This window comes from Mauremys mutica, chromosome 8 (genome assembly GCF_020497125.1).
Source record: "Mauremys mutica isolate MM-2020 ecotype Southern chromosome 8, ASM2049712v1, whole genome shotgun sequence".
In the NCBI taxonomy this organism is placed as follows: domain Eukaryota; kingdom Metazoa; phylum Chordata; order Testudines; family Geoemydidae; genus Mauremys; species Mauremys mutica.
Window position 1 is genome coordinate 39,054,894 of NC_059079.1, and position 288,358 is coordinate 39,343,251.

The 288,358-nt window shown below is 40.1% G+C and overlaps 1 protein-coding gene across 1 annotated transcript; it reads right to left on the reverse strand.

The window, feature by feature from the left end:
* Nucleotides 1-214: 214 nt before the first annotated feature.
* On the reverse strand, nt 215-126,236 carry OLFM3 (olfactomedin 3). Its single transcript, XM_045028004.1, has 6 exons — nt 126,075-126,236; nt 25,457-25,603; nt 17,865-18,020; nt 13,799-14,018; nt 2,915-3,021; nt 215-1,622 (listed from the first exon to the last, which is right to left on the reverse strand). The coding sequence occupies exons 1-6, from the start codon at nt 126,141-126,143 to the stop codon at nt 945-947; spliced, it is 1,377 nt and encodes a 458-aa protein (XP_044883939.1). The 5' UTR covers nt 126,144-126,236; the 3' UTR covers nt 215-944.
* Nucleotides 126,237-288,358: the final 162,122 nt, after the last annotated feature.

Below are 288,358 nucleotides of genomic sequence, written 5' to 3' on the forward strand. Positions count from 1 at the left end.
GCTTTCTGCTACAGATAGGGAGAACTACAAAACATGAGAGGAAAATAACACCCAAAATTAGAGAGTGAAAAAATACATCAAAAAGAAAATGGTTGGGAGGAAGAAAAGATAGAAAATGGCAGGAGAGAGAAAATGAGCAAGACAATTGATGGTGGCAACAGAGACTGGCACAAGAGGATATAGGCTGATAGTGCTCATTTGCTAGCATGTGTGCATCTACCAGCCAAAAGTCGGGGACCCGCTGTCATGTGTTTGATAAAATTTTAAATTGACCCATGTTTAGAACTTCAATATATTTTATAAAAAATAGTACTTAGTTTACTTTCACGGAAGTGAAGAGATACAATTGCACAATGGTGGTTACAATGGTAGAAATACATATAGTCGATAAACTGCAAGTGAGTTCAAAACATACTGTACAGCACCGCATCAGAAATTGTGTGATGGCAAAATGAATCATATACATTTTTTCAAAGTAAATCAAATCCCTAAAATCTTTCTCTTGGAATAAATAAGACTAATGTGCATTATGCTTCAGATTGCTACCAAAATATTTCCTGATGTTGAGCAATAGACAGATTAAAAAAAGACATAAGGTAAAAAAAGACATTCATGCATTTAAGCCACCATTAGTCTCTGACTCTAATATAAGGCAGATCATAATCTTTTTAAAACCGTCTTTAGCCACTTAAACCCTCTTTAGTGCTTTTCATGACAAGGTCATGGCAGGCCTTGTTTTTTCAAGAGTTAGGATGCTTGTATTTCCAACAGGTCATTTTTGACAGGCTCAGCCATATTTGGAACACATTGCACAGTAGAAAATGCTTTCATTTTTTAATGAAAAAGAACTTAAATAAAAAGAAATCCAGAAGGATGTTTTAGAGTTTATCACAAATGACACTTTTGAAGTGTGCGTGTGCAGGGAGCGGGGGTGAGAGACAAGTTTATGTGTCATCTTCAGTCTTAATAATGTGGAAAAGGGTGACATTGAACAGAACCTGATGTCCATTGTTCCAGGCATAGAGAGCTCTATCTCTTGCATTGTAGTCAAGCATGGATATATGAAAGTACTGATTATGGAAAGGAATGTCTGTATACTCATAAGTGGAGGTTTTCGTGGAATAAGAATAGTAGACCTTGGCTCCTGTTAAATGTGAGTTGGTAACATACAAAGTTCCACAGATCATGAAGGATTCCCCAGCACTTCTCTTTGGATAGCCTGTACTCCAGCTCTTCATCACTTCTAACGTATCCTGGTTTAGCTGGCTGATAACAATGTTGCCTGCATTCTGGTTGGTAGCATATATGGCCCACAGCCCAATTTCATCTGCCATCAGGTCAATATCTGAGAAGCCACCCCAAGTGTAGGGGTACACATTGTGAAAGCCAGCATACTCCAGGCTACGCTGTGCAAGCACCCGTCCTGTGTCAAAGCTGTATTTGATGATTATGTTACTCTGATACTTGTTGAAATAGAGGGAGCCATTGTAGACAACATGATTGGTTCCTGCCCATTTGAACGGAAGATTGTATGTTCTTGATTCAGCCCCACTGACAAAGTCTGTGATTGATTTGTATTCACGGACAATTTTATTGTTAGTATAACTGTCCATGTACCAGACCTGAAAGAAAAATAAAGAATAGGCTGTGAACTACTGAAACAGAATCCTTGGCTGATCATGCTTTATTCTGAGTACACTTTAAAATATGTTCCAGAAATCCTGTGGCATTATAAGTTACTAGACTTGCTCATAAAACCTAGAGAAGTGCAGCATGTGTCTGTATATTTATTCTGTTTCAAAGACATTAGTAACACTAGCATTTTGGATCAGAACCTACTCAATAGCTTCTCTGAGGCTGTTTTCACAACAATGTCTGCCAGCATCAGAGAAGTTTGCTTTGAGAGTGTTCTCAAAGCTTGGCCCTCTGGCTCAAGAGGTCATTAGTATTGTTAATGATGTGCCCAGATTGTGAAAATCCCAAAGATGGAAGGAAAATTGAGTGTGACTCAAACCTTTGAGTCACACCCAGAATTAGAACTGGTTGGAATTTTTCAGTTGAAACTTTACTTGAAAAATGGCATATTTTCAGGAATGAGAATTTTCCTTGAAAATGTGTTTTCTGGGTTGTTTATTTTTTGTATCTTACCGATTTTTCCACTCTTTGGTTCCCCATCACCTTTCTCTCCCATTTTATCTTCCATACCTTATTACTTTATTTCACTCCCCACCTTTTCCCCCTTTTGCCTCTGATAAGGGTGGAGGGAAAAGAAAGTAAAAGAAATAAAAAATAAAAACAAACAAAAAATTTCTTTTTGCTGAAAATTGGAAAACTTCCCCCAAAATGAAATTTTGTTGATAATTTTTGTGACACATACTTACCTTATTTCAACTAGCTCTGACTGAAATCAAGCATACCCAAGTGCATAGATTTTTTAGTATTGGCCTTATCAGGTAAAGACCTGGATAAACCACACTGAGGGCCTAACTCTGCAAGCATGTGTTAGTTTACAAATGTAGGAAGCTCATTGACATCAGTGAGATTACCTACATGAGTAAAGTTACTCATGAATAACTGTTTACAGGATTGGGTCCTTAGAAGATGTCCACTGAAGAAACTATAATGAAAAGAAAGAAAATAATGTGTATTTGTATACAGAATAGTATGCATCCTCCTCAAAACAAGCAGTTTAAAACTAATGAAAATATGCAATATGGTAGAATTATTTTTTTAAGGAGGATGGGTTAACCTTTTTTTTCCTGATACTTCAAAATATATAATATGAAAATGCAGGGAATACAAGAAATAAATGCTAACCGGTAAAATCTCATGTAGGGAAATTATCTCCTTGTAAAAATTAAAAATGCAAATAAAATATCAGAAGAACAGAAAGATATTCAATGCTGCAACATACTCGGTTATTCTTTTCTGATGCTAAAGGATCTGTCATCCAGGCTCCAAATCGGGTTCCAGAGGTCTTGACTGTAATGGGGCCTGTAATTTTCATCAATTTGCCACATGCTGAAATTGGAAAAACAAATGTACTCTTATGAAAGCCGCAAACAGTTTAAACATAACCTGACCATATTCTGACTGATGTCAAAGAGTTGTCTAGAGAACAAGACTAATTGCTATAAACCACAGAATGATTTCAGGATGTATGGGGGCCAATTGAAAATAGCTCTTGATCCTCAGCATATGAACACTGGTAGTTTACATTTTCTCCATTGAAAAGGGAGACAGGGATTTTTTAGAAAAGTTATAAAAATGTTTCAGAATCTTTATTATCTTCTGGGGTCAAACAAAATAAGATAAAATATATTAAAATATCTCCCCCACCAGACTAGAAAAAACAGAAGATAGTGTTGTCTCCAAATGGATTTGACAAATCTATCCCTTCCTTAACAACTTGACACGTCAGAAGGAGAAAAGGAAAAAAAAATTTTTTACTGCAGATTCCCAGTATTATATAATCCAAATTTTCATAAATTTAAAGATTTTGAATTGACTTTCTTCAAAATTATATTCAGTTTACATCTCAGGATTAAAAAAGAAGCTGTTTGAGCTCCTGCTGTCTTGGAATGAATTGTCTAAGCACTAACAGCTCTGTTCTGCAAATGTTACTGGCATTAGTGCCTACTAATGTGAATTAATCCCATTGTTATCAGTCTCCCCAATACCTTGTGCAACTCAAGATTCAGGGAAGTGGAGTGGATTCCATTCTTAGGCCTGGTCTACACTGGGCGGGGTATCGATGTAAGATACGCAACTTCAGCTACGGGAATACCGTAGCTGAAGTCAAAGTATCTTATTCCGACTTAGCTTCTGTCCTCACCGTGCGGGATCGACGTCCGTGGCTCCCCCGCCAACTACGCTACTGCCGCTCGTTCCAGTGGAGTTCCGGAGTCGACGGGGAGCGTGTTTGGGATCAATATATCACGTCTAGATGAGATGCAATATATCGATCCCCGATAAATCGATCGCTACCCGCCGATACGGCGGGTAGTCTGGACATACCCTTAGAGAACTGAAAATGGCAGATCTAAAATCCCATCCACGTGCCCCTACAGAAAGACGTGATTGAGTCCTGCTGTCAGTTTATGCGACAATTCACAGCTTGTTATTTTCTAATTTCTCCCCACACAATCAACTCAACTCCATAGGAGCATCTGGAATAATAATCCAAGTTATAATATAATTAACTCCAATATGCCATAGATAACAGTTACAGAGATAGACTCGAATGTGTAAAACCACCATAGGTTTATGAGCAAAGTAATCAGCAAAAAACGCCATAAATGAAGAAAGTAAAAATGAGAATTATTCTGGAACTGTCACCGCATCAATGGACATCTAATCCACCATGCTGTCCCTTGTTAGACTGTCTGGGATGAAATAATGAGAGTCAATTTGATCTTGAGTGCTGACCTTCCTAATAATCCAAAAATCTATATTTTAGGGGACATTAATAACATGCCTATTACCAACAAAGCTCACAGGGAATTTATTCTAAATTTATATTGCCAAAAGACTTAATATCATAGAATGATGTAGATGAATAAGTAACCTTGCAAGTTTGGAAAAAAAAGATATTCCAGCTGAATGTAAATATTGAAACATTTCATGATTTTTTTAAGAAAACCATTTTAGATATATATAATTCATTCTGATATAACTGCTATTGCACATGACACAATCTAGCCAGACAAATAGAATATATCCCTTTAAAAGCTAAGGTATATTATTCAAAGGAGCAGGTCACATCATGATTTCATTTTGTAATTTATAACAACAGACAAAGAATGCCCTTTATTATATGTTCCTATTTCAGCCAGTTATAATGGGGCTATTGTTGAGGTAGTTTCTGAGTTATCACCAAAAGCAATTCAATCCCAGGCTAGTGAAACAGGTTGTGTTTTTACTATGAAGGACCTCTTCTTAAAAGAGACCTAATTTATTAGTTGGCTGTTAATGTTGAGCCACACAAGCAAGCATGTGTGTATCTCAAACTCAAGTTGCAGGATCTTTTGAAGATATACTGGGATTAAACATGTAGAAGACACCCCTTTTTAAAATTCTGTTCTCTCCCTTCCCCCCTAGTTGCTTATAGTATTTAATTAACTATCTCGTCAGAGACTTTTTTTACAGAACTGCTTCCAGTGTCACACATAGCCTGAATACTACCATTCTGGTATGCTTTGCAAATCTCCATTGTGGGGAGTTGTCTAATATATCCCAGTCAGGCCAAGTTTTACCCTCATTTAAAATGGCATGTCAGCGAACTCATTTGTGAAGGATATATATGTGGAGAAGTCAGAAACCATTTGGAAAGTACTAAAACAATTATGATTTGAGAATCAAATTAGTGGAAAACATACAGTGCACTGAAAGAAATTAGAATGAAATTAATCACCACAACTAATTTACATTTACTTGCTGTTTTTTTAACTAATGGAAAAATACAAACTGAATAATGTAAGAATTTGCTGGGTACATAATTAGTATCATTCAAGTATTGCGTTAAAATTAGAATTAAAATACATGCTTTCAATTTTAGAAAAATGTGGAGTCCTAAAACAAAGGATATTTTTACAAGAAAGTGGAAAATTTAATTCAGGAAGATACAGAAGTATAAAAAATTATCCCTGAAATTTAGCTCTAGAATTTACAATAACGACTGGATAATTATCGTTCAAAACCCATGGTGGGCTAATCAAAGATGAAGAAGAGGGATGAATTTAAAAAGAGACAAAACTCTGGTTTCATATAATCCAGTGGGGACAGCATCTCCAAAAAGAATGTTGCCTCCACTTTCTCCTCTCTCTCTGTTGCAGTTCCTGGCTTTCCCTTTCTTTTTTATTGGTAACAGAAGCCTCAAAGCTTATATCTCTGTGCATGGGGAGCTTGATGAATCAGTTTGTCCTATTTAGAACTAACTAAGGCTACCCCATCTTACACCCACCACATCCCATCTCCACTTTAAAGTTAACTTTGGATCCAGTTTCTGGTATGGCCCCCAGTGGTGCATTGTGGGTCTGTTGCCTTCCTAATGTAATTGCTCTAATACTAGTGCACAGTGTAGACTGGACTATTCCCCTCTATGATTTGGAGGGAGACAGGAAGAGCAATCCATGCCCACCTCCAATGACTAATGTCCCCAATCCTCCTACATCCCATAGAACAAGCTCTCTCGGCACAACCTCTTCCCAGCTGAGACTTTCACTCATGGAGTGCGGTGATATGTGCCTTCAGTCCTGCCCTCCTTTCAAATCTCAACAGATTCCCCCACAGTTCAATGTATGCATGCATCCCTCATTTGTGGCAACATTTAAAAAGGCATCCTCTGTTTTCATTTGAAAAGTCTGGTCATTTTTATCAACAAGGTTGCTTTGTATGTGGGAGGTGGTGGTACAGAGTGATAGTGGGCAGGGGAAAAGAGAAAATAAAACTCCCATTTTTGCATAAGGCTGATGCAGGCAAAGGGCAGTCAGAATTTTGTTCAAGCATAAACATCAGTATCCAACGTGCACCACTGAGTAATTTGAATTCAGAAGGAATTGTTCAGAATGACAACAGAGGCCCCAAAGCACATCTCAACTATTTAGAACTACTTAGGATCACTGCGTATAACCTTCATGGTTGGAAATTACTCTGAGAGTGCCACAAATCAGCTGGCCTGCTAAGTACTGACCGTGGGAACAAACTTAGTCTCTGGCTGTCTGATTGGACAGAGACAAATTGTGAGACCAGAGGAGGAAACTAATTGAGGAAATACAGGTCCCACCTCCTCATTTCACTTCCATGAATCACACAAACACTAAATCATGTGCAATGGCTTTTCGACCAATGACACACCAGAAGAAAAGAGAATCTGATTAACAGAATTTAAAACAATGAAAAAGTAAGCTGCCCCTCTTCTCTGGGAAATATTGTACCTAGATATCATCATTTTCTCCATGTCTGTTTTGTGGAATCTGATCCTGCAAACACATTTGCATACATGTAACAATGGAGCTGTAAAGATTTTGCAGGATTGGACCTTGAGGCAATCTGTATTTGTGTACATTGTAAAGTGCCAAGCACTCTGTGCTAAAACATAGGAAAGGTGCTGCAGAGATGACTGAAATTCCCTGCCTCGGGATGGGGCAGATCAGTGTGTGGATCCCACTGGTCTTCTCTGATTAGAAGTCTAATTGGACCCCATGAAGCCAAAACAGGGGTTTCAGCTACAGCAGATGGTAAAATTTCTAGATCCTGTTTTAAGTTAGAAAGTGACCAGATTGAAAAAGGAAATAAAGAGCTGGTAAAAAAACAACATAAAATGGGGAAAACGTCATGGCTCTCCTTCTCTTGAAGTGAAAATAAATTAAAAAAGAAAAGCTCTTGGTCCAACTCATCAGATGCTTTCTGGATAGTTGGTTTCTTGCTTCCTTTGGAAACAAGATAGAAAGTGAATTCTCTAAAAACAGACCTGGCAGGCAGACATGCTGGCAGCAGAGTGGCAAAAGGGGAAATGATGGAATTATCCCCTGCTATGTCCTTTCGTCAACTCTGAAATGAATGGCGGACATTAGCAAGTACAACTATATTAGACATTCATGTTAATTGTTTTACTGAATCTTGGTGTTAGTTGGAAACACCTTGTTACTATCTTTTAAGTGACTAATAGTAATACCATAATACAGGATTGCTTGCATCACAGATTTATCTAGTGCCTGTGTCTATTTGTGATATAGTTGTGGATTCAGAAATATAGCTGGGAAAGATCAGTGAAGCAAAGAAACAATCTGCCACATGAATTTTCTACAACAGTAGTGGTGGCTAAGAAATGTAAACAGCCCACAGATTATTTTTCAGGGCCAAAAGCTCCTTTTTTTTCTGTGAGAAGAAAAGTGTGACAATGTAGAAATAACTCTTGTCATGGCACATAACCTTTTGACTATAGTACACCTCGTAAGCAGAAATACCGGATGATAGTGAGAAAGGAAGGTCTTGTGTACTTCCAGCCTAGCAAAGAAGAGAAAATTTTGGAACATTCTTGTGAGAGCCTGTTTGATAGATTTGCAGTCCTTTTTCCAGAACAAAGATATCCAGATAGGTTTAGATACCAGCAGATTTTCAGGATGAGATTTTTCTAAAACACTGAGTATTGGTCTAAATCTGCTTCCACTGGAAAAACTTTAATTGATTTCAGGGGAAGCAGCAAGGCCCATGCTGAGTGCATTTGGAAATCCCAATGGTTATCCTAACTGAACAGCCAAGCCTTTTAATGTTTGTCCACTAAATGTGATTGTGTAAGAAGTACAGTGCACCATCTCATGGGTATTTGTAGCCTGATTCCCTTCTTGTACTAGTGTTACTCCATGGACTTCAATACAGCTGCTCATGAATTACACTGGTTTAAGAAGATGATCACGGTACAGGATGAGGAGCATATACTACCCATGAAGTAGTGTAGAAGCAGATGCACTATCCCTGCATGCTAGGGAACCCTGGAAAGCAGAATGCATTCCAGAACTCTCTGTGGGGGGCTGAGACACTGCCAGCACCTACTCTATATGTCACTAAAACTTATGGGGGAGGCTGGGAAGACCCAGTGAGCATGTGGCTATTTTGAGGTACACATAGGAATGGGTATCAAATGGGAATATATCCCCACTGTCTCTGTGATGACTAGAGTTTACTCTGAAGATTACAAGTTTTACCATATACCACAAACCAAAACAACCCCACTGTAATGATCATATAAGTAGGGTTTTTTTTAACGTAAGGTTAATTTTTAGATGCATCGCTGAAAGAAAATGAATCGAATAAATTTAGTACAAGGACAGAATGGAAGTTTTCCTGGTTAATTAACAAATATTTACCTATTGAGCTCTGCTAATACCTAGTTATGAGGTTTTCCTTTTTCTGTCTCAAACACAGTTAATCTGGCTTTTATACACAGAGCGTTTCAGGTATTTATTTAGATACTAAACACTGACCGGAATTATTATGGGTAATAAACAGGGTAGAGGGAAGTGAGTCCACTCTTCTGTGTGTGCACAAGCAGTTTCCAGATATTTTACTTCTTTTTGCATCCTTCCTTAGGATAAAATTTGTTATGGGAATACATTGTAAAATGAAGAGCTAGAGACTGAGCTCACCCTTTATGTAGAGTTTATGTATCTATTATCCTACTTAGCACAGAACCAGGAAATATGGTGGTCTAGTGGCTAAAGCCTGACACTGAAACTCCTCGGTTCTATTTCGAGCTGTGACTCCTTGTGTAATCTTTGGTGTAGTCACTTACCTTCTTTGTGTTATGGTTCCTCATCTATAAAATGGGGATAATAATTCTTACCTCCCTCACAGAACGCTGTACAGATTAGTGTTTGTAAAGCTCCTCAGAATCTACAGGAATGGTGCCATACAAAGAATCACTATTATCAATAAAAGAATCCCTTGCTAATGCTACCATCTCTTTTGCGATCAATATGATGGCATTTCTTTGTTGAATATAGTATTACACTTTCCAGGCCCCAAGCAAAAATATCGATATCAAATTTTGCCTTGACCTTCCTGTATAAGAAAGCTAGAAATGAATCTAGCATATATCTAGTCTAATAGCTTCTTTCATATTTCATAGGCAACTGTTGTCTGAGAGAATATTGATTTACTAGACTGACCATATTATTTTTAAAAATCTGTCACTACTAAATAGCATTAATGCACAGTAGCTGATTAAATGAAGGTGATAAATCACAGGAAAGCAGTGTATTACTAGAGTAAAAATTGTCCATATGTACAGCACATTATATGCAGTACAATAAGGCCTACATGTTCTTGTGTGTATCTGACTTGCCTGAGTGCCAGTTGAGGATTTCAACACACAAATGCATGGAAGCACACACACCCTTTTATATGCAGACAACCAAATTTACACGCACAAGTCATGCGTATGCTAAACTGCAGGCACAGTTCTTAAAATGTAGGCCACATTTATCAACTGCTGTAAAGTGACATTTTCCTATTATAAGGAGAAGGAACAAGTTTCACTCACCACAATGGCTTTGGAAATCATTAAATATCAGTGAAAGTAAAATGACTGCTCACTGTATGTTAATGAATGTTGCAAGAGTTGCCAATGCAGATGGAAGATTACTTTTAAGTGGCTAAAAGTGTATAAATAATGCATAATATAACAGTTATATTACTGGAAAACACCTGCTAGGGAAAAGAAGAGGGAAAACAAGTCATTACACATGCTGGTTAGATAGCTATACTGCAAGACTCAACAAAAACTCTGTAATGATTCAAGCTCAGATCCTGGGTGCAGTGTTGCTGTTCTGTCCTACACTGCCATAGGATTCTGGCCCAAAACATGGCATGGACAGCCACAGCTGGGTCACCCCAGATCCTCCAGTGGTGTAGAGCAGGCATAGCCCTTCAGTGCATTGGGCACAACTGGGGTGAAATGGGTGGTAACTGGAGTTTCCTTATGCCTCCTGATCCCTGGATACTGTATTGGCCTCTTGGGGCTATATACAGCAAGATTAACTTTAAGCTGATTTCAGGCTGCTCTGACTTGCAGGTGGGGACTTGCCAGGAACACAGTCAGTCCAGGATTAGGGGAGCACAAAAACCACCTGACCTGTGCTATGCTTTTCTCAGCCATTACTGAGCACCTGGATCTCTGAGAATAAGAGCAAAGACAATTCTGCATTAGGATTTAAGAAGGCTGAAGTCCTTTCAGCAGTCAGACAGAAACCCGCTTTAAACTCCTTAGCATGCAGGCAAATCATAGGCCCTAATATGAAAATTTTAGAATGGTAAAGTCTTACTAGTGTTATTGTCTGGCATCGTCATACTCTTGAGGCTCAAAATGTAGTTGCCTGTGGACTGGGAGAATATGTGATTGTTACATGGGTACAGAAGGCAGAGGGGTGCAGAGACAAGTCTAGGGAGGTGGGGAGGGAAATGATAAAGAACTCTAAAAACAGAGAAAGAGATGGGATCCTGGCAGTGAGCAGAGAGAGAAAAGGAGCCTTGGGGAAATCATATAATTGTATCTATATAGGGAGATAACTGAGTTGCAGAGTTTCGATTCAGAATCAATCTGGAGATGAATTTCTGAGAGACAGACAGAGAGAGAGAGAATACGTGTGCATGGATATGAGGGGGGTTTCTGATCCTGTAGTGCAGTTTCATCCAACTTGCATACATATACTAGGAGCAGGGTCTGATGTTTATTTCAATGTGGTGATGGTGTATTTGCTACTTTTATTTTATAGAACTTCTCCCCCTTAAATTGCCAATATAAAAAAAAATTAGGCCCCAGAGACTTTTTTTTATTGGTCAAGAAAGAAAGGAAGAATTGTCTGTTAGGGAAGAACTCATGGGAAGAGAGTTAAGAGAAGGGATTTGACCTAGGAAAATAATTAAAAGGGAAGTAAAAGGTGTGGGAAGAAGGAAAGACTACATATCGTATATACTCGTTCATAAGCCAAATATTTTTAGTAAAAAAGGGAAGCACCAGAGAAGGGGGTCAGCTTATGAATGGGTATAGAGAGGGAGAGGTGGGACACAGCCCCTCCCCCCAACAGAGGGAGCAAGGAGCGGCAGCACAGCCAGAAGGGAAGAGACGGGGCCAGAGTCTCTCCGCTTCTGGCCACGCTGCTCTCCCCCCAGCCTCCAAATCAGCTGCAGCTCTGGGGCTGGCAGGCTGCAGCCATGCCGCTCAGCTCCGCCCCCCAGAGCAGGCTGTGGCCGCGCTGCCCAGCCTGCTGGAGCAGCTCCAGCCAGGCCAGAGACATCCTCCCCTGGCCCTCCCCAGATAAGGTGGGAAGGGATGGGATGGGGAGTGTGGGGGAGTCTCGGGCTAGCAGTGGGGTCATGTGGAGGGTGGTCACAAGGGTTACTCCCCTGACTCCCAGCTTCTCCCCCCCCAAAATTTCCCCACCAGTTGCTGTCCCGGCCTGTCAGGGTAAGCAGCTGGCGCGCTGGGACACTTTGTTTACTTAGGTTTACCTCTGTGCCTGCAGACGCTCGACGTAAACAAACCATCTCGGCCCGCCAGCAGCTTATCCTGATGGCCTGGGAGCCAAAGTTTGCTGACCCCTGAATTATAGGGTCGGCTTATGAACGGGTCATAAAAATTTTCCATTTTTACTTAATCCATCCAGGAGGTGGGGTCGGCTTATAAACGAACTGGCTTATGATTGAGTATATACGGTAACTATAACAAGGATGATTCTGAGATTCAGAATACCTCCCATTGTGCAGTCAATTCATTGATTTATATTACAGATATTCACCACAAAAAATGAAAACAAGATGACTGAAAAAATATGGAATGCCAATTTTTTTTCTCCTTAATATTGCTTCAGAACAGTAACTATCAAGAAAAGTCACTATTTATACCAAATTTCTTGCTTGCTGCTGCATAGTAAAGCATTTATTTCCCCTTGACTGCACATGTATATGTTCTGTCAATGTAATAACATGCTATTATGTGTATGTATTGCAGGGGAGAATTGACTCATAAGAGATTTCTGTCTGAGGAAATCTTTCTTGTATTTTTGCCGACCACAGATGTGCTAATCTCATGTAAAAAGAAACTGAAAATAAATAATTTAAGAGGTTAAACCGTCTAGATTACTTTTTTTGGTCTTTTTCCATTACTTCAAAAATCTGTAATAGGCAGCACCTCTTTCATATTTCAGATGCACCCACCACCTATGAAAGTACATACCCAAGATTTGATAATTGAGAAACCTATCATAAGCCCGAGTTCTATTTTTTTAGTGCTTAATTTTTGTTCACAGTGATTTTTTAGTTCTCATAAAAAGGGTCAGACTGAGAGAAGTGGAAGGCAAAGACTTTCAATAAATAATAATTCTTGGCTTCTAAACAGTACCTTCCAGCCAAGTATCTCAAAGTGTCTTGTCAGTTACTTTAATTGGAGCAGGCTGGAGCCTTTAAGCCTTCAGAACATGCCTCTGAGGTAGAGAAGTATTAACTATCCCCTGTTCAGGATGACATTTTCAAAAAAGGCCTCTAATTTTGGGTGCCCAGTATTAGACAACCAGTCTCTAATTTCCCTAAGCATCCACTGAAGCCAACGACTGGGCATCCAAAACTGAGACCTTCCCAGAATCACACAGGAAGGTTATGGCATTGCTGGAAATAAACCCAAAGCTGTGCTTTCACCAATACATTATTTCTGCTAAAGTAGGTAGGAACAGTTCTAATTTCAGTGGATCACACCTAACCTATTATTACTGAAAGTAATACAGTTGAGAGGTCATTTTCTGAACTGGCCATTTGTAAACTTCAAACCAAGAATTAAATTGTGATTATGGTTTTTGTCATGTGGATATCTCCCCTTTGGACACTGGACAGAGACCGCCAACATATATCACACTGGCCACTAAAAAGCACCTGGATGCAATCCTGGCCTGAGTTATATCACAACTAGTGTGAGAGGAAACAATCTTTGTATCCCATTAACAAGCTCATGAGCAATTCAGTCCTAAGACCCCTGTCTTTAGGATTTCCAAGTTGCCATCCCTTATAATTCTGCATCTTAACTCCTTCTATTAATAATGGGTCAGATTCTAATTTAAATTATACTGGTGGAAATATAGAGTAACAGTTGACTTCAGTGAAGTCACTCTTGATGCACATTAGTATAACAGAAATCAGAATCTGTCCCAGTGTGTCAAAGACCTGAAAAATAGAGGATTTTATGTTTCTACATCAAAGCTCTAAAATATATAACCTAGGGACAAAATCTGGCATGAAATGGTTAACTTACTGAGTTTTTTCATGCAGTCTCGAAGTCTGGTTTCTAAACTGAGCACCCTCTGGTGTAGTTCCTCATAGTCATAGGCACCAATTTCTTCCTGAATCCCAGTGAGAACTGCTGACAGATTCCTAATTTCCTCCTTGAACTGGGTGATTAACTTGGCATCAGTTTTGTACTGTTCCAGAACTGGGATCAATGGCAACAGCTCATCCATCTTTTCCTTCAAATCCTGCAAAAAGCAAGTCAACCGGGCATTAGAGCAGCTTAAAGGAGTTCAGTCCCCTAACACTCTTTGATACAATATTTTGAACTGATTAATAAAATGATTTTAAAATTCTTATTTATATTAGTTTCAGATCCATTACTAGTGTATTGTGAAAGTCTAGCAAATTCAACAGTATGTGTTGAATAAAATGTAAAAGAGAATATTCAATTTCCATTGAAAGTACAAAATTAATTTTTAAAAGATTGGAAACAAATCTCCTGAGACCCATCTTTCCCCATACATGATACAAAACTCCTGTTGACTATATTTTTCTTGAGAAAAGGTGACCAGGACTGACCACACAGTTAGAGGTGTGGATATGGCACTGAAATAGTGACATTATATTTTCACCGATTTTCTATTTAATTTTTATAAATACTAATATTTAATTTCCTTTTTTGACTGCCACTGCACTCTGAGCAGACATTTTCATTGATCTGTCCACAGTAATGTCTAGGTCTTTTTTCCCTTAAGTGGTTAGAGTTAAATTTAGACTCCAACAATGATATGAGAGATTCAAATTATATTGGCCAACGTGCATTTGTCTTTAGTGATTTTTCACTGCCCAATCAATTAGTTTTGTTAGATACCTCTGAACTGCCTCAAATTCTTCTCTAGGTTTAACTAACTTAAATAATTGTACGTCATCTGCAAATTTTGCAACTGCATAATTCTTTCTCTTTCCCAGACATCCCATACTTAAACGTTTGCCATGTTGAAAATTGATCATTTATCCCCATTTATTGAATGTTTGTCTCTTAGCCATTTCTAATCCATAATGGCTATTTATCTCTCATACTATACCTATAATACACTTAATATCTTTTGCTAGGGAGTTTGTTAAAATAAGTCTTAATACATTATGGCAACTGGCTCTTGTTCAGCCACTAACATGTAGATACCCTGAAAGAATACTAGCAGATTAGAGATGTTTCTTTTATGGAAGGCATGTGGGTTTATCCTTTTCAGATGATGTTCATGTAGGTGTGTTATAATGCCATTGATAATTTAAGGAAACAGCAGGACTTCCATGAGAGAGAGAGAGAGAGAAGGAGATGCAAGCCTGGACAGAAGAGGGAGAAAAAGTGATGGAGATATAGGTTTGACAGTTGCCAACACAAAGATAACAGAGGTCTTGGGAGCAGATGAGATCACCCGGGGGAAAGCATAAAGGGGGAAAATGAGGAGACCAAGGTTAGAACCCTGGGGAACATCACAAGATAGATGAGAAGGCTGATTATTTCAGCATCATCTTCTGTTAATGGTAGAAAGGAAATCAGGGAAGAGTGTAATGGAAGCCCAAGCAAGAGAAAGTGGATCGGTGACATGTCAAAGGCAACAGACATTGGGGGTCAGAGGTGCCAGATTTATCACAGACTCTGAAATATGCTGAGGGGTGTGTGTGTGTGAAATTTATTACATTTTCATTCATATTAAAAGATGCAACAAACAATGTGAAAAGTTTTAAAGTTGCTGTAATGGTGATCCTGTCTCTGATCATGAGGTGGAGATGGATCAGGGACGCAAGGCCAGAGTTAAATTTAAGGAAATTTACCTCTGAATTTCTTGCCTAATAAGCATGTTTTGTAATGATTATAGTATTTGAATAATATTTGCTTATAATTTAATATGCACCCCCCATTTTAACACTACCTTGATGAATGTTTTTTCAGCTGGGAATTATTAACTCCAGAGAAAATCCTTAGGTGTTGGCAGTGTATTTTATACATAGCTATTTTAGCTATTTTAAGCATTAGAAAACTGCATTTTAAAATTACATATCAAAATGTTATTACTACAAATGCATTTAGAGTAGCAGGAGTTCCTTCTGTTGTTCCGATTTATAGTTTTTACTCATGAGGGAACTTCCATTTACTGTATAAGTCCAGAAATTTTTGAATTAAAGTGGGATGGAGAGGGGTGAGTGGATAGTTTATTATTTTATTATTATTAAAAACTATGCATACAGCACCATAAACTTACAGCAATTTAAAACACATATTAAAAACTTTCTCTGCCCCAAAGATTTTGATGTGTGAGCCCAGTTTTGCCGCCATTGAAGTAAATAGGAGCACTGTCACTAATTTCAATGAGAACAGGATCAAGCCCTAAGAAATTTCAATGGGTAGAATTACAGGACTGTACTACGTTTAGTATTTCATTTTAAAATTAGCTTCTTAGTTAGAGCATCTTCTCACGTCACTAAAGGAAGTGAAGATTTTGTGATCACTGTAACTATAACGATTCTTTTGATTTTATTGTTACTACTTACACCTCTTAAATCTCTTGTTACAAGAATGAATTCACATTGCAATAAAAGAAGGAAATTGCACCATTTTTGAGCTTATTTCCCCTTTGATTTGCCACATAACTCCCACTAGTATTAATAGGAGCAATGTGGGGGTATCAAGGACAGGCAAACTGACACATTTTTGTGTCTCAGGAATGATGTACTGTACCGAAATTTTAGTCGATCAAAATTCCGAAAGACGGTATTATTTTGACATTTCAATTACTCTTTAATTTAATTAGCTGGCAATCTGTTTTAGCCTCCTGGCAAACTGTCAAACTGAAGCTGAATGTCTAGTCAATACAAATATCGAATATTTAAAAGGTTGGAGTAGTACAACAGGTTGCTGCCTTTGACAGCCAAGTTGGACATTCAAATTCTGGTATTTTGTTCCTCTGGAAAAAAATGTAACAAGAATACAAAATATATAATGGCATAACACAATGTGCCATTATATATTTATAATAACAATACAAGGGGTAAAGGTGAAAACTTTCATGAAGCTGAAACTGGCTGAGCGGAATTATACTCAGACTTTCAGCTAAACTGAGAATAATAAATAAGAGATCACTTGGAGAGTATGGTTATTCGTATAATTAATTACTGAAACCAATTATTGAAACCAATTACCTCTGAAAAATCAGACCTCACTCAGTTAGGTGCCACTCCTTTTGAAAATGTAAGCCTATGCTTTTATGTTTCAGCTATCATGAGCACCTCAAAAGACAATGTTAATAAAATTTTCGTCCTTGGGATATATTTAATGGACCCTATCTTGCATTCCTTGCATACTCAAAACTCTCCATTATTAGGGCCCAGTACTTGTAATACTATGATATATGTTTGTAACATTGTCTCCTTAGTATAGTCCAAATGGCTTCCTAAGAATAGACAATAGCAGTTTCTAACCTCTAGCCACTAGACTTCATGGCAGATAGGGTGGCTAAAGTTTTTGTTCAGTGAAAAATTACTAGGAAGTTTAACATGGACATTTTTCTTACAGCACATGTGGATTAGAGGGGAGGGGGATACACCCAAAACCAAAATAACTAACTCCCCCAACTTCTAATCAGAAACGTTTAGATCTTAATGCTATTAAGTACCAATTACAATAACTTCCCTCATTATGAACTTTCTTCTCTTCAGTTCTATGAAATGTCAGACAACGGTAAAAGTGCAAAACCCTCCGGTCATTTGCTATTAATTCCCTGGCTTCCTCATTTATCACTAGTGCTTGACTGCATATAAATCTCTCAGTATGAACTGCACATTGATACAGTAAAATAGGATTCTGTTTATACTGACATTTCTCTAACGTCTTAATAATTAATGGTCACTCTTTATTGCCGTTAAACTGAATAGGAAAAGCGATTATCATAATAGAAGTGGTTATATTATGGTTCCTTTTCAACGTTGCTTTTGTATAAGCTTTTCAAGCCGAGATCTTAGCAGTTCATGCATTGCTTTTTAGTGCATAGCTTGCAGCAAGCTTTCAAAATTATTATTAAAATAAAACCTACTTGAAAATGCTTTGTCATTAATGTCTTCCGATCATCTTCAATTTGCCGAAACTTAGCCTTCAGCCCTTTCATTTGTGTTTCCATTTTTAAAACATACTGGAAATCCCTCTGAGTCCGTAGGTTTAAAACTTCAATAGATTGGGACATATTCTGAACCTGTTAAAGAAGAACACTGGCTGCACTCTGTTTTTCTTTTTCTTGTATGTGTAGTTAAATGTCAAGTGATAAAATGTCATGCCTCTGTCAATGCTTGAACTGTTACCCATTTTTACCTCAGTGGAGCTTTGAATTCATAACTGTACAACAATACAGAACGTGGGCCACATTTTGGCCTTGGTCACACGTGTAATCCCACTGAAATCATAAGAACATAAGAACATAAGAACGGCCGTACTGGGTCAGACCAAAGGTCCATCTAGCCCAGTATCTGTCTACCGACAGTGGCCAATGCCAGGTGCCCCAGAGGGAGTGAACCTAACAGGCAATGATCAAGTGATCTCTCTCCTGCCATCCATCTCCACCCTCTGACGAACAGAGGCTAGGGACACCATTCTTTACCCATCCTGGCTAATAGCCATTTATGGACTTTGCCACCATGAATTTATCCAGTTCCCTTTTAAACATTGTTATAGACCTAGCCTTTACAACCTCCTCAGGTAAGGTGTTCCACAAGTTGACTGTGCGCTGTGTGAAGAAGAACTTCCTTTTATTTGTTTTAAACCTGCTGCCCATTAATTTCATTTGGTGACCCCTAGTTCTTGTATTATGGGAATAAGTAAATAACTTTTCCTTATCCACTTTCTCAACATCACTCATGATTTTATATACCTCTATCATATCCCCCCTTAGTCTCCTCTTTTCCAAGCTGAAGAGTCCTAGCCTTTTTAATCTTTCCTCGTATGGGACCCTCTCCAAACCCCTAATCATTAGTTGCCCTTTTCTGAACCTTTTCTAGTGCTAGAATATCTTTTTTGAGGCGAGGAGACCACATCTGTACACAGTATTCGAGATGTGGGCGTACCATGGATTTATATAAGGGCAATAATATATTCTCAGTCTTATTCTCTATCCCCTTTTTAATGATTCCTAACATCCTGTTTGCTTTTTTGACCGCCTCTGCACACTGCGTGGACATCTTCAGAGAACTATCCACAATGACTCCAAGATCTTTTTCCTGACTCGTTGTTGCTAAATTAGCCCCCATCATATTGTATGTATTGTTGGGGTTATTTTTTCCAATGTGCATTACTTTACATTTATCCACATTAAATTTCATTTGCCATTTTGTTGCCCAATCACTTAGTTTTGTGAGATCTTTTTGAAGTTCTTCACAATCTGCTTTGGTCAATGGGATTGTTCCACTATAAATTAGAGGAATTGGCCCAATGTCTTTACCCATCATATAATACCTTAAAAAGAAAACTGTGCACTGAGTATTGTGACAATTCAGCAAGGGGAAGAACTGTTCCGGGGCAAAGAATCATAAAGGAGGTTTGGGAGTCAACATTCCTGAACAAAAGAATGTAAGTATTCAATAAATCAGGAAAATGGGATATTGACTTGAGTTAACTTATAACTCCATGCCACTTCACTACTTAAACCAATTTATAGAGGATTTGGGGGTGTGGAGGAATAATGGGGTAAAGTTTTAATCTTTAATTTATATTTGTTTAAGCTTCATCAAGGATCTGAATTTATACTTGACAAATGAAATGCATGCTGCCACCCAGATAGAGTTTGTACTATATTATGCAGCACTTGCTGATTTTTTTCAAGTGCTCTATATACAGCATGTGGATCTTAGAAGCAATCATTTAGCCCTGAACATTGTACTACTCTATTAAAGAGAATGGGCATGATTCTGATCCTTTATGTAAATGAAATTCAGGAATAATTCTACAGAAGTCAATGGAGTTACATGAGTGTGAAATCAGTACAAGAGAGATCAGGATCAGGGCCAGCGGGTCTCCTTTAAGAGATATGTACAACTTGGGCTTTTGATAAATATGAATACAAGTTTTGCAGAACCCAGTATTTTACACTCTAGTGATGCAGAGGTTTAAATGTCAATGCTTTGGGAAAACATGGTCTTGGGCTTGAGAGTGACATTTACTCAAACTAGATTTTTAAATTTTAAGGAGGGCTACGCCATTGTTTTTGGTGAGTCAGCAAAATTCCCTATCTTAGGGCTTGATCCTGCTCCCATTGAAGTTAATGGCAAAATACCAGCTTACTTCAACGGAAGCAGGATTGAGCCTGTAAAATGCTAGTGTGTGTTAAAAAAGCTTTGAACTGTTCTCTTTATACTTTGGGCCCTAGCACTACTTTAGCTATAAATATCTTTACTCACAGTTATTTATGCATGCTTCAGAAATACTTCCTCACTCTGATACAGATACTAAGATTTATTAAATTGACACCAACATTATTACTACTAGTACATTCTTGAGATTGTAACTTCTTTGGAGCCAGAACTGTCTTTTTTGTTCTATGGTTTGTACTACATCTAGTACAATGGGGTCCTGGTCCATGGATTCTCTGTCTATGTAGAGGCATTCCTAGATGCCTCTACAATAGATTTCAATCCAGCAAAGCACTTAAGCATGGGCTCAGTTTTAAGTATGTGAGCAGTCCCATTGGAATCGTACTTAGAATTGGGCATATGCTCAAATGCTTTGTTGGATCATGGCCAGAGTGCTCACCTATCAGGTTAAAGGCTGTTAAGCCCTAAAGTAGACTATCCTACTTGCCTCTTTCAATGCCATATTGCTGACGACGGGATCAGCAAAGATCACCGTGCTGAGCCTTCTTGGTATAAAAAAGAGGCTGTTGGCAGGGTATCCTTCATGATCATGAACTTTGGAAATCACTTCCAGATCCCAGATCTGTTATTCTACAGGATATGCTGCAAGGCACAACTTTTCCTCCAGCCATTTGAGGAGGGGATGGGTTGAGAGTTGTAAAAGTTTTTGTTGTTTGCTGTGGAAATCATTATTTTAATTGTTAGTATGTGTTTGGTAGGGTGGAAAGCAATGCATTACATTTGAGATTTTATTATACAATTCAGTAATATAACAGGTGGCCAGACTGTAGGATATATGATAGTTTATAGTTTTATAAGTAGAAATAAAATAAATCTATTCAACTGTAAATCATTAATAGAAAAAAATCACTGAAAGATGAAAAGAAATGAGTTTTAAGTAACTGATTAAGCATATGTAGAAAAAAAGATAGCCCATTTCCATCTTTAAGACAAGGACAACTTTAATTTGTGTGTACTTTAGGTATCTTTCATAAGTGTTCATTTTATAATAATCAGACAAAATATGTGGGAAAAGGTGATACATTTCCAGACATGAAGCTGAAGCAGAACATTTTGTTGTTGTTTTTTTTCACAGAGTTTTGCATGTGCAATAATTTTATGCCAAAATTCACTTTAACTCATGCACACTAAATGAGGGAGGGGGAAGGAGGGAAGTACCACTAGAAAATATTAGGGCCAATCTTAAAGATCTTACTCAGAACTTGCTCAGGCAAAACCTCTTTTGTCCATCCAATCTAATGGAGGTGGGAGAAAAGGCTGATATTCCTTCCATTCACTAATGTGTATAATCCATAGTTTCAATTGGCACCCCATTGTGATGACAACTGTATCATACTGCATCTGGTTATTAGGATGCTGTAACATGTTGTGGATCTGATACGGTTTGATTTTACTTAACCTACCACCTAGTTAAAAATGCCTTAAAAATAGTGTTGATAGCAGTGTAGATTAACTAGCAATAATCAGCCATACACATTTTTGTTGGAAAGTACTATTAATGGAATATATCCACATCTTTATCTTCTTTTATGCTCCTTCTAATTATTGAAACCAACAAAATAAATCCTTTCAGAGCTATGATAAAACTTGAAATGTTTCACTTTGCCAGATGCCACTTTCCCTCAGAAAGTGTAATAAACAGCAATGTGTGCCTTTATTGATGTAGTAAAATGATGCTACGTACCCACATTTGCCATCATCGCAGTGAAAGAAAATAAGTTGTAGAGCTTAAGTCTCCACGTAGAAGACCCCAAATTATCAAAGGGCTAATTGTGAGAGGGTTGGTGCTGTGGACTTCAAAAAAAAAAAAAGAATAAAAACCTTATTTATGAGTATTTCAATGCTTGGGAAACATGCCAGAGTAAAAGCTCTAGAGAATGAAGTCCTCTGTTTATCAACAACATAGGTATAGCATGGGTCGCGCCAGCACATGCTGTCTACATTGCTTCATCACTGTGCCTTAACCTTGACCTGAAAGGACCTCCTCTAACAAAGAGAGACTCCAGAGCTTGGCCTTTCTTTAGAGAGATGGCTTTAATTTTTTATGTCTGTTCCAAAACTACAGCCAGTGAATGCTGTGAAACTTCTAGGAATGAGACAACCCAGCTGCGGAGTGTGCTTGCAGCTATATATTGTTAATATGAACACTGCTTAATGACAACCAGCCAGATTTTGATCTCATTTACACTGGTTTTAGATTGGTGCCTCATATGGACTTCAGCGATGGAGTTACTTTTGATTTATACCGGTGTAAATGAGACTTAAGAGTCTAATTATTAACATACTTCAGTTTGGGGACCTGAGACACAAGTGAGTCCATACAGAAATGTTAAGAGTAAAGTTTTGTCTACACTATCACTTTTGTCAGTCAGGGATGTGAAAAAAAACGCATCTCTGACTGACATAAGTTTCACTGACAAAAATGCTGGAGTGAACAGTGCTATGTTGGCAGGAGAGGCTCTTCTGCCAACATAGCTAACACCACTTGTTGGGGGTGGTTTAATTATGCTGGCAGGAGAGCTCTCTCCTGCAGCAAAGAGTGGCTACATATGAGACCTTACAGCAGCACAGCTGAAGTGTTAGTCTAGGTTTGACAGCAGTTCTCTAAACTCTTCTTGGGTTTGATCCTAATCTTTTGTTCCAGATGCTTGTGTAGCTTCTGTTGGGATTCCCTCCGAGACCTCTTTCCACTTGGCTTCCCAAGAACTCAGTTAAATTCCAGACTTTGTGACTCAGGTATCTTTGTTTGTCATACAGCATCTCTAAAGCTGAGCTGATCAAGCTCAAATGTGGGGAGAGGTGTGTGTGGATGCAGGGTACATCGCAGCTCCAAAGTTACACAGAAACTCTCTTCCTTTATATACATTACACATCTCATTGCATTTACTATACAGTGCATCAGACCTTTTTGGATTGGCTTGGTTACTTTGCAGGAACCAGTTCCTGTGCAGCAGACACTGTCATGCATTGTTCGTGCTCAACCTCCTATTTACTTCATCTTTACATTCCTACCTCATTCATTGTAATCTTGTTCCTAGTAAATGGTTCCCTGGGTGTTCTCCCTCTTATCTTAGATGGTCCAGACATTCTGCTTTTTAGCCTAATGATCTGGTTACCTCCCAAATTCTATCTTCCAAGAAATGAGGCCCAGGCCAGGCCTCAGCTACAGCTCCTGCACCACAAAGTAAGTGAAAAGCCCCCTTAATCTAGCTAGGTGGGATTTCCTCAGATTTAGAAGAATCCCAGAGTAATATAAACCATCAGAGCTGGCATAGGGACACACCATGTGCTTAGCTGGGGAAAACAAAGGTGGTTGGAGCATTGCTGCTCTCCACTGATCCCTGGCTGGTGGAATGTGTTCTCTGCAGTCTGCATGTGGCAGGGGAGGGCCTTGTCTGTCTGGCTGGAAGAAAAGGGGTATTTCTTCTTTAAGGGCTCCTCCAGAAAGTGGGTAGTAGGGAAGAGGGGGAAATGTACAGTGATGAACAGGAAGGGCAGAAAGTAGCTGGGGCAAGGTTGGGGTGGGTCACTGCCCTTCCTACTGACCAGAAGCCATGCAGCCCTGGAGAAGCCATCTTTTACTGGGTTGGAATGGCAGCACCCACCCGGCCACCCTTGAAAAGTGCAAAAGGATGGGGTTTCCTCATGACCTGTTGTGGGTATTACACTAGGCACCTCTTCCTTGGAGGCCAGGAAGGAATTTTTCCCTCACTGCCAGAATAGCCGAGGTGGAGTGGGTTTTTTTCACTTTCCACACAGCAGGTCTGGGAACCAGTGGGGCAGAGCAGGGGGGGTTAGTATGTAAAACTCATGGCAGACATCCAGGGCAGGTACTTGGTATGGAGGAGATATGGTTAATGGATGAATTGGATTAGAAAATGATTTGAAGAAAAGCATCTCTTAAGGGAGCTAAGGAAAGCAGGGTTTGAAGGTCCTCTGTCCTGTACAGCAGCATGCTGACCCTCCTCTCTTTTCTAGTGCCCCTTTAAGAAAGCTGAGAAGGGAGGGTTGGGATGTCTACATCTGGTACAGAGAGGAACTGACTCCTTCTCCTTTTATAGTCCCATTTCATCTCAAAGGAGGGGAGGGTGGCTGAGTCCCAGCAATGAGACAGCTGGTAGCAGGTTGGGATTTATGTAGAAATGATTAAGGAAATGAGGATGACATGCACCTCACTATTTATTGCTGGCTAATCCGAGATATTTTAAATGAATAAAATTATGATCTAATTAAACCACATTCATTGCCTTCTATCTTTTTTCTGGCATGGCCAGACAATGGCTTATTGGTGACTATTAAGCAGCATGGCGGGCTGAAGTGGATTAAGAAATGATGGCATAAAGTTCCCGTCTATATCTTTCATGTCAACTTCTAAGCCCATCCTGAACATGAGATCATGCTATAATTTTACAGAATTTGGTCACGTGATATGGCATGGGCCCTGAGTTACATACACAAGCCAAGCTCCCACTGAAGTCCATGGGAGTTTTGCCTGAGTCAGGCCTGCAGGATCTGGCTCCATATTGGCACTAAAGTGAGTTAATACTCCAAAAATGTCTGTGAGATAGTAACGTACTGAACAAATATGTTTTTAGCTCAATATTTGGTGTTGCTATCTGCCTTTAATGCTCTCTGTGGCCTCAGAGGGTATGCATCACCATTTGTTCTACAGTAAACAGAACTTGGTTACAGTGGCTCAGGGGTGTCATAGCTGCAGTTTTCCCTCATTTTCTTATGCAATAGAAATCAGCTTTTATTAGTTAAATTTACATGCAGCTGTGAATAAATCTGAGGTGTAAAACTCTTTAGTTGTTTGGCAGAAAAACCATTGAACAAGCTGTTGGTGTGATTCAAGGGAATGAGCTTCAAAATCCTCCTATGATGGCGATGTGGGCACCAGATTGAATCCTGGTGCTTCTAGCTAGCTTGATCTGGAATTTGTAGCTAATTTTATGATGGCCAGGCTGTTTTGATACAGACATATAAACTATGGTACTCAGTTCTCTTAAAGGAATAAATCTGGGAGGAAGAAACAAGAGAGAAAATGAAGCATTAAGATGCTGCATCAATAACGGATCAGCAGAGCTGTGTTGTAAAGAAACCAGATGAAGTGTGATTAGTGGTGGAAAACTGGGAAGGGGAAACAGAGAAATAATATTGTTAGATAATCATTGAATGCTGTATTATTTATGATTTTAAAGAGGGAAAGGAGCAGATTACTAAGGAAGTCTCAGTGGACAAAAAGAAGGAATACATTTGGGAGACTTACCTTCTCTAGCAGTTGTCTAAGTTGCCTGCTTTTGGCATCTCTGGAACATAAATTTTGTTCTGGTGCAACTACAGTACAAATGCATCGGCCATCTGGGTCTTGGGCTGAACTATACACTTGCCATCCTTCTTTGGGGCTAATTTGAGTCTATAGTAATAAAACAATAAGAAAAGGCAAAGAGAGTGATATTCATGAATGACCTTTTGGTTTTTCAAATGCTTTAAAACAAAACATCTATCTCTATATAGATATACACACACAAAGAATTAAACCTAAGAAAATATGCTTGCTCAGTTACATACTATATGTGTTCACAATGATGTTCCTTTTAGTTATCTTTTATTATCCCCTTAATGGATGATTGGTAATTTTGCATTTTTCCAAAGTTTTCCATTATACCTGACTCCTTGTTAATAGTTATTTAGAAATGTTTGACAGCCCTGCTTAATTGCAGTCATCATATTCAGTCTGGATGTGAACAGTTTTGTACTTATGATTCAACAAAAGTGCATTGATTTCATTCCTTGTGGATAGGTGTTATAGTTTCCATGAAAAAACAAAAAAATTGTCCTTTCTTACTGGATGACTTTTACTTTAAATTAAGGGAAGCAACAAGATAGAAAGGAACAAATATAAAGTCCCCATGAGAAAGCACAGTAACGGTATCCATGCTGATCAACTCTCAGGTCTAAAAACAAGTTAGAGGGGGCCCACTTTACTTTTAAAGGTGCAGTACATCAAAAACAGCCTTGCAGTTACATAGCTATAAACACCAACAGCAATACAGAAGCCTCGGGGAAGTACAGCAAAGAATCTGTTTAGTTTAGATGAGAGGGAACAAAGTTAGTCATTAAGATTGTAATGTATGCTGGAAATTCCTAGCACATTCTGCTTTCAGCAGTCATGGTAACACTCAAAAATTCTTCTAGTCTTTTTCCAGTGGTGACCAACATCCCAAAGCTTTATCTGCCTATTTCTCTAAATATTATATGATAGATTGAAAGAGTTGGTTGACACGCATTTAATGCGTATAGATTGGTTGACACGCATTTAATAAGATATATAGAAATTTACAGAAGTCAAGATGAAGGAAGGAAATAAAACAACTTGATGATGGAGGAATTTCAGATGATATAATTAAATCTGTTAATAGAAGTAACGTTCTTGAGTATTGGATTTACAGATGACTAGTCAAGATAAAATTATGCTTTCTTCTTTTTATATCTATCTAAGGGTAGGTCTACACTTACCTGCTGGGTCGACGCGTAGAGTTCGACTTCTCGGAGTTCGAACTATCACGTCTAATCTAGACGCGATAGTTCGAACTCCGAACACGCTCCCGTCGACTCCGGAACTCCACCACCGCAAACGGCGGTGGCGGAGTCGACGGGGGAGCCGCGGACTTCGATCCCGCGGCGTCTGGACGGGTGAGTAGTTCGAACTAAGGTAGTTCGAGTTCAGCTACGCTATTCGCGTAGCTGATCTTGCGTACCTTAGTTCGACACCCCCCCCCCCAGTGTAGACCAGGGCTAGGGCTACGTCTATACTACCCGCCTGGGTCGGCGGGTAGCGTTCGACTTCTCGGAGTTCGATATATCGCGTCTCATCTAGACGCGATATATCGAACTCCGAACGCGCTCCCGTCGACTCCGGAACTCCACCACCGCGAACGGCGGTGGCGGAGTCGACGGGGGAGCCACGGACTTCGATCCCGCGGCGTCTGGACGGGTGAGTAGTTCGAACTTGCGTACCTTAGTTCGATCCTCCCCCCCAGTGTAGACCAGGCCTAACAAATACAGTATTGGCTACTTGATTTCAAAGCTCAGATGCTAATGGCTGCCCCAGAATAATTTCATTTTCGCATAGTGTATGTGTGTCACCAGTTATATTATAAAAATGTAGTTAACATCAATGCAAACAGTAATTATTAAAACTGGCAAGCATTAATATTGATGCTTACTGGCCTAAGTAAAGTCAGCCATTGCATAGTTCATCACTACAGGGCAGATACAGTATCTCTTTAGAATGAGTTTAGAATAAAAGGTGAAAGAGTATTCCCTTGGTGATTCTTCTCTGCATTTCATCTTAATACAAGAAAAGAGAACCACCTCTTTTCTTCCAAGGGATTTCTGCTGGGGTCACTGAAGAAAGCAGTGACCTCTCCTTCTGTAGAGTTAATTGAAAGATCAAAACTGTAATATTCCCCTGTTTTGCTAGGAAAATAAAAGCCTGTAATTTAAAGGGATTGTAAATGCAAGACAGTTGAACTTGCTTTAGGGTTTGCTAGAAAGACTTATCTAAGGTTCATTGCTAAATCATGCCAGTTTTATGATGTTCTAACCTTTATTTTTTTAGAGCACAAGGAATCTAGTTTAAGAGATGGTGAACAATAAAATCTAAACAAAATTACAGCTGCAGGGACAATTTAAATTGGTTTTGAATAGCAAGTAATATTGTAAGCTTGAACAATTCAGGCTTGTCAAAGCAGTTAACCCTTACAATGTTAGCTAATTTTAGGTTGGTGGCTTCTATGATTTTCCATAGTCCTCATACCCAGATAATGATGTCATATAACAGTACTGAAACCATAAGTTTATGTCAAAGTTTAGGAATATCTGCAGAATCCAATGTTAGCTCCTATCCCTTCTGAGGTACAGGAATACTTACTCCTAATGTACAGATACACGGCAATCTTTGGGCTTTATTGTGAGTTCATACTGGTATAAACTCAGGAGTTACTCCATTTATGTTAATAAAGGTTCACCAGTGTAAAATGGATGAGACACCAGAATCAGGCCTAGTCTATAGTAAAAAGGATGTAATCCAGGTTGAATTGTCCAAACAGTCCTTTATATGTTGTGTTGAAATCACATATTTCAATCTCATTTCCTGACAAAAAGCATGTTTACCCAGGCACAAATTTCCTTACAATGTGGCGTTAGATGAAGAGACACTTGTACAAACATAAAAGCATTTGCCATTCGATTTTTTTTAAATGAGCTGTTCTACACTTGTGATGTACACTTATCACAATGAGAAACCCTCAGGCACATACTAGAAGTGCATTGTGATTGATTATCTATGCTTAAATGAATGATGATATATTACTCTAAATTTAGGCTCCATTGCTTTACTGTATTCTGTTTTCATTCAGTAGGAAAGAAGTTGCTGTCATGAGAGGGTATGGATGGAGATTATCTATCTATCTAGCTATCTATAACTGTGAGAGTGATTTTTACACACACCTGAACTTTTATTTTATTATTTTTTTGTTCTTTCCCATTTAATCCCACCCTCAAGCGGAAGATGCTCTGCTTCCCAGGGAAGGAGCTAGAAGGCATCAAAATCTTAGGAAAGCTGCTGAATCCAAACCCCAAATGCAGGCTTACTGCTGACAGGTCTTAGTAAGCAGACGAGAAAAGAAATAACCAAGTTTCAAAAGCGGAGAAACAAAAATATTCATGTTAGTTCTTAATGATCTTATGGAAAGAGAAAGGAGCCCCTACAAAAGCTAATATTTCATGTTATCTTAGAATAAAGGCAGCTGTGCTATAGAATTCCACTACCAGATATTTCAATAAGAATATTATAGCTATGTTCATTGTCTCCACAGTCTGGGCAAATGCATTTCATTGCAATACATATAATTCCTAGGACTAGTTGTGTATAAACACTATGGGCCAAATTTTCTTCTGTTATAACTCCACCGACTTCAACAGTTATTCCAGCAGTAAATTTGGTCCTATCTTTCCCCCCTTTTCAGCTCAGGTGAAAAGAAGTAGTTAAATGTAAAGGAGATGAGGAGATTTTTTCCTTTCTCTCTTGTACAAAATGTACAATTTTTCAAATTTTGTGTGGCCGGTGGAAACATATTTAGAAAGTTTTATACATAGCAAGATTCAATTTGAACTGCAGATTGCTCATGTATGTTGATGGATTTCTGAGGATATGTTGGCAATATATGCCCAGGTGTCAAGGATTCGTACTGAATTCACAGTATGTAGGGCCTTATCTCATAATGTTGCATTTTAGAAATTACATGCCATAGAAATAAGAAGACTTTATAACAAGATGGATAAAGCAGAAGAACTTCTCTTGACTATGACACTGTACAGAATATGATTATTTTCCACCATACGAATATTACAAGGCTGTTCTGCTTCGGATATAAGGCTTTTATCCCTGTGTGCCTGCTTCACTGACACTTCTATTACCTCACAGTTCACTAAGGCATGAAACAAGTATGGTTGCTCCATCTTAATGAGAGCAAGCAGCGTAATAACAAAGCCTACATGCTATGGTCCAGAGCCTCAGTGGGTTTAAATGAGCAGAACTTCACTTGAAGTCAAGGAAGACGTCAACTTACACTACCTCAGGATCTGATCTGCAAATTATATATATAATTATGTATGTGTGTGTGTGTGTGTCCCAGCTAGTCAAGCACAAATGTATATTTGGATTAAGGGACCCATCTGACTTGTTGGTGCCAGTAGGATTTAGAGACATGCCCCATATAGTTCAGTGTGCAAATTAGTTATATTTTAAGAAAAATTCAGGATTTCCCCATTCCCCCTTAACACGGTGTTATACTAGAATAAAAACTCATTTCTTTAGGATAACAATACAATGAATTAAAAAGTAACAATATTAAAAACTTTGTATGCAATATTTTTTCCTATCCACATACAATCAGATAATTAAATATTGATCAGTTAATTAATCACTTTTAGCTACAACTGAAATTCAGTCCTGAGAATAGTAAACTATTCTCCTCTGATTTCATTTACACTGAAATGACACAGATAGGATTTCTCAAATATTTGGTAGAATACATTTTGTTCCAACTCCATTTCCTCTTCTACAAATGCTACTGTAAAGGTCCTTGAGTTCACCTGTCTGATTGAAATATGAATCTAATTTTTAGATTACACATAGAAGTTCAGAGAAAGAGTTAATAACACTTTTTTTCTTTAGTTCTACATAAACAGAGACTGCGGCATGTTGTGTTAAAATTTACTGACATCAGAACATCAAATACAAGTACTGGAAGATTTTAACTAATCTAACTAATAATTCATCATCTCCACTATTTCCTAATCAGCCTGCATAAAAGTCCTGTGGCTAAACTGAAATACCTATTTTCTTTTCTTGTTAAAAGAAATCCCTTTGCTTGACTGCTCTGCAAATTAAGAAAAGAAACTCTGTGGCAATGCTACAGAGTAAGATAGACTGTAGGTTTCTTTTCAGTTATTCTATAATACAACAGTATACATTTTCTGGAACAATAAATATGGAAACAAATCTATGCTAAAGAAACAAGTATTTTTTTAGATATTTTAAACATTTCATACTCAAAAAATGAAGCTGTTTGTTCTTAAATACTTAATAAGGCTATTTTTCAAAAAGTTTCCCTTGTATAGTAAGTCTGTAGCATCCACACAAATGCTGTGCAGTTTGATGTCTCCAGACAGAAGCATGCAGTAAGTTACAGCATAAAGATTAATAGCTTTAAAAGAGATTTACAAAGAGGCAACTTAAACCATAGCCTTGTGGTCCCTTAAAATATCAGTTCAGCATGAAGATGGCTTACAACACATCAGAGCTACTTACTAGAGTATCTGAAGTGGATAGTCTGGTGGTATTTAGTCCTACCAGAGATGGAAGAGTTTGGGACATCCAGTTAGAGATCATTGCCATGGTACTAAGAACAGCACCAAGCTTGAGCAGTGGAGGACTCATTGCTGTGGAGCTAATGAGTTTTCATAGTGACTGATTATCATCCTAGTGCCGGCTGGCAGTGAGAGGCGTGACTGCAGCACTCAACATCCACAGCATGAAAGGAGATCAACCTCCTCAGATTTAATCATCCATTAAAAACACACACAGCCTCCCCCAGCTTCTGTTCTTCTACTCTTACCAACAGATACTTCAACAGACTTATACTAACCACTAAGCCATATAGTACTTTGTATCTACATTCATCTCGCTTAATGGTGGGAAGGATTATTAGCGAGGCCAGGAAAACACAAAGGCTGTCATTCTCAGAAATTGTTTCCTAAAACTGCTATTCACAGATTTTGGAGTAGTCACTTAAATTATCAATATCAATAACTCCACACTTTGCAAAGCTTCTTATTACATGTTCACAAGCAGTACAGAAGTAGAGTGACTGAAGAAAAAATAGCTATGCTACTTTTGGGAAGAGGAACAGAAAATAAACGATGTATGGCTCAAGTAGGGGTATGGGAGTTACTGATTCCTTAAATCTGCTTCAGGGTCTTCAGTTGTCTAATGTGATACAATGATTTCTAAATTCAGTGGCAGCTTGTGCTGATTTGTGGGGAAGTCATAAAATAGAAAGAACAGAACAAAAGCTTGTACCACAAATTGTGCAATATGGGTAACTGTTATGTATAGTATGTGCATTTTGAATATGTCTCTAAAGAGGGTAGGTAGAGCAAGTTTTCTTAACAGTATTTACTTGAAAGAGTACTTGGTTAAAAGTTTGCAAGGAGACAGAATATTGTATTTGTTCCCAAGGTGAATGCTGGAGTTTGTTTCAAAATTTACTTCCTCGGAAATATATTTTTCTTAAACACTTTTGGCAGGTGATATGAAAAAAATCCTCAAAGCAATTGAAAAGATACATATTTATATAGAAGAGTGGGAGCTCATGAATGCATTCACTGGAATTAAGCTTTCTAAACATCCAGAAAAGCTTTTGAAATTCTCAGAGCTTGTGTTCCAAATTCATGCTAGAGTTCTCTCTCCCAAATGCTCTTAAAATGATTTCAATCAACCTGTTACTTAACCAAGAAGTATAGAAAATCAATCATTGTCTTTTTAAAATCAAGATATGCAGGGAAAAAACACATTGAGAGCTACTATATAATCTTATGAGGGACCTTGTGGCACAAAGGCTCAGCAGCAAATACAAGAGAGATAGCATGCATCTAAATATTAACTACTTTCATGGAATTGCACACTAAGCTAAAATGTTAAGTTTCAAAATATTGAAAAAAGTGTTACTCACTGAAGAGTGCATTTAGAGATCTGTGAGGTTTTAGTAAAGCAACAAACACCTAAAGCAAAAATCCTTTTGAAAGATGTATGTCCAACAAATCAACAACAATTAACAGAGAGTTTAAAATGTGAGGCAAATTGTAGGTTTACTTATTTATGAGACACTTCAACACAAATGATAAAATATTGAATGTTGACAATTTTACCCTGTATTGTTTATTAGGCATGATAATAAAAGGTCTAAGTATGAAGAGTTTTTGGTGCCCCCTTTTTCAAGTATTATAACTACAAAAACATTATACCACTTATGGCTTTATATATGGCTTTTAGGTGGAAGATCATAGTATTTTACACACATGGGATAGAGTGGGTAAAATCCTGGCCTCATTTAAGTCAATGGCAAAACTCCCATTAACTTTAATGGGGCAGGATTTCACCTGTCTGTTATCTAAGGATCTTAAACTGCTGTATAAACTTCAATTCTAAATCACAATGCTCTCTGAGGTAGGTAATTATTTTACAAATGGGGGAAACTGATATAACGAGGGTAAGCGATTTGCACAGGGTCGAACAGTAAATCAGTGGCAGAGATGGGGGCACAACCAAGGACAACTGTTTTTTGCGCTACCTAACAAATAACACTCTCTGCTCTGTGTTTGACTTTTGCCATGTGAACTAGTCTCCCCTTAACAAAATTCTGTTGGCTGTCATGAGATACCTATTCTGACTATTCAAATGAAATGAGCCTGATTCTGATCTTGGTTCCACTGGTTCCACACTAGTGTAACTCTACTGGCTTCACCAGGGCCTGTGCAACCATTTAGGCGACCTAGGTAGTCGCCTAGGGTGCTGGGATTTGGGGGGGGGCGCCATTTTCTTCGGCAGTGACCACAGCGGCCGGATCTTCGGCCACCCCGGTCGCCGCCGGCATTTAGGCAGAGCTGGGGCAGAGCTGGGGCAGAGGAGCGCGGGGAGGGCCGCCTGCAACAAGTAAGGGGGGGGGCGGCACGCAGGGGAACTCCCTGCCCCAGCTCACCCCCGCCCCACCTCCTCTCCGAGCATGCCATGGCTGCTTCACTTCTCCTGCCTCCCAGGCTTGCAACACCTAAGCTGATTGGGTGCAAGGTGGAAGTTTTGCCTAGGGCGCGAAACATCCTTGCACCGGCCCTGGGCTTCACCTAATTTGCACCAGAATTTATGAATGCAGAATCAACCCCAGTGGATCAGTTGCATTGTATATTGATTTGTTCTACAAGGTTTCTGTTCAACAAATGCTTTGCCTTAGACTAAAACTAATGTTAATGGGTTGGATGCTCAAATGTGTCAAGTAAAGGAGGAGGCAAAGGTGGCTCTAGGTTACCTCTACTTCTTCCTACATCTTGAGGGCAGCTGGAGATTGAGCCAGCCACCGGACCCAGAGAGAGTAACCACAAGCCTGTTCTAACTTAAGCTTCCCTAGGGCTCAGGATTACCCCTCTGGTTCTAACATACCTCTGGAAGGCCTCCTATGGCATCAAAGCTGGGGGCAAGGGTGTGCAGTAAGGGCCCTCTATACCCAGGGTGATGGAACAATTTTTATAGTGGGGGTGCTGAGAGCCATTGAACCAAACTGTTAAACGCTGTATATTATGGAAACTACTTCAAGCCAGTGGGTTCAGTAGCACCCCCAGGACCCTTAGTTTCAGTGCCTATGACTATGCCACCTTTATGCCAGCCTGCAATGGGGAGAGTGGGGATTCTCAGCTCCCTAATTAAGGCAGCTTTAAGTCCCTTTGGTTTCAGTGGATTGGTTCCAAAGGGTCATAACCAAAGCGAAAGGCCTGACACTGATGTGTCTATTATAGTTATATTTACAGAAGAATGTGTAAAGGAATAGATCTTTCAAGAACTTGTGGTCCTTTTTATATGACTACCATATCTAAAGGAATGGTCAACAAGTGGACTCAAGGTTTATTATACTATTTATGCCACATTCTGCTAAGAAGAGGAAGTTTTCACCATCTGTAATACAAGCTTTGATTGGCTTCCCACAAACTGGATGGTTGTGCTGCCTTAACATATAAGCCCTATTGCCATTCCTTATATTGCACTGCTGATGTCCAAAGAGCTGCTGTTTCTTTTGCTCATGCTGATGCTACTGCACGCTAATGGGGGACAAGATGCATACTTCTATCTTCACACAAAAAGAGATGATGAGCCAGCTACAATTTCTCCCTCCACAACTGGAAAAAGCAGTAAACGCTACAATTTTCTACCTGGAGCCATTTCTTGATGTGGACTTTTCCTCCATTTCCAACCCAACCTCAAACAAATAAACCACACTGAACCACTTCTTCTACTACCATATTTCTCCAAGACATATAGAGCTCATAAAGTATTTAAAATTACCTGTACTTGGCATATGAATGTAGGTGCCTGACATCTGCACACTTATTTATCCAGGGGACTTGTAAGATCACAAAGACACCATTCTCTTTACTCGTCCTTCCCCTTTCAGAGATCCCCTGTTACAGTGATCTTCCTTTCAAAAGATTTGGGCTGAATGTATCCTCCCTCCTCTGTAAGTTTTCATCCCACCCTCCACCACAGGAGCTCTCTGGACATAGGTCCAAGACACTCCTTTCCTCAGGGCTGAGCATGCAACCGCCAATGTTTCCAGCCCCAGTTGCTCTGAGTGAGAAGACTGACTTTGAATTCAGAACCCAATGCATTCTCCTTGCATCTCTGGGAGTGCAAATATTTTTGCTACGATTGGGAGCCAGTGTACTCTGATCCCAGCTCTGCCACTGACTCTCTTTGGGTCATTTAACCTCTCTTTCCCTATCTGTAAATGGGCTAATATTGTATCATGGATGCCATGAGAATCCATCAGTTAATGTTTGTGAAGTCCGTTGAAGGTGAGAAGAACTATATATCAGTGTGTATTATTATTACTTCGGCCATCTCCTTCCCCTTCCTACTTTTAATATTCCCCTTTGAAAATATATAAGCTCCTTGTTTGGCAGGTTTCCAAAGACTGAGAGGCGGCATACCCTATATTATAGTAGGCAAATTAATCCAATTTCTGAAGAGAATCTCCTGGGGATATCTGAGTGGTATGAAACCGAATTAGGAAAATGTATTTCAGTTGTGACAATTTGCTTGAGTTGAACTATTCTAAAAAGTTACAGTAAGTTATTTGGAAAGGATAGACTCACTCCTTACTCATCTGACACAGGATTTATTCTTAACCAAAATCCCACTTTGAGAGAAGGCAGAAAACTGGCAGCAGTAAAATGAGAAAAAATATCAAAGTGTAAAAATATAGAACATTTATATATCTTGCTTGTAGCTGAATCAAAATAAATATCTCAAAGCTATTGCTGCAGTATACAAAGTGAGTTTTAATAACTGCAAGAGCACTGACACTCATCCACCTTTTTTTACCTGTCAATGCGTCTGCTACTCTGCTCAGGGGTGCAGGTGGAAATTTCCACACAAACAGAACCTCACATTGCAATGCAAAAGGACTACTTATGATCATGCAGATATTCAGACTAAAAACAGAAGAGCTGTATTATACTGTTGGATAAAACAATTAAATCCCAAGCCATTTGGGACATTATGCCAAGGACATCTTGGGGAGCCTTACAATAAAAAATACATTACATCCATAAAAAGAACAGAAGAATGTGAATTGGTCCTTTACTAAGTTAAGAAGAACACTTTCAATACAAAGTCATTTCCTTTACTGAAGCCCACACATAGCTCACATTATGATGTGCTAAAGAGAGAGAAAACTGACAGCAGATTTCTTGAGATAATTTGGCTGCTCCACATGCCAAGACAATAGTGTGAAAAGGCCATATCACCAGCTTACAAAAAAGTTTAGAGTGCAACTAGAAGTTCTGAGCGCAAAGATCTTTAAGATCTCCATTTGGTAAAATAAGACAGAGATTCAGAGCCAAATGAAATGTGCATGTAACTTACTGATGAGTTTGTGGTACAGGTCTCAGTAGGAGCTTGTACTTTTTGCTCTGGAGGTTGCTGAATTATGCCCGGTGTATCAGCCATGGTCATCACATAACCACGCACACCTAGCGTATAGTGCAGAACTCAGTGCTCTAGAGGGCAGGTGGAAGTGGGGCATGGGCAGAGATCCATTGTTACTAGGAGTGCATAAATGGCATTGCTGCTTCAAACGTTGGGGTGCTGGAGCTTCTGGGAGTGATTCTGCATGTCTGGGAGAAGAATTGTCTTCTGCTTTTTGTCTTCCTACTACATATCCCAGGTAACTGGGCTGAGCATGGTCTTCAGGATTAGGCCAAATTGCACAAGAGTGCCAAGGTGCCATGTTTTGGATCCATCAAAGCAGTTGTGTAACATCAGCAGGAAGGGTAAAGGGGAAATGTAATAATCAAATCAATTTCCAATACAGTTATGGATAAGAGTCTGTTTCAGTCATAAACTTAAATCCAAGCCATGCTTTTTAGACGGAAAAGTTTATAATTTTACAATAACACGAGCAAGATATTATTCAACAAGAAAACCTCCAATAAACCCTTAAGATTTCTGGGAAAAGATCTGCTTCCAAAATATCTGTCCCATCAGAAAGTAAATCAGGGCATTTCACGTTGCTCAAACCATCCAACACTGAATGTCAGACACACCATGAGATACATATTCAAATTAGATAATTATCCAAGATATGCAGAGCGTAAGTCAGCCCAGAATTAGGCCCCTATGGTGTATGTGGAAATACAGAGAGAGAGACACACACACACAGAGTAATGTTCTCTGTGTTATTGCTATCCAATGAAAACTGAATGTCATTAAAACTTAGAGAACATCTGCAGTGGTACTATCATTATTTCTAGACTAGACTGGAAAGAAAAGTGAGCATTTTTTTAAAGGAAAACCTCATTTTCTGTCTACTAAACATGCATGTTTTTTCCCCAGGAACTGAAAGGAATCTAATCATTGTTGGCATCCCCGTAAGTTCTTTAACTCAGTAATGTACTGTAATGTGGTAGTGAGTTCTACAGATCAGTTATGAGTTCTGTAAAGAAGCATTTACATTTATCAGTTTTTAAATGTGTTAACTTTTCATTTTAATGGGTGTCCCTCTGTTCCTGTGTTATGAGGAGTAAATAGAAGCACCTGATTTAGTATCTCTACTCTCTACATATCATTAATGTGTTACATCATATTTCTCTCCTTTCTAAAACATATAGTCCTAATCTTTTAAAATCTTTCCTGTTGCCAATCATCTCATCATTTTTGTTGCCCTTTTCTGGAACTTTTTTATTTGTGCGGATCTTTAATGAGGTGTGGAGACTAATGTTCCACACACTATTCAAGATGAGGGTATACCACTGATTAATACCACTCAATGGAATTGATATTATCTTCTATTCCTTTCTTTATGCAGCCTTGCATCCTGTCTGTTCTTGACCACTCCTGATTACTGATGTTTTAAATCCAGAATGATGCAGCCATAAATCTTTTTGCTGAATTGTTACACTTAGTTTACAATCTATCAGTATGCATGAGTAATTCTGATTTTTGCTTCCAATATGCATTATCTTTCATTTGAACCAGGTGGCCTAATTTTCTAGTTTTATTAGGTTCTTCTGAAGTTCCTCAGCATCCCTTTTAGACCTGACTAACTCAAACAATGTTCTGTCGTCCACAAATGTTGTCACTTAACTGTTCACCACCTCTTCCAGAAGTTAAATAAATGCATTAAACACCACCAGTCCTAATACAATTCCTTTGGAGGAAACCACTGCTAAACTTCTTCCATGCTGAAAATCAGTTACTTATTCCTTTGTTTTTCTCCTCATAATCAGTTTCTGATCCACAGCAGAACATTATATGCCCCCTTCTGACTCCTTAGTTCCTTAATTGTCTCTCATGATGGACTCATCAAAGGCTTTCCAAAAGCACAAATGAATTACAATACTGGTTGTCCTTTATCCATTATATGTTAACATTTTCAAAGAATAGTAATTAATGGAGAGGCATGATTATCCTTTACAGCTGCCATGCTGGTTTATCTTTATCATAGCATACTCATCTAGGTGTTTTACAACGTTATATTTAATTATTTTTTCAATTAATTTAGCTGATACTGAAGCAAAACTCACTGATCTGTAATTAGCCCCAAGACTGATTTTTAAAGCTAGGTACAACTCAGGCTACCATCCAGTATTCCAGATGAGCATGTAATGATAATGAGCTCCATGTGGGTGCACCCACACAGAGCTCTATTGACTTCTATGATGCTTTACCTGGTGCCCAAATCTGCCCATGCAGAGCCCATTATCTGATCTGGGCTTTAGTCTCTGACAATGGCTTGGAAACAGTAATGTGAGGTAAGTATATCCCAGTCATTCCTTGTGGGGTGTGATCCAAATAACACTGGTCTACAATTTTTGAGAAGTCGTCTGCTTCAGAGATAAAATGTGATATTTATTATGTATTTTGATGTGCTGAATTCAAATATGACAATTAAAATAACTGATTGGCTACTGTTTCTAAGATATTTAAGTTTTTACATTTTATGTCTATGTATATTGTGTAGATAGTAGAGTTTTAATCATAAATTGTAAACTTAGGTCTTTTCGTGTGTTTATGGTTGCTTTACATGATAATATTTCACCTGTCCTGTTTATATAACACTTTAAAAATCAGCAAAAGGGTTATATAAATAAAATTGATTATGAAACAAAAGGCAAAAAACTATTATGTACATAGTTTAGTCCTATTCAGTGTCTACTCGGCGCTTCTTGGCTTGTCTCTTGTATTCATTAAATGGAGCATCTCTTGTCACTGTCCAGCAATAGTCTGCAAGCATTGATGGGCTCCATTTGCCCTGATAGCATTTCTCCATTGTTGCAATGTCCTGGTGAAATCGCTCGCCATGCTCGTCGCTCACTGCTCCGCAGTACGGTGGAAAAAAATCTAGATGAGAGTGCAAAAAATGTATCTTTAGTGACATGTTGCAAACCAAGGCTTTTGTATGCCTTGAGGAGGTTTTCCACCAACAACCTGTAGTTGTCTGCCTTGTTGTTTCCGAGAAAATTTATTGCCACTAACTGGAAGGCTTTCCATGCCTTCTTTTCCTTGCCACGCAGTGCATGGTCAAATGCATCATCTCGAAGAAGTTCACGAATCTGAGGACCAACAAAGACACCTTCCTTTATCTTAGCTTCACTTAACCTTGGAAATTTTCCACGGAGGTACTTGAAAGCTGCTTGTGTTTTGTCAATGGCCTTGACAAAGTTCTTCATCAGACCCAGCTTGATGTGTAAGGGTGGTAACAAAATCTTCCTTGATTCAACAAGTGGTGGATGCTGAACACTTTTCCTCCCAGGCTCCAATGACTGTCGGAGTGGCCAATCTTTCTTGATGTAATGGGAATCTCTTGCACGACTATCCCATTTGCAGAGAAAACAGCAGTACTTTGTGTACCCAGTCTGCAGACCAAGCAAGAGAGCAACAACCTTCAAATCGCCACAAAGCTGCCACTGATGTTGGTCATAGTTTATGCACCTCAAAAGTTGTTTCATGTTGTCATAGGTTTCCTTCATATGGACTGCATGACCAACTGGAATTGATGGCAAAACATTGCCATTATGCAGTAAAACAGCTTTAAGACTCGTCTTCGATGAATCAATGAACAGTCTCCACTCATCTGGATCGTGAAGGATGTTGAGGGCTGCCATCACACCATCGATGTTGTTGCAGGCTACAAGATCACCTTCCAAGAAGAAGAATGGGACAAGATCCTTTTGATGGTCACGGAACATGGAAACCCTAACATCACCTGCCAGGAGATTCCACTGCTGTAGTCTGGAGCCCAACAGCTCTGCCTTACTCTTGGGTAGTTCCAAATCCCTGACAAGGTCATTCAGTTCACCTTGTGTTATGATGTGTGGTTCAGAGGAGGAGGATGGGAGAAAATGTGGGTCCTGTGACATTGATGGTTCAGGACCAGAAGTTTCATCCTCTTCCTCTTCCTCGTCTGACTCAAGTGAGAATGATTCTGGTGCATCAGGAACCGGCAGTCCTTCTCCATGGGGTACTGGGCGTATAGCTGATGGAATGTTTGGATAATGCACAGTCCACTTTTTCTTCTTTGACATACCTTTCCCAACTGGAGGAGGCACCATGCAGAAGTAACAATTGCTGGTATGATCTGTTGGCTCTCTCCAAATCATTGGCACTACAAAAGGCATAGATTTCCTTTTCCTGTTCAGCCACTGGCGAAGATTTGATGCACAAGTGTTGCAGCATATGTGTGGGGCCCACCTCTTGTCCTGATCTCCAATTTTGCAGCCAAAATAAAGGTGATAGGCTTTCTTAACCATAGTGGTTATACTGCGCTTTTGTGATGCAAAAGTCACTTCACCACAAACATAGCAGAAGTTATCTGCACTGTTCACACAAGTACGAGGCATCTCTGCTCACTTTGGCTAAACAGAAATGTGTCCCTTTGCAAAATCAAACACTGACAAATAAGAGAGCACGACACTGTATGATTTCTAGAGCTGATATAGGGCAATTTGTTCAGCAGAGTGATGTAAGCTTTGTTATGATTGCATCATACATGACTTCTAGGAATAACATGATGCAATTCATATCATGTATGATGCAATACCAGCTTCAGATTACATCATTCATTGTTTTGCCTAAAAAGCAAGTACTGTCCAAACCCAGTCATAGATTTATTCATAGATCCAGTCAAAGATGTATTTTAGTCATTTCTGGTTTAAATTGAGATCCCTTCCCTTTATAACTCACTTATCCTCCGCTATTCCCAAGTCAAGGGTCATATATACTGACCCAATAGCATATCTTAAAACCAGAGCCAATCAACAATTTTAAGCATCATTTTCGTTCTCAGTTACCCAGAATTAGTAACGTTTGACTACATTTATTTCAGAAGCATTTTGGCTGTAGAGCAGTGTAATTTGTGCAGTCTTTGTGTAATGGTGTATGTGTCTGTAATTCTGAAAGTCTGGTTTCTCTCCATTATATCAAACCATGACAAACATCTGAATTTCAATCCATATTAAGTTTACTGGTTGGATTAGATACATTTGAAAAAATAACATTCTTTGACTTACAATAGCTGAAAATTTCAGACATTGCCTTTACTGAATTGCCTTTGAACAAAATCCTATTTCAAACTGCTTTTCTCACTGTCTTTGTAAAATCTTAGTGGGTGACTAAACTGTGTCTTTACATAATTTAGACAATTGCATTTCAAAGTTTTGGGTTGAAAGTCCTTCTTGAAATATGACCCTCAGGAAAAGTGTTTGTGGAATTTCAAGAATTTCAGTGTATCAGTAATGGAGAAACTGATATATCATTGGTTATATATATCTAGTATAACTAGGAAAACTACTTATTCAGGCATTTAAATAAAGAACATATTTCATTCTGCAAATATTATATTTGATTTTCTCTTCATTGTAACTGTGCTAGAAAATTATCTGGGTTACATAAATTTCAGGCATATTTTATTTAAATAATTAAATGAACAAATTACAACTTTTTCCTTCCATTCTAATAAAAAGTTCTTATGAAATATTTTGTACTTAAACCATACTGTATGTATCTAATGTCCTTCATTTTATGCATTCATTTGTGAAGTATGTAATTCAAAATCACACTGCCACAGAGCACTTCAATGAGGAAAATGTGTGCAGCTAAAAACAGAATTTGGCTCCATCAATGGAGCTGTACACTGGAAATGTGATTTGTTTGTGTTTTCCTTAGAACTAAACAAAATATTTTCATAAATACTTGAAGGAATAAAGCATTTAAATCACTTTGCCCTTTTTAGCACTCTCTTATTTACAGAACGGGAATGATCATGGAAATGAGAATTTTAAGCAAATATTAGTGGGACACAAATGTTTGAAATAATAAATATGAGCATTTGCACTTGCATTTGCAGGAGAAATCTGATTCAAATAGTTATTCTCATCCAGTTAGAGAGCAGAAACAAGACCATGTGATCTATGTTTCCAATCAAATCTAACACAGCTCAATGTCAGATATCAGTGGAGGACCTCCAGATTTACAAACAAGTAACTGGCCAGTATGACCATTCAAATCAATGCCTTCCACAAGGTTATTCCAAGGTCAATTTACATTTAATGACTGTCCTTGAATGAAATTTCACTTTTATATGTCGAGGAATAAGGCCATGTTATTTTTCTAACTTTCTTTATTTAAGTGCCCTTTTCTGGTGATGGTAGATCCATGCATGATTTGTTGGCAGGAGCTGGTGAATAAAATTGACCATGGCAATCCTTATTTATAGTGGGAAAAGGATCCTTTTTTGAGTTGAACTTCAAAAGTGCTGGTATCTGAAAAGTAGCAGGTAGACTTTTCTCAGGTCACAGTGCTGTAAAGCTTACATAGCCCTTTCCCTACTAACAGGTGTTATTTTTGTTACCTCAGTGATTGAATCTTTTTAATGTGACAGCTAAAAGCAAGTAAGATTTTTTTTCTTCTCTTTAAAAAAAAAAAGGCAGCCTGAAAGAACACAGTTCCAGGTAAAGACTTTAAGGTCTACTGCTGTCCCTTGTCCTTACTGTAACACATACACCTCTTCATACTTGTCTTTGGGTTTTTAGTGTCTGGATTTCCATCTGGACCTTTGGCTTGTTCAATGTTCTCTCCAGGATTCCCAGCTTCCTGGAACATATGCTGTTACCTGTGCTTACAGAGAGAAGTTTCTCCTTAGTATATTTTTAATGAACAATAATAAGTTTCCTCTTTTTAGGACTGCTAGATCTCTACTTATTCTTACACTTATGTCTGGCTATTTTCACCTATGCTGGGGCTACTGAAACTAGTTGAACCAAATTTCCAAAAACGTGGCCACTGTTCATGTGCATGCAGCTGTGTATGAACTCCATTTGCTATCTATCACTGGTAGGTGCAGGGGATAGAATTTATGCAAGCAGAGCACACTGAATGCACAGAAAAGCAGTGAGGGAGTAGTGCAAGTTGAGCATAATCAAGCTTTGTTTTTCAAAATGTGTCTATCATTTATTTTGCTAATGGACAAATGTCTCATGCAAGTGTGATAGTCATGCATGCAAATGGAGGCCAGGTTGAAGTTTAATTGAAAATTTGGACCATTGTGCTGCATCCTAAGTTTTTTGTCCCTCTACCGGATCCATATCACTCAATAAGAGAAGGCAAGACCTAAATATAAGAAAGGAGTGATTTTAAATGAGAGGCTGACTAGACCCTCATCTCATACCATCTGAAAAGACAGTCAATACCCAAAGATATAAAAAGTGGGGATCTTTATTCCTCTCAAATAAACAGAATTTCCTGTTCTAAAAATCCCACATAATGTGTATTTTAAACCTTGCCCCCAAACAATTATTTGCTTGCAACCACAGTACCCTAAAATAACGTAATTGAACATTCTCAGAGAGGAGCAACCCAATATTTTGAAAACCCTCATGAGGCAAAGAAATGATATTTTCTTCTTTTTCTCTCCCTCTTATTAACTCAGTGTATACTCACAATAAGCAGTTTCTATGCTTACCAGATGCTTCAGCTTTGTTGCAGCATTTGATCAACCTAAAAAGACATTTATAGCTTTGTATATTTTGCCACCAAGAACATAGGCTCAAATGGACTTGACATTGCAGAAAGAAAAATATTTTTTTTCACTGATTAGTCTAAAGATTTCAGACTAAAGATTTTAGTGTTAGTGGTACTATTAAATTTTATGTTAGAAATAGTAATATTCTGAAAGATTAACCCCATCCTGTTGAGGCAAAACTCTTGTTGCAATCAATGGGAGTTTGGGCTGATACAGAATCATATCCCACTTGAAGTTTCCTAGTTTAGTAAACAAGGCTATTTGTTATTTCAGTTTACATTCCAAAGGAGAAACTGAAATAATATTTTGTCTATTATCAACATCTATCAGTTTTTACAGAACTCACATAGTTCCATCTGTCTAGTGAAAATGCGACCAAATGAACTGAAATATATTTATCTGAAATCTATTATTGCACAAATAGCCATATTTAAGCACAGAATTAATACATCTCTTATTACTTGGAAAGATGTGTAATGTCACTTTTCTCCACGCTAAGTCAGGAGTGTCTTAGGAAATGACTTGCTTCATAAAGCCATATATAGTTTATTAACTATGTATGGGATTAAGAATGTAATTTACTTTTTAAAAGTTGGTTTGCATTAAGTATAGGACATGGAAAATGAAAGCAAATTGAATGGAAATTGAATTACAGTACATTTAATTAAACTTAAAATCATGTAAATAACAGTTATGATTCCATTCATATTAAAATTTCTGATTATATAAATATCTTGGCTCTAATTCCCCAATAGAGTACATCAGATTTATGCTGATATAACTCTTCTGAAGTCGTTGGAGTATAAAACTGGAGTAACAGTCTGGAGAATCAGTCCCCTTGTATGGAAGGGGCCTTCTACACAGAGGATCCTCTGGATTCTCAAGTCAGTTCTCAGGGTCCCCTCAGCTTCTCCTGCTGGTAGGGAGAAACCCCACCTCCCATGAGAGAATTAACAGGAAACTTCATGAGTTAAAACACATGGAGACGTGGCTGTAAAATATCATACTTAATGTGCACTAACTATTACTCATGTTGAAGTGTTCTGTTAACTGTTAAATGCCATTCAAAATAAGAAAGCTCTATCTTAACATAAAAATAAACACCCAGTCCTGCACGGAGATACGCAAGGCTATTACATGAAGCAAGCTACAGAGTAAAACTTGTTGCTATTCCATGTGGTAGTATTGGCTCCTATTACTGTCCTTTTCTGTGCCACACCAAACATGTTTTTTTTTCAAAGCAACTGAGATTTATTAACACAACTGTGTATACTTTTAAATGAAATTTAAGAAGCTAACATTCCAATGTTATTTTCTCTTTTTACTTTCCAAGTGCGCCCCCCCCCGTCCAAAAAAAAAAAAGCCTCCAAAGTCCTCTTTCCGATTCTGGTTAAATCTAATTCAATTATGAAGTATGACTATAAAATGAAATCTTAGTGCTCCATGTTTTCCCTCAATGACATCCATGTTAAATTTGATCAATTTTAAAATTAAAAATATTTTTCCAGCAGTCCAGACTGCCGGCTCAATCTGGTATCTGAATATCAAATAGTTCTATCTGCTTTGAATATTGCATATCACCAGTCATTGCTTCTGTCATGATTTCACATATAAAGAGCAAAACATGAACTTTCAGTCAAAAATAGTTTATTTTTAGGTTAAGGAGAACAACAGGAAAGAACAAAGTGATCCCAATTCAAAGCCCACTGAAGTTAATGTTTGGCTCTGCTGAGAGGGCACAGTGTGTTTCATCTGTGACAGAGTGCAGCAACTCTAAGAGCAAAATGACCACCCTCTCTGAGAAGAGGCAGAGTTCTTAAGAAATGCAAAAGTGAGGTACACAGAAAACAGACATTAAATTGGGTTTCTGAGCACCACGGGAAAGTAAAATATAGGAATCAAGATTTCCTGTATGATATGAGAGGACAATTTTGTCCTAATCAGTCAGAGCTTGGCTGGAAGCTTTGTTAATGCATGAGGCTTCCTCTTTTATTCCTGTTTATTATTTGTATTCTGGTATGTCTACAATGTGCTAGATACTGTCCACACACAGAAGAAGCCAGAGCTTACAAATCTAAGTAAGATATAACGGGTTAAGGAAAGGAATACCATAAGTAAACTATGTATTGTCTATACCTAACTGCATCTCAACCTGCCATTTATTAGCTGGCATCATGGCAGAATTGAGTCTTGGAGAGGGCTTTGAAAGAGGAGAGGGTGATTGTCACTCGGATGATGTCACCTGTTCTTCTTTCACATTATCGCTCTTTTGTATCTTCTAGGAATGTTCCAAACTGAAAGTCTGATGTCAGAATATTGATCTAAGAGTTTTCAAGGCTATATAACCCAAATCATCATTGTTAATGTGTTAGATGCTGTGATATACTGAAATCAAATAAAAATTGATGTGATGCTTCTTTAAAATCTTTGTAATTTACTTTAAGACTACTGCCAGGTGGTGTAATGTAAATAAGAATCAGGTCCAATAAGTAGACCATCATGAATGATATATAGCCACAATAAACCACACTATAAAACAATTAAATCCAATATTAAGAATATCAACAAAGAAAATATATTGGAGTCATAAAGATATAGTAAAATACATATATAAATACACTAAAATACATATTTCCCTCCTGACTGGAAAAAGAGGAACAGTAATAGTCACCAAGCGGAATCAGGACAAAACAACAGTAACAAGAGACTTGAAGTGATGTCTTGTAACCAAGCTACTAGCGTACAGAATGTATATAAAAGGACTCGGCGACAAGTCCCATACTTTTTCCAGCATTCAAAATCAGACTAATCTGACCAAAATGGCGAAAATTTAGATAAGTGCTGCAAAATTGATCTTATTAGAATAGCAAAATAAGTTTGTTTGGTTTGAAAAACCATTTATCAACTGGCTTATAAACAGTTTGTATAAATGATTGGAAATAAAATTGATCATAATTGTGTAACAAAAGTGGCTTTATTTGCTTAATTCTTTTAGACAAGGGTCCAAACCTCAACTGCTAGCACCCTTGAACTTTGATAGGGGAGGGTTCTGAAACCAAATCTATAGCATAATGGCAAGGTCTGCACCATCTCTAGTGTTTTTCCCTAATAGAATATATTCCAGAAGTAATAGAAGGAATGGGTTTCAAATAATTTACAAGTTAGTATATTAAATCAGCATTTCTTAGCTTTCAATTATTTATTTCTCCAAACAGGTTTAATGAGCACCTATTCAAAGAAGTTTCACAATTATAATATTCATAACTAAGGATATACTCCTAAGCAAGTAGACCTTTGCCAAGTCAGTTCAACCCCAAATCTGAAAAATATAGAACACCCAAGAAACCACTAACTTCCCACACCTGAGCATCCACTAAACAACACCCTGTCCATCCTGCTTCAGAACAGTCTAAGCCTTGCAGTGTGACATGAAGTTAATAAAAGCCAGACAGTGCTGGGCCAGGAAATGGGGAGAAGTGAATTCCACAATCAAGGAGCTGGCTTGGAGAATACTCCATTACCAGCCCCCTCCCATTTCAACCAACGGGCTGTTAGCTCAAGCACCTCCACTGAGCACAACTGCAGTGGTATTATGTAGGGAACATTTTCATTTTTTTTTATTAGACTCACTTCTAGTCTATTCTTAATAGTGCAAGAAGGGTGAAATTCTTCCCAGTGGAGAGGGCTTGCACAAGGCCTTGTGCACTGCTTCATCTTCACTGTACGGGCTTAAATGGACCATAGGGACTTGTGCAGGCCATTTGCACTGGGCAAGTCAGTCCTCACTGAGAATATCTGCATCTTTTTTCTGTCTATCCTCTCCTGCCTGGCCAGTGATGATTCCTGCACATACAGAGCTGCTATTGAGTGCTGCATCTATAATAGGATTAGTTTATTAAATGAGCCGGCAGGAACACGAAGAAAGCAGGACACAGTACTTTAGAACAGCTTGCACCTAATGGAAACATAACTTAAAAAAAAAAAAAAGGAGCCAGAGAAGTGACTAGTTGAAGTGAAACCAAGCCTTTGTTTTCAATTAATCCCTGCAGTTTCCTATTTTTATTAAAGGTTACATCAGATTCCCAATTAAACCTCTCATTTTATTTCTGATGCCAGCAGGTCTGTTAAATCAAATGCACAAAATGACTGACTAATTTCACTGGAGAATTAGTTTAGTAGAATCATCCTTTTTCAACCCAGTGTCTTTACTCCTGTAGATGATCAGCATTTACAGATAGCTCACCTGTGTTAAAACACTATCTGTACTGAATTATATGTGAAGATCCATTTAATGTGTGGCCAAAAGCATTTGCAGAAGATTGCTCCTGGCCCTTGTGCACAGGCTGCGAGAGAGTGCAGGGAGTCCTCTAGAGTGGGCTTCAAGGACAATTGCAGCCTCTGCCCTCAGGAAAATGCAGGCACGGCTCCCATTGTTGCAAATTGCCCCAAAGAGCATGAGACTGGAATGTGATAGGGTCATGGACCTGTCACAAAGAACAGTACAACTTGCAAGGTTTTCTTGTTTGCCATGTTGCTGGGGATAAGGATTTTTTGTTCCTCCTGGAGCACTCTTTGCTCTAAATGTGATAATCATTCTAGCCTTAACATTTACAGGGATTGCCTCCCTCCTAACTAATATTTTGTGGAAAAGGGGTGATTATCCTAATGACTCCCTCCACCCACCATGCCTAGTGATTTTGCTTTGCAACCCTCTGTCTTTTCAACCTGCACTTCCTGTTTTCTCTCCCTAGGTATCGTCCTCTCTGCTTGCCTCTATGTGGGGTGGTGAGGTAAGAGAGATGGTCTAGTAGCTTTGATCAGCACTCAGTTCCCTTTGCCTGATATCCCCAGGTCTACTAGCATTAGATTCTAGCAAAAGTTGTATAGCTTGAACTAGTATGACAGCAATTCCAGCATTAAAGGCTGGAGCGCATCTACCGTTATGAATCTCCAGTCCTAGTAGCATTAACAGCATTTCCCCTTTGGGATTGTGAGTTATCTCTCAGCAGGTATAAGGGCAGAAATTGGCAAATGATAGGGCTTGTCAGAAAATACAATATGTGCTTTCTGCAAAATCTGCAAAATCACATTTTGAAGAGGCATCTACTTGTAGGTGACAATTTATTTTTAAATGCATGCTATGCTTCTGCAGTACCATTCTGATACAATTGTTTTACTTGTAAACAATGATGAAAGAGAACAAGATACAAATATATGCGGCCATTTAGGAGATCCCAAAGGCATTATTTGTTGCAGTAGAGGGTATTAATCCTAGTGCTGTGATCCAAATTACAATTTAGTTAATTATATTCTACCTAACAAAATGATCCCTGCCATTTCAGCTGGATACTGTAGTCTATCCTAAACTGTTGCATAGTGCTGTTTGTTTCACCTCTGAGATGGCTGCAGTTCAGTGGTGGGTAAAGTAATCCCTATGGACCATATACTGTGTATTTAAGTTTGTGATGAAAAACACTAAAGATGTAAAATAATGTTTATTTATTAAGTGCATACAAAACACACCTCTGATTTTTTTAAGGCTCCTATTTATATTTTTAGAATTCTGGTTTAATAAGAGCAACACCAAACAGGACCAGGCAAGTTTATTTGAGAATAAAAACAAAATGTTTCTTAATAGCAGAAAAATAAATAATCTCACCCAAGTATCTTGCTAGACTCATTCCAGTTATCACTTACAGTATGCAGACTGCCAAATTCTTTTTTATTTCCTATTTCTCTTTTACTGATCAGAAATAAAATTCCATTTTAAAATATTATATTTTAAGTCATTTAATTGCTGGTTGTTTTTGTTGAGTCTGCTGTACACCCTGTTATTGGTCTTAGTATGGGCTGTAAAGCAAAAGCATGTACTAGTCATGATGTGCTATACTGGCTTTATGGGTACAAATGGGTAATTGGTATTGCCGTCTTGTGGCCTGCTGAGAAGCTAAATGATTTCATAGTATCAGTTGGTGAAAGAGCTTTCTTTTAAGATCAAATGGAAGAAGAATTTGATAATGGAGCTTGAAGGACCAAGGTTCTAGTCACAGCCCCAAGCTGATGATGGATATGTGTGTGATTTATAAAATTGTCTGTTATCCGATGACATTAGTTTGTGACAAGTGAACTTCAACAATCCACAAGAGTGAACAAAATCTATACATGAGCCTGAAAAATACTAAACTGTGGCACATTCTGTCAAGACCAACTACTTTCACCTGATGTGCCATTGCATCATATTGTTCAAATAAAGTAAATGAATAAATGTTTTGATTTTGGAGGGCCCAGCGATATTCACACGAGTCAAACAAAGGGCCAAAATTGTAAGAATTTCTTTCTCTCTGCTCCTAACATATCCTATGAATGTGGCAAGAGCAAGAGTGCTGAGAAAAAGAAAATCCAATGCGTTGTTCATAGCCTTAATAAATACACTCAGCAAAACAGCACTCCCTCCATAACCACTGTCCCCATGCTCATTGGCCTGCCCATATAAAATCTGCTAAATCCTGGGTGTGTGAGGTGGGGTGGCTGCCCCACCCTCATGTGAGAGGGGGCTAGAGTATGCCAAAGTGGCTGTGCAGGCCAGCAGCCAATCAGAAAAGGGCTTACTAGGGGCCAATCAGGGCCAAGATTAGAACCAGCCAATGAGGGCTAGGCTAGGTCCTATATAAAGGCTGCCTAAGAGAGGGGCAGGCAGTCTGTCCCAGACCTTCATGGGGGAAGGTCTGTCTCCTGAGTGAGGAGACCAGCACCAGCACCAGCACCAGCACCAGCACCAGCACCAGCACCAGCACCAGCACCGTGCAGTGCAGGCTCCGGGGAGCAGAAAGGAACTCCAGCCTGCCACTTGCCAGGCTGCAGGTCCTGAGGGAAGGGCCTAGCTGGTGCAAAGGGGCCGAAGGGGAAGCGGCCCAGGGAGAAAGGTGCACGAGGGAAGAGAAGGAGGGCAGGAAGGCTGCCAAAGGGTCCCTGGGTCAGGATCCAGAGTAGTGGGTGTGCCTGAATCCTCCCCTTCCCCCTTGTACTGCACCTGGCCATGCAGTAGGGTGGCTGAAACAAACTGCAACCGGCCCTTGAGATAAGGGGCTAGACATTGGAGGTTGTGGTTAGCCACAGAGGCCAGTGCAAGGACGGTTGCTAACCACCTCCCCTGGAAGGGGGTGAGGATGGACTAGGGGGCACTGTCGGAGGGCAGTGGCCTGAAGAGGACACCGCAGAGTTGGGAGCAATGTGGGTCCAGACACCAGTAAGGAACAGATGATGGACAGGACACCCCACCAGCAGAGGGTGCTCCCCATGAACTAATTCCTGGAGGTAACCAGTGCGAGGTGCTGCGGTGGTGAGTCCTAACCCCATCACAGTGTGTCTCAAAGAATGTATCAATGAGACTTGCAAGAGATTCGGCAGAGCCTCTTCAAAGGAAATCAGGAGACTCCTAATTGTAGCAAACAGTGATCTGGAAGTATTGGATGGTCACTATTCAAGCACCGTTGTTTAGTTGGGAGTGGTTAGTCTGTTCCTGACTGTGGGCCTCATACAAAGCTCATCAAAGTCAGTGGATGTATTTCTATTGATTTCAATAAGCTTTGAATCAGGCCTAGATGAATGTTCAAGCTCTTCAATCTTAAGGACTTGCATGCGGAAATTTTAAACTTGGTTCCATGGCTACTCTCTGATTGCACTTTGAAATTCTCATTTCATGAATATTCATGCCAGTAAATTTGCAGAAAGGGAACACAGAACATGGCCAAAGCTAATTCATGTAAATACCTGAGTGAATATTTGGGGGAATATTCTGCAGTATTTTCCCATCTGTGTCCCGCAATAGAAATGTCTGTCGCATTCCACTGATTCGTAATTGATGGTTTTTATTGGTGCATTGTGCATGTACCTGGGTAACTTGCACCAAGTATAAACAAAGAGGTCAGCAACTTAGTGAGCTAGTTAAAACTCTGTGTATTCAAAACTGCCTCTATAGCTGGGCACGTTTTTAATTGTTACAAGACCATTGCAACTGACACTCAAAGGGTGTCAAGACAGCTACATCTTCTTGCATCTGAAGAAGTGGGTATTCACCCACGAAAGCTCATGCTGCAAAACGTCTGTTAGTCTATAAGGTGCCACAGGATTCTTTGCTGCCAAGACAGCTACAGGTATCCACATTTTAAAAAATCCTATCTGTTCTTCCACAGCCTCACTCAATATCTAACTCCCCTTCCCCTCCTCCACAAACAGTAATAATTTGCTTAGGTATTTCTATATTGACAATGTTAAGAAACATGGAAACATTTAAAACACCATCACTTTGAATTGTTTTATTAGTTTCAACTTATAATGCAATACTCAGTAAAATCAGTGCTGTGTATACAAAGGAAAGCAATTTTTCTTATTAGAGAAGAGAAGCATAAATTCACTACAAGGGAAAGAGAATAACATTTAAACAGCACAGAAAATATAAGAGACTGGGAAAACACTGCAATAAATTCTAAGAAATTTGTAGATTTGCAGCATATAGGAACATTAATGTGAAAATTTGGTGACATTTTCTAAACTACTGTTTTCAGGGAATATTTTCTGTCTTTTAATTAGGGTTGTCGATTAATCGCTGTTAACTCACACGATTAACTAAAAAAAATTAACTGCGGTTAAAAAATTAATCATGATTTATCGCACTGTTAAACAATAGAATACCAATTGAAATGTATTAAATATTTTTGGATGTTTTTCTACAATTTCAAATATATTGATTTCTGTTACAACACAGAATAAAAAGTGTACAGTGCTCACTTTATATTAATATTTTTTATTACAAATATTTGCACTGTCAAAATGATAGAAAATAGTATTTTTCAATTCACCTCATACAAGTGCTGTAGTGCAATCTCTTTATTGTGAAAGTGTAACTTACAAAGGTAGATTATTTTTGGTTACATAACTGCACTCAAAAACAAAACAATGTAAAACTTTGAACCCTACAAGTCCACTCAGTCCTACTTCTTGTTCATCCAATTGCTAACACAAACAAGTTTGTTTACATTTATGGGCGATACTACTGACTGCTTCTTATTTATGTCACCTGAAAGTAAGAACAGGCATTTGTATGGCACTGTTGTAGCTGGTGTTGCAAGATATTTACATGCCAGATGCACTAAAGGTTCATACGTCCCTTCATGCTTCAACCACAATTCCAGAGGACATGCTTCCATACTGAGTTCTGCTTGATAACGATCCAAAGCAGAGCATTAATTAAATTGGTGACTGAACTCTTTCGGGGAGAATTGTATGTCTCCTGTTCTATTTTACTCACATTCTGCCATATATTTCATGTTATAGCAGTCTCAGATGATGACCCAGCACATGTTCGTTTTAAGAACACTTTCACAGCAGATTTGACAAAATGCAAAGAAGATACCAATATGAGATTTCTAAGGATAGATACAGCACTCGACCCAAGGTTTAAGAATATGAAGTGCTTTCCAAAATCTGATTGGGAGGAGGTTTGGAACATTTTTTCAGATGTCTTAAAAGAGCAACATTCCGATGCAGAAACTACAGAACACGAACCACCATAAAAGAAAATCAACCTTCTTCTGGTGGCATCTGACTCAGATGATGAAAATGAACATGCATCGGTCCACTCCGCTTTGGATTGTTATCGAGTAGAACCCATCATCAGCATGGACACATGTCTTCTGGAATGGTGGTTGAAGCATGAAGGGACATATGAACCTTTAGCACATCTGGCATGTAAATATCTTGCAACACCAGCTACAACAGTGCCATGTGAATGCCTGTTCTTACTTTCAGGTGACATTGTAAACAAGACGTGGGCAGCATTATCTCCTGCAAATTGTAACCAGATTCGTTTGTCTGAGTGATTGGCTGAGGTAGGTCTGAGTGGACTTGTAGGTTCTAAAGTTTTACATTGTTTTGGTTTTGAATGCAGTTATTTTTTGTACATAATTCTACATTTGTAAGTTCAACTTTCATTATAAAAAAATTGCACTACAGTACTTGTATTAGGTGAGTTGAAATATACTTTTGTGTTTTACAGTGCAAATATTTGTAATAAATATAAAGTGAGCACTGTACACTTTGTATTCTGTGTTGTAATTGAAATCAATATATTTTAAAATGTAGAAAACATCCAAAAATATTTAAATAAATGGTATTCTATTATTTAACAGTGAGATTAATCACGATTAATTTTTGTGTCGCATGATTAATCGTGATTCATTCTTTTAATCGCTTGACAGCCCTAGTTTTAATATGAACTAATTGGTTTACATGGCAACACATTAAAAATATTACATTAAGGATTTACTTTTTCATAAGGGATATTATATAATGGGATCAGCTACAAGTGCTTATGTTATGTATTTCTATATTATAACAAATGATATGCCCTTTTATTTATACACAGTAGATAAACTATCTTGGCTATAACCTCTTTCAACTCATGGATATTCAACTACTATAGTGAATATGAGATATTGAAATGATGCCAAATTTCAAATACTCATATGCACAATTGTCTGCATTAAATACTGGCTGCAAACATTTAAACTTTAGGGCTGACAAGCACATTGCTTACTAAGTTATCAATGAAATACAGTAATTTTGTACCTCTCATTCAGTCTCTCACACAATTTCCATCCTAAAGTTCAGAAGTGGCCATGACTCCTGAGATTTGTACTATTGGAAGCAGAACATAGTAGCTATCAGGACAGCTCTTCATTATGAATATCTAATGCCCTTGGGAGAAGTTAATCTTCGGCATGTTTGTGATTACTCACCACATAATGCAGTATCATTCTTTTATGTGTGTCCCAGACAAAAATGAGACAATATCTTTTGAGCTAGAGACCTGGGCCCTCTGACTAATAATAAATGACTCTTCAATTATTACAAATCTAGGCTGTTACACAAATTGTAGGGGCCCTGGGAAATGATGCGATTAGGCTTTGTCGTCTTTTGCAGTCCAGTGGCTGAATCTGTGATACCACAGACTATTGTAGTGGAGGAGAGAAAACCTTTTATGTCATAGTAAACAGTTCTGACATGAAGCTGATGGATGACTCTTTCCATACAAAAGGCTCACCGCTTTCAAATGCAAAACAGTCTAGAAAACTGGGTACGTGTCATGTCATATTAAAGGCATTCATTCACAATAACTTTTTATAACCAAGTGAAGAAAAAAAGGTAATTTCCCCTTATGGAATAGTTGGAATTTTATACAAGCTTGAGAGCTTCTATAAACTTACACTAAAAGACTGTAGATTATGAATGTTGAAATGCCGAGTGATATCAACTGGGTTGTTATGAGAAATATTCAATGTACAGACTGTTCTACATACTGTGCATGACCTATAGTATTTTTTTCTCTAGTTTGAATATGGCAGCTATTTTTTAACTGCTCCTACTGTTTATTCCTCATGTGAAGTTCTAATCCTTTAAGGAGAGGAATATGACCCATGTGAGGAATATGCCACTAGATAAATCTGTAAGGAACAAAGATTTTGCTTTCAGGAAAATGTTCCTTTACATTAAAAAAGAGGGGGGGGGGAACGGAGGGAGGGAGGAAGGGAGTTCACCTAAAAAAAGAACTTGGTAGAGGTAAAAGTGATTTTTAGTAGAATGTTTGTTTTTCAAAGTGTCCATGACAGATTCAGTGGATCTTTAAATGACTGCAACCTAATATGATTGCAAGGAATGGAATTCACAGCCAACTCTAGTAAATGTTAATGTGTGCTTTTAGATATAAGTTAAAGTAATTGTTGTTGTTTTATTTTTAGCACCAAGTCCTTTCTATAGTAGGATCTTTACAGAGCTTGCTAACTTCAGTTCAGGTTTTACAATAGGGATTTACCACTACACCATTGGAAAATGACAGAGAAATTTACCTGCTTTACAATTTTGTAGTTCATTTCTGCAACTTAACTAATATAGTCATGTAGAAATGTACAAAAATTTGAGCTATGAGAGCAGTTGTCATTTTAGATCCAAAATGTTTGTGCAGCAGCTCTTGAAAGTCTTTTCAGCTAAATTCTGTACATAAAGGACATGAAGTGAGACCTCCCGGTATCGAACAATATACAGCAGTTTGAAAGTAGAGGGGAAAATAACTTGTTTACTTCAGCTCAGTGCAAAGCTGTGTGTATGAAGAAGGAAAGAAATCTAGTTCAGTTCCATGAGGCCACCGTGCCTTGAACACTTTGAAACTCTGGATAAATGACTGAACTACAGTGTTTTTTTAACACAAATTAATCTGAGAACAGAATGTATTTTTTTAACCAGTTCAGCTGTCTGGGTTATACTTCCTTTTAATTAAAAAAGAAAAACAAAATTCTAGTAGACCAATAATTGATCACAATGCATCAGATAAATAAAATCTCGCTCACAATCCACTCATTCCACCATCAGTTCATCTCATCAAAAATATTTGAGAAAATAAATAGTCCTTATACTACAAGGAACTTTAGATGGATGCATATACAGCAGGGGCGGCTCTAGACATTTTGCCGCCCCAAGCACGACGGCATGCCGTGGGGGGCACTCTGCCGGTCGCTGGTCCCATGGTTTCGGTGGACCTCCCGCAGGCGTGCCTGCGGAGGGTCCACTGGTCCCGCGGTTCCACCGAAGCTGCGGGACCAGCGGACCCTCCGCAGGCGTGCCGCCGAAAGCTGCCTGCCTGCCGCCCTCCCGGCAACCGGCAGAGCGCCCCCCGCGGCTTGCCGCCCCAAGCACGCGCTTGGCATGCTGGGGCCTGGAGCTGTCCCTGATATACAGACCAAGATCATCAGCCGGGACTGAACCCAGGACACTTCATCACCAATAGCACAGGCAGTACCACTTGAACTAAAGGAAAACTCCTTTAATTATGAGAAAGTAACAGACTGAGACCTATCACTAAATGTTATTAGTCTGAGTCATAATCACACACAGGCCAGTTTATTACAAATAGAAAGCTCTGTAAGTCAAGAAAACTGGACTCTGTCTGACAAAGTTGGGGAATAAATATCAGAGCTGAATCCTTTCAGTGAGAACATCATGCCACCAGACCCAACCCTGTATATAAACCAGATGAAGTTAGATTGAGTGCCTCAACTAACCAAGGAGAGAGATCATCCATAAAGTAGACAAGTTATCATAATTTTGGTCTTTATAGTAAAACAAACATTTTAATTTTCACCTGGAAACCCACTGGAAGCCAGTGCATAAACATAGCAGAGGAATAATGTATGCTGTTTGGGACACTCTGCTTTATGTGGTTCAACTGTATTTTTTTGGCAGTCTTGGGCTTACAGGCCAGAGCTATAAAATGTTTCAAATTTAGACTCTGTGGAAAAGAGGATTTTAAAGAATTTAATATTTCTGAATAGACCTGTACTGAGAGAATTTCTGAGAGGTTTCTCTCCATCTAAAAATCTCTATCTCATTGGAAATTTTATTTTTAACATTGAATATATTATAGTTGTCTTTTGAGGTAAATAAATGATCAGCTTCATAGCTGTAATTTTTTCTACATTTTCTGTCTTAGAACTGAATCACAGGGGCCAAACATATATTTTCTTTATCACCCAAAATTTCCAAACTGCTCCAGGGCAGGATTTATTTTTTAAAGAAACATTCACCATTTTTGACATCTGTAGATTTAGAGAATGTAGGAAGTTTTTAAAATGTTGATGGTTTAAAATATATAGTAGCTGAGACTTGATAAAATGAATATAAAACAGTGTATGGAACTCCCATAAGCAAGAAAAAATGTACATAGTACAAGAACGTATTGGGTTAGACCAATGGTCCATCTAGACCAGTATCCTGTCTTCTGACAGTGCCCAATGCCAGGTGCTTCAGAGGGAATGAACAGAACAGGTAATCATCAATCACTTTATCGACCATTCCCAAAATGTATTCATTTACATACATTTATTTACAAACACATTTGTTTATTTTTGAATTATTTACACATTTATTTTGAATTATTTACACATTTTTGTATTTATTTTTAAATTATTTAAACCACTCAGGGAACTGGAAAAAAATATTCTTTAAACAATTGGAGGGGTTTGGATAAATGGGAAAATTATTTTCTCCAGCCTGCACTACAAATTTCTATATTAGATCCCCATTTCATATTTGCTACATTTTATGCATCTGGAATTTTCATAGGCAACAATAGAAACTCCACTCAAAGAATGATTGAAGAATATGCAATATAAATCTTGCATCCTGTTAAGATGCAGGGAACTATCAGCTGACAATTGTTTCTCATGCAGCACTTTTTGTGAAAACAAAGGAAGTTTTTATTTAGAAAAATATATTTTGCTAGATATGGGACTAAGCATTGGAGAGGAGGGAAAAAAATCTAGCTGAAAAACATAGAATCATATATTGGCTGTTTCAAGAAGCCCTCAACATGGATTGATCTTGCAGCAGGCATAATACCCCGGCTCCAAACCAGCAAAACACTAAAGCATGGTTTTGAGTGTTAATACTAGAGTAATCACTTCAGGGCATGTAGTTAACTATTTTCCTGGACCAGGAGCAGGGTGCTTAGCACTCTGCATGGTCAAGCCCTACATAATTTTTTCAGCAAAGATCTTTTTGTCCTTTGGAGACAGAAATTATAACCCATGATCAACACTGAGTTGTGAAGATTTTTCTTTGTGGCTGGAGTTAAGAAGATTCCTAAAGTTAACTAATTTTTGAATTCATGTGACATCCTGAGGTCAGTCAGCTCTGAGCACAACATCATGAGGGGGGTAAGTAAATGCCAGGTGTCGCTTTTGCGATTACTAATCCTGCATGAAACAAAGTTATCAGCATTCAAACTATTGGACACAGCAGGAAAAGAAGGAGGGCTGTGAAATGGAAGCTGGTTTAGTTGTTTTATGACAATGGGGGGGAAAAAGGTTCCCATCAAAGAGAATAAAAATTTTAAAGCTACTCAAAATTGTACAGACTACAGCTAGTAAATGAGATGTTCCTGCAATTATTGGGCCTGATTCACCGCTCCATTTTTAAATTGGTGTGATGGAAAAATCAATGGAATTACGGTAATGTAAAATAGAGGTAACACTAATCAGACAGTATGGTTTTTTAACCTTTTTGCAGCAATCTGTTCTAACCATACAAAGAATTCCACTCTAAGTTACAATTTTTCATTAACCCTTTTACATCCAAGAGTTTAAGATTTCCTGGCGTTGAACACATTGTTAGCAATAACTATAGTGTGTCTGTCTGTTGGCACCAAAAGCTTAAGAGCAAAGACTATCAATGTGAACTGGAAAAATCAATACACCTTAGCCAACTTGTCAAAGGGCTGATGTTGTTAAGGCCATTAAACTGCAATATAAAGAAATATCTCCCATCATCATTAGCCCTGGAGGTCAGTTTTAGATTTATACTCAGAATAAAATGATTTAAAACCTGCAGTGATTTGACAGAGGTTTTGAAATACCAAGAAGCTCAAGAAAATAATTCAGAGTTTAAAACTAAAAAGACTAAGAGACCATATTTCACGGATACTTATTTTCTTGCTGTTAACTTTCATGTTAGCCATTTGTGGACTTGCAAATTACACTGCACTTCATTATTTCCTTTCGTAAACAGTATATGCAGTTTGATTCTCACAGGAGAAAGGAAGAGTAATTATGGATGGAACCTGTCCCAGCCATATACTTGGGGATTGTAGTCCAACTCCCTCCATCCAGATGAGATGCCCCAGTATGAGGTGCAACAAGAAAGCTTTTTGTTTTAGACATACAGAGCAAAGAAAATGTGAAAACATTCACCCCATCTTTTAAATATGTTGGCTTTAACTATTCTCCTGCCCTATGTGTGATTATTGCCACAAGCATTCATGCAATCAAGCCTTACTTGCATTTATACAGTCGGGGGACAAAAACAATATCATGTGACTTTATCTGCCCAATCACTACTACCAGCAAAGCTTGAATAGCAAATAGTGAGTCATCACACAGGAATGTAGGTAATCAATGCATGGATTAAAAAAATGATCTAAAAATAATTAATCAAATACTTTCAAATGGATAATTCCAGGGACATTGTTGTCTGCTTACAGATAAGCAGGAAAGGAGGTTAAATTGGATAAAATGTTTGTGATAAATTCTTAAAATGTGTGTGGAGTTGTGAAAAGCCTAGAAAAAAAATTAAACTTGGCTCAGTGATTGTATAATTAACTGTAATCTTAGATGAGTAAAACTACATTTTAGCAAGTTGGAACTTATATATATGATACTATGGGTTTCGGAAGATGTTTATTCCAATTTCAGTGAGGGTAGTTGATTGTATTTTTCTAAATTTCTCCCTCCGGGAGTTCTTTTCCTTGTACTCCGACACACAAGTTTTGCGGATGGTAAACCTTTTACTGTAGGAAGCGTAAACAAAGCTCATAGTGAGATTTGTGCAGCTTCTTTCTGGAAGAATGTAAATGAAATCTAAAAACCCTGGGGCAAGTTTTATTTCTGGTGTAGCTCCACAGAAATCACAGTCAGTATGCGAATAGATTTGGTCCATTATATTTAAATAATCAAATTTTATTTACAAGCAAAACTCTTTGCTGTGCCTGTGAAAAGTTTAGTACAACTCCCACTAGCTTGGCTGGATCTTTTTTGTTTATCGAGCAAAGATCTGTCTAAGGACCATGAGCATCCTGATTAAATTCTCATTTATATCAATGTATACAAGGGAGAAAAAAAATTAGTCATGTTTACAAATGGTGGTGTCTCAGGGAATCATATTAATGAAGGGAGAGTGGATAAATCAGGTAATGAGATATGGTTCCTTTCATCTTCTAGGACAATGGGTCAAATGTGTTCTAGACTAGTACTGACCAAAAGCTGTTATCTTCAGAAGGCTGTTTAATAATAGCTTATATCTGGTGCCTATTGGTGATGGGCAGTTGTCATCACAACAATCATCACTGTTGTTAGTAATAATCAAAATTCTAAAGGATCAGAGATTTAGCATGGATAAGCCTCCAGATATGACAGGAGATATTTCAAGTTACTTCTGGTTCTAGCCACACCAGAGACATAACAAAAACAGCCTCTGTTGTGCTATTTCCAATTTCATAATGTGATCCAGATCACTCATCCTTACTTGTTCGACTCTCAACTTTCTGGACTCTTCCAGAAAGAAGCTGGGACTGAATAAGACTGAATTATAGAGCTGATCAAAAGATTTCAATCAGAAAGTTTTTTTCTCAAAAAATGGTGGTTCACCAACAATAAAGATTTTCATGGAAAAGTTTCATTTTTAATAATTTTGTAAAACCATAATTGGTTTTCAAAAACTTGGGGGTGGGCGGAGGAGTTTTCAGATTTTCTTTAAAAAAAGTAATAGGAAATTTCAATTAAAATGAAAAAAAAACCCAACAAAGCCCCAGATCATTTCCCAAAATTCCCTAGAAAAACATGATTGGTAGTTCTACTGAGTCACCCTTCTGCCCCTGGAGTTGGTCCCTCAAAACAGTGGTGAGGAACACAGGAAGACTGCATTACCTGGATTGTGGCTGTAGTGGGCTTTTGTTTACATTCTTGTAGATCTACCAATTTTCACAAATTCTCAAAATTCACTTTAAATCCAGAAGTAGAAAATCAAAATATTTGACACTTATTGCACACCTAAATATATGACCAAACTTTGCCATATTCAACACCAACCATTGGAATGCAGATTGTATTGGCCCTTGCACTACCTGCTAGATACTATAGTGAGGGTACGTCTACACTACCCGCCGGATCGATCTGTTGAGGATGCGAAGTAAGTGATTCTAAATCGATCTGAGATATGTCGACTTCAGCTACGAGAGTAGCTGAAGTTGCGTATCTTAGATCAATCTCCTTCCTCCCCCCCCAGTGTAGACCAGGCCTGAGTGGTGGTCTATGGATCTCACTTACCAACCACCCAGGCCCCCTGGTAGAGTAAAACATAACTAACTACACAGCACATATTGGACAAGAAATAAAGAAGATTATCATATTAATTTAAATTGCACAAGGAATAGAGGTTTTACCAGGGGCAAAAGTAACTGAGGACACTTAACGGTATGGGGGGTAGCTCTGGCGGGGCCTTGGGCAGAAGATGCAGGGCTGGGGGTCAGCATCCCCCAGCCAGCCCTTGGCCCACGCTGCCCGGGACTCCTGTGTTGATTTAAAGGGCCCGGAGCTCCGGACGCCACTGCTGCAGGCCGGGGGGAGGGAGGGGGGCAAAAGTGTCAGGGATGTTAAAGCGCTGCAGGGTCCTTTGCCACAGCAGTGCTTTAACATTGCTGCACCCGCCCCCTCCCCGCCCCAGTCGGCGGCCCCGGCAAAGGTGCTGCCGTGGCAAAGGACCATTCTAAAAGTGCTGCTGCGGCAGTGCTTTGATGTCCCTGCCCTTTTTGCCTCCCTTGTCAGCGGTTCTGCCAGTACGGACCCTACTGGCAGAGCCCCCGACAGGGGAGGCAAAAGGGGCAGGGACATTAAAGCGCTGTTGCAGCAGCACTTTAATGTGGGCTGGGTATGGGCTAGTGCGGGTTCTTACCGGTACAGAGTACCGGCCCGTACCGGCTCACTTTCACCCCTGGTAATTACCTAAAAGGAAATTTAGCTGAACATCAGCTGAACTGCCCTACTCTTCTGAAAAGTACAATAGCTTGTAGTGTACAATAGTGATCACAGGCAGTCAGGAACTTGTTTTTTTCTAATCGAGAAACTATAACAAAAATACAAGCACAGTGCCTTTTCACTTATGCTGGATTATTCTAAAAACAGAGCACAAAATGCTACTTCCTAAATCACTCACATCATTTATTACAGCAAATTGATGAAACTAGATGATTATTGCATGATCATAACTTAGCTCCACCTCCATAAAAAAAAAACACTGCAAGACAGCAAAAACCACACCACAATAAATGAAAATTATGACTTTTCTAAAAAATGCAATATGTTCAAACAATACACACTGATAAAAAGAGATTAAGAAACACCATTTTAAACAATTTTAGGAACCACTTTGCAGACTATGTAGGAAAATCAAAGCACAAAACACAGCCACAATTAGAGACAAATTGAAAAAGAAGAACACTTTGCCGGGACAGTGTCTGTATGATTTCTATTATGGAATCTAGATGCTAATTGAATTAAGATTACATTCAAAATTAATAGGAAAAATGTAATTTTAGGAGGATATTGAATGTAACATACAAGAATATATACAGATAATTTAAAACAAGACAAAATCCTTCTTACCTATTAAGGATTTCAAAGAACCAAGGAAAGGATAATGTCTGTTACCATGGTGACACAAAAGCAACACAGTTATGTATGGATTTTATACAGCACAAGTACATTCAAAACCTCGAAATAAAGTATTGTGGAAGTGTGGATCTTGTGATGAGCATTAATGAAAACGTCATAGATATTGGTGTGAAAATGGATGAAGAATTACACATGCTAATTAAAAAAAATCTGCCAGTGTGGGAACAAAAACTAGCTGACAAATGACTCACTATTTGCTGACAAAGGTGAAACCAGATTGCCCATGGCAAATTCTGAGAACAGACTTGATCCCATAGAATGGGGATGAGTATTTACTCACAGTAGACTATTCCTGAAAATATTGCTATACAGGTTTCACAGAAAAGGAGACATTTTGAAAAGATACCCTTTGATTGTTTTAATATATATATATAACAACAAGCCCTAAGGTTGCAAATGAGTTTTTGATCGTCAGAAGGCTTTCAAATCAGGGCAGTGTTTATATATTCAAACATTTACTGGTAATCAGAGTAGATAGTTCAGGCTGCACAAACAGGTTCTTGATTTAAGAGGTTTAGAATAAATATCAGCTCAGACATCTTAATTGTTTTTGGAGAAATTGTAATGACCTGAAACAAGCTTAGTTAATTGTTAACCAATGGGCTGAGTCCTTGAATATTGCCATACTTTGAAATAAAAGGTGAATCAATAGTGAACTGATTCAGGGCCTCAGAAAATAGTTTGTAAAAGACATAGTCAAATGGGAGACAGGGAGGTCGTTTTGTTTTGGCCTGAAATCTAATCACAGATTTTCATGCTACCAGTTTCTTATGTTTGCATATTGCTGAGAGCTCTGTGTAAAGAGCTGCATGATGGAAGTTATTTTCAGTGCCTAACAAGAAGTTTTATTGGACCTACAAAACTCATGAAGAATGGCACGTTTTCTTGAGGGCCATCGACTGGCACCTTATCTACTATCTTCATACATAAAGATATTCAGCTATATCTCTCCTAATGTGTGTTTAGGGTGTTATAATTAACTTCTGTGTTTAAAATAGTTGATGAATCAAATCCCTTGACCTGACTTTGCTTTCAGCTGAACTCTGAAGAAATTCAGATTTGGCTTCAGAACTAGAATTTAACTTTGCTGACTGGTCCATATCCTTGTTATAGACTGGTCCAAAATCCCATATATGGATATCTGCCAACCTTTGTGACTTGGCGTATCTGTCCTAAGAAACACAGGAGTAAAGATCACATTGTCGTCCAGCCCCATCTCTTTAAAGTTTGATAGTCAATTAGAAAGTCTGGCCAAGTGTAGTTACTTGTTTGCAAATAAGAGGTTAGGCTAGGGTGACCAGATAGCAAGTATGAAAAATCAGGACAGGGGGTGGAGGGTAATAGGCACCTATGTAAGAAAAAGCCCTGGATATCAGGATTGTCCCTACACAATCGGGACATCTGGTCACCCTTGGTTAGGTTGTGCAAGCCTTCCACAGCCTCAAGTAAAATCATGGTGCAGAGTCTCACAGCCCAAAATTAATCTTTGGGGAAGGATTGTAACTCACCAATGGACAGGCCTTTCCTGAGATCCCACATGTGCAGAGGGGGGCATAGCCCCATGTCCTCTCCTTCCCCTTTGAGGTGATGTGCAGCTCCATCGACACATGGACTGAACAGTCCCTGTGCATGCCTGGGCAGAAGGGCTGTGTGGAAAATGGGGCAATATCTGTATTTTGTTATAAATATCATCTGCACATCAGTTTATCTAGGTAATATTATCCTGCTTGAATGCATAGCGTTAACTCAAAGGAAGCTGTAAGGGGAGAACTTACAGGAAAGAAAATGATGGCAGAGATAAGACACCTGTGGTAAACAGTTTCAAAGGAATTAAGATAACAAAGACTGGGTCATCAATGGGGAAGAAACTTCCTATCTGGCTCCATGGAGGGTAGAATGGATTACACATCCCAAGGCTAAAGCCTGGATCAAAGGGGATTCTAAACCTCTAACACCCTAGAAAAGGAAAAAGGATTGGGCGAACTAGAAGAGATTGCTCAGGGTGCTGCTGAAAGGCTGACAGGCTAGCAAACACCCCGAGGGAGAGTGCTAGAAACTGTAGCGGGGCAACCTGTTTTCTACCTGCCAGAGATGGAGCTAGCTGGACTGGAGGGAACTTTGGGTCGGGGGGGGGGGCAGTTTTCACTCCCATACTCATCTTCCCTGAGCAAAAAGTCCAGTCCAGTCTGGCCCAGAAAAGATTGTTGAGTCTGAGATTTTATTATAGAAGAGATCTTGTTTAATATTTATAAAACTATTTTGAAATAACACAACTCCAGTGCACCAAAAGTGACCCAGCCTGGTTATACAAAAGCAATCTCCAGCAATTCAGGGACACATAAAGAGAGATAGGCAGAGAACAGACCACAGTTTATAAGTAAAGAAGTTCAGCTTTTTGTAATATAAGAGTAGAAATTTAGACAGTTAGAAGCATCAAAGAAAATAGTTTGGCTGCAAAGACATTGCAGACCCTTTAAGGGGAAATGAGAGGTAAAGAGGCTGACAGCTAGGATGGGAGTGAGATGATCACTACCTTGGAAAATAAAAACATCCCTATGGGAGAATGTCACTTATGAGCATGTGACAAATTCCGGACTACCTTGCTGAAGCCCATTACTAATGCCAAAGACACATAAGACATGAGGAATCAAATACAAGATACATTTATACCTGTGACAGTTCTGATAAGATTCTTCCAAAGTTAAATGAGGGCACAGCTATGCGAAGACACAATGCCAATCAGTTTTCAGCTATTGTGAAGCACATCAGAAAAATCACCAAGCATATTCATACTGTAATTGGAATCCCCAAGGATTAAGCCACAATAGATTACGTTGATTTCAGATAAAAATGAAACAAACAAACCAAATAATAGAAACACAAATATAGCAGATAAGATTTACGGGAATTACCATAAAGTTCAATGAAAGATGGGGAAATTACAGCTATAAAAATAAAAATAACTGAGGAGCTGAATCCAGATGAATTGCATGCAGTGGAAGGGTAATATGAAAATCAGTAAAAGACACTGTATGATGTTCTCTTGTAGGGTGGGAGTAGACGAAAGAGAAATAGAGCAGTGAGCCCTATCACTGACACAACAATCCAGAAAAATATGTCTGGAATACCCAGGCTGGAGGAATCCCCGGATGGGATAGCGCAACTCCTCCCACCTTGTTCTAGTTCCTGGAGCTCTCTGGCAATCGCTGCATGGCATAAAGGCATCGAGGATGCCCTAATTTATGTTGTGGTGAACAAGCCCCCAGCAGCACCAGGGTTGAGGCAGCAGAAAGGTGATTTATGATCACTTTAGCCCCACCTCTCCAGTCCTGTACTGAGCACAGATCACATTTGCTGAAGCTTGAGCCCAAAGTCTTTTGAGTTCACAATACAACTACCACTTTTTAGTGTTGAGGCACTAATAAGAAGATTGCATGTTACTGTTCATTCGGTGTTTCTTTTCTTATCAGTATTAAGGAAGTATTGCAAATGTCAGTAAAAGGCCTTGCATAAACTGATGCTTTCTATTCTGCATGTGAATTAAATTAAATACTTTCTTGATAGAGGCTTAGTTTTTATTGAAGCACAATAGAATTTAAATATGAATGAAAGTTCCTACAACTGGTCCCCAGTGAAAACTATTTCATTTCAATCAACAATAGGACAGAATTTCCTACTGTGAGTTGACTGTATTTCATTAAATGAATTATTGTAGAAAAATATTTCTCCCACCATACGGAGCCACCTATTATTTATTCAACATAATATTACCGTCTTTTAATATTGCTTTTGTCTGCCTGTGATACAAACTCATGAATACCTTAGAATTAATGGAATGTGTTCAAGAATGTGTAATATCTGTTCTGCGTCTGCCCACAAAAGGATATAAAAATCATCAGTTACTTACAAGTAATGGAAAGGTATCTTTTTATTCAACCTGTTCAAAATATTTTGGATGCTGTTTAAAGCTGCAAATTTGTATCTATAGATTTTAATAAACTAATATTTTGTTGTCTGGCAGTCTATTTTTTTTTAAGAGTGGTAGCTGTGTTAGTCTGTATCAGCAAAAACAATGAGGGGTCCTTGTGGCACCTTAGAGACTAACAAATTTATTTGGGGATAAGCTTTCATGGGCTAGAACCCACTTCATCAGATGCATGAAGTGAAAAATAAAGGAGCAGGTATAAATACATGAAAGGATGGGGGTTGCTTTACCAAGTGTGAGGTCAGTCTAACCAGATAAATCAATTAACAGCAGGATACCCAGGGAGGAAAAATAACTTTTGAAGTAGTAAGAGAGTGGCCCATTACAAACAGTTGACAAGAAGGTGAGAGTAACAGTAAGGAGAAATTAGTATTGGGGAAATTAAGTTTAGGTTTTGTAATGACCAACCACTCACAGTGTTTATTCAGGCCTAATCTGATGGTATCCAGTTTGCAAATTAATTCCAGTTCTGCAGCTTCACATTGGAGTCTGTTTTTGAAGTTTTTTTTGTTGAAGAATTGCCACTTCTCTGTCTGTTATTGAGTGACCAAAGAGATTGAAGTGTTCTCCTACTGGTTTTTGAATGTTATGATTCTTGATGTCAGATTTGTGTCCATTTATCCTTTTGCATAGAGACTGTCTGGTGTGGCCAATGTACATGGCAGAGGGGCATTGCTGGCACATGATGGCATATATCACATTGGTAGATGTGCAGGTGAATGAGCCCCGGATGGTGTGGCTGATGTGGTTAGGTCCTATGATGGTGTCCCTTGAATAGATATGTGGACAGAGTTGGCATTGGGGTTGTAGCAAGGTTTCGTTCGTGGGTTGGTGTTTTTGTTGTGTGGTGTGTAGTTGCTGGTGAGTATTTGCTTCAGGTTGGGGGGCTATCTGTAGGCGAGGACTGGCCTGTCTCCCCAAGGTCTGTGAGAGTGAAGGATTGTCCTTCAGGATTGGTTGTAGATCCTTGATGATGCGCTGGAGAGGTTTTAGTTGGGGGCTGTAGGTGATGGCTAGTGGCGTTCTGTTACTTTCTTTGTTGGGCCTGTCTTGTACTAGGTGACTTCTCGTTACCCTTCTGGCTGTGTCAATCTGTTTCTTTACTTCACCTGGTGGGTATTGCAGTTTTAAGAACGCATGATAGAGATTCTGTAGGTGTTTGTCTCTGTCTGAGGGATCGGAGCAAATGCAGTTGTATCTTAGAGCTTGGCTATAGACAGTGAATCGTGTGATGTGGTTTGAATGAAAGCTGGAGGCATGTAGATAAGTATAGCGGTAAGTAGGTTTCCGGTATAGGGTGGTGTGTATGTGACCATCGCTTATTAGCACAGTAGTGTTAAGGAAGTGGACCTCTTGTGTGGACTGGTCCAGGCTGAGGTTGCTGGTAGGGTGGAAATCATTGAAATCTTGGTGGAATTCCTCAAGGGCCTCCTTCCCATGGGTTCAGATGATGAAGATGTCATCAATGTAGCACAAGTAGAGTAGGGACGTAAGGGGGCGAGAGCTAAGGAAGCGTTCTAAGTCAGCCATAAAAATGTTGGCATACTGAGGGGCCATGTGGGTACCCATAGCAGTGCCACTGACTTGAAGGTATAAATTGTCCCCAAATCTGAAATAGTTGTGAGTGAGGACAAAGTCACAAAGTTCAGCCACTAGGTTTGCCGTGATGGTATCAGGGATGCTATTCCTGATGGCTTGTAGTCCATCTTTGTGTGGAACGTTGGTGTAGAGCAGAGGTCGTCAACCTTTCAGAAGTGGTGTGCCGAGTCTTCATTTATTCACTCTAATTTAAGGTTTCGCGTGCCAGTAATACATTTTAATGTTTTTAGAAGGTCTCTTTCTATAAGTCTATAATATATAACTAAACTATTGTTGTATGTAAAGTAAATAAGGTTTTTAAAATGTTTAAGAAGCTTCATTTAAAATAAAATTAAAATGCAGAGCCCCCTGGACCGATGGCCAGGACCCGGGCAGTGTGAGTGCCACTGAAAAGCATGCATGCCATAGGTTGCCTACCCCTGGTTTAGAGGGATTCTACATCCATAGTGGCTAGGATGGTGTTTTCTGGAAGATCACCAAAGGACTGTAGTTTTCTTAGGAAGTCAGTGGTGTCTTGAAGAGAGCTAGGAGTGCTGGTAGCGTAGGGCCTGAGGAGAGAGTCTACATAGCCAGACAATTCTGCTCTCAGGGTGAGATGATGGGGCATCCAGGATTTCCAGGTTTATGGATCTTGGGTAGCAGATAGAATACCCCGGTCAGGTTTCTAGGGGTGTGTCTGTGCAGATTTGTTCCTGTGCTTTTTCAGGGAATTTCTTGAGCAGATGCTGTAGTTTCTTTTGGTAATCCTCAGTGGGGTCAGAGGGTAATGGCCTGTAGAATGGGTGTCAGAGAGTTGTCTAGCAGCCTCTTGTTCATATTCTGACCTATTCATATTCCAACCCAGGAACCAAACCCTGCTACAAACCCCAGTGCCAACTCTGTCCACATGTCTATTCAAGGGACAGCAATATAAATTTGTTAGTCTCTAAGGTGCCACAAGGACTCCTCATTTTTTTTAAGTTACTATATAAAATACATTCATTATAAAACTTATCTGAATAGTTCTGTATCCTGGCCTGAAACTGTATTGAAGGTAGGGGAATAGATGCACCACTCCATTTCTTGTTTGGAAGGAGCAGAGCATTTTATGCGCTCTACTGTACCAAATGTCGAGACTGATGTGAAGAGAAATGAAGATAGATTGACAATAGCGTAGGAAAAGCATTGCTTATGAAGATTTTAACTCTACAGCCCCTGTCCCACTACAGCATTATTCCACTTTTCCTTCACCCACCCCTGGAGGGAGTCAGATTCTGTGGCACACAGGGGGTATTAGCACAGACTTGGAAGTAGGAGGGGAAAGTGCAGAAGAAGGCAGCCATTCCCTTTGGTATTGTCCCATCCCCATTGGGATTTCTCCCCTAGGTTAAAGTTGTCTGAAGCTTTAACACAGTTGATGTGGAGCTTCACTTGAGGGAGATTCCAGACACAGTGGTATCTGGGAGATTCTCTGGTGAAGGAACCCCCTAGCTGGGTCTGGAGGTAGCATAGATCTGGAAGTAGCAAGACTCCAGAAAGGACTGGATGAGCTTGGATTCAATGAAAGGACACCAGACCCCCAGGCAAATAACTCAGGCATCTGCAGATCTTGAAATCAGCTGATTTGGGGTCGGCGGCGGGGGTGGGGGGGGAATCCTTGCATGTCCTATGTACAGGGAGTTCCAAGGGAATGATGCCATAGGGATTCTGTGAGGATAAAATCCTTATGTTTCCATATCCTATGCAGGTTATTCCATGATAGGGCATGATCTGACCTATTGTAATTATGGGAATGGAAATCTACAAATCCTAGGCAGGATTTGCTTTCCATCTACCATTTTTACGGTAAGTGAGAAATAGCTTGGCTTAGAAGAGACGGTACGGAATAAAAGTGCTTCATATTTTCTGGAAAGACAGACAGAAGATCAATAGGCTCTAAAGAATCCTATGGTAATTTGGTTAAAAACGTCTAAGAGGGCATATTACTAATTCTGCCACTGTAGCTAACTCTGTTTTTAATAATTCTGTTGATGGATTTTTAGTATACTGAATAGACAGAAGGTGTTTTTACTTGAAGATGAGATGGATGCAAAAATACCCCCTGGAAAATTCCTCGGTGAGAATGATTTTAGTGTTTAAGGTGGTACATTAATTTTGTTATGCACTTGCAAGAGTTTTTTCCTATTTTTTGCATTTAGCATAAAGAAAGAGTTTAAAGAAAGTATGGAAGATAAGCTGCTTCTCCTCCATTCTTGACTCTCAAAATTGTCACAGTATTTTGCCTTTATATGACACCCCAAACAACTCCCCGTCTCTTCCCCTTGAATAGCTCTTTGTCCTTTCTGTTGTACCAGTTTTCAGCAGAGCTATAAGAAGTCATTTGCAGGGCCATTGATGATTCATCAAACACTAATTCCTTAAGGAAGCCAAACCCACAGGTATTCAAATGGTAATTGCCATTCTGAATCCATAAGTGCAGGAACTTAAGACAAATGTTTCTATCTTCATGGATTTCATGGAGGATTTTTTAAGAGAGACAAAGATGCCCAATAGTGCACTGGAATGGCAAATATGACCTACTCAGAGCCAGAACTTCTTTCAGCTATTAAAGGGACTTGATTTCTTGTGCCATGAGTTGTAAATCAAGTAAAGACTAAAGCATTGTGTCAAAACTATAATGGCAACAATAAAAATAGAAATATGCTACAGGAAGTTTAGAAATGTGGATATAGGTGTGAGTGGCACAGTGGAAGTATGGAAGGCTGACTTTATGCTCCACCTATAACTAAGCCTATAAATTTAACAAGCACAAAAATCAGGAGTTTGTCAGACAAAACCTTTTGTGCAGATTCAGTAAAGGGGATTGAAAAGGTGGCTATAGGGAGAAAAAATATGGAACCACAAATTCTGTGTCCTGCAATGCCAGTGTTAAATTATCTGCCAGAAAGAGGAAGATCAGTCAAATAGGGGCATATCTGAATTAGACCGGATGTGCTCCACTCAACAGAAACATCTTCAAAAGACTGAACAGTAAGGAGGAGAATATTGGTGGTAGAGAACAGAACCCTCAACTAACCAGAACTGTAATACAGAAGTTTACACCTTCATGTATCAGAAGCTACACTGAAAAGTAAAATGTCTGGAAACAAAGTATAGTCCTCATGGGAATGATTGCTGAGCTCTTGGAAAACTAGATACATTCAGATTATATCAGAGTGCTATTGCATGTTTCTGCTGGAAAGTATCCTCAAGTATTGGCCTATTTCTAATTATTTAGCTTAAATATAAAAAAGGATCTGCTTTGTGTGGGGAAAAGCATTATGCATATCCCAGTGAGATGATCAGGAAAAAAGGAGCAATTCAGGTTGAACATTCATTGTCTCTTTCATAAATATTAGAAAATGAGAAAAGGTTTTATCAGAGGCAAGAAATAAGAAAGAACATTTCTTTGAAGGTAAGATGACTATGATTTTCTCCCCAGATCTCCTCTAAGCAATGCCTGCAAATGAGAAGAATTAAAAGATGTTGTACCAAATTGTATTGATGAGGGAGTTGAGAAAGCCTTATTGTTTTTACCTTAACTTTGGGTTATTTACTATATGAATACATTGCATCAGTACAGATCCTTTGATTTGAGAATTTGAAAGATCTTTTTAACATATCACATTAAGTCCTACAACAACCCTGTAAGATGGACAACTTTAATTATATCCATTTTGCAGATGAGATTAATGAAGCTCAGAAAGGTTAGCTGACTTGCCCAAGTTCACACAGCAAGTCAGTGGAAGAGCCAGGAAGACAACATGGGAATCCTGATGCCTAGACACCTGCTCTAATCAAAAGGCCATAATCGCTCTCAGAGAAAATGTACAAAATCATATTTTCAGTAAGATAATGAATAGGTTGCTGGTGAGGAAAAGGGCAGAAAATACCAACTTGAAATTCTCGGAGGCAGACGAGGGAAGGGACTGGGAAGGGTGACTTGTTTGTCTTGTGATTGAATTCACACAGTTGGCATGAGAAGAACTTGAAGAAAGTCTAAGATACAAATTCATCTCTGGTGTAAGTGGAAGCTACCCCAGCAAAGTCTGAATCTAGCATTTACCAAAATGTTTGAGATCATTTCTCTTACAATTTGAAATTGGATTCTGTAGCTGAATTGTAAGAGGTGCTAAGCATTTGTCCCACTGAAGACAGTGGGAGCTGCAGCTATTCAACACCTCTGCAAATCAGGCTATTAGTGTAGAAATACACTTAATGTTCAACTGAAAACGTATGTAGTGTTTCTTTCCTGCTCAGACATGTCCTGCATTAAAAAAAGGAGACACACTCTGGCCCTGATCCTTCCGGGTGCATCTCGTGGGAAGGTCACTGTGCATGCATCGTACTCCATACAGGGTCAGGACCTAAAGGTGCACATGCAACACTAGCAGACCAGGTGCCAGCTCATGCCAAGATCCTTAGGGCTCACTGAACACTAACAAATGCATAGCTGGAAACCAGTCTGGTTTACCTGGTTGTTAGCATTATCAAAATAGATATTAGAATTATAACAATGTGTTTAGACTTTATGGAACACTTGTAGGGTGCTGCATGTATTAATCCTACTTATAACATCTGTATCCCATGTTATAAGACAATGTTTAAATGTTTGCTCTGTAACTATAAAAATGTTTGAAGACTGTACATTCCCCACAGTCAGGGGAGAAGCATTACCAACTGTGAAATATTGGTTTACCACAAGAGGTGTTATCTCCTAACCCATCAGGAAGGATTATTGAATCCAAATTGGCCATTGTGGAACAAAGACTTTGTCTTTTGCTTCCCCCACCAACCCACAGAGAGGTTACATGAAGAAGTGTTCACCTGATCAGTTTGAATTCTGGGATGAGGGGTATAAAAATCCCTCACAAGGAGCAACTGGGCCTCTTCATGCTGTTTGAACTCTGAGGGGCAAAGATTCCTAGATATAAGCAACAAATCTCCCAGTTGCTTGGCTTGGGTGATCCCCAAAGGATATAAAAGCTTGCTTATTATAGAAGCTTATATTACCTTTTGCACTTCAGATTGTACCCTGTTTGTGTGTGTATTCTTACCTGCTTTAATCTTGTAAATAACTTTCATTAATTCTCTTAGTTAATAAATCTTTAGTTAGTTTATTACAGGATTGGCTATAGGCATGGTCCTTGGTTTGAGATTTGAATACAATTGACCTGGGACTGGGAGTAACCTGAATATTGGTTTGTTTTTTGGTGTAAAGTGACCATGTATCACATAATCCATCTTGCCTCGGTGGAAGATATACTGGCATACCCAAGGGGACTGTCTGTGACTCCCTAGTAAGATTGTTACAGAGCTTTAGGAGTATCCACTTGTTGTTAGGTTGGTGAAGTTTAAATATAGAACATACAACCAGATTGGGGTGTCTGCTCGGCCTTTTGACAGTCCACCCTGAGTTTGGCACTCATGATCATGAGCCAAAAGTGATATTTTAATCTGAAGATCTGTTGCCTGTTATTTGAGTAAGTAGCTGATACAGAATAAAATGTCGGGATCCAGAAAAAACAAACCAAAGATCTCTTTATGTCCACATGCACGTTCCCAATCAGCTGAGAACTCTCTAGAGCCCTTGTGCACTTTTGTGCATTTCTCAGATAACATTGTTGAACCTCTGCCAAAGAGGAGCAAATTTTGCAGCCTTGCAGGTTGATTTCCCATTAGAGGAGAAATCCATGAGACAGGGTGTGGTAATTTTCATAGTGTGGCTTGCTTTATCTACACTGTGTATGTCAGCACTTGAACAGAGGTAATCAAAACGGCACTGTCATGGAGCAACTGCCCAGTATAGGGAGTTAGGGCTCATCTGACTGTCTGTGATATGCAAGGGTGACTCTAGCTTTTTTGCTGCCCCAAGCATGGCAGTCAGGAAGCCTTCAGCGGCTTGCCTGTGGGAGGTCCCCGGTCCTGCGGATTTGGTGTACCTGCTGCTGAATTGCCGCCGAATCCGCAGGACCGGTGGACCTCCCGCAGGCAAGCCACCAAAGGCTGCCTGACTGCCGCCCTTGCAGGGACCGGGAGGGCACCCCCCCACAGCTTGCTACCCCAGGCACATGCTTGGAGCGCTGGTGCCTGGAGCTGCCGCTGGCAATATGGAGGCCCCACCCAGGGAGTAACTGACTGCTTAGTGGTTGATTAGTAAATGAGCACCTGAACCTAATAAAGGTTACCCACCCTCAGTTAGAGGGGAATTTCTAATTAAGAAGCATAATCCATCTTTATGTGTAACAAGTAAGGTCCAGGAAATGATAGGTCATGCCCTTTGGGATTGTGAAGACTGTACCTATGAAAAGAGAGGTTTATATAGAAAACTCCTTCTTTTCCTTGCAGCATCTCTCAAGAATACAAGGAAAATGGGGCCCAATAAAAAAAAATCTTCTGCAAAGCTTTAAGAATACTGAAAGGGTGTGAAACTCTAAGGCCTGGTTTACACAAGGAGGGGGGGAATCAATCTAAGTTATGCAACTTCAGCTATGTGAATAATGTAACTGAAGTTGACGTACTTAGATCTACTTACTGCGGTGTCTTCACTGTGGTAAGTTGACAGCTGACCCTCTCCCGTCGACTCCGCCTGTGCCTCTCACCCTGGTGGAGTACCGGAGTTGATGGGAGAGAGCTCAGCAGTCGATTTATCATGTCTAGACTAGATGTGATAAATCGACCCCTGCTGGATCGATCGCTGCCCGTTGATCCAGTGAGTAATGTAGACAAGCCCTAAGTCATGAACAAGATACAAAGTTACAATGCTTGATGGTCTTAGACCCAGAAAGTGAATCTGCTACACTATAAAACCCAAGGAGAAGAAGAGAGGAGACAGGAGTTCCTGTGGACAGGAGCTCCCAGGAGAGGCCTGAGCCAGAGGACTGAGCAGGGAGCCTAGAGGGGAACCCACCAGATTAGGGAATCTGCAAAAGGTGCCTAGAGAGGGCAGTCTCCTAGATGGAAGGCTGCAGTCAGCAGGCATCTGAGAAGGCCTGGGCTTAGCCAGGGGTCTCCCAGATATTGGCTAGAAGCCTGTTCTGGCAAGTCTCACTTGCTGGAAAAGAGTCACAGTGGATGGACAACCCTGGAACCCTGAATCCAGAAAATAATCTTACTTCAGACGCCAGAGACTGGAACAGAGAGAACCCCTGGGGAAGAGCCTGGGGAGTGGTAAGTACTGGACTCAAGGGGGGGGCAGATGGACTAAAAATGACCCAGTCAGCCAGTTGAGATATTGGGGTGAAAATTTGTTTACGTTCTGTGCTAGTTTTTTTGTTAATAAATGAGACCCTCCCCAAGGAGGTGTTCATTAGCACCTACTGGACTGTTTGGACTTGTTGATACACTGGGTGAGGAAAAAAATCAACTTAGGGCTCACCTGCTACACCACACCTACCTGCAAGGCAATCATCTGTTTAGCTGGAATGTCAAATTTCTTATGTAAATTCTTACTTTAAAAAAAAATCAGCCTTGTTCATCATCAATGTCCATTTCCCTGGGAGCAGTTCTAGTTCAAGAACTTATTCTAACTAGAGAAATTAAGACAGAGAGCAAACTGTCTTGCTGTCTGCAACAGCTTCCCTGAACATAATCTACATCACAAAATTTCATAATTATTTGGCATTTCTGCAAACACTGAACAGTGCTACCATGCTAACAAAAGTACCTTGTAAAACAGTGTGTAAGGTGTGTAATCATGCGAGGTCTCCCAGCCTAACAATATTTTCCATTTCTATATACTTATAACTTTAATCTTTTATGGAGGGCAATCAATTAAACAACAGAATTTGAATACTTAGAAGTATGATACATTATTCCCATTAACTAGTGCATCAGCATTTGGAATATCCTATGTACAAACTTCATGAACTATAAACTCGAATGTCTGTGCCTGATTGTGTCTTTGAAATTGGTTCTTGGAGGGGACCCTCAGTATGCAAATTTGCTTCTTCTGACATGGAAAAGGTCAGACATCTATATGGAGCAGCACACTCTCTTTCCTCCCTACACCAGGTCCTTCAGAGAGAGACAGGATAGAGGATCAGTAAGAAGAGGCCATCAGCACCAATACATGAGAGCTAAAAGCTATTGTGGGAAGCTGAGAATAATTCACTGCTACTTAATATGCTTTTTTTTCTAAAGCACATCACAAGTTTTATTTTTGTAGCAACTGAGGCTGCACTAACAAAGAAACTAATGAAGCAAAAGTGACTTACAATTTAAAGTGAACATAAGGTATGTCAATTATAGGTGGTCAACATATCATTTTTGAACTTGAGACCTAATAAGATTTACTGTTGTTCTCAGAGAGCTGACTTTACTGCCTTTATTCCATTTCCATGGCACAGTATTATAAATCTGCACAAATCACAGTTGCCTACTGCATGAAGGGCCTCTTGCCATGGTGACAAGTCTATGAGAACTTTGTAATTCTTATATGATAAATTTGGGAAGGTGATTTCCGAGACTCTGGAGCCAGAGTTAGGCAAGAGCTGCAAGGGCTGAAATCTTTTTTAGCTTGAGGCGGTTTTTGTTCATTTTCATCTAAAAGAAAGGGTTCCATGACATCAGTGAGAACCAGAAGGGGCTTTCACATAATTCATTTCAACTGTATTTCAAGCACAGTGCAGAGTTAATGGTTTATTATAAAATGTGCTCTTCGAATTTAGGCATTTGAAATGGATTTTCAAATCCATTTACTTTTTCTCAAATGATATCTATTTTATCTCTTTGTTAATGAAAAGTGTTTTACTGAAATATGGAGGTTCTATGGGCTTGACGCTGCAGTTTCTCCAGATCCCAAGACTCAATAGTAGGACTGGTTGAAAATTTTCCATCAACATTTTTTTTGGACTGAAAATGGGGTTTTTTTTGTTTTTTTTTGACAAAACAAATATTTTCACAGAAAGTATCTGCTTTCTTAGAAAACTTTCAATTTTTTGTTGGAAAATGAAAACCAGAAAGCTGATTTCTTCCCTCTACCCCCCGCACCCTGGATTTCCCTTGTTAGTCACTTAAATTTTTTCACGTTTTGTTTTTTCAGGAAGTCAAAATTTTCTGGTGAAAAATAAACCTATTTTCTTACTGGCTCTAGTGAATGGTCTCTACTCCTGCTGCCTGGAAGGCTCTCCTTTTAGCTCCTCTGGCCATTGATATAGTGAAGGTCGAAGTTGCAGGAATTGTGCTGAGCAGGGCAGGGATTGGTAAGGAAATGGTCCTTCATCTGCCTTAAAGTTCTTCAGCTTCTTCTAGCATGAGATATAAAACCCCCAAAGATACTGTAAACAAGATTTGTCCAGACTGAGCTTAAAAGTCACAGGAGTGACAGAAATTGAATTCCTCTGATGAAGCTGGCAGACGCAGGACCATGAAAGTTAGAAAGTTACTATTCAAGGACCAGACATCGGTTCATTAGATCCATGGCAGCCTTTTATTAATGGTAACATTCAAAAACCAATAGGAGAACACTTCAACCTCTCTGGTCACTCAGTAACAGACGTAAAGGTGGCAACCTTGCAACAGAAAAGCTTCAAAAACAGACTCCAATGAGAAACTACTGAACTTGAATTAATATGCAAACTAGATACCATCAATTTAGGCTTGAATAGAGACTGGGAATGGCTGAGCCATTACACACACACAGTCTATTTCCCCATGTTAAGTATCCTCACACCTTCTTGTCAAACTCTCTGAAATGGGTCATCTTGATTATCACTACAAAAGTTTTTTTTCTCCTGCTGATAATTGCTCATCTTAATTAATTAGCCTCTTAGAGTTGGTAGGGCAACTCCCACCTTTTCATGTTCTCTGTATGTGTATATATATCTCTCCTTATTATATGTTCCATTCAAAGCGTCTGATGAAGTGGGCTGTGGCCCACGAAAGCTTATGCTCAAATAAATTTGTTAGTCTCTAAGGTACCACAAGTACTCCTGTTCTTTTTGCGGATACAGACTAACACGGCTGCTACTCTGAAACCTGTATATAAACTGTATATACCTCAAGTATTCTTCTTAATTTCTCACACACTGGAGTTACTTTGATAAAATTTTATCTTTGGATTATCCTCTGACTCCTGTATCCCTCTTTATGTCTGTGAGCTCAGTTATGTTTGTGCCTGAACCTGTTTCCATCATATGAACTAATATTGAATACAAATACGTTAGAAAAAAATACAAAGAAAGAAATGTCATTCAGGTACAAAAATGTAGGGCTAGAACCTACAGAGTGGTGCAGCATTTTTGCACCACATAGCTTTATGGCTATATTCAAATGGCAAACTCAACTGGCTGAGAGCGGATTACCCACTGAAACAATTTTCTTCTGGTGTAGAGCCTGGTGTAGGGGCTTTTATGCCACCTCGTCTGTTGACACAGCAGGGAAAGTGGGTGTGGCCATAGGAAAGTGGACATGGCTGGGATATTGCTGCTTCCACACAGATCTTTGGTTCTGGTTTCAGTCCACTGTGGCCGCTCGCAGTTTACATAAGGATAGCCCCCATGATAATCTGAGATCTTGTCTACATGCAAAAGTCTACCTTACGCTAGTGTTAGGAACACCACATTGCTTTTGTACCAATGTAACTAAATCTCTTTAAAATCACACAGTTAGTTAAACTGGTGAAACTTTGTATCTAGAAAATCTGCAGCTCAGTACAGAGAGACCAGTCATACCCAAAAGCTGCATGAAGATTAGGGGAGTGCAAAGGTGAGCTTTACACCACTTGGATTGTCTTTTTCTATTCTGAGCCGAAAATTGTATGTTCTTAATTCTCTCTTATGATGACTGCTACTTTTCTTTCCTTCATTCTTGAAGGCCTTTACAATAGTGATTAAATGAACCCTAGTTCTATATAAATTAGTCTGCAAACCTAGAGAATATTTGTGAAGAATAGGATCAAAAGTCAGATCAAAATCTACTGAAGTCAGTGGAAAGATTCCAACTGACCCTACTGGGCTTCAGAATGGGCCCTATTTGAGTAATCTGCTAGTGAGGGCTAGCAGACCTTGCTTGGATTAGTATGGATGTCTAGTTGTGAACTCGAATATATAGGTGTATGTTAAGGGAATGGGCTCCAGCTTTTGAAACTGTGGAACAAGGTGAAGATGGCAGGATCAAGTAATGTTTACAAGGCAGAACATTTAAACTGACAACTCAGTTAGAAACCTCCAGAATGGGCTTGGTAAAAAGCACAATGAGTGGCATCCCTCTTGCCATGTGGTCTTTGGGCCTGTCAAAAAATGGCTAGGGATCATCATAAGGCCTTTTGCTTCTGGAAGAAGTTCTATTAGTCATTGGGTTGAGAACATCCTGTTCATACGAGGGCTAATGAAGTTATGGCCTGATCTTTCCTATTATCATTTTGTATCTGTCCTCACTTACATCATGTCCTTGACAATACAGAACTTTCTCCTTTTGTAATAAAAAAACCAACAACAAACAAACAAAAAAACAAACAAAAAAAACCTAACCAAGAAAACATAAGTAAAATTGCTGGTCTAAAAATTATTTATAATGCTCATGGTGTCATGTCCTGGTCTTTTCTGCTATTTCTGTATGGATAGTTGAGAAAGATTTCAGAATACTGGCTTACACGCACACACACCTGCAAACTTAATGCATGGGTATCTTTTAACTTTAACCCTTTTGTTAAGCTATGTTTTCCTATGCCCTCACTACAAAGGAGTGCATATGCCAAATATGCTAATTAAGCTGTAGTCCGTCCTTTTAAAATGCAGAATCCTAAACATGTTTCATTTTCTATGAAGGACTAATTTTTTGTTTTTTTCTAGTTCTTTATTTTCTCCCAAGAAGTTTCAGAAATTTGGCATCTTGCCACATAGTAAACTGCAAAGACAGCATAATGAAAGTTAATGGAGCTCTGAGATTCAGGTAACTCATATGAATTAAAAACAATTTGCATAGCAGGTTCAAAAAATCAAATCTAAAATACTTCGTGCAGCGTTCATAATAGACTAAATCAAACTTTGAAACCGTTGGGGCATATTTTACCAAACAGAAGTAAAATAAATGCCAAGGAAATGTCAGTAGGACCAAGAGATGATTGTTTTTACTTATAAACTCTTATTTTTGTATAATATCCCTATGAAAAATGAACAACCAGCCTCCCCTCTCCTCCCAACACACACACTTATCAGTGTATATATTGTGGAAAAGCCTTACCACCTCTGTTTGAACATCTAAATTATAGACATACTCAGAACTAAGGGTTAGACTGTGAAATTAGTTTTGTGCCTGCACAGGGGATTAAGGATTAAGGAAGCATAAGAATCACCCTTTTCTCCCCTTCAAGGGATACCCAAATGTTATGGGTGGGGAGGGGTAGGGAATGGGTAGATCCTAGGTTCTATTCCCCAACACATGTCAGTGCTAATGAGCCAGCTTGCCAGGGATAGCAACACATAGACCAGCAATAAATCAATACCCCGGGGAGCAGTGGGGAACAGAATTTCCTCTTTGTGCCACCTGTGAGACAGCACAGGAATGCAATACCTGTTACTGAGGGCTATATCCTAGGGAAACAATCTAGGTATAGAGTATTTATATAACCTCAAAGGGCATGATCCATTTACACTCAAGGGGAAGACATTTGATATCAATTGGTGATGGATTGGACCCTAAACCTTCAAAGAGTTGATAGAACTTTGCCACACCATTTTCGTTAAAGTCAGTGTTTTGAATCACCTCCCAATTCATCCATTGGGACATCTGTGCCAGAAGGTGGCTTTACCCTAGAAGGAAGGAAGGCAGTTGGAGGAACTCCACCGTCCCCGGAGATTCTTCCAGTAGAGGCCAAATTTATTTTACAGAAAACATTCCATAGAATCCCCACTACTGGAGGGTACACAGGAGATATACTGAATACACAATCTCCTATATGCTCTGACCATGTCCTATCCCCAGACAACCACTTCCTGGGCTGCATAGGACATCTCCATACTCATTAGTAAGATATTACTCCAATCCTGATTTCCTTGCTTAAATGGTTGGGCCTTTAGGTCTAAATCTTTAGCAGCTTTGACAGTGTGTTGGCACTGCTTTCCTTTAGTCTGCTAAATCACATCAGATACTTACACTCAAATTAATCCATAATTTCTCTTTAATAATAATGATTCAAATTTATATAGTGCCTGTCATCTAAGGATCTCAAACACTTTAAACAACTGCTATATCATGTTGCATGCCCAGTGTTATATAGAAGGTCAGACTAGATGGTCAGAATGGTCACTAAAACATTGGCCAGATGCACTACCGGAAGAAGTGGCTGCAACTTGAATGGATTTGTGACTGTGTACACCAGCTCCTTAGCTATAAGTTTCCAGTAAATCAAATATCTGATACAACTTATATATATTACAAAGGGAAGTTATATTAGCTATTTGATTTATTGGAAATGTATAATTAAAGAGCTATGTATATAAATAATATTCACACACACCACATAGATAGGTGTGTGTATAGTTGTATGTATGTATGTATGTATGTATATATAAACACACATCACAATGTTTGTTCAGTAAAGTGCTACCTCATAGGGCCAAATCCTGATGTTCTTATTCAGACAAAACTGTCCAGGAGGGTCTGAGGGTCTATACGGCAACACATGTATTTGGTTGTAAACATTCATGATGAGAGAATGTGAATGAATGAATTGTGAATGAAAAAAACAAAAGAATAAGCCATATCCCTCTAGTTTTCATCTGATGGAGTATTCCACAAGTAGAATGTCTAGACTATACATTGAAGACCAGGACACTATAGCTCAGAAGACGTGTGAAAGTTCAACATTAACATATTTATATTTTGAACATTCATAGTTATTGATGTTAGTAGTAGATACTGAACCATCATTAGTAAGAATCTACAGATCAGCAAAATGTTAAGCTAGATCCTCTATTGGGGTTAATCAGCATAGCTCCATTACTTCACTATGTTCTAATTATAGCTCTTGGCTTGCCTTTAGGATGATCATCAGTAACATCTCTTAATATTTACTGGCAACCACTGAAGTTCTCTGATTTCGTGTTTCTCTTCTGTATACAAAGGGCCAAATTCTGTCCTCAGTTACTCCGGTGAAAACCTGGAGCATCTCGACTGATGCCTGTTGAGTTGCTCTGTATTTACACCAATGTAACTGACAGCACAATTTTAGTCTCTTGCTATATCTGTAGCTCAGTGGGTCACCAGATAAAAAGAATGAAAACACTAGGGGCAATTTATCCTTGCCAAACCGTAACAGTGCTGTTTATGGTCTAGGGAAAAAAAATCTTTATACATGCCTGGTCAGCTCAGAGCAACCCATAATAATAGACAAGTGTGTGTCAGAGTGTCTTGATTTATTCAAATATCAAGGCAATATTTATATGGCAGTTTTATTTAGCTAATGATGAATTGAGAATAAACAGCAACATGACATCCTTTGTTAAAAACCTCTCAAGTAGAAAAGAAATGGCAGTCCTGGGTTTCACTGTATGTAGAGAACTCAGAGGTCTCTTCAGTATGTAAATGGGATCAGATTCTCTGACCCTGCCTGGTCCCTTTGTGCTGCTCTGGGTGACAAAAAGGGGCCAAAAACTTGGTGGATATTCTCAGTCTGGGATTCCTCCAGTGTTGGGTGGATCTCTAGCAGGCTAAGAACTCATAGCCAAATATTATAGCACCCAGTGTGCATGGCATGCCAGGGCAGGGAGTGGGGATGGCCATATGCACCAGCGATCACAGGCTGGTGGATGGCTCTTTGGGATCCACAGCCAGATGCTGTATAACCAGCCCGAGAGTGAGATAGCTGCATGACTTCCCCTCCCTTCTGTTCACCCAGTAAAAATTGGGGACAGAAAACAACTAGTCCATGGAGTTCAGAGGTTGTGAGTTTACAGTGAACAACATAGGGTGTTGATCATATGCAGCATTTTTCAAAAACAGCTGGGCTAATGTGACACAGAGGGTCATTGGTGGTTCACTACTGTGTGTCAGCAACTCTTGTCAAGCCTGACACTCACTACACCTAACACACTGTTGTCATTATATATACCCAAAATGTGACATGTAATATATCACTTGAAAATGAATACCTCACTAATCATTAATTTTATTGAATGGTACATGTATGGATTGTGTACAAAGAGTAATACTATGTGCTAGAATTATGTTCTTAAAATGTATTTGGCAAACAATGCATAAGCACAGTCTGCCTTAGACAAAGGAATGTGTATTTGCTTGTCTGACCTGCTTAGCCCTCAGGCAGAGTCAATGAAGGTACATGTACATAAAAGGTAAACATAGCCATGAAATTAGGGAGTGGTTTGAACCTCAGATAACAAGAAATTGAATCAGCTGATTGTATACAATATTATTGTATAATAAAAGTGTATCTAGTAAGATCTTTTATGAAAGCTAGTGATACACTGGTGATTAATAGCATTGTGAAATGTGTGTATTAACACTCTATGGGGAATTACAGATACTCACTGCTATTATGCTTTAAAGCCTGTGGATTTTCTCCCAAGCAGGAGGGAAGGTAACTGTCTCCAGTGTAAACTAACCAGTGTGGAATCAGAACAGTGGAAACCCTATTTACAGCTGAATCAGCAGGGGGACTGGGAAGTCAACAGGAAGGGAAAAAACAGCAGGAAGCCTTTCTTCCGCTTGGAACAGGGTCAATGAACTTTGGGAAGACAGTATGGCATCTACACACCCGAGCAAGAGAGAGAAGCTTGGTCTGGGCTTACTTTTCAAAGAATACATTGCAAAAGTTTACTGGACTATGAAAAGAAAGGGGAAAGAATCTCACAGGTATCCAGAACTTGGGGATTAAAGGGTCCAGAGCTTTGGATCCTTCAACCATTGGGATTGAAGTCCTTGGGAACTGAGTTTAGGAGTAACTTCCTGAAATGAAATTTTAATTGTAGAAGTGCATTTTTGCTTTTGTTTGGTTGTAAAACTTTCTATCTTTACTCCTTATACTGGGTATCACTTAATACTTTGTCATTTTGTTAAATAAACTTGTTTTACTTTTACCATAAACCAGTTCAGAGCTGTGATTGAAATTGGAGTGATTGTTAACCCCAGTTTTAAATTAATAAACTGCTGTTACTGTCTCTTTAAAGGAACTGCAAACTTAACTTTTGTGAGTGTTCCAGGTGAGGATTGGACACTTGAGAGATGTTTCTGGGGAACTCAGGAATTGGAGTGCACTGCTTGTTACCTGCAAGGCCAGGTTTGGACTGGTAGAGTTCTGAAGAGTTTGCTAGCAAGGCAGACAAGCTGATGTGTCAGAGAGTTGTCACATAGCTTAGCAGCCACAAAACTCTCATTTGCTGAAGCTGAGAGTGGTAACACAGTAACTCACAGTTCTGGGAATCTTAGCCGATTGGTTGGCTGTTGATGGTAGGGATGTAGGCTACAGCACCTGAGGCAATTAGAGTCGCAGGGCAGGCTGGGTTGCACAAGGCTGCCCAGAGGGGGGGCAAGTGGGGCAATTTGCCCCAGGCCCAGGGCCCTGCAGGGGCCCCCATGAGAATATAGCATTCTATAGTATTGCAACTTTATTTTATGGAAGGGGCCCCTGAAATTTCTTTGCCCCAGGCCCCCTGAATCCTCTGGGTGGCCCTGGGGTTGCATGCCAAAGTGTCACAGCCAGATCCTCAGCTGCTGTAAATTACACTAGCTGAGGATCTGGCCCATCTATTTCTAACATGAAGTAAGAACATAAGGGAATACTGTGCCATTTGCATGCATACACATCCTGAATGTCAAAAAGGAATCACAAAATAAATATCTAATCAGGAAAGTCACAGTTTCTGGCAGCCTTGACTTAATTCTACCCTCCTGCTCCTCAGTCAGACCCTCAGGCTTCCCAGAGTCATGGCATCAGCCAAGAAATAGAGTAGCTGCCCTGATCTGCTTTGGCTGGCTACTCCCTTTAAGAGACAAAGACTTTCTGTGTTGTTGTTTTTTCTTATAAACACTTCACGGCACCTGCCATCTTGAGTTTATAACGCTGTGTCAAAGTTCCCTGTGCTTTCATGAACTTTTCAAAGGGGTGAAGAATAATTTAAAAAATAATTTAAAAACTTACGAGTTCTCATTTTTTAGGGAAGTAAAAAAAGTTATGATTTTTTAAAAATCATTTGTTTCTCCTGGGAATTTCTGTGGAATGCAATACAATTATATTTTTCTAACTGAAAAGCTGACTTTGTAACTTTGTGGCAATAATAATAAAGACTGTAAAACAGCTCAGACTCCTGCATCTCTTCCGTGGATGGGGCTTTTAGGACAGGTCCATCTGTGATGCTTTTTGGTCATGAATCAATCACAAGACTATGCCTCTGTTTTTTATTGCTGCAGTGCAAAAATTATTTGGAATCATATTGATCTTTGAGTAGAAATGAAAAGTTACGTAATGTAATGCCTTTTAATTGGACCTCACACTAACTAAGCCCCCAAAAGCCTTTTTCCATGTGAACAAGAAGAGAACTTTTGGCTTCAAAACTGTTATATAAATTCTTTGTGGGTCAATAAAAATTATCACATTATGTCTCTTGTACACTCTCTCTGCTACAGGGAAGCTGTCAGTCTCCTCTTCTGTCTATTGTATGGTTTTCTCTAGAGAAAAAATGACTGGGCAGGAACAGCTCAGCTATTTCCATAAACACAATGAAAAATTTATTTTACACCATACTGCAAAGCAAATCTATACACTCTGTCAGCTCATTATTTTTTATTTATTTGTAATAGGGCCTACAATTTGCTAAGTGGTTCCTAGAAAGTTGAGAATGCCTGGACACTGTCTTAAGCAGCTTAGTAATATTTGTATTTATAGCCTATGAAGCTAGGTTCAGTTGATGTTCATAGAAACGGGCTCCTGAACTGTTATGCTAATCATGTCACTTGCAAGAAAGGTGATGTTCTTGTGTTCTTACGATGTCTGAAGCTGGGTGAAATTTTTTCAAAGCATAATTTATCTGATATATGTAATCTAATTTTCCAATCACAGAATATCCGTGACTAGATTGATTTCTTCAAATTCATTTGTTATATGTAACTTTTGGTATCTGACTCTTTATTTGCATTTTTTTAAAATCTCTAGGGCTTTGTTATAGACTTTAACGTCAGAAGGAACCATCATGATAATCTAGTTTGACCTCCTGCACATTGCAGGCCACAGAACCTCACCCATCACTCCTATAATTGACCCCTAACCTGTGGCTGAGTTACTTAAGTCCTCAAATCATGATTTAAAGACTTAAAGTTACAGAGAATCCACCATTTATACTAGTTTAAACCTGCAAGTGACCCATGTGACAGGTTGCAGAGGAAGGCGAACCCCTCCCCCAGAGTCATGAACAGTTTGATGCAAGTAATCAATATTCATGCTGCATAGATACATTTTGATTGGTCATAATGTACATTTTGATTGGTCAGATAAGTCATATATGTTCATTCTGTTCTATGAATGAGCACTTCCAGCATATCATCCTTGTGAATTTAAAATTATATTTCTGCAAATATGTGAGCTTCTGACTTTGAAACTAACTTTCCATAAGCATTATGAGTCATAGGAGCAACACGAGTGAAATGAGTGGGGGAATTTGCTCAACATCTTAGATGTCTATACACAAATACAAGGAGTATGAGGAAAATAGGAAGAATGGGAAATATTAGTCCATATGTTAAATTATGATTTAATAGGCATCACCGAGATTTGGTAAATCTCATGACTGGAACATTGGTATGGAAGGGTATAGCTTGTTCAGGAAGGACAGGCAGGGGGAAAACGGGGAGGAGGTTTTGTATAATACATCAAGATTATATACACTTGTTCTGAGGTCCACAAGAAGGTAAGAGGCAGACCAGTTGAAAGCCTAGGGTGAAGATAAAAGTGGGGGAGGGGAAACAGGGCTAACATGGTAGAAGTCTACTATAGACCACCAAGTCAGGAGGAGGTGAATGAGGCATTTCTAGAACAAACAGAAATATCCAAAACTGTGAGTGGGTAGTAATGGGGGACTTTAACAACCTAGACATGTATTGGAAAAGTAATATGGACAAACAGAAAGTGTCCAATAAGTTCTTGGAATGTACTGGGGACAACGTTTTGTTCCAGAAGAAGTAGCCAGGTGACAGCAATTTTAGACTTGATTCTGACTAAAAGGAATGAGTTGGCTGTGATTCTGAAGGCTGAAGGCAATTTGGGTGACTATGTTCAGGAAATGACAGAATGCCTGATTCCAAGGAAAGGAAGCAGTGAGTGCTGCAGAATTAGGACAATGGACTTGAACAAACTTACAGAACTGGTAAGTATGGTCCCATAGAAAGGAAATCTAAGGGAAAAAGGAGTTGGGGATAGCTGGCAGTTTCTTAAAGAGACAATATTAAAGTTGCTACAGCCAACTATCTTGATGCAAAGAAAAGACTAGCAGAACAGTAAGAGGCAAATATTACCCCATCAGGAACTCTTTAATCACCTGAAAATAGGATGACCAGATGTCCCGATTTTATAGGGACAGTCCCGATTTTTGGGTCTTTTTCTTATATAGGCTCCTATTACCTCCCACCCCCGTCCCAATTTTTCACATTTGCTGTCTGGTCACCCTACCTGAAAACAAAAAAAGATTTTGTAGAAACGTGGACAAATTGCTAAGGAGGAGTACAAAAGAATAGAACAAACATGTAGGGACAAACTCACAAAGGCTAAGGCACAAAATGAGTCACACCTAGCAAGAGACAATCAATAAGGGAGTCTATAAATAGGCCAGGAGCAAGGCAAACATGAAGGAAAACATAGGCACTCAATTTAGCAGGGAAGGAAAGTTAATAATGGGTGACATCAAGACAGCTGAGGTGTTTAATGCTTATTTTGCATCAGTCTTCACTAAACAATTTAATTCTGACCAGATATGTAACATAATTAATATTAACAAGGGAGAAGAAATACAAGTCAGAATAGGGAAAGAACAGGTTAAAGGATATTTAGATAAGTTAGATGTATTCAAGTCACCACAACCTGATGGAATTAATCCTAGGATACTTAAAGAATTAGCTGAAGCACTCTCAGAACTGTTAGTGATTATCTTCAAGAACTCATGGAGGACTGGAAGTCCTAGAGAGCTGTAGAAGGGCAAACATAGTGCCCATCTTTAAAAAGGGAAACAAAGATGACAGGGAATTATAGACCCTAACCTGAAAGATACTCAGACACCTAGAGGATAATTGGGTGATAAGTAATAGCCAACATGGATTTTTCAATAGCAAATCATGCCAAACCAACCTAATTTCTTTATTTGGGAGAGTTACTGGCCTAGTAGATGGGGGCAGGGGTAACTGGAGAAGTATTATTTCTTGATTTTAGTCCGGCTTTTGACACAATGCCACATGACATTCTCACAGGCAAACTAGGGAAATGTGATAATCTTTAGCAAGGGAGATTTTGAATAACTATTAGGTAAAACTTTCTAACTATAAGGAGAGTTAAGCACTAGAATATGCTTCAAAGGGAGTTTTTAAAATCCACATCATTGGAGATTATTAAGAAAAGGTTAGACAAATACCTGTCAGGGATGGTCTAGATACGTGGTCCTACTTCAATGCAAGGGGCTGGACTATATGACCTCTTGAGATCCCTTCCAGCCCTAATTTCCTATGATTTGTGCTAATAAAACACCATTGCACAAATATCCATTGGAAAACAAGCAAAACAGCAGTGTAAGCATGGATGAAATTAATTCATTCAAAATTTGGATAAAATATTAATGGACAATTTCTAATAGGTACAACAGAAAGAAAGCAGAAGTGATCTAGGAGCCAGAAATGCTATTGTCTTCAGATGTGGCCCTCTCCATCCGTCCTCTCAGTATTGATACCAATAACTACCAATACTAGTGTGTAGTGGGGCGGACTGCCCCACTCCCTGAGAGTGTGAGCTGCAGCAGGCCAGGGCGCCTGCTCAGACAGGGAGCCAGTTAGAGAAGGGCTTATTGTGAGCCAATCAGGGCCCAGATTGGGGACAGCCAATCAGGGCCAGACTCAGCCCTATAAAAAGGCTGCCCAGGAAGGGAGCAGTCAGTCTGTCCCAGGCCTTTGAGAGGGGAAGGTCAGTCTCCAAAGGTGGGAGACTAGCACTGCGGACAGCGCAGTGCTGGCCAGGCTTGGGGAGCAAAAAGGAGCTCTAGCCCGGAGCCTGCCAGGCTGCTGGCCCTGAAGAGAAGGGCCTAGCGGGTGCAAGGGGCCATATGGGAAGCAGCCCAGGGAAGCAGACAGAGGGAAGGAGGACAGCAAGGCTGCTGCTAGAGGGTCCCTGGACTGGGACTCAGAGTAGAGGGTAGGCCTGGGTCCTCCCCCTTCCCCCCTTGCAGTACACCCTGCCATCGGCTGTAGGGAGCGGCCATCATAGACTATGCCAGATCCCCTACAAGAGGGATTAGACTTTGGGGTGTGTGGTTGTACATGGTGGCTGGGGCACAGAGACTGCTGATCAAACACACCCTCCTCCCCCCCAGAAAGGGGTGTGGATGGACTAAGGGGCACTGCCGGAGGGCAGTGGTCCTGAAGAGTATGTCGCGAGTTGGGAGCAACGTGGGTCCACACGCCAACCGAGGGCGAGATGATGGACTGGACACCACCAGGAGGGGGGCGCTCCACTGGACAGAGCTAATTCCCAGAGACAACCAGCAGGAGGTGCCAGGTGGTGAGTCCCAACTCAGTTACATAGTGTAACACAGATTATAGACAAGGTAAAGTTTTTTTTAATTCATGCATTTTTATAAAAAACAGAGGACCCCCCCCCAAGCCATTTTTTGTTCTCGTCTCTTTTTGGTAACTTTTGTATTTGCTTTATTGTGCATAAATAATTATACCTGAAAAAATATTAGGAATAGGCTTTAAAATTACTCTGTAAAGGCATGGGACTCACCCCTGTGGCACCTCCTGCTGGTACCTTCTCCGAGAATTAGCTCTCCAGTTGTTGAAGTGCCGTCTGCAGGCTGGTGTCCCACTACCACTTGGCTCCCGTGTCCCTCCCAGATGCCAGTCCCCTGTTATCTGGGGTGCTGCCCCCTGGCAGTAACCTCTCACACTCAGGGTCTCCCCTTCCCAGGGACCTCAACCCTCTAATCCCACCTTGCCTTAGCCAGTGGCTACTGCCAGTCAGCAATGAGCCCCTGCTCCCTGGGGCAGACTGCAGTATAAGAGCCAGTCATCACAGGCCAGGGGGTAGGACCTGTTGTCTTCCTCTACCACCCAGTACCTTAGGGGTGGACCTAGGACCAGGCCCTGCAGCCTGGGAGGTCGCCAGCTTGGAGCTCCCCTGCTCCTCTGGCCTTTCCCCAGCCCTGCTTCACTCCCTGTACCTTTGCTACCAACAGCCAGACCCTGCTCCCTCCAAGACCAGAGAGAGCTCCTGGGCCTCTGGCTCATAGCCTTTTTATACAGGCCAGCTGTGGCCTGATTGGGGCATGGCCCAGCTGCAGCTGCTTCCCCAGTCAGCCCAGCTTTTCCCCTGCCACAGCCCTCTCCCAGGGCTGTTTTAAGCCCTGCAGGGCAGGAATGGGGTAACCACCCCACTATGGTCTCCTTTACTGGCTGGATCCCCTAACACTCGCTCGGTGTATGGGGCTCTCCAGGCCTTGTACTCCTCGGTGCATACTTCAGGAGGTGAGGGCCGCTTTGCCACCTGCTGCTTGGGCCTACCTCGACTGGTTCCTGCACAAGGGCACGCCCCACCCTCCCTCCAGCCTAAGTCCTCTGGACTTTTTCATCGGGCCCCTTGCAGCCGGTCCGCTTCCAGACCATGCCACGGAAGCATCTATACACGCTCGTGCTCCACACTCTTCACTTTCTCACCCTCGTGTCCCGCCCCGACACAAAGTGGTGGGACCTCCTGCCACCTCTAGAGGGTGAGAAGCCCCGGTGGACCAGCCTATACTCCACCCTGGTCCCGAGGCCCACCGGGAATATCAGCTGGCAGTTCCTTCATGGGGCCGTGAGCATGGGCGCGTATTTGGCCGGGTTTACCCCTGTCCTGGACACCTGCCCCTTCTGTGGCATGAGGGAGACTCTGGCGCACGTTTACTTGGAGTGTGCCAGGTTGAAGCCCCTATATGGGCTTCTCACGAATATTCTGTTACGTTTCTGGCTACACTTTTCCCCTCAGCTCCTTCTCTACGCACTCCCTATCTGTGGCCCCACAAAGTCACGGGACCTCCTGGTCAACCTCCTCCTGGCCCTGTCTAAAACGGCCTCTACAAAACCAGGGAGAGGAGGTTGGCTGATGGAGACTCCCGTGACTGTGGGGCCTGTTTCCAATCCTCTGTCCGTTCACGTATCGGGCAGAGTTCCTCTGGGCTGCGTCCACTGGCATCCTTGATGCCTTCGAGGAGCAGTGGGCACTGTCCGGGGTTCTCTGCTCAGTGTCCCCATCAAGCTCCCTTCGTTTGACCCTTTCACTGCACTCCTGTCCCTGTTATTTCATTAGTTGTCCCCCAGGATCATTGGTTTCCAGGTCCTGTAGATCCTCCCCTTAGGTTGGGGTGGGGGGTCCTTCAGCACTTCCTGGAACCCAATAGGTACAATCTCCTTTCACATTCAGGTGTTTTTTAAAGAGGAATCTTTGTTTTCTTCTTCATTGCAAACCATTTGAAACTAATGGCTAATTAAGAAGAGTGATACAGCTTGGAAATAGCTGTGATTCATATTTTGTAGGGTGATGCTTGAAGCATACAGTAGCTTATTCCTTGTTTTGTTTGCTTCCTGACATACACTTCAGACACACATTCTGAAAAAAATCGATCTTCTCGGCCTGTCTTCCTCCTCCTTATATTCACTGCCAGTGAAATATAGTGTGATAATTTTCTGCAAAGCCTCATTGACTGATTATGTTATTTCACTTTCCATCTCCTGACTCTATACAGTGAATGCAGGGCTCCTTGTCTTATTTCAAAAATTGAGCAAGGGTGATATGATCATTTACAATTTTTGAAGAGTACAGACACGAGAGAGGGACAGGAATGATTTAGGATGACATTAGGGGTTATAATAACAAGAAGTTGTAAAATGAAGATAAGGACAATTTGGGCGAGGCTGTACAGGTCCAGCCCTTTGGAGACTATTTCATGTACTTCAGTGAGAGTTGGATTGGATTCAATGTCAGAAAAAAATTCCCTAATAGTGAAATGTGTTTGGTTGTGGAATAGCCTGACATAGGGACATGGTTAACGCTCTCTCACTGGGTGAATAATTTGTCCTTCTAGTTAAATTCTATTTAACAAAATTGATCTACTATTCTATTGGTCAGTGGTCCACAAACAGTTTTTCCAAACTATTCAGAGGAACATGCATCAAATAATTCCTGGTCTGTAACTCATTCCTGGGCATTTTGTTACACACATTGGAAAGTTACAATCTGAGCTATTTTGATCTGATCAATAAGTCACATGAAATTTTTATTTCCTACGTAAATGAGCAAAACTTTAAAAGAATCCAGTACTGTGCCAATACAATTACAAATTACAAATCACTTTCCATGAATACTCACTCACAATTCACTATTTCAGAAAACATGCCTGCCAGCAATCTTGCTTGCTTCAGTATTAGGCAATGAAAACAGAAAAAGGACATGCAAATGGTCAAAGTGAGTTTGTTTAAACATATGAATGAATATTTATGGAAGATTTTTTTTTCAGTATTTGCTCATGTCTACTAAGAATAGGGTCTTTGAAAGGCAAATGAACTGAATCATCTAGTAGGTCTTTTCCATCATCACTTTTCTCCGACAGGCAGTCAGCACTGATGTGCTTGTCCTTTAGGAGATCATTTTTGATAGCTGGTGTTCTGGTGACTCTTACTGTATTTTAGCAGCAGAGGTGGTAACATACCCTAACTCGCATTTGATTGATGCTGCAGAACCAGTGAGAAAGAAACTGTTGTAATTGCTGTGACCGTTAACTTTTTCTTGAGAGGCTTTCCCTTTTTCATTTTGTTGGGAGACTGAGACAGAGGTTTCTCCAGGCAAGGGGTAGCTTGTAGTTCAGTGAAATGAAATTCAACCCTAATCCATCTTGACAGTTTAAGTAGCATTTCTAGCATGCTTTATTAATAATAGCTCAATATATTTCTTAAGTACCATACCTAGTCCGCAAAATTTTATAATCCCTTTCCCAATACTCCTGTTTCTCTTGTGTGCCCAGTAATTTTTTCCTTTCTGCAATTGTTTAGCATTTGGTCTTCCTACTGTTTTTTCCTTATCTGGCCTATACAGTCTATTCCTGCTTATTACAGTTAGTGCATTTTTAAGGGTGCTGTCATGATATATCACATCATTCTGATAGCTCCTAATAGCTGTCCTCCCTCCTCCGACTCTAAGCCCCAAGCCCAACTAAATCCTTTGCGGTCTGTTTTACATCTCCCTCTAAAGCAAAGATATAATTATGAAACATTTAACTTTTAAAATAACAGAAATTGTACCACATGCCAAACATTGAAACAAATGCTAATTTTGCATGTGGCCTATAGTAGCAAAATGTACTTGGAGGAACTTATCTCCCAAAAACTGTGATCTTGAGACACTTCCCTAAGTAGAAAACAGGCTTCTGGAGGGAAAGGTACAACAGAGAACAGTGCCAACCACTTTCAGCTCCCGGTTTAGTGCCAGTGTTGCAGCCCTATGACTAGCCAGGGCAAGGGCACCTGGAGATGTGCGAGTCAGTGGAAAGTCTTTGCCAAACATGTTCCAATGGAACCCCATCTATACATGTAATTATTATATTTATATAGCCACCTACCTCTGTCTCCAAGTAACTGCACATAAAATTGACAATTATACAATTTAAGGAGGAGGGTGACCTGGTAAAAATGACTTTCTTTCTTGCCTTATATAGTAATATTCAACAAAAACAAGTATTAAACAGCTATGCAACAGATACTGTCCTCCTCATCTTCTTCAGCCTACTCCTTCCCCTAGAACCTGCAGCCAACATCTTCAAATGTAGGTGCCTAAAGTTAGATACCTAGATCCATATTTAAGCACCTAACTACAAATGCAATACATCCAGGAGCTCTCACTGATTTGAATATTGCCTTGGGTTAAACTGCAGCCAGCTAGCCCTCCTCCAGGCTCCTGTCTTAACTCTAGTTATGATGCTCAAATAAGCACCAGCGGAATCAGATGACATGGAGATATGAAGCTGTTCTTGAGGCAAGAATTCCCTGAGCTGTGGTGTGTTAAGGGGTCCCACCCAAACAATTCATAAGAGTCCTAATTCATTCTCTCTGTATTGCTCATAGCAGTCTACTTTGCATTTGCAAACCTAAATGAATTGAGAAGCAATGCAGAACTGAGATTTGTCCATAGGTTTACACTGCGATATGTGTATGACTTAGTTAACCCAAACTCAAAAGTTTTGAATGTGAGGGCAGTAGACCAATGCAAACTGATTCTAATGAAAACAGAATTTCAAAGCCCTTGTGAGCAGAAGTCAGCAGGGTTTGCACCATTCTAAAGACTTCTCTAGTAGAATTTTACAAATTGATTTTAACAGGACATTATATTCAAAGATCAAGTGGCCAGACAGGACATCTATTCTGAAGTAATATTGCCTGATCTGAAAATATAAACTTTGTCTGAGCTGAAGTCATGAACTTTTTTGACTTGAAAATAATCCAGTCTAGGGATCTCTTATTCTCATGTTTAAATTGGCAGTGATAGATATGCTGATGATTAAGTCCTCCAACTATGTTAACATTCTGTATATTATAGTAGTAGACATAGATTGTAAAAAGACAACTTCCCCACAGCAACCTATGAATAAAGAAATGAGTAGTTTGGGGCAATGTTTCTCTTACTTTTCTGTTGTGCCTGACATGGGTTATTTTAGTTACACTGACCCTGACTGGAGTAACAACTCCAGAATATGGATGCTCACCCTTGAAGAGATTGCCAAAGTCTTTCCAGTCTGAGGAGCAAGTTATCTGATCTGTCTGTTTTGGACTTACTCATAGGAAAATCAGAGTGGTGGGGCCTAAAACAGAATACAGAAGGTCTTGGGACATTAATAGCAGATTTAAAATATTTTGGACATCACAGCAGAAATTTACCACTGGCAGAAGCAACTCTCATTGACCTCAAAGGAGTTGCTCTAGCTTATGCTATTAGTGAATTCGGCCTGATGTGCAACAGTTGGTAGCTTAAAGGCATGAGGCTGTAAAGGGGGGCAGGATGGGGAAGACAAGATTGAAAAGACTCCTGAGTAAGGATATCACCCTCTTAAGGTAAGTGATAATGGCAAACACTAGCTAACCTAGTTAAGGAAAGCAGTAAGGAACCAGGTAAAGGATAGACAGAAAGCGTTTCCTAGGTAGGAAAGCCATGGGTACATTGGTATACATAGAAAATTAACATCTCAATGGGGGGGAAAAAAGCAAGAAAGAAAAGCCTAGTGGTCTTCAGTAGCAAAACTCTGAATAGGGGCAGATTCAATGTAGAGTGACAAAATATTAGGAAAGAAAAAGAACACATACACATAAAAGTCTAACAATATAGATCCACAGAAGTATATAGTCCAATACCCCTCCCTCCAAGTCAAGATTAAGTATACCTATGCCATCCCAGACATAAGTTTGGTTAACCTATTCTTAAAAACTTCCATTGACAAGGATTCTACAAACTCCCTAGGTAACCTGGTCCAGTGCCTAACTACCCTCATGGTTAGAAAGTTTTTCCTAATATCTAACCTAAATCTTCCTTGCTACAGGCTAAGCTGATTATTTCTTGTCCATGTCCACTGAGGGTAGGACATCCTCTTTAGAATAACCTTTTATGTATTTGAAGACTGTTATCATGTTCCACCTCAACCTTCTCTTCTCTTGCCCCAAATCAATCTTTCCTTGTAGGTCATGTTTTCTAAACCTCTTATCATTTTCATTGCTCTCAACATAGAATAGTCTTATTTTAAAATGGTAAATACTTGGTAAGCAAATAATATAATAACTCTTCCTTTCCAGAATTTTAGTTAGAATTAAAGACTGCAAATAAGAAAACAGCAACATTTTTTCACTTCTGTCTTTAAAGATAAAAAGAATAAAATTTGAAAAAAGGCAATACTCTCTGGGGAAGAGTCTGGGTAATTAGGCAGTGAAAGGATAACATCTTTGGTTCTTAAAATGTTAGCTTCTAGTAAAACATACAAATCACCAGATCTAAATTGCATATCCCAAAGAATGCTAAAGGAAGTGTTAGCCAATATCTTCCTGAGTATGCTTGGTTCAGAAAGGATCCTAGAGGAGAAAAAAAGTGTAACATGCTTCTATTTAACAGAAACTGGTCATTTAGTATTTATCAGGAAATTGTTCAACAACAGCCACTTTTATAAACCATGTGGGACCATATGAGGAAACACTAACATATTATGTTCCTTGGCAGGAAGATGAATTAGATGACTTAATTCTTATCCATCTTTAATTTCTATGACAGCCAACTTCAGAAAAACAAGAACTGTTTCATCAAGGACCAGCTTTTTGTCTTGAACAAAACAAGGGTGTAGGAGGGACTCAGATCACATCTATGCTCACTAAGGAGAACATGGGTTGTGATCAAGATCCTAACCCCAGGGAGAAACTAAGCAGAAAAGACCGAGCTTGCCATGTAGGCTGGAGCATGTCAAAATTACTTCATCCAAAATGCAACCAGTGACTCCAGGAAGAATCACATCTCTATTGTTCGAATCATTAATTTGTCTCATTTATTGGTTGGGGTGAGAGTCATAGTGAAAGGAACTTTTTTATATTGAATTCTGAGTAATGTCAGGTGTCTAGAACAAAGGAAGGGGAGCTCTTTTACTTGCCTACATCTAAATACATAAATAATATAATTCCTAAAAGGATCATAGCCACTTCAAGGTGAATCCATCCCACTCCTGCTAGGTACTGAAACACAATCAATGGTACAAAGGCATCTGGCAGACTAAAAGTATCAGCATGGATCATTTTTCTTTGTCCATGGCTGGAGATCATAAGCCAAGGCCACCTGCCAAAGTCTAAAACCTGACAGACTTGAGGACTGCAAGTGCTGCAAAAAATGTGCATCATCATCACCACCTTTCTATCACTCTTCCCCAAAATGCAAGCTTTGAAACTGGCCAATAATTGGCAAGATTGTCAAGTGACAGTTTCTGGCGAAGGGGCCATACTAGAGCTTCCTTGAGAACCTCTGTTAGCCTACCCTCACAAAGGGAGGTCTTGATAGTCTCCACCAAACAGAGACCTAATGTGTCCCCCCACTTGCTCTTTCAAGCTAGGACAAGTATGGATACCACCTACAAATATAAGCCTAAAGAACTCAAATATTTCCAAAAGCTTGTAAGTGACACTGGCTAAAACGAGATCAGAGCAGATTGTGTGTTTGTCCTCTTGACTTGAGCCATTGGTCTCAGATGACAGAAGTAGCCATACCAATCCAGGTGTGAATGACTTATCTTAAAAATAATATGCAAAATTTATCCAATTGCAGAGGCTATTCTAAGGATCAGATTATCCATTGCTCTTGTGCAAATGCTCAGGGATGGGAGGCCACAAGATCATTCCTCCCTCCTTTTTCACCCCATCTGGGAGAGATAATCTCAGTCCCTATGCTCTAGAGACTGTGCCTCTTGTCCTCCCCTCCCGCCCTCTCCTGACACATAGCGTTTGATGAATAGGTAGAGCCATAGTCCTGAATCCCATCCACACTGGGCTTTCAGGGTTCACCAGTGTTTGCTGCTAAGAGCTGGTGTAAAACACCAGACTGTAGCCCTTACTATAGGTGGTGTCTTCAATTCAGTGACATATTAGCTGTCAGCAAATGTTTACTTTTTAATCATGACCACATGTTTCACTCTCAAAGAAGCTTCTCACTTCTCAGTCTCTGAAGTGAGTAACAGCACCACAGAGGATGTAGTGCTTAATATTTTAAAAAGCCGTGTTCATAACAAATGGAACATTCTGAGAGCACTGGTTCCTTAAATAAACACATTCAGAATTTTCTTCAAACACTTTCTCCCCTGGATTGAGAGAGAACGAGCACAGATATCACAAAGCTCTCATGCTAATGCTGGGTTTTATTGTTAGATGCTGCCATATAACAGTAGACTGCAATAATGTTATCTTTATTAGTGATATGATTTATTATCTCAAAGTGTTTTACACTATACCCAATACAGAGGAGACAGTGATGGGGACTGAATTTCTGTACAAGAAAATTCCCATAATGCACTCTTGGGTAAAACTGTTATAATGCCAAGACAGAAGGATTTGATTTACAGAGCAGGATAAAAAACATTAGCAATTCCTCACTCCCTAAAAAAAACAACAGGCATAAAGCCTGTGAGATAAGAATAGCTGAAGTGGAAGTTAGATTTCTGAAAGATGATGGATACTCTCAATTGAAACATGCTTCATATTTGCACAGAAAAATTAAACATTAATATAAGAAGTTTGTTTTTTGCTTCAGGAATGATTACTGAGAAGTTAGACTGGAGAAGTGCATGGCTCAGCAGATTTGTAATCAGATACAGAACTTATTTCTTTAAATCATCATGTTAACAGAAGTCAATGGTAGTTTTGCCATTGAATTGTATGGTAGCAGGATCAGACACTTAGTAAAAGTCATTACTATCCAGTGGTTGATCAATGGCTTTGCTAAAATGAGCAGATAGCCTGTTTACTAAGCATTGTAAGTGATGGTCAGTAAACAGGTGCCTGCATCACCAAAAACCACCATTACAATTGACACTTTAGCTACCAGTCTAAATAGAGTAAAAAGTAAATGAATTTTGGGGAAAATGAATTGCTTTTTCATCCTTAGATTTAATTCCTCCACACTTGAGCTCATGGTTAACAAATGGTAAGCCTGGTCTCTGGACCTTTTAAAAAAATCATTAAAAAAAATTTTCAATTAAAAATCTTAAACCCCATTTTCATCTTTTTTTGTCCCCCCCCACTATTTCTCCTACCCCATTTTCCCTCTTGTTTACTCCCTCCCTCTTTTTACAGTTGCAGAGTAGAAAATGAAATTAAAGTAGGAAAGAAAAGGTGGAGAGGACAAACGGAAGAGAGAGAGCAATAAACCAAAACAATGAAAAATTGACCAATTTTCAACTGGTCAGTTTTTGCTTTTTCCATGAAAGAATCAGAAGTTTTTGGAAAAAAACCACAAGTGTTTCCATGAACATTTTCATTTTCAAAAGAGGGCCCTTTTTCTTTGAAGAAAGATTTCAAATGGAAAATATTGACCAGCCCTTATTGGGCAATTGTGGAAAAATTCACTGCCCATTACTGTGCCTATTCTGCAGAGGAAGACTTTGTTCTTCATCACAGTGTCTATCTAGCAGATTACACACACTGTTTCCATTCAGTGTTAAGATAAATAATAAAATAGTCCATAAAACAAAGAGCATATCTGTGTGAGAGAGAAACTATTCATACTAAATACAAAGAGAAACACATGAGGAAATGTACATAACTGGGTGGGAGAAAGTCGAAAATAGCAGAATGAGGCAAGCTCATCTTTATGCTCTATACATTTCTTCTTAATGTGACAAACAGAACAGTGCAAACAGAAATGTCTTAAATAGAAATGTAGTTGGCAAGAGTGACTTGAATTAGTATTCCAGCTGTGAGGCTGATGAATGTTTTTAAAGGCTGTTTAAATTGTGAACAGCTCTAAATAGCTTGGAGAGTTGTGGCAATAGCCACTGCAGAGGAAGAGGATAGCAATAGTTTAAAGGCCACTGAGGAAAATGTAAGCCCAGTAACTGGAACTTCTCCAGTACTTCAGATTCAGTGATTTTCATCTATTGCTGAAATAAAGATCTTCAAATTCACTGTCTGAACATGTAATAGAATATATACATGGTCTAATGAGAAAATAACTCTTGAGGGCAAAGAGATCAACACAAGATGAAGACTAAGGCACAGAAGTTTGAATTCCTGGGATAGTACTGTACAGATCACAGAACACAGCAGGAAGCATTGGAGGAAAGCACGGTAGAGAGGTATTTCTGTAACCAACAGCTAATAAAGCTGTATTTATTTTAGCAGCATCTAGCAGTACTGGAACAGCAAAAGGTCTGTAAGGATTGTCTTTATAACCCTCGTATTAGAAAGGATTAGAATGCAAACCAGCTATTTAACCCACTGAAAGTCACAACTGGTTCACGCTCAGGGGGATCATGAATTAGAAGTTGCTACTGCAGAATACGGAGACAGGCAGTATACAACCATAGGGCCTAAATGTGCCACTATGATGGTCATATGCTGAAATGTGGTGGAGTAAAAGTGTACAATTTACTTTGGCCCTTCTAATTATACAACACGGGGCTGTGCGTGACATGACCTTGGAATTTTTCCCCATTTTAGTTGTGGTGGTGGTTTGGGGATCGGAGCTGGCTAATAAAAGGGTGTGCTTCTGGTGTGACAACATGGCAGTGGTACAGGTTATCAATCGCCAAACTTCCAGATCGCACTGAGTTATGAAGATGGTAAGGGCATTTGTTCCACAATGTTTAACCTTCAACATCTGTTTTTCTTCCAAGCATGTGCTTGGATACTGGCATAGCAGACACCTTGTCTCATTTCCAGTTTGACAGATTTCGTGAGCTTGCACCAGGGGCTAGCAGTGAAACCAAGCATATGCCGCTGGCTCTCTGGAACCTCGGAATATGATGTGCTCAGCGGAATGGAGATTTTTGGCTCCAGCTTACAAGTTGTTTGTTTTTGTTTTCTTTTAAGAAGTCTTGTCAATTCAAGGATCCAGAGAATGGGTCACCTGTACGGCCCTCTGTGGAGGGCAACTGTTGCAGTACCCGGTCAAGGACAATGCAGCTGCTGGTGCCCCTTGATGATCACACATGGGACAATGGGTTCTTTCTCCCCAGTAGGGCTGCTAGGCAAAAGGCCATTTGGAGATGTCTGGGAACCCGGTGGGGTTGCAGGGGAGGCAGCCAAGCAAATGGCTGGCGCCTCCTTGTGGCAGATGTTCAGTGCAGGTACTCCATAGGGAGGGCAGCCAGTGACCAGATAAATGGCCTGGTAAAGGACGAGGTACTGGATAAAGCTCTTCTAGACCTGCTGCTCACAGACTGGGAAGAATTAGTAGGGGAAGCAAAAGTGGATGGGAACCTGGGAGGCAGTGACCATGAGATGGTCGAGTTCAGGATCCTGACTCAAGGAAGAAAGGAGAGCAGCAGAATACGGACCCTGGACTTCAGAAAAGCAGACTTTGACTCCCTCAGGGAACTGATGGGCAGGATCCCCTGGGAGAATAACAGGAGGGGGAAAGGAGTCCAGGAGAGCTGGCTGTATTTTAAAGAATCCTTACTGAGGTTGCAGGAACAAACAATCCCAATGTGTAGAAAGAATAGTAAATATGGCAGGCGACCAGCTTAGCTTAACAGTGAAATCCTTGCTGATCTTAAACACAAGAAAGAAGTTTACAAGAAGTGGAAGATTGAACAAATGACTAGGAAGGAGTATAAAAATACTGCTCAGGCATGCAGGAGTGAAATCAAGGAGGCCAAATCACACTTGGAGTTGCAGCTAGCCGGAGATGTTAGGAGTAACAAGAGAGGATTCTTCAGGTATGTTAGCAACAAGAAGAAAGTCAAGGAAAGTGTGGGCCCCTTACTGAAAGTGGGAGGCAACCTAGTGACAGAGGATGTGGAAAAAGCTAATGTACTCAATGCTTTTTTTGCCTCTGTCTTCACAAACAAGGTCAGCTCCCAGACTGCTGCCCTGGGCAGCACAGTATGGGGAGGAGGTGACCAGCCCTCTGTGGAGAAAGAAGTGGTTTGGGACTATTTATAAAACTGGACAAACACAAGTCCATGGGGCCGGATGCACTGCATCTGAGGGTGCTAAAGGAGTTGGCGGATGTGATTGCAGAGCCATTGGCCATTATCTTTGAAAACTCATGGCGATTGGGGTAGGTCCCGGATGACTGGAAAAAGGCTAACGGAGTGCCCATCTTTAAAAAAGGGAAGAAGGAGGATCCAGGGAACTACAGGTCAGTCAGCCTCACCTCAGTCCCTGGAAAAATCATGGAGCAGGTCCTAAAGGAATCAATTCTGAAGCACTTGGAGGAGAGGAAAGTGATCAGGAATAGTCAGCATGGATTCACCAAGGGCAAGTCATGCCTGACTAACACCTAATTGCCTTCTATGATGAGATCACTGCTTTCCCCTCATCCACAGAGCCAGTTGACATGTTATTCCTTGACTTTAGCAAAGCTTTTGATATGGTCTCCCACAGTATTCTTGCCAGCAAGTTAAAGAAGTATGGGCTGGATGAATGGACTATAAGGTGGATAGAAAGCTGGCTAGATTGTCAGGCTCAATGGGTAGTGATCAATGGCTCCATGTCTAGCTGGCAGCCGGTATCAAGCGGAGTGTCCCAAGGGTTGGTCCTGGGTCCGGTTTTGTTCAATATCTTCATTAATGATCTGGAGGAAGGTGTGGACTCACTCTCAACAAGTTTGCAGATGACACTAAACTGGGAGGAGTGGTTGATATGCTGGAGGGTAGGGATAGGATACAGAGGGATCTAGACAAATTAGAGGATTGGGCCAAAAGAAACCTGATGAGGTTCAACAAGGACAAGTGCAGAGTCCTGCACTTAGGATGGAAGAATCCCATTAACTGTTACAAACTAGGGTCCGAATGGCTAAGCAGCAGTTCTGCAGAAAAGGACCTAGGGGTTACAGTGGACAAGAAGCTGGATATGAGTCAACAGTGTGCTCTTGTTGCCAAGAAAGCTAACGCATTTTGGGCTGTATAAGTAGGGGCATGGCCAGCAGATCGAGGGACGTGATCATTCCCCTCTATTCGACATTGTTCAGGCCTCATCTGGAGTACTGTGTCCAGATTTGGGCCCCACGCTACAAGAAGGGTGTGGAAAAATTGGAAAGAGTCCAGCAGAGGGCAACAAAAATGATTAGGGGGCTGGAGCACATGACTTATGAGGAGAGGCTGAGGGAACTGGGATTGTTTAGTCTGCAGAAGATAAGAATCAGGGGGGATTTGATAGCTGCTTTCAACTACCTGAAAGGGGGTTCCAAAGAGGATGAATCTAGACTGTTCTCAGTGGTACGAGATGACAGAACAAGGAGTAATGGGGAGGTTTAGGTTGGATATTAGGAAAAACTTTCACTAGGAGCGTGGTGAAGCACTGGAATGGGTTAGCTAGGGCATTGCTGGAATCTCCTTCCTTAGAGGTTTTTAAGGTCAGGCTTGACAAAGCCCTGGCTGGTATTATTTAGATGGGAGTTGGTCCTGCTTTGAGCAGGGGGTTGGACTAGATGACCTCCTGCGGTCCCTTCCAACCCTGATATTCTATGAAAGGAACAGAACAGGGGAGGGTGTTGGGGACGCCTCTGATTGGTATGGCAGGGAGCCAACACACCCCTTCCCCCAGGTCGGCTGGGGGACCTGGATGGAAACCAAGGGGGGCTGGTGGAAGCCCTGGAGAATTGATTTGAATAAGCATGGATTTGCCTGCACTGTACTCTTTATCTGCTGGGTAGTCCCAGACATCTAATAATAAAGTTGTGGCCTGATTAAAATAACAAGTGTCTCCTGTCCTTCTTGCAGTGTACCCAGACAAATAGTTTATAGCTTTTTTTAGTTACACACACACACACACCTTGGACGCATTTGCCAACCCTCAGCTTACTTGTGTCAGTGACATATGCTATTATGTAAATAACTGCTTGCTCAGCTAGTTAAACCATGTCAAGTAGTGTTAATGTCAGGGTGTTATGAATATATTAATTGCAAAGTAAATGAAAAGCCTGGCTGGCAAGATTTGTGGGGTCCCAGATAATAAGTGGAAATCAGCCACCTCCTTCCTCTGGTGCCACTGTCAGATTGTAGATAGGGTCAGCCTGGAGGTTAAAGAGCGGGCATGGAATGTGGGGCCTCCAAAGAGCAAAGGCTCAGAGACCAGTTTCTTTGGTGTCTGAGGCCAGTCTTGATTGATAGATTAAATTGTTGATACATTCATCACCCAGTGGTTTACACTATGTGTTGACATATTTACATAGGGCTATATCCTGGCCAGCCCTTATGCTGGTGTACGCTGTCGGGGGTAGAAGTAAAGCAGGAGTTCATGAATGGCATATTCTGCCCTCGGAACTGCTTCCCATGGCAGAGTCTGATACACAAATGAGGGCAGGGAGTAAACAGATCCAGGGCTTTTCCCCACTGCTACCTGCTGCCTAGTAGATCTGGTCAACCATATACAGGGCTCACTATGCTCCCCTTAAAAACTGTTTGTTCTCTTCTGATACACCATGTCGCTCTGGTCAGAGTGCGCCTGGTGCTTTACCCATACAGTGCGGCTTTGCACCATCCCCAAAGAGAGCTCTGCTTCAGAGGGACAATCTAATCCATAGATTGATATTGATAAATATTAGAACACCAGGCCAAATTCTGCTCTCATGGACACCGGGGTAAATCAGGAGAACCTCCATTGAAATCAGTGGGGTTCCACACCAGTGTAAAACTGAAGTCAGATAAGAACCAGGCCCTGTAGTTCTATTATCAACCCCCAGCTGCCTTTGTGGCTGCTGACATACACATGCTCCCTGAATGGCATTGCTGCTTATTTTTCCAAGGGTTTGCTTTCTCCTCAGAACCAGAAACATAAAACCTGACAAATTAACAGTACTCCTTCACTTGTATCATTATGTTCAGTCTCACAAAGGATTGAGCAGAACTAGTTATTGAGAGATGGCCAACAAAATGATTAGAGGCCTGGGAAAACTTTTGTATGCAGAGAGATTGAAAAGATTGGAACATTTAGTATGGAGAAAAGGCAGATAAGGGAGGCCAGGAGAGAAGTATAAAAAATAACAAATAATTAAGAAAAGGCAAATTGGTACTTCTAATGACCTTTTCTTATAACACAAGAACATGGGGACATTATAGCAGAGGCGTGGGCAAACTTCGGCCCACAGGCCAGATCCGGCCCATCAGGGCTTTGGATCCATCCCACGGGATTGCCCCTCATTGTGTGGTGGGCCCCACACCACTCTCAGAAGTGGCCGGCTCCATGTCCCTCTGGCCCCCAGACGGAGGGACAGAGGGCTCTCTGCATTGCCCTTGCCTCCAGGCACCACCCTTGCACTCCCATTGGCTGGGAACAGGGAACCGTGGCCAATGGGAGCTTCAGGGGAGGTACCTGGAGGTGCAGAAAGGGGTGCAGCACACGGAGCCCTCCACCCCCTCCCCCAGGGGCCGCAGCGCTTCTGGGAACGGTGGGGGGCCCGGGACAGGGCAGGTAGGCAGGGAGCCTGCCCTGGCCACGGTGTTCGCCACTGCCGCCCCAGAGTTGCTTTAGATAAGCGGTGCCGGGCCGGATCCCGAACCCCTCCTGCACCCCACCCCCCAACTCCCTGCCCTGAGCCCCCTGCCTGCAACTCACACCCCTCCTGCATCCCAACCCCCTGCCCTGAGCTCGCTACTGCACCCCGTGCACCCCAACCCCCTGCCCTCCCTCCCGCAGTCCGCACCCCTCCTGCACCCCAACCCCTTTCCCTGAGCCCCCTCAGACACCCCGCACCCTTCCTCTGCCCCAATCCCTTGCCCTGAGCCCCTTCCTGCACACTGCACCCCCTCTCACACCCCACACTCCCTCCCACACCCCAACACCCTGCCCTGGCCCTGCATACAATTTCCCCACACAGATGTGGCTCTCGGCCCAAAAAGTTTGCCCACCCCCATTACAGCAGATTCTAAGGCCAATATTTAAAATTTATTACAGTAAATACTTCTTACCCAACATATAACTTGTGAAACTCACTACCACTAGATATCATTTAGACTTAGTAAGTTTTAAAAAAATGATCACGTATATATGGATAATGGCCACTGCCAGAACAGGTTACTGGCCTAGATGGACCTTTTTGTGGTCTGATATGGCACTTTATATGTTACTATGAAAAAGATTCCTGTCACCTCAGGAAATGTTTTAATATCTAACCCACATGATATTCTCATCTCTGATACTGATCAAGTGACCAATTCTCAAATTTCTAAAATTAGAGTCTATAATTATGGCTCTTGAGGAGACGGAAATTATTTTAGGAAATATACATTCATCTCTTAGGTCTGGTCTACACTAAGGGGGGGGTCGAACTAGGGTACGCAAGTTCAGCTACGCGAATAGCGTAGCTGAACTCGAAGTACCCTAGTTCGACTGACTTACCCGTCCAGACGCGGCGGGGTCGAACTCCGCGGCTCCAAGGTCGACTCCGCCACCGCCGTTCGCGGTGGTGGAGTTTCAAAGTCGACCGGAGCGCGCGGGGAGTTTGAACTATCACGTCTTGATTAGACGCGATAGTTCGAACTCCGAGAAGTTGAACTCACCGCGTCGACCCGGCAGGTAAGTGTAGACTAGCCCTTAATATCTTTAGAAGAAGAGCTTCCAATATAGAAAAATCAATAACTGTTCTTCAAGAAAAAGATAATGAAAAAATAAGATTACAACTTCACCGTCTCAGTTGTCTAGTATTTATGACAACATTGCATGGTGCAGACATGTAGAAAATCAAGAACATAAGAACATAAGAGAGGCCGTACCGGATCAGCCCAAAGGTCCATCTAGCCCAGTATCTGTCTACCGACAGTGGCCAATGCCAGGTGCCCCAGAGGGAGTGAATCTAACAGGCAATGATCAAGTGATCTCTCTCCTGCCATTCATCTCCATCCTCTGACAAACAGAGGCTAGGGACACCATTCTTACCCATTCTGACTAATAGCCATTTATGGACTTAGCCACCATGAATTTATCCAGTCCCCTTTTAAACATTGTTATAGTCCTAGCCTTCACAACCTCCTCAGGTAAGGAGTTCCACAAGTTGACTGTGCGCTGCGTGAAGAAGAACTTCCTTTTATTTGTTTTAAACCTGCTGCCTATTAATTTCATTTGGTGACCCCTAGTTCTTGTATTATGGGAATAAGTAAATAACTTTTCCTTATCCAATTTCTCAACATCACTCATGATTTTATATACCTCTATCATGTCCCCCCTTAGTCTTCTCTTTTCCAAGCTGAAGAGTCCTAGCCTCTTTAATCTTTCCTCATATGGGACCCTCTCTAAACCCCTAATCATTTTTGTTGCCCTTTTCTGAACCTTTTCTAGTGCTAGAATATCTTTTTTGAGGTGAGGAGACCACATCTGTACACAGTATTCGAGATGTGGGCGTACCATGGATTTATATAAGGGCAATAATATATTCTCAGTCTTATTCTCTATCCCCTTTTTAATGATTCCTAACATCCTATTTGCTTTTTTGACCGCCTCTGCACACTGCGTGGACATCTTCAGAGAACTATCCACGATGACGCCAAGATCTTTTTCCTGACTAGTTGTAGCTAAGTTAGCCCCCATCATGTTGTATGTATAGTTGGGGTTATTTTTTCCAATGTGCATTACTTTACATTTATCCACATTAAATTTCATTTGCCATTTTGTTGCCCAATCACTTAGTTTTATGAGATCTTTTTGAAGAAAAGGACTTAAAGTACTTAAACCATCATTTTGTAAATTGCTCGATATTTCATTTGGTAGAACTGAATTGGACATTTGGTTTTATAATATGTAAATACATATTTGAAAGAAACTTTCGGAACAGTTGAGAGCATACCCAAATGATAGCAAAAATAGTTTTCACATGGCCTCATCAATAATTTGCATAATTTGAATGCATCAATTTCTGCTACAGGGATGAAACTTTCTGTTTCTGTTCCTCAGTCAGATGCTCTAGGTCTAAGATGCAGTCATATACTGTGAGTGGATACTTCAGACAACTCATCATTATTCACATTATCTTTTAAATGGTTAGAAAACTGAATAGCCCAGATATCATGAAAGCCACATTATCAAAAATGTAATTTTATCTCTTTTTCCAGAAGTTGTATCAGTTAATGAAGTTCATAAACTTATATTTCTTTGCAGGTGCCTGTCTTCTTTGGAAAGAGATGTAATGAATAGAGAATATAAGTATGAAGGAAAAATGATGATAAATAACTATTTTTTTCTGCTTAATAAAAATGGCCTTATCTATATGTAATTGCTACCTTTTGTAGGATATTGTGTTACCCCTGTGTGTATCAACTATAGGGTAGAGCTAGTAAAACAGCATTAAACAAATCAAAAGTTCTGTGAATTTAGGTCTTCATCCTGATTCATGAACAATATACAAACCTTTCCTCATTTCTGCAAATGTATTAATTATAGGTAATTATTGGATGAACAACTTCTAGTCCATAGGTAGTGTGTAAACTGTTGACTAGAATTATTTGCTTCTAGGAATTTGTGTTGTGTGAATGGTCACAGGGTATTTTTATTGTTGGAATTAGATGATTGGAACATTGATATAATTTCCTTCTTTACACATTCTGGCTTGCTGTACATGAATCTTGAATGGTTTGTGAGTATCAGCTCCTAAAATGTGTGTTCACTGAGTTGTTTTATATTTCTTTTCTGTAAAATCATTTAAAACAAAAACAAAAAACAACAGACACTTTCCAGTTTGGGATCCAATTCAGAACTAAAACCATAGGTTTGGCTCTAGATATTCTACTCTGTCCCTCCCCTCTCCTAGATGTAAAAGGGAGTGTATTCAAGGTTCTGATTGTGATCCATTTCAGAATTTATGGAATCAGGGAGAAAAAGCACCTCAAACCAACCTGTCCTGACAGAAATTGTTTTTAAATTAAGGGAGAAAGACCACACTAGTAGTTGCTCTCTTCCTTCTCCCTCCCCCTCACATTACCATTCACAATGAGGATAACTTTAGGGCAGTAGTAACTTTGGACAGTAACATGACTTTAATGGTGGTTGTGGAAATGGAAGCTGCTAGATTAAGCAACAGCTAGGAGCTATCCTTGTGTGAGCTGGTGAGTTTGTTAATGAGTAATCATTTAAAATTTATTGTAAAGACAGTTGGCTGAAAGATGCCTTTAGTTACATTAGAAATAATAATAAAATTATTAGTATTAGGGATGCGCCTAGAGAAGATGCAGCCAAGATCCACTCCTCAAGTCCTGAAGAGTTTACAGTCCAAATAGACAATACAGGGAGGGAATATTATCCTCATTTTGCAGATGGGGAACTGAGGGACAAACAGATTAAGTGACTTTCCCAAGGTCATATAAGAAGTCTGTGGCAGAGCCAGGAATCGATCCAAGTCTCAGTCCAGTGACTTAACCACAAAACCATCCATCCTCTCAGTCATCTTCTTCTTTCATCTATTTATCTATAAATAATCACAAAAGTAAGGTGAGTTAGTGGAAGATCAGTCATTTTTCCACATTGTCAGCAATGGATTTATTGACCATGCACCTTCAGATTTTATTCTGAAAGTCTTTGTCAGATAGTCATACTGCTCAATTCATTTCAGTTTTTATATCTCAAATACAATTAGAAGTATGTGAAATAATGGATGAAAACTATTTGTTACCAAAATAACAACCAATGGACCAGAAATTCTACTCACACTGAATGAACATTACATTGTAACAAGTACCTTGACCAGAGCTTTTGATTTTATATCTATATAAGCAGCAAAGAGTCCTGTGTCACCTTATAGACTAACAGACGTATTGGAGCATGAGCTTTCGTGAGTGAATACCCACTTCATCATGCATCCGATTAAGTGGGTATTCACCCACGAAAGCTCATGCTCCAATACGTCTGTTAGTCTATAAGGAGCCACAGGACTCTTTGCTGCTTTTACAGATCCAGACTAACACAGCTACCCCTGTGATATAGCTATATATAAATATAATGGAGGAATGGCTTCTGATTGGAAAAAAAAATCAACAAGTGTATCAGGGCACAACACAAAAGAAAATGAAAATATTCTACTGAATGACAGTAGGAAATGCAATTTTAAAACAACAGTCTTGAATGTAATGCTAACAGTTTGAAATACACATTTAAGTAATTGTTTGGCTTAACTTAGCATTCTAATGCTAGATTAAATCTATTAGGCAGAAATCCTCTCCACATAAATTGCAAAAATAAAAAATGTTGCTGATGTATTGTGAACATTAATACAAATAACGCAGGGCATACTGTAACAAATAATTTAAGTGGACAAATTCTCAGTGAAAAGTTCAGAAATTAGCAAGGCAGTTAGCAAGTAAATTTTCTGTCCATGGATTCTTTATATTTATTAATTTATAGTTTATACACATGACCTACTGATGCAATAAGCCTAATGTTATTTACTGCCTTTGGTTCTTCTCCTTTGGTACAATTGTAGCATTTCTGGGGGCTTTTGTATGCACTTCTCTGACTTCAATAGCCTTTATAATAAGGTACTGTACCAGAATCAGTCTCTTTCTTGTCAGTAGATTATGACGCTTAATCTGTTCATTTATTAATGATTTGGAATGCTCTAACATTTGTTAGGCTGTCATATGCAAGTCTCTTTGGACACTTTGTGAAAATGCACTGAAATACTTACACTGATAGCATGTATGATTCTTTTGTGATCTCATTATGGGCCCAAGCCCCAAATTCCTGGAAAGCCGATGGGAGATGAGAGCACACCACCTCACAGAAAGTGCTCATAAACTTACAGGACCAGCCATAGTCTAGGTGTTCCACCCATGTGAATCATTATATCAGTTCTATATGTAAGCTTATTTCACCTCTCTTTAAATGTGCTAAATATTAAAGAGGGACCCAAACTGGACAACTGAATCTGACGCATGTGTAGGAACAATAATACAAAGGTACTTTTGAAATTTGGACTCTCCCATGAAAAGTTCAGATAATTCATCAATGTGTACATAAAGGTTTTAAGATCTGACTTAGTTATCCTCAAATGACCTGAATATATGCCTTGCATTTTAAGTATTTCTTTCCACTAGGATCTTTAGAATTATTTAAAAAGTTGAAAACCTGCAAATTAAAGACCACATGTTAAGTGGGTCTTTGAGTAGACATGACTAAAATTTTTCATCAGAAATTTTTTTTTGACAGAAAAGCCATTTTTCATCAAAACAGAAATTTCAACTGGACATCAGAATGAAAGCCAAAATACTTTTACAAATTTCTTTATGGAAACAAAAATAATTTCCCAGCCAGAACTAATTTTGAGTGATTTCTCACCATGAATATAACTTACAAGCACAATAATTGGCATATGTGGACTTGGAGTTATTAACAGTTTTTCTCTCTCTACCTCTCCCTTTAAAAATAACTTTTAGAAAAAGCCTGTTTTAAATAGCTAAGAAAGAAAATGACTTAAGGTTTCTGTGGTACAGAAATAGAATCCTTATAAGGAATACATCACAATCCTTTCACAAAATGTACTGGACTGTGGGTCCCAGTGAACAGCCTCATGTTCAGCTAGCACAGGCTAATTGGGAAATAATGGGGAGCCAATGAGCTATAAACTACAAATAATGGGCTTGCTTCTGCTCCTACCAAAGACGGCAGCAAAACTCCTATGGAATGTAGTAGGAACAGGATCAGTTCTGTTGGGTCCAGAGTGACCAGCAATTCAAAGCAAATCACTAACTGCTCATGTCTTGTTAAAAAGAGAGCAGTTTTACTTTGAAAATTTTGTATTACGATTACTAAAATCTAATGAAGATCTGTGTGGATTATTGTTAAAAAATAAAAAGGTTTTTGAACTGCTTCTGCATAGTAAATCTGTCATTGAGTGTTCCATGTACGATATATTACATTGTTAAAGCATTGTAAGTTTTCAGCTGCGCTGTTCTCCACTGATTTTAACAGAAAATCCAATATTTTGAAAAAATACAGAAATACATTGTGTGCTAAGAATGTTAGTTCACCTGCACACCACAGCACTGGTGTGACTATAACAAAGGGAAGAAAAATAAGGAATATACTGCAGAAGAATATTTGGAAACTGAAACAGAAATAACCCACATTTAAATGATGTAGGAATAAATATTTATTTGGACACTAAATAAGTTACTTTTATTATTTATATAAAGGAATATTTTAAAAAAACACCACTCCCAAAGGCAATCAATCAAAACAAACCACAATTGAAAACAACTAAACCCTATAATAAGTACAATGGGACTGCTCACGTAAATAATTAATGACTATTTATGTGATAAAATATTGCTGAATCATCAGACCCTTAGCCCTAATTCTGGAAAGCATCCTTATTCAGTACAGCACTTAAACATGTGCTCAAGTCCCACTGAAGTCCATGCTTAAAAATTAATGACGTGCTTACATACCATTTTAGGCAGGGATGGATTAAAGTATGTATAAGTGCCATCCTGAATCAGGACCTTAATCTGGGTGCTTCTAATTAAATAAATAAATAGAAACCAAGAACCATGCATACATATGGCAAAATATATCAATTAATAAGAAGGCTATCCCAGAGCATATCAGCTACGTAAGAACAAACACATTTCCAAAACTGCCACTGGAAATTTATAAAGGAGTTCTGCAACATGCCTTTGCTGCATATCCTCCTTCACCCAACTGCCCCAGTACAGCTCACCCCACAGCTGCAGAAAGGTGCAAATAATAGCATCACTCCCTGAAATCAGGGAGACAAGTGTGACCCTTTGTTTGTAGAATGTACCTAAATCCTGGTTGCCCCAACTGAAATATGTTTTCAAGTGAAGTAATACTAAATTGGAGATTAAAGCTATAATCAGATTTACAGGGATTCATTTGAATAAATGTCAGGAAATCAGTTTGCTGATTTTCTTCTTGATTATAAACATTTCCAAGGGGAACGAAGAAACAAGAAATACTACATTTTGGGCTATCTAAAGCTGTTGTGAATGATCGCACGGATACTCCCTGAGAGAGAGAGTCTCAGAAAGGGCCAAAATATTAAAGATTTTGTTCACCCTGTAGACTCAATCTCAATAAAATCCTCTATAAAATGTCAATAGACATTTTTGTAAATAACTTTATTGTTATGGAATTGATGTGTTCTAGAATATCTGTCCTCTAAATAAGAAGCACAAAGACACAGAGGCAACTAGGCAATGAGATATAAAACCTTTTACTCCTAGGCTGGCAGTTCAAATCCAGCCTAGTTCTGATAGTGATTGGAAGTTAACATCTTATGGCTGTTTAATGACTTATATCAAATGAGTTTGGGTGTCTCAGTCCAGTTCCCAGTGAAAAAGCTTCCATATCACAAAAAACTGTCACCTCCATTGACACTAATTTGGCACCTTTGCTGGCTGGCTGTGCAGCCAGGCCAAAGATGCACAAAGATTGGACAGGGAATCGGAACTATTTTTTCACTTCTGCAAGTGATCCCCAAGATGAGCGAGGCAGTGTGGAGCAGCTTGTAATACCATCTCCTGTGCTGTACCTGTGCAGTGAATAAATATAAGATTTCAGTCTGCAGCATTGTCAAGTCTGCTCACAATCTGATTGGAAATAAAAGCCCATATGCTGCAACTGTTACTGAACATGAACAAATCAAAAAGAACCAATGGAGGAAAACAAACAAAAGTAAACATACTTGTAAAATGATTGCAGCTGTATCTTTCTCCTGACTGAATCAATAAACAGGCACCTTCTGACTGGTCTGAGGATCAATTTAGACTGTCCTACAGGACTAGACTATAAGCCCAGCAAACATTCTGGCCTAGAACTACTCCAGGCCAACCCCAGCAGTCTCTACCAGAAGGTTTCACTACTCTAGGATAGCAAAATCCCTGATCTCTCGGTTATGAAACTGGATGAAGAACACTGCCTTGCTCCAGTTTAATTGCTTATTGTTATACAAAATTCTCCTACAAGAATTGTGCTGAAAACATAGATAAATATAAATTAACCAACCACAATATCAACTTTCTGATACAGAAGAAAAAAATGCAATACCACCTGTCCCTCCATTCAAGCATATGAGTGAGAGGATGGGTTTTACACTGGAAGGAGACAAGAAGGAAGAGAAAGCTCTTTCTCCTTTAACAAAGGACCCTTAATGCCTCTTAGGTTTCGGAGAGGGTAAGAATTAGACTGTGTGTGGCTGGTGGGGGCATGCCTTCTTTAGGCAGCAATGGTAAAAGAACTTCATTCCCACATCCAGTGTCGATGTTTGTTTGTTTTTTGTTTAGAGGTATTAATCAAAGTCCACATGGCCAAGTCTAAGCCCCTGAAGATCAGTGATGTGCTCTACAGGAGCTAATGAGAAGTCCCTTTCAACTAATAACCATCTTATTTACCTATGGAAAAACTGAGCCAGATTGAGTAACAGTAGTGATAGAAGCAGCAAAGAATCCTGTGGCACCTTATAGACTAGCAGACGTTTTGCAGCATGAGCTTTCGTGGGTGAATACCCACTTCTTCGGATGCAAGACTTGCATCCGAAGAAGTGGGTATTCACCCACGAAAGCTCATGCTGCAAAACGTCTGTTAGTCTATAAAGTGCCACAGGATTCTTTGCTGCTTTTACAGATCCAGACTAACACGGCTACCCCTCTGATACTTGAGTAGTGATAGATGTACTTGGATTGTGGCTATGACCATATTTGGAATTTTTGCAATTCTGAAAGCTATTCTTCTATGAAGAAAAGCATGAATATCACATGGTAAAATGAAGAGCATCTGCTCTGCTTTGCAGATGCACGAATATCAGCCAAGACTGTTTGTGAGACATAGGACAGATATCACCTTTACACTGTAGGTGACCTCAAAGTTCTTTGGTCCTAGTTTCCAAGTTCTTGTAATCTGTTAAAATATTTTGTAGGCTTAATATATATGTTTCTACCTCAACCATATTTAAAACAATATTATTCTTTACATTATAGTATGCATAGTTACTGTACATAATCTCAGTTTTTCATTAGCTGTGGGACTCAGAACGCCACTCTAATTAGATAGCATGTTGAACTTTTACATACATCCCTCTCCCCGATCATGATTTTAGAAACACAATTGACTGATATATGCAATTAAAAGATTCTGTCTGTCTCTAGGTGCATATTCCATGGTCATTGTTATGATATGTGAATGCCTTACAAAAGTTAAGCAAGGCCTATAAGATTTTCAGTTCTCTCCTTTGGTATTCTTCTCCCTTCTAGAGAGAGTACTGAGGGTTTTTTTTTATGTTGCAGCTGAGAGATGCTGGAAGAATTTGTATAGTGGGGGTACTGACAGCAATTGAACCAAACTGTAAACTCTATATATGATGGAAACCATTTCAAGCAGCACGCCTAGTCTCAAAACCTATGTCATCATGCCCATAAATTACAATAACTATAATCAGTTATTATTCTGGGAAGGCTATGATCAAGAGAGGGTTTTATGTTTGCTCCTGAATGTTGTCTTTCTAATTCCTTATGGTAGGGACTGCCACACTGAAGGTCCAACCACCAAAAAAAAAGCCATGAATCTACTCCTGTCCAGTTCATCCTCACTTGTTAAGATATCCAATGCCTCCGAAATTAAAGCTATCATGGTAGATTGTCATCTTTCTGAAAGTCTTTGAGAGTCCAAGCCTACTCAGTCCTTTGTAGGTGACAAATATGAGGAATTGTCACAGATTGAAGTGTCATTAGAAGAGATTTTGGAATTAATTGATAAACTTAACAGAAACAAATCACCGGGACCAGATGAGATTAACCCAAGAGTTCTGAAAGAATTCAAGTGTGAAATTGTGGAACTATTAACTATGGTTTGTAACCTGTCTTTTAAATCAGCTTCTGTACCCAGTGACTGGAAGATAGCTAATGTAACTCCAATATTTAAAAAGAGCTCTAGAGGTGATCCCAGCAATTACAGACCGGTAAGTCTAACGTCAGTACCGGGCAAATTAGTTGAAACAATAGTAAAGAATAAAATTGTCAGACACATAGAAGAACATAACCTGTTGGGCAAAAGTCAACACGGGACAGTCAAAAGTCTGTAAAGGGAAATCATGTCTTACTAATCTATTAGAGTTCTTTGAAGGGGTCAACAAACATGTGGACAAGGGGATCCAATGGACATAGTGTACTTAGATTTCCAGAAAGCCTTTGACAAGGTCCCTCACCAAAGGCTCTTACATAAATTAAGTTGTCATGGGATAAGAGGGAAGATCCTTTCATGGATTGAGAACTGGTTAAAAGACAGGGAACAAAGGTTAGGAATAAATGGTAAACTTTCAGAATGGAGAGGGGTAACTAGTGGTGTTCCCCAAGGATCAGTCCTAGGACCAATCCTATTCAACTTATTCATAAATGATCTGGAGAAAGGGGTAAACAGTGAGGTGGCAAAGTTTACAGATGATACTAAACTGCTCAAGATAGTTAAGACTAAAGCAGACTGTGAAGAACTTCAAAAAGATCTCACAAAACTAAATGATTGGGCCACAAAATGGCAAATGAAATTTAATGTGGATAAATGTAAAATAATGCACATTGGAAAAAATAACCCCTGCTATACATACAATATGATGGGGGCTAATTTGGCTACAACCAATCAGGAAAGAGATCTTGGAGTCATCGTGGATAGTTCTCTGAAGACATCCACGCAGTGTGCAGCGGCAGTCAAAAAAGCAAACGGGATGTTAGGAATTATTAAAAAAGGGATAGAGAATAAGACGGAGAATATCTTATTGCCCTTATATAAATCCATGGTACACCCACATCCTGAATACCGCGTACAGATGTGGTCTCCTCATCTCAAAAAAGATATACTGGCATTAGAAAAGGTTCAGAGAAGGGCAACTAAAATGATTAGAGGTTTGGAACAGGTCCCATATGAGGAGAGATTAAAGAGGCTAGGACTTTTCAGCTTGGAAAAGAGGTGACTAAGGGGGGATATGATAGAGGTATATAAAATCATGAGTGGTGTGGAGAAAGTGAATGAGGAAAAGTTAATTACTTGTTCTCATAATATAAGAATTTGGGCCACCAAATGAAATTAATGGGCAGCAGGTTTAAAACAAATAAAAGGAAGTTCTTCACACAGTGCACAGAAGGCTAGGACTATAACAGGGTTTAAAAGAGAACTAGATACATTTATGGAGGTTAAGTCCATTAATGGCTATTAGCCAGGATGGGTAAGGAATGGTAATCCTAGCCTCTGTTTGTCAGAGGGTGGTGATGGATGGCAGGAGAGAGATCACTTGATCATTACCTGTTAGGTTCACTCCCTCTGCGGTACCTGGCATTGGCCGCTGTCAGAAGACAGTGCTGGATGGACCTTTGGTCTGACTCAGTATGGCTGTTCTTATGTTCTACTGGGGGTTATACAGATGAAGGCTAGGACTTTGAATTTGATCTGGTATTCAATGGGATCTCAGGGTCAGGAATCAGAGTCTGGCAGCAGAGCCAGTCTGGAAGAAGAACCTGCAGCACAGCCAGTCTCTGGACAACCCTAATGAGCGCAGTTGACCTGCAGGAGGCCATCTGAGTGGCTACAGTGTCTGGTAGGAAGAGTTATCAGATCAGCTCTTAAGACCAGTGGTAGCAGCAGTTCATTAGCTGCTCAAAGTGTTTGCCCATGACTGCACCTGCTCCTTGTTCCAGCCCTGCTGCTGCCTTGGATCCAGCCCTGCCTGTGGCTTGCTTCACTCCAGATAACATGGTTCTGACTCTCAGCTCTGATTCCTGACCTCTAATTTTGGCTCTGACCCTTGGCTTTGGCATCTGGTCTCTGGCTCCGATTCTGACCGTAGGCTCCAGCTCCTCTAGGTGTGAGCCTTGGCTCTGACACCTGGCATCTGACTCCAGCTGTGACCCTGTACTCTGAATCCCGACTAATGATTCCTGCTCTAACCACTATGCCTGACTCCTGCTCTGACCAGAGGCCAGACTACTGCTCCAACCAATGGGCATGACTATGCACGTCCACATGATATGCAGGGATATGTTCTTGCTACAACATTGTTGAACATATTTATGAATGATCTGCCTCTGACCATTTCAAGGTAATTCACATAGACAGGTAACATCTGCCTAGTTTCAAGAGACAGAGTCTTCAAAAAGATTGAGGACAACTGGAGCCCCCATTAGTGGCTATTATAAAAAATGGAGAACTAAGTCCTGTGAGTCAAAGACTATGTTGTCATGCTGCCATCTCAGCTACAAGAACCAAACATTTTCTTGGATGGAGAAGAGCTGGCACATGACTCAAAACTCTATCTAGATGTTACTTTAGCTCACACACTTACCTAGGTAGCTCAGAAGATTAAGACCAGAAACAGCCTCCTAACCAAGCTTGCAGGATCAACTTGGGAACGTAATGCACAACATTGTGCATCTTGGTGCTAGCTCTCTGCTACTCCTGTGTGGTTAAACTCTTCCCAGACAAAGTTAGTTGATGTACAACTGTTGGAAATGGGTGACGTCCATCTTGATTGCATTGGCCTCATTAGCACAACAAAAGTACTTTTCCCTCTCTTGATATTCACCCCTTCTTGTCAACTGTTGAGAATAGGCCACTTCCACCTTAATTGAATTGGCCTCATTAGCACTGACCTCTCACTTGGTAAGGGAACTCCCATCTGTAATATTTATACCGCTTACTGTATTTTTCAGTCCATGCATCTGATGAAGTGAGTTTTAGCCCTCGAAAGCTTATGCCCAAATAAATTTGTCTCTAAGGTGCCACAAGGACTCCTCATTGTTTTAACAGGGACTGTGAGACCAACAAACACCAAGTGGCTATCAGATCATGCTAATACCCTGCATCCTAACATCAGGTGTTATATTGCAGCAAAGAACCTCCTTGACAAAATCCAGGGGATGCCACTACTGCCATTTTTCAAAGATATATGGGAAGTGCCTTGCCACATACTCATCAGCAGAAGACCAGTCTGGACTATGTTCTTGACCACCTGTACAGCAGATGCTGCCACACTGTTGCAAGCAGAATGGGAATGAGCTGCTCCCTCTGTAAGAAACGTCCTCCTTGTTACTCAGCCTGATGAGAGACTGCCTGGCTATGAACTGCCATGCTATCTCTGATGCAAGCTCAACTCTTTCAAATGCAGGATGGTGAGGTGTACAATTGACTACAACTGGGAACTCAGGAACTGCCTCTGTGTAGTTGTGGTGGAGTGGAGAATGCTGCTCATCTCATGTTGGACTATCAGGAGGACTTTCCAGTCCCCACACTGCTGATCCCAAGGCTACTGAATGGCTAAAATGTGTGATGCCTTCCTAAGCCTTTTTGACACTTTTGACATTTTTTTTGTTTTGACTTATGCATCTGTTTTATCTTCCTTCCTTATATTTTGTATTAGAACTTTTTCTTTATTGTCTCACTTGTGCATTAATTAATTAATAATATTTTGGAGGGGATCCTATTAGAACCCAGAGCTCTGTATTGATGTACTTGTGTCTCACTATGTTATGGTGAGGCTACTGTGTTCTGAATCAGCTGTAGGTTCTTCAGTGCCTCCAAGTTCATTTCTTAATATAGTTCATTATAACTGTCAACCTGGGAGGTTTCAATGTATTGATAATAGTAACTGTAGCTAAGTCTGCATTCATCTAGAGAGTGTAAAACTGTCTTTATACTGAAAATGTTGGGAGTCCGTAACCATCCAACTTCCACCTGCATCTTGGCTACAAACAACCTATGGCTCCAATCTTGTTGAGAATAATGAGAAACAGTGGCCATTTTTAGTTAGGGCTTTAAAATACATGGGTTTTTTTGTTTTTCTCCTGATAGCAGCAGCTTAACACCTACTCCTACATATACACCTAAAACTATGACATTTTTGATAATATCACAAGAATTGGCAGCTTTGTGTGTCACTTGTTTTCTCACAATCTCTCCCAATAGTATTAGAATAAAATTGAAAAGAAGAGAGATCCTTGTATGACTTCACACCCAATGTGGAAGGGGTGCCCTTTGGGGCTGGATTGAGAGGAAATATATGAAGCATCTTTATTCATTTCCATTCACTATTTCCAGGTCTCTAAGGCAAAAAAATCACTGTCTGATCACTAACTGTATTGTATATTGCTGTGAGAACCAGTGGTATTTGGATCCTGTTCACAGATGGGAATAGAACAGCCGCTAGTGGCTAACACCATCCCTGTGCTATATCCTACTCTGAACCCCAGTATAGGAGGATCAAGGATGGGAACAAAGTTACATGTAGCTGAAGACAGTTCTTCCCTGGATTCTAAATTATCTTGCTCAGAAATAGTGGATAAGACACCAGATGGTAGTTGACAAGACTCAGAAATGAATGTTTCAGAACTTTTATGTCTCCCAATGTCATATATAGGCTTGATAGTTAATGCCAGATTTTCATATTAACTAACCACTGATACTAGAAGAAAGAGACTAAATTAATTTCATAGTGGCTAATGAGATTTTACATGTACATTGCAATGGATCATAGAACTATGAGTCATTATTTTCAGTAAAATAATGTATTTTGGCACATGCATGATATTACTGTTATGAAATCTCATAAAGGGAATGAATTAACTTGTAACTTATAGTTCCTCGAGGAGGAGGGATAGCTCAGTGGTTTGAGCATTAGCCTGTTAAACCCAAGGTTGTGAGTTTAATCCTTGAGGGGGCCACTTAGGGATCTGGGGAAAAAATTGGTCCTGCTGGTGAAGGCAGAGGGCTGGACTCAATGATCTTTCAAGGTCCCTTCCAGTTCTAGGAGATTGGTATATCTCCAATTATTACCTTGATATAACTCCTTTTTTTCCTTTAACTCTCTGGGAAAAAAAGTTTTTAGTTGCTAGATGTGCAGTTTCTGAACAAGTTTATGGATTTTGAAAATTTACAAGTATAAACAATTCTAAGGTGAAAATACAGAGATATAGTATGCATTCTGCAGTAACCAATGATGAATTTTAGATCTGTTTTTATTTCTTGAGCTTTTCCAAAATCATGTTAATAAAAACCATATATATAATTTACACTTTTTTCCTGTCTATATTATACTTTTGGTCCTGTTCTGCTTTCATTAGTCCATCTTCTTCTGAAACTTTTTTGGGCAAATTTCAAGAAATCAAAACCAATCACATGTGGAACATAAAGTAATTATGGGACTTAGAGAAATAATATACATGTAAAATATGTTTGAATGATGCACACACATTCTTAAAGCCTATTTAAGTTCTAGGATTTCAAAATTAAAACTAAATACAGTCTTTTAAAACTTTTCTGCTTATTTTCTTCAGAGGTGAGCACTGAACAGCTTTGAAATGCTTACTTCTGTTATACTCTAATGATTAAATGATGGCCTGCCTAAAGTGGTCCCTGTAACAGAAGGCCACTTTATATACTATCAAGATCATTACAATACACCATGCTTTTAGAAAAGCAGAACAGAGATGCCATCTAGCAGCAATCCTTAGGAATTTCCAAATATTTAATAGTTCCTTCTCTCAAGATATTGGATCTCAATGAAATACCAAGGGAAGCTTTGTATTTCTAATTGAAACCTTTTGATTATAACTAGACTTCTTGCTAAATATCCACCTACTCTGATGGAAATAAAACTTTACTGAAGTACATTATTATGAACAATGATTTTTTTTGTATTTTCCATATAAATAGATATTACAATTATAGTCTAATTAAGAGATAAGACATTTTAATCATTTTCTTGAACTAAAATTGATGGTCTGTCAGCAGCATTAAAAACTTGTAAAATCAATAGGTGGTGAACTGCTTTCCATTTAGTTAAAGAAGAGTTTCCCTGCACAGTCAGTATTAACAAAAATACTGAAAATGTGTCAATGTGGAAAATAAATGAACTCAGTTGATATAAACACTTTAGCATTTCAGAAATTAAAGACTAAACTCCACACTTTTTCTAGTTACATATCTTACCATGAGATGGCGTCACTTAAACACTTTACAATTGGGAGGTAAGTTCTAACACAGAAAGCTTGTCACAATAAGAGTGCAAATATCATATGATCCCCTTAGAGTCAATAGTGGCCTCTCTGCTGGGGAACCTTTTGATTTCTGTGAAATCTGTAAAATGGGAAAAATGATACTGACCGCTTTTGTAAAGTGCTCTGGGATCTAGTGACAAAAAGTGCTATGTAAGCTCTAGGTATTATTATTACTATGTATTTATTTGTTTTTTTAGAATAACGTATTGGATATATTTATTACTGTCTACACAGTAAATAAATATCTAGCACATTAGGAAAAATATATTGTGTCATCTATTCCAAAATTTTCATGTGATTTATTAGAATAAATAAATGTGCAGCAGGTGTGTAAATATCCATAAGTATATATATCATATAGAATTATCCCTCACCAAAATGGATAAGCATAAAAGTTGAGAAAAGTTATCACAAATAATTCTTTTTGAAAAAATGCATATTAACGTCCCCTTAGTCCCTCCAACTAATTTCAAATGGCAAATATACTATCCAATCTGAAAGGCAGAATAGTATTGCTTCATTTCTTCTCAAATAAATGAATACATTTGTACTATTGCTATTTCCTAAGTCCTTTCAGTCATTGTTTGTACTTATTTACTGAAGACAGTCAATAACTAAAATAAAAACATTAAAAGGAAATAAAAATAAAGACATTAATAAAGACAACTAGAGGAGTTTTCCATATACATAATTTATCACAGAAATTTGAAAGCTATTATTTAAAGTCTTAAAAGGTGAATAATTAGAAATATAATTTGCTATATTCAATATACTTTATATGCTTAACCTGGCAAAAAAATTCACTGAGAGCAGTGTATGCCATTGTTGTTTAGGTCTATGAAAACCCAGCTGAGTTCTGTTAAATAGCAAAGTTTCACTAGGGTCTTTTATTTTTATATTATCCTAAGGACTTTTTTGCTTTTCAGTCCATGTTCCTTTACAAAATTAAAATAGACTGCAATGAACATTTTAATATCCCCTAAAATGTCACACAGAGTGTAGAATAAAAGGCCATTTTTATGCCCTGTGCATAGTGTAATGCAGTACCAAAAGGGCTAGAAGCAAAGTTTGAAAAGTTAATTTATGCCATATCTTTAAAGTGGATCATTACGGCTTTTCAGTTCTAAATGAGTATAGACATGTTTGAGGGAGAGTTTATGCCATCATGTATATGGGGGACATCACCGACACCTGATGGGGGGCAGAAAAAAGTATGTAAGTTTCACTTCAGTTGTTATAGTAGGAGTTTTACTATTGTGTAGATAGACAAATTGATATAAATTCTGCCCACAGTTGCTCTCAGGCAGTTGCTCCCTTTGACATTAATAGAGCTGACTAGGTGTGACTGTGGCTAGAATATTGCATCTCACAGGTACAGAAAAACAAATAAAACAAAATGTAAGTATGGAATTTCATTAATATAAAATGTATGTATGGCATTTCACTAATATAAAACAAGCACATGCTGCTGATCATATATATGTACAACTCTCATGCATTTGCTTGGTGAATCTCTCTGTATAGGTTACAATAATAGCTACTAAACACTTTAATAGAATTGTTGATTTAGCTTATTTTTCAGCTAATATTATTAAGCTTATATCACATCATGTTAACAATTACTTTTGGGTAAGGTAAATTTAACTTAGATTTGCTATTTTTAAAAATCCCCAAAACTTATTTCTACAGATGTACATTGGATTTCCATTTAAATGATTTTAAAGTTTTATCTCAGTGTATTTTTGAAGATGGACATTGTTTACTGTATTTGTAGAAAACATAGATATATTGTTTTTTATGTGAGCAATTTTGACATCTACCTAGAGGAGAAAAGCTGATACTAGTGCTGAAACTGTTTCACACAGTTGTTTAGTACTCAAAAGGCATCATTTAAATGACACTCACGTACATACTGTATAAGTGGTGACAACACAATGTGTATTACTTGTGGTAATGGATTGATATACTCTACAGAAGTTCTTTGTCTCATTACCTTTGTATATAGCCTACAAGGAATCCAAAGGTTGCATAACATAAATACTGAGACAGATGAGACAAGTTCTAAGTTTATACTGCACAAAATACACATATATAGGCCTAGTGGTTTTCAGTCATCAGTACTATTAAATGGTATTAGAAAAGGCTGATTTTCAGCAAATTATTAAAGGATTTTTAAATTCCCTACACAAGACAGGTTGTATGATATATGATATTGCTTACTTTTAAGTACTCATAATTCAATTTCAGAGCTGATATTTTTGACACCTGAATGCACTTGAAAATAATGAAACTCTGCTGCAGTCTAGAGCATGGCTATTGTACTCAAGGGAGGGGAGGGGGGAACCAGCCTTTTCTTCCCTGTGACACTTCAGCTTCTCAGTCTCAATACATTTATTTTCATTTCTTACAACACTGATACCAGTGCTGATGCTAGTGCTAAATGTTTCATAATAGTTTAGGTATATTCACTGTTCACTATAAATATCTCCTTGACTTGTGCTGGATAGTCTAGTGTTAATTTCAGCCAGAACTGGACAGCTTCCAGAGTTCAACAGATAACAGTTGTTTTCATCCTAGTCTTAGCTAGTAAGGCGTCTGTCACCAGCTTCTTTTATTTTTGTCTGATAAAGTAAACTCGGGGGGAGGGGGGAATCCGAAGACTGTTTCAGCGATCAGAAACAGTTAATCTTTTCTATTCGAGGTTTCAGTGGTACGAGCATCCCAAATGTTTTAAACACAAACTGCAGCACGTCTGCGTTGTTAGAATTATTGACCAATTTCCAGCACACACACAGAGAAAAGGGGGGAGAGAGAGAGAGAGATCTTTCTTAAACAATGGAACCAGACATCTCAATGAATGTTGACAACAAAATATCCTTCCCATTACTACCCACTGTTGCTGATCGGACAACAAAAGGACACACAAAAGCCTTTCCACTCCGAAAGCCAAACCCCGAGAGATCCGCATTGCCTGCTCCATAAAACATTTATTTGTATTTATTAATTTACCTTGCGGTGGCATTACTGGGATAGGTGAACTTGTCATCTGCCAGGAGCGGGAGGAAGTGGGGGGGGGGGGGGGCGGAGGGAGACTTGGGCATAGGAGGACAGCTTTCAGATGGTCTCATGCAAACCACAATACACCGTCTCCTACCTTGGAAGGGTCGAGCCCAGCGAGCAAAGCCAGCAGCAGCAGGTTGAGGATGTTGGAGGGCGCCTGCATTCTGATCCTAGGTGTGCGCCTCTTTTTTCACTCTTCATTCATTCACTCCGCTCTCGCTGCAGAGCCCAGGCTAGTCAGCTGCACTTTCTGCCAGCCCGCCAGAGCCGAATGGAAGCAGCAGCAGCAGCAGCAGCCGCCCGAGGGACAATCATTCCGCAGGCATCCTTAGAGCGGAGAGGGAGGGGAGTGCCAGCCCGGAGAAGGCAAGCGAGGAAAGCGCTGCCCGTGGTGCTGAAGCGTCTCCAGCCCCCCTCCCCCCCCCCGCCCACCTTCCCTCCGCCCGCAACCAACCCACCGCAAAAGTTTTGACCCCCCCCAAAAAAGAGCGGAGCCCTCGCTGCTGGCAGAGGGGCTGAGACCCGGGCAGCGGATGTGACATCAGCACAGCTCCGAGGGGCTCGGGGCTGTTTTGCAGGGAATTTGTTAACCAAACAAGGACCGACTCTCTCGCTCTCGCCGGCTTCACTTCGGGATTTGCTGGCAGCTTGAGCTGCGGAGCGGGCTCCAGTAGCCGCCCAGGAAAGCGCTACAGGGCGCTGGAGCTGGCAGAGCGCACGCACTCCGCAATCACCGGCAGGGGGCGGGCTGGCTCCCCAAAGCCCTGGGATAAAGTTTGCATTTTCTCCCATCCCGTGTGCCGGTGACAGAAGCGAGTGAGCAGTATGCAGCCCGCCATTTCTGTCCCTTTGTCTAGAGCAGGGGTTCTCAGACTTCTGAACTGGTGACCCCCTTTCACACAGCAAGCCTCTGAGTGCGACCCCCCTTATACATTAAAAACACTTCTTTATACGTTTAACACCATTATAAATGCTGCCAGTGAAGCAGGGCTGACAGCTCACAACCCCCCATGTAATAACCTCTTGACCTCCCTGAGGGGTCCCGACCCCCAGCTTGAGAACCCCTGGTCTAGAGGCAGCTAGAAACAAGAATCTTACCATAGACAGCTTGAAATAGCCAGAGACAGACTCCTAGACTGATGATGAGGGCGGTACAAAAGCAGCAGAGAAGGTGAACAGCCAGGACATTAGGAGGAGAAGGGACTGGCCATGTGTGTTGCCTGCCCCCTGCTCTTACAGATCAGCCAGGAGTGACTCCCAGTTGGAGGGAGAGAAGCAGCCAGGGCGCTAAGCAGCTGAGACCCAGGAGGGTCAGGTGCAGGCCCTGTGGGCTGTCAGACTGTTCCCCTAGGGCCACCTGAAGGGCCAAGCAATGGGGACTCTAGGAAGGGCAGGGATTGGCAGTTAGCTGCATAGCTACCAAGTTCTAAGTAGCAACTTGAGGGACATTGTTGTGGATGTGAGGGCATGAAGTGAGCAAGCTTCTTCCGGGTCGCACTGTTCCCCAGTATGTAATCATAATAAATAAATTCTAATACTTCCATCTGAGGATCTCAGGGTGCTTCATTTACCTGTCAGGTAGGTCACAGGTCAATATCATGGCCTATTGTACAGATGAGTACATTCAGGCATTGGGGGATGACATGACTTTCTCAAAGTCACACAGTGAATCAGGCAAAGCTGAGCACTGAACCCAGGAGGACTGTCTCCCAAGCTTGTGCACTAACCACTAGACCATTCTCCCCCTTGTTACAAAGTACCTGCAGTTTTCCTTCCTCTTTTCCCCTTTCTTAATCCCAGTCTCCTATTTCTTTGTCTCTTCACTATGGGCTCTCTGCCTACCACCTGGCCCTTTCTCTCCCCTTTCTCCTTTGGTTTTCTTCCTCCAGTGGTTCAGTCTCCCTCTCCTCACTTCTAGTCAGCCCCCCCAAAATGAGTCACTCCCCAAATCGTGAGACTAATTTTAAACCCACCAAAAATTAATTAATTAATTAATTGTGCTGTGTGGAGGCAGACAATCCCCGGTCCATATTATATAACTGTCCATACAACCCAGGATTTAAATATACCATGTCGTATTGTGACCACTAAAACTGAGAACAATCTCGAGAATGAAGATGCTAAGATTTTGTGGGATCTGAAAATTGTCAGATTGAATGGTCCAGGCAAACAGGTTGGACATAACTGTTGTAGAAATGAAGACAAACAAGACCATGTTAATTGATATTGCCATACCAGCAGATAGAATCATAAAAAAAGAAACAAGAAAAGAAGATAGCAAAATATGAAGAGCTCTGTGAAGTGAAATGATCAAAGGCAATCTGAGTGATTACTTGAGCATTTGGAGCAATCCCTAGAGGTATGAATGAGCAGCTCAAGAACATGCCAGCAGTGCAAGACATCACAATCATTGACCTCTAGAAGACAGCGCTCTTGAGCACTATGAGAATTTTAAAAAAAGTCAGAGAACAAGTGCATTTGAGAATCTACAAATGCTGGAATTCTGTGAAGTGTTTAACAAAATGCCTGACTACCCAAATCTATAGAGTATCAGAGGGGTAGCCGTGTTAGTCTGGATCTGCAAAAGCAGCAAAGAATCCTGTGGCACCTTATAGACTAACAGACGTTTTGGAGCATGAGCTTTCGTGGGTGAATACCCACTTCGTCGGATGCCACAAATATCGGAGGCATCTGACGAAGTGGGTATTCACCCACAAAAGCTCATGCTCCAAAACGTCTGTTAGTCTATAAGGTGCCACAGGATTCTTTGCTGCTTTTACAAATCTATAGAGTCAGTTTGTGATCAGGTTTTAATGGTGACTCATGGGGATACATTTTAGACAGTAGCTTCCCCTTTTTGTGCTTAAAGATCTCTTATGTTTTGAAGCTATTTGTTTAAAACAAATTGAAACAAACAAATCATCCCCCTCATTATTACATCATGGATAATAATAATAATGATAATAAATACAATGGTGATGGGGGTAAGGGCAGGTAGTTATTTGCCTTCTGTTTTTTGAGCCTGTAGAAAGATGATGCTGGCCTGCAATTAGCATGTGATCAATAAAGGTTGAAATTTCAAGCCTAGGTAGTCATAAAAAAGAGCCTTTTTACAGGGTGCTCAAAGGGGGACTCTACTTACCTTAGCCTAACACTTGGCATGGGGAAGTGCCATTTTATCCATCTCCTCCATCTTCTCTTGTCTCTTTCTTATTGTTGACAACTCTTACAATTGAATCATGAGTCTAGTTTTTGTTTAAAACCCCAGCACCTGAAGACAAGTGTTTACAGGAGAATCTCAGATTTAGTTTAAAAAAAACGGTTCTAGCAATCATGGTTACACAGAAAAGCTTAAGAATGTATCCTAAAGGCTGAAAGTCAGAAGACAACCCACAATTTTAAAATTTCATGATGGAATAGGAAGGGGGATTGAATTATGATTTTTAAGCATTTTGAGCTGACAATAATTCTCGCCCTTCTTGTTCCATCCAATCTCCTTTCCTGCACTTGTTTCCCATTTTTACCTGCCTCCCCCATATTTTTGCTGCCCATTTATAACAATATTCCATACTTCACATTCTCTCTTTCTGCCATCTTCTTTCCCTCTGCACCCTCTTCAGTCTCCACTCATGCCTTTTCAGAATCCTTCCTACACCCCACAATCCTTTGTACACTGCTCAGTCTCTCCACTGGATCCCACATACACTAGCCTCTCTTCTGCTCCCTTTTATCCTCACAGTTGTCTGTCTAGTTTGAAACCATTAGAGCACAGGGGATTAGCCATCTTCCCTAAGGACAGCTTTGTTTCAGTCCCAGTAGAAACAATGGAAGACGGTGACCAACTTTACTAGAGCCTCATTTCACATGTAAAAGCTGTAAGGAAATGGCAGCCATCTTTAATAATGGCATCCTGTGGCTTCAGTGTCTTTAAGTGTAACAAGAAATGGTAGCTATTTTAAATGAGAGCAAACTTTTATGAGTTCCACATGAGCCATAATGAAATGCTTTAGCATATGTCTACTCTGATGAGGGCTAGAAATTCTGCACATTCCTTTGTAACCCTGTTTCCATTGCCACCTGGCAGTGGAACATACTGCTGTTCAGAGGCAAGAAGCAAAGCTGGCCACCTAATGATCCCCACTTCATGCTCCACTGTGCCACAGTGGCAGTGAGGGAGCAGTGAGAAGGAGAGGGGCAGGAAATCTTGGCTGTCTGCTTAGAAGCTGTGAGAGTACCTTGTAGTATCTGGAAGGTACAGATGAAGGGGAAACCTTGCTCAATGCCTAAAGCCCTGCCTATGAGTGACATTTTCACTCACATAAGTCAAAGTGAAAACAAGGGCAGATGAGCTCAGTTGGAGCTGCCCCCCTCTCCACTTCAGGGGTTGGAGGGAGAGGATGGAGAGAGAAGGCACAAGCAGCTGGCACACTAAAATGGGTAGGGATTGGCCCAGCAGACTGCCTGCCCCCTCTACTTAGAGACCAGTAGAGATCTGCCTTCCCTACCTCCTGTGACAGGAGGGAGAGAAGTAGGCTGACCCCTTTCCTAGGGACAAGCACTGAACCATTAAAGAGAAGGAGAAGCAGTACAGGAGGAGGCTCTTACATAATTTTGGGCCCTCTGTGGTTTTGTTTGCTGTGGGGAGAGGGAAGGTAAGCATGTGTGGATGAGGTGAGTGGAGGGCACTTTTGGTTGGCAGAGACATGTGATCAGAGGGGAGGGAAGGGGGACTTGATTTGGGGAAATTAATAAGCATTGATGGTGGCACTGTGGTGAAATGTAAACAAGCTCTTTTGTTGTTGCCTATTGCAAGGAGGAGGAGAAGGACCTAGGAGTCCTGGTTGATCGTAGGATGACTATGAGTAGGCAATGTGATGTGGCCGTTAAAAAAGCTAATGCGGTCTTGGGATGCATTAGGCGAGGTATTTCTAGTAGAGATAAGGAGGTGCTAGTCCCGTTATATAAGGCTTTGGTGAGACCTCATTTGGAGTATTGTGTGCAGTTTTGGTCTCCCATGTTTAAGAAGGATGAACTCAAACTGGAACGGGTACAAAGAAGGGCCACTAGAATGATCCGAGGAATGGAAAGCCTGTCGTATGAAAGGAGACTTGAGGAGCTCGGTTTGTTTTCCTTAACCAAAAGAAGGATATGAGGAGATATGATTGCACTCTTTAAATATATCAGAGGGATAAATACCAGGGAAGGAGAGGAATTATTTCAGCTCAGTGCTAATGTGGATACGAGGACAAACAGATACAAATTGTCAGTCAGGAAATTTAGGCTTGAAATTAGACGAAGGTTTCTAACCATCAGAGGAGTGCAATTCTGGAACAGCCTACCGAGGGAAACAGTGGGGGCGAAGGACCTCCATGACTTTAAGATTAAGCTGGATAAGTTTATGGAGGAGATGGTATGATAGGATAACGGGCTTAGTCAATAGGTCAATTAAGTGCCACACTGGTAATTAGTACAATGGGTCGATGATAGGATATTGTTAGCCTTTTTCCAGAGGGTATAGCTGGAGAGTCTTGCCCGCATGCTCGGGGTTCAGCTGACCACCATATTTGGGGTCAGGAAGGAATTTTCCTCCAGGGTAGATTGGCAGTGGCCCTGGAGGTTTTTCGCCTTCCTCCAAAGCATGGGGCAGGGGTCGCTTGCTTAAGGAGTGGGTGGATCGGCTTATGTGGCCTGCATCTTGCAGGAGGTCAGACTAGATGATCATAATGGTCCTGTAAACGGGCTACTCACCGCCGCGGCGCCTCCCGCTGGTTTTTCCGTGGAATTAGCTCTTTTTCACCCCGGAGCGCCCTCTGCTGGCCGGTGGTCCGCCTGTTTTCCTCTCGGCCCTGTGTCCCTCCCAGGAACCCCCACCCTGCTTTCCCCGCTTCGCCTCAGAATGGCTACTGCCCAGTCGTGCTCTAGCCCCAGCTCCTGGGACAGACTGCAGTATCCGCCTTCTCATCACAGGCAAAGGGGTTTGGACCTGCTGCCTTGGCCTACCCCTAGGTCGCCCCTTGCAACCCCCAGTACCTGTGGCCTACCGCTATGCTGCAGCCTGGGGTTTTCCAGGCCAGAGCTCCCCAGCTCCCTAGCCTGTTCCCAGCCCTGCTTCACCCAGGTACTTTAGCTCTGCTCATAAGCAGCCAGGCCCATCCCTCTCTGAAGGCAGAGAGAGACTGTCTGGGCTCTGGCTTCCCTGCCTTCTTATAAGCCCCAGGGCTTCAGTTTGGGGCATGGCCCCAGCTGCGGCCACTTTCTTACTCAGCCCAGCTTCCAGAGCCACCCCTCTCAAGCCCTGGCAGGCAGCTTTTCAAGCCCCTCTGGGCAGGAGCAGGGTCCACCCTGCTACAGGTCCCTTCTGATCTTGAATTCTATGATTCTATGATTCTATTGCATGGTTTTGTGGTTGTTACATTTTGTCTGTCTTGTCTATATTTTAAGCTCTCTGGGGTTGTTGAATGTATTTTACCATGTGCTTTTTCAGCACTAGCACAAGTCCTGATTGGGGCTTCTAGCTGCTATGGTATTCCAATATATAAATAATAATAATGTAGCATCACGAGTATCCATATGAATGAAGCAAGACCACAGTGTCAAAAAGTCTAACAAACTTTAACTGAGTCAGAACCTGAGTTTTCACAAGATCTGAAACCACACATTGAAGAACACTTTGTTTCATTTTCCCCAACCTCTCTCTCAAACCACACCACATGTTACACAGACTGTGGGAGGAGATGTGCATAACAACAAAATAGCTATAAAAGCTGTATGATAAAGAAGTAGGTATGCAGAACAGTTAAACTCTGTTTTCATTTTATGCCTGACGAAAGATGCAATGATGGATACTGGGAAGTGGTCTTTTCTGATTCTCCTCTTGGGCAAGTAAGGAAAAGGTATTGCTGGGTGCTGGCAATAGATGGCACAAGTGGTAGTCTGGCTTCACTAACCTCTATCTCCCACCAGTATATAACCCTGGTGCCTGACCAGTCAGGAGCTTTGCTCAGTGCCACTGAAAGGTGAATCGAAAGGATTACAAAACAGACCCTCCCCACACACACCATAGGCAGCATATGGGAAATCTTACAAACCATCAGTGTAGGGAAGACAGTTACATGTCACTGAGAGAATTGCATCCTGTTCAAGAATGCTGGTTTTTGGGTAATGTTTCACGATATTTTTCCAAATCTGAAATTCTCTTGGGATAAAACCAGACAGACAGATTTTCATATTTGAGTGAAGCAGCACTGATTCTTTTAATGTTAAAATTAGAATGAAGAAGAATACTTTGTTAGATTAATCTGAAACATAAGGCCTTGCATTATAGAAAAACACTCCAGTCAGCAATTTATTTTTACTAGGCTATAAACTCTTTAATTTCCATATAAGGCATATGTCAAAAGCATGGCCTTTCATATAAAAAAGTCATACAACTTCATGGAACATACATAAGGGGTCTCCCACTGAAATCCCGATGGTTAGAATGGAAACAGGATCTGGCCCAATATTGAGTCTGTGTTGAATTTTCTTCTACAAACTGTAACTGAAAGGAAACTAATCTAAAAGTTTCCTGTGGAAAAGGTATATAGGCATAGAAAAGAGATAAGAGAATATCATAAGGGACAGTAATATAGATTAATACAGTTTTAATAATAACCAAAGCAATAATACTATAGCACTGGAAATCTGAGATTCCCCAACAGAAAGAGAATGGACAATTTCTTCAATAGAAATAGCCTCTTATGGAAAAAAGCACACAGATTACAAAAGTACAAAGACAAGTATGAGAGCATATAGGATTCCTTTCTAGAGTACATCCCCGACTAATTCTTTTACTTTCTTTTGTAATATATCCTAACTTCTTCTCTCTTTTTCATATCCATCATGTGCAAAACTGGCAAAGTTTAAGAACTTCAAAGTAAATCATAAACAGTAACACTTTTTAAAAAAAAAGATGCTCTATCGAAGTTGTACATTTGTCTGACAATTTCAACATGCTGTTGGACTGTTTGTCTTTGAAACTAATAAAATATTGAATAGAACAAGTTAAGATAAAAAGGACCAACTGTTCTGCCCCTAAAAAAGGCAAACCTTCAGATTTCCAGAACTCCCCAGATATTTTAATTGGTCTCAGGAACTAATCATTTGTTGGAGGCAATGGTAGCTGAGTGGATTTTACAAGGATCTGGCATAAGGGTGGCTGCATCATGATTATGAATATTATCTGGAATAACAGAGAAGGGACTCAGTCCTCTTCCCATTTATGTTAACATTCCCTGTAGGGGAGAAAGATAAAATTTAGAATGGACTTTTCTCTCAACCAGACAGTCATAGGAACCAAAAGCAATCAGCTGAAGTGTGTAATTTGGTGAAAATGGTCACAAACTTATTTGAGGTACCATTTTTTCCTCTTAGATTTGCAAAAATATTCCTGAAAAATAAACTAAATTCAGCCTAATTCGAACATCTTTCTGCCATGTAACCAAGAGGGACAAGGGAAGCAACATACAGGCCTTGATTCAGCAGTCCATCCCTATTCAGTAAAGTGCTTAAGCAAATCCTTAACTTTAAGCACATGCTTAATTCCCAGGGATTTCAATGGGACTTAAGCACATGCTTCAATACTTTGCTGAATAAGGACAGCCATAAGAACATTCTTAAATGCTCTGTTGAATTATGTTTACAGGGAGGAAAAGACATACATCAGCAGCTTTCCAACAGACCTTAACAACAGAGTGCTGGCAATATGGTGACAAATTGAATGCCACTGGTGTAAGTAATGAGGGATTTTCTGTGTGGCCCTGAAGTTAGAGTAACTTATTTTTGATACCAGATTGCAAGACATATTGCTAGCAGTTGGAGGAAGATAGACTCTTATTCACTTGTGTACATTACAGACTACTGTTGATGTACTGGATATAGATATTTAATTGTATACAAACATAGTGCCATGCACTACACAATGAGTTTGACACCTCCAGTGTGTACTGATGGGAATTTTGATAAAACATAATACGCTTTGGCATCAGTAGAAAAAGACTCTTGAAAATATTTATTACAGCTCATATTTGAAGATTGGGAATCTAATTGAGGGTGCTATGGGAGATTACCTTAGAAAAAATGATGTATAGTGTAGAAAATGTTTTATAAACTAAATTTATACTTGCCCTGAATATTACATTTTGTGTGAGAATTTTGTGTTTTCCTCCAAGCACCTGGCTGTAAGGATTGTTCTTGATTTGGTCTGTCTTCCTTTTACATTCAACTTCTCCACCTTTGTAGTGATGAGAACCAAATACCTTTGCCAGGAGAGTTGGACACAGTGTTAGGGACCTCTTGCGACATTTTCCATGGATACTAACCCTAACATCACTCTTTATTCCAGATGTTGTTTATTACTTTTTATTCTGTAATCCTCATAAGGAGGAAAGTGGTGACTTTCCACAATTCCTGTGTAGTTTTTTAAAATAAAATATATAAGTATTTTTAATGATTCTGTCATTCACAAGATTGACACCTACACTCCTGGCAGCTGTTTTGTAATTAAGATAGTGGTCTTTTCTCCAGTGTTTAATGTATGCATTAAAAACAAATCAATCAAATAAAATCCTTCACTTCCTGTCTTTGTAGCTGTTAACATCATCTTTATGTTAGAGAACCATATGGCTCTGGTTGTTTCAGATTCACAAGTCAGTTTTATTTAAATATAAATTGTGTGTTTAAGTAGAAATGAAAACGTGTAATTAAAATCAGGCTGTGTTATAGAAATGGGCACTTCTTAATGAAAATGCAAACATACCCAAAAAAATCAGAGGTGCTGTAAACCAAAGTGCTTTCTAATAAGTAAATTATGGCACTGTGCTAAAATATATTTTCTGATTTCTTCCCTCCAATAAGGACAAGTACAATTCAATATATTCCTTCAAGAGGAAGTATACCTGTAATTACTGGTAAAATGTAACTTCTGGTTTTCAATATCAAAGATAAAGAACAAGAAAAGAAATCTGAAACAAACCTTTAAAATAAGGACCAAATATACATCACAGGGAAAAGTAGATATACTCTTGATGAATCCTCTTAGACTGTGAAAATTGCATAAGTAGACAGGATAAATGGGGTTTAGAGAGATGAACATGAATGAAATGTGCTTTTCAAGACTATATAAGAGATAGTAAAATGTAGTGAATTGGTTAATAAATAGAAGTTTAGGTTTGGGTGATATACTTTGAAAGTGATAACCAAAACCTCAATAAAGTAATACTATAGAAGGTGAACGGGAACAACTTCATTTTTTTACATTAAGAATACATCTCACACTTTTTAAAAGCAATATTAAATATCTAAAAATGCAGTGTGTTAAACAACACTCAAAACTGAAATAAGTGCCAGTGGAGCTGGTTCTAAACCCTAGAAACCTGCAGGGTGGTATTAATATATGATTTTTCTTACTGCTTAGAATAGAAGTATTTCACATATAAATACCCACTTCAAAAATAACAAAAGACAAGATTTGTCATAGCATATGATACAGTTACACTGCTTCTATTAAAAGATACCGCTAGAAGTCCATAAATCACTGGATTTAAGCAGAATTTATAACTGAGAGTCAGATTGCATGTGAACTATATTTAATGTTACTAGTTCCATGGTAAGAGATTACTTGAGATGTCTTTACAAAGTATCAGGGTCTGCTTTTGCAGGCCATGAGTGGAGCTGAGTATCCACAACTGACATTGACTTAAAAGGGAGCTCAGGATGTTCAGCAACTCATAGGATCAGACCCAAAAATAATCAGTGGGGACAGTGTATCAGCCATCAGTTCAAATGTGTCAGCCATCTCCACCAATAACATTTAATGGCAGAGATTACTAAAGGGAGACTATATCATGAACATAAATTGTAGTACAAGCAGACTGGTTAGTATTCTAGTCTAGTCTACTCTACTCTAGCCTAGTTTATTTCTTATACTGTTCCCATTATCATCATATCTGAGAACCTTCCAGAAGTGCACTAAGTAATGTATCTAGCATCCCTCTCCAGTGCAATGTGACTGTCATTCTTTCTCCAGGCTGCGATTGGGTAGGTTTTGCTATAATGAGAAATGAGTTCATTTAAGGAGTGCATATTTTTTATTTTATAACACATTATTCTTTTGATTTTAATTTTTTTGCACTTTAAAGGCCCATCTGTATTAACCATAACAAATACAGTTTAATATATAACCAGGAGATACACTTATATTGCTTTAGATAACAACTAAGGTATTGTTATGACAATAAAATGCTAATTGATAAGGATATGGAACTTTATCTTCACCTGGCTACTAGTAAATAGCTAATCTGAAAAAATTAGCTAAATTGATCCATACCGGCATTCTCCCTGAGACTTCAAGTCTGTTAAATTTTAAATACTGATGAAAGATCAAGGCTATGTAAGATATACACTGATATTCTCTCTGAAATCAATTGAAACCAGGAGGCAGATTTTTAAAGATGAACTATAGGAACAAAAGGATAAGCCACATTAAACAGGACTTTCAGTTTACTTCATACAATGTTTATTGTTTTCTAACTGAGAAGTCTTTTCTAAGTGAATCTGGTGTATCTGATTGCCATTATAAAATAGTGTATGACCAAATAATCCTTTAAATTCCTTTGTAACTAGTTCTGCCCAGTTTTAACCTAAAATGAACTGTTGCTGTTCAATTTGTTGCACTGGTTAGAAAACAACTCCAAGAACTCCTGCAATGGCTTTTAGACAAATGATTCCTTTTCGCTCTTCTGAATAAAGATAATTAAAGACAGAGTGCCAGATCTTCAGGTGATGTAAATTGGTATAGCTAATAGACATTACTGGTGCTATGTTTATTTACACCAGCTGAAAATCTGGTCATATAATCATCTACTTGTGATATAATTAATCCTCTCTTTGTTGCAATATCCTTTTAAAATGTTTAAGACAAAAGATTTTTCCCTAATGATTTCCCCTTTCTAGCACATCAGAAGCCAGCATAACTGACTAGTTTAGACTGACTGGCACTGCTGTGGCCAGAATGATTATGAATTAACTGCTGCTACAGAGCAAGTGGAGAAACTTTGCTGTAGTGTTTTGTATCATGACACCAAAATGGTTTGATTCACACATTGTTTGTTTCATTTCTCAGTGACAGTGTGACTAAAAATCTACTAGATATTTAATAGATATGGGTTCAGATAACCAAAAGAAATTGGTTAGCACATTTTGTGATCAGAAACTTGATGTAAATGAACACTATTTTAAAAAATATCACTTCTTTGGAAAAAGACGCATCATAGAAATAGTCATTATTTGAGACAACACATCTTCCTTGAATTTTTAATGGCATACCTGACCATCTGTAATAAACATATATTTATAAACTTTAGAGTTAGTAGCTGGCTTTAAAATGACAACACGGATAAAAAGTGATGTATTTTGGCATAGAAGATCTGGTTCTCTTGTCACATGAATTTTACACCCAAGTAATTCCATTAACGCATTTGAAATTACTCCTGATCTATACTGGTGTAAATGAGAAGTGAATTGGGACCAAGATATCTAATGCTAAGTAAAGATAAAGATGAGCAGTCTGCTATATTGAAAGCCAGAAGAAACACAAATGTGGAAACAGTTCCTTGCTTCTTCAATATCGCGGGAGGTCCACCGAAGCCGCGGGACCAGCGGACCCTCCGCAGGCACACCTGCAGGAGGTCCACCAGAGCCGCGGGACCAGCGACCAGCAGAGCGCCCCCCGCGGCATGCCGCCGTGCTTGGGGCGGCGAAATGTCTAGAGCCGCCCCTGCCCAGAGTGCCTGGAACAATGGAGTCTTGGTCCATGACTGGCCTCCTCAGCACTACTGAAATTCAAATATTCAATAATAATAATAATAATAATAATAATTAATAATGCTACCCAGGAATTTCCACATGCACCTTCTTTAAACTCTCAGTAATGGTGAAACATAAATGGGACATTAACTATTGATGAAAACAGTATCCAGAAAAACAAAGTTTTCTCTTCACTAAGAGACATATTCTTGTAAAGCACCTGTATCATTGTGTTTGCAGTCAACCATAGGAGCATATGGCAGAGTGCAGACATCTATCACACTTATCTATGCATGCAGATGATGTTTGTAACCACAGACCTGTCAGAGAAACTTATTGATTCTAGCATGTGCATCTGCATTTGATTTTTGGGTGCAATTTTAGAGGTCAGACTGAAAATCTGGCCCTCTGTAAATAATGCATCTGCTGTTTTTTGGCTTCATAGTAGGTTTGTGGGAACTCCGGGTGTCCGTATTTCTTGGCTTGGAATACAAAGATTAACTTTTACTTAGATATTAGTTGCTACATTTCATCTTGAAATGTCCCATGAGCACAGCTTGAACTCTCTATGGGCACACTGGAGATGTTACAACTGTTCATGGATCCTTCCTCTTCTGTGGTCGACACAAATGCTTCCCATGCCTGGACCATGTGATCTGTGCCTCTGGTTGTATCCACTATCCCATAACAATTGTCTGTGCACCCTATAACCATTTCTATCCTCTGAAATAGTCTCTCAGAGCTACTGGTTGTCATCTAGATGCTAATTAGTTCTAGTCCCTTCTCCTGGCAAGTGTAATAGTCTATTGATCACATTCCTCCTGGATATTTGCATTCAGCTGATCTAGTCTAATATACAGGCTGTGTTTGAGTAGCAACATAGCAGGAGTCTCTTCAGCCATATTTTGTAGACATTTCTATAAATCAGATAGCCTAGAACTCCTGACGTCTAACTCTGACTTTGCCACTGACTTACTATGTAGCCTCGGGCAAATCACTGAATCTGTGAGATCTTCATTTTTCCCATGTTTGTAAAGTGCTATGAAAATATAAATGCAAAGTTCACATTCTACTTCCGTATGGGAGAGGAAATGTGTGATGAGTTACAAATCAAGAGTGACAGAATTTTACATTAAGTAGATTGTTTTAAGTGAGACATATGATTCTAAAATGGTAACTTTTAGGCGTAGATTACAGGTAACCCTGTGCAAAGAAAACTCTTTGAGGGCATAGGAAGCCTTGTCCCCTTCCTTTGCATCTCTTTTTAAGGCCTAGCCACAATTCTTCTCTTTAACCTAGGTTCAAACAGGGTCTAACATCACCATTAGAGTTCTGAAAAGATGAGTGGGGAAAGGGGTGAGGACAGAGCCCTATCTTCCTTTTGTATCAGCCTGCAGCGTGAAGCCAGCATAGGAATGAACGCACACGGTAGCCTGTTAAAGGGTATCGCTGCCTCCACTTTGCGAGCCACCTACTCTGGGGACTGCAACTGGTACAGAGCCCCTCTATACTCACCCCGCTGAGGGCTTAAGAGCTATAACCTTAACTATTATCTCAGTTAATTGAATCTTGTTATGATTTGTACAATTAATACAGAATGTGAGCTCTGCAGCATCCTCTTAAAATATTAAGAACAAATTAACTAGAATACTTGGTTTTTAAGCAGGATAGGAGAGAACAAGTATCAGTGGTCTTGTCTTTTTATACATGCATATTTCTTTATTAATGAAAACTATACTTGGGGAGAGAGAAAAAATCTTGTCATAAGAACTTCCATTTTTCTTCTACTGAGTCAGAACAAATATTTCTATGTACATCAAAAATGACAGGACAAATGTTTATTTCTCATGTTTAGCTGCTTACAAAATAAAGGCCATGTGTAAAACAACAGCTCAAAATGTTAATATATCATTAGCTTTCTGAAGAATCATATGCGAAAGAAAAACAAGTGCCTATGTACAACAACATCTTTACTTTGTGCATGTAGCTTTTGCTGACAACTAAGCATTCAGAAAACTCAGCTGTGTACCTACTGTAAACTGGGCCGGTGCAACCATTTAGGCGACCTAGGCGGTGGCCTAGGGCACTAGGATTTGGGGGGCGGCATTTTCTTTGGCAGCGACCACGGCGGCCGGATCTTCAGCCGCCCCAGTCCCCACTGGCATTTAGGCGGAGGGAGCTGGGGCAGAGGGGCGTGGGGAGGGCCGCCTGCAGCAAGTAAGGGGGGGGCGCGGCACTCAGGGGAACTCCCCGCCCCAGCTCATCCCTGCCCTGCCTCCTCCCCAAGCACGCTGTGGCTGCTTCACTTCTCCCGCCTCCCAGGCTTGCGGCGCCTAAGCTGATTGGTGCCGCAAGCCTGGGAGGTGGGAGAAGTGAAGCAGCCACGGCGTGCTTGGGGAGCTTGTGCTCGTGTGCGGAGCAGGGGTGAGCTGGGGCGGGGGGGCAGCCTCAGGGCAGAGGGTGGGGGATGGGGAGCTACCGCAGGGGGCGCCTCATGGCCGGGGCTTGGGAATGGGGGAGGGCGCAAGGTGGAAGTTTCACCAAGGGCACGAAACATCCTTGCACCAGCCCTGACTGTAAACCTTCAGTTTGATCCTATTAAAGCTGTCATTAATGCTGAGATACATGAAATCAAATGTATTATTCATTCACACTGGCTAGGGTAATTGCAGCAAATGTTTTGGGTGTAAGCCAATTAAGATGGAAGCTCTGTGTACAGTGTAGAAATGGTCAAGATTGTCCAAATTGCTATGATAGACACAGACATGTAATATGAAAAAGATGAAGGAAAATCCATAGTTAGGCAGAATTCCAAGACATACTTATGAAGGACCCAGGGCTGATCAGCAATCATTTAGTAATATGGTAGGTGATGTGGTTATTGAGACAGTTACTATCTGGCTATACTGGATTATTGGAATATTAATTGTATGTGTATGTTGGTTAAGTTTAGAAGTTAGGCTGTTAGGAAGCAAGCTGGAAGGCAACACAGTGGCTAATGTTAAGAAACCTCCCAGTGAACACATGTAAAAGGATAAATGGACACAAATCAGATATTAGGAATGGCAATATACAAAAACCTGTAGGAGAACACTTCAATCTCCCTGGACACATTAGCAGATTTAAAGGTAGCTATCCTGCAGAAAAAAAACTTCAGGACCAGACTTCAAAGAGAAACTGCTGAGCTTCAGTTCATCTGCAAATTTGACACCATCGGCTCAGGATTAAACAAAGACTGTGAATGGCTAGCCAACTACAAAAGCAGTTTCTCCTCCCTTGGTGTTCACACCTCAACTGCTAGAAGAGGGCCTCATCCTCCCTGATTGAACTAACCTCGTTATCTCCAGCCTGATTCCTGCCTCTGGAAATTTCCACTACATGCATCCGACGAAGTGGGTATTCACCCATGAAAGCTTATGCTCCAATACGGCTGTTAGTCTATAAGGTGCCACAGGACTCTTTGCTGCTTTTATGGTGGGTGTGAGGGGATCATAAAGAAACAATGCCTGAGCTATTAGCTATTTCTAGGTCGCCAGCCAAGTTGTTTTGCCAAGACTGGGAGACAAAAGATCCAAAGGACACTGAACAGTTAAAAAGACACTCTAGAGAGAAGGGAGGAGGCAGGTCAGTGAGCTGTTTAGGAGAAACAGGCTGACACAGGGTATGTCTAAATTAGTGACTGTACACATGTCCATCTGCATGGTTGTGCCATAAACCCCTATTGTCCACAGTTAAACATCACCACATGCCTGAAGGTGAGGAGAGGGCAAGCAAGCCAGCATGCCTGAAGGGTGTGATTAAGTACACACAGCATCTATGGCACAGCCCCATACTTGTGCCAGTTTGCAGTGTGGACGGGAGTAAAAGGTAACAGCTCTTGAGTTTCCATAGTCCTCCACTCTCCCTTACCCTCATACATGTTATGTAATGTGCAGCAGGCAACAATTATACGAACTGCTTTAGCCACATTGCCATCCAGGTGAGTGAATAGGAAGCACCAATGAGACTTTAGCCCACCAAATTCACACTCCATGACCATTCTGCAGCTATTGAGCTTTTAACTGAGATCACTTTTCACAGAGTCATTGATATTGGAGTACGGTTTCATGAGCCAAGTTAAGAGTGAGTATATGGAGACTCCCAAAATAACTGTTGGCACAGACACACCGTACAGAACAATATCACTTCTGAGGAACAAAGTCCTTTCCTCCCCCATCAAATACAATTTCCTCAGCACCCGGGCATCATGAACCTTTCCAGTGTTTTCCAAGTTTGTGTTAATGAATCTACTTTGTGGTCCATTAAATCTTGCATACACAAGTACTGGATTGGGTATATGTTTGCGTACACTCTCCATAGCCATGCTGAATGTCCACATATGATGCACTGGACATGGGTATAGTACTGTGTACACACATATACCCTTTCCACACTGCTGCTGTTATGTGACATTACCATTTTAAGGGTGGCAGCCCAGTGTTCTGTGTGTCACAGGGAGACACTCTAGGAACTGCTTTGCTGTGTGTTGTTGGTACCATCCCCTGCCTTCAGACATTTGTCAATGGCAGTTTCTGATCACATTGCCCCTCACTGTTATTCCTTGCAAAACTGACTGGAAGACATGGAAAAATGGATGATGATCTGGTTCTGTTCCTGCTCATTATTGCTGGTTGAAAATTTTTTCACAGATTTTTTTTTGACAAAAATTTGGTTTTCAACAATTTTTGGCAGAAAATGTTTCATCTTTTGGCAATTGAAAAAATGTTTTTGGTTTTTCAATAAAAGACAAAAAATTTAGCACATAAAAATTCTGACCCACTCTAATATGGAGTCTTTAGAACTTTGGAATTGCAGATAAGAGGATGTTGGCATCCAGTCATTCATTGGTGGTGTATGTAACAGTGTAACTAAAAGATGTTGTCATTCTTTTTTCTGCATACGGCACTTTTATATGAAGAAGCATCCCTGTCTGATTCATGGTCAACAAGTGTCAGTTACCACATTATGTTTCAGTTCATATGCTCTATGTGACAGAATGAGCCACTGCATTCTCCCTCTCATGGGCTTTCTTTCTTTTTTTCTAAAGAAAAAGTCATCTCACAGGCTAACTAGGATATAGGTGGATGCGTTTTGAGAAAGACTGGTGTGGGGAATGGAGACTGAAAGGAGAAGTGTTTGAGGGTGTAGTGCTGCCTCTTTGCACCTCAAGGGAAGATGGGACTGCTGTATGAGCTTTGGCTGCTTTAAAGAACTGTTAAATTTGAAGACAACAGCATTGCAGAGTATTAAGACAACAGTATTGTCAACCTGCAGCCTTCAAAAATAATGAGTTAGCTCCCCCACCCCAAATCATAAGCTATTTTAAAGCAGTGAATTTAGAGGTCTATTTTTTTTCTCTTAGGGATCATGTTTTCAAGCTTTGCTCTGCAACCTTGAGGGCTAGAAACTTACTTTTTTTAAAAAAAAGAAAGTTGACATTCTCACACAAATAACAGGACTTCAAGAGACAGAACTTTAAGAAAAACAGCAAATATTGCAAAAGTTAGAATAAAATCATGATTGTTGGCAACACTGACATAATGAGGTCCCATTTCATTCATTCAAATATTCCTGAAGCTACAATTTTATAGGTAGTTTGACAGGATTAGATTTTTATTGGTAAAGTCAGCAAATGTCAATTTCACTGTACACACAGAAACTGATGGAAAATATATCCATCAATAATCAAAATGTGGATAGGTAAACAAAGAAAAGTGCTGCTTGAGAACTTAGAGTTAGATTTAAAGATACTCTGTATATTTTGATATATGATGTTTGCAATTTCTGTAAATCATGTAAATCTTTAAACCATGATTTGAGGTAACTCAGTCAGAGGTTAGGGGGTCTATTATAGAGTGGGTGAGTGAGGTTCTGTGGCCCACAATGTGAAGAAGGTCAGATTAGATGATCATGATGGTTCTTTCTGGCCTTAGTCTCTGAGCCTGAGTCTAAAAGCTATAAAGTTTTAACTTTTTGAATCTCAACTTTTACTGTCATTAAATAATTATTGTCTGACTCCCTAATTTCTCTCAACTGTGAAATTGTAAAACTGTAAAAATTGAAAAAAAATGCTTAAAAATAAATATTGGCATTATCTGTTAAAATTACAAAAAAAATTAGAATTGAATTCTGCTAAGCCTGTTATAGGTTTGAACTAATTAGTTTAGAAAAACAAACACACACACAAACGAATTACTGAACATCTGAACAGAACCTACTACCTTTCTGGACATCCTTAACTTCCGTGCAGTTTTTAGAGTAATTATAAAATTTATTTCAACAACGATAGCTGTAGAATTATTTGCATAGGTTTATTTAGAATTTTTTCTAGAGAGCCCGTTTTACCTCTAGTTCTAGGGTGATAACACAACCCTACATTCATTGTCACAATCAGGTCTTTTTCTAAAACATGAATGTTTTACATAGTTTTCTTGTGATAAGGATTACATTGGTACAAGCTGGTATTTACACCAAAGGGAGGTGTCCTGGTTTAGATAAGACACTCTTAGGGTTTATCTCTTGACCCAAGCTCCTTAGACTTACAATCTGTTTATTATAGTAATTAAACTTCTATTAAATATTTTTTTACAAAGCACAAATTTCAATAACCAATATATATTTTAACATAACACAAAAGAAAACAGTTTAAGGTTAAAGCAAGGTAAAGTTAAATAAATATGGATTTATGGCTAAGGAGGGATTATCTACCTGAAATTTGCTTGTCCTTGGGAGACAAGGTAGAAGTCTCCTGCAATTTCTTTAACCTGCTTGAACATTTTATAACATAACTAACTAAAATACACAAAGCACTCCGGCTGCAACATACCTGTAGCTATATCTTAATATTCAGTAAAGGCACAAACAAGTTTGTAACAACTAATATTAAAAAGAAGTTACAGTAATTTTATTAATATCACTTTTGTTTCAGTATTGAGGTCTCTTTCCACTGAGTATAGGACTTTTGCTTTATTATTAGTACATCTAAGTTTATATTGCGGTTCTACATTTATACAAAAAGCACAAGATATACAGAAATCCTGGGGAAGGTATTACATTAATTTATTGTGTTGTAACAAACTTGTCAGTACTATAGGTGGACAAGGTAGTAGAGCAATCTAATCACAAACTTTCAGCTTGGAAGACCTGAGGTCGAGGATGTTTTAGTTCACAAGCGGAACTAGTGTGAAAATTTTATTAAACTAGCCTCTAGCAGAAATTTGTTACATCCCATTACGGGGTTAAGAGAAATCAAGTTTTATAACACCCTGCTTTCATTGTGTATGGCTTTAGTCAAGAAAGGCTCTGATTCTGGCAAGACATGCAACTCCCTGCTTGCTCAGAGTGGCATACTGCTCTGTCCCCCTCTAGTGGTGGCTAGGCCAACCAGAGACTGATGAGCCTGCTACAGCCTTGGCTAAAAGATATGTCTTTTAGCTCATGCACTAGAGGCTCATGCATTAAGCTCCAGAGGTCCCAGGTTTGATTGCAACAGGACTATTCATCGTGTGTAAAATTAAGCATGCATGTAGAGTTTTCATAGGACCTGGGACAATATCATATGATGAAAGAACAGGAGTACTTGTGGCACCTTAAAGACTAACAAATTTATTTTAGCATGAGCTTTCGTGAGCTACAGCTCACTTCTTCGGATGCATAGGATGGGACACACAGACAGGAGATATTTATACATACAGAGAACATGAAAAGGTGGAAGTATGCATACTTTGTAGCTCACGAAAGCTCATGCTAAAATAAATTTGTTAGTCTTTAAGGTGCCACAAGTACTCCTGTTCTTTTTGCGGATACAGACTAACACGACTGCTACTCTGAAACCTATCATATGTTGGAGATTTTTCCCCCTTAAGAGTAGTGGTACCTATAAGTCAGCACATCCCTGTCACATTGCATGTCCCTTTTAAGATTTTGAGAGATATGATATACAAAGATCACTCAGATATTGGGAGAGAAGAAATGGTTCCCTAGAATAAGCAGTGGTTTTAAGAATCCTGTTACGGTGTCTTTAAGGGCCTGGTACAAAGAGCCTTGCAGAGTGGGTGGGGCAAGGCTCTATCTCCCCACCAATTAGTATGAATTTAGTAAGGGACCAGCATATATATGCTGCCTCTTCCCTCATTACCAGGCAGACATCAGCAGGAGAAGACTGTCTGGGGGATCCTCTAAGCTGGAATACTAATTGGGCAAAAGGGGCCAGCGGAAGGTGGAGCTGGTTAAGGCCCTACAGTTGGCCTAAATAACATCTCCACTCTGATGGAGAAAAGCTCTGGAAACTCCTGTCTTAAGGAGTGAGTTTCTGCAGTCTTGCATCACAACTCCTGTCCTGTGGAGTGAACTAACTGCCCAACCGTACCCTGAGCTCTACAGAAGAGAACTGGATAGACAGCTGTTTGAAAGAGGGAGAAACTGACTGCCTGAATCATAGCCTTGGTTCCTGGAGAAGGGCTGGGGGAAACTCCTGCCTTAAGGGGAGAGGCAGAGGGATTATCTGAAATACAGCCCAGCTTTGAGGCAGCTCCTCTATAGCTAGCTGGGAAAAAGCTAAGAGGAGCAGCAGGTCCATGGCAGGAAAAACAGTGCTTATAAATCTGTGGAGAGTGCTGACAAGCAGGGAAAGAGAGGAGCAGCCCAGGGAAGTGGCAAGTGATTGAAGATGAGTGTTCAGCTGCTTAAAACAGGGTCCCTGGGCTGGCTTCTGCTATCCCTGCCTGATAACAAGAAGGGAAGCACAGGATTCAGGGGTAAAAGAGCCCTAGAATGATGAGACCCAGCTGGAGGCTGAGGGTGTGGCAAAGAAGCCAATAGACTATTTCCTTTTTGGGGGGAACTTTCCTTAACCTCAGAAGGGGACTGGACTGTGAGGGACCTTGCTGCAGGGCTAGGATACTTAAGTGGAAGACAGTTGTTTAACCAGGAGAAGATGTGCTAGAACCCCTGGAATGCCATATGCTGAAATGAGGTGGCTCTCTGGTGGTGAGTATGCAGTATAAGATATCACTGAAATTTATAGTAATCTATCATTCTCCAGCATTTGATTCTGCCTCATGGACTAAACATTTCTAGTTAATAGTTGGAAAATGCATAGTAATATTTAACTCAGTTTTACAGTAAAAAAAAAACTACCAAGAATGCATTTTTATGGGGAAAATGTAAACATACATATTCATGTAGGAATGTTTAATTACCACAGAGAAAAATATAGCTGAAACCTAATTAAAGAAGTAGAGAGAGACTAAAAGGAATTATACAAATGTTTACTATCTGAAACAGCAGATGCAAAGAAGAGTGATCTCTCTAGTCAATGCCAATATAGTTGTTTTTCTTACAAGCTTATTATAAATCCAAAATGATTATGCAGAAGGAAACAAAACACCACCATTAATATGGGAAATACATTACCTAAAATAGTCTGTTTTTGTATTGTCCGTTTTAATGGTTGCATACTCTTAAAGGAAATATATTTTAAGACACTATTGAGATGATGCTTTCTGAAGAAGGTTTATTGCTGACTGTCCTTTAGGGAAAGATGGGGCTTTTAGTGAGATATGCATAAATAGCATTTTGGATATGTGACCCACATAATCATACCTGTCCTGAGAGGCTAGGTATGAAAATCCTACTATTCAGAATAATTAAACTCACCTCCCTAGCCTTATTTCTCATTAATTCAATATTCTTTTATAAAATAAAGCTCCCACAACAGCTTTAGTAATCAACCTCTCAGATTTATGTGCTATTTTTGTGCTAGTATTGTTTTATAAGACAAGGTCCTTGATCTATTGCCAGGTAACTGTTTCAGTCTTTTCCAGCACCCTGTTAATCCTGCACATTAATTTATTTTTAATTGAGTAACTTCATTATTCAGAAAATCCCTCTTGTGATACTTATGAAAACATTGCCAGATATTTTATACAAGAAATGATTTCAATATACTCACATTCTGTGCACTCCCCCTCTTTTTCTTTTATAAAGGGAAAGGCTTTTTGAAGTTCTGCTTCAGGTAGAAATGAAAAAGAAACACTCTGGGGCAGTTAAATTGGCATAGTGCTCCTGTCCAGTAAAAATGGCTAGCTGAAAGATTTCAGCTAACCAGAGAACTCTCACTGCTATATAGATATTAACAAAGGTATAAAGCTTACATTATAATAAATAGGGGTATTGAAGTCTAAGAGAATGTTCAGAATGTTGATCTAGCAGCAGGCTCAGTTTTGAGGCCTGAGCGTGTAGAACACTAAACCTAATGTGAAACTTCAGAAGCGTGTGAGAAAGTTATCATCATCGTGTAGGAGAAGAAGTAAGTTAGTGGACCTTGAAACAGGTTCTCTTAAATGTCATTGTACTGAGAGCAACTGTAACAGGTACAAATGATCCTGTAGGGAATGTAAATAATGACTACAATACATGTTTTTACCAGGTGAAGTCAAGGTAGTATTGGAGAGGGAAGCAATGCAATGGTTTAGCAGCCTTTTTTGGTTCAAATTTTTGTCTGTCTAAATGTTGTTGATGTACTTCCTGAAAGCATATAGTATTAATAATCCAATTTCCTATGCTTGGAAATCTCTTATTTACAATTCCATAGAGATGGAAATCCACCTAGTATGTGTGCTCCAAACTATGTGGATGCTTGGGGACAGATTCTCAGATGGTGTAAATCAGAATAGTTTCATTGTGGAAGAACTGTTTTACCCAGATAAGCAGCCTCTCATGAAAGTTCTTCATTCTAAAGAGAAAGCCAGAGCTCTTACACCCCACCCACCTTGTTCTCCCTGCTTTAGGAGGAATCACTTCTGCTCTTGTTAGAGATTCCTAACAAATCAAGCATTCCAGAAGTTCTGATGATGACCACCAATATTTTTTCTTATTTTAGTTAAACAACAAAAAAACATTTGTTTTACACACATAGACATCCTAATAGGATGAGATGTGTGTATTTGGCCAACTACCATTGTTGCACTGATAGCCCTCAGAGTTTAACAGGCCAGACCAAAGGCAACTGCAAAGACCCTCTACCCTGCAACTTTTGTGTGAGCACCTAGCCTCTGTATGTATAGGAATCTTACCTGAAGAGGTGTACCATGGTCTTGGACCAACATCTGTCTGGAATGGATTCACATCACTTAAGATTGTGCCTTGTGGTTCCACTGAGTGTTAAAAGATGGGCTACTTACTACTCTGAATATAAAACATGGAGGGAGATAAGGATACATGAAGAGTAACTTCCTGCAGTGTATATAGGCCCTTTTATGTTAGGGTCTCATTTAGGGCCTGACTCTACACCTCAGAGTATGTGAAGCAACCATGGCCACTTTTCCTATCGGAGCCATCTACTGTGTGGCTTGCACGAGGGCACAAACAGACACTGTCTGAGCATGTGACGGCTGATCTGCAGCTCTGTTGTGGAAAAAGTGGTGAGTTCACTCCTCTAAACTGTAATATGAACCAGAAAGCTGCAGTTGTGGTCTTGGGTATGGAACTGGACCACAAGGAGGAAAAAAGTCAGGGAACACATTTCCTGGATTAAACGAATTCATTGCACAAGAGCTTCCCCAGCTTTCCTCATTTTGCTTGTTGCAAATACCAGTTGCATTCTCACTGGTTTTCTCTCATGGGTGGAGTTGTATGTGCAGACCATTGTTTACAGAGTTGGGGTTAATTACATAACTGAGTGTCCAAATATGTCAGTATGCAAATATCCCATTGCGTACTGACATATTAATACAAATAAATATAAATTTTACTGTGAGTGATAAGTACACTTTGATTTGCATTTCATTATATTTTTTCCTATGGACTTCCCATGACAGTGCCACTGATGTGCAAGGTAAACACTCAATGATGTAAATAATTCATTTGTTTAGGGTCTAACTTATTCAGGGTTGGGAAAGAATTTTCCCCAGGTCAGATTAGCAGGGGTGTGTGTGTGTGTGCGCGCGCGTCTTCCTTTGCAGCATGGGCAGTTATGTGCTAGGATCATCTGTGTATATCTCAATATGCTAATTCCCTGCCATTTCTGGAGCCTGGGGCATTGGTGCACCTTGGTCCCTCCCTTCTTCCAGTAATACACAATGGGTAAGTCTTTTGAGGGCTGTAATATTTGGTCCAATTCTAGTTGTTGGGCTTGGTGTGGGGGTGGTGAGGAGGAGGTCAGACTGGATGAGCCTCTGATCCCTTCTTGCTCTGGAGACTAAGTTCTCAATCTTTTTCAGTCAAATATTCAGTTTTGTGTTTGTATTTCAGGAGAAAAGCTGTTGCTACTACAGAGGTGCTGCACTATATCCAATTAGATAAAATGTTTGAACAATGAAGCAATCCATGTTCTTGTTTTTGACTCACTTAGTTATGTTCAATTTTATTTAAAAATGATTCATCATCTTTGTTCTCAGAGACAGAGCATGGTACAATGTACTTGCCTCACAAGTGTTTCTCCACAATTAATTACATACAAGTCTATTCTAAAAATTTAGATGCTTACTTTCAAGCTTTTGTTAATATACTGATTACAGTTAAGCATATCAGTTCACCAGAAAACTGTCAAACAAAGGTTACCCATCAATTCTGAGGATCATGACATTTATGCCCACACTGCTTTCAGAGATAAAGGAGTGCAGGAAACCATCCATACTTCAGATACAGCCATGCTACAGAACCTGAAGGCAGCACCATTGTTCTGTAACCTAGTTGCAGTGTGGCTCAAATTTATAGTTCAGGCTGGAACTAGCTGCTAGGTAAACAGGACAAAACTTTGGTAATGTCAATCACATTCAAAGCTTTAACCTGATTGCAAAATTTGTTCAGGTACCCTGCCACCGTTAGCTTCCCCTCCTCTGACACTTGTGCTGTCTGGCTGCTCTGAGTTGCAGAGGAGTAGTTCAAGCAGCATTAAGTCAAGATTTTTTTTTTCTTTCCAGAACTGACTCCATGTTGGATTGGGAACATGTCCCTTAGACTAGCAGTTCTGACTCCTCCTTCCCCTTCTTTGGTCTGACTATATACCAATTTCCCCATGTGGGATATCTGTACTGAGTTTGTGTGTAAAAGTGGACAGTAAGGGTTTGGTGGGGAGGGGAAATAGCAGCATACCTTTTCTCTTTGTCCTTATTTCCCTCTGATCAACATGGTCTTGCGTCCTTCCAGACCATGCTGTGTAGTGGAGCGTATAGACCTCATTAGTGTCCCTGCCTGCAGGTATATGGGATCTTGGGGAGCAATTACCACACAGGTGGGGTGCCAATTAATTTCTTTATTAAAGGAAAAAGGAAGTGGTGGGAATTTAACAATGAAATACGATGGGATGGGGTGTATAGGGTGTTTACAATAGACAATGATGGTGGGGGGGTTCTTATTGAACAGTGTAGGGAGTTCTAACAGTGGGGTACAATAAGTGGGGTTTGGCACAATGAGATACAGTACAGTTAATAAGCAACTTAACTTTATATAGGAACAACTCTAGATACAGTGTGGAATGTAAAACATACCAAAAGGAGATGCAAAATAAACTGGTAGCTTCTATATAGAATGGTCAACAATCTTAGACAGAATGTATTAAGTGGTTAGTGGCCTTATACACAATGTAACACAATAGTATCAATGCAAATACAAAGTATATCAGAAAGGTGGAGGCAACCAATGGAGTGTTATAATTACAAGTAAAATGTGAATCACAGTGCAATAATACAATATGGGTGATAAGTGAAATTATGCAATGTAGAAAATTACTGACTTAATTTGTGAGGCTGTGATAGCAAGAGTGTACCCAAAGGCTGGGTCAAGAAACAGGAGTGGGGGGGGTGAATGATAGTGGCAACTGATGAGAGGTGCAGCTGCAAGCAGCGAGAGACTCTGAAGCCCTGCGGGGTAAGGACAACGGAGCAGTGTTGGGGGTGGGGGAAGAAGCAAGGGGTTTTGGAAGTTCAGAGGGTGATGTAGGCGCGGGGGAAAAAGCAGCAAAGGGTTTGGGAAGTTCAGAGGGTGATGCAGACGCGGGGGAAAAAGCAGCAAGGGGTTTACAACCGGGAGACACGGAGAAGTACACAGAGGGGGAGATTGGAGCAGCAAGAACCTTATCTATCCTCTAACTTAATCAAACTTTTATATAAAATGACAAGCAGCTTATACAAAGTAACAAAACAGGTACAGAATACAACCAGGCAATGGCTTTTTAAATCTATCTTAACCAACAACTAGGCAAAACAACAAATATCACAATTCTAAGCAAAACTATAACAAGCAACTATACGGAGCAACAAAACAGCAAACTATAGCAAGGCAGGTGAAACTTACAAGTGCTACAATCTTAACAAACTATGACTTATTAAACTAAAAAAACCAAAACCTATGGTGCACATTATGCTATGGGGAAGTTACAGAGGGCAGAGTGGTATGTGCCCAGGATACAGCTCCCAAGGCAGCCCCCAAGGAAGCTAAGGGATGGTGGCTGCAGCAGTGGATACAGCTGAAAGCAGTGAGCCCAAGGCAAAGCCCACAGGAGCAGAGCTTAGCAGTGGCACAGACTTATTTTTAGCGGCAAAGTGCCGTGGAGTTTGAGAGGTTTTTAAGACACAGACCAAGGTTTAGCTTGAGTCTGTGTGCTGGGGAGACAGAGCCAGCAACTAAAATAATAAATAAAAGTATAGAAAGTTTCACAGAGGGATTCTTACCAGTCCCCAAGGCAGCAGCAAGAACATCAGAAGGCTCGGTACAGTCTTGATAATCAGGAGATCTCTCAGGCAGCAATTCGTTCTTCGTGGGGGGGGGTTAAAAATGGGGGTACGCTCAAAAATAAAACGAAAGCGGAGAAAGGACCCCCAGAACCCCTGGCTGATCAGACCAGGCAGCAATGCAGGAACCTTTCGAAGGTCTGATCAGAAAATGTCTGGTTATAAAGGCAAACTCAGGCAGCTTCCTGCCAGTAACTCTGATTGGTTCCCCTTCTTACAGGGAGGAGAGAAGGCAGGGAAAAAACTGCAGGTAGGCATAGAACATGTCTGGGCAAGTTCTGAGCACCCAGGTATGACTCATATGCTCAGCTATTTGGCCTTTAGGTCTTGCAGCTCTGGACATTGCCTACCCTACACCAAGTCCAGGTTTAACAAGGTGATAACAGGACTAACCCTTTGAACAGGGCAGTGGTCCCACTTAGCACGCAGCACAAGTGGCCATCCCTTTGAGAAGGGCAATGGCTCTTGTTAACAACTTAAGGGGCCCTCCCTTTGAGAGGGGCAGTGGCACTGGTAAACAACTTAACAGCCAGGGAGGGGCGGCCACAGGAGGAGAACAAAAACAAAATGGAGTAGGGGGACAGCTGTAAGAAACAAAATGGAATAGGGGGATAGTTGTAACAGACAGTTAGCAGTTGGATACTGAGTTAGAAAGATCATTCCCCAGACCCACTAACCTGCAATGATTAAGAGGATGGAAAACAGGAACACTGAATTTGAGCTATTGCAGTGAATCAGAACTAGGTTTTTATCCCTACAACTTAGCGGATGGAAAAAAGTTTCCTAGACCCTCCAGCATATAATACTGTGCATACCAGTGCACCTTGGTCAACTGTTCTGGAAAGTTCCGTCAATCTGTGGTGCTGGTCACTCGCTGTTCTGAGTCATCATTTCTGTTGGCAGTGCCTCTGTGAGTACATTACTTCAGAAAATAGCAATTCACCAAGGGGAATGCTGGGGGTTAGAAGTGTTTGGGAGAGATGTAGTTTTTATGTCAGAGACTGATGGGAATAGCACTTCTCAGTGCCCTTGCTATTTATCTTCTTAACTTAGCACTGTATAATAAGCAATATGTGCATATATACATTGGGAAAAAAAACCTCCATCCTGTCGAAAGAAGGTTAAGGTCTAGTATGCCAATGGAAATGCTAGAATTAAAGTGACCTGTGAAAATTTAACTTAGTCGTCTTGTGCATTTGAATTTTGATATTCTTTAACAGCATGATCACATACTTCTCCTCCATGGGACTCCTGCCCTATGCAGTACACAGAGTGGATGGGGCTGATTGAGCAGCTATTAAAGTTAGGTCCACATTTAAAATGCTGCAGTGTGCAGCTGCAGTGCTTCAGTGAAGATTCCAGTATGTTGACAGGAGAGCTGCTTCTGTTGGCACAGTTAATCCATCTCTGTGAGAGCTGATAGCTATGTTGATAGGAGAAACCCTCCCATCCACATAGTGCTTTCTGCACCGGGGTTAGGTTGGTATAACTGCGTCACTCAGGGGTGTGGATTTTTCACAGCCTTGAGCATCATAGTTTGAACAATCTTGATTTACAGTGTAGACTTGGCCTAAATATTTGTTTTATCCTCACTATTCAGTCTGTGGCCCCAGGCCTTATTTCAGGGATTGGCAACCTTTGGCATGCGGCCCATTAGAGAAATCCGCTGGTGGGCCGGGCCGGTTTGTTTACCTGCAACGTCTGCAGGTTTGGCCGATCGCAGCTCCCACTGGCTGCGGTTCGCCCGTTCCAGGCCAATGCGGGCTACGGGAAGCAGCATAGGCCGAGGGATGTTATGGCCACTACTTCCCGCAGCCCCCATTGGCCTGGAACAGCAAACTGCGGCCAGTGGGAGCTGCGATCAGCCGAACCTGTGGATGCTGCAGGTAAACAAACCAGCCCGGCCCACCAGCAGATTTCTCTGACAGGCCACATGGCAAAGGTTGCCGATCCCTGTCTTATTTATTGCACACGATTCAAACCTTACTCTGAGGACAGAATTATTAACTTCCTCTTTGGTTTTCCTGTGCTGCTCATCACTACAGTGTCTGAGTGCTTCACAAACAATAATGAATTTAATTTTTGTAACACTTTTTTTGTGAGGGAAGGAGGTGGTATTATCCCTATTTTACAGATGGGGTACTGAGGCACAAAGATTAAGGTTAAAAGTATCCACTAATTCTGGATGCCCAAACAGAGATGTCTAGAACCTGGTTTTTTCAGAGTACTTGGCATTGTATAGCACTTTATCTATTCAAAGCAGGCTCCCATTACTTCAGTTACAGCTGGCAGTGCTCAGCACTTCTGCCAATCATGCCAAAGGAACCTGGAGGCCAAATTAGGCTGCTGGGTAATAGACTGAAGTCCAGAACCTCCATGGCAGCATTCTCTGAAATGCTTCTAGTTCCATATGCAGGGCCAGTTAGACAGGCAGAACTGCAGAATCTCATGCATGGATGGTTTAGGGAGGAGGAGTTTAGGATTATTAGGCATTGGGAAATCCCTTGGGAAAGGAGGAGTTTGTATGGGAAGGATGGGTTCCACCTAAGACAAAAGAGAACCAGATTGCTGGGATGTAAAATTAAAAAGGTTGTAGAGGAGGCTTTTAAACTGAGGGCTGGGGGAAAGCTGACAGGTATGGAAGGGCACACGGTTCAGACAAACATCCCATAGGGGAGGATCTATTAATGGTTATTTTCTATTCTCTCCTCCTCTAGTAAGGAGACGAGTATGGATGTTGATAGAATAATAGAACTGGAAGGGACCTCGAGAGGTCATCCAGTTCAGTCCCCTGCATGCGTGGCAGGACAGAGTAGGAGATGAAGAGAGACAGTCAAATGAAAGAGTCCTACTCAATTACATCACAAAATGGCAGGTAGCTAAAAAGTGACAAATGCTATAAGTGCTTGTATATGACAAATTATAGAACTCTAAATACTAAGATGGGTGAAAAAAGAAGTGTTGTTTACCCCTTCATACAACACAAGAACCAGAGGTCACCCAATGAAATGAACAAGGAGCAGGTTTAAAACAAACAGAAGGAAATACTACACCACACAATGTCCAGTCAACCTGTAGAACTCATTGCCAGGGCAAAACTGTACCAGGATTGAATTAGATAAATTCATGGAGGATAGATCCATCAATGGCTATTAGCCAGGATGGTCAGGGATGCAACCCCATGCTCTGGGTGTCCCTAGCATCTGATTGCCAAAAGCTGGTAGTGGATGACAGGAGATGGATCACTTGATTGCCTGTTCTGTTCATTCCCTCTGAAGCATCTGGCATTGGCCACTGTCAGAAGGCCAGATACTGGGCCAGATGGACCAAAGATCTGACCCAGTATGGCTTTTTTATGTAAGATGGGCACCCAGAAAAGTAGGAACATATAGATAGTGACCACCTGCGATAATGTTTGACTTGACCAGCACTGAACAAGAATTCTGTTGGAGACAGGGTTAGGAACCAGTTATCCAGCGCAGCATTCAGCAACCCATCTGTCATGTGTCCTTGTCCTGTCTCCACTTATGCCAGGCCCCTGTCCCAGTCTTATTGCCCAGCGAATCAGTCTCCCACTTTGGGCTCCCCATCGCAGTCCCAGCTTTCCTCCAACCTGGCTACCAGCCCTTTCCCCAGGCTCCTCATCCCAGTATCCCTCTCAGGTTCTCTGTTCAGTCCCAGTTTCTTTTCAAACCAAACCCCAGTTTCTTTTCAAACCAAAATTAAGAACCCAATAATAGTCACTGTCGGTAGACAGATACTGGGCTAGATGGACCTTTGGTCTGACCCGGTACGGCCGTTCTTATGTTCTTATGTTCTTATGTCCCAGCTCATTTCAAGAGTCTCCATGTGTAGCCAGTTCCAGTCACTCCTCTTCTTTTACTCAGTCTCTCTTTTTCCCCACTGGATCCAATCTTCTGACCCAGGCAGTCCCATTCTCCACCAGAAGCCTCTTTGTCCCTATCTATTCCCTTCTCCAGACACCTACCTATTTTTGCTCCAACACTGCCAATGTGCCTAAATCCTGAACTGGAGGATGGATAGCAGGGCACTTCTCTCTGTGCTTGCAAAATCATCAGTATCTCTGTTAGGGAAAGTATTTTGTGATTACTGTTATGTGCCCCTTGTTTTCTTCTTACTTGAGTGTTTCTCATTATTTCATTGCAAACTTGATTCTGTGTTGATCATTTAATTAGTTTGTATATGCAATATAGCTCTTGTTTAATTTAACTGTCAACAGAAGAGTGCACTTTACTCTGCATGGTTTGAATGCAGCTTAAAATAAATGCACCTAAAAATGTAAGTGATCTTTGGGTTGAAAATGAGATGTTTCAAATTGTGTATTCTGATTATCTCAGCTGAATGTTAAATTAGACTACTCTGAAATTTGAGATTCAGGCAGTCAGTAACTGGTATCCAAATCAAAGATGTGCCACTTTCTCCAACACCAATAGGTAATGCCTCAGGCCCTATTAAAGATGTCTGTCTTCTCTTCACATGCTGGACAGGATACCATTTCTACACTGATGCTGTCACAGAAGCAGTGAAACACATTCTAGAGAATGGTAAAATGGTAACACTTTCATTAAATTATTAACCAATGAGGAACCACTCCCTGAATCATCCAATGGGACCATTCCAGTATGGAATTTAACTGTGCTCACCTATGACCCCAGGTGTTAGAAATATGAGATTGGCTATGGGGCAATACCTGCAGGGAGTCAGTTTCAACTCATTCCCCTCATCCCTATAGGAGAGATGAGATGAGGGGAGCTCACTCTGACATGCACAGTAAAACTTGCTCTTACAACTCTGTATATGTGGGCATAGTATTACTCGTTGGACTCAAAAAAAGGCATCTAGCAAACATGGGGGACTCTTGGCAGGCTTTCCCAATTCAGCTGGACTAGGTGCGCCGCCCCCGTCTACTCTGTGGCAGACTGTTTCCATTCCCCACTGTTGATCATTGTTCACTGTGGGAGAAAGATTTATGCATACCGAATAGGGTTAGTCTCTTCATTAAGATAAAGACATATATTGACAAGTTTTCAGGCCTCTTCCCTGGTGTTGTGTTGGTCTGTTTGGAGATACTTTCATGACATGTCTGGCGCGGAATATCAAATGGGCACAGAAGAAAGTAAAACAGGAAATTAGTAAGTGTATTATCATGAAAGGAGTGCAGTGATCTCCCATCGGAGAATTATTTACACCTCGCCAGAACTGTCTAGAGAGGACAGTCTACCCTATAAAATAGAGTGTCAAATATTTTCTTGGAGGACCTCAAATGATGGGTGGATTCTTTTCTAGCTGCCTGGCAGGGTGGAGTTGGAAGCTGATTGTTGTTATCCCCTGTGGTAGGTTCCATTCTGGTGGATGGGTTAAGAAAAGGTCTAATGTAAGGTCCCTATAATGCAAGGGGCATAAGCCCTCTGCAATACAATTGCATCTGTGATTGGATAATTAATTAGTACTCTCTAAATTCACAATAAATGGCTTTTGTGATAAATTTAGGCTATTCCGCTCATGGAATATCCAAAGGAAGATTAAAATCCTTTGAATTTTCTATAATTAAATTTAATTCTAAATATCTTTTCAAATACCTTTGCTTGATATTCAAAATTTGAGCTGTGTTGCTTAGTTGTAACAGGTCAGATTAGACAATAGCATGTGTTTTTAGTACCCTGTTTGGATGAGAATGCAAACAATTCCACATGACTATTTGAGTGTGCATATTTAAATTTCAGTTTTCAGGAATACTTTATTTTCAAGGAGCTGCAGATTATAGTATTCTTTATCTACTGCTGTTGGGGTGATTTTTGACATCTGTTTACCCTTCCATAATGACACCACTTCTGAAAACTTTCCCTTACTATTTATTTCTGTGGTGAAGTTTAACTTCATGTGATCTTGGTGGCCAGAGAACTGTTTTTCAAAGTGCATGGTTCCACTATTTTTTTATTAATATCTTCATGACCTTCCACTCTCAAGGCTGAGAGTTTTAATATCCCATCTAGTAGGCTTGTCTGTCTGAGTGATCAGAATAAATTCCATAGGGGTTTAGAAAGTTTATTTCTCTTGCTTGCTTGCTTGATTGAGGAACAACATTTTGGATCCAAAATGTAGATTTAAAAATTACTTATTCAGGTGCCCAGAGAGATTGCTGAGCTGCTGTGCTGCATCACGTGACCTCTCAGGGGCTTCATTTTTGTGTGTGCAATATTCATCCTGTTCTATAATTAATAACAGGACTATCCTCTCCCTTTAATTTTTAAATCTATTCTCTTTCTAGTGTCAGGGACTGCACATGCTCACATTTAATAGGTCTTAATTGATGTCTAAAAACAGCTAACTAGACTGTGAATCATTCATGGGTAGTCCCAATGAAGTCAATTATTTATATCTTAGTTTATTTCCAAATTTAGCTTCTTTTTCCCCTTGTAAACATAGCACTTCAAATGCTGTAGGTTAAGATGAGCAAGTTAATTCCTTACTCAGCCTTTTTTAATGTACAGTTAGACCAAAGTTTGCTCTGGACGGTATGTGATATAGTGGGGGGGGGGAGGGGAAGATAATTTCATGGTGCAGTTAAAGCTCTTTATTCCATGTTTTTTCCCGAAATTACATTTCTATGTATTATGTCATTTAGACATGTACTACTGTATCCGTCCTGCGCTACACTTGAAATCAAAACTGTCTTGGTATTGAGACACTTTCAGTACAACAGACCTGCAAGTTTTTATGACAATAAGCATCTAAAATTATAAGAAACAAGCTTTTGGCCTGATTATTTTATTTAATTTATTTATTTATTGAGGATTGCTAAATATCATGCAGATTCCATTCACTTCAGTGGGAGATGTGGGTCCTCAGCCACTTGCTACTGCTACCAGATTTCAATAAAGCAGTGAATCTCAGTTCCTTCAAAGGAAGCCTTTTTTGTGGTATCCATTTGTGTGCACATGCTAATGGAATCTTTATCAAGTCCAAATGTCATCTGATAGCTCTGGAGATGAAGTCTCATAGAAGGGCTCAGAATGTTTCCCTCACACCCATAATTTTATTTAAGGCATCTGAAATTTCACCCCCAAACTTCTGTAGCCTGTAGATTGTATTAAGATTCTGAGTGAAGTAACACCTTCAACAAACATCTTCATCAGATTTACCAACTTGAGGTACTGAATTTGATAAGGGGGAGTAATTTGTTCGCTGAACTAACTGAAATAGTTTTAGCTACTTAAAAATATTGAGACTATTCTGAACAATTAATTCATTATATTTGATCTTCCCATTGGCAGCACATGTCAGAGAAGGAGGTAGCCACTTGATTTGTGTATAGGCTTTCATGATCTAAATGTGAAATCCTGGCCCAACTCAAATTGATGACAAATTCCATTGGCTTCAATAGGGCAAAGATATTTCACCCATAGTGTGTGTTTGTTTTTTTTTGTTTTTATTTATATAATATAACTGGCCTGACTCTGGGGCCTATCCATATAGGTGAACTAGGCGGTCGCTTAGGATGCCAAGTTAAATGGGGCACCAAATTTGGGGGGGGAAAAAAAATGAAAGATGAAAATAATGAAGATGTCATTATTTCAATTCCTGTGCATGGGAATTATAATTAATTTCTCTACATTTCTGAGAATTTATTAATTTGTCAAATCTTTTATTTGCTGCAAAAAATAAATATTTTAGCGAATCCTTTTTTCAATTTTTGACGTAGGGTTAAGATGACCCACTCTGCAATTTTGATAAGCAATAACTCAGCCACAGCAAAACATATCCACCAGCAGCAAGAGCTGCAATGCTAGTGACACCTAACTTGAATATACATTAAGGTCGCATAGCCAGAAATTCATGTAGAGCGGAGATATCGCAAGTTGATACATGTCAAACGGTCATTTTAACATACATCGCAGGTAGAGGGTTAAGAATTGAGTGAATACTGTGGAAAATTGTGTTTCTTAGTGCCAAAGAATAAAGAATAACGTCTTTCAGCATTATAAATCCAAAATGTGAGTATCTTTAAGCATTATTAAACCTTAGCATTATTATTGGGCTGTATAATTATGAACTTTTCTTTGTTATAACTGGTTCACAAGTAATAAATAACATCCATAAAAGAAAAGTAACAGCATTAATGCTTAGACTATGAAAGTGATGACGTTGCACTCCAAGCGGGTAACTGAGGAAGGGGCTTACTTTCCAAACAACTGGTGTCGGGTTATAATGTCAAAACGTCATTTTGTTTCCATGTAAATGCTGTACCTAACTCTTAATAGGTAATTGAGAGTATGTTACTAATCACTGAACCTTTAAGCAGTGAAAAGACTTGTTGGGATGGCTGCAATGTGGTTTAAATCACCAACCATGTGGTGTGTCAGCCATCCTTAACGCTATAATGCTTGCAGTCGGGAGCACAGTACATAATATTTAAATGCCCCATGGCAGAAAGAGGAAAAAGAAAACCCTCAGGAGCTGAATATCGTAAATGAAAGGCTGAGAAGGAAAAGTACCAAGCAAAGCAGCAGGGATCCTTCCTGAAATATCTTATCTTTAATCCAAATAAAGATGGAAGCAGTTCACAGCATCCAGATGAAGGAATTTTACTTGGAGAGAAGGTTAGCTTACATCTGTCTGGAAGCAGTTAGGAACATCAAGATGAAGGTATATTACTTCGAGATGAGAGTAGCTCACATCCACAAAAAAGCAGTTTGGAAACTCAATGATGGAAACTTACTTCTAGATGAAGGCAACTCACAGCATCTGACTGATCTGGAAGTGGAGAAAATTTAGTCACCTTCAGAGACATGCAAAAATGGAAGTAAATGAAGTAGAAGGATGAAAGGTTGAGGAAGTTACAAACAAACAAATTACTCTATGGGAACCCAGATTCATGGCCCAGATATGATGACAGCGTGCGACAAATTCTCGTGGAACATGGACCCAAACAAGTTCATGAATTTCCCTTCCCTAAGGATGGAAATAAAAGAAAATTCTCTGCTCAGCATTACAAGAGGAAACTCCATTAATAGGGAAGAAATTCATTGAAACTGGTTACAATATTCAGTGTCGAAGGACTCCGTGTTTTGCTTTTGCTGCAAGTTGTTTAGAAATCAAGCAATTGGTACATCACTTGCTGAAAATGGTTTGAATGACTGGAAAAAACATCTTCAATTCTCTCTTCACATGAAAGAAGTACAGAACATTTGGCATGTTTTCAAAATTGGAAAGAACTTGAATTACAATTGAAAAAAGGAAAAACTATCGATGAGGAAAGAATATTGGCAACAAATATTAGAGCGTCTGATTGGTTTAGTGAGTTCTCAGTGGGCAAAATTTAGCATTCTGTGGCCATGGTAAAAATGAAAAATGATACACTCCAGGTAATGGAACCTTTGTAAAATTTGTTGAATACCTAGCTTTGTTTGATCCAGTCATGGAGGAGCATCTCAGTAAAATAACTGATTAAAATACTAGCAAATGCCATTAAAAATAAAATTGTAGACGCTGCCCAGTCTGCAAAATACTTTTCAATAATACTGGACTGTACACCATATGTGAGTCATTTTGAACAAATGACGATAAATCGTTTTGTGGATATGGAAAAGTCTGCAGATGAAGATAATGTTGAAATGCTCATAAAGGAACATTTTTTGCATTTTGTACCACTGAAGGATATGACTGGAGCATTTATGACAAACTATTCTACAAGAGTTTGAAACAATGTCAGTTATCTGTTGAAAACTTACGTGGCCAAGGCTATGATAATGGGACTAATATAAAGGGTAAAGACAATGGCATGCAAAGGAGAATGATGAAAATCAGTCCTAGGGCCTTTTTTGTTCCTTGCACTGTGCATTGTCTGAATTTGGTTGTCAGTGAAGCTGGTTGGAGGCAAGCAGTTTCTTTGACCCTGGTGCAACATATTTGTTTCTCCGGATCCATATACCCTTGAGAGATTCTGACTCACCATGTGAATACTCTGTGAAACCACTTAATCAGACATGATCGGAGAGCCGCATTGATGCTTTTATAGCCTCTTTGCTATGAACTTGGAAACATTTATGATGCCCTAAGTGAAATTTCTGATACTACCTTTACTGGATCATCTGGCAATACGGCACGTTCAGATGCAGAAGCTCTTGCAGATGGCCTTTCCAAGTTCAAATTTATGACTTCACTCATTTTGTAGTATAATATCCTTTTCAAGATTAACCTCACTAGTAAGCAGCATCAGGAAAAGAACTTGAACATACATTCTGCTATTCAAAAACTGCAGCAAACTAAAAGTATTCTAGAGGAATTCAGAAGCGATGAAGGATTTGAAAGAACACTGGTAGATTCTCTTGAGCTTGCTGAAGAAATTGACTTTCTGACAGAATTTGAACCAGAGCCAGTTCACATTCGGCAAAAGAAACAGCAGTTTTCGTATGAAGGACAAGACACACCCATTCAGAACCCAAAACAAAGGTTCAGAGTGAATTTCTACTTTGCAGTCCTTGATACTGCTATTCACTTGGTTGAAGAAAGATAAACAGATGCAGCAGCTGGAGTCAGTATTTGGCTTTCTATATGATATCCGCAGCTTGCAACAGAAACCGCAAAACAGATAAGAGAATTCTGTATAAAACTGGAGTTGGCATTGACTCATGAAAATTCAAAAGATATTGATGCTACAGATTTGTATAGTGAGCTTCAGACTTTTTCAAGATGACTTAAGAAACATTCCACTCCTGAAGAAGTACTGAAGTTTATTTGTTAAAATAAACTCAGACAGTTTTCCAAACATTTTTATAGCTCTACACATTCTTTTAACTTTGCCACTTTCCGTAGCTAGTGGGGAATGTAGCTTCTCAACATTAAAATTGATAAAAATATATCTGTGTTCAACAATGGTGCAAGAGAGACTTGTTGGACTTGCCACAATGTCAATAGAGCATGAAATAGCTGGAAAACTGGATCTAAAAGAACTAGTGACTGAATTTTCAAAACTTAAAGCAAGAAAAATCGTGTTTTAAGAGCACAGTGTTTTTTATTCAGAGCATTTTGTAAATACAAGCTAAAGTTCATTGAAGGGTTTTCTTATTTTTTTCTATTTTGGATGTGGTTGTAATGGCAATTAAAGCAGGATAGCATAATGGATGATTTTGGATTTGTAGTAATAAAAAGTAACATTTTTAATGCATTTTTATTTGAGATTGGACTGAAATATCATCTAGCTGTTGTGTACAAATCTATTCTGAAAATTTCATGTTTCTATTTTATCTGATCTCAGAAACATTGGTTGGCCAGATGGACAGACAAACTGCATAATTAAGCCTCTGTTTAAAAAAAAGCTTAAACATTAAAAGGAAAAAAGGGGCAAAATGGTTCCCAGTTTAAGAAAAACCTCAGCCTAAATCTGCCCTTGGTGCCAATTGCATGGTTCGCCTAGGGTGCCAGTTGTTCGCAGCTAGTCTAGGGCCGTCCCTGCTCTGGTGTTTTTACTTTTGTATTTTTTTTAGGCAGAATGTGATTTATTTTAGAATTTGGAATCCAAAATTAGGATACACGCAGCTGAACTGCTTTTTGTTAGTTCAACTTAGGAGGAAAACTAACTTAAGGTGATACACTTTGCACTTAAGAATGTGACTGACATATTTGAATAATTTGGGGAATGTGTTTGAGCTGAAGGAAAGGAACTGTTTCATTTATACATGTGATATTACTGCAGGGCTTTTCCTCAAAGAGGAACTACTTACAGGATGTCAGATTATTCAGATCTTGAAAATTCTCTTTTTGTTGGAAAGAGATAGCAGCATTTCTCAAATATGTGGTTTCAGGAGCAGAGGTCTCCTCTCTTGAACACTGAATCAATAGCATATTAGAGTGTAGCAAAGTGAAGACTCACTGGCATGGCACCTCTTGCTGGTTGTCTGGGGAATTAGCTCTCCAGCACTCAGAGCGCCTCCTGGTGGCTGGTGACTCTCCTGCCGCTGGCCTCCATATCCTTCGTAGACCCCAGTGCCCTTTACCTCAGGACTCTGCCCCCACAGTACCCCCATGCTCTGGGTCTCCCCTCCCAGGGGAACTCCCAACCCTCTCTCCCACCTTGCCTCAGTGGCTGCTGCCAGTTTTCATCTAGCCCCACTCACTGGGGCAAACTGTAGTCTGTCATGGCCACTCATCATTGGCAAGGAGGTTGGACCAGCTGTCTCTGCCTATCTCTGGGCTGCACCTCCTAGCCTCAGTACCTGCATAAGTCTTTACCAAGGCCTCAGCCTGGGGAGTTGCCAGGCTGGAACTCCCCAGCTCCTCTGGCCTTTCCCCAGCCCTGCTCTGCTCTGCTCCAGGTACCCTTTTCTCCCCAGCAGCTAGGTCCTTCTCTCTCCACAGCTAGAGAGAGACTGACCCATCTCCTCCCTGAGCCCTTATAACAGGGCCAGGTGTGGCCTGATTGAGTAAGCAGCCACAGCTGGGGCCACGCCCCAATCAGCCTAGCCCTTTTCTCTCAGGTAACTGCCCCACTACATAGAGCTACATCCAAGGCTTTCATCAGAGCCTTTAAAAAAAACTGAAGGAATAAAGGAATTGGATGAGCATGGGAGGAAGAACAGTGAGTTTGAAGTTGTATTGAAACAGATTGTTTCAGCCACTTGCCTTATCTCATCTTACTCCATATAAAGTATTCCTGGAAACTAATGATATTGGAGTGGGCTCTGTACTTTGCCAGAATATTGAGATGAAATGAATAACTAATCATTTGGTTCACACTTGTTACCTGTATGCTCCATCTAAAAGGAATGTCTAATAGTCGTATGCACATTGGAGAGGTCTAGCAGAGGCCATTTTCCTCGGCCCCCCAGCGTTTCCCACCATTTGTCAGTAGATTAGCTCTTCTGGCAGAAATGAAAAAGTACAGCTGCTATGGTAAACTTTTTTTGGTGGGGGACATAGTGTAGACAAGGTCATAGAGAGACTATTTGAAAGAGATGGTACTTATTGTGGTAATAGATCACCATGCTCTATTAGAGTTATTTAATCATCCAAACCCTAGCTCTATGCTAACTAGTGTTGATGGTTTTCAAAATTTACTTTTATGTGGTGTAATGGAAAGGGCAACTGAAGAAGGTTTCTAATGCCTTTTTTATGAGCATGAACTGTGGCTGGTAAATCAAATTTTTTTACAGATGTAAAGAGACAGGAAGCCTCATAAGCATCCTGTTACACTTCATGAGATTAGTGTGCAGTAAGCAAAGGACCAAAAACTTTGATACTATTAATGCTATGCTTTGCAATTTTTTAAATATCAGTAAATGCTGGATTTGCTATTCAGTGATATAAGATGTTGTTCAGAAATTTCACTAAAGGATAGTGGAGGGCCTATGAGATCCTCCCCCCCCCCGAATTTCATATGCAGGGCTTACTTCAGAACTCAAGTGGGGGAAAAAGCTAGGTACAGCATTTCTATGGTTTAAGAATGGTGTGAAGATTAAGGAAGTCAACATGCACAGAGGGCTCTCTCCAAATATTCCCCATTTCACTTACACACATCCAGAGCCATGGAAGCCATTCAAAGATAGCTTTCTACAACTTTTCTCATTTGCCAGGGTTCTGCACATGGGTATGTTATATGCCATAAGCTAATCCTTTGGGGGTAAATTGGTTAAATTAGTGCAAAGCTCCTCAAATTCTACAACTTGTGCTTGATAAGGACATTAATAACTTACATGCAGTGTGATCTTACAATCTATACTTTGTTTATACTATTGCCTTTGCAAAGAATTCACACTTGCTTCAGGATTCTTTATATTAGGCAATGCTGCAAATATTTACTTGCAAAGGCAAAAGTGGTAAAGATTTTAATGAAAACCCATGGAACGCTACACACTCCATAACACAAGATCACATCAGCTATCTGAAAATAATCTTGTTGAAAAGTGTACTGTTAGGATGAATAAAGACTGCTTGACTATTCAGCATATCTCTTAGAGCTACTTTGAATTTACTTGCATTATTTGTGTTTTGGTTGTTTCTTCCTCAGCCCCTCTCCTCGTTGGAGCTAATTAAAGTATCCACCATAATGAAATTAATAGTGACTCAGTGTTACTTTTGCTCATCTTAAGTCAAAGGTAGCAAAATATTAATATAAGTCAGCATCAACACCCACTAGCAAAGTCAGCACTACATATTTCTTTATACTAAGTTAATATGAATTTTTTTTCCCCAGCAGTGACTTCATTCCCCATAGTTGTGGACTGCATGACAAGTGTTCAGTAAGACACCATTTATGGCGTGCCTAATGGATTAGTAGTGAATGATTCCTTTTTATTACTATAGGCATATCAAAAGCCACCTGAGGCTGGGTGTCATTTCAGTTAAGCATGTTTACACCTTTTGCAGCACATTACAAATAATCCTATAATATAGATACTCTGCAGGTGCCACTTTCCAAAAGTAAATGACTTGACATGTTGAAATTCATTGCAAAAGTCACTGTTTTATTCTAAGTAATAAAGAGGCTGTTTTGTCCTTGATGGTGGGGAGAAATGTAATTCCCATTACCACAAAGTGCCTGCAAAACTTTACTTTGTGAAATTAAGCAATTTTTAGCAATAGTGGCTGAAGACAAAAACTTTGATTCCATGGACCTGTCACTGAGCTTGTTATAGTTAACTAAGAAACGTGATCAGGAATAGAATCTAGTTGAATAATGTAATAGAAAAAGAGAGCCAGAGACATGAGGCCTAGAATAAGGGGCCTGTTGTAAGGCCTGAACTAAAGTATATAAAAGAGAGGGTGTCACTGAGCCAGTCCATTGTAACAGGTGTGGAAGCAAGGAAAGAATTAATAAGGATTTGAAGGGGATTTTAATGCATGTTAGTCAGTTAGCAAGAGTCAGGCCATACTGTGACCCTTATGACGTGAGATTTGTAGAAGCAAGATAATGTAAGACAGAGTAAACTGTGTGAAAGTATTACGACCTTGCAATGTGCAGTCTTGCTTTTTCTAGTAAGATAGCAGAAAAGCTTATGTATAAACAAAATGTATTTGTTGCTTTTTACTGTCTCCATAATTGTCTAAGCTTGTCTGTAACAAAGGTATAAAGGCTTAATGTAATTGTTTACCAGTTGAGAGACCTGTCCAGGACCCTGTGTCCTATGGCACTCTCTCCCTTCATGGTAATTACTGGAGAAATAATAAAGTATTTAATTTTGCTGCACCCAAACAAAAAGCGAGAACTAAGTTTTTCTTCGACACAGGCTACATGTCTTAGTATCCAAGTAGAGTCTATGGGATGATATTACTGTGCTTCATTGGCAGTAAACCTGGCTGAGCACCTTTGCCACTGAAATGAGTCTGTAGTTTCCTTGGGCAGCTTGATCGAGGTTTGCTGGGCCAGCTATCTTCGCAGAGCCTGTATAGCACACAGAGAATGCACGCAGCCAATAGCTGATGACGACAAATCTTGTACACTTACATTTTAAAATACCCAGTTTCTAAGCATCCTAGTTAAAACAAGGTGTTTATAATGGAAAGGAACAAGACAGTAATGTACTCTAAGTGCTGCTATATTATAATTTTACATAGGATGTCGCACAGCCTGGTGTGCTATTATGAAATTGTCCTGCACACTTTGGTACTACACCTACCAAAATATCCTGTAGGCTATTTCCTTCCCAACCCCAAACCTGGAGATTAACTTTAACTCTGGGTACCACTTCAAGAAACACCATAACTATGCAACTAATTCCACTTATATTCTATGCCACCATTTAAAAATCCATTATCCAGCTTAGAATTCTCATTATCTTATCAAGATACTCACTGCCTAAAGACAAACAACTTATGCAAAACAGAAATGTCTTTGTTTATATAACTTTCCAAAGACTATGGTTACACTGCCCATTGCTGTGTGGCTATGGAATGAATGACATAGAGATGTAATGCATAGATACACACTGTAGTCAAATAGAAACCTCTCTTTGCATTTTTTACTATAAAATCAAGTTTTTCAGTAGACTCTGCAGTCATCAGTTTAGTACATTTGTTTATCTTTCTATAACTTAGGTATGTAGATGTAAAGCTGTGTGCTAATCTATCTACTATTGCCTTTTTAAATACTGACATTACTTTGAAACAGAATTCAAAAGGTACTGTGTGCTGGCAACAACTATCCTTCTAAGTCTCAACAAATGATAGAGCTTAATATAGGATTTAAATGCAGGTACTTAATGGGAAGTTACCGGTATGTAATTATCAATACTTTGCATTGTTATAGGACTTTTCATCTATAGTACCCAAAGTCCTTTACAGCATTATTGTTCCCATTTTGTAGACAGGGAAACTGAAATACCTATTCAGAATTTTTATACCATCTTTAAAAAAATTAATTAAAATTATGTCAGTGGAAGGAGAGAATTAAAGCAACCATGTTTCATATAACATACTACAGTAGCCCAAGGAGGAGATACATTTACTGGATTTTCCCATACTGTTTGGCCTGCAATTTAAGCTTAGATGACTGCATACCTTTAATCAATATAGAAAACAATGTACCTATCCTATTTAGGGTATTATAGACACTTCTGTAATGTGAACACTTACATGTAGGAAAAAGGGAAAGCAGTAGAACAGAATGTACACATGGGAAACAATTCTTTATGCCACAACCTGGTTTAAAAAGGGCACTAGATATTTTCCAACTCACATTTATCATATTCAGTGTTCAAGCTTCATCTTAAACAAATCATAGAGCAAGATCACTGAACTGATCTAAAGTCTTTGAAATCAATGGAAAAGCTCCCACTGCCTTCACTGGGCTTTGGATCCGGCCCTATGTAGATTAATATTAAAATACAAAAAGGACCTGATTTAATTTCTTCTGATAAAAAGATTACACTCTCATGTGATGATTGCTGTTGACAATGCAAATTGATGATTCAAGTGCCATTAGTTAATCTGTGGCAGAGTAAACACATTTTATATTTGAGGAGATTTCTAAAGGTGCCAAGGGCAGATTTCTAAAGGCTCCCACGTATACACTGTACACCATAAAGACACACACCTACCATAAAAGGCTGCCAGCCCTTTGCATGTATTTAAGTAAGTAAAAATATTTCAGTGACATGCCATGGAAAATTAACTAATTATGTATAATCTAACATCCTATATCATTGAGCTGTCTGTGCTATCTCACTCTCATCTGCCATATCGGTATAATTGTAGTTGGAACCACACTTCCACATGACTGTCGAAGTTTTGAGTTTTGTTTCTCTCATTGCTCTTGCTTAACATGAATAAGTTTACCTCCCAAAGACTACAAAAATGCATCCTTGTGACTAACAAATATATTTTCCCTAATTAGCAAATATTCAGGGAATATAAAGTTTACACAAGATATTAAAACATCCATTTTATTATTGCCCTTTGTATGCAGACCTTCTAAAAAAGCATGGCATTGTACTGCCATTTTACATGGCACTTTACAGATAGGGAGAATGTCCAAAATTATTTAAGAAATGTACATTTCAGAGAACAAGGGAAGCTAGAGGTGAAGGTCAGCTTGTCCATTCTACTTCCAGTGCAGAATTGTTTCCTATAACTTTAGTCATCTTCATTCTGGAGTCCATTTTAAATGACTCAAGTAACGTGGCATCTACCACTGCCTTTGAAAGACTGTCCCAGAATCTTGTAGATCTCCATATAAATAAAGAAACTTTTGCTTATATTCTTCTAGCTAACTTCACCTCTACTTTTTCTATAGCATGTTTTACTTGTAAAATGTTTTAGTTGTACCTGGCTTCACTTGTACCTGGCTTTTATTTGTAAATGCTTCTTATTCCCCTTAATATTGCCATTTTAGTCATCCTAAATTGTGGTGGAGATAAACAGCATCAGGATCAAAACCAAAATGTACAGAGAGCAGATTGGGGCTATTGTGCAAAGCTGTCTTAAACCTTTCATTTGTACTCCCCTGATTATGATGCTGCTTTGTGCCCTTCTTCCTCCCTGCACAGTGTTGGAGCAGCCTGAGGGCTGCTCTAATGAACACCAGCCTATTACAGCCACAAGCAGCCAGAAATGTAGCCCAGGATCAGATTAACGTAGGGGAACCAAGTTAGCCCCATTTTCCTGCTACTCTGGCAACAAGTTGAGTGTATTGTGTACAAACCACTACATTATCTGTACCCTATGGCAGGATCACCCTTGCACTGTGGTGATCCTCCATCAATCATTCCACAGGCTTTGCAGTTATGGTGGTTTTGTGCAGAGTAGCCACACTGTAGTCAGGTATCTACCCCTCAATGTACTCTAAGGAAACTTCCATATCTAACAAGAGTCACACACACACTTTTTCAGTTATAAATATTTTATTAGCAATTCAATAGCCAAGTAAATTATTGTAGGGTAGTAGAGATCACCCTACAGGCTTAACCTTTTAAGATTAATTAACACTATTATCTAGACAATAATAACTCTTTTTCCCCTTAAAAAAAAATCCATGGACCTATATAGCTAACTTAATACAAATTCTCCATTCACAGTTACTGGAAACTCCATTTAAACAAGAATGAGACTTTTGCAGACAAGAGACCTACAAATACCTATGTCAGGCATGTTTATTTAAAAGTCGCTGGTGCAAAACTTCACTCCCCCCTTTTCTGAATGGAATAAATATTGGATTTTGAGAAATGCAAGTAGTTTCTTGCTTTAATTGAGTCTGCAACCATGGAAGTCTCCTGCTTAATTTTAGCTGTTCTACCCTCTGTAGATTTGTAGCTACTTGCTGGCATCTAAAAGGGTTCACCTTGTCTGAGCAAAAATTCTCTGGAGTCTTCCACTGGGGTGGGAGGAGAGGGAAACACAAAGTAGTGAATCTTCCAAAGTGTCTGTGTTTTGCATAAACATGTGGGTACCTCAGAAGTAGCCAAACACTACCCCATCTTTGCTCATCCCTTCCATGAGTTGACACCTCTTCAGAGACTCTGGGGACATCAGGGCCCCACCTGACTGAGGTGGGGAGGAGAAAAGCTGTGCTCCTGAGGGATGGAGCCAATCCCTATGAGAAAAGAGACTGCCTTGGTGAGTACCAGGGCAAGGGTTAGATCCAGATCTTCAGAACTGCTAGATACCATTAACAGCGGCAACTGTAATTTGAACTCTGGACGTTCTTTATCTGCTGATTTGTTGTTCTCTTCCTCCATCTTCCCTAACTTCTGTGTTCTTCTCACTAAAGCAAGGAGTGCTAGCACTGAATAATTACATTTTCATCCTTCCCATGTGTATATTTTGTCATTGTATTGTTGTTCTAAGAGTTTATCCTGTAGTCTTCACTTGAACAACAGAACCACTCTGCAAACTTCATTATATAAAATAGTGGATCAGATTTGCTAAAGCCAAATAAATAAGATGAAGACTACAACAGTGGTTTCACAGAGTAGAATGCTAAATAACCAAATTTATTCACTTTAAGAAAATCTCTTAAGGATTCCTTCCCCCGCTCCCCTCGCCCCCCCCCCCAAACAAAAACAAACTAACAACACATCCTGACTGAGCAGCATTGGCTCTACTGGTTTCTACCCATTGCTATGGGGACAGTTCATAAGAGATGCAAAAGTGACGTGAATCAAAGCACTTTTATCGTTTTTTCTAGTGTTGTCAACAACACTACTTTAAACATGTCTTTAAACCTACTAATACAATTGTCTGCTCAAGTGGAAGAGTCTGCAGATTGGGGGCCTTAATCCATAGAGGATGACATCAGAATGATGGGGCTGGGGCAAATGTCAGAGGCATGTGAGTAGAGCAGAGAGCAAAATTTTTCAAACTAATAGTTCATTTGCCAAAAAATGTAATTTCAGTTCATCAAAAAATATTAGGAATTTCATATGCATTCACTGAATAGTTTTAGCTCTCCCTTTAAAAAAACATTTGGGCTGAATTCAGAAGTGGACTTCATGCACTATTCACAAAATAGCTAGAAAAGGTCATGCCTGCTTTGTAAAATTTTCCAAGTGGTTAGGGCACTTTCCTGGAAGGTGGGGAATCTTCAGTTTTCCCTTCTGCTTGGTGAAATTTTTCCTCAGATTTGTCAGAACTGCCAGCAAATTAAAAAAAGAAAAAAAAATCAGCTCTTTTCCCATCTCTACATGTGCCTAGGGCTGGTTAGAAAACCATTCCATTTTGCAAAAAATGTCAAGATTTCAACATTTTTGTTTGTTTGGAACAAAAAGGACCGTTTGAAATTTTCCATTGGAAGAAAAGCATGAGAGGGAGAATCATTCCAGAATAGACAATAGCATGGTGGTTATGGCACTTAGCTGACTTGGGAGACAACCTCTGATTCAGAGCAGAGACGTAAACCTGTCTCCCCTACAGTTTAGCAAGTGCCCTAATGCCAAGCCTATAAAATGTAAATCTTCTCCTGTCTTTTCTGGTTTTGACCAGAAATTCCACCCTTGACCTGAGAAACATTTCTGATAATTTTTATCAAAACCAATACACTTCTGTGTAACACTTCAGTTTCAATAAAATGTTATTTCTTGACAGAAAAAAGTTTTGTCAGATGTTTGTCAGCTCTGCATCTGAGGTATTAAAAGCCTCTAAATAACAAATGGCTTTGGGTGAACAACTAAAATGATGCTTAATGTGAGACACCATAATGTGATGTTTTAACAAGAATATTCACTAATCTCTTGTTATCTGGCTGTACAATATAGCTGGTTGTATGTATGTTGTGTTACTGCAACCAGTGATGCATTTTAAAATGCTTCTTGTAAATGAGCCTCTTTAATTGCGAGGAAGCAAGGAGGGCCAGTTATAGTAAACTATGCTGGATTGTGTTACATTTTATGAGGCATTTTATTTTATGTAAGTGATGAACTTGTTTAGACTACAAGTTGGATTGAAGCTGAGATCCCAGAAGAGAAAAGCTAACTTTATTATTGGAACTGGGAATGTTCTGAAGAGTTTAATGGATATTTTGGAGAATAAGGCATTAATGTCTGGAAATGGTTATTGTGTGCCATGGTGATGATAGTTAGCACACTAAGTGGCAACAGCCCTGGAAATCAATGCCTGTGCAGGGCCTGAAGAGTAGCCCCTTCCTCTGTGTGGTTCTCCAGGACTTGCAAGCCAAGAACATATCCTTCTTGAGATGGCTGCTTTGATCAATCCCACCCCAACTTCTGGGTGACAGAAATGGCTGATGCATACTATTGCTTCCACTGAATTTTTTAAGCAAACCCCTTTTAGCACAACCTCTCCCCACATCTCCTTTCACCTCAGTATCTGTCGGTGATAATACAGCATTCATAGGCCCTCTTCCTTCTTCTGACACTTGGCCATTCTACAGCCATAGCCCAAGAACACTTGCCTACTTTCTCTCCCTCCTTCTTCCACACAGCCATACTGCATGTGGCCCTATGCTCTCTAATTCACTCCCACTTTCTGCTCTGCTCAGCCAGGCTGCACACAGCTCCCAGGGATCTTTCAAGCCATTGTCCATAGGTTAGTTGTCCCATTGGTGCATATGATGTTTTGCCATCCTAACCAGTTGGTGAATAAAGTTTGATGTCATAAGTTGTGAGTTACTTACCCATTTGGAATGTTCTTAATAAGTGGAATGGGCACCTGAAAAGGCAAAAACCTGGAGCAGCTACAGTGGCCTGCACTTTCACTTGTGGGCCTTATCTATGGGAGAATTCTCCCCCCGCCTCCAAAATCCCATCATTGCTAGCAGCAGTGATGAGAGGACTAGTGTAGAGATGGCTCCTGCAAACACTAGCGTTTTGAACACCATGTCATTTTCTCACTCATCTCATTATACAATAAAATATCATGGACTATTGATGGAATAATGTTCCCTAGTATACCAAAAAGTTTCCAGGCCACTCAAACTGCTGGATAGCTGATCCATATTTTATGAAAAAGAGTTAAAGTAATAAAACTTCAGCCAGATAGAGAAGTATATTCAAAAAAGCACAAGACACTTCTAGCAGCTAACTATTTTTGGATAAATTGGCATACAAAAGGCTGAATCACACACCAGGTCTGTGTCTTTGTACACTGAATGGCTTACAGAAATGGCACAGTGAGCAACTGTCACTTTATTGCCCTAACATCTGTTCGATAAAACAATGACAAGATCTACATCTGTCATTTTATATCATAGAAATAAAATCATTAGACTAGAATGTTATCACAGGACCCATGTCCCCCTCTTTGAAGACAAACGTCTCTTCTCTGCCTTTTCATTTATAGCTGGAGACCATTATCTTGTGGCAACTTACTATTCTTTTGACATTAGTTACTAAATTATGTAGAATAAAATACTTGTCATCTTGTATTACTATGCATATTCATAGGACAAATTCTGTTCAGTTATAGGGATTCCAGTGACCTTGAGTGTGTTTTTTAAAAACTTCTAAAACACATCCTTAGGAAGCCTTAAAGCTTTTGCAGAAAGCTGTTGTAAAATAACTGATGTGAAAGGCACCTGATCCATTGGGAGCGTATGTGCTGATACTTTGACTATTATACTATGAATAATATTACAGCTGCACATTTCAATGTCTTCATACGGTACATAAATTAAGGTAAAAGGAACAGGTAGGAAAAGAAAGGTAAGAGACAAATATTGATTTTTATTTTTAATGCTAAAAGCTCCCTGGTTTTCCCATTTTAAAGTTATTGCAGGACAATAACCAATACAACAAAATCTGTTTACTCATATTTTTCCTCCCCCTGTTTTTCTTTGTAAGTGACTCTCTTCTAATGCTCTTTTCAGGAGGCCAAAGCAGACGATTCAGGAACTTGTTTCATAAAGCAAGTTACCTTTCTGTTATGGTAAGATATGGGGATAACTTCTTTTAGAAATACTATATGTGGCTTGCCATATACAACACTGAAAACATATCCCACAATCTGTTTCTTTAACATACAATAGTATAGTAAATCTCCATTTAAAAACTTTTGTTGTTCTCAAATTTGTTACCACACAGTAAGATAAGTATTGTAAACATTTTTAATCACACCACACAAAATATTATACAAGTACAATATAATCATTTCCACTCCACAACTGCAGGAAATTGTAGTTAATTATAGGCGGGGCTGGAAGTGCCCCCTGTAATTCAGGTTGTCAGACACTTCCCATGATGAGACCCAGTTTTCAGCTGCTTATAACTTTTTGCCAAACTTTACCTGTTTTGAGCTGAAATTTTTCACACTGGGTGTCTTCCTCAGCCTGATTTTTATATATATAATTTAATTTCAGCTGAATCATTTCTGAGAATGAGGCTAAGGAAAAATACATTTTTCCTCTGTTTAAAAATTCTTGTGACCTTTTATCCAAGAAGTTCTAATGGTCTGTTACTTTAGAGTAGGGCTGTGAAATTTGGCAGGGAGGTGGCCTATGTCAGGGATAAGCCTTTTGCCTGTTCTGTATAAATCTGCCCAAATGTAGCCATATATTAAAGCTGTGACAAATCACAGTTCACATGTTCAGTCGAGACTTATTAGAGCTTCACACCTAAATTCCCTGAAACTTTCATCCATATTGAGCATACTCTAGTGTGGGACCAAGCAGGACTTTCCCTGAAATTGAAGCTCTGGGCTTTTGCAGGCTGGGTCAGGGCTGAGCACTGGAACTGAGAGCAGGAAACATGTCTGCCCTGTGCTTCAGTGATTCTCTGCTGGGCCCAGGCATATGGAAGAGGAAGCTGCCTGAGTTGAATGCAACAGGGACAAGATCTTGGGGGTTAGCTGAAGTAGATTAGGGCCAAGAAGCCTGGGTGAGGGTGAAGGAAAACTAGGACTTGGAGTGAAACAGGACAACAGGACTGGGTGGACAAGAAGCCAAAGGGTGGAGACTGGGAATGGCTGGGAAAGGTGCATGGGAGCCAGGAGGGGAAGACTGGGACCAACTGGGAAAAGAGACAGGGACTGGCAAGGAGATGATGTAGCGGAGAGAATGATTTCACTAGGAGCCAGAGTGTGGGGGATAATTAGGATTGATTGGGTGTAGGGGGATAGGACATTTGAATTGGTTAAGGAGCCAGGGGAAGGATATTGGGACAGGAAATATGGGAGGTGGCAGGGATAGACACAGATCAAACAAGGAGTGGGACTAATGAGTATAGAGGTTGGGACTAGAAGCTGAGGGAGACTGGGACAAGGAATCTGGAGAGGGTAAGATGGGGATTTGCTGGGCAAGGAGACTGGGACTAGAAGAGAAGCCTTAAGAGTTGAGACTGGGACTGGCTAGGTAAAGAAAATGGGACTGGAATGAGGAGATAGGGGTGAGGAAGAGACAAGACAGGGACAGTCTGGAGTGGATGGGGCAGAAGGAGTCAAGCCTGGGGTGAAACGGCAGAAGAATCTGTACCCACTAGAGCACACTTCCCCCCCGACCCTAGAATAGAACCCAAGATTCCTGAGTCTCTCTCTATTCCTATACTCACAGGAAATATCTGTGAAACACAATAGCACTGTCCCATCTCATAGAATCATAGAATATTAGGGCTGGAAGAGACCTCAGGAGGTCATCTAGTCCAATCCCCTGCTCAAAGCAAGACCAACACCAACTAAATCATCCCAGCCAGGGCTTTGTCAAGCCAGGCCTTAAAAACCTCTAAGGATGGAGATTACACCACCTCCCTAGGTAACTCATTCCAGTGCTCCTCCACTCTCCTAGTGAAATAGTGTTTCCTAATATCCAACCTAGACCTCCCACACTGCAACTTGAAACCATTGCTCCTTGTTCTGTCATCTGCCACAACTGAGAACAGCTGAGCTCCATCTTCTTTGGAACCCGTCTTCAGGTAGTTGGAAGACTGCTATCAAACCTCCCCTCACTCTTCTCTTCTGCAGACTAAATAACCCAAGTTCCCTCAGCCTCTCCTGGTAAGTCATGTGCCCCAGCCCCCTAATCATTTTCATTGCCCTCTGCTGGACTTTCTAATTTGTCCATATCCCTTCTGTAGTGCGGGGGGAGGGGGCAAAATTGGACGCAATACTCCAGGTTTGGCCTCACCAGTGCCGAAGAGAGGGGAATAATCACTTCCCTCGATCTGCTGGCAATGCTCCTACTAATACAGCCCAATATGCCATTGGCTTTCTTGGCAACCAGGGCACACTGCTGACTCATATCCAGCTTCTCATCCACTGTAATCCCCAGGTCCTTTTCTGCAGAACTGCTGCTTAGCCAGTCAGTCCCTAGCCTGTAGCGGTGCATGGGATTCTTCCTAAGTGAAACACTCTGCACTTTTCCTTGTTGAACCTCTTCAGATTTCTTTTGGCCCAATTCTCCAATTTGTCTAGGTCACTCTGGACCCTATCCCTACCTTCCAGCATATCCACCTCTCCCCCCAGCTTGGTATCATTTGCCAACTTGCTGAGAGTGCAATCAATCACATCTTCCAGATCATTGATAAAGATGTTGAACAAAACCAGCCCCAGGACCGACCCCTGGAACACTCTGCTTGATACCAGCTGCCAACTAGACATCAAGCTGTTGATCACTACCCGACAATCTAGCCAGCTTTCTATCCACCTTATAGTCCATTCATCCAATCCATACTTTTTTTAACTTGCTGGCAAGAATACTGTGGGAGACTGTATCAAAAGCTTTGCTAAAGTCAAGATATATCACATCCACCGCTTTAACCATATCCACAGAGCCAGTTATCTCATCATAGAAGGCAATGAGGTTGATCAGGCATGACTGGCCCTTGGTGAATCTATGTTGACTGTTCCTGATCACCTTCCTCTCCTCCAAGTGCTTCAAAATGGATTCCTTGAGGACCTGCTCCATGATTTTGCCTGAAATGGACTGAAGTGAGGCTGACCGGTCTGTAGTTCCACAGGTTCTCTTTCTTCCCTTTTTAAAATATGGGCACTATATTTGCCTTTTTCCAATCATCCAGGATCTCTCCTTCTAATGCATGTTCACATAAAAGATAACCTGTTATTGCTATCTTCATTAGCTTAAGGGACAGAGGATCTAAAGGCTCCAAACCTGCTGATGACTCTCATGGGTGTCAATATGATACCACATGATGGAATTTTTGTTTTTTTAAATTTGTTTTTATAAAAACCAGGGATATTACATACCCAATGCATTAAAAATAGTACTAAGATTGCAATGTCCAGGAGTCAAAAGTTAGCGAATGCAAAAGTTAAGATTGCTATTGAAATCTTAATTTGTTTCCCTTGTATGTATGTATGTATGTATGCAGTCTTCAGTTGATCACATACATGGTCATTATTAAGATTCTGGGCTCTATCATTCTTAGAGCAGACTATCTGTGACATATTACCTGGTGACTCTTTGCTTGCTTATCCTTTATATGTCTTAAGCAACAATTTATTTGGGTGCAATATAATCCATTACTGCTGATATCTTCTTCTTTTTCTTTGGCCTAGTAATCTTGTGGCATCAATGGAAGCAGTTAGAATGGGTGATTTACCACTCACTTGCTATGAATTTAGCTAATAGCTGGATGTTGAGAGTGTTCTCTGTCTACATCTATGTAAATAGTTAATAGATAAGGAAACTATTAGTAGATAGTGCTCAAGAATATGTCACACAGTTCCTGGGTTTTGAAGGACCAATAAAGAGTACTGTCCTAAAAAATGGCTTCCTTTGTGTATCTCTTTGCATCCATCTTTTAACAGCTGATAGGCAGAGAGGCATATGAATATTTCTAGTGCATTGCTGAATATTGGTTCATGGCTATCTGCTGCAGTGCTGGAGGATTGCGGCTTGATTCAGCAGTGTGCAAATCCTGTTTTTAGTTAATTTCAATGGAGGTACAAACAAACAAACAAAAAACAACCCCAACAACCCCAAAACAAAACCCACCCCTCTAGAGTATTAATGTAATTGAATCAAGCCCTACCAGGGGAATTAACCACTGTGCTGTAGCCACTTTGCATTGAGTAGGGACCCCTGTTGTATATCCCTAACACAGGACTCTCTCTGGCTCTGTCCCCTCACTACAGCAGGCCCTGGAGCTGGGTCAGTCACAGACAGGCAATCATTGCAGGAGGGGCTGACTGAATTCTGTGACTGAACTGGTCCTAGCAGTCTGTGAATAAGGGAGAGGCACTCTCTCCTTATGCCAATGCTAGGGTCAACACTGGGATGAAGAGTCATTCTTTGCTTATTCCCTACCATATAATAAACAAGATGGACATACAGACTGTTATGTCCTAGGGGCAGCCGGTGTAGGAAGCAATCACTTGAGGCCAGAGAGCAGACAGCTAACCAAAACCTCCATTTTATTTACAGAAACAGAGAGCTCACTCAGCCGGTTGAAACCGGCTGAGCTATCCCTTAATAGTCTAACTCAGTTGCCATAGTAACAAAACCCATGACAACCAAATACACAACACAGACATAATTAAAAATGGGAAAAAAAGCATAAACTATTCACAGCCCAAAATCATCATTAAGGCATAGTTAAGTCAAATACACCTATATTTCAGGCTCTGTGTGTAGATAAGATACACACAAATTTTCAAGACAATCCAAATAAGTATGAGGACTTTAGAGCACTTAAAAAAACAGCTGTTAAACAGTAAGTTAATTTAAATCTTAACTATCCTGGCGCAACCACACCACTATAATAAGGAAAGTGGCATTAATAATAGTCCTTTCGCTGTTTGGTCAATTCCCTACCAATATCATTAGCTGCACTGATAGCAAAGGCTATCCAAGTATCCAAGTCTTTCATAATAACAACCAAAAAAAAAAAGACAGCAAAAATAATCCCATGCCCTCAATGCAAGTTTTTGAGAATATATTTTCAAAGGGTTGCACTGATGTCAACAGGCCTTTGTTGGCTAAATCTTGTGCTGGTAATTAAATATATGGGGACAATGGTTTCCTCTGTTTTTATTTTTACAATCTGAAGAAACTTTTTAAAGTTTAAAAAAATTTAGTTGTTTGGATCTGGCTGGATTTTTTTCCTTTGCAGTTATGTTTTATGATGGTGGGTGTAATTGTGAATATGACATAAATAACACATAGGTGATGCATGGGCTTTCTGTACAAGGATGAATTTCATATGCTAAGAAGAGATTAAAAAAAATAGGAAGAATAAATATTGTGGTGTATGTAATATGTAGTATCAACTATTCTCACACAATCATTTAATATACATACTCATCAGCTGTTTGCAAAATTGTTATTCCTTTCTAGAGATGAAAGTAGAAACATGAATTAACTAGAATATCTACCAGACCTTTTAAAATGACTATTGGTGGGTAAATGTTGTACTGAATATAGTGAATAAAGGCTTCATTAAGCAGAGGTAAGTTTTATAGGTCTCCATCCTGCATTGTTTTTATAGGCAAAATTTCCTCTGAAACAGAGGGTCAAATTCTGCTCTCATTTACACCAGTGTAAATCTAGTGTGGGTCATTACAAGCAATAAAGTTAGTCTAGATTTTAACTAGTGTATTTGAGAGCTCTGTGTGGCCCTGTGGGAAATTTACTTATTGAATGCCTTCAGGATTGGTCCTGCAGAGGTTGTGTAAAGGAAATACAGAAGTTTATATGAGAACAGTAAATTAAACTTAAGCAAGGAATGTCTTTAAAGACCTGCACTATATTATATGAGCTGTTATGGGAACTGTATCTTCTATAATAGAAATAAATATGAGAACTAAAATCAATGGAGAATTAAATTGAGGGTAAGTCTACCTAGAAAAAGCTGTGCAGGGGCAGGATTATCTGAGCTATCTTTAGTCCAGCTAGTGCAGGTAACAATACCAATGAAAACAGTGCAGTGCAGTCTTCAGAGCAGATTAGTGAGCTGAGCTTAGTCAATGCTGGGCTTGTACTACTCACAATGAAGCTTGTGTTGCGATGTCTTTGCTGTTGTTGCTGTCTATGCCAGTTGGATTCAAACTAGCTTAGGTAGGCTAGCCCCTGCATGGCTTCTGCTGCGTAGACATTCCTGAACAGTGGTGTAGAAATTAGAAAGTAAGATAAAGGAAAACTTTCAGATGATAATCTTGCAATCAAAAGGTAATTTTGTATAATATATAAATAGTACTAGCATATAGCACACTAAAAGTTAGTTAAAAAACACCAGGCAATGTTAGGTCACACAAGAAAACTATTTAATAATTCCCCAAAGTCTAAAGTGTCTCATTGGGTTTTTTTGCACAATTATTACAAATTGTGAAACATTAATATACCGACTGAAGTAATCCTGGAGGAATTCATACAGTAAACTGTTCTGTAAAACTACATTTATCAGAAGTTCATCCTGGGGAAAAAAAATAATCATCATCAGCTTGTGCTGATGATCTGCTTTATTTTTCTTGTATTTCTCTACTGTCATGTTAACTGTTTAGCAAACTCATCCTCTGGTTTATTCTAAAAGGCTGTCTGCCAATTGAAAACTATTGCTAATATGGGTATACCAGTTAACCTTTGGTAAAACTCCCCCTTGTGCACAGTCAGCACAAAGCCTATTCACCATACAAGTTCTAGCTCAGTCCCACTTTGAAAGCTGAAGTGGGCTGAAGGGGTGGCTGTCACAATTATTTACCCATTTTACTGGCTTTAGTTAACTCTTAAAATTGTTTCATCCTTTTCAGTGTTCAGTAATTTCATATTGTATATCTGAAATTGTAATTAGGGTTTATGGAGATGGATTCATTTCTTGCTCTATCCATGTTATAAGTAACCAATTATATACTATAGCTTTCTTCATGTGACTTCACATCACAATGAGGTTCTGGGAGAAAAATGACATAAACTGATTCTTGTTACCCCTTTTGACCTGAGCAGCTAGCCAAATTTGGGGTATTGTGGGTTGTTCCAATTAGGAGGGGAAATTGATGGTGGAAGTGTTTTCTTTGATGCAATCTTGTTTATTTACAATTATTCATATAAATCCTGTTTTCCTAACAGAGTAGGAATCAAATATCAGAAGATAGTTCTGGAACAGGAAGCAAATAAACTGCCTTTCCAGCTAGCACAAAAGCTTTCTCTCAGGGCCATATTACCAGCACTTCTTTTACAGTCTCTTTGGCTTTTTTCTCTCTCCTGCTTCTCCCACACCAGCCCACTCAACCCTTACTCAAATGATGCCCAGCCTCACTCCTTCCCAGATTCCTGAATGGATTTAGATGTGCTTTTGTTTTAGCCAGAGACATGGGCCTGTGTTTGGGGCAGAGGCTGCTTAGCTGTTTGTCACCTGATTACAATGGTTTATTTACTTTTATCCTGGATGTACCAGGATAAAAGTAAATAAAGCCCAAACTGTAGTACTGCTTTATTCACTGAAAAGCATCTTTTTTCCTTTCCTGACCTTGCTGAATGACTGCAGCTAGTTGTGAATAATGTATGAAATGCAAAGCTCCTGGCCAGTGCACAAAAAATACAGATAGTGCTGTGCAATCACTGCTGTACTGAGTTATGTTCTCTAACACACAATATTCAGCTCGGTCAGGAAAGCAGTCCAAGCCTAGAAGAGAGGCCAAAAATAAAACAAATAAGTTTTATTTTTACTTTATACTCCATTTTATTTCATCTCTTAATGTCCTTGGGGCAGCCCGAAACCCTCATCTCCCGAGTCCTTTACAATACTTTAAAATGTCATAAAATACTTTAAAAACATTATTTTAAAACTGTTTAAATGTCCCAGTCATTCCTCCTATGGGCAAATTTAGGGAGGCTAAAACCCCACTGGAAACTCTATATTATGGTTTGTTTTCTTACACACTACTCTTTGCTATTGTTTTATATGATTATTGGGATAATAATCATGTTTGATTACCAAAGATCTTGACATTTAGATTTCCACCATTAAGGAACCATGAAGCAAAAAGTTTAGTAAATACTTGGAAAAGGTATTCTGGGCAATTTACCGACTGCTATTTCTGTGGAGGGTGAAGTGATTTTTTGGTTGTTTTGGTTAAATTTGGGTTTTTTTAATTGTTTGCTTTTTAATCTGCATGCTGCTGTATATTTATATCACTATATATCTATATAGAGAGTTAGTGTGCAGCAAGCTGGAGTGTAAATCTACAGTGCTTTAGCCTTCCACACACTACTTAGCCATGTGGATCCTGCTGCAGTATGCACTGATCTGATGTTTGAAATGTCTGTGGAATTTTTAGTGAATGGGAGGCCAGAGCCAGAGTGCTATAAACTTGTATCCCAGCTTGTCATGCACTGTCTCTTAATATAGACAGCCCTTTAGAGAAGGCAGGTGGAAATCCTCCTTTCACTTGGACTGGAAGGTGTGGATGTTTGGGATGGTCATTTAGTTCCTGTAGGAGTTCATTCCACTATCTCAGACCAGCCCCTGAGAAAACTCTGTCTCCTGCACAGATAAGCTTTACTCTTAGGGTAGAGAGTGCCGTTGCAGAGTGATGCTGTCTACCACTGTTTTTTATCTAGGAGTAGTAGATGATTGTTTAGATACCTGGGCCCAGATTATTGAACACCCTGATCATAAGGACCAAGACCTTGAACTTGACTTGCATTTCTGGGGGAAGTCAGCATAGAGAGTGGAAGATAGGTCTGATATGCTCACAGTTGCCATATGAATGAAGAGATGTGCTGCAGCATTCTGTACTAGGTGGGAATTCCTAAGGTGTGGGCTTCATATCCAAATATTTTGTATTGGTGTAGCCCAGATAGGAGGTTACAAAGATGTTTGTAACCAAGGCCAGGTCATCAGGCAGAGTCACCTAACCAACAGGTGATATTAGAAAGTGTTACTTGCAGATGCAGCTGCATGAGACCTTAGTCTCAGCAAGGAATCCAGCATTGTTCCTAAACTGTGGACTGAATTGATCAATTGTGAGTGAAGGCCTTCAATCAAAGAAGACTGCAAACTCTTCAGAGTGTTTTCTTCTGATTACAAGCATCACCTCTGTCTTGCCTGGGTGCAGCTTCAACCAGCTGTGCTTCATAGATAAGCTGATATCATCAAGCACCAGGATATCTTGGGAGTAGTGGCATGATCACATGTGGTGAAGGATAGGTAGAACTGTGTGGTTTACAGGTAAACCAAACCATTTTCAGCTTCAGAACCTTAGTTGTACCTATGTGTCATATCAACAGTGCAGATTTTCCCCACTATAGTTACCTCAACATAGCTACACAGGTGCCTAACACCTTCATATAAACAAGGCTTTCTTTTATTATGGTAAAGGTGTTTGTTATATTTGTAATGGAAAATAGCCATCTGTTGGAAAAGATTAACAACCATTGCAGACCATCTTAACCAAGTTGAATTGGTGGGTGTCTAACTAAAGAATGTAGACAATTAATACTACATTGTCTAACCTACTATCTAGCACATCGCATCTCAAAGGCAAAGCTTCACTGAAAATATATTTGAATGAGTATCATTTTGAGCCACAAGACCTGGCAAATGGTTCCTTTTGTGTAGTGGGGGGGGGGGGGGAGGGAGGGAAGATGTTGGTTTTGATTGACACTCAGTTCACCTGAGTGGTTCAGACTTTGATTGACAGCATTAATGACTTAATATGTTGGGGATGAGGAAAATATGCACTATTCTGAAGCAATGAAAGAGAAACAATCTAGCTAACTATTGTTACACAATAGCTTTCCGGCTCTCTGAAAGCATGAACTGTGTTCTAACTATTGTTTTATTGGTGATAAACTCAAACAACAAGCTTTTTATATCTATCAAAGAAAGGGAATGTACGAAATACTGTTGGGGGGCGGGGGGGTGAGCATAAATGTCCAAGTGTGACACATAAAAATAATATAAAAAAACTTCTTCTGGGAAGTTTCCTATGTGGCCATTTCTGACAAATCTGATGCTTCTGATGTATATATTTGTGAACTTTCTAAAGCACTAAGGGATCCCAAGGGCTGAAGGGCCATAGATAAACGTAAGTATTATTGTACTCACAAACAACTGAAGCATGTTAGAATACTAGACGCAACACCAAGAGAATGTTTATTTTTGTTGTTGACTGAGAGGTGCTTTTCTGCTGGAGCAAACCTGAAAGAAAACAACTTAGCAATTTATATCACAAGATGGGGACCTATATTAAAAGCTCTACTTTTATTTCCACGGTTGAAAGCCTACTGAAGTAAGGTGGGTTGCACCAGTATAAAGGAGGGTAGAATTGGGCCTGTATGGTTTAAAAAAAAAAAAAAGAGGTCAGACCTTACAGTTAGTAATTCTCTATAATCATTTTCCTAATATTTTTAGGTATTTCTGTTTGAATATAACACTGAACACTCATGGGCATTTTTTCCACTTTACAGCTCTGATTGGTCAAATGCCTGAATATTAATGGATTGCTTAAAAGGTGCCCCAGGGCATCTACAGGTTTTTTAAAATATGTCCTTCTGTATTTAAATTCTAACTCTCTTAAAAAAATAAATCTGCTTTTGCTGCTATAGAAAATAGAAAGGGCAAGAGGATATATGGTGATAGGGGAAAAAGTAATAAACATTTTTGTTTGCAGTAGAAATAGGAAAAGGTAATGAAGGCCTTTGGCCTTCTGTTTGTTATAGTTGTCATTATTTTTGTAATATAATCTTTAATACCATTGTCATATTGCTTTCTTCTTGTTCCTAGAGCAAAAAGATTGGATACTGATTTTCACCCTGTGCAATCCCCTGAACGTCAATTGGTTTTCTTGGGGTTAAATCAACACAGAAAAAATGGCCTGTCTTTCCACTGACTCCTCTATTTGTGTGTCTGCCTCTCTCTTTTTTTTCCCCCTCAGCTCCCATTGCTGTTCCAAGAGTAATGTTTTCTCTTGTGCCCTGCCAAGCCTCTTCAGACCTTTAGTTAAGAAACTGAATTTGGAGATTTTAAGCTCCATCTCAATTTAACTTCCCAAGTAAATGTACCAAGCCGCCTAGCCACCTGCCAACCACTGTGGTTGGAATGGAAGAGACTAGCTCTGGGGCAAGCCCATGTGTCCCCTGCAGCTTGGGCATTTCAACAGAACCTTTGCACGGTCTTGCCACTTAAGATTTCAATTACTAGGAGTATGTGTAACTTGTGGTTCTGGTTTAACATAAATGAAATTTGGTACCATTACCAGCTACAAACTGACAGCCTGGCAGCAAAGGTGCTGAATAGAATATCCATGATATAATCCACTCTAAATTGAAAAAAAATAATAATAAAGCTTCATGGAATAATGGGATTTGTGCATCTTTAATATGTTTTTGCTGTATCTGATCACTTTGGCATCTTTAATATTAGGGAACTTGCTAACTTGTGGGTGAGTGAAACTCACCGGCTAAGTGTGTCCTATCTTCTACACAGATGAGGCCAAGGAGGGCAGGAGTCTGTTACTGCTATAGGCTAACAGAGTTATCCTTTTAACTCACATCATAAAGGTCTGGGCTTTTGTTGCTAAAAGCCCTGTGGGGATTTGGGATAAGCTTCCCAAAAGCAGCGTAGAAGATTTAGCAACACATCTTCCATCAAAATGAATATTTGCGACTGCCTCTCAGCTATGTTTGTACTGTGCTGAGCACAATGGGACCTCATTTGGGATTTGGACCGTAGGTACAATGCACAACACAAATGTTTACTACGAATAATTACAGAAAAAGGTCCTATTACCCACACCAAACATCATATCACACAGCACAAAGGAGCTTAGAGTACTAACATAACAGGTTATTTAGTTAGTTTTCTAGAGGATAGTCCACCACCTCCTCATACATCTAAAGGGGTCTGAATTCCAGAGGTGGGGAGCACTCACAATTACAGATGCCTAGTACTTTTGAAAATCCGGTCCTAGTTGTGTAAGAAGTAGGATACGTCACAGCTACTTTTTTCTCATTTGTTATCATAGTGAACTATAACTGTCATATGAGGCCTTTTTCAATGCTGTATGAGGTTCGTTCTTTCTTTCTTTCAATATAATGCATCTGTGTTCAAAGTGCATTTATGAACAATTTCATAAAAATTCATAGGCTATCACAATCTGGCCTTGAATTTTTGCTTTCTCACATTCCGTAATAATCCCATTAAACCATATATAGTCTCTTGAAGTTTAAAGTACTGTTCAATACACGGATATCATAATCTGGGCCTCAGATTGAGATATCAATATTGAGCTCCTCATAGCACAGTAGGAGTAGTAACTCACCATTTCAACCAATTCTCTGCAGAAACCTGGGAAAATAGATAAAAAAGCAAGTTCTAGAGTTGTGGCCCATTCTTCAAAAAGACTTTGTCACAAGTCCATTCTCATTTTAAGTAGGGCTATTAACCTGAACACCCCAACTCACCTCTTACATGGAAAAAGGCAGTCTTAAGGTAGCTGATACTCAAACCACATACTATGTAATCTGTACTGAGTGATCTCGTCTTTCCAACATCCTTTATTGCCTAAAAGGACTTCCATTATGTAATGTGAAACCTAACTCCACTGAGTATGGTCCAATAGGATGCAGACCTGAGCAATGTAGCTTTCACATGATAAAAAGGGCACAAAGTCATTGAGCAGTAGTGAGGCCCTCATTTTCAGACCAAGAAAAGCTGCATAAAGTAGAAAAAATAATGGAGCATATATTAAATATCACCCTAGACCTTGCAGCTATTATTCACTAAATTCCACTTGTGCTATCATGATCTCAATGAATCCTGTACTGTGTCCTCATTCCCCATTATGCAACACATAATTATACCCAGAGATGAAAAATAGTATTCATGAGGGATTTCATTGCAATGAGCTTTAACCTACAGGTATAAACTTTTATAAATATCTAGTTTTGCTGTAATAAATTTAGTTCCTACACAGGTTGCCACTCTTATGTTCAGTGATAATATGAATGTTTTAAATGAAAATAGATAAGGAAAGATTAAAAAGATTTAGCTTTTTTTTTTAAGTGTTTTTAACATTGCAAACTGAAGTAATTATGGACCAAATGTATTTAACCTTAAGCATCCAATGACTATACAACGTATTTGCAGGCTTAAAGATAAATCTGAACCAAAAAGTTTTTATCTGGATCTGAACTCACTCAAATTTTGCGCTGTTTTGGACTAGATGTTTGGTACAGGCTCATCTATAGTGCATTTTATATTGTTGTTTTTTTATTTCAATGCACTAAAACTCATATCTCTAAATGTTTATAGATATTTTGATTAAAACACATACCAAAGCTCCAATAAATCAATATCCATAAAATCTCTCTAATATACTTCAGTTACTAATCTCCAGCTGCTGCCACCTCAGGAGCCACAAAAAGCTTCTCTCCCCACTACAAATCTTGCTCTCAGTCCCTTCCCATTTACTCCTGGAAAGCTGTGAGCTCAAGTGTAATGTTGCAGTGTCATATGAAATGAGAGGCAATCTCTGAAGTAATAAAGGCCAGTACTATTTAGCACTTTATAAATCAAAACCAACATTAACTTTACATGTCGGCCAATTGGAAGGCAGTGCAGGCTAAGGATATTGTTTGCAATACACTTCCTATGTGAAATACATTTTCATAAGTCTGAATCTATATTTCTTCATTAGCTGGAGAGTGAGTGGCATTCAGGTGAGCCCCATGTATCAGTACAGTTGACAAAGGCCCAGCCAAGTGTAGCAAGGTCCATGCTCAAAAAAAAAAAAAAAGCTTGCAACCTTCTCTTGCTAAATGCAAATGAGAAGAGCACTTTTGGTCACTGCTAATACTTGAACATCCTGGAGCAGTTGCGCATTTGACATGAACCCAGATTGCAAACCTGAGCGTACAGTGCTCCCTCAGAGGAACTGATATAATCACCACCACTTCACTGATGAGTGGGTGAGGGTCCATATAGGCATAGAGGTCTATCCATGCAGAATCAATTGCAGGATCACGGCCTAAGGGTGAGGGATGTATTTGGTCCCAAGAGCCTAGATTTCTAATCCTATGCCTTCACTAACTGGCAGGCCTCCATTAAGTTAATGAAAAAAACCAATTATGCCTATTTGATTGTTTTGGTCTCCAAGCCAAAACCTGTGTTTAGAATCTAAATTTACACCATAATTCATAGTTAATGCTATCAACAAAGTAAAGGAGTGAGCTACATTTAAAAAGTAGAGGACTTAGGATAACTGGGGAAAAAACAAAGAGTAACTGCAAAGAAATCAGCAGTGGAACAGAAGTGCAATTAATACTACTGCAATTAATGTGGTCTGTTAGCATTTTCGTCATGATCCTCTATTTTCAGAGATTATATCTATCTTGACTATAAAAATTCAGATTTTGAAATAAAAAGGAAACTTTCTTACAATTTCATTTTTTTTAAAAGGAGCTTCTATGCCTCTGCAGCATGTTACTTTCATTGAAAATTTCATAGATATTTTTAGCACTCAGCCTCATTGATGTCACACATGGACACCACTAGTCTATAATAGCCCCAGTGGGGCTACTTTCATCTGTTGGGATGATGAGTTGTGAACTAAGAAGTCTTTTAGAATGTATGGTTCATTGAAATGGCTAAACTTAAGGAGACCTTGATATAAATCAGGTAAACTAGTTAGAATATCATATTTTACCAAAACCCCATTAAACTGTCATGTCCCAACTGCTTATTTTTGAGTACTTCTTTGTCCATCATTGTTGATCTAGATGACTGTGTGAATGTAATCACTCTTTATAATCGGCTTTCTCCTCTTTGCCCATATTTTGCAGTCACAGTGCTGTAGTCCATGACGTAACTTCAATGGATTTGTCAGACAGGTGGTGCACACTGATAAAGGGGGGTAAAAGGGGAGGCCTGTGTTACATCCAGAAAGGAATATTTTGATATGAATCACTGATCAAATAGGACTTAATGAATAGGAACATGGAAGTGAAATGGGAGTGAGATCATTTTGAAAATGTACTAGATTTTGAATAGGGCTTTTTCATAATTCCAAATTTTTGCTCCTTACTAAAGCATTAATACCCAAATTCCTCATTTCAGGAAGCATTTTAAAAGGCTGGCTACAGTTTCCACAAAAATAAGAGGTATCTGAATTTTCATTTTAATTACACAGAATATAGTAGACATGCAAATGCATCAGAAGCTTATTAGAAATCAAAGTGAATCTGAGTTAGCTGATACTTCAAGAGAAGTCTGCAGTACCCTATTCCTGTCTTTGCCATTGATTTGTTGTGTAGCCTTGGCAAAGTCACATAACTTCCCTCTGCACCAATCTATCTGTCTAGAAAATGGGGATAATAATATGCAGGGGTTCTTTATGCCACAGGTTTGCATGGCTGTGCCCTCTGCTGGCAGGTGTCATATACAGAATGGTGTCTTCAACATATGGAAGTCATTATACAGTAGCTCAAAGAGTCCACATTCCTCTGTCCACTTTTGATGCTGCTGGTCAGGGGGAAGGGTTTCTAGAGTTCACTCTTCCTCTAGCCACTGCTAGTACCAAAAGGGTGGGGGTGAGGAATAACCTTACGTGCTTCCACATCCTCATTGAGTTTTAGGAATGCAGTTTAACACTGAATAAGTTATTCCTAGTTCCATTCTGAGGCTGCTTCTAAGGAGGCACATAGGCATGGCTCCTGTAAGGTGTGTTAAAAGCCTACACACTGTGTCACCTCTTTTCCTCCTTTAGGGAACAATATACAGAACATGTCACAAAGGAACTTCTTTGAGCGTTCTGCTCCTCTCTCACTTTCACCACTCTGTAGGAGAGTTTGACAGGGGTCATCTAGCTAGCTCCCACGATTCTTGTGAGGCTGAATTAATTAGTGATTGTAATTGTCTTTGAAAGCCTGGGATGAAAGGTGCTGTAGAAGTGCAAAGTGTTGTTACTGATGCATAAACCCTTTTGTAGAATTGACTTTGCATGCTATAATTCTCAACTCTCCCAATATAAATTCGGTGTGTGACTTCACGTTTATCTGAATCCAAAATGCCAGCATTTTTTTCATCAGAGGTAACACTGATAAAATGAATGACATATCAATAGGCCTTGAGTTTTTAAAGGAATTTCCTCAGTGATCATTATTCTCAGATTGGGAATTCTGACTTTGCATTAATGAGCCTTGCAAAAGCACCAAATTTCTTAGGAAGAGCTTCTCAGCTTGCAAAGGGAAGCATAAGAATAAGATATTAGACGTGCAAACCAGATACATATATGATTCATACAGAAAGTCTGTTAATTTTTTATTATGGCTACTCAGTAATAACTATACTAATGCTAACTTCAGTAACAATTATATGTTACCTAAAGTGGCTTACTAAAACATATATACTATAGGGCTAGATCCTCAGCAGGACTGAATAAACTTCCACTTATTTCTGTTGTTATGCCAATTTATACCAGCTTCAGATCTGGGTCTCTGTCTTGGTATACAGGGATGATCAGTGCTCTATTGATAAATTTGTTGATTTAATCCAGGGGTCTCAAACATGCGGCCCGCGGGCCGCATGCAGCCCTCGGAGCTCTTCCCTGCGGCCCGCGGAGCTCCCCCAGTTACTTCCTGTCGCCGCCAAACTCCCCTCACCCCAGACCCCCTCCCCGAGTTATTTTCTGTGCCTAAGCTCCCCGCGCGCTGCTCCCCAATGTTTGGGGCTGGGTCTCTCCCCTGGCCCCACCTGCCGCCCCCACGCGCCTCCCCCCAGAGTCTACCAGCCCCCACTTGCTGCCCCCTCACCGCCCGGTAGCCTGCCCGGGAGCTCACGCTGACTCCACTCCTCCTCCGCTATGCCGGCTTCCGGCATCACCTGCTGCCGCAGGGTCCTAGCGCCCCCCTGCACTAGGGCCAGGGCAGGCTGCCCTTCCCCTAGTCCTGAGACTCTCCAATGCCCCGAGCCTCTCCAATGCCTCAAACCCCTCACCCTCAGCCCCACAGTCCTCACCCCTGCACCCCCTCCTATCCCCAAACTCCGTCCCAAAGCCTGCACCCCCACCCCCTGCCGCAGCCTGGAGCCTGCACCGAGCACAGAGCCTGCACTCCAGACCCCCTCCCCCACCCAAACTCCCTCCCAGAGCCTTAGGCAGTAAATCTAAGTGCGTGTTTTCGTCCTTTGAGTGAGGTGCATTACTGAGTGTATATATTTATTAAAACTGCTTGGAAATGACTTCGTCAAAAAAAAGAACACTCATGGAAGAAAAGAGAGTTTTCCAAGACAAATGGGAGAATTTATATTTTTTCACAGAGGTAAAAGATAAAATTCAATGCCTTATTTGTCAGCAAACGATTGCTGTTCCCAAGGAGTATAACGTGCGTCGGCACTATGACACGATGCACCGTGAAAAATATGATGCATTCACCGGAAAAATCCGAGAGGAAAAAGTTCAGCAACTTAAAGCAGCATTTGCCAAGCAAACAAATTTTCAGGGATTAACAAGTCTAGCGAAGATTCAGTAAGAGCAAGTTTTGTGATAAGCGAAATGATAGCTAAATCATCGCGACCTTTTACAGAAGGCTTATTCATAAAAGAATGTCTTATGAAGGCCAGTGAAATTTTATGTCCTGATAGGAAGAAAGTTTTTGAAGGCATAAGCTTGTCTGCAAATACAGTTGCCTGCAGGATAACGGATTTAGCTGATAATGTGCAAAAACAATTGATTCAAATGGCAAAAGACTTTGAAGTATTTTCAATTGCTCTTGATGAGAGTACAGATGTATCAGATACCGCACAGTGTGCAGTGTTCATTAGAGGTGTGGACTACAATTTGAATATAACTGAAGAATTGCTAGACTTAATGCCACTGAAGGGTATCACAACGGGACGTGACATATTTCAAGGATTGGAAGAGTGCATTGAAAAAGCTGTTGGTGGCGCTTAGCACTTTCCAGGAGGGAGGGGGGAGGAGCGGGGAGCCGCGCGCTTAGGGGAGGAGGTGGAGAAGAGACAGGGCAGGGGCGGGGCCTCATGGAAGGGGTGGATTGGGGGTGGGGCCAGGGGCAGCAAGGGGGCGTGTCAGTGATGCGGCCCTCGGACCAATGCACTAGTCCTCATGCGGCCCTCGGGGTCATTTGAGTTTGAGACCCCTGATTTAATCCTAGTTTTAAATACTTAAAAATTGGGATCTTCAACTATCTCCATTGACATTATTCTCACAACAGTTGAATGAGATTCCAATGCCAGGTGCAGGTGATTATCTGAAGCTATGATGTCACCCCTGGAAGTGTTTCCTTTTAGAAATGGGCCTTCTAGGATTGACAAGAAGACACGACATGACAGAGCCTTCCCTAATTAGGGAGTCTTTCATTCCTTTCCTGCAGTAGTGCTGCAGTACTGCTGCCTAGATAGATGTTCCCCATTTTGTAGTTTTACATTTTGATTTTTTTTCTTCCTCAGTGAAGTACTTTGCACTTGTCTTTGTTGATTTCAGGCCATTTCTTCCGCAATTTATCAAGCTTGTTTTGAATTCTAATCCTGTCTTCCAAAGTTCTTGCAATCCCTCCCAGTGTGGTGTCATCTTCAAATTTCATAAGGATACTTGCCACTCCATTAATTAATGAAAATACTGAATAGTACCAGACCCAGAACTGACTTTTGTGGAACCCCACTAGGTATGCCTTCAGAGTTTTCCAGATAACCATAAATAACTACTCTTTTGAGTATTGGCTTTCAGCCTATGGTGACTCATCTTATAGTACTTTTCTCTAGTTTGCTTATGACTGTGACAAACGTTTTAGTAAAATCAAGTTACAGCGCATCTGTTGTTTCCTGCCTATCCACTAGGTCAATAACTCTGTCAAAGAAGGAAATTAGGTTGGTCTGGCAGGCTTGGTTCTTCCTTACTCTCTAAGTGTTTACAAATGGATTGTATAATAATTTGTTCCTGTATCTTTCCTGGTATTGAACTTAGACTGACTGATCTATAGTTCCCTATGGTTCTCCCTCCCCCCTTTTTAAAGACAGATACTAGGTTTGCCCTGGGTTACAGCTCTCAGGAGATTTTTCCCTCTGTCTTTCTCAGTCCCTCCTCTTCAGGGCCTATTGCAGGATTTGGCTGTACTCTTTTAACTGAGCACTGCCTCCTAGGGCTCTCCCCATGGAGTCCCTTTCTCTCGAGAAGGTTCCCACTATCTCCTCTACTAGGGGATTCTGGCAGCCTCCCGCAGGGAACTTCCTGCTGCTCTTGCTCCCCCTTCCTTTCTGGCAGCCTGGCTCTTCATGGTCCCAGGTGCTGCCCCATCCTCTTAATTGGCTAAAGCACAGGGATTCTGGTCCTGCTTCACTTAAAGGGGCCAGCCACCCTGTGATAGCTACAAAAAAACTGTCAACGGGCTGCTGGTGTGATGAGACTACTGCACCTCATGCTGACCAGTATTGTCTCCATGTTTCCATGTACTTCCCCATCTACCCGAAGCCATCTGTGGTCTCTTGTCTTATACTTAGTCCCTAAACCAAGGTACTTACAATCTATTTTTGTGTCCTAACAATAGGGCTCCATAACATGGGCTCAAAGGGGCTTCAGTAATAATCATAATAAAGACTGGTGTCAATCAAATCTCACTGCAATGTATTTTTGATTTTCAGAATGTATTGTGCCTTCTACTATGTCTACAGAAAGCTTAATATCTTTTGGCTTCAATTGAACGTGCATGTTTATTAATCTGGGAGCCCCTAGTCTACAATGGGTTTTTGATGGAATAATTCTGCATTGTGCTTGTTGTTGTCTTTGTCTTGGCTGTATTTTGAAAGCTTATCAGCTAAACAGGAATTGCTTCCAGCAGAAATTTAGATCCAATGGATGTTCAACATTCCCTCTACTCACTCTAGAGCATGTCTAGAAATTATTAGCCTTCACTGGAGTTATGTGCATGAAAGGAGCACTCGGTGAATAAATGGAGCTTTCAGCATGGGAGACAGAATCTGAGATCACTTGTTACAGAGTTCACTTGTGGTTCAGAGCATCAGAATAATAGTGTGGATTGTGGTAGTACATCATTGTGTCTGAGATGCTATAGTTAAGGGCCTGCTGTATGCTAACATATTTATTAAATTATATTCAAAGAGTTTACATAGCAGATTATCAGTGTTTAAAGCTAATTTTTCTTTGAAAAATTGAAGGAAACCATTTTGACTAGTTTAAGGCATTTTTTTAAAGGGTAGACTTATTTATTTAATTTTCTTGTAAAAACAGATGCTACTGAGATTTGAAATACTGCTACTGGAATTTGGCAGGCAATCAGTCATTATTTAGAGTGGTAGCCGTTTGAAATAATTTTAGCTATTAACATTTTTACAAATGGTCGTTCCCCCTGCAACTTAAAATCCATTAGAATTCTTGAGTCAAAAGGATAGTATTGATTCAAATTGACTGCAGTGATTCAGATCCATTGTATCATACGTATGTCATGTTTATGTCTTAGAATACATAACATGAGTAAAGATGATATTTTATGGGAAACATAAGATTTTTGCTTCTTGAAAATTTCATAGTACATCTCCAGTTTTTTCTGTAGGATTTTGAAAGGGGTCTATATTAATTATTGTGGAATATATGGTCCAAAGGTGTTTACATAACCCAATCACTGTCCAAGATCAAGCAGTGTTTATACCAAACCCTGAACCTTGTTTAAGACCTCACCCTGCTTAGGGCCATGGAAAGCACACCATTAAAATCCTTTTAATATTTTATTAATGATAAAGAAAGGAAGGAAAAACAGTTAAACATTTGAAATGTAAAATATTAAGTAAGGCTTTCATTTTAATAGCATTCCTTGTTCCCTTTCCCTTGTGCTGGTGAGCATTTTAAGAAGGAAAAGGCCTGGGGTTTGACAGTTTCTTAGATGGTATCAAAGATGGTAATAACTGTCCTTTTGGAGAAAGGAGAAATTAGTTGAGATGGACTGGAGCCAGGGCCGGCTCCAGACACCAGCGCGCCAAGCGCGCGCTTGGGGCGGCGTCCCGCGGGAGGGCAGCAGGCGGCTCCGGTGGACCTCCCACAGGCATGCCTGTGGAGGGTCCGCTGGTCCCGCGGCTCCGGTGGAGCATCCGCAGCTGTGCCTGCGGGAGGTCCACCTGAGCCGCGGGACCAGCGGACACTCTGCGGGCACGTCTGCAGGAGGTCCACCGGAGCCGCGGGACCGGCGACTGCCAGAGCGCCCCCCGCGGCGTGCCGCCCTGCTTGGGGCGGCGCAAATCCTAGAGCCGCCCCTGACTGGAGCTGTGGTGTTTGTTGTTGAATTCCAATCATGTTTCATCCTAGTGTTTTAGATTCAGCTGGAGCTGGTTGATATGTCTGGCTCCCTCTTTCTTTGGCCTGGTCTGATCAGGATATCTCTTAGGATCAGGATGAAGAAGGTCTGGGATCCCAGAACATGGTGGGGGTGATAGCCAGATGCTGAAGCTCACTCCAGTAAGGAGTGGGATGTAAGCAGTCTGGCTTAGCGGCCTCAGCTGGGCTAAGGTCTTCCCACCAGGGACAGGAGTCACCGGGCAGGAGTTGGACAAATCAGAAGGCCAAGTCCCATAAACAAGAGTCAGAGTCAGGCCGGTATCGAAGAGTGGAGATCAGAGAGAGTACCAGGCTAGAATCAGGACTCAGGAATTGGGGTCAGAGTCAGGCTGGAATCAGAGACCAGAGATCAGGTGACAAGGCATTGCAGTAGGATGAAGTCTGTGTGGTTGCCCAGACAACTTCCTGAGGCAACCCCTGGGGTTAAGTAGGGACACTTGGCCAATCAGAGGTCTGCAGGATACTGTCACTCTGGGTCGCTTAGGCACCACAGGAAGTAACACCCACTCTCCACAGTGCTCCCTGGCTGTGTCCCTGCATGGCCTCCTGGTGGCACAGTGGAAACACAGCTAGTGCAGACTCTGCAAACGTCGGTTCTAGTACCTGGGCCTTACACTTTTTTTAAGGACCCCAAGGGGAATGGTGGGTGAAATAGCTTTTCTCTTTATTATTTGGGCCACTAATTAGACCTAGTTTCTGATACACTAACTTTGGTTTATTATTTCTGGTTCAACACTTTTCTTATTTACCAAACATGATTTCAGCACAGTCGTTCAGTTATACCAGTAAGCCTTCTTGTTTGGACTAATTCAGTCTTTCTGTCTACCTTTCGTACCTTTCCCCATCAAGATTTGTTGCTATAGATTATTGTGATATCTTATGAATGTTCAGACTTTTTACAATTGAGCTCACAGTTAGGGTAACTTTGTAGGCAGTTATCACAACAGATCTAAAGGTGCCCCACTACTATTGAATTTCAGTGAGATTTGAGTGCCTAAATCTCAAAGATCCTTTAAAATCCCAGCCCTGGGCTTCTGGATCATATTCACCACAGTGCGTGAAATATGTCAACTGAAAATAAAATGCAAAGTGGCATCCAATTTTAAAATGCCAGCATTGATTGAAGGATTTTCTATAACTTTTAACAAAACTTTGAGGAACTCTTGAAAGCATTAAAGGCCAGATTTTCAAATGCTTTTCTACTTGTTCACATGCAAATAGATATTGGCAGTTGGATGTGAATTTACCTAATTTATCTATTCAGAAGTAGATTTTGCATACACAGGCACACACAGTGGAGGAATTTTCATAATTTGGGCCAAAATTCCTAAAAGCAGGTTTTCTTTCAGATAGATATGTAGAGGGAAAGCAAGTGACCAAGGGATCCATATAGACTCTTAAAGCACAATCCCACTTCTTTGATTAAAGAACTGGCAGTGACAAGAGTTCAGCCACTGATTTACATAGATATAAGATCAAAACCATATAGCCTAATGGATATATAGCAACTCCTCCATGTATTGTCTCTGTGGGTCTTTCTACACTGCAGTTAAACATCCACAGCTGGCCTGTGTCAGCTGACTCGAGCTCTGGGGGCTCAGGCTGCTGCGCTGTAAAATTGCAGTGTAGCTGTTCAAGCTCAGGCAGGATCCCAGAACCTGGCCTCCAGCCTGAGCCTGAATGTCTACACCACAGTTTTACCTACAGCCTGAGCCCCTTGAGCTTGAGTCAGCTGACATGGGTCAGTTGTGGGTGTTTAATTGCGGTGTTAGACATACACCTAGTGTGTTAAGACTGGGGGTAACAGAAGGGATTTTGTTGCAGAGCTTTATAGATAGCCGAATATATGTGGTAAAAGACTTAATGTAAAACAAGAATCTTCTTATTTAATATCAGGCAATGTACTATTTATATCTACAGGAGAACTCACAGGGTATGCCTGATATTGCAAATTAGGTGATGGAACAGCCAATAAGTATTTCCCATAATGGATCATGAAGTGAATGATTTTTAGGTTGGCAGAGAGGTGGATGAATTGCATTGTAGGCTCTTAGGGTCCTATCTTCTGTCTCATGCCTTCAACTCATAAATCTCTGGGAGTGGTGGACACTGCACAGCTTCCAAATCAGCCCTTAGTCAGTGACACTCAGGGTAGTGAACATATAATAAATAGAAAATGTTTTGATCCTCAGCTCTGCATGCAGCAGAAAGAGGGAAAAGAAGACTTTTTTGAAAAGTCTTGATTTATGACCATTTCATGCTAAATATACTATAGAGAAGGCTGTTTTATATCAACATGCACTATATAAATTGTCAATAATCAAACCTCAGGCAATAGGAATGGATTGTCCCTTAAAGAACTGACAGTGACTACCACTCAAATAAGTCATGCCATTCCAACCAGCAAGCAACATGGTATTCGGCGAGGATTACGGGGGATCAGATGGGATATTTCTCATGTTCTTATAACAAGAATTCTGTGGACATTGGAAAATATTGAGTAAGAAACATTGTGAATTGTGGCCTATTTGTACAGGAGGCAGCCAAGGCCATGAAACTGGTCAGTGATTTGCTACAGCCAAAGATCCACAGATCAGTGTCAGTCTATAATTAATCTCATTGCACTGAAAGTGAGCTGACAGTTGGTACAGAAGGAGTTTTATTCTCTAAGGAAGCAGAGAAGTAATACTGACACAAGGAATTACCTAATGCAGACTGCCAATCGTGCATAGAAAAGTCACCTAGGGCTCTTAATAATTAAATGCCTGATTCATGAAGGAAGTATTTGCCTTATTTTCAAGTACTTAGAAATTCTGGGCCAAGTGTAATCACTGGTGAAGTCAGTAGAACTGCAGCTTGGATGAATTTAGCTCCCAGTTAATGTGTTGAATGCATGTACTTGTTTAACCACTTGAAGTATACTTTATGCTTGTCTAGTATTCATGAAAGGGGTTATACCTGAGAAAAAAATATATCTATATCTGAGAAAATACATATTTTAATTAGTCTTTTATTTAATCTTCCTTTCCAGCAAATCTCACATGTAATTTATATTTAGTCCTGAGTCAAAAGATGACTCAACATATACTTCAAGCAAGTTATTTCCAGCACTAACATGGTAAATTAGCAACAGAATATTTTTTAAAGTAGGGTAACATCATTAATTGTTAATACAACTTTATAGAAAGAGCTCCATGGGAAGGGACACTTCTGTATCTGGAGGGGTAAGAAGAATCTGAAATAGGATCGATAGTATATGTCTACACTACGAAATTACTCCTATTTTACAGAAGTCGATTTTTGGGAACAGATTGTATAAAGTCGAGTGCATGCATCCACACTAAGCACATTAATTCGGCGGTGTGCATCCATAGTACCATGGCAAGCGTGGCTATTCTGAGCAGTGCACTGTGGGTAGCTATCCCACAGTTCCCGTAGTCCCCGCTGCCCATTGGAATTCTGGGTTGAGCTCCCAATGCCTGATGGGGCCAAAAATTTGTCATGGGTGGTTATGGGTAAATGTCGTCAGTCAACCCTCCCTCCATGAAAGCAATGGCAGACAATCATTTTGCACCCTTTTTCCTGGATTGCCCGAGCAGACGCCATAGCACAGCAAGCATGGAGCCCGTTCAGCTCACTGCAGCAATTATGAGCATTGTAAACACATTGCGCATCATCGTGCAGTTTATGCAGAACCAGAAACTGAAAAAACAGGTGAGGAGGCAATGGCAGCGTGGGGACGAGAGTGATATGGACATGGACTTCTCTCAAAGCGCAGGCCCTGGCAATGTGGACATCATGATGTTAATGGGGTAGGCTCATGCCGTGGAACGCCGATTCTGGGCCCGGGAAACAAGCACAGACTGGTGGGACTGCATAGTGTTGCAGGTCTGGGATGATTCCCAATGGCTCCAAAACTTTTGCATGCATAAGGGCACTTTCATGGAACTTTGTGACTTGCTTTCCCCTGCCCTGAACTGCAAGAATACCAAGATGAGAGCAGGCCTCACAGTTCACAAGCGAGTGGCAATAGCCCACTGGAAGCTTACAATGCCAGACAGCTACTGGTCAGTTGGGAATCAATTTGGAGTGGGCAAATCTACTGTGGGGTTTGCTGTCATGCAATTAGCCAACACAATCACTGAGCTGGTGCTATCAAAAGTAGTGACTCTGGGAAATGTGCAGGTCATAGTAGATAGCTTTGTTGCAATGGGATTCCCTGACTGTGGTGTGGCGATAGACGGAACCCATATCTCTATCTTGGCACTGGAGCACCAAGCCAGCAAGTACATAAACTGAAAGGGGTACTTTTCAATGGTGCTGCAAGCACTGATGGATCACAAGGGATGTTTCACCAACATTAACGTGGGATGGCCGGGAAAGGTTCATGATGCTCGCATCTTCAGGAACGCAGGTTTGTTTAAATGGCTGCAGGAAGGTATTTATTTCCCAGACCAGAAAATAACTGTTGGGGATGTTGAAATGCCTATAGTTATCCTTGAGGACCCAGCCTACCCCTTAATGCCATGGCTCATGAAGCCATACACAGGCACCCTGGACAGTAGAAAGAAGCTGTTAAATTATAGGCTGAGCAAATGCAGAATGGTGGTAGTGTGTGCATTTGGATGTTTGAAGGGTCGCTGGTGCAGTTTACTGACTCAGTTAGACCTCAGTTAAACCAATATTCCCATTGTTATTGCTGATTGCTGTGCGCTCCACAATCTCTGTGAGAGTAAGGGGGAGATGTTTATGGCGGAGTGGGAGGTTGAGGCAAATTGCCTGGCCACTGATTACATTCAGCCAGACACCAGGGTGATTAGAAGAGCACATCAGGAAGCACTACGCATCAGAGGAGCTTTGAAAACCAGTTTCATGACCGGCCAGGGTACTATGTGACAGTTCTGTTTGTTTCTCTTTGATGAAAACCCACTCCCTCGGTTGACTCTAATTCCCTGTAAGCCAACCACCCTTCCCCTGTCGATCACAGCTTGAAAATAAAGTCACTATCATTTAAAAAGAATGTATTCTTTATTAATTATAAAAATAGGGAGATAACTCACAAGGTAACCCGCGTGGAGGAGGGGAGGAGGGAAGAAAAAAGCCACTTCAAAACTTGTTGAATGACAGCCTTCTGTCCACTGGGGTGGAGTGGTTGGGTGCCCGGAGCCTTCCCCTCACCCCGCGTTCTTGGGCATCTGGGTGAGGAGGCGGCTATGGAACTTGGGGAGGAGGGAGGGCGGCTAAACAGGGACTGCAGCAGCAATCTCTCTAGCTGACATTCCTGAACCTCCACCAGACTCTGGATCATGTCCGTTTGTTCACGCAGTAGCCCCAGTGTTGCATCCTGCCTCCTCTGATCTTTCTGACGCCACCTCTCCTCACACTCACTAGCCGCTTTCCTGTCCTGTGCTATTGTGTCCTTCCACACTTTCTGCTGAGCTCTTTCAGTGTGGGATGCCTGCCTGCATGAGCTCAGAGAACATTTCATCGCGCGTGCGTTTTTCCCTCCTCCTTATCTGAGAGAGCCTTTGGGACGTAGGAGGGAGGCTTGAAACATTTACAGCTGTGGGAGGGAAAAAAAGGGAGAGAAATATTTTAAAAGATACCCATTGTTCTGTAAAATGTTTACTCTTTCACAGTGAACAACACTCTTCACATTACATAGCACATGTGATTTCAGTATAAGGTCATTTTTTGCATCTTGTATTGAGTGCCTACAGCTTTGGTGTTAGAGATCAAACATGCCGGGCAACAGAATTCGGTTTGCAGGCGGCCATGGTAAGCCATAGTCTTTCGGCTTCTGCAACCTTCATAACAGCAGCACCACCATCCTTTCCCATACCAAGCAAAACCCATTGAGTTGTCCATTTAGGGCTGCAGTTTTCGTGTTAACATACAGCAGCAGAAACCAAACTAATCCCCCCCCATCCTTTTCTCTGGGATGACTGCTTTAACCCTCCCCCACCGCACCGCGTGGCTGGTATCAGGGAAGATCACTGCTAGCCAAACACGAACAGCTCAGTGCCAATGCCCCCCGACCCCCACTGCTTGGCTAACTGCGGGGAAGATTTCTTTTCAGCCACAGGCAAACAGCCCAGTAGGAATGGCCACCTATGAAGGTCCCCTTAATTAAATTCCCATATTTCAACCAGGTTACCATGAATGCTATCACTCTCCTGAGGATAACACAGAGAGATAAAGAACGGATGTTGCTCGAATGTCAGCAAACACCGGAACCATCCGCTGCCAAGCTCTGTCATGCAAAGATACCAGATTACTTGCTACATGCATGGCGTGGTAACGTGTCCTACCATGGAGGATGGAATAAGGCTGCTCTCCCCAGAAACCTTCTGCAAAGGCTTTTGGAGTACCTCCAGGAAAGCTTCATGAAGATGTCCCTAGAGGATTTCCACTCCATCCCCAGATACGTTAACAGACTTTTCCAGTAGCTGTACTGGCCATGAATGCATCCCAAGTCCTCAGGGCAAATTAATCATTAAAAAATGCTTGCTTTTAAACCATGTTTTATATATACAAAGGTACACTCACCAGAGGTCCCTTCTACAGCTTCAAGGTCCGGGATACCGCCTTGGGAGGGTTGGGAGGGTATTTCGGTCAGGGTGAGAAAGAGATCCTGGCTGTTGGGGAGAACTGTGTGCTGTGTGCTCTCCTCAACCTCGTCGTCGTCCTCCTCCTCATCCCTGTCTGCAAAATCCTCAGGCATGGCAACTGAGAGTACCCCATCATCGGAGTTCACGGACAGGGGTGGGGTAGTGGTGGTAGCCCCCCCACTAGAATTGCCTGCAGCTCAGCATAGAAGTGACATGTCTGCGGCTCTGCCCTGGAGTGTCCGTTTGATTCTTTGGCTTTCTGGTATGTTTGTCTCAGCTCCTTAAGTTTTACGTGGCACTGTGCTGAGTCCCTGTTGTGGCCTCTGTCCATCATGGCCTTGGAGATTTTTTCAAATGTTTTGGCATTTCCTCTTTTGGAACAGATTTGTCTTTTGGATAGCATGGATTTGTCTCTCCATACAGTGATCAGATCTAGTACCTTCCATACTGTCCATGCTGGAGCTCTTTTTCAATTCTGGGACAGCACGGTCACCTGTGCTGATCAGCTTTCCACACTGGGTAAACAGGAAATGAAATTCAAAAGTTCGCGGGGCTTTTCTTGTCTACCTGGCCAGTGCATCCGAGTTCAGATTGCTGTCCAAAGCGGTCACAATGGTGCACTGTGGGATAGCTCCATGAAGGCCAATACCGTTGAATTGTGTCCACACTAACCCTAATTCGAACTGGCAATGTCGATTTCAGCGCTCATCGGGGAGGATTACCGAAATCGATTTTAAGAGCCTTTTATGTCGACAAAAGTGGCTTTGTTGTGTGGACGGGTGCAGGGTTAATTCAATTTAACGCAGCTAAATTCGACCTAAACTTGTAGTGTAGACCAGGCCTACATAGTGTAGATGGAAATCCAAAGAGATTAATATAATCCTTTTTTTTTTTGTTTACTTAAATTGTACATTTTGCATTTGGTAATTAAGAATTTAGGAATGAAGTGGTTAAGAAAGCACTGGGGGTCTCAATGTATGTTAAGTTCTCCTCACACCTTCTATGGGCCATCTTAATTATCACTTCAAAAAGTTTTTTTTTCCTCCTGCTGACGATAGCTCATCTCAATTGATTAGACTCTTCCTGTTGGTATGCATACTTCCACCTTTTCATGTTCTCTGTATGTATAAATATCTCCTGTCTGTGTGTTCCATTCTATGCATCCGAAGAAGTGAGCTGCAGCTCACGAAAGCTCATGCTAAAATAAATTTGTTAGTCTTTAAGGTGCCACAAGTACTCCTGTTCTTTTAGTGTAAATGTGCTGTATGTACTGTATCATATAGTAACATTTCAGTACATTCCCATGTTGTATTGGTAACTGTGCTTTTGATGCGGAGGACTAGAGTTAACCTGTACAAAAATGTGCTAATTATAGTGGCTGTCAAAAAATTAAGGTGTTAATTCACAAATATACAGTTATGATTTAGAACTATTTGAGATATATGAAAATAATATGAACTGAACTATCATAACATTTCCTCTTGGTATGGAAAAAATGACTAGCTATAAGAACAATATGATAGATAGCAGAACTTATGGCTACTTTTCATTACTTATGCTGATGCTAGAAGCTTGTTTAAAAGGTTAACACTCCTTATGAACTTTTCTAATATTCCATGAACTTTCATTCATTTGGTATAGAGTGCAACATCACACATCATATGATTTTATGAAAATATGGTAATGAGTGTGAATATAATGTAAATGGAATATGCTTCATGCAAAAGGTCTCTTGTAAGGTATCATTACAAAGCTTATAATCTACTGAGTGGTCATCCAGTTTGTATAAATGTATCATTCTTGTTTCTGAAACTAGAAATATGAAATATAACTCTGAGGTCCTATTGTAATTATGCAAAGTATGGGCCATTAATGGTGGCTTGGAATCTTGATGGTCCCATTAACCAGAACAATTGGTTGTAAATGGCTCTGTTTACTTCTAAGGCCTGGTCTACACTATGGTGGGGGTCAAACTAAGGTACGCAACTTCAGCTACGCGAATAGCGTAGCTGAAGTCGAACTACCTTAGTTCGAACTTCTTACCTGTCCAGACGCCGCGGGATCGAAGTCCGCGGCTCCCCCGTTGACTCCGCCACCGCCGTTCACGGTGGTGGAGTTCCGGAGTCGACGGGAGTGCGTTCGGAGTTCGAACTATCGCGTCTAGATTAGATGCGATAGTTCGAACTCCGAGAAGTCGAACACTACCCGTCGACCCGGCGGTAAGTATGGACGTACCCTAAGTCTTCCTTTATACCTGTGTGCTGGCAAGTGGGTAATGAAGTCTTACAGTGACATGTAATCAGGTCACCTGAATTGGAATCCATCTTTAACCTGGTGCTTTTCCATTTAGAAGGAGAGGTGGGAACCCAGAGAGGGACAAAGGATTCTTGCCTTGTGCAAAAGATATATAAGGGAGTGGAACAGAACAAAGGGGGCGGCGGTGATGAGAAATCTCCTAGCTACCACCTGAGCTGGAACAAGGACTTTACTGGGGAAAGGATTGGGCCCAGATTTGAAAGGAGTCTAGTCAGGGCCGGCGCTTCCGTTAGGCGACCCTAGGCGGTTGTCTAGGGCGCCAGGATTCGGGGGGTGGCATTTTGTGCGCTCCCCATGGGGCGCACGGGAGCTTCTGGTTCTGCTCCTGTCACGCCGCCGAAGAAGGACCTTCTGCTGATGTGCCGCGGAAAACAGCGGCAGGCAATTGAGCAGCTCAATGACTGTCGCTGTCGACTGCGGCATTTCGGCAGAGGGTCCTTCTTTGGCGGCGCAATGGGAGCAGAACCGGAAGCTCCTGCGCACTCCGTGGGGAGCGCACAAAATGCCGCCCCCCGAATTCTGCCTAGGGCGCCAGAAACCCTGGCGCCGCTCCTGAGTCTAGTCTGTGAAAGAAGCTTATTGGAACATCTCTGAGGGTGAGATTTACCTGCATTCAGTTTCTTAAATGTACTAGGCTTAGACTTGCATGTTTTATTTTGCTTGGTAACTTACTTTGTTCTGTCTGTTATTACTTTAACCACTTAAATCCTGCTCATTATATTTAATAAAATCACTTTTTACTCAGTAATTAATTCCTGGGGGAGCAAACAGCTGTGCATATCTCTCTATCAGTGTTATAGAGGGTGAACAATTTACGAGTTTACCCTGTATAAACTTTATACGGAGTAGAACGGATTTATTTGGGGTTTGGATCCCATTGGGAACTGAGTATCTGGGTGTTGGAGACAGGAGCATTTCTTAAGCTGTGGTTCAGACCTCGGTCTGTGCTTGTAGCAGGCTAGTGTGTCTGGCTCAGCAAGACAGGGTACTGAAGTCCCAAGCTGCCAGGGAAAACAGGCTCAGAGTTAGTCTCAGCACATCAGGTGGCAGTCCCAAAGGGGTTTGTATGACCCAACCCATAACATGATGCATGTAGTGTTCTATGATTTGCAAGTGACGCATATGACGACTTTGTTTTCCATTCTACCTGTTACTTTCTTGCTATTTCCTCTTTGGTGTAATCTTGGTTTATTGATCATCTGTGACCACAATAAAAATAACATTTTAAAAAACCCAAGCAAACAAAAATCAACCATAATAGGCCTTGGTGTTATGGGGCCTGGTTTAAATATGTTTTTTTTTATTCAGGTGAGATTTTTTTAAGGTATATTTTGTTGTTTGTTCTCATTAATAAGGAAGATGGGGGAAGTGAGTGATTATGACTAACAGTTATCTTTGCTGCCACCATGGTGATGCTGACAGGGCTACACAGCACAAGAGGGCCAACAGCTGTAATAATAAATAAGAAAGACTAGCTGTTCATTATCTCATCAGTCCATCTGTGCATTAAAGTGATTAGGCCTGATTCCCATTCACTTATACCACTGTAGCTATAGATTACAATGGAAATATTGCTGATTAACGCCTATGTAAGGCAGAACAGAATCCAGTTTACTGTTTCCCATATGCTCATATGTAGCTTGGCTTCTAGTTCACATTTACCTAAATGTTGTTTTTGGCTCTCAGTACACATTCACTACAACTGCTGTTTTTTCATGGGATATTATGGACTGAATATCAACTCTGACAATTTTGTTGTTGTGGCAACAAAGTGACCCACCTGCAAAAGTGCAATTTGCTCATGAATCAGATTTTGACATATAGCTCAAGTACAGAAGCCTTCCTCTGCAGTTAGTAAATGAACACGATACTGGCATGAGACCAAGTATAAACCTTTTGTGATGTTCTCACCATTCCAGTGTCAGAATAGGAGGGAGTCAGTGACTGATGGTTTGCCACCTAATCAATCAATCATGTGTGGAGCAGTGCCACCACTGGCAATTTTTGTGTGTTCCAATAAATCATGTTAGAATTTTTTTTTCATGTACATAAATAAGACAGGAAACTCCTGGATCAGCGAGGTAACAATCCCTCTCTGTACAACAGTAGTAAGACTCTACCTGAAAGAATACTTTTTTGGGGGGGCAACTTAGACCAGAAAGATAACATTGGGGAGAATTCACAGAGAAACAACAAAATATGGCAAAGAAGCTGGTTCTTGAGGGAAGTTTGTGAGAACTTAATACATGTGTCTTGCCCAAACATGACTTACTATGGGGTAATAGAATTGGTAAACAACATCTTAAGGGTGTAAAATCCAAAGGGTAGAACAATTGTTTAGGGTAGTCCATGGCGTCATGATGAAATGAAGCAAAATAAAATGGTGTCCAAGTACTGAGAAAATGTGAAATTCTATTAGACTGTTTAATGGTCTCCCAAGAGGAGTGGTTTTGTTGCCTGATAAGTTAAAATTACAGTGGACAGCACTGCCCCCTCCATTTGTGGGGGTGATTTTTAATTGAATTGGCCAGAGAAAGACACCCGTGGGCAGAGTGGTTGGAATGGGAGGGAACAGTGATGTGCTTTCCTCACCCCTTGCAATCTTATGTATAAACAGGGCTTTTGAGCAATGTTGTAGTTTCTAACCCCCACAGATTGACTGGTCACACCCGGGGGTCATGTGGGCACCTTATTTTCCTAAGGGGACCCCCTGCAATTGGGGGCAGCTTATATTGCTCTTCCTGAGCCAAGGCTACCATTGTACCTGTCTATTAGGGGGTTAAGAAGAACTTTTCTCACATCGCAGATTGGCAGGTGTGGGATATTTGCCTGTATCAGAACACAGTGGAGGTTTGGCTTTTCTGATGTGTGTGTGGGGGTAACATTCTACTGAGGAGTTACTTGTCACAACGGAGTGGCAAGTATCCAGTGCAGGTTAATTGAGGTAGACATGGAGCCAGACTTGCTACTTCATTTTCAGGCACCAGCTGGGTAGCGTCTGGCTGGACCCTTGCATTGTGTGGAGAGTTGAAGGCTTCAGGATCTGGTATAGAAAGAGACACCTGTTGTGTCAACCCTAATCTCTCACACAGGAAAAGGAAAGAGGGAAATGGGGCCTTTGTGGTCCTGATCCCTGGGTGGATTTCACTGGAGGCAGATAGCAGTAGTCTCCTTAAGAATTTCTCTGCCTTTACAGCCATTTGTGTGTGAACTGCACTGGATTTAACTTGTATGGGGAGAAGCCCCCTGGCAGTTCTCTCCCTCGTTCTGTTAAGCCATAACTAATAAGAGTTGCAGTCTTCACTCTAACCAAATCTCTGTGTGTAGTATCTTATTTACTGTGAGTAGAAGAGAATGCAGTACAGGCACAACATTACAATGGCAAGGAGATGGAGAAATGTCTTAATTAAATGCTCAAGGAGCCTAGTATGGCAGTTAGTCTCCCCTGAGGGGAAACCAGACTGGAAGAGTCTCCAGAGTGTATGCATGGTCAGACTTTGAACAGCTCTGCAATGTGCTGAAAGTGGCGTCTTGGTGGGTGGAGCTTATTTTGTGGGTGGAACTTGGAAGGATTCCACTACTTTTTTCTCAGTTTGACCCCTTGACTTAAGAATTCTGTTGTATTTCTATTTTCTCTGATGCTATGAAAATATACACTAAATGAGAAATGCTGTTAAATTAAGCTAGAATGAACATAATTACATTGGGACTATATCATATGATTTAAGATTATTAAAGATATTTTATATGAATGAAGGTGGATGAATATACACTTAAACTTAGTAATGAGGGATGCCTATGAATTGAGACCATAGAGTATTATGTCTTTAGCTTATCATTTAGCTGAACAGATATTTCTATAGCTGCCAAGTCACTCATAATCTTACGTATGCAAGAAGAATTCCATCTTCGTAAAATTAACATCTTGGCTATCGTTACCCCTCTCAGCAACCATCTTTCATCCCCCACAGCTCGGATAATTTCACTGTAGAGCGATTCCCTAGAATAAATAGATCTGGGTCATGTGGAGGAGTACATTCTTACACTAAGTGGATTCTTTCAATTTTCTCTTCCCAGAAATATTCAGTCTTATCAGAATCCCAGATCATTTCTACAATGGTCATGTTACATCTAGAGCAGTGGTTCCCAAACTTGTTCCGCCACTTCTGCAGGGAAAGCCATTGGCGGACCTGATCAGTTTGTGTACCTGCCATGTCCGCAGGTTCGGCCGATTGCGGCTCCCACTGGCCGCAGTTCATTGCTCCAGACCAAAGGGAGCTACTGAAAGCGACGTGGGCCGAGGGACATACTAGCTGAACCTGTGGACGCGGCAGGTACACAAACCGGCCCGGCCTGCCAACGGCTTTCCCTGCCAAAGCAGCGGAACAAGTTTGGGAACCACTGATCTAAAGGGTTTGCTTTTTATTAAATATTAACATTAGCAGGATTGTATCTATAATTAAGGGAGTTCTGTAATAGTTATACAACGTATACTCAGTGTACTAGGTGTGAGGCTGGCAGTGCTGGATTCATCCCATTTTTCTACCAGCTCTGTTAAGATCCCTGCTCCTCCATGGCTTCTTTTACTTCACACAGAGCAAGGTCCCCATCCAGTCAGGCCATGGCACAAAAAAAGTACTAATCATAGCGCTCTGCTATCTCTTCACGGCAGTGGACAAGGACTTTGCTGATATACCTCAGTCATCAGTGCTGTTGCTCATGAAGTGATGCTAACATAACAATTAGCCTGCCTAAAACAGAGTGGATGGAGTCACTTTCAAGTGATTCTTCTTGTTGCTTTCTGATCAATCCCATGGGGTAGTGAGAAGCGTCTGCTCCTCCTCAAAAGGTCTGTCACTGATGTGGGGGGTGTCCCACTGGGCTCAGTCTGGTTAGCTGACTTCAATATCTCTGAAACTACTGGGAGACACTGTGAGGTGGTGGTGTCATTAATAAACTGAGGACTCTCACCTTACTGTCTTTACTTCCTGGAAGAGATTGCCCTTGCTAGATTCACCCAATCTCTGGCGAAAATTGGGATCTAGATAGAAGTCAGTAGAATGGAGGCTGATCTGCAAGGGAAAGTGCAAAGTCTAAAGCCATTCTGTTCATTCAAGGTCTTGTCCTAACCATCATCAGTCAAAGTGATCTGAATGTGGAGTCTTACTAGATTCATTGCTGCAAACACATGATGATGGTGCCAGAGTCCTATGAGATTCTTTCAATAATGACTGGCAAATAGACTATTTCACTTCCTTTTCAGATGCACAACTCATCTTGCTCATCCATATATGCCTAGATCCACACCTGGGGTTGTTTTGAGGATTAATTAGTTAATAAATGTAGAGTGGCTTAGGACAAGTAAAGTGCTATAAATAATATCTCATCACAAGTATTTGTGTTATACGTGTGGCAGTCATTCCAGCTGACAGATGAGGATAATCTCTCTTTGGATGAATTAGCTACAAATTCTAATGCCAGGTGAGGATTTTATTTCTTTTTTTTTTCTTTTTCTTTTTTGGTGTATTTTTCTTTCATTATGAGCCTGGGATATGTGTGGTGAGATTGCAGAATGCCCTTGAAGGGTACTTAATGAGTGAGCTGCTGATAGATGAAGTGCACTGTAGTCATAAATTGAGGAATGGAGGAGTTGCCAGCTAAGAAGAATATTTATAAACTATATGTGATCATAATATTAATATGTGACATTTAGATAGTACCTTCCATCCTAAAGGATCCCAATGGATTTTACTGACCTCATGTACAGGAATCACTTCCCCACACTATTGTGGTAGGAACATGGCAGTCTTTCTGAATTACCAGTACAAGAAGAATCTTTCCCTCTGCCATCCCTCCCCAGGAGAACTAAACAATAATGTAATCAGCTGAAACCACACAGGATATATAGGTACCTGTAGGCTGAATGCAACTCCCTGAGTTGGACATTTGTAGGAAATGAAGTCACTCCAACTCTTGTGGGAGTCATGTGATCCTTAGTAATGGTTAATAAGTCATAAGTCAAGTGACTTGTCCAATGCCACAGAAAAAGGCTGTTGCAGAGTTGGAGTTAGAGCTGGGATTACCTAGGACTGCACTGCATAACCACTAGACCATACTGCCTCACTTTAATAACTACAGAAAGGACACTGATTTTATATCTTATTCTAAAAGAAGACACTTCCTACAGTACAGCATTCCTAATGCTCTGATGGAGCATTACAGTCAGTACATGATTCTGATAATTTTATTATAGTGGACATATGGTGGAAATATTACTCTTTCAGATCTATGGTACCTAAGGAAGAAAAGACATTTTAAAAATGTAATTTGTCTTGGCCCTTAGCCAAACTTGTAGTAATGATCATTTCAAGTAGCAAGCCTCTTATTTATGTAGATTTATAAAGAGGTAGATAGGGCCAAATTCTCCCTTCATTTACCTTCTTCCTCCAATGAAGTCAGTGGTGTAACACACACATGAATGAGGGCACAATTTAGCCCATAGAGGCTATCATAGTGAAAAAAAAAACCATTAGTTGGCCTTTGACCAAATAGGAATAAATGAAAACCTGTGTGATTTCTCCCTGCAAATGCCCCCAAATATATTTGCTTTTCAGGAAAAAAAAGCACTCAAGTTTGTAATTAGTTTTAAGCATATGAATAGTCCCAATGAATGGAATGGAACAACTAACAAGCTTAAAATTAAGCACATGCTTAGGTGCTTTGCTAAGTCAGGGCCTTACTGCCTACCAGCATCATTTCATTGATTCTAAGCCAGAAGGGACCATTGTGATCATCTAGTCTAACCTTCTGTATAGCACAGGACATAGAACTTCCTCAAAATAATTCTTAGAACTTCTCTTATGAAAAAACATCCAATCTTGATTTAAATTTGTCAATGATGGAGACTTCACCATGGCCTTGGTAAATTGTTCCAATACTTAGTTATTTCCTTTTTGAGTTTGTCTAGCTTCAACTTCGAGCCACTGGATCATGTTATAACGTTCTCTGTTAGACTGAGGAGCCCATTATTAAATATTTGTTCTCTATACAGGGACTTGTAGACTAATCAAATCAGCCCTTAACTTTCTCTTTGTTAAACTAAATTTGGATTGAGTTCCTGGAGTCTATAAGACATGTTTTCTAATCCTTTAATCATTCTTGTGGATCTTCTCTGAACACGATTCCGTTTATCAATATCTTTCTTGGAATGTGGACAACAAAACTGGACACAGTATTCTAGCAGAAGTCACACCAGTGCCAAATACAGAGGTAAAATAACTTTACTCCTACTTGAATCCCCTGTTTATGCACCACAGGATCACATTAGCTCTTTTGGCCACAGCATCACCCTGGGAGCTCATGTTCAGTTCATTATCCACCATGACCCTGAAGTCTTTTTCAAAGTCACTGCTTTCCAGAATCCAGTCCCTTGGCACCATTCATGATTGAGAATTTTTAATTTTCTTTCATATGTGGAGGACTAAATTTAAAACAAAAACAAATTTTTATATGTATTATATATTTGTACATTCTCTAACCTGGATGTGTTTAATGACAAAGATATATGAACTGCTTGAACGTGTTTCTAAATCATGCCAGCTGATTAGATTAACTCAAGAATGTTCCAAACCAAATCTGTTTTTAGCCTCTGCATCACGCTGGAGGAAAAAATAATCGAATATGAATCATATATGCCCTCTTCTTTCTTATATACATTTTTATTTATCAATAAAATTTTAAATTTCCCAACTAAATTAACAAGAAGAGATACCGGGTACCTGTTACAATAGGATAATGGAATAAAAAAAAGGTGAGCTGTGAATGCAAAATAAAAATAAGACTTCCAAACACTGCATAAAAAGAAATATTGTATTAGCATTTTAACCTCAGAAGAGCTGAGTTCAGATCTGTAGTAAAATTCCTTTGGAAGTCTCGATTTTGTCAACTTGTCTGATATGATTGGTGTTTTGTCTTCAAAGTTCCAGAATTACAACAGCAGTTGACATGCAGGTGAAGATTACTATGCATTAGCAGATACACATGCATTGTGTGTTCCTGTATGTCCTGTGCTTAAGGGTATGTCTACACTACAAAATTAGGTCGAATTTATAGAAGTTTTTTTTTAGTATTAGTTTTTATACAGTCGATTGTGTGTGTGTCCACACAAAATGCTCTAAGTGCATTAAGTTGGCAGACTGCATCCCCAGTACTGAGGCTAGTATTGACTTCTGGAGTGTTGCACTGTGGGTAGCTGTGGGTAGCTATCCCACAGTTCCTGCAGTCTCTGCCACCCATTGGAATTATGGGTTGAGATCCCAATTCCTGATAGGGCAAAAACAGTGTCGGGGGCAGTTCTGGGTACAGGTCCTCAGGCCCCCCTCCCTCCATGAAAACAACTGCAGATAATTATTTCATGCCTTTTTTCCTGGGTTACCTGTGCAGACGCCATACCACAGCAAGCATGGAGCTCACCGTCACCATACGTCTCAGCTCAGCTCACTCAGCTCACCGTCACCATACGTCTCCTGGATGCTTGCAGACGTGGGACTGCATTGCTACACAGCAGCAGCTCATTTCCTTTTGGCAGCAGACGGTGCATTACGACTGGTATCCATCATCGTCGTACTCCTGGGTGCTCTTTTAGCTGACCTCAGTGAGGTAGGTCAGCGGCACCTGGGCAGACATGAGTGACTCAGCCGGGTCATTCCCATCTTCTGCTGAGCACCCAGGAGATGACGATGGCTAGCAGTCGTACTGCACCGTCTGCTGCCAGCCTAAGATGTAAAAGATAGATGGAGTGGATCAAGCAAGAAATAGACCCGATTTGTTTTGTATTCATTTGCTCCCCCCTCCCTCCCTCCGTGAAAACAATGGCCTGCTAAACCATTGAGTTCAATCCTTGAGGGGGCCATTCTGTGTGACAGTTGTTTGTGTTTCTCCTTGATGCAAAGCCATCCCCTTTGTTGATTTTAATTCCATGTAAGCCATGTTGTCAGTCACCCCTCCCTCCGTCAGAGCAACAGTAGACAATCACCTTGCACCTTTTTTCAGTGCAGATGCCATAGCACTGGGAACATGGAGCCTGCTCAGATCACCGTGGCAATTATTAGCACTGTAAACACCATGTGCATTATCCTGCAGTATATTCAGAACCAGAACCTGCCAAAGCAAAACCAGGCGAGAAGGCGACAGCAGCACGGTCACGAGAGTGATGAGGACATAGACATGGACATAGGCTTCTCACAAAGTACGAGCCCTGGTAATGAATGTGCACATCATGGTGTTAATGGGGCAGGTTCATGCCGTGGAACGCTTATTCTGGGTCCGGGAAACCAGCACAGACTGGTGGGACCCTCATAGTGTTGCAGGTCTGGGAGGATTCACAGTGGCTCCAAAACTTTCGCATGCGTAAGGGCACTTTCATGGAGCTTTAACTTGCTTTCCCCTGCCCTGAAGCGCCAGAATACCAAGGTAAGAGCAGCCCTCACAGTTGAGAAGCGAGTGGTGATAGCCCTGTGGAAGCTTGCAACGCCAGACAGCTACCGGTCAGTCGGGAATCAATTCAGAGTGGGCAAATCTACTGTGGGGGCTGCTGTGATGCAAGTAGCCAAAGCAATCACTGAGGTGCTGCTATCAAAGGTAGTGACTCTGGGAAATGTGCAGGTCATAGTGGATGGCTTTGCTGCAATGGGATTCCCTAACTGTGGTGAGGTGATGGATGGAACCCATATCCCTATCTTGGCACTGGAGCATCAAGCCAGCGAGTACATAAACTGAAAGGAGTACTTTTCAATGGTGCTGCAAGCACTGGTGGATCTCAAGGGACGTTTCACCAACATCAACATGGGATGGCCAGGAAAGGTACATGACACTCGCATCTTCAGGAATTCTGATCTATTTCAAAAGCTGCAGGAAGGGACTTTCTTCCCAGACCAGAAAATAACCATTGGGGATGTTGAAATGCCTACAGTTATCCTTGAGGACCCAGCCAACCCCTTAATGCCATGGCTCATGAAGCCATACACAGGTACCCTGGACAGTAATCAGGAGCTGTTCAACTAAAGGCTGAGCAAGTGCAGAATGGTGGTAGAATGTGCATGTGCACGTTTAAAAGTGCGCTGGCACAGTTTACTGACTCGGATAGACCTCAGTGAAACCAATATTCCCATTGTTATTGCTGCTTGCTGTGCGCTCCACAATATCTGTGAGAGTAAGGGGGAGATGTTTATGGCAGGGTGGGAGGTTGAGGCAAATTGCCTGGCCACTGATTACGTGCAGCCAGACACCAGGGCGATTAGAAGAGTACAGGAGAGCGCGGTGTGCATCAGAGAAGCTTTGAAAACCAGTTTCATGACTGGCCAGGCTAGGGTGTGAAAATTCTGCTTGTTTCTCCTTGATGAACCTCCCCTTGCCCCTTGGTTCACTCTGCTTCCCTGTAAGCTAACCACCCTCCCCTCACCCCTTCCATCGCTTGCAGAGGCAATAAAGTCATTGTTGCTTCACATTCCTGCATTCTTTATTACTTCACCACACAAATAGAGGGATATCTACCAAGGTAGCCCGGGAGGAGTGGGGGAGGAGGGAAGCACTGGGTGAGGTGCGGGAGGAGAGAAGGACAAGGCCACACTGAACTTTAAAACTTAAAATCTTTAAAACTTATTGAAGGCCAGCCTTCTGTTGCTTGGGCAATCCTCTGGAGTGGAGTGGCTGGGTTCTTGGGCATCTGGGTGAGGAGGCTATGGAACTTGGGGAGGAGGGCGGTTGGTTACACAGGGGCTGTAGTGGTGGTCTCTGCTCCTGCTGCCTCTCCTGCAGCTTAACCATACGCTCGAGCATATGAGTTTGATGCTCCAGCAGCCTGAACATTGACTCCTGCCTTCTGTCAGCAAGCTGACTCCACCTACCATCTTCAGCCCGCCACTTACTCTCTTCAGCCTGCCACCTCTCCTCGCATTCATATTGTGCTTTCCTGCACTCTGACATTGTCTGCCTCCACGCATTCTGCTGTGCTCTGTCAGTGTGGGAGGACAGCAGGAGCTCAGAGAACATTTCATGCCGAGTGCATTTTTTTCGCCTTCTAATCTTAGCTAGCCTCTGGGAAGGAGAAATATATGTAGCTGGTGGAGGGGGAAAAAAAGGAAGAGTGGTAGTTAAAAAGACACATTTTATAGAACAATAGGTACACTCTTTCACGGTAAACCTTGCTGTTAACATTACATAGCACATGTGCTTTCATTACAAGGTTGCATTTTGAGGGCTTCACCTCTCCCCCCACCATGTGATTAACAGTGGGGAACATGGTGACCATGAATGATATCACTCTCCTGAGGATAAAACAGAGAGATAAAGAACGGATTTTGTTTGAATGCCAGCAAACACCGGGACCATAAGCTGCAATGCTTTGTTCTGCAATGATTCCCGACTATGTGCTGCTGGCCTGGTGTGGTAAAGTGTCCTACCATGGAAGATGGAATAAGGCTGCCCTCCCCAGAAACCTTTTGCAAAAGCTTTAGGAATATATCCAGGAGAGCTTTATGGAGATGTCCCTGAAGGATTTCTGCTCCATCCCCAGACAGGTTAACAGACTTTTCCAGTAGCTGTACTGGCCGTGAATGCCAGGGCAAATTAATCATTAAACACGCTTGCTTTTAAACCATGTCTAATATTTACAAAAGTACACTCACCAGAGGTCCCTTCTCTGCCTGGTGGGTTCAGGGGTTATTGGCTCCAAATCCAGGGTGAGAAACAGATCCTGGCTGTTGGGGAAACTGAGTTCACAGCAAGGAAGCGAAGAAACATCTTCAACCTCCTCCTCCTCATCTTTCTCATCCCCAAAACCCGCTTCCATGTTGCGTCCTACTCCATTGATAGAGTCAAAGCACAGGGTTGGGTATTGGTGGCTGCACCCCCTAGAATGGCATGCAGCTCATCATAGAAGCGGCATGTTTGGGGCTGTGACCTGGAGCGGCTGTTTGCCTCTCTGTTTTTTTGGTAGGCTTGCCTGAGCTCCTTAATTTTCATGTGGCACTGCTGCGAGTCCCTGTTATAGCCTCTGTCCTTCATGCCCTTGGAGACTTTTTCAAATGTTCTGGCATTTCATTTACTGGAACGGAGTTCTGATAGCACGGATTTGTCTCCCCATACAGTGATCAGATCCCATAGTTCGTGGGGCTTTTCTTGTCTACCTGGTCAGTGCATCTGAGTTGAGAGTGCTGTCCAGAGCGGTTACAGTGGAGCACTCTGGGATAGGTAATAGGTAATAATTGGAGATATACCAATCTCCTAGAACTGGAAGGGACCTCAAAAGGTCATTGAGTCCAGCCCCCTGCCTTCACTAGCAGGACCAATTTTTGCCCCAGATTCCTAAGTGGCCCCCTCAAGGATTGAACTCACAACCCTGGGTTTAGCAGGCCAATGCTCAAACCACTGAGCTATCCCTCCCCCTCCTGGAGGCCAATACCATCAAATTGTGACCACACTATCTCAAATTCGACCCAGCAAGGCTGATTTCAGCGCTAATCCCCTTGTCGGAGGTGGAGTAAAGAAATCAATTTAAAGAGCCCTTTAAGTAAAAAAAAAAAAAGAAAAAAAAAAGGGCTTCGTTGTCGGACGGGTCCAGGGTTAAATCGAGGTAATGCTGCTAAATTCAACCTAAAATCATAGTGTAGACCAGGCCTAAGATAGTTGTTGCCACTGTATATTCTTAGCTCACATTCATAAGTACTACATTTCTGGAATTCTATACCACAATATCACATTCATATAACACAGAATATACTGTATGGGACAAATTTTGCAAACTGTGTTCAGTTTGTAAAGAATCAAAATATCCATTAGCTTAATTAATTTGGTTCTTCCTGAGTATGGCTTGATAAAACTGTCCTTATGTACACTGCATATAGACCATGACTGCCATTAAAGGCTTGGAAAGGCAGTGGGAACTGGAAGCCTGCTACCCTTAGGACATTTGAAAATCCCAGCATTTTTTTAAACAGTTTTGCCTTTGAAAGTCTCTAATATAATATACTTTGTACTTAGTGCAGGATATATACCATACATACCACAGAATGTTAATTATTTCCAAAGACACATGTAAAGATTTTTAAATGGCAGCAACTGTAATAATGAACAACATATTTTACGGGCTAAGGGGAATAAGAAAAGGGGAAAATAAATAATGCAATGTATTCATATTTAATTTAAAATACATTTGATATAAATTATTTCATGCTAGAATATTTATAAATAAAGTTTGATGAAAATAGTTTGAAATGAAATAGAATGAAAATCAGCTTCAAGATACAAGTATTTTTTCATTACTTCTGAAAACCCGTGTAGAAAATAGAAACATATTAATAACAGAACAGAATAATCTTAAGCATATGTGTGTGGTTTAACTGGGAAAAATAAAAGCAAGAGAGGCTGAACATTACACACTGTAAACTGATCTCCACAAATACTAGTTTGTCTTGGGCCAGCTAACAACAGTTTCCAGCTGCTGTTCCACTAGCCAGGGAGGAGCTGGCACAGCTCTATCCTAGCCAAACTCCCTAGAGGGTGGCCATATCCCCCTGTACCAGGTGCTGAAATGTAGAGTGGTGCACCATAATGTTTTCTCAGGCTGGGAAATCCTGCATTAACTGGATGACTGGGTTTAAGGTTGCTTTGGGCAAACAGACTGGTGCAAAGTGGCTACATCATGCCCATGAAACTGGCTCACAGCATCCTAAACAATATGGTCAGGATAGTCAATGTGACTATTGGCTGAAATTTTATTCCAGCATGGATAATTTATTGCAATTCAAGTAATTAGAAAGAAAAACAAATGCAAAAATTAAAGGTTGATTCTTATTTGGAGTTTAATATTTTTATATCTTTATCGCAAATTCTATTTTGTTTATACACATAGGACTTGAGACATTATCATTTTATTCACAGTGGGCCATAGGAGCAGCAAATGCCATACCTGGAAGATCATTGTTCTCTGCAAAATGGAATAGCATCAAATATCGAGAATGGTTAATTCAAGCAAAGTATTAAATGCATCAAATGAAAACTTACATGAGTTTAATACTGGGATTAAACAATACTCATGATATAGAAAAAGGAACCAATTTTGAACTGACAAGTAGGGAAGGGAGGAAAAATGAAGAAGAAGCAGAGGAAGTGTAGAGGAGGAAGAGAAATTTAATTTAAGAAAACATTCAAATGCTCTGTGGGCTGAGCCAGAGAACCAAACTATAGAGCTGAATTTATTATCTGTAATTGGGAGCCAGAGACTTTAACATATTTCTGCCAAACTATGGAGCTGCTAGAACACATGGCCAAAGAAACTGTCAGAGGTGTCATGGGGTATTGAAACAGTACCCCTTATAGAAGTATCTGTCTAAGATGTTATACTCTGTCTGTTGGTACTTGGGCTATAGTTAAGAGTCTGTCATTAGTTCTATATTAAAGCCTGGATTCCAAAAGGTGAAACAAAAATTAGTGTGTGACATTTTTACAAGGTACTTTCTGCTGTAAGCCCTGATGCAGCAAAAGCACTGATTTCAATGGCACTACTCGTGCTTAAAGTTTGGCATGTGCTTATGTGATTGGCTGAAACAGGGCCTAATTTATTCAAAGATAAAAAAATATGCACACTAAATAGCAATAACCTAGTCATGGGAACCTAAATGATCCCAGCCATCCTGGGATCCTGAGATTCATGTCCCTCTCAGTCTTCCTGGGTAGTATCTATGGTACCTGCCGTTATCTTGTGTGATTCATATAACTCTTATTTTTAGGATTATTAGTTCCAGAGTTATAGTCAAACTAGCTCTCCTGAAAGTATGTTACAGCATTAGGCTTTCATCTCTAGAAATGAGTTGCAGTGCTTACTGTAGGTCATAAGAAATGACTTTAACAATTTCACTTCAGTCCGCATTTGTACATGGCAGAAAACCCATGAATGATATCACAGTTTTTCAATTTTGACTGTCTCCATTCAATAAAGGTACAGGACTAGAGTCCAAATCTGGCATCCATTCTAGACAATAGGAATTTTAACTTTGACTTCTGGGAGTGCAAGATAAGTCCCTAGCAGTCAGGAAAGAGGTTCATTGATTGAGTTTTGTGTAGGATAGCTTGAGGAACACCTGCCCACCTTATGCCCAACAAGGATTGATGCCATTGTGACCTAATCCTGTTTCCCTTTAAGTCAACAGGAGCTTTGCTATTGTCTTCACTGAGTGCTGGATCAGGCTTTTAGTCTTTCATTTTTGTGAGCAGCAACAGTTACTGAACTATTTAGAGAGAAAAAAATAGGGAATCCTTTAGCTTTTAATTAATTGTATATACTCTTTCCCATGAAACTGTGACTAAGCCTATTACAGATGTGGGGAACATCACTAAAACGATTATTTTTTGGAATAAGTCATAAGTGGAAACAAAAAGTGGATCACAAAAAGACGTTTTTCATCACAATAATTTATGCTAATACATAGATTGTCTATGCTACAGACAGAATACTACTTTACTGATTTCACAAAAGCTAAGCCCAATTTTTAAAAAAGCAATAAAAAAACCCTATCAATGATGGAGCTTCGCTGGGTGGGTGAAGAGGATTAACTGAGGAGAGCTCATGTAACTGAGCACTCCACTTGTTCAGGAGTGATGTTTCCAATTTTAAGTCCTACTAGAGCCATGTAGGGGTCCATATGCAGCTCAATAAAGGGGAAGAAGGACTAAGTATCCTTGTCTTTTGTATACAGACAGACAAGTTTTGGTGGGAAGATATGAGCTTTCTCCAGTGTGTTGTCTGGGAAGGGGCGACGGAGAAGAGGTCCCTTTTGTCCAGCTGTTGCAGAGATCTCCATTCTTCTCTGATTGTAATTTGTGATGGAACATATCTAGTCTGGTGGAAGACTTTTTGTATTTGTCAGCTGGAAGAGGTCAATTCTGGTTTCTGCAAATCCTTTCCTGACCAACTAGAGCTCCAGCTAGGGATGTTGGCACTTTTCAAACATCCCCTGCCATGGGTATGTCTACACTGCAATCAAAGATGCGGTTTGCAGCTCAGGTAGGCATATGTGAGCTAGCTTAATCTATTAGCATAGCTAAAAATAGCAGCAAAGGTGTGGCAGCATGGGCTAGCAATGTCAATACAGACCGGGGGGAGTGGATGGGCTTGTTCAGCCTGAGTCATTGCATCTTCACTGTTATTTTTAGTATGCTAGCCAGATTAAAACTAGTGCAATCACACCTTCAGTTGCAGTGTAGATATAGGGCATGATTCACAAGAGCCTTATTGTCATATATAGCGGTCAGGATGTCTAGATAGATGATCATGATGGTTTCTTCTGGCCTTAAAGTCTATGAGTTAGCCAAGGAGGAGTATATGTATCACATTCTGGGGTGCAGTTCAAACTGGTGAAGGGCTGTGTCATCGCCTGCCCTGTAACCTCCTGTGCCTCACAGTGCTTTGCTGTTGTAGCTCACAACCAGTTTACAGGTATGAGTATCAGTGTGCGAGACAGCTCTGGTTCAGCAGCTCTGACCCCAGCAGCTTGTCTGCACCCCACTTTGGCTTCCATCAGCTTTTTTTACCTCTTGCAGGGTGACCCCAACCATAGGTGCTGGAACTAGGAGTGCTGGGGTGCTACCGCAGCCCTTGGCTTGAAGTGGTTTCCATTATATTCAGGTCTTAAAATTTGGTTCAATGGCTTTCAACACTCCTGCTGTAAAAATTGTTCCACCACCCCAACCCCAACACACGCCCAGTCCTGAATTTTCCCAAAACCATGTTCTCTCCCATTTCCAGCCCTCTCCTAGACAGTCCAGAGAAATGATAAGGTTTGTTTGTTCCTTTAAAGACACAAAGCACATCACAGCTAATTAACTTAACTGAGCTGAATACACCCTTTCCTGTAAACATCATACTGAGTTGTTTTACAGTTAAATAAAACAAATTTATTAAAAATAGGATCTAGGTTAAGTGATGCTAAGTAAAAGGAATAATGTTAGGAAGAGTTACAAGCAAATAAAAGTGAAAACACACATATAAAACTTAATAACAGGCTTTGTTCAAGGTGTTTTCTCTCACCAGTCATTCTTCTTCCAAGCTATGGCTGACTTTCTCTCAGTCAGGATCTTCCACAAAAACACCAGGGGATTGGTTTCCCTTGTTTTCCTAGGTGAAAGATCTTTGCTTAAGCAGGTTTCTTACCTATACTCAGTTCCAGTGACTTCAACCCTCCCCTTGGTTGAAGGAGCCATCTTTTTCAGCTTGCAGGGATTCTGTTCTGTTGTGTCTATGTAATAATGGATGCAAAGGATGGCTTCTGTCCTTGCTTATATCTTGTGACAGATCCAGACCAGTGGGGTACAGGAGTCTGGTAGAAGGCAAATATACTGGTCACTGGATGAACAATTTTCTGTTCCCTGAGTGACCAGAGCAGAGGCCGCCCTAGAGCAATCAGGAACCTGCTAGAACCAATTAAGACAGGCAAGCTAATCAAGACACCTGGAGCCAATTATGAACTTTCTAGACTCAATTATGGCAGGCAGGCTAACCAGGACACCTGGTTTAAAAAGAACCTGCCATCAGTTAGTAAAGGGAGCGTGCAAGGAGCAGGGAGTGAGAAGGCGAGCTGCTGGAGGAGTGAAGAGTTCAAGCGTGATCAGGCTTCAAGAGGAAGATCCTGCACTGAGGATAAAGAAGGGGCTGGGGGAAGGCCATGGGGAAGTAGCCCAGGGAGTTGTAGCTATCACACAGCTGATACAGTGAACATTGTAGACAGCTGCTATCCACAGGGCCCTGGGCTGGAACCCGGTGTAGAGGGTGGGCCTGGGTTTCCAACATCCCTCCAACTCCTGATCGGACACAGGAGGAATTGACCTGGTCTGTGAGAAACATCAGAAGGGAAGGTCTAAATTGGAAAGGGATCTGGCCTGTTCCCGACCCACTATGTGGGACACAGAGACTGCGGGAATTGTACTCAGTTTCCCCCATGCTGGCCAGTGGTGAGGTTAGCTGAGTGGATGGCAGGTTTGAGCCACTAGCAAAAATGGCCAAACTGAGGGCTGCCACGAATCTCTGAGGCGAGGAAATCCGCCAATAAGCGCAGGACCCACCAAGGCAGAACTTTGTCACACTCTTCAAAAGCTCAATCAACTTGTTTCAAGAGGCAGGATGACCTCCTATTGTTCTTTCCTTCCTGTGGGCTTCCCCATTCCGCTGTATGATTTCTATGTAAATGAGGCTTCCATTCTTTGATTGCACAATGCTTAATTTACATGGGCGACAGATAGAAACTGTGACAATCTTTCCTTTCTGAGCAAACTAATATCAATAAGTATCCATAATTCCTTACAAAGTGTTAATACCTATATTTCACAATATTAATTACTAGTATATCATTAGCTTTCAGAAAAGACCTCACTCTATACACTTTTCTAATACTGTAATATTGTATACAATCAGTTGATTCAATTGCTTTTCAGATGAGGTTCAGACCACCTGTCTTTATAGACCAGTACAACTTTGAAATGGATTCTTCTGAAAAGTAAAACCCAGACCAAGCTTCTCTCTCCTGCTGGGTACAAACACTGTGCTGTCTCCTTCTGTTAGTGTGAGGTTTGCCTCTACCCCTTGTTAACTTGGTGAGTCTGTTTACTGCATATATGTAAATGAAGGTAAACACACATTCCTTTGTTTAGGATAGACCTGTTTAACAATTACCCCTGACTTACCTGATTTGAACACATTTTAATTATCATTGTAGCATATGTCCATATCTCTTAATATCCATCAGGTATATACAGGAGACAAGATTATTAATGATCTCTGAGTTATTAGTTTTCAAATGGTACTTCACAAGGCATACTTTGCACAAAGATTATTACAATAATTTGTAGGATGTGAATACAGGGGTGCTTGGTGCCACAATATGACTTATCCCTGGGAAGGGCTGGATTTGGGAGGACACAGAAGATCACAATTTTCTTTCATGGTTTCATCTAGAAGGAAAGAATCCCTTAAGAATGGGCTGTGCAGCCCCTGCGACACTTGGGGTTTCTATGGTCTACATAACCATGGAAACACACCCAGGCTGAAAAACAGCTTTAGTGAGAGCAGATTGGCTGTTCCAGCTGGTGTAACAAACAGAGAAAAAATTCCTGGTTGAGGTAGTTTAGAAATAAAGAGATCAGTTACATATGGTAAATTTCACCACCTGAGAGTGAGAAACCCAAGAGTAACTCAGGTAGCTGGGGTTTGTGCACTCATTAAAGAACAGTGAATATAATGCTATGACATGTAAGGCCTGAACCAAAGCCCACTAAGTCATTGAGAGTCTTTACTCTGACTTCAGGGTCTTTACTTTAGGTCTTTACTGTGATGGGCACTATAGAAAATCCAAACATAGATACATAAACAGGTAACAATAGATTGGACAGTTGTAGGCTCTCTTACTGGGAAGAAAATCATAAATAGGACTTGTAGGAAGTAATAACTGAGAACAGTTTCACTTTTAGAGAGCTTGTATGGGAAATGTCAGTTTCTGGGTCAAAATGAATGCACTAAAAAAGGTGTGCTATAATTTAAGAAATGGACTATCAACAAAGCAGCAACTTCTTTGGGGAAAAAAAACCCCAAGCTCTACTTTGTTGCATTTTATTAAATATGAATAAAAAATTAAACATTGAAATTAGCTGTTACCAAATCTTAAAAGCATCCACTGGTAAATGCTTTTACTGTAATTTTTTTTTGCTAGTTATGATTCTTTGATGTGCACTTCCCAATACTTTACAGGTGAATGGAGGGCAGGGAAATAAACTAAGTTTGCTTGAGTTCTTTCAGTAGTTTAAACAAAACATTTCTCAGAATTTTTAGCCCAAAATATCTGCAAAAGAGCCATTAACTCCAGCTGGAACAGGCATTGGCCTCTTATGCCCTACATATTCTTTGACATCATGAATGATAATGCCTCCAAAAGTCAAAAAGCTGCTCTTTGAACAGCTGCTAGATATGTGGCTTTATTGATTATGCACATTGTAAAGTCTTCAAGGAAATGATCTATTACAGTCCTGACACTTTTTTTTTTTAAACAGTCACCTTTAAAACTATGGATACATGTACAATTAATCTAAAATAATTCTAAAAGCGTGTTTTAAACCCACACACTTTATTCATGATTATTAGTTTGGATCACGGTAATACCTACCGCACCCAGCGCCTTCTGCACATATATTCTGCATTTAGGGTTAGGACTAAAACTAATCACGGTTTAAATTAAGATATGATTCTTTATTAGGTGGGCTAAGAATAATAGGTGATCTTCCATTCTATAGAATATTCAGAGGTGTTTTGTTATAGTGAGATCTCATGCTGACTAAATTCCACAGAGTTCATTAATTTAGTTAATAAAGTATGTCAGTGGTAGCTCCGATAATGGGATGAGTCAGAACAATCCTTCACTAGGTGCCAGTAAGTTTTTGTTTCTTTGCTTTTTGAATTTGCTCATTTGGTGGAATTGGTGTTGTATTTTCCACTTCTCACCTTCTATAAGATGTCACAGTGTTATAACTTAATTAAACTCATAGCAGTTCCTCACGCTTGCTTCAGCAACTCTGGTATGAGAAATTCCCACTTCAAGATTGCTCTGAAGTATTATCAAATTGGAAACAGACATCCTGTATTTTCCTGTTAAAAGTCTGAAAAATCTACAACTTATGATCTTCCCCCTCAGAGCAGAAACTCATTCCAATCAAACAGTTGATTTATAACAAAGAATAGTGATAATGATGAATATCTCTTTTTATTAATAACCTCCTACCCTGGGGCATATCCAACAATTTAAAATACAGTAAATATAGAGAAAAGAGTTGAGAGGCTGAGGGATCTGATTGAACTGCAATGGGGTTGCATTGAATCTCATACCATTTAATGGCAAAGACTCATATAAAAACCCAAATCTAAGTAGTTTCTCAGGCCCCATAGTCCTATTTATTTATGAGAATAGTGAAACTGATGTATTATACTTTTAAGTGTGTTATATTCCAACATAGCTGCACAAAGGAGTCTCTCTGCATCGGTTATAGGCTGCAAATGTCACAGCAGCAGAGGTACTCTGCTTTTATTGGTGCAAAATCCCAACGTAAACCCCTTCTGGAAAACAGTTTACTGCTACAACCATGTCAAACGTAGTGGTTTGGTTTGACTCTACTGGGGTTCATGTGAACTTTATCTTCCTTTCCACTTCATATGGATTCACACATCTGCAGAGTTCTCCTTTTAATTTTTGGTTAGAATGAAATTTGGAACCTCAGAGGAAAGGTTAGTTCATTCCGAACCACTGAATTGTACCTGGTGTGATGGCAAATTAATGTAAAAATGCGACTTTTTTATGGTTTACAGCTGAAACCATAAATTATACTAGGTTTCCTTGGAAATGGCCCGAGTGACTCAGAAATTGGCTCACACTCATATTAAAGGTTCTACAAGATCTTTAAGTGAATCTGATCTGTGCTTAGACTTTATAACAAATTTTTGGGTTTAATTGGAAATGTTTTTAAGAACTTTAGCTATAACCAGATGTCAGTCTAGAACCTAAGCCTATTGAAGGCAATGGGTGTTTGGTTTTATGGTAACAACTTTGCTTAAAATTTTCAGGAATGCTCAGGGCCATCCCTAGACATTGTGGTGCCCTACGCAGCATCCCTCCCCCATATGGGAGGGCGTCCCCAGGCCTCTGCGGGGAGGGGAGGAGGCTGTGCCCAAGGTCTGTGAGGGGCAAGAGCAGGCCTGGAGGACAGGGGGGAAACCGCCCCCCCAGCATGAGCTGGCAGAGCAGAGCAGGTTGGGGTTGAGTCACTCCACTTCCCGCAGCTTGGTGAGTGCAGGGCGCGCCCAACCCATGCTGCAGTCCAGCTCAGGGGAAGGGGTGGAGTGGGGGTGGAGCAGGGGTGGGGGCTTTGGGGAAGAGGCGGGGAAGAGCAGGGTCGGGAGCAGCTTTCCTGGAAGGCTCAGCTGGCCGGGAGATCGGGCTGGCTGCTTCAGGCTGGAGCAGCACGCAGCTGCATAGGGCACCAGGAAATTTGGGGCAATTTGGTGCCCCAAATTTCCTGGTGCCCTATGCAGCTGCATAGTTTGTGTATGGGTAAGGAGGGCCCTGGGGACACTTCCTTAGCTGGTGTAAATCTTCATAGGTCTATGGAAGTCAATGGAGCCATGCCAATTTACACTACTTGAGGATTTGGCACTAAATCATTAAGGGTAAAAATTTTAAAAGCACTTAACGTTAAACACCTATTGCCTTTCAGTGAAATTTAGGCTTATAAGAGTCTAAATCAATTAAAAAAATAAGATATAGGGTCCTTGATCACTTTGGTGATTTTTGAAAATTTTAACCTTGCTGTCCCATTATGTTGGACAAGCATCGCAAAATGTCTTCTGTGAATCATTATAGCTGCTATTTTCTTTACATGGAAAAGTAATATTGTCTTGAATGTAATTCACTGGTACAATATCCATGAGTGTTCTCTATATGAAGATGAAGAAATGCCATGTGTTCAAATAGACTGAGCTTCTTTTTGCTGCACCTCATGTAACTTAGACACAAGTACTCATAACTTTTTATTCAATACTACTATGTCCATTCAAAGGTTTTCTTTTTGATTTTTATTAACTCTAGTTAGGCTAGGGAAATTACATGAGATTTCTTTTTTCTTTCTTTTTAGCAACTCTCCATAGATATTGAGTAGTGCTCTTGTAGTCGTCTGAGAGATAATTGTTCCTTGTGATTCTTTATTTATCAGAGTAATTTTTTGTTTTCTGTTTTGTCTGTTATGTATTTACCTATATGTTATATAGATGTGTTAGTGCTGATTCCATTAAAGGGTATATCTATTCTAATTAGGGCTGTCAATTAATCGCAGTTAATTCACATGATTAACTAAAAAAAAAATTACGATTAAAAAATTACTCATGATTAATCAGTTTTAATTGCACTGTTAAATAATAGAATGCCAACTGAAATTTATTAAATATTTTTGATGTTTTTTCTATATTTTCAGATATATGAATTTCAATTACAACACAATACAGAGTGTACAGTGCTCACTTTATATTATTTTGATTACAAATATTTGCACCATAAAAATGACAAACAAAAGAAATAGTATTTTTAAATTCACCCAATATAAGTACTGTAGTGCAATCTCTTTATCATGAAAGTTGAACTTACAAATGTCAAATTATGTACAAAAAATAACTGCATTAAAAAATAAAACAACGGAAAATGTTAGCACCTACATATCCACTCAGTCCTACTTCTTGTTCAGACAATTGCTCAGACAAACAAGATTGTTTACATTTGCAGGAGATAATGCTGCCCACTTCTTGTTTACAATGTCATCTGAAAGTGAGAACAGGTGTTTGCATGGCACTGTTGTAGCCTGTTCACAAGATATTTACATGGACATGTTTCCATGCTGATGATATTTACATGCCAGATGCGCTAAAGATTCATATGTCCCTTCATGCTTCAACCACCATTGCAGAAGACATGCGTCCATGCTGATGATGGGTTCTGCTCGATAACGATCCAAAGCAGAGTGGACTGAGGCATTTTCATTTTCATCGTCTGAGCCAGATGCCACCAGCAGAAGATTGATTTCCTTTTTGGTGGTTTGGGTTCTGTAGTTTCCGCATCAGTGTGTTGCTCTTTCAGAACATCTGAAAGTCTTCTCCACACCTCATCCCTCTCAGATTTTGGAAGGCACTTTAGAGTCTTAAACCTTGGGTCAAGTACTGTAGCTATCTTTAGAAATCTCACATTGGTACCTTCTTTGCGTTTTGTCAAATCTTTAGTGAAAGTGTTCTAAAAATAAACAACATGGGCTAGGTCATCATCCAAGGCTGCTATAACATGAAGTATATGGCAGAATGCAGGTAAAACAGAGCAGGGGACATACGATTCTCACCAAGGAGTTCAGTCACAAATTTAATTAATGCATTGTTTTTTTAATGAGTCATCAGCATGGAAGCATGTCCTCTGGAATGGTGGCCAAAGCATGAATGTTGGGCATTCATGAATGGGCATTTGAATGTTTAGCATTTCTGGCACATAAATACCTTGCAATGCCGGCTACAAAAGTGCCATGCAAATGCCTGTTCTCACTTTCTGGTGACACTGTAAATAAGAAGCAGGCAGCAGTATCTCCCATAAATGTAAACAAACTTGTTTGTCTTAGTGATTGGCTGAACCAGAAATAGGCCCGAGTGGACTTGTAGGTTCTAAAGTTTTACATTGTTTTGTTTTTGAGTGCAAATATGTAACAAACAAAATCAACATTTGTAAGTTACACTTTCATGATAAAGAGATTGTACTATGGTTTTTGTATGAGGTGAATTGAAAAATACTATTCCATTGCTTTTTACAGTGCAAATATTTGTAATCAAAATAAATATAAAGTGAGCACTGTACACTTTTATTCTGTGTTGTAATTGAAATCAATATATTTGAAAATGTAGAAAACATCCAACATATTTATTTAAATGGTATTCTATTATTTAGAAGAACGATTAATCGTGATTAATTTTTTAATTGTGTGATTATTGTGGTTCATTTTTTTTAAATTGCTTGAAATCACTAATTCTATTTAGATAATGTATACAGAGGAAATAATATTGTACGGCCATCTCAGTGTGATTTGACATCATTGCGGGTCTAATGTATCCCAAACTTTTCCTTATGGTACAAGATTTAGTCCTCTTCTAAACTTGATGTGTATATTTTATATCTTTTAATGAAGTAGTAACACTTATTTTACCTTTCAACCTCTTCTGCAGAATCCCACTCCATATACCTGATTAGTAGGCTAATATTTATTAGGGATGGATAAACTGCTTCAGAAGACAGTTTTGGTTCAGTTTGGGGAATGGAGTTTGAGACTTTCTGAAGATTTTACATAAGCATCCTACTACCACAGCCCAAGGTTCATTATGCCAGTCAAAGCTCCCTTTTTCCCTGATAAAGCCAGTGGTGGTTGTAGCAGATCTGGCAGTCTCAGCTGATCTAGCTACAGGCTCATAATCTCATTTGAGCTTCCCCAGAAATGCTCATTACACAATTGGCACGCTGCACCTGGGAAAGTCCTGGATGAGATAAGATTTGATGAGAGCTGCTGGCTGAAGACCAGCAGGTACTGCAGCTTTATATTTTCCAATCCATTTAATCAAATATCAGCAATGATAGTGGAGCGGAAGATATGCCTTTGTTGGCTAATTTACAAGGGGTGGTAAAGAACATTTAAAAAAGGATTGGAAGGAAAAGAGAATGGGAACATTGGGTTTGGGCCAGTAGGTTAGTACTGGAATGAGAGATGTAGTGTAATGGGGTCAGGGACTATACTGAGGGCGATTGTGAGGAATACTAGGACTACATCTGCTCTACGTGTTAGGGATGTGATTCTCCTGCTAGTGTACATGGAAACAGCACAGTATAAATAGCACTGTAGCTGGAGTAGCTACAGTGGAGATGCAAATGAAACCAATGAATATATATTCAGCCATGTCTTCACTGTTGCTATCCATGCTACCTTCTAATGAGTGCAAGTATGTGTACATGACTGGAAGAACACTACCCCAGCTGGTAATGTAGACATAGCCTAAGAGCGAGAAGAACCCGGTGGGTTGGAAATGGGTACAGATGAGGAACCGGATGAGAAGAAAAGATCTCCGTATGTGTGAGCATTTGAACACTTAGGAGCTCACACTCAGTAGTTTAATAAAATATCTAATCTATCGGCCTTCCTGAGACAGGGCACTCTCCTGGGAAGTATACTTAGTTGCCAACTCTGTAGCATGCTATTTTGAAAAAAAAAAGAGTATTCTTTGGATTTATTAATGAAAAAGAAAAAATCTAGGACATATATAAAAGGGCTAGCTTTGTATTACAGTACATACAACATTTCATCCTTTTCGGTTGTGCAGATCCTTTATTACTTTCCTGGGGTTTCAAGAGAAATGGTTTTTGTATGTATTTGGCAAGAGTGCCAGAACATTGTTCTGTTCAAGAGAAAAATAATTTTTTAAACTGTGGGCTATTCCAGGTGTTTTCTTGCAGAAAAGTCTATATTTCATGAAAGAGAGAGACACAAGTAATCAAACTTCTTGTGTGTGGTCCTATAGTAAAAAGAATGTTTTTCATAATAACAAGAATATATCTGTTAAATTGCAACATATCCATTTAGATGTTACTGGACTGTGTCTTCCAAAACAGATACTTGTACTGGAAAATCAGAGTAATATTTAAATATACAATACAGGTAAGAAATATTAACATTGGCTCAAAACCTGACATCCTTACTTGGGCCTTGACTCAGAATGGTACTTAAGCATGTTTGATTTCATTGGGATTGCTCACATGCTTGAAGTTAGACACATGTCTAAATCTGGGTCTTAGGCTTCACTTAGGCTTCAAGGAGGAGGACTTCATTACTTACGGTGTCTCATTGACCTATTTAGTCCTTGTTCAGGTTTTATTTATTCTCTACTTACCTTTCACTTAAGGTGAAATTCATTCCTCCGTGAGGGCCAGAAAAGGATCTATGCATCAAGTCCCACTTAAGCCTTTTAAAAGATCTTAAATGGGACTTATGTACCCCACAGGCCTTGTACTAGTCTCCTGCACAGAGATGAATTTCATCTTTTGTCCTTACTCAGGCTTCACTAGTTTGCTTGACTTTAATGAGGAGCTAAATAAAACAGTAAAAACTCCACAAAATGGCCAAACTTTTAGTTCTCTCTGTTCCCCCTCCCCCCAAGTCAGTTTGACAGCCATGAAGATTGAAGTTCTGAATTCATCCTTATAACACATGCAGCACAAGTAGCAGAGGTGCAAGCTTTCCAACACCACTGCCCCAATAGGCCTCAATGGCTTTCTGCATGAGCACCTGTAGGCATGAGAGCGCTTTTCAGACTACCTACTCATTCCTATCCTTTGGTTCTCTGCTGAGATTATCAACATGTGGACAACAAGCACCAACCATAATGGTGACTTTTTGTGATTTGGACTTTTGGGTACTGTAAATTTGATTTAGACAACCAGCTCATTTCAGAAAAGGCCATCAAACAACAGCCAGATAGGAATGATGACTTTTAGGCACTGCCAGCCTGCTAGAGGAGAAGCAGTGATTTAGCCAATAGTGACTCCATATCCTGTTACCAATCCCAAGCTAACCAATGACCCACAACACTTCTCCACATTTAAACTCTAACGATTTTTTCTCTTACATAATATAATATGTTATCTCAATATTTCTTCTGATTTCCTCTGGAAAGTTATCACCCAGCCACTGGCACACACCGAACTGTACAAAAAAGACAGACCAGGTGGATAAGACCTTCATGCCCAATTTACATATAAAGTGATGGGAATGGGCATTCACAACCCTTAGCCAAAAAGTACAATTTCAAAAAATAAAACAATTTGGCACTAGTTTCCCCCTCCCCCTCAATCGTTTTTGAACATTTCAGCTGCCACAGATTACCCAGGATGATGAAATATTTATTTTTATACGTTTTAGCCTTATTTGGTGTCCATCTTAAAACAACCCATCTCCTGGCACTGATTTAAAATCACTTTAGTCTTTTTCCGTATTGTGTGTAAAACCCCCCAGATATGTGTCTTCAGGCCTGTCAGTAAAAAGGCATAGAAGATTAATTAGCACAATATGAGGTCTGAAGGCACTCCTATCCATCCATTCTGTGACTTTTATACTGATGCAATGTGAAAAGAGAGAGTGTTTCCATCTTCTGCTCGTAAATATCAGCCACTGCTTGCAAGCTTCTTTACCAATGTACCATGAATCTCAGTTAGTGGGTAACAACAAGAGACCAAGCACGTTTTCACATTATAAAGGAACCGTTTTGTCCTGAAAATGATCAATCATAGATAATTACAGTATAATTATTTCCCTATGTCATGTGTATAGAAAACTGAACAACTTTGCCTAATAAGAATCCTGTGGAAAATATTCACTGCCATCTCTGTAAATGCTGCATTTAAGAACTGAATTAAAGTGTCAAATTATCATCTTACTAAGAAAGTTCATTATTGTGATAATGCTCTGAATATATATTATTTACACCTAATTACCATTCTGCTAACACTGTTTTCTTTGTTATTTTTTAGATGTTACAAACCCATGATTTATATTTCACTTAAGGTTTCATGAAAATATGGCACAGAATCTTAGTTAAGGATTTCCTTATTTACTACTTCTGGAAGGAGATGGATAAGTTTGATAGCACTAATAATTTGAAATGGATGCCTTGAATCCAATTCTGTCCCAAATACACTTATGAAACTCCCAGAGCAGACAGTGGGAGTGGTGTGTGCATATTAGAGGGCAGAAGGGGGCCCTTTAGGAACCACAAATAAATTTAAGAACATGCTATTCCTACTTTTGTCCTCATATGGAAATCAGGAATATGTCTATGCACTGACTGAAAACTTTTATGCAAGCAAGCCTCTATGAAAGCAAGATGAGTAAGTGACTGTGTTTCTGCTGCTTTTCGCAATAACAGAAAGGCATGCTCAGACAAGCTCTCAAGAAGCAGATTCTTTCTGCCTGATTATTTATTCTAGAGAAATAAAATCCATAAGGAATTGCCCTAATGGGGGAGCTGTATACTTGAGATATTTGACACAAACTACCACTGGTTGAATTTCATCCCTAAATCATCCCCAGTAGGAGTGATTTAGAATTTTCATTTGAGTGAAAACAGGTCATGCTTCTTTCTCCCTTTGGAGGCTGCATTTCGTTTATTTATTTGTTAACTAGTGCTGGGATAACCTAAGCATAAAGGCAAGTGTTCTAAATCTTTTAGATGAAACAATATGTACAAAGGGGCTCTTGCATCTTTCAGACTTCACAAAGCATGTAATAATCCCCTCTACTGCTTAATAGGGCCACCTATTCTGACTTTCATTAAGTGCATAGCTCAGATTTGAACACGCTAGTTGCAAAAAAGTACTTCAACATGTTCCTTTTATTAAAACCTGTGCACAGGAGGCATTCTGCCATGTATACTTTCATGTGCCTTTCAAGCTGCTTCACACTTAGATAAAGGCTTGTTTATGTTACAGATAGGATATATGGCCATACACCAGGCCAGGTTCTGTTTTGCCTTACACCAGTATAAATCAGGAGTAACATCATAAACTTCAACCAAGTATGCTGAATCCTTTACTATACAAGAAAATAAAGAACATTTGATCTAACCTACCCGCTAACAGTTGTGTTTTGTACATTCATGAGACTTGAGTATGTCTGTAAATGACCATAAGAACATAAGAAGGGCCGTACTCGGTCAGACTAAAGGTCCATCTAGCCCAGTATCCTGTCTACCGACCATGGTCAATGCCAGGTGATTCAGAGGGAGTGAACCTAACAGGTTATGATCAAGTGATCTCTCTCCTGCCATCCATCTCCACCCTCTGACAAACAGAGGTTAGGGACACCATTTCTTACCCATCCTGGCTAATAGCCATTGATGGACTTAACCTCTATGAATTTATCCAGTTCTCTTTTAAACGCTGTTATAGTCCTAGCCTTCACAACTTCATCAGGAGTTCCACAAGCTGACTGTGTGCTGTGTGAAGAAGAACTTCCTTTTATTTCTTTTAAACCTACTTCCCATTAATTTCATTTGGTGACCCCTAGTTCTTGTATTATGGGAATAAGTAAATAACTTTTCCTTATCTAATTTCTCCATGTCATTCATGATTTTATATACCTCTATCATATCCCCCCTTAGTCTCCTCTTTTCCAAGCTGAAAAGTCCCAGCCTCTTTAATCTCTCCTCATATGGGACCCTTTTCAAACCCCTAATCATTTTAGTTGCCCTTCTCAGAACCTTTTCTAGTGCCAGTATATCTTTTTTGAGATGAGGAGACTACATCTATATGCAGTATTCAAGATGTGGGTGTACCATCGATTTACATAAGGGCAATAATATATATTGTCCGTCTTATTCTCTATCCCCTTTTTAATGATTCCTAACATTCTGTTTGCTTTTTTGACTGCCTCTGCACACTGAGTGGATGTCTTCAGAGAATTATCCACGATGACTCCAAGATCTTTTTCTTGATTTGTTGTAGCTAAATTAGCCCCCATCATATTGTATGTATAGCTGGAGTTATTTTTTCCAATGTGCATTACTTTACATTTATCCACATTACATTTCATTTGCCATTTTGTTGCCCAATCACTTAGTTTTGTGAGATCTTTTTGAAGTTCTTCACAGTATGCTTTGGTCTTAACTATCTTGAGCAGTTTAGTATCATCTGCAAACTTTGTCACCTCACTTTTTATCCCTTTCTCCAGATCATTTATGAATAAGTTGAATAGGATTGGTCCTAGGACTGACCCTTGGGGAACACCACTAGTTACCCTTCTCTATTCTGAGAATTTACCATTTATTCCTACCCTTTGTTCCCTGTCTTTTAACCAGTTCTCAGTCCATGAAAGGACCTTCCCTTTTATCCCATGACAACTTAATTTACGTAAGAGCCTTTGGTGAGGGACCTTGTCAAAGGCTTTCTGGAAATCTAAGTATACTATGTCCACTGGATCCCCCTTGTCCACATGTTTGTTGACCCCTTCAAAGAACTCTAATAGATTAGCAGGACACGATTTCCCTTTACAGAAACCACGTTGGCTTTTGCCCAACAATTTATGTTCTTCTATGTGTCTGACAATTTTATTCTTTACTATTGTTTCGGCTAATTTGCCAACTGACGTTAGACTTGTAATTGCTGGGATCACTTCTAGAGCCCTTTTTAAATATTGGTGTTACATTAGCTATCTTCCAGTCATTGGGTACAGAAGCCGATTTAAAGGACAGGTTACAAACCATAGTTAATAGTTCCACAACTTCACATTTGAGTTCTTTCAGAACTCTTGGGTGAATGCCATCTGGTCCCAGTGACTTATTAATGTTAAGTTTATCAATTAATTCCAAAACCTTCTCTAGTGACACTTCAATCTGTGACAATTCCTCAGATCTGTCTCCTACAAAAGCTGGCTCAGGTTTGGGAATCTCCCTAACATCCTTAGCCATGAAGACTGAAGCAAAGGGTACGTCTACATTACGGGACTATTCCGAATTTGCATAAACCAGTTTTGTAAAACAGATTGTTTAAAATCGAGTGCGCGCGGCCACACTAAACACATTAAATCGGTGGTGTGCGTCCACGGTCCGAGGCTAGCGTCGATTTCTGGAGCATTGCACTGTGGGTAGCTATTCCGTAGCTATCCCATAGTTCCCGCAGCCTCCCCCACCCCTTGGAATTTCCGGGTTGAGATCCCAGTGCCTGATGGGGCAAAAATCATTGTCGCGGGTGGTTCTGGGTAAATGTCGTCAGTCACTCCTTCCTCTGGGAAAGCAACGGCAGACAAGCATTTCGCGGCTTTTTTCCCTGGATTGCCCTGGCAGATGCCATAGCATGGCAATCATGGAGCCTGTTTTGCCTTTTGTCACTGTCACCGTATGAGTACTAGATGCCGCTGACAGAGGCGATTCAGCAGCGCTACACAGCAGCATGCTTTTGCTTTTGCATGACAGCAGAGATGGTTATCAGCCGTACTGTACCATCTACCAATCCATAAATTGGTAAAAAGATGATCATGGTTACCAGTACTTTTGCACTGCACCATCTGTTGCTGTCATAAGTGCCCCTGGCTGCTCTTAGCCAGGGGCGCAAAAGCCAAAATTGGGAATGACTCCCTGAGTCAATCCCTCCTTTTTGGTATCTAAAAATAGAATCAGTCCTGTCTAGAATTTGGACAAGTGTACTAGAGAACCACTGTATCATAGAACCAGAGAGCACAGCTGCTCTGTGTCAGATCCAGCAGAAATTATGAGTTGTATGCTATTCACAGGGGGTGCTCCTGCAACAACCCCACCTGTTGATTCCATTCTTCCCCCAGCCTTCCTGAGCTACCATAGCATTGTCCCCCCACTTGTGTGATGAAGTCATAAAGAATGCAGGAAGAAGACACAGTGACTTGTTAGTGAGAAATGAGTGGAAGGCAGCCTCCAGCTGCTATGATAGTCCAGACAGGACAGTAAGGAGTGTGGAGGAGAGGAGCCCAGCATCCCGCTGCTAGTCCAGGGGCAATTGAATCTTTTCTTTACACATGAAGGGTGGGGGCTGATGGAGCTCAGCCCCCTGTTGCTATGATGACGATGGTTATCAGCCATACTGTACCATCTACCAGGAAAAATTAGGACCAGGCGCCCTTGATTGACCTTATCGATGCTAGTCAGCATGGTTACCAGTCCTTTTGCACTGCTCCATGTGCCAATAGGCTGATGATGACGATGGATATCAGTCTTATTGTACCATCAGCCACCCATGGCAGGGCGGGGGAGCAAGGATATTGGCGTTGAGTGCTGCAGCATCGCATCTATCTGCAGCATTCAGTAAAGATAGGGTGACATGTATAAGAGTCAAGAGAGGATTGTTTTCCCTTTCACTTCTGGGGGGGGGGGTGCGTAAATTGCCGAGCTATGCCCTGACCCACTGCTGACACTGTGTTTGACCCTAGAAGCATTTGGAGCTCAGCCAAGAATGCAAATACTTTTCGGAGACTGCAGGAACTGTGGGATAGCTTGAGTCCTCCAGTCCATGAGCGTCCATTTGATTCTTTGGCTTTCCGTTACGCTTGTCACGCAGCAGTGCGCTGAGTCCCTGCTATGGCGTCTGTCTGGAGATTTTTAAAAAATGATTTTGAATTTCGCCTTCTGTAACGGAGCGCTGATAGAACAGATTTGCCTGCCCTTACAGCGATCACATCCGCATGGTCCATGCGGGAGCTCTTTCTTTATTTTGATTTTTAACTGCATCACCACACGTGCTGATCGGAGCTCCACGCTGGACAAACAGGAAATATTCAAAAGTTCGCGGGGCTTTTCCTGTCTACCTGGCCACTGCATCCGAGTTCAGATTGCTGTCCAGAGCAGTCAGTGGTGCACTGTGGGATACCGCCCGGAGGCCAATACCGTCGATCTGCGGCCACACTAACGCTAATCCGATATGGTAATACCGATATTAGCGCTACTCCTCTCATTAGGGAGGAGTACAGAAACCGGTTTAAAGAGCCCTTTATATCGATATAAAGGGCATCTCAGTGTGGACGGGTGTGGCGTTAAATCGGTTTTACGCTCCTAAAACCGGTTTAAACGCCTAGTGTAGAGCAGGCCAAAGAATCCATTTAGTTTCTCCACAATGACTTTATCGTCTTTAAGCGTTCCTTTTGTATCTCGATCATTCAGGGGCCCCACTGGTTGTTTAGCAGGCTTCCTGCTTCTGATGTACTTTAAAAAACATTTTGCTTTTACCTTTTGAGTTTTTGGCTAGCCGTTCTTCGAACTCCTCTTTGGCTTTTCTTATTATATTTTTATACTTAATTTGGCAGTGTTTATGCTCCTTTCTATTTACCTCACTAGGATTTGACTTCCACTTTTAAAAAGATGCCTTTTTATCTTCCACTGCTTCTTTTACATGATTGTTAAGCCATGGTGGCTCTTTTTTAGTTCTTTTACTGTGTTTCTTAATTTGGGGTATACATTTAAGTTGGGCCTCTATTAAAAAGCGTTCATGCAGCTTGCAGGGATTTCACTTTATTCACTGTAACTTTTAATTTCTGTTTAACCCCCTAATTTTTGCATAGTTCCCCTTTTTTAAATTAAATGCCACAGTGTTGGGCTGTTGAGATGTTCTTCCCACCACAGGGATGTTAAATGTTATTATATTATGGTCACTATTTCCAAGTGGTCCTGTTATAGTTACCTCTTGTACCAGATCCTGCGCTCCACTCAGGACTAAATTGAGACTTGCCTCTCCCTTTGTGGGTTTCTGTACCAGCTGCTCCAAGAAGCAGTCATTTAAAGTATCAAGAAATTTTGTCTCTGCATTTCGTCCTGAGGTGACATGTACCCAGTCAATATGGGGATAAATGAAATCCCCCACTCTTATTGAGTTCTTAATTTTGATAGCCTCTCTAATTTCCCTTAGGATTTCATCATCACTATCACTGTCCTGGTCAGGTAGTCGATAATAGATCCCTAATGTTATATTCTTATTAGATCATTAAATTACTATCCACAGAGATTCTATGGAACATGTGGATTCACTTAAGATTTTTACTTCATTTGATTCTACATATAGTGCCACTTCCTCCCCCCGCCCCGCACGACCTGTTCTATCCTTCCGATATATTTTGTACCCCAGAATGATTGTGTCCCATTGATTGTCCTCAGTCAACCAGGTTTCTGTAATGCCTATTATATCAATATTCTCCTTTATCACAAGGCACTCTAGTTCACCCGTCTTATTATTTAGACTTCTAGCATTTGTGTACAAGCACTTTAAAAACTTGTCTTTATTTATTTATCTGCCCTTTTCTGATGTGTCTGATTCTTTATGTGAATGTTTCTCATCTGATCTGGCCCTTACATTATCCTCTTCCATCCTCTGCTCCTGACTATAACCTGAGAATCTCTTTCAATAGACTCTCCTCTAAGAGAAGTCTCTGTCCGATCCATGTGCTCCTCTGCAGCAGTCAGCTTTTCCCCATCTCCTAGTTTAAAAACTGCTCTGCAACCTTTTTAATGTTAAGTGCCAGCAGTCTGGTTCCACTTTGGTTTAGGTGGAGCCCATCTCTCCTGTATAGGCTCCTCTCATCCCCAAAGTTTCCCCAGTTCCTAATGAATCTAAACCCCTCCTCTCTACACCATCGTCTCATTCACGCATTGAGACTCTGAAGTGGCGTTGGCCCTGCGCGTGGAACTGGGAGCATTTCTGAGAATGCCAACATAGAGGTCCTGGATTTCAGTCTCTTCTCTAGGAGCCTAAATTTGGCCTCCAGGACATCTCTACTACCTTTTCCTATGTCATTGGGACCTACATGTACCACGACCAGTGGCTCCTCCCCAGCACTACACATAAGTCTATCCAGATGCCTCGAGAGATCCGCAACCTTCGCACCAGGCAGGCAAGTCACCATACGGTTCTCCCGGTCATCACAAACCCAGCTATCTACGTTTCTGATGATCGAATCTCCCATTACTAACACCTGCCTTTTCCTAGTAACTGGAGTCCCTCCCCTGGAGAGGTAACCTCAGTGTGAGAGGATACCCTAACATCATCTGGAAGGAGGGTCCCAACTATGGGAAGGTTTTCCTTTGCTCCCATTGACGGCTCTGCTTCCCTGAGCCTTTCATCCTCCTCAACAGCACAGGGGCTGTCTGATCGGAGGTAGGACAATTCTACAGTGTCCTGGAAAGCCTCATCAACATACCTCTCTGCCTCCCTTAGCTCCTCCAGTTCCACCACCCTGGCTCCAAAGCCTGTATGTGATCTCTGAGGGCCAGGAGCTCCTTGCACCGAATGCACACATACGCCACCTGCCCAGAGGGCAGGTAATCATACATGCTGCACTCAGCGCAATAAACTGGATAGCCCCCACTCTGCTGCTGCTGGGCTTCTGCCTGCATTGTCTCCTGCAGCTACCTAGTTAATGAAAGGGTTTTGTTTAAATCAAGAAGTTTTGAATGTAGTTTAGTTTACAGGTTTTAAAGAACAGCAAGTGAACCTTGCCCCCTTCCCACTCCCCTTCCAAACTCCCTTGCGAAACTCCCTGTTAGCAACCCCTGTTTGCAAACAGTACATGATCTTGTTAGTCAGGCCAAAAATGCTGTTGTAAAGGCATATCCAAGGGGAGAGCCTGGCACCATCTTGGGTATCACGATAGTGGTTCACGTCTGACTCTGAATGGTTATAAAAATGGTAGCTGGATTGTGGGGCTTCAAGGGTTAGAAGATGAAATGTCAGAAAATGGTGTGAGCTTCAGAACTTCAGAAAAAAACAGAGTTATGGAAAAAATGTAGCAGACTTTGCTTTTTGTGACTTTGAAGAGTTTATTTCCCATTTTAATTACTGTAATCTGGCATAATAAGGTAAAGATTTTTTCAACGCACTGTTCAATAACTTCATGGGCATCAGACAAAGGGTTATTTTTTATTTATTTATTTAATTTATTTATATATTTTCCTTCCTAAGATGCTGTGAATTGATATAACGCAGTATGAATTAATGGAAAATTTTGCATCAAGCTCATACTTATCATGTTCAGATAGCAAACTGAATAATATAATTATCTGAACTGCTCACAATCAATATAAATTCAATAATAGCTTTAGGAAAAAAAATAGGTTACCAAAGGAAACTGAGAAATTGTTTATCAGCTAGGATTTTGGAATCACACTGAACTTCCAATGGTGAGGGTTAGATGAAAGATGAGAATACACTCTGACAGGATGGGAGACAGACATGGACAGGGACAGGGTGAGCATTCAATCAACAAACAGAAGCTGGCACTAATACAGAACTGCTGCCAGACAGGCATCAGACCAGACTAAAAGGAGAGATATTTTATCATCTTTATGTCATTATTTGCCTTAGCTTCTTTCCTACTTCTGCAAAGCAGAAGAATGACAAAGAACAAGGATACACTGAGCCATGGTGCATGAATTAGAGGTGGCAGATGAGCAGCTTATTGTGAGCTACTGTCTAGACTGAGTAGTAAGCAAGGAAAGTCATTCCATTTTTGTTCTAAAGAAAATGTTCTGTGCCCTTTTCATAGTAGCCACAGGGTACTTCAAAAGGGTAACAGGGAATGTCACACAGATGAGTCAACATTTAATGGCCAGGTGCTATAGTTCCTGAGAGCAAAGCTTCAACCCATTCAAATGTATCAGCCTCACTGATAGTAGAAAGATAATGTCATCGTTTATAGAGCTCAGTAATTCTGCCAATGATTAGCTGCACTCATTTTTGCACTGTGGCTACCTTACATAAAGAAGTAGTATTTAGGAACAGGAAGCAGTTTCGTATTAATATGCAAGGTGAACTGGGACATAATTACCCATCTTCTAGTTAGGCATCCTCGTTTCACATTTTAAATCTTCTACATAAAACTCATGTTGGCTTCTTGGTAAGCACACATTACTGTAAATTAAGAAATAGGCTTGAACTCTTTTTTTTCTGAATACCTTTTGGTTAACATTACAGCAAATAGTGGCTATGCTGTAAAGTTTTAATAAACTATCTGCTTCTAATCTTCATGTTTAATCATGAAAGAGAGAATGAGGCTCATAAAAATTGATCACTGATTAAAAGGACATTTGAGATCTTCACCATATTAAGCCTCAAATGTTTACACAGCATGAAAGGTACCTTACTAACATTCCTAGGGACAATCTAACAGATGTTTTTCATTTCAAACATGATAAATAACATGGCTGGCAAAAGGAAGTGCAAAGCTTTCCTACTTCCCTTCTGCTAAGAAAAACAAAATCCAATCAAACAAACAAAGAAAACCCATGAGAAACTATGTGCTAAAGGATGTTCTCATCCATTGCTATTTTTTTAATGGAAACCTTTAAAGATTTAGTTCTTGCATATTTCATCTGTTTTATATCAAAGTACAGTACTACATCCTGAGTTACACCTGTCTCTGAGAATAAAAACAGTGCATTGTGAAGCTTTGCTTCAGGACAGACACCATTGTTCTATGACAGTGGTTCTTAACCAGAGATACGTGTACCTATGAACTCCTCTAGATATTTGCCTAGTTTTATAACAGGCTTCATAAAAAGCACTAGCGAAGTCAGTACAAACTAAAATTTCATACAGACAATGACTTGTTTATATTGCTCTATAATATACTATACACTGAAATGTAAGTACATTTATATTCCAATTGATTTATATGATGGTTATATGGTAAAAATTAGAACATAAGCAATTTTTCAGTAATAGTGTGCTATAACACTTTTCTATTTTTATGTCTGATTTTGAAATCAAGTAGGCTTTAAGTGAGGTGAAACTCAGAGTATGCAAGACAAATCAGACTCCTGAAAGGGATACAGTACTCTGGAAATGTTGAGAGCCACTGTTCTATGACATAGAGCTCTGCAGTGCATTTTTTTTTGTACAGGGCATGAAAGTTCATGATGTGTGCAATAAGATGCATGTGAGATTTGGAGAATACATTGTGATTTAGCATCACATGAGTTTCACATGAAGCAGCCTTTGTCGAAGCAGAAAGTAAGCTTGGCTTCCCCAGTATACAAAATCTTATATTGTTACAGTGTCTGGTTCTACACATCATTGTATAAAATATATTTGCTCTAAGAAAACATATAGGTTCTTGGATGGAATATCTAGAATAGTGAATATGGAAGGAGCAGTCAAGCAAGATTTTGGATACTTTTATGTTAAAAATATGACAATACCCATTAGAATGTTGAGCACCTGTACTGCACATTGCTGAAGATAAAATAGCATTTTAGCATTAAAAGTGCTGTTCAACATAACAGGCTCTAATATAGTAACATACCGAGATTTTACAACATGAACATGATGAAATGCATTTTGAAGAAGTCATTCTAAGAAGCCCTTTTGATATGTGGTTAAATATAGCACAAGCTGCTTCTCCTTTGAGAGCAAGAAAGAAAGATGGTAGGTCAGCCTTCTCACATGAAAGGAGAGAAAGAGAGTCTGTCAATGAAAAGGGAAAGCTTAGCAGTGAAGATAAGAGATAATCAGCCACCAAAATAGAACACTTGAAAGATATTTTAACTAATATAAAGGCAGAGTGAGACTTTAAAATGAATTTCCACATGTTAAAGAGCTGTATGGCTGGCTGTAGAGGCTGAAGTCTTCAACGTGTCCTCAGACCCAGCTATGCATTATGAGCATCCAAACTCATCCTATTTTGAAAAGATCATTCATCCTTACCCAGTCAGTCCTTGGCATCTCTGCTGAGAGAGCCAGCAAGGTGGCCAATAAGAGCTAATTACAGTTAAGGTGGTTTTGGTTTATTTTTTGTGTCATGTACATACCAGTAGACTGAGTCTGTCAATTCACTTCACTTAAGACCGTTATTACCAAGTTTGGCCAGATTTGATCTCAGGAGGTGAGAAAAGACTTCATATTAGGGATGGGAGAATTTGTTTTGCCACTTTCAAACATCTCTGGGTTAACTAAGATTTGAATGTTATTGAGGTCATGTCTCGCTTATCAGAAACCGTCAAAAAAGGAAGCAAGAAGACACAGAATCCAAATTAAAATAGGGTGAAACTGGAGTTGAGAACTAGCACAATACAAAAAACAAATAGAGAGAGACTGAGCCCAAGGAGCAGAAAAGGGAACAAAGAAATTGTGCAATGTAGGAAACAAAGGGCCAGAGTCTCAGGTGCTGTAACTCTATTGACTCAGTGCACCCACTTGGATTTACAACAGCAAAGTATGTGACCTAAATACTGTGTTATGTCCAGGAAACACTCTTGTGACAGCCTGATTTTGCAAGGATATTTCAAATCCCTACCACACAGCATAGGTTAAGATTTATGTGGAAAAAATTGTTAAAACTACGGAAGCATCCTTGAAAGTAAAAGGTCATTAATTTAACTATATTAATTGTCATGGTAAAACAATAAATAGTCAGCTTGAATCAGCTTTGCAAACACTACCCCCCCCCCCCCAAATAGTTCATAGTATTTGTAAAAACGTGCACGTCTTAAGATTTGCCCACTTAACTCTATAATTCACTAGTAAGCTCATGAGTAGAGCTGGTTGAAATTTTCTGAAGTTTGATTTCTTAATTAAAATTTTTGCAATTTCAAATTTTGATGGAAAAAAGACATTTAAAAATCACAAAATGTTCATCCTGTTTTTTGACCTGCTCTACTCATGAGCCATTCACCCTCTCTACAGGCAGATTAAAAAAGTTGATAAGATGATAGCTTATGAGAGTCTCTTCAGTTTCCAATCCTGTATTTCTTGCACACCACAAGAGTCCTGTAGAAGATAACTGAAGTTCTGGGGTATGTAAAAAATGCATGATCAGATCCTAGATAAATATAGTTATCAGGTGGAAGGAAGAAAGTTTCTTTACTACCGGTAGTACATAGGATAGATATATCTGAACTGACTGACAATTCAGAAGCCTGTTAACTCTTCCCCCCCCCACAATTTATATATAGATTCATATATTTTAATGACATAAGATACCTTTGGAATCTTCTAGTCTGATTTTTTACATAATACAGGCCTTAGAATTTCACCCAGTAGTTCCTGCATCAAGGACATTACTTCTGGTTGACCTGGTTATATATAACTAGACCACATAAAATGATACAAAGCTAAACTGTATCCCATCTCTTGACTGTCTGGACATAGAAGACCAAGAAGCATCATGATTCTACAGAAGGAACTTTAAGAATAAATCTAGCTCACAAAGTGCCCTGATAGTGAGGGAGGCAATTCTGACTGACAGATTAAAACCCTAATTTTATTGTTCAGTCTCCAATAGGCTACTTACTGCCAATTAGAAAGGTAAATCCAGGTAATCATCTTGAAACACAATCCATTGACAAGATTGGTTGAAATATAAGGGAAAATCATCCATACCCTCAATGTGATAAGGCCAAATAGAATATGCTTTATAATATTATGCACTTGAATCAGGTACTGTCCACTATTGGCCTGATCAAATGTGAAAGGAAAAGCCCTTAGCTACTTCTTTTAGCAGGCCGTATTCAGTAGATATATAGTTCATAGCTAGTATGCAAACATATCTGTTGTTACCCAGTACAAGTATTCTTTTAAATCACCTCTTTGCAAAGAGAATAATTAGGCTAGTTAGATAGGTCTGGCTGAATACATTCAATACAATATTGACTTTAAAAATTTTAATTGGACATTTTTAGTTTGACATATATTACTTGATATCCTACTCATTCTCTTAGGTCATTTAATTAGAGGCTACTTGAGGTTTCCCTTCTGTACAATATTTAAATGACTGTGATCACTGTGTCAGGCCTTTAGCCAGAGGGTTTTGAGTATAATTCTGAAGGCCTAATAGTCAAGGACAAATTTTAGGTCAAACTTTTGCAACTTTTATGCTTGCAAACTACTACTACTTATACTTCATGTGCTCTTTAAACTCATTGTTCTGTCTTCATTTTTACTTTTGTTTTTCTTGTGTATTGTAGAATACTTTGTGATGTTTGCTAGTACAAGTTGATAATAAGAACATAAGACTGGCCACACTGGGTCAGACCACTGGTCCATATAGCCCAGTATTCTGTCTTCCAACAGTGGCTGCTGCCAGATGCGTTAGAGGGAATAAACAGAACAGGGCAATTATTGCATGATGCATCTGGCAATCAGAGGCTTAGGGACACTCCGAACATGGGGTTGCACCCCTGACCATCTTGGCTAATAGCCATTGATGGACCTATTCTCTAGGAACTTCTCTAACTCTTTTTATAAACAAGTTATATTTTTGGCTTCATAACATCATGGCAACGAGTTCTACATGTTGACTGTGTGTTGTGTGAAGAAGTACTTCATTTTGTGTATTTTACACCGGCTGCCTATTAATTTCACTGGGTAACCCATGGTTCTTGTGTTAGTGAAGACATAAAAACACCTTTTCTCCACACTGTTCCTGATTTTATAGACTTCTATCCTATCCTCCCTTAGTTGTCTCTTGTAAGCTGAACAGTCCCAGTCTTTTTAATTTCTTCTCATATGAAAACTGTTCCATACCCCTAATATTTCTGTTGCCTTTCTCTGCATTTTTTCCAATTCTAACATATATTTTTGAGACAGAGCAACCAGAACTGCAAGCAGTATTCAAGTTGTGGGCATACCATGGATTTATATAGTGGCATTATGATAAATAATGTTTGTTTTTATTATCTATCACTCTCCTAATGATTCCTAACATTCTGTTAGCCTTTTTGATTGCCACAGCATATTGAGCAGATGTTTACAAAGAACTATTCACAATGACTCCAAGATCTTTCTTGAGTGGGAAAAGCTAATTTATACCTGATCATTTTGTATGTATAGTTAGGATTATATTTTCCAACTGCATTACTTTGCATTCATCAACATTGAATATCATTTGTCATTTTGTTGCCCAGTCATCCACGATGGTAACAGGTTAACTCCAACCCACCATGGTGACTCTTAAAGTTCTTCCCTTGACTTGCTCCAACCCTTCCCTAGCTCTCTGACTTCACCTTTTACTTTTCTACAGCTTGTTCACTTGGATTCATGAATACCAGAGAGCTTCCCTTTATGCCCCCTGCTTGGTCTCTCAGTAATGATGTTAGATCCTTTCTGCATTCTGGATCAGATTTTCAAAAGTGTTCAACACCCAGTCATTGAGAACAGCTGGCTGCTGACCACTTTTGAAAAGCTAGACACAATCAGAACATAACTATTTTGAACATAAGAATGGCAACACTAGGCCAGACCAAAGCTCCATCTAGCTCAGTATCCTGTCTTTCGATAGTGGCCAATGCCAGGTACTTCAGAGGGAATGAACAGAACAGGTAATCATCAAGTGATCCATCCCCTGTTGCCCATTCCCAGCTTCTGGCAAACAGAGGCTAAGGACAAAATCTGGAAACAGTTGTGGGTGCTGATAACTTTTTAAAATCTGACTTACTGACAAAATTTTTATGCCTACACTCCTATCATCACCAATTTACACATGGGAACCGAGGCAAAGACAGACAGACTGACTTGCCCAAGGTCACACAGAAAGCTTCTGACAGAGCAGGAAATTAAACCTGGGTCTCCTAAGTCCTAGTCTATGGTGGTATCCACTAAATCAACCTTCTTCTTTAGTCAACAGCTATTCAACCTACATCTTCTCTCTTGTAGGTTTACCATATTACTTCTATTTATACTCACTTTGCTAATCTCATTCTCCCTTTAATGTAAAACAATAAAATCGTACTACCTGAGCCATCTACTTTTCCTATGCTGTCATTATCGTGAAAATTTGATCTATGAGCCTTTTTTCATACTTGCCCTGCTAAATCTAAACAGGCTGTTGGCATGATAAGTTTTAACCTATGCTTAGAACATAAGAGCGGCCATACTGGGTCAGACCAAAAGTCCATCCAGCCCAGTATCCTATCTTCTGACAATGGCCAATGCCAGGTGCCACAGAGGGAATGAGCAGAACAGGGAATCGTCAAGTGATCCAGCCCCCGTCATCCATTCCCAGCTTCTGGCAAACAGGCTTAGTTCTCATTCTGTGTTTACTTGTGTAGAATGTTGTTGGCTAGGAAGCTGTTATGGTTACAGGGCTGGCTGCTCCTTGGACTCTTTTTTTGTACCTCTTGAATACACCCCGTCAGGTGACTGGCCTGGCTGCCCTCCTCCCAAAGCCAGTGTTTTAAGGTATAAAATACCTTTGAACCTAGGCTGCCAGCCTTAGGGATAATAAACCATGGCAGCCTGGATGGAGTGTCAGGGGTCACTACTTCCCAATCAATGGCCCAGTCATTGTTATCTTAACTCTTTTGACACTGTGTACCTGGGCTGTCTTTGCCATTATTTTGTTTCCTGTTGGTTTCTCCCTTAACAGCCTCCTTTGATTTAACTCCTGGCATTCAGGCAGGATAACATCAAACAGATAACCTGAGGGGCATGTGATATTTATAAAAAATACTATACAGAAGCAATTTGTGATACTCTTATAGAAGATATTTTACAAAGCTGAGATATGATCCCTTTATTTATGCATGAAATATGTTTAATAAAAATAATGCTTCTGGAATTGTACTTAGTGTTTTTACATTAAACATATGTTTATGACACACTGTTATTAAACTAAGAGAATACTTGACAATATTCTAATAGTGTCCACTAACTGATACTCAGCGTGTTTTCTATAAGGTCGTAGCATTTAAGATACAAATGAAAATTTTCAAATGAGTTTCTTTCAGTATATTTGGGCAATGAAAAGGAGCAGTACTTAGTTCTGATTCACTGCAAGAGTTCCATTTTACACAGCTCAGTTGTATAATGTAAAAAACATATGAAGGCAAATAAGTGATTTTATAATTATAGAGGGCAAACAAGTTTGGTACTATAACCTGCATTGCTCTTATGTACTGTGGAACATAACTTTTCAGTATTCAATATTAATTTCATTAGGAGTACAAGTACTAGCAGGCCAGATGGTAATGACATACAACATTTACTGGTCTGAATAAAATTCCCTATTTCCACTCATGTTGCTAAAGGGAATTTACATAACATTTATTCCACATCTCTCTTTCTTAACTGATCCCAAATCCAGCGTTCAGGCAATAGATATAGAGGTAGATTCAAATATATTAAACTGTGGACCCTTGTGTGTTAGGATATTGGCTTGAATAAAAAATAAATAAATGCTCTGTGTTTTCAGTAAACCAGGCATAGTGCAGATTATGTAGATGACAGGTTTCTGCAGTGCTTTCATGTTGCTCTAAGGGAGTCACCTTGATAATTAAGGTTTCATATTCAAACCTCTATTAAATATAAACCCTTAATGGTGTATTTTAGTGTTTATATAAATTCTACGTATAGGTCAATCTTCCTTACTCAATGGGGAGTGTTTGCCTGAGTAAGGACTGTAAATCAAGCCCTTCATGGTATTTCTACTCCAGATTTTTTTTCAGCGGCCCTTGATTTTCATTTTCTTGCTGTTTTGAGTTTTACTTCAAAATGAAATGGGGCTGGCCAGTGCCGCTGTGGGGCAAGCAGAGTTGTAGGTAGCATTTGCTGTCACTGGGGAAAGGTATCTGCAGAACCATTTGACTTCTGAATATCTGGATTGGGTCTTTATTTTGCAGTGTATTATGTGAAGAAGGTTAGTGGGCTGCAGCATGGTGTAACATACACCAAGGTTTTTGATAAAGCCTTTCCCAGCTCTTTAAACAAATGTGCACACGCGCAGACAGGCATACACATTAAATGACCCTTCTCTGTGTCAGAAGACTGGAGAGAGGAAAACACCTTTCAGCGCCAAGCTTTTGGAGTGTTTAGTTCTGCCTAGCCTACCCCAAAGCCTATCTAAGTTATTTGGAGTATCTCCACTGATTTCAATGAGCATTGGTTTGCGGCCTCAGATACCAAAGTAATAGGGCTATATAAAATCCATAGCATATAAGTACTAAATATTATTACATCTATGTATGTAATATATATGCTGTATATGTTTTCTACAGTTGATTTCTGTAAGTTGACTAAACATATACAGCCACAAAGAGTCCTGTGGCACCTTATAGACTAACAGCCATATTGGAGCATAAGCTTTCATGGGTGAATACCCACTTCGTCACATGCATCTGCTGAAGTGGGTATTCACCCACGAAAGCTTATGCTCCAATATGTCTGTTAGTCTATAAGGTGCCACAGGACTCTATGTCACTTTTTTACAGATCCAGACTAACACGGCTACCCCTCTGATACTAAACATATACAGCGGATTCACCTCTTCTGTTAAATGTTAGAGACTCAGTACTGATCGACCAGTTTAATAATCACATTAGCAGAAAATACCAAAAAATGTCTTACAGTTGAAGAAAGTCTGGCCCACTGGTTTTACCAACAATGCTGTATAAACAGTCATTGACTGTAATAGCATATTATTTCCTGTGATTGATCTCCCTATAAAGTGGCTAAATGTCTATGATTAGGAAACAGCGAAAGTGCTCTGATTGCACAGAGATGTGCAATGAGTATGGAATCAGTGCTAAATGATTACTAAACTCCATGATTACTTCAGCACACTGACTCTGTGATCACTGTAAAATAATTTAGACACAGTGATTCTAATCTGAGCATAAACTATGGCAAAAATTCCTATTTCTAGATTAGGAGACATTTGCTTTTCTGAATGACCAACATGTGAGAGCAGAAATCCCAGTGGACATGCTTAATGTACAGTAATGGAAAATATGTCAGAAAAACAGTGTGTGTAAGCTTCTAACAAGTCATATGACTGGTTCTTGTAACAGTAAATTGCCATACCCCCATGTCCCCAAGGGAGGAGGGCATCATCTGTGCCAGCATATGGACTCTGACAGTGTGATACCTTTCAGAGAGAGGATTGTAGAGCTCTTTCCATGTACTTTTTTGTGATGTTGGCTCTGCTGGGTCAATGGACTCTGCCTCATGGCTCAGTGTTGCCTTACACATCTGCCAAGACAGATAGCCAGCTAATGTTAACAGACACATCCATTATATAGCTGGGGGTTAGAGAAGGTGTGGAATATTTAAGAAAAAGGGAAATAGGTAGGTAAAATCATTACCTTTTATGCTTGTAGAGATGTTACTCTGCAGGAAGCTGAGGTATTAAGTGTCATAAAAAATAGGTTACAAAGATTAAAGGTTGCAACAATGACCTGTCAGACTCCTGTCTTTACTTTTCACTTTGAGTCTCCCCCAGTTCATAGCACTGGGAAGGAGGACTAGTATCCCAATGAGACTGTGTCCCTTCATTTGTCAAGCACTGTCCTATGTATGAAAAGTAATCTCTTTGTACTTTTTCTACAGGCACCTAGCACTGTTTTCTGCAGATGTATGGTTTCCAAACCACGTTTGAATTCTTTCTTCCTCTCCCCTTCTTTGGGGAATCTGCCAGTTTGGGAATCCTGTTTTTCTACCTACAGTAGCCTTAAATCAAATTTCATACTAATATGCAACACATTTAATCAGCTGTACTGACCATCCCTTACACTTTTGTGCATGCTAATGATACCAATTTTTCCAGAACACTATAATGTTATATTCTTGTGGAATTTTGACATTATGATCATCTCTTTCTGCATTTGCTGTTGCCATTGTTCATCATGATCTCTTCAGCCAGCTTCATCAGCACAAATATATACTATGGGACATCTAGGAGGGAGAGATTTAAAAAAAATACTTAGAATGAAAAAAGAAGATAATGTGTCCTTAGGTTAGAAAAGTTTCAGTTTGCTTAATCTTTTAAAAGGGAATTGTGCCTCTAGGGTCGGATTTTCAAAAAGCCCAGCTGACCCATTTAAGGGAGCAATCTGCATAATTCTGCATTTTGTTTCCACAATTCAACTGAGGCCGTAATTTGCACCTGAAATTCAAATGTGACTACAGATCAGACTAATTGCTTCTGGAGCTAGATAACTATGGGGGCACTTCATTCACAGGTTCCAAAGCAAGAAGGGACCATAGTGATCATCTAGTTTGACCTCTCATATAACATAGATCATAGAACTTCCCCAAAATAATTCACAGATCATATATTTTAGAAAAATGTCCCGTCTTGGTTTAAAAATTGTCAGTGATGGAAACTACACCATGACCTTTAGTAAGTTGTTCCAATAGTTCATTACTTTCACTGTTAAAAATGTATGTCTTGTTTCCAGTTTGAATTTGTCTACCTTCAATCCAGGCATTGGGCTGTGTTATACCTTTCTCTGCTAGATTGAGGAGCCCCTTATTAAATATTTGTTCTGCATATAGGGATTTATAGACTGTAATCAAGTCACCCTTTGATCTTCTCTTTGTTAAACTAAATAGATAGACTCAGGGAGTTCAGTCACTATAAGACATGTTTTCTAATCCTTTAATTGTTCTCTTGGCTTTTCTCTGAACCTTCTCCAATTTATCAACATCCTTCTTGAATTGTGGGCACCAGAACTGGACAAAGTATTCCAGCAGTGCCAAATACAGTGCCAAATACAGAAGAAAAATAATCTCTCTATTCCTACATGGGATTCTGCTCTTTATGCATCCAAGGATCACGTTAGCTTTTTTGGCCACAGTGTTATAATTGGGAGCTCATGTTCAGTAAATTATCCACCATGACCCTCCCCCAATCTTTTTTCAGTCACTGCTTCCCAGTATAGAGTTTCCCATAATGTGAGAATGGCCTACATTATTTGTTCCTAGAGATATACATTTAAATTTTAGCCATATTGAAACAAATACTGTTTGTGCCCAGTTTACCAAGTGGTCCAAATTGCTCTGTATTTGTGACCTATCCTCTTCATTATTTACCACTCCTCCAATTTTTGTATCCTCCTGGTCCCTAGTCTGATTTGGTGATCTGTAGCAGACATCTACAGATACACATCTTGTGCTTTATCTGTTAGGACATTGATCCATAGTCATTCAAGATCATTTTCTTCTGAGTTATCAGTGACTCAGAAACAGGAATGCCATTTTTGACATAGAGTACTCCTCCTCCTCTCATTTTGCCCATTTGATCCTTCCTAAATAAGTTATAACCTTTGATTTCTTAATAATCATGGGAATCATCCCACCAAGTTTGAGTAATACCAACTGGATCAAATTTATGCTCATAAAAGAACAATTCCAATTCTTTATTTGTGACCTAGGTTCCTAGTATTGGTGTACAGCCAATAAAATAATTTCTTCTCTTCATATTGTTTGGTTCCTTGATTAATTTTGTTCTCAAATTCTCAATTTTATGCAAACTCAGTGTTTATATCTCCTGCTATTTACCCTCCTCTTTTGTTATTAGTTTAATATCCTCCTGATCATTCTTGCCAGCCTGTCCTGGAGAAGATCAGTCTCCCTTCTACTGAAGTGGAGGCCAGCCAAGCTATACAGCCCTCTCTCCCCTCAGAAAGTAGAACCAATGCTCCACAAAACCCAAACCCTCCATTTGATATCATTTACCTAGCCAGCAGTTAACTCCCAGAATTTTTTGCCTTCTATCTTCCTTTGCTCGTGATACAGGAAGGATCTCAGAAAAGATTGCTTGGACGCTCTTCTTCTTCAGCACATGTCTGAAATCTCTGAAGCCATCTACTATCTATCAGATATCCCATGATGCAGTGCCATTAGTGCCAGTAAGAAGCATCACCAATGCATCCTTTCCTGTCAACTTCAAAAGCCTATCCAATCTTAGAGTGATATCTTGTGTCTTGGCTCCTGGAAAGCAGCACACCATCCTGTTGTCTGCCTGTCTCTTGCAGAAAGTTCTTTCAGATTCTTCTGAGTATTGAATCCCCCAACAAGGATTGTCTGTCTTTCTTGGTCAGTTGGGGAACTCTTTCTAGGCAAGCCTGATTTTCTTACAATTAGCTGCCATCCACAGGTGAGTCCTGTTCAACTCTCCATTTTCTTGGACCAGCTGGATCTTGAGAGGAATCTTCTACCTGTGTGGAATTCTTCCTGGTCCTCTTTTCTCTGGTGGCTACAGCCTATCCATCCTCATCTATCTCTAGCCATGTAGAATGTTGCTGTGACCTGTTTCCTCTAGTGGTTACAAACTACCAGGCCTGCTTTCTGACTTCTTATCTCTCCAGCTCCTTAATGTCCAGTTCCTTTCTTCCTTGAATGTGAAGCACTGACATTTCTTGAACTTGGCTGTCTTAGGAATGCCTCAGCTTCTCTGAGTCTCCTGTAGGTGGTGGTGCAATTTGTGCCCTCAATTGATTCTTGCAAACACACAGAGATGATGGAAGGTTTATTATTTTTAATTTGGTGCAAATTGCTCTCTCAAATAGTGAAGATGAGTCTGTTGGAAAGATAATCTATCTTTTCAAATCTAGCTTTTAAAAACCTATCCCTTAAGTTCTATGACAAATCTGACCCTAACCCTGCTCTACAAATGGTGCTTGGTAACAGTGCCAGTTATACTACGGAGCTGAGAGCTGTAGAAGGTTTCAGTAATGATCAGGAAAGTAAGTTGTATATATCAATTTTTATTTATTGTTTTGTTTTTCTGTATGTACAACATTTATATTTATAAGAAGACAGAATTGATAGTTTCTTCTCAATCTGAACCTGAGGGGCACCACACAATGAAGTAAGTATGTCTGCTTGCAGGAATACAGACATTATGTTGGTCATAGAATTTCAGCTTCTGGAAACTGTCTTCCGGTGCTGACAAAAGTGAAAACCTTAAATCCTACCACACAGGGAAAGGCAATGCTGGATCAGGAACAGCCTCTCTCTACAATGAGGGAAATAGTAAATTCATCATAATACATTTTAAATTAACATTTTTAAAGGTGGGAAAGGAGTGAAGACAGAGGGAGCGAAAAGATAATGAGAATAGGGAGGGATAGACCAAAAATAAAAGAGAGACCAAAAGAACTAGAGAGGAAGTGGGGACAGGAAAGAAAGGATTGCTGTTCCTTTTCTTCTTCTTCTCTTTCCTTTTATCCCTTTCTTTTCCTTTTCTGTCCCTTTATTTCTTGATAGCAGCAGCTTCACCAGTTAAACTGGATTTGAAGCAGGAGCTTGGAAGGGAAATCAGCGCTGCCATCTTCACCTGATGAAACAGTGGAATGATTCACTTTTTCCACCAAGAAAATTGAAACTTTTAAATTTCAAGTGGGTTGATTTGAAAGGTTTCTGATGGCAGAAAGGAAGAGTGATGCTTCTGTCTCTGCATTGGCTGGATTCTTATCAGCTAACAGAATACAATACATCAGAGTGTCATTAAAGATATTTCTACAAGTCTCTAGTATTATCCTCAAGCACCAGAGACTTATTTCCAGTCAGGAGGCTGGGATGCCAATGTACTTTACATGTACAAGCAATGCAGATGGGACCACTTCGGACACGTGTGTGTACAAATCCCCAATCTACATACATATATATAGTTTTATGTGTGACTGTCTTTTTTCTGACTGAGTTTGAGCTAGTTCCCAATGAAGTCAATGGGAACAAGACAATGACAAAGAGGCAAACCCTGTCTTTCATTATTTATATGCAACTTCCTCTATGTATACCTCTACATGCCTACTTCCAGTGAGAATGAAAGCAAAACTATTAGGGATATCAGCACAACCAAAGTGAATTCATTTTCAGAACACAGAAGTCATCTTTAACATTTAACAGGTTTTAGCTCTTTTCCATCCGACTGAAGAGGCATTAAAATGAAAAAGTCTCAATATTTGTGCTGAGCATCTACCTTCCTACTTCTGCCCTGCCCACTAACTGACCATCTAATGTCCCCTTCTTCCTTATCTGACCACTTATTGTCAGCTTCCTTCAACTGAGCACTTCTGCTTCTGAAATATTAGGGTTTTGTCCCAAATGCTCTCTTACTCTTTTTATACAGGAACATGTTCTATATTTTAATGCCATTTATAGTTTCATTATGTGACACAGCAGGCAACATTTTGAACTAAATGTAATATTCTGAATATACTGAAAATATTGGGTGTAAATGCTTGAATAGGTCCCAGGCAGTATGAATGCTTTTAGGATTTCTAGCCTTGATGTTCAGGTTCATCAGCCAGTCTGTTTTCTTATTTTAATGAGTAAACATATAGATATATACAATGGAACTGACAAACTTATAACTAACTATAATAAATGACTCCCCAATAACAACAACAAAAAAGGAATCTAGTGTAGCATATAAAAGCAAAGAAGGTGAAAATAGCTCTAGTTCATAATTAAGAGGAAATTATCCATAGAGAAGTCTGGTAGAGTGCCAGAGCCTCAGACTTCATATCCAGCTACACAGAAAGAATAGCTGGAGAAGCAATTAATAATAGGGTTCTTTTCCAAATACAATGGTTTCTTAATGGAGGTTACAACCTTAATGATGTCTAACTTCAATTATTCAAGAGCACCAACAATTCCTAGCAGAAAATTGAACATAGTGGTAACACTTGCAAAACCTTTCCATTCTTACTGCAGATGGGGAAAATGCATTATAATTCATCACATAATAAAAAAACCTCTCTAACCAATAACTGAAAAGAAAACATCAAACACTAAATGTATATCACAATGAAACATCAAGAAAATATACTGAGATTAATAACTATGAAAGCTAAGGTAAATAGGCTTTGATCTGGCAAAATCAATGGGACCATTTGTATCCTTAAAGTTAACCAAGTGCCTCAATACTTTGTGGGAATGGGACTTGAGTAAACACAAAACACAGTGTTTTAGAGGAGAAATATAGTCACCATGAGTGAAGGAGAGGGAACAAAAGGAAGGCTAGAAAAGAGGAATATATGTTTGGTGTGTGGGTCGGTCAGGAACAGTTGACACACAGCTTGAAAATTACAGGAGCTAAAGGTAGAAAAGGCAGTCCGGAGTAGAGAGGAAATACGTGCAATTTAAGATACAATGGCGAACAATGTATGGTCAACTGTACTGGAGGACACTTATGCAAACATACCCTCTGTCTGAATTTTCATGCTTACAGCCGAGCAAACTATTTGCAGAAAACAATTTATTTTAATTTTGTTAAATTCACTGAATAAATTATTTGACAGTTCCCTCCTCCCCTGCCCTCCAATATTTAGCTAAGTTATAAACTTGTTGAATAATTAATGAATATGGTAATCAAATAATAGATATTACAAGTTGTATGAAATTCATGTAAAAATGACTTGAGGAATACATTTTCTATCACTTCAATCAGTTCTTCTTCTGTAGTGATGTGACAGATTTTTTTCTTACCTACCTCTCTTTGAAAAAACTCAATAGTTTTTCAAAATGAAATATTGACAAAACCAAACCTCTTTTCGCTTTATACAAATAAATTAGACAGTTGAAAACACAATACCAGCTATTTTGCAATGATTGTGGTTGACAGTATATACTAGTTCAAGCATAGAAAGATATAGTGGTTACTGGAGATAATACTGTCTGTACAGATTGAAGAGGGTCATATGCTGGTCCCACTGAAGTCAACAGCAAAAGTCCTATTGACTTCCACAGGTCCAGAATTTCACCGTAGGTCTTTGAATTGTGCCCTTTAAAAATACTGTAGTTTACAACTGTTGAACAATCAGTAGCACCTACAATCTATAACTATAATACAGGCTTGGTGCTGAAAGACTTATCCATTTTTTTTCTAACTTCCTTCTCTAATATAATATATTCTATTTTTTAAATTAGAGACAGCACTGATTGTAATAAACTTCATCCTGACCATAGTCAGTTCTCTTTAATATGTAAGACCTTATTCTCTGCTCCATTAAAATGCAATTTATTTCAATGGAGTGCAGAATCAGGTCTTTCAGTTGAAAATTCCTTCTTTCTGGCACATCCACCTCTCTATCACTCCCTCTTCACTTCCAACCTCAATCCACAACATCCCACGGAATACTGCAAGATTCATCTTTTCTCCCTGGCAGAGGGGGGGGGCAGTTGTGGTTGGGAAGAGTTTCTAATTTGTTATTTTAATATAGAAGTTAAAAACCAGAAAAATGACTTTCTGAAAAATGCTGTTTTCACTTTGCCATTTTCCATTTCTGTCACAATATTGTAACTAATTTTTATCAACATTGTTTTGAAATTCTTGAAAAAATTATTTACTGAAAAACATGATTTGACTTTCAATGGAAGTTGGGCACCTAATTTCCATTGACTCCTTTTAAAATCTCACTTCTAGTCTTTTTACCATTGTGACAATTAATAGTAAGGGTAAAGATCCACCATTGTACCCCTCACTGCTCTGATGGGACTGAAAGTCAGTAACCTTGTCATCAGTTGCTAATCCCTCCCATAGGTCCTGAAAATACTCAAAGCCGTCTTCTAAACAGGTTACATATCCCAACCCATAAAAATAGGACTCCTCTCACTTCCTAAACACTCTTGTCCCTTCTCTCTCCCTGGCTGATTCCTGTCCACACAGGCAATAAAATAAATGTACGTATGAGAAACACATATATAAAACATGCCATGTGAATGGCATTTAATATAGCAAGAACACTATATATATACACACACACATACACACACAATTAGTAACATTTTAAAATATTTAAGTATATTAGCAGTCTATGTCCCATTGACTCAGCGTGACTGAGGCTCCTAAATTACTTAGGAGTAATGGCACTTCTGAAAATGTTACCCAATGTATGTCTATATGGCTTCTCTTTTAGCAAGTAGCAAGAAAGGTGCAATGGATTTTCAGCATAATTCACCTTTGAAACATGCCTTAGATCAATGCTTCTCAAAGTCAGGCCACTGCTTGTTCAGGGAAAGCCCCTGGTGGTCCAGGCCGGTTTGTTTACCTGCCGCGTCCGCAGGTTCGGTCGATTGCGGCTCCCACTGGCTGCGGTTCGCCGTCCTAGGCCAATGGGGGCTGCGGGAAGGGCGGACAGCACATTCCTCGGCCTGTGTTGCTTCCCACAGCCCCCATTGGCCTGGGACAGTGAACCGCAGCCACTAGGAGCCGCGATCAGCCAAACCTGCAGACGCGACAGGTAAACAAACCTACCCAGACTGCCAGGGGCTTTCCCTGAACAAGCAGCAGACCGGCTTTGAGAAGGACTGCATTAGAGTACCTGCCTTGGGTAAGGTCAGAATTTTATGCAATGTGGATTCAACACTATAAATTCATAGATTCATACATTTTAAAGCCAATAAGAGAACATTGTGATAATGAAGTCTGACCTCCTTTGTATCACAGGCCATAGGACTTCCTTGAATTAATCCCTGATTCAAGTCCATTAGCGCTGGTTGAATTAGAGAATATATGATAGAAAAAACATCCAATTTTGATTTAAAAAAAATTGCAGTGATGGAGAACTATTTTTGGTAAGTTATTCCAATGTTAATTAGCTTTACCATTAAAAATGAATGCCCTATTATTTTTAGGCTGAATTTATCTAGTTACATCTTCCAGCCATTGGGTTCTGTGATACACCAGCTAAATTACAGTGTCTTCTATTATCATTTTTTTCCCAATCATCTATTTTTTGTTCCCTGGTACTTATAGACTATGATCAAATCACCCCTTAATTTTCCATTTGATAAACTCACCAGATTCAGCTCCCTGAGTCTTTTGCTATTATAAGGCATGTTTTTCAATCCTTTATTCATTCTCATGGCCCTTCTCTTTACCAACTTTCATTTTTCAACATCCTTCTTGAAATGTAGACATGGAAACTAGAACAGGTCACCGTATACCAGTTGCAGTTGCACCAGGGACAAACGCAGTCATAATATAACCTCCCTACTCCTATTCAGTATTCCCAGTTTATACGTTTAAGGATCACATTAGCCTTTTTAGCTTAAAGAAAGTTTACATGTTTTTAAATTGTCTGGACACTTTCTGTAGTATTCTTATAACAGAAAGGTAACAAAAAGCAGTTATGTTGTAATGGAATAGTGTGATTGCTCACTCAGACAGAGAAATCTGCATTCTCTTGGAAAATTCTATAGGGGGTCACACTAAGAGTTTAATTCCTGTCTTTATAAGATAGTTTTTTCCCAGTATTCCTTGAGTATATTCAGTCTAAGTGCCCTCTCCATCTCCACTTCTTTCTTGTAGGACTACTTCCTGATAAAGTATTAATGTAATACATCATCAGAAGGCCATCAGGGATGTTTTGATGAAGTATTATATCATTGCTCATTAAAGAACTATTGTTCTGATGATATATTTGTCATACCCTCTTGAATTGATGGATAGCACAGAGATTCCATTTTTAACAAGGCTCTAAAATAGCCACAGGGAAGAAGATGAAAGAAAAGCATGGGGTCCTAGGAAAGCCATAAGAGAAGATGTGACACAATGAAGGACAGATGGCTCAGACTGATGAGGAAATTAGAAAAGGAAGTAATAGGAGGACTTGGAATCTTGTAAAAAAGGGAAAAGGAGATGGTAAAATTTAAAAAATCATACACAAACGTGAGTTATGAAAAGAGGAAAATTCACCGTTGAGAATGGAGAGAGAGCAAAAATCAGTATTAACATCACAGGAGCAAAATGAAAGTTAAAGAAACTAAGTGTAGACAGCTTTAACACATGGATATAATGTAAAGCAACCCACGTGGGAGTCTGAAATACTGCTGTTTCATTCTCCATTTTCTGTTGCTAACAACAGGTCCAGCAATAGCCTATTGTTTTTTATGAATGAGGTGCAACATAAAAGAGTCAGAATCTGATGTTCACAGGCCATCTGAAAATCATCAAGGAGAGGACACTAACCACTTAAATGTAGAAAAGACAGCTCATTTTAGCATACACACTCACAGCTTGAGTTTCAAATAAACACGTGGATAAACAACAGTGAAATGGATCTAAGTAAGACAGGAAAAAATCTTGACATTCCCCACTGGGCGCGCTCTCGAGGCCTGATCCAATGCCCTTTGAGGTCAATGGGAATCTTTCTGTTGTCTCCAAAGATCATTGGATCATGCCATCAGTTTCAAATCTGGCCACATGTGATTGGAACGGTGTTCTGAAAAGCTCTCACAAGAGAAGCTGGGTCCTTAAAGGTATCATATCCACATTAGCATGCACAATCACCACAAAAGCAGTTGTGTCAGAAATCACTGCCACCTTATGAAGAACTTTTAGGGAGGATGGGCAGGGTCACCAACAACAACCTTTATAAGATTAGTAATCTTCTGTTTAAGATGATATGCTCCTATTCCTCAGTCTGTCTTTGTCAGATGGGTACCTATCCAGGGCCGGCCCACAGCATTTTGGCACCTGAGGCGGGGATCTCAAATGACGCTCCCATGCTCCCTCGCTTGGGCCAAAACTTTGAAAGGTCTCAATTCTGCCTTCTTCCTGTTCTTCTCCTCTCATGGTACTTCTCTGCCTCCTACCCCAGTAAAGGAGAATTAACAACTTAAAATGCCTTGTTCAAAAATTTTAAGTAACACTTAACTTTCAAACACCTGAACAGCAAATGTAACTTTCCTTGTCTGCATAGTAAACTCTGGCATTTTTATCTGTTTGAATAATCAAAGTGGTGCTTTCCGTGCCTTCTTGGTTGCAAAGATTTGAATTGCTTCCTGCTAAAGGTCCACAGTCTGGGCCAGCTCATGCGCTATTGAACTGTTGTGGGGGAGGGATAGCTCAGTGATTTAAGCTTTGGTTTGTTTAAACTCAGGGTTATGAGTTCAATCCTTTGGGGGCCATTTAGGGAACTGGGGTAAAAATCTGTCTGGGGAGTGATCCTGCTTTGAGCAGGGGGTTGGACTAGATAACCTCCTAAGGTCCCTTCCAACCCCAATATTCTATGAGATGGTTGGCCAGCCATCTCCTCTCCTGTGTCTCTGTAGAGCACAGATATGTTTTTATTAACTTCAGCTTGGAGAAACTGCATTCTCCACTGGCAACTGTTACAGGAAGTGTTAGAACTATGCACAGAGCAACAAAAGCATTTGCAAAGAGGGTGATCATCTTATTTTTTGGCTTTTCTTATTACTTTTTTACACTTAATTTGGCAGTTTATGCTCCTTTCTATTTCCCTCACTAGGATTTGACTTCCACTTTTTAAAAGATGCCTTTTTATCTCTCACTGCTTCTTTTACGTGGTTGTTAAGCCATGGTGGCTCTTTTTTAGTTATTTTACTGTGTTTTTTAATTTGGGATATACATTTAAGTTGGCCCTCTATTATGGTGTCTTTGAAAAGTGTCCATGCAACTTGCAGGGATTTCACTCTAGTCACTGTACCTTTTAATTTCTGTTTAATGTACCTTTTAATTTCTAATCATTAAGTAAATGCGCTTTTGATCTAAGGTTAAGTAAGTACAGGGATATACACAATGTAATCCAATAGCATTGAACAGGTTACAGATAAATGAAGACAATATCATTCACATTTCTTTTGTAGTAAATTAACACTCAAGTGAATTAGTACACTTAACAGTCCTTTGAGATTCACCATGAGTTAATTGGCCTATCAGCATCACTGGTCTATCAGCATCACAGATATATTCTTCTTTTGCTAGTTGACAGAACTTCCTTTAATGCACATAGGAGATTTTTAGTTTGTTTATATTTAACCCAGTTGCATTTGCTGTAGTAATTATGCTTTCAATGGTACAATTTTGTAAATAAAAAGTACAATGTGATATCATTTTTTTTACATCATAAGTGACAGACGTCTGTAGCCCACAGTCATCTTAGGCTGACGTTTTCAGTTGTTATAGCAGTATTGATGAAAGAGGATTAAGAAGCTCTCAGATGCCAAACCCCATTATTTCAACTTTACATAGAGCTGTCAAGCCCTAATAATTCCAAAGGGATTTAGCCATTATAGGGTAAAAAGGCTAGATCCTCACAGCAATCTGAAAACTGTTGTAGCCTGTCAAAAGGTAAATGGCCCTATATTAATGAAAATCTAATGGTATAACTTTCATTCAGTGTTTTTTAATTAACACTCTTCTAATGACACAATAGTCAACAAATGGCAGGACACACTTAAATAAATCTTTCAGAGATCTAATGATTTGCCCTAACATCCTAAAATTGTAACTTGTCATTCCCTAACATGGGAGCATTTATTAGACTTTGCAATAAGCTATAGTATAAGGCTTTTTTTTTTGGTCTGACTTCTCCATCATCAATTTGCAGGCCAGTCCTTTTTAAGTCAGTTTGAAGGGAGATAATTCTTAGAACCTCACTGCTTTATATCTATGACACTTCCATGAAAACCTGCAAGTATAGCCAGTACACTGTTGACCTTTTCAATAATTTGTTGTTAGTCCTTTATTCTTTTATTTTTGAGACACTGAACATCCATCCACTGAACATCCATCCATCATCATTTCTGCAACACTTCAGCGTAATAACTAGAAGGTAACTAAAAGGTTAAGTATTTCACTGTCCTGTATGCAAAGAACCCAGCTCTGTACCTATCCTAAATTCAGCCGTGGTGGTTAGTTAATGAGAGGGTTTTTTCTTCCTTTGCTTTGCTCAGCCTCCATTATTAGGGAAGACTTTTTCAAAAGATGTGAATTGGAGCATGTTTTTAAAATGATCATGTCTGGACCCACCCACATCTGTGGTGTCAAGGCATTGTTGAGCCTCGTATCCTGTGCTAAAACTACTTTGCCTACAACTCCTTAAGATTTCACCCTAGTGGCTATTAAATTCAGTGTTGAGCACAGCTGTTTCAGAGCTTAGAGGATGGAGAGGGTCTACAATCCCATGAGCTTTAAACAAGAACTGGAAATGTATCCAGTCAAATGGGGAGACATTGGAACACTGTTGTGATGCACTTTCATTAGCTTTTTTTGCTTAAAAGATGGACTGCTTTTTACTGTACTAATTGAATCTGCACATGGCCTCCTCCGTCATCTCCTGGTACAATGTATTGCATCTATCTAACTTGGAGCTGACAAACCTGTGTACCACTATATTTCAGTGAAGGGAATGATTGCAGCATGTTGGCTCTATGGAAATGGGCGAAGATGTGTTGCCACTATGGCAATATGCTTGTTCAAAAGTACTGATCAGTCCAATAAGTTCTTTAGAATGTTCACACCTTTAGTGATGGGTAGATGCCTTCAAAATGGAGCTACCAATGTCTTAGACAGCTCCTGAAAGTGCTTTCTAGACCTCTCAACAACTGGCATCTATTTCAGTGTCTCACAGTTATGCTAAAGTAAAGTCTTTTGTTTATCACTGGATTGGTGACAGACATTTATACTCCTCATAGGCCTATTCTGATCCTTTTGTGAACAGGGACCCAATGGTGAAAAGTTGTATCTTTTGGTTTTATAAAATTTATGTTATATTACAAAGCACATAGATGAGAAATGCACAAGTTGAACTCTGTCTATAATTGAAAAACAAAGAACAATTAACTATACCACTTATAGTCACCAGCTTATCATCATTGGATTCTGGAGACTAACCAAGGTAGAAGATTATTTTCAATTGAAAGATAGATTTGTTTATTGTTTAGCCACCAGTACAACAGAGAGACCGAAACCAGTGTACACTGTGAACAGAACCCTAAAGAATGCTTTCTGGGCTGCAAGATCTAAAAAGACACGGCAAAGAGAACTTCTAAGAGGACCAGTAGAAGGTCTTGGGTTCCATTCTCTAAGTCTAATTCAGCACTATGTTACGCCAGTTTTATGGCAGAGTAACTCCATTGAAATCAACGGAATTGCATAAGTGTAAAAAACTGGAGTAACGCAGCACACAATGTGGTCAGGTGGTCTGATTTCTCACTCACTATCTGGTATCAGGTGTTCTAGGAATGATGTGGAGTCAGTATGAAGAGTGAATACGTCCCATCACTTAGCACTGCTCTTGTCTAGGATATGAAAGAGTGGGTCTGATGAAATCTGAGAAGTATGCTGTCCAATCCTCTTCAGCCAGAAGAGTCAGAGCTTTAATAAAGAGGTAGAGGACACTCTCCAGGGGATGGAACAGATAGGATGATGTGGAAGGATGCTTAGGGAAGTGTGTTTTTTCAGCTATACAGGGGATTTGTATCAGCTTGTATTGAAATCAGACCCGTCTGTTAAACTTGCCTGTTACATGTGTTTTTGAACATTTCTTATTAATACTTATTTTTATCTTCAGTTAGTCAGTGAGGGAAGCTAGGGCTTTGGTTTACTCCCTTTTTACTATTCTGAGACCATCAAACTCAGCCTCTGCTTGGATCCTGAGTTTGTTGTGAATGATTGTTGCTTTCTCTGTTTTCCTCTCAAATTTGTAGCTAGCTAGTTTGCCTGGGTCCCTGTAATTTGTTGCTATGACTGTTGGATGATATTCCTTGCTTTGTATGTTCTAATGAGCTCAATAGTTCATTCTGAGCTTCTGTATCTGGTAAAGATAATAAGCATGACATCTCTGTTAGTCACAGCCGTGCCTGCACTGAAGGGCGCAATGGGTTTGTAGTTTAAAATAGTTTTCTCTTCTCTAGCCTGTGTGCTTCAAATACATAATAATTACTGAACAAAATGTTCTTAGACATTTGCTTGAATAGTGTTGATCAATAGCACTGTTTATGAAGGGAATGCTATTTTTGAGCCACAAAGAACCTATGCAAATAAACAGACAATTACTTGGCTTCACTACCAAAAAACTGTGCTGATGTTTTTGTTTTTATCTGTGTTTAATCAATAGGCAATTTTTGGTTAGACAGCTACTGCATGTGCCAGCTATCTCCATAACAGGAAAAGAGAAGAACCAGTTCCTTTTTGTCCTGTTATCATTTCAATATTATTGAAAGACTGTCTACACCATCAGACATCAATAGCTGATATTAGTGCAATTTCCAGGAAAATCCGTATGTTCAGTCAGAACAAACTGTGTGAGTTCCTGGGTGAATATAAGGATAGAATCTAAGCAAATCATTCACTATAAAATGGTTTATAAGAAATCAGGAGGGTTGGGAAGGGGACCAAACGTATTTAGGAAAGTAAAGGGGCATGTTCAGTTACTCCAGAGAAGGGGATAACCCGACCTTTGTTAGAAAATGGTTACCTCTCTTTCTGTAGAAATTCACTGAAACAAATATAGCCCCAAATCCTGCAAGTTGATCTGCATATATGGACCCCTCCCCATGTGGAGTCCCACTTACGCCTCTACCTCGATATAATGCTGTTCTCAGGAGCCAAAAAATCTTACCATGTTGTAGGTGAAACCACATTATATCAAACTTACTTTGATCTGCCAGAGTGCGCAGCCGCGCTCTCCCAGAGCACTGCTTTACCACATTATATCTGAATTTATGTTATATTGGGTCGCTTTATATTGGGATAGAAATGTATTTCCATCCACATGGCAAAATTTGCAAGATTGGACTGTACATACCTCTAAAGGGGGTGGTGTGTGTGTGTGTGTGTGTGTGAGAGAGATACTTTGACCAGTCGCAGCTCAGCTATCTTTGTTCTTATATGGCACTAGAACAGGTTGACATTTTATGAACATTTTTTTCCAGTGGAAAAATGGCCATTTTAGGACAATAGAATGATTTGCAGAAAGTTTGTTGGCATCTCTTTTTGAGACAGTTTCTTTGACATTTTAATAAATATATTTTAATGAAAAATGTTATTGAAATTGTTATTTAACATTTTCATTTCCCTGAATCTTGGTTTGCAGTGAATGAAAATGTTTGATAACATTTTCAATATTTTTATTGAAAAATTAATAAAAAATGACCTGGAAAATTTTGCATTTAGTACCATGTGACATGGAAACAGTTTGAAAATATCTCTCAAAACTGTGTTTTCTGATTTTCAACCAGCTTTACAATAGGACTTCTGAAAATCTCAAAGTGAAGGAAAGTTAATCCCATTTTTCTCCTTTTATAGATGGGGAAACTGAGGCACAGAACAATGATGTGATTGGCCCAAGGACACACAGAAGGTTAGGGGCTGAATGAGGAATAGGATCTAGGTCTTACCTGTCAGTGCAGTGCCCTACCCACTGGACCATGTTGTATCCCCCCTTTTGAACAGGATGAGTTAACACTAAATGCTGTCCAGATAAGAGAGAACTTTATCTGCCATCCTAGACAGAGTTTTCTTCTCCTCAGAAAGATTCTGCCTCCAAGCTCAGTGGTTTGAGCGTTGGCCTCCTAAACCCAGGGCTGTGAGTTCAGTCCTTGAAGTAGCCACTTAAGGATCTGGAGCAAAATCAGTATTTGGTCCTGCTAGTGAAGGCAGGGGGCTGGACTTGATAATTTTCAGGGTCTCTTCCAGCTCTATGAGATATGTATATCTCCATATATAAATATAACTCCTCTTCTGTCTACATGACCTCTGATTTTCTACCCACCCCTGAATCTTTTATCATCCTCCCAAGTGAGGAGACTTGGTGTACCCAAGATGATGATAGTTGGCAATAATCAGGTGTCTGATACATTAATAGCTTTCTGCTTTGTATTTGACTCTGTTCCATCCTGGGTCTTCTACTCAGAGCATCTAGATCATAATGATACAAAGTAGTCCTTTAATCCAGCTCTATTTTCCAACAGGCTGGGTGCTGCCTTGTTTTCTATGTAAATCTCGACAGGTTGTACTTCTGCAAAACAATTTATCAAGGAATGATATTGTCATACAGGAAATATTGATTGGTTTAAATTGTGATTTATAGGAAGAAAACCACACTCCAAGAAGGCTGATAAAGAAAATGTATATCACAGTGTACAATAGCTAGTCAGAATAAACACAGGAGAAGTATGTGGGGGTTATTATAGTACCCACACTCCCAGCAGATTTGCAGTGACCAAGTGTGCTTTATAAATAGAGGTGATTTATTTTTCATTATAGTCTCTTCTGTAAGACTCTTGAACAATGGCCACAAATTGTGAAAAATTATGTGAATAATAGGGCTGTCAAGTGATTAAAAAAATTAAACGTGCGATTAATCGTGCTGTTAACAATAGAATACCATTTATTTTAAATATTTTTGGATGCTTACTACATTTTCAAATATATTAATTTCAATTACAACACAGAAAACAAAGTGTACAGTGCTCACTTTATATTTAGTTTTTATTACAAATATTTGCACTGTAAAAAAACAACAAAAAATATTTTTCAATTCACCTCATACAAGTACTGTAGTGCAGTGTTTCTCAAAGTCAGTCCACGGCTTGTTCAGGGAAAGCCCCTGGCGGTCTGGGCCGGTTTGTTTACCTGCCGCATCCACAGGTTCAGCCGACCACAGCTCCCAGTGGCCGCGATTCGCCGCTCCAGGCCAATGGGGGCTGCGGGAAGGGCAGCCAGCACATCCCTTGGCCCGCGCCACTTCCCACAGCCCCCATTGGCGTGGAGTGGTGAACCACAGCCACTGGGAGCTGCGATCGGCCAAACCTGCGGACACAGCAGGTAAACCAAGCGGGCCAGACCGCCAGGGGCTTTCCCTGAACAAGTGGCAGCCCGACTTTGAGAAGCACTGCTGTAGTGCAATCTCTTTATCATGAAAGTTGAACTTACAAATGTAGAATTATGTACAAAGAAAACTGCATTCAAAAATAAAACAATGTAAAACTTTAGAGCCTACAAGTCCACTCAGTCCTACTTCTTGGTCAGCCAATCACTCAGACAAACAAGGTTGGTTACAATTTGCATCAGATAATGCTGCCTGCTTTTTGTTTACAATGTCACCTGTAAGTGTTGTAGCTGATGTTGCAAGATATTTACGTGCCAGATGTGCTGAAGATTCATATGTCCTTTCATGCTTCAACCACCTTTCCAGAGGACATGCTTCCATGATGATGATGGGTTCTGCTTGATAACAATTCAAAGCAGTGCGGACTGCATGTTCATTTTCATCATCTGAGTCAGATGCCACTATCAGAAGGTTGATTTTCTTTTTTGGTGATTTAGGTTCTGTAGTTTCCGCATCAGAGTGTTGCTCTTTTAAGACTTCTAAAAACAAGCTCCACACCTCATCCCTCTCAGATTTTGGAAGGCACTTCAGATTCTTAAACCTTGGGTCGAGTGCTATAGCTATTTTTAGAAATCTCACATCAGTACCTTCTCTGTGTTTTGTCAAATCTACCGTGAAAGTGTTCTTAAAACAAACATGTGCTGGGTCAACATCAAAAGTCAAATAGATAACTTTAAGATACTTAGCTCATACTGCTGTTATTTTGTGGGAAGGCTTGGGGAGAATCCATTTTAATATTTATTTTGGTGTAAGTGCCTGGGCCATTTGTGCACAAATTGGTTTATTACTGTTGAGGTGAGACACATGACCATTCATGGCCCTATTGTATATAGAAAGCTAGAGCAATCAAATCTTTACAATAGTTTTTCTTTGTAACTAGACAATCCCATTTACTAACCTGAAAAGTCAATTAATGTAAAAACTGACCTTTAAGGTCTGAAGCTATACCTTCATTGTCCAGAGTCTTCCTGAATTAGGAGGCAATCTTGCCAGTGTTTAGTGCACGGTGAGTTAATGAGCACTGTCAAACCCAAATGACTTCAATGGGAGTGAAGGGCACTCTGCACCTCCCAGTACCAAATCCTTAAAAACGGAGGTCTTCACTTTAAGTCACAGGGATGAGTAATTCCTGTGCACAGCTGCCTGTGTTCATTACCTCCACAGAAACTTGCATTTGTGCACACAATGAGGCATTTGTATGTGCACTGGGTAATTGCTAGTCCAGTCCATTTGTGTACAACCTGACGCAATCTGTTACACATACAAACACTTGTGAATCCCTCCATTGTCTCCTGCTTGAAGAGTTTATTGATATGCTGGTGTTGTCAATCCTGTAAGTACGTTGGGAAAGGGAGAAAGTTGCAAATAAAAGACAGCACATTCCATGATGCAAATATATTAATATAATACATGGATTCAATTCTCCTCCCATTAAGACCAAATGGAGTTTTGCAATGGGGGCAGGATTAAGCCCTGTACCTTGCTTTGGATTTGAAGTCTAAGCAGCGTCAAGCTTCTGTAAAGCCAGAATAAATAATATAGCTGCACACCTTGTAGTGCTATTTCACTTAACATTTGTATCGACTAAAAATGCTAAACAATTATCACAACTAAAATAGGTCATGCTTTACATTTTCCTTTAGCCCCTAGAAGCCTGTGAGAAGCCTCTAAAAGCCAGGAGCTAGAATCAGTTTTTAGAAATCAGTCCCCTTTATCCTAAGCTGTGTGCACTCATCAGACTGGCAGCTTGAAATTGGCATGACTCCAGAGAAGTAGGTCTTTTCAGGAAGGATGGCATTATAGCAATGTGACATTCCCCCTCCCTTCTCACCCTCTTGCCCCCCCAGATATTTCCCTGTTAGAGTGGTTGAGGATGGTGTGGGAAAACCATGCATTTTTGTCCCTCTATAGACCTTACACAGCACTTCTGGTCTATTATGGAAATATTTGCACTTTGACACCTGTACATATTAATGAAAAGTAAACTCTCATGACATTTATTTATAATACAAATAATAATCCAAACAAAAACCATAGCACTTCTAAAATGTATGCTAAACATCACCACTCAATCCTATCGCTTTTGCCACTTCCCCTTCTCTCTCCTGTGTTTGCGTGTTGTCCATTTACATTCTCTATGGATTCAGAGGGTATATTCTTTAGGAAAATAACCTTATCTTTATACCTCTCTATAAAGTGTGTGATACACTATTGTTGTAATGCTAATAACAAATAGCTCACTGCCATGTGAAATCTCCTCATTTCAAAAGGTAAATATCTCAATCTTCTTCCCCCGGCACCGCCATCAAAACATCATGTTATGGGGTTAAACTGTTAGGACCTTTTGATTTCCAGAGTGTTTATTTATTATTTTATGTACCAAATTATGGTACCATCCAAATTAATCCTAGTCCAAATTAACCCTAGTCCAACTGAAGTCAATAGCAAAACTCCCCTTAATTTTAATGGAAGCAGGATCTGGCCCTACAAAACCTTGGACGAGAAAGAGATGTTCATAATGGAAATGCTATCCAGCACAGAACTCTGCATGGCTACTAAAGCAGATGGACAGGTGCCCTTTTTAGTTCATGTGTATAGATCTAAAAATATAAAATAAATTAATGGAAGATCAGGGCCCTATTTTATGAGACAGAGCCCACAAACCATCATTATGTGAGTAGCCTCATTGAATAAGGTGAGTGACCTCAGGACCAGGAACTGTGGTGTGCCTAACTTCTGTGCTGGGGAAGAACTGAAATACTGTTTTCTCTTTTTAGAAGTCCCTATGGACATGTGCAAAGTCTGACTGAATTTTGTACTGAATCTGGCCCAGTCACTGAGAACCTTTCAGAGTAAAAGCTTCTAAACTATTAAGCAAATGATTTTTAAAAATGTAAGCTAATATACACATAGTTTGTTGTGTTTATGGCTAAACTCCTAAGAGTAACTGCTTTAACATTTATGTGTGACGTTTTTACAAAAAAGAAATTTATCTTTAGACAGAGTGGTATTTTATCGCTGAATAAATTCACTTACTGTAGCAGAATATAAGAATGTATTATGCAGAAGTTTATACCTACATTTTGTCTCAGCTGCACAATAATATTGTAGAGTTAACGCAGCAGGATAGAGAAATATTTATATGCCCATCATACAAGAAAGTAAACTGAGATTCTAATCTCAACAGCAGCATCCATACAAAAAAAAAGTGAAAATGTCTCTATTATTCTATCATATTTTCTTTTGATGATTTAGCCTACTTCAGATCATAATGGGGCTTGATCCTGCATAGTGCTGTGCACCTCCTCTGAACTGCTGATTTCCCCAATGATTTCTCCATGTATTCCAAAGGCCCTATGTCAGGGGTTCTCAAAGTGGGGGTCGAGACCCCTCAGGGGGTCACGAGGTTATTACATGGGGGATCGCGAGCTGTCAGTCTCCACCCCAAACCCTGCTTTGCCTCCAGCATTTGTAATGGTGTTAAATATACAAAAAAGTGTTTTTAATTTATAAGGGGGGTCACATTCAGGGGCTTGCTATGTGAAAGAGGTCACCAGTAAAAATGTCTGAGAACCACTGCCCTATGTGCTCAGTGTTTTCACTTTATTAAAATCAACAGGAGTTGAAGCTGGTCAGCACCTTGCAAGGGGCATTAGGGCTTGATCTATTTCCAATGAAGTCAATGGGAGACTGTATTTCAATAGTACTTGGCTTGTGTCCATAGCATTTTACAGTATCAGGCTCAAGCATTGCTGTTGAACATGAATGGTTTCGTGTGAGTTAAGGGTGGATCAGGCCCATACTTGACTGCTGTTTAAAATGACCTAGAGACTATCACAGATCGCTTTTTGCTTCATAGTACTAGTAAGAAAACATGAAAGAAAGAAATAATAATTATATTAAATGCATAGCACTAAATTAAAATAATATTTAGTTTGAGACACAGACTGATAGAAATATGTCAGTTCAGTAACAAAAGTAATTCTGTGTGCTAGAGAAGATGATTTAGGCAGCTATTTTCAAAGCTGCCTAGGTGAACACCTTAGTCAACCAACCTGCACCTTGCACTCAAAATGTAACATTTAAAAATACCTGGCGATTATCTCTTTTGAAAACCAGGTGTGCTGGCAAAGGGACAGTAAGGAATTTTGAATAGTCCATTTAGCCCCTTCCCCTCTGTGATGTCTGGTGTAGTACAAGGAAACGGAAGCCTAGGAAATGGTTATCCATTGCGTAATACTAAATTGGTTCCCTAGCTGTCGTAACTGAAATGCTGAAAAATTATCTATCTGTTCTCAGAGGATTTTACTGGACTGGCTGCCTCAGAAAGTTGAATGTTGCTCCTAACTTAATTGCAGAGCTGGTAAACAAAAAATAATTATTTTCACCAAAAATGTTAACAAGAGATTTGCCCCATTTTTTGTTATTTTGGGGGGGGGAATTTCAGACTTTTCCAATTGGCTCTATTAACTGACTAATAGATGAGTTAGTGTTCAGTTCTAGTTTATCAAAGTTCTTACAACATACACATCACTGTCGTATCTGAGCTGCACATTAGATCTGTTTGTTCCTCTAGAATCCTTGAATCTCTGCTATCTGTTTATGTAACTCTAGTGATGTCAGCTGGAGATGTGTGTGAGGATAAAAGGCAGTGTGAGGCCTTCAGAGCTTGCCAAACTGTGAATGTTTGCCTTTTCCAAAGCTGAAGTTTAGAAGGAAGGGTTAAGGTTGGTACTGTTATGATCTACTGCACAGAAAAAGAAAAACCTGCAGTGGGAAGAGCACTCTGAGGTTTCCAAGCAGATATTGATTTAATCCTACTGAATAATGATGTGGTCAATTATGGAACTGAAGCTAATGATAACATTTCTCCATGTTTCTGCCTTCATTTGTGCTAGAAGACACAGGAAATATCTAATAAATATATTTTTTATTCTCCCATAAATCCAAAGGGTTGCTCAAAGTTAAGTTTACAGGATGTTTACATGGAGACATTTGACTTGCTAAAAGTAGGGAAAAGGCTCCAGAAATATAAAAAGACTAATGCACTTTTAATATGGAAAGTGTTTTTTTTTTCAGATAAATACACTACATTAAAGCATATTAGCAATATGTCAAAATAAGAAGATAATGTAACTCTAAATACTTTTTTCTTGTTTGCTGTTTCAGAGTGAAGCTTAGTGATTTCTATAGTGTTCCCATAGAAACCTTATAATGAAATGGAAAACAGCAATTCAGCTTTGTAATGATCTTTACCTTCTTCCAATAAAAACCTGCTGCATATTCCAATCAAAATGCTGGCATGGAGTCATAATGTAATATCAGGGCTGAATTTACAGAAGTTCTGGGGCTAACATGTCAGGATAGTTAGAACAGCACTGCATGGATGTGATGATTTAATACCCTTTGCCAGTGGGAATTCCTGGAGCTCAAAGTAATAATGTCTTCTGCATTAATGTGCAGTGGAGTGAATGTAGCATTAATCTTCATAGAACGTTCAATTCTCCTGAGACTGTAGAAACACAATATAAGCCACATTAATTAATAGAAGGAAAGAGCCAGGTAACATTAGATCACTTTAATATATTTTTAATCTGATTAAAAGAAGTCTTAATATTTTGTATCTTTGCAATTTGTCAGAATCAAGTTTTCAAGATGAAAGATAATAAGTGTCATGATATTGAGAGCATGTGTAGATATATGGACTAAGCATCTTACTAGATTTTGCCACTTCTAAGGCCCAATTCATAAAGAATTATTTTAGAAATGACTATAACATCACCATTCATGCTATTGTACATAAGGAACTATCCACAGTTGTATTATAAATGCCCTACATTCTGGAGACTACCATTCAGCTATAAATATGTGCCTTAGGCTGAATCTTAATTTGCAGTGTTGCCACCTTCAAACAAATTATTTTACAGTGCTACAGAAGTCTGTTTGTCAGGGTAAGAGGGTCTTTTCATATTGGGGTTTACTCAGAAATAGAGTGTACAGAAAGAAACATATTTGACCAGGATGTTTTGTTGTTTCCTTTGCAGTTATTGAAGCCTTTTCTCAATGGACAGTCAGTCCAATGTCTCCTTCTTAAGAGAAATCATGATCCTCTCACTTTGACGTCATAATCTGTTCCTAGTGAAATGACTGATCTAATTTTATCCTATGGCTTCACTACAGGGTCAGATAGGGATTTGGCTGTGAAGGAGCAAGCATCTTTGAGCTTCATCCAGCAGGAGTGCAGCACTGAACATGGAGCAGAGATGCTGAACATGATATTTGGTTATAACAGTCCAATATCTGGATCAAGGGAATTGGGTATTGCTAGTTGATGGGCTGGTACGAGTCCTGTGTCCAGCATAGAGCATTAGGTTTGGGCAATGGGCAGTGAGAGCAATTTTTCATAGGAACTGTCAGAAGCAGCATGGCAGTTATGACAGCCTCTGCTCTGACTTTCTGTTAAGTGCAGCCATTCTGCACACGTGGGCAAGCAGTACTCCAGGGTGGCAAAAGGAGTATGATGACAAAGGCTGCTGTAAACATTATGTGTATGCACAGATTGCATTTAAACCATTGTGCCCTTACCATGCCTTGGCTCCGCCCTGCAATATGACTACTGTTCCTGTGCTAACCAGTGCTCATTTCAGTGAAGACATAAAAGTTGATTTGCATTACTGAGCACTATGTGCAGTTCACCCACTGTGACAACCCAGCACCGCCACTTTACCTTCCCACACATCCTTCATCTCCTCTCAGATGCCTGCAAGATCAGACTCTTTGTTCATAGTTATTAGAGACATGAGAGGAAGTGCTGGTTAGATCAGGTGGACTGCAAGTCAGCAGTTCTCTTGCTGTGAATTTGTGGTTCTTTATACAACGAAACTCCCATTGACATCAGTGGGAGTATGGTTAAGCCCATCACCTCTTTGTGTCTAAGTTTACACATCCAAAAGTGAATATAAGAATATTTAATAAACAGTAGTCTTGTGAGGCTTGGTTAATGGATGTTTGTAAAGTGCTTTGAGATACTGTGAAAAATATGGCAGGATGGGAAAGTCTATTGCAGTTATCCTTGTTAGGACCCCCCAGTCCTGCAAACCCACTCTCATAGGAGCAGGACTGACTCCTGAATATAGTCCTATTGTAGTCAAATAGAACTATTTTTCCGAATAAGGTTTATTCAGGTGAATAAGGGTTTGCTGGACAAAGCCCTTAATTACTATGATTGCAGTGAACAATTATGAAATCCCTTTACCTTTCCAATGCTATTGAGTTTTTAGTCACATATATTTGAAAGTTTTCTCCAGTTTGAAAACTGTCATTTGTATGTGTTATTTGGCTATGCAAATGCCATGATATACTTGTCTACATAAAAACATGCCCGTATTATTGTTACCTCATCCTCCCAAGTCACACAGGTTTATCCACCTTTTGCATGCTGTCATCAACCAAGAATGTTTAAGCTCATTGGAGCAGAGGCTATTTTTTCTATATGTTTGTACAATGCACCCCATACACATAGTGAAAAGAACCCCTTTATTCCCTGCTAGGGCTCAGCACAACAGTGTTTTCATAGCTACACCTCTAGCCCGGTATATCGCTATCCTTGGCAGCCAAAAAATCTTACCTCACTGTAAGTGAAACTGCGTTGTATTGAACTTGCTTTGATCCACCGGAGTGCGCAGCCCCGCCCCCCCAGAGTGCTGCTTTACTGCGTTATATCTGAATTCATGTTATATCAGGTCACGTTATATTGGGGTAGAGGTGTAATTAGCACTTTTAAATAATATGACTACTACTAATAAATATGCCTGATACTAGCAAATGATGTTTTAATTTAAACTGAAAAATAATGTAAAATCCAGTTTCCAGTGGCTCACTAAAGTATTCTATTTTGCAATTCTTTCACAATGAAAATGTCCATCGACTTAAATAGGAGGTTTGGGATTGCAAGAATTGCATTACTGGGCCCTTATTTTCTTTCATCTTGAATGATATTTTACTCTTTTGAAAAGAGCCTGGAAAAAGGGCCATTTCAAGCTCCAGTGTATACAAAGTACAGATGCTCAATAATTAAAAAGAAACAAACAATTCCTTTTTTTAAGGTAAAGAGATTAACTACTGTAGTCTCAGGCAGCCGTAATTAATATTTAGCTGTTTGAGTGCTTTACTGACTTCTTCATTATTCAGTGAAAAAAATCCATATTTGTTATAGCAGCCACTGTATCAATAGGTACTCTAGGTATTTCTAAGACACAGCATCAATAGAGGATTTCATGTGAATTTCTGTATACTTTTCAATATGTATTACAAAAAAATCCTAATGGGGCCATATCTACAGTATATGCACAATATGCATCTCCACAATCAATTTCTGTACTGGAGTTTTGAACTCCAAGGCTGTATTGCAAGGTTACTGGAAAAAGAAAACAGTAGAGTCCCAGTGCTGTGTATGCTCAGAATTTTCAAGTTTTAAATTCATTCATAACTTTTCAGTCCTACTTTTTAAATAATGAAGTTCAGAGAAAGAAGAGTTGAGATGGTGCAGGAGGTTAATGTTCAGCTTGTTCTGTTCTATTGACTAAACATACCATTAGAGATCATCAGTTACAGTGAAGATGGCAGTAGTCCAATAGGATTGCCAACCCTCCAGGATTGTCCTGGAGTCTGCAGGGATTAAAAATAAATCCTTAAATAAAAATTGTCATGTGACAAAACTTCCCGGAATACATCCAACCAAAATTGCCAACCCTACGGTCCATGTAGACCAAATTCATCCCTATTGTAACTCCACTCCTTTAAAGAGTTACACCGGGGATTAATTTGGCCCTATGTATAACCAGCAGACAATTTTCCTAATTTAGAATGACTGAGAATCTTTGCTAAACAGAGGCTGGAAATGAAGCCTCTATTCAGCAGTCCATTCCTATTCAGGAAAGTGGATAAACTGGTGCTTAACTTTAGGCACATGCTTAAATCCCATTCTTTCAGTGGAACTTAAGCACATGCCTAAAGTTAAGAATCTGTTTAGGTGCTTTGCTGAACAGTAATAGACTTAATCATTTGCTTACATGTCTTCCAGAATTGGGGCCTGTCGGAGCAGGGATATTACTGGTTACTACTGATGTACAGCGGCAGATCTGTGTGGAGAACTTTGCAGTGTTTGCTTGCACTTTACGCTTGATTCTTGCTAATGCTAATCTTTGTTCAGTTGTATGAGTATTCCATTCACTTACAAAAAATGTACGCAAAATGGATTAGCCATTTAGAAATTAAAATAGTTTATATGAAATATAAATCAACAGTGTAGATATTTCCATTTGAACATACATCAGTATTTTCTGTCCAATATTTGCTTATAGTTAAGTTCTCAAGCAGAATTTTAACTTATTAGAGTTTGGTATGACTTCATATATTTTGACATATGATACTGACAATTTGTGTTTTAGTGGTTATAAAACTTAAACTTTTTGAATCTCAATGTCTACTGCCATTAAATAATTGTCTGACTCCCACCATTGCCTAGCCCCTGATATTTTTCTACAACTGTGAAAATTCAAACTGAGAAAAATAGGGGGGAAAAAAAGCTTAAAAATGAACATTGACATTATCCGTAAAAAAACTAAACCCATTAACATTATCTGGTTGCTAAAGAATTCTGGTCAAATGAGACACTTCATTAATTATAGTGCATTGTATCTGTAAAAAATATTGTTTGAAATTTCCCTCAGAATCAGAATCCCGCACCATCACCAAATACCCTTCTTCAACCCCAAGGTGGTCAGGCCAGAATTTGTGCCTATTCAAAGGCCTATCTGTGAAGTAGAGGACACTCATTAGGATTATTTGATTTCCTTCTATTATCAAGCTCTTCATGGAGTGGAATGGAAGGAAATTAACTAGGATGTTCCTGTCCTAGCCTCTTAGAGGTTCTAAAGCCTAATATTTTTTCTTTCAAGGGTAGAATCGATTGTACCAGAAAGAATGTGGAGTAAAACGCTGACTAGAATTTTAGTCCATGTCCCTCCCTGGATAAACAATATCATCACACATCAATGATAAAAGACAGAACAACGGAGAGAAAATATAAAAATATGGCAGAAATTTAAAAAGACACAGAAAATGCAATAAGGGAGTTGAAAGCAAAGAAAGGAGAGAAATAGAAAGGGTGATAAGGAGGCAGAAACAGACAAAGATGCAGCCCACAGTTTTTTGCGTTAGCTATTGTGGTGCTTCCTGTGATTCACTGCTGCCCCCAGGGCAAAAGATTCTGGTGCACGTTTGGGTGTGAGGTGTTACTACCAAATTCCTCTTCACCTATTGTGGAAATGCACCTAGAGCCAACCACAGAGAAACTGGCCCCAAACGTGGTTTTCCATCTAACCACCACCAATAGAATTGTTTTCTTAGTGAGGTGTGCTTACAGAGTGACATGGAAGAGCCCTGCTGATACACAAGGGCACATGTGGTACTGGAATACTCCCATGGCATCTTATTTTAATCACTTTTGTTTTCAAATGATCATTGTATTTCATGCGCTATTGTTTTAATGATCTTTGCTCTCTGCATTTTCCAGCTAAGTATCAAATTCCACTCTCAGAAAGTGAACAATGACTACATATTAAGTTAATGTGCAGTTTAGAATAATATGGAGTTTACCAATCTGGTTGCGGGGGGAAAACAGTAAATATTTAAATTTGAAACACTCCTGTGAAAGCCATTGTGTATAATAGTATCTTTGGGCTAGTCTACACTTACCGCGCGGGTCGACGCGGTGAGTTCGACTTTCCGGAGTTCGAACTATCGCGTCTGATCTAGACGCGATAGTTCGAACTCCGGAAGCGCTAGTTCGGACTCCGGTACTCCACCTCGGCAGCTGGAGTTAGCAGAGTCGACCTTGGAGCCGCGGAGTTCGGTTCCGCGGCGTCTGGACGGGTACGTAGTTCGAACTAGGGTAGTTTGAATTCAGCTACGCTATTCACGTAGCTGAATTTGCGTACCCTAGTTCGACCCCCATTCTTAGTGTAGACCAGGCCTATGTCAACATGAATAAATGAAGTAACATTTCAGACTAAGATCTTTGATAATTAGTGCTGAAAATAGGAAATTCTACAAAAGGAATTATTAAAACCCAGAACTAAATGGCTTCCTCGTAATTAGTAAGGTGGGCCAATGCTAGACGCTTTTGATACCTTTCAAATGTTTTTGGACCCCATTCAATCAGACTTCAGACCTTGATATGCCTTGGAAACAGGCATATGTTTAATAATAGATATCCTCACGGCACTGAACAGAGATCAGATGCCAATGACAGCACTATTAAATCTATCAGCAGCCTTCAACAATATTGTTCATGAGGTGATGCTGACTCATCTGCAGGATCTGGCAGCCTAGGCAGGTACTTTGGATTGGTTGTCTCATTTCTCTCTGAAAAAATCAGATGTGAAGAACAATATAATTGCTCTTCTTCCCCAAGAGCTTTCAATTGTGGAACCCTACAGTGTTCAGCCTTGTTACTTCTTTTATTAAAAAGGGATATAAAATTACTGGGAGAGATTGTCAGTTAGAATGGGCTACAATGTTATCATGTGTTGATGTGTATCTCCTTTTAATAAGGTTCTGAAGGTACTTTTCTCCTGATCTCCTTGGCTCAGATGCTCAAAGGTATTCAGATGCCTAACTCCCATAAATATCTTTGAGGATCTGGGTGCTCATACTGGGCTGAAATAGGGACCTGCATGAAAGCTAGTTAGTTTAGGCTCAGCCTAAGGCTGTGAGTGGACTTTCAGCTGAGGGTGCCTTCCTGCTGATTGTCAACATGAGGCTTGATCCTGCACCCCACTGACATCAATGGGTGCCAAATAAAATAGATGTCTAATAGTATGGAGGTTGATTTTAGTGGACTCAGCTCTGCTCCTACACACTGAAAGAGTAGCAGCAGCTGGAAATGTTTTATTCCTTAGCTGACCAAGGGATGCTTTTCCTCTGAGATGGTACTAACCCTGGAGATCACTCAGTATTTTCATATCATGACCATTTTTTAGTAGGGTAAAATGATAAAACACGTAGGCTCCATAATCTGTACTGGTTACCAAGATGACCATCAAAGCAATCACATTTCAGATAGCAAGATGGATCGTTTAGCTCCTATTTCAAAACAGAACTCAATGCAGCAATTATGTATGTATGAGGCATGCTAAGGTGATAGGTGCATTAGACATTTATATAGATAATTATATTCAGAACCAACTCTCCCTTATGAACTGTCATGCCACTTGTGTTTACAAAGAATATTTTGAATAGTAGTCCTCGGTCTGATGAGCCCTAGACTTGAGAGTTCACTCTTGCCAGAGCTTGAACTTAGCCACATTTAGTGGTATATTTCCAAAAGGACTTGAAACAGGACCTTCAGCCTTTGGTGCACAGTGATGTGTTCATTCACATGCAGGTGCACACTGTTTTCAAGTGCAAATACCTGTTCACACACTTTACAAATTCTAATGCCTGCATACCCACTTAAGGGCTTGGTTCCATTGATATTTTCCATTGACTTCAGAGGGAGCAAGATTAGGCCTAAAATGACCAACACCAGTGCTAGATTTCGCACTGTGTTCATGCCAGACTTAGACTATTAAAAGTATTTGTGCTGAGTTTGCTACTTCACAGTGTGAATGCTTGTGTGTGAGTGCAGAAAACTATACCAATGTACACATGAAGGCCAGGGTCTGAAAATGTGTGCCTTAGAGTGTTTTGCAAGATGCATTTTTGGTTTAGGCTTTATACTAACTGTTGGAATCTTCTTTATAGGGAAATCAGCTACTCTGGTGATGGCCACCTTATAAATGAATATATTAATAAAGTTGTAAGTGTAAGCCAAAAAAGTAATAGTTATTGTGTTAATAATTAGAAGTCTTATATAAAATGAAAGTAGTTTAACACTAGAACAAAAATAAGGGAGGTCTCTCTGAGTCATTGTTTGTGTTCTCCGAATCCTTAATGAGTGAACAATTGATCAGATCAGTGGAGTTCAAGTCACAACCAGCAATACAGCCCTTTGTGATGTCAAAGAAATGCCTGAGAAGCCTTTGCAGAGATTTAAAAAAAAACAACCCAAAAGTAATATTCAGGCAAGTGGTTATTTTATAGACAACATCCAGGTTTTCAGACATAGTGCTTCTAGGCAGAAGGATTAAATGTCATCTTGTTCCCTTTTTCTCTCTTTCCCTTATTGGTTACAATTATAGTTGGAAGGGGAAACCTGGAAAATGAATTATGTTGGGGAGCAATTTTATGTGTAAATACTCATAGTAAAGTGATCAAAAATAGGTTTACTTATATCTTACGTGCAGGGCCGGTGCAAGGATGTTTCACGCCCTAGGCGAAACTTCCACCTTATGCCCTCCCCCGTCCCAGAGCCCCTGCCCTGAGGTGCCCCCCCCAGTGGCAGCTCCCCCGCTCCACCCTGAGGCGCTCCCCCTGCGGCAGCTCCCCGCCCTGAGGCACCCCCCTTTGCCCCAGCTCACCCCTGCTCCACCTCCACCATGAGCACACCGTCGCCGCTTCACTTCTCCTGCCTCCCAGGCTTGCGGCGCCAATCAGCTTAGGCGCCGCAAGCCTGGGAGGCAGGAGAAGTGAAGCAGCCACGGGGTGCTCGGGGAGGAGGGGGGGCAGGGGTGAGCTGGGGCAGGGAGTTCCCCTGTCTGCCACCACCCCCCCTTACTTGCTGCAGGTGGACCTCCCCGTGCCCCCCTGCCCCAGCTCCCTCCGTCTAAATGCCGGCGGCGACAGGGGCAGCCAAAGATCCGTCCACCATGGTCGCTGCCAAAGAAAATGCCACCCCCCAAATCCTAGCAGCCTAGGCGACCGCCTAGGTCACCTAATAGGTTGCACTGTGGCCCTGCTTATGTGAATACAAAAGAGGACTGGCCAAAAAATTAATGCTAGATAGTCTATGCTGCTATAAAACACAGCTTTAAAATAAAGGGAACAGAGTGTGTGTGGGGGAAGAACAGTAGCTCTGAAAGGTATAGTGTATAAGTATGACAAGCTGCTGGGGATACCCAGAGCTGTGAGACACTATGCTACCCTTCTCAGCCTCAGCAAGTGGGAGCTTTGCTGCAGCTAAGCTGCATGACAACTCCCTGAAACACCAGCTTGTCTGCCATGTCAGAAACCTCCCCAGGGCTCTCCCATCCCAAACCTTGCCTACCATCTAATAATCAGTGAACTCCAGCCCCTGAGTTCCTCAGAGATGTCTCTCTGCAATGCATAGCCTCTATCCTTGTACCTTCAGAGAAGATATTAAGTTTGCTGCTCCTTTGAAGAGACAGAAACAGCAGCTTGTGATCAATTCAATCAAAGCCCTGGGTTGGTTTTAGATAATAAGTAAAACAAGTTTATTTAACCAAAAAGAGAGAGGTTTTAAGTGAGTTCAGGTATAAGGGATAAAGATAGACAAGGTTACAAACAAACAAAAGTAAAAATACACTTTCTAATGGCTAAGACCTAACTTAAGCTACAGTCTTTGTACAGGGTAGTTTCCTCACCATATCTTCCTTTTCCAGCAATGGCTGAGGAACTCTTAGTCAGGATCTCCAGAGTCCAAGGCACTGGTTTACCTTGTCTCCTCAGGTGAAAGATAACCTATAGGTTCTCTGCCACTCTTTATAGTCCAGTCTACCATAAGGTGGCCACTCACATAGTCCTGGAATACTGGACATTCCAGTACTTCCAGGAATGGCATGAACCTGCCCCTGCCAGTGTGACAGTTGGTATGTGATCATGCCCGAGGGGGGTGCCATATTTAAGAGCCCACCACCCATCTCTGCCAGCATAAGATTGCATGGGTGAGGCTTGCAAGGTCATGCTCTTTGGTGACTGTCATTTTTAAGCGCTGGAGGAGGTAGAGCAGTGTCCCTCAACCAATACCTGACAAAACCATGTCTAGTTTTGTCCCAGCACTGGACTGGGGACAAAACTTTCAGAAAGAGAACTGTTTGATTTAATACCAGTTGAGTGACCTCTCTAGTCATTGGAAAAAAATGACTCTCTCAAAGTTCATTAACTCTGCTTCAAGAGGCAGGAAAATCTCCTGGGTACAGTCTCCATCCACTGTTGAGATTGTTAAGTGATCATTTTCCCCCGGCTTGCTCTCCTGCTGGCTTTGATCGCATAGCAAGCAAATGTGCTTTTCTTTTCCTTTAGTCACACCTTGCTCAATTTACATGGGAGACATATTCAAGCAGATGGAACCACATTCCTTTGTCTGGGGAAAAAATGTTGATCAACTCCCTCAACATGCCTGGCTTAAACACATTTCAAATCTGTATAATCCTTTGTGGGTTGAGTATACATACATTACACAAGAATATTAATGGTCAGTGTGTTATTGGTTTTCCAGTGATATGTTACCTGACACCTTTTAGATACTGTCATAAACAGATAGTTAAGGGTTAAAGTCTCTTTTACCTGTAAAGGGTTAACAAGCTCAGTAACCTGAGGAACACCTAACCAGAGGACCAATCAAGGGACAGGATAATTTCAAATCTCTGTGGAGGGAAGGCTTTGTCTGTGTTTTTTGTTTGCTCTGTGTGCTCTCTTTGGATCTAAGAGAGGCCAGACATGTCTCCAAGTTCTCCTGGAGTATTTCGTACTATCCAGTATAGTGAGTATTAGAAAGGCGAATTAGTCTTATAATTTGATTTCTACATTTGCAATTGTGTGTTTGCTGAAGGAAATTCTTTATTTCTGTTGCTGTTACTGATTATTCTGAGGAGGAGGGAGGGGGAAGTCTTTCCAGTTTTTATAAGTTAGACCCTGTATTTTTGCATCCTGGTAATACAGAGAGAGTGTACTTTTTTTTCTTTCTTTAATAAAATCTTTTCTTTTTAAAACTTGATTGATTTCTTCCCTTGTTGGATTTTCAGGGGAAGGGGAGGGGGAAAAAGTGAATCCCTCTTTGTTTGATTCAAGAAGTTTGAACCAAGGTATCTCTCTCCAGGACTAGGGAAGGGGAGGGGGAGGTGAGTCCCTCTTTGTGTTGAGTCAAGGATTTGACTCGGTATGTAATCTGTCCGGAGCAGGCTGGAGAGAGGGAAGGGGGGGGGGAACTGGCTGTTTCTCTCTCTCTGGTGAGATTCAAGGGGTTTGAATCTGGGTTCCCCAGGGGAAGCTTGGGGGACAGGCAGTGTGTTATCCACTTTAAACATAACTGGTGGCAGCGAAAACCAGATCTAAACTAGGATTTTAGTTTAGAGGAGTCCATGCAGGTCCCCATCTTGGAACCCAACAGCTCCAAGTGGGGGAGAAGACCTATGACAGATACAGATTATAACAATAGTGAGTTGGGGATACACTGAGCTGGTCAGGCTGAAACTCACAGCTAGGTACAAGGCATAGGGATCCTTTTAGGGTCACAATAAGTATGTATGAGCGTACAGTGGAGTCGCATCATAGGCGCATTTAACTTACGCGATTTTAACTATACGCGCTCGGCAAAACAAAAAAGAGAAAAATAACAATTTAAATACTGTACCTGTAGTACTTGTGGCACCTTAGAGACTAACAAATTTATTTCAGCATGAGCTTTCGTGAGCTACAGCTCACTTCTTCGGATGCATAGAATGGAACACACAGACAGGAGATATTTATACATACAGAGAACATGAAAAGGTGGAAGTATGCATACCAATAGGAAGAGTCTAATCAATTGAGATGAGCTACCATCAGCAGGAGAAAAAAAAACTTTTGAAGTGATAATTAAGATAACCCATAGAAGGGTCATTATTTATCACTTCAAAAGTTTTTTTTCTCCTGCTGATGGTAGCTCATCTCAATTGATTAGACTCTTCCTGTTGGTATGCATACTTCCACCTTTTCATGTTTTCTGTATGTATAAATATCTCCTGTGTGTTCCATTCTATGCATCCGAAGAAGTGAGCTGTAGCTCACGAAAGCTCATGCTGAAATAAATTTGTTAGTCTCTAAGGTGCCACAAGTACTCCTGTTCTTTTTGCGGATACAGAGTAACACGGCTGCTACTCTGAAACCTGTACCTGTTGTGCGGGCGATTCCACCCGCGATTCCACTCAATGAGTGTTTGACTATATGTGATATTCACCTTACACACTGACTTCAGAACATAACCCCCGCGTAAGATGCGACTCCCCTGTAATCCAAAGCTTAATGAAGTTGTGTCTTTCCATTGACTTCAACATGCTTGAATCAGGTCCTATGTTCAGACCATCACCAGAACTGATCCTATTTCAGTTTAATCACCTAAATTTCAAAACACCACTTTAACCTTAATTTAGGCTAACCCCTCCAAATTAAACTTATAAACAAAGCAATTTTTTTCAATAGCAATATAGTGAAACTGTTTCTTGCAACACTAGCCATGTGTGACAGGGTGACCCACCCCTTTAGGGACTAGTGCCTAGTGGTCAGCTCATCTGCATCACGTGGCGTGGCCCCTTTAAGCGATCGAGGTGGTCTGATGTACAAAAGCCAAGGAGACATGGGGCGAGAAGAAATGGCCCCAGGAATAAGTAGTGCTTGGAAGGAATCCCATTATTGTATCTTTAAGGTTCCAGAATCAGAGGCCTAGCAGAGTGGTGGGGCAGGGCTTCTCTCTCCCAGTCAGTTGGGATGAGCTTTGGAAAGGGAACCAGCATGTATGCTCCTTGTTTCCTCATCACAAGACAGCCACCAGCAGGAGAAGTCTAGCTTTTGAACTCTCCACCCTGAAGAACTAAGAAAAGAGGCCCTGCTGAAAGTGAAGCTGGCTAAAGCCCTGTAGCTGACCTGAACCACAGTCCCAGCTCCACAAAGGAGAGCTGGGCATGGGAGGGACTCATGACCTGAGTAACAAGGTGACTGCCTGACCCTGGGCTCCATGAAGCAGGGCTAGAGAGGCTCCAGTCTGAAGGAGGGATACACTGCCAGCTGACTCCCAGCTCCAGAGGGAGAGGGAGAACTTCTACTTGAAAGAGCAGGTTACTAGTGGCCCAAACCCTACCTGAGCTCTAGAAAGACAGCTGTGGGAAACTCCTGCCTTATGAGAGAACTGGATAAATTCATGGTGGTTAAGTCCATAAATGGCTATTAGCCAGGATGGGTAAAGAATGGTGTCCCTAGCCTCTGTTCGTCAGAGGATGGAGATGGATGGCAGGAG

Coding starts and splice junctions, on each gene's coding strand:
- OLFM3 (XM_045028004.1), bottom strand. CDS start 126,143: ATGCAGGCGCCCTCCAACATCCTCAACCTGCTGCTGCTGGCTTTGCTC. Junction 14,019..17,864: donor TAATGACAAAGCATTTTCAA/GTAGGTTTTATT, acceptor TGCTTTTTGCAG/GATTTGAAGGAAAAGATGGA. Junction 3,022..13,798: donor AGACTGCATGAAAAAACTCA/GTAAGTTAACCA, acceptor TTCCAATTTCAG/CATGTGGCAAATTGATGAAA.